This window comes from Ranitomeya imitator, chromosome 4 (assembly GCF_032444005.1).
Source record: "Ranitomeya imitator isolate aRanImi1 chromosome 4, aRanImi1.pri, whole genome shotgun sequence".
NCBI lineage: Eukaryota > Metazoa > Chordata > Amphibia > Anura > Dendrobatidae > Ranitomeya > Ranitomeya imitator.
The window spans coordinates 451,420,663-451,709,020 of record NC_091285.1 but is presented as its reverse complement, the minus strand read 5'-3'; the positions used below and the strand labels follow the sequence as shown (position 1 = coordinate 451,709,020).

General features: G+C 44.5%; 3 protein-coding genes across 6 annotated transcripts; 1 reads left to right on the top strand and 2 right to left on the bottom strand.

Annotated features, from left to right (window-relative positions):
- The first annotated feature begins 9,518 nt into the window (after nucleotides 1-9,518).
- Nucleotides 9,519-13,195, top strand: LOC138674188 (uncharacterized). Of its 2 annotated transcripts, XM_069762096.1 has the most exons (3): nucleotides 9,519-10,529; nucleotides 10,788-10,922; nucleotides 11,784-13,195. In XM_069762096.1, the coding sequence occupies exon 3, from the start codon at nucleotides 11,792-11,794 to the stop codon at nucleotides 12,956-12,958; it is 1,167 nt and encodes a 388-aa protein (XP_069618197.1). In that variant the 5' UTR covers nucleotides 9,519-10,529; nucleotides 10,788-10,922; nucleotides 11,784-11,791; the 3' UTR covers nucleotides 12,959-13,195. The 2 variants fall into 2 exon arrangements, with proteins under 2 accessions (XP_069618197.1, XP_069618198.1); XM_069762097.1 differs by lacking the exon at nucleotides 9,519-10,529 and having other exon boundaries at nucleotides 10,623-10,922.
- A 48,641-nt stretch (nucleotides 13,196-61,836) lies between these two features.
- PPCDC (phosphopantothenoylcysteine decarboxylase) lies at nucleotides 61,837-121,427 on the bottom strand. The gene is made up of 6 exons (XM_069765756.1): nucleotides 121,299-121,427; nucleotides 96,040-96,190; nucleotides 93,955-94,050; nucleotides 87,221-87,349; nucleotides 62,705-62,873; nucleotides 61,837-62,120 (listed from the first exon to the last, which is right to left on the bottom strand). The coding sequence occupies exons 2-6, from the start codon at nucleotides 96,178-96,180 to the stop codon at nucleotides 62,041-62,043; spliced, it is 615 nt and encodes a 204-aa protein (XP_069621857.1). The 5' UTR covers nucleotides 96,181-96,190; nucleotides 121,299-121,427; the 3' UTR covers nucleotides 61,837-62,040.
- Nucleotides 121,428-129,881: 8,454 nt separating this feature from the next.
- SCAMP5 (secretory carrier membrane protein 5) lies at nucleotides 129,882-205,701 on the bottom strand. 3 transcript variants are annotated; one of them, XM_069765753.1, is made up of 8 exons: nucleotides 205,439-205,701; nucleotides 189,145-189,247; nucleotides 162,083-162,142; nucleotides 159,138-159,266; nucleotides 150,582-150,738; nucleotides 146,019-146,120; nucleotides 137,130-137,247; nucleotides 129,882-133,230 (listed from the first exon to the last, which is right to left on the bottom strand). In XM_069765753.1, the coding sequence occupies exons 3-8, from the start codon at nucleotides 162,087-162,089 to the stop codon at nucleotides 133,036-133,038; spliced, it is 708 nt and encodes a 235-aa protein (XP_069621854.1). In that variant the 5' UTR covers nucleotides 162,090-162,142; nucleotides 189,145-189,247; nucleotides 205,439-205,701; the 3' UTR covers nucleotides 129,882-133,035. The 3 variants fall into 3 exon arrangements, with proteins under 3 accessions (XP_069621854.1, XP_069621856.1, XP_069621855.1); XM_069765755.1 differs by having other exon boundaries at nucleotides 189,182-189,247; nucleotides 205,439-205,695; XM_069765754.1 differs by lacking the exon at nucleotides 189,145-189,247 and having other exon boundaries at nucleotides 205,439-205,695.
- Nucleotides 205,702-288,358: the final 82,657 nt, after the last annotated feature.

Sequence of the window (288,358 nt, the reverse complement as noted above, 5' to 3'; positions counted from 1 at the left end):
TTCAAGAACCTTGAAGGGACCTAAGTAGCGAGGAGCAAACTTAGTGGACTCAACTCGCAGCCTGATGTTATGGGCGGAGAGCCACACCAAGTCGCCAGGAGCAAAGGTCGGAGCGGGGCGCCGATGAACATCGGCGGAGGACCTCATTCTCTCCTTGGAGGCCCGAATGGCATCCTGCATGCGGTCCCAAATGTCCCGTGCCTCCACAGCCCAGTCTGCCACCCTGGAGTCAGCAGAAGACACAGGCATGGGCACAGGAACACGCGGATGCTGGCCGTAATTTAGGAGGAATGGAGTCTGACCGGTGAAGTCGGCTACGGCATTGTTAAGTGCAAACTCTGCCCACGGTAGCAAGGATGCCCAGTCATCCTGCCTGGCAGAAACAAAATGTCGTAAATATGTGACCAAGGTCTGGTTGGCCCTCTCTACCAACCCATTCGTCTCGGGATGATATGCCGAAGAGAGATTCAACTCAATACTGAGTAGACGACAAAGCTCTCTCCAGAATCGAGACGCAAACTGGGGACCCCGGTCACTAACAATTTTGTCTGGCATACCGTGTAGGCGAAAGATATGTTTGACGAACAAGACAGCCAACGCCCGTGCAGAAGGTAGCCGTGGAAGAGGCACCAAGTGCACCATTTTGGAAAAATGGTCGGTGATCACCCAGATAATGGTGCAGTTACGAGACTTGGGTAAGCCCACCACAAAGTCCATCCCGACCATCTCCCAGGGCCTGTCCGCCACCGGCAGAGGATAAAGCAAACCAGCTGGCCGTTGCCGAGGAGTCTTGTTCTTGGCGCAAGAGACACACGCCCGAACATACTCTGCGACATCACGAGCCATATGCGGCCACCAGTATGTCCTCGCCAGAAACTCAGATGTCCTTTTGGTACCAAAATGTCCACCCACCCTGGACGAGTGTGCCCAAGAGAGAACCTCCGGTCGCAAACTGGATGGAACAAAAGTCTTGCCCGGGGGCACAGACTCTAGCAAAACCGGGGCCACAGTTCTCAAGCTCTCGGTGGGGACAATAAGCCGAGGCTCCTCCTCCTCCTCCGCAGATGACACAACGGAGCGAGAGAGAGCGTCGGCCCGAATGTTCTTCTCCCCAGAAAGAAAATGGAGGGTGAAATGAAACCGGGAGAAGAATAAGGACCATCTGGCCTGGCGAGAATTCAACCGCTGGGCTGTCTGCAGGTACACCAAATTTTTATGGTCTGTGAAGACTTGGAAGGGAAAACGTGCTCCCTCCAAGAGATGTCTCCACTCCGAGAAAACCAACTTCATGGCTAGCAACTCCCTGTCCCCGATGGAATAATTCCTCTCTGCTGGTGAGAAGGTCTTGGAGAAAAAGAAGCAAGGATGCTTCCGACCTTGAGCATCCTTTTGGAAGAGGACTGCTCCAGCACCAACAGAAGAGGCATCCACCTCCATGATAAATGGCTTATCAACATCGGGGCGATGTAGGATGGGAGCGCTAGCGAAGTGTGACTTTATAGAGTTAAAGGCCTTGGAGACCTCCTCAGACCACAATTTGGGATTCGCCCCCTTCTTGGTGAGGGCAACCAAGGGAGCTACCAAAGTTGAGAAGTGCGGAATGAACTGGCGATAATAATTAATGAACCCCATAAAGCGCTGCACCGCTTTAAGAGAATGGGGTTCCTGCCAGTCCATCACAGCCTGCAGTTTGGCAGGATCCATAGCCAATCCCTGGGCAGAGATGATGTAGCCTAGGAAAGGTAAGGACTCCTGCTCAAACATACACTTCTCCAACTTGGCATAGAGGGAGTTTGCCCGTAGGAGGTCGAAGACTTTGCAAACATCTCTCCGGTGGGAGTCAATATCTGGAGAGAAGATGAGAATATCATCCAGATAGACTACGACCGAGGTGGAAAGCATATCCCGGAAGATATCATTCACAAAGTCTTGGAAAACGGCTGGGGCATTACAGAGCCCGAAGGGCATCACCAGATATTCATAGTGCCCATCCCTGGTGTTAAAAGCCGTCTTCCATTCATCCCCCTCACGGATGCGAATCAGGTTGTAAGCACCCCGCAGATCTAGTTTAGTAAATACCCTTGCTCCCCGAAGCCTATCGAAGAGCTCAGATATCAAGGGCAAAGGATACTTATTTTTAACGGTGATGGCATTAAGACCCCTGTAGTCTATGCATGGACGCAATTCCCCATTCTTCTTCTGCACGAAGAAGAACCCTGCCCCAGCAGGTGACACTGACTTCCTAATGAATCCTCTTGCCAGATTCTCCTGGATGTACTGTGACATTGCCTCCGTCTCCGGGAGAGATAGCGGATAGACTCGACCCCGGGGAGGCTCAGCACCAGGCAAGAGATCAATAGGACAGTCATAGGGGCGATGGGGCGGAAGGATCTCCGCCGCCTTTTTGGAGAACACGTCTGCATAAGACCAATACTGCTTGGGGAGAGAGGAAAGATCTGCGGGTACCTCTGTAGTAGCAACCAGAACGCACTCCCTCTGACACCTACCCCCACAAGATTTGCCCCATCCCAGGATTCTGCCAGAGGACCACTCGATATGAGGAGAGTGGTACCGTAGCCAAGGTATTCCCAACAGGACCTCATCAATTCCCTCAGGAATGACGAGCAGAGATATAATCTCCTGATGAGATGGCGACATGGACAGAGTAAAAGGGATGGTCTGGTGTGTTATCTGTGAGGGCAGTGTCGACCCATTCACCACTCTTACCGTTACTGGTTGAGCTAGCATAACCAAGGGTATTGCGTGACGTTGGGCGAAGGCAGAAGACATAAAATTGCCCTCCGCCCCAGAATCCACGCAGAGCTCTACCGAGTGGGAGAATGAGCCTATAGTAATTGTCCCCTTAAAGGACAATTTAGAGGCAAACGTCGCCGTGTCTAGTGTACCTCCACCTACTACCACTAGACGCTGACGTTTCCTCGACCGCTGAGAACATCTGGTGGCTAGATGTCCTGACTGCTGGCAAACATGACAGACCTTGAGTGCACAAGCGGTCCGGGACTTAGATCCCGCTTGTGACACTTCCCTGGCCTCATGTGACTCAGGAACCCGGACCGGAGATTCCAGAGGTTTAGCGAAGGAAGGAGCCAGCCGAAACCTCTGCCTACACTGGGCTCGCTCTAACCTCCGCTCGTTAAAACGGAGGTCAATTCGAGTGGAGATAGTTATTAACTCCTCCAGTGTGGCAGGAATCTCCCTAGTGGCCAGAGCGTCCTTAACGTGGTCAGCCAGGCCCCTCCAAAATATGGGGATAAGAGCTTTATTTGACCAATCCAGCTCAGAAGCTAAAGTGCGGAATTGGACGGCAAAATGACTGACCAAGGACTCACCCTGAGTTAATTCCAGCAGTTGGAGCGCAGTATCATGGGTGACTTGAGGTCCTAAAAAGACCTGTTTCAGAGTGCTCAGAAACAGCGGAGCACTCTGCACCACATGATCACCACGCTCCCACAGCGGCGTAGCCCATTCCAACGCCCTGTCCGACAAGAGAGACACTATAAATCCCACCTTAGCCCGCTCTGTGGGAAAACGTGCAGCCAGGAGCTCGAGGTGAATAGAGCACTGACTCACAAATCCCCTACAAAATTTGCTATCACCAGAAAATTTTTCTGGCAGCGGGAGGCGAGAAAATGTCGGAGCAGGGGTGGCAATGGACAGGGTTGCTGCAGCCACGCTAGCAGCCTGTACAGCAACTGCGGTAACATCCACAGCTGAGGTTGCGCTCTCAAGAGCCGCCAACCTACCCTCCAGCTGCTGGATATACCGCAAGGATTGCTGTTTGTCCGTCATTACTAGCCAGACCCTGGCGCTAGTGTAATGTTAGGGCTAGCGGAACGCACCAAATAATAGGACAGATAGAGTATGGTGCGTTCGCAGCCCGGGGTCCACCGTGCAGAGATGGAACCTGCTGCCAAGTAATGACGGACTATATGGCGGTACTCATAAGTATACACACGTGGGTTAAACTTCACCCAGCGTGAAGGAAGCGATCCTGTTGCGTCAAAGGACCGCGGTACCGCACATAGAGCGCGAGCAAGTAGTCAGCGAACTCAACCCCAACTAGGATTGAAGTCCGATTAGACCCTTGCTGGCACAACACCGCAACTGGGTGTGTAAGGAAACTGAATAACAATTTTAAGGCACAAGAGTGCATGCGGTGCCGCACTGACGAACGCCACTAACCACCCAGGCTTGGGTAAGGAAAGCACAGAGGAAGTGCACAGCGCCGTACACTGGACGCTGTAATGTGTGATTCGTGCTGTAGGATAAGTCGGGCGCTAGATAGCAACCATACTCCTTCCGCGAACAGAGATTCAATAGGGAAGGGGTATCCAAGGACGACTTGCACTCACAACATACACACATTAACAATTGTACACTAGCGCATGGTCGTGCGGTCATGCGCAGTTTATATAGTTGCAGCACAGGAAGTGGCCACAGAAACTTTGCCCTTCCAAGACCTGCCAAGAGGACCAATGGAATGTGCTGCAGAGCCTGAGCACATGACCCTCGATCTCCAACAGGAGATCTTGCCCTGGGCATGCTCAGTGTGTGCAGACAAGGACTTAGTCCCAGAGAAGTCCGCTCGCTGCTGACCAGCACTGGCTTTAATGGCAGAAGCTGAAGAAGCAGCATTAACTCTCTGTACAGAGTGAGACTGAGCAAGACGCTGGGACCGACGTCCCTGCTGAGCAGACTCCACTGCGGCTGGATAAGAATGGGAGACCGCAGCGGAGATGGCTCGAGATTCCCCCTGTGCAGAAGCGGGAACTCGAGACCTAACATTAATAGTCTGGAGTTGGCCCATGGTTATTGCCCCCCCCCCCCCCGGCTAAAAACATCTGCCCCCAGCCACCCCAGAAAAGGCACATCTGGAAGATGTGCCTATTCTGGCACTTGGCCACTCTCCAGCGAACGCTGCTGGAGAGAAGAAATGAACGACGGCTTCAGCACCATGCTGGGGGGGCAGCGCTTACTGTAGCGCTGTCTCCTGCACGGCACACGGACAGCATCCATGTGCGGTACGTGTTTTACACGGACCCATTGACTTTAATGGGTCCGTGTAATACGTGCACTCCCATGAACACTGACATGTCTCCGTGTTTTTCATACGGACACACGGTCCGTGAAAACACGCTGACATGTGCAGAGACACATTGATTTTAATGTGTCTACGTGAGTCAGTGTCTCCGGTACGTGAGGAAACTGTCACCTCACGTACCGGAGCCACTGACTTGTGAAACCGGCCTAACAAAGTAGCAAAGTAGCTTAGGTTTTGGCAGTTTTTTCTGCAATAGAGCAGGGCGTGTCTGAAAACCTGCCGCCTGATCTCCAGCTCTATGTAATGAAGCCATGTCAGGCTGCTTACACTAACGCCATGCAGCAATCCCAAATGCTGTCAAGATATCACCAGCACATTTAATTTCCTACATGGCAGCAAGGGCAAGCACAGCACCAGTGGCAAAATATGCCAGCACCACAAGGACTTGGATACCAACAACTGATTTCAGCGCAACTGAACTTTCCTCCACCACCATTGCTGGACATTACGGCAGCAGTTCCTACAGTTCCCAGCTACACCACGCAGCCGAGTGCAGCACCCCTGCAGCATGCAGCTCCCACCACACAGCCGAGTGCAGCACCCTTGCAGCATGCATCTCCCACCACACAGCCGAGTGCAGCACCCCTGCAGCATGCATCTCCCACCACACAGCCAAGGGCAGCATCACTGCAGCGTGCTGCTTCCACCACGCAGCAGAGTGCAGCACCCCCTGAACAAGAAAGAAAAAAATGCAGAGGGAACAGCAAAAAAAGGCACCCAGTACACACCAAAACCAAAAGACAGGGAGAAGAAAACTTGGCAAAAAAAAATTACCCACCACGTCCACCCTCCCCTCCCAATGTGTCTCTGTTATTCAATCTGTCTACACCTTCCCTTGGGTCTATCCCTTCCACTGTGTCTATCCCTTCCAATTTATTTTCAACTCCTAATGTGTCTTCTTCCCCCAATGACCCAATCCTCCATTTTGTTGCCACTTCCGCTGTAACCACTCCCTCACCCACTCCTACCCAATCATCTTAGCCCGACACCCCCCTGGTCCACAATGTCACCCCAGCTAACAGACCCCGAAGCTAAAGCCCCTTTTAGTTATTGTTTTCAAATTAATGTTTGTTAACCCCTTTCTGACCTGGGACGGGATAGTACGTCTGAGTTCAGATCACCCTCTTTGATGCAGGGCTCCGGCGGTGAGCCCGCATCAAAGCCGGGACATGTCAGCTGTTTTGAACAGTTGACATATGCCCGCAATAGCGGCGGGTGAAATCGCGATTCACCCGCCGCTATTAACTAGCTAAATGCCGCTGTCAAACGCTGACAGCAGCATTTAACCGCTGATTAAACAATCACTGTTTGTCTCTTTTATTTGAAAACGCACACATGTGGGTATTGTATAAGGGGTGTTACAGTTGAGGGGTTATTATTATTATTATTATTAAAATCAGCAAACAATACAGGTACATTTACAAGCGGATTAAGCAATTTCGTCTTGCGATGCCACACATCCAATATCATAAGCAAAGTAAGCAGCAAAGGTATTCCTCATTTGGAGAACTTCCATTCTAGTCCTCAGACGATGATCTTGGTAATCCCGCAATGTGCTAACAACAGGTTCCTCAAGTTCTAAGTGGTGTCACAACCTCATCAATTGTCTCAGTTTTTAGATTGATGGCTGTTCCCAAAATGTGCCATTTAGATGCAGCAAACTAAAGGCACACTTCACAGTTCTTCGTGCCCGGGTTTTCAAGAAGCACGGTGTACAACGAGTGGTAGGCTCCACGGCTCTCTTGTAATTCAACGATGGGGTGTTGCCAATAGTGACGACGACGTCTTCTCCATATTTCTCTGCTTTCTTTTTCTCAAGCCACAGCAAAAGCCAATTTCAATGACAAATCAAGATTAAAATTGAAGCTTTCCATGCTAAGATCCATCTTGCAGCTGGATACAGCATCAAAAGATGAGGATTTCATTTGTGCAGTGTGTCTATATATAGAAATCCCATGAGACATGCTCATTGTGTGTGTTTTGTGTCAAGGAAATTCTACAGGAAAAGCATTGTCCGTATAACCATTTTCCCCAGGAAATATCGAACGCGTACGCATAAACAGCGCAAACGCCTGCCAAAACGCATTTAAACGCATGCACATGCAGCGTTTTTTTTTTTGCGTTATGTGTAAGCTGATGCGGATAAAAACGTAGTGTAAGCATGCGTTTCAATGCGTTTTGGCATGAGTTTGTACAGGCAGATGATATGCTGCGCACAAATACGCTAATGTGAACTTAAGGTACCTTCACACATAACGATATCGTTATCGATATCGTTGCTTTTTGTGACGTAGCAACGATATCGTTAAGGAAATCGTTATGTGTGACAGCGACCAACGATCAGGCCCCTGCTGGGAGATCGTTGGTCGCTGAGGAAAGTCCAGAACTTTATTTCGTCGCTGGACTCCCTGCAGACATCGCTGGATCGGCGTGTGTGACACCGATCCAGCGATGTCTTCACTGGTAACCAGGGTAAACATCGGGTTACTAAGCGCAGGGCCGCACTTAGTAACCCGATGTTTACCCTGGTTACCAGCGTAAAAGTAAAAAAAACAAACATTACATACTTACCTACCGCTGTCTGTCCCCGGCGCTCTGCTTCTCTGCACTCCTCCTGCACTGGCTGTGAGCGTCGGTCAACCGGAAAGCAGAGCGGTGACGTCACCGCTCTGCTTTCCGGCCGCTGTGCTCACACAGACAGTACAGGAGGAGTGCAGAGCAGAGCGCCGGGGACAGACAGCAGAAGGTAAGTATGTAGTGTTTGTTTTTTTTACTTTTACGCTGGTAACCAGGGTAAACATTGGGATACTAAGCGCGGCCCTGCACTTAGTAACCCGATGTTTACCCTGGTTACCAGGGGACTTCGCATAGTTGGTCGCTGGAGAGCTGTCTGTGTGACAGCTCTCCAGTGACCAAACAGCGACGCTGCAGCGATCGACATCGTTGTCGGTATCGCTGCAGCGTCGCTGAGTGTGAAGGTACCTTAAGCCATAATTTGTGTTCTGTAGTTATTTTATACCCCAATAACAGGAGAAGCCATGTTTGAACTGAACTTTTCTGTCACTGTCTTTGATAGTGTGGCGACACAGCATTTAATCCTTATTATCTCAGTAGGCACAGGGACATGAGCTACAGTTCATGTAAGAATGAATGTTGACTCTTATTGTCATTGAATCATTGGCTGCCATTTGTTAACTAGATGCTGATTAGCCATTGTATCTGTCCAAGCATTGCAGTCCTAGTATTGTTGTACTATCTTTGGGAAATAAAGGCACAATGATTGAATGCTTGTTAATGTGTTGATGACTCGTTGGTAGTGTTGAGCGATACCTTCTGATATTCGGAAATATTGGTATCGGATTGGATCGGCCGATATCGGAAAAATATCGGATCTCGCCGATACCGATACCCGATACCAATGCAAGTCAATGGGACCAAAATATCGGAATTAAAATAAACCCTTTCTTTCCTTGTAGGTAATTCCACATGAAGGAAAACAACTAAGAATAACGTGGAACAGGGGTGTCAAACTGCATTCCACGAGGGCCGCAAACCATGCGTGTTTTCAAGATTTCCTTAGCTTTGCACAAGGTGCTGTAATCATTATGTGTTTAGGTGATTAAATTATCACCTGTGCAGTACAAGGAAATCCTGAAAACATGACCTGTTTGCAGCCCTTGAGGAATGCAGTTTGACACCCCCGACGTAGAATGTATCGGAGGAGGTGGAGGGGACATTAAATGCATAGAGGTTTAGCCCATTCAAATGGAATAGCAGGAATTATACATTTTTTAAGACGTTCGAAGTTACAAAGATTTTGACTATGTTTAGATTTTTTAGATTTTGTCAGATATTTATGTTTCTCTACTTCCATGCTCTGCACCTTTTCTTTTTTACTTCTACCATACTTTCTTCTTCATCATCCTCAGCAGCAGCATCTTTTTCATCAACTTCTTCTTCACCTTATTCATCTTCTTCTTCACCTTCTTCCTATTATTCTTTTTTAAAAATTCCTCATATTCTTTTCATTCAACTCTTCTTCTTCATATTCAACTTCATCATCTCCTTCATATTCCTCTTCTTCATCAAAATCTTATGTGTGACAAACAGGCATTCCTGTAGTTGTTATCTGTCAAAGTTTGAAGATAACACCTTCTGTTCTGCCTGTCACAAAAGATTTAAAACAGGATTTGTCCGCGTTCAGTTTGGCCTACAGCAGCAGGTTTTTTCCAGGGGCACCACGAGGAGGAACGGACTCACCCCCATACACTGCTTAGTCTTCTTCTGCTTATAATTTAGATAATATCTTTTGCTCTGATTTTTAGTCTTATGATTAATGATCTTCTGCTTTTTGTTCTGAAGCTTCTTGTTCTTTTGCTTCTTGGTCTTCAGGGTCGTCATGCTTAGGGTCTTGAACTTGGAACTGTAGCAGGAGGTACAAGAAGGCCGAGGAACTGCAGAGAACCAGCTGACGGTACTGGAACCCAGATGGCTACCCGAAGGTGCAAGAGCCAATGGCACGACCGAGGACCAGCTGACGGTACTGGAACCCGGTTACTAAGCAGGTACCCGTGCCACAAAGCACTACCAAGGACCGCCTGACGTTGGTGGAACTCGGATACTCAGAAGGAGGCACCTAAGCCAAAGGCTCTGCCCAGAACCAGCTGACGGTGCTGGAACCAGGGGGACCTACTCAAAATTGTGTTGCCAATAACCAGCTAACGGTGCTGGAACTCAGGCAGCAGAAGGTCCACAGTAAAAGAAAAAATAGTTACCAAAAACCAACAGTCCTACAGGGGGAGTTTGTCCTATTGGCACTATAGAACCAGCCTTGATTGCCACTTCCCGCAGCCCACATAGGAAGCACCTAAACTGCAGGCACCATGGAGTCGGCTAACCCGACCGCAACACAACAGGACAACATTTTGGAGTCTAAGTGACCTTGACGCTACCCGGAAACAGCTGACGGTGCTGGAACCAGGCTGGGCAGGAGGGAGTACCCGTGCCAAAGACACTGCCGAGAACCAGCTGACGGTACTGGAACCCAGATGCGTTGCCCAAGGTGCAATAGGCAATGGCACGACCGAGAACCAGCTGACGGTACTGGAACCCGGTTACTAAGCAGGAGGTACCCGTGCCACAAAGCACTACCAAGGGGTTCCCTGAAAAATGCACACAGGGAAATTGCACACAGGAAAATTACCCACAGGAAAAATGCCCACAGGAAAAATGCCCACATGGAAAATTCCCCACACGGAAAGTTCCCCACATGGAAAATTCCCCACATGGAAAATTCCCCACACGGAAAATTCCCCACATGGAAAATTCCCCACACGGAAAATTCCCCACACAGAAAATTGCCAATTACAGCATCACAAAAGTTTCAGATCTATATTTCAGGTGCAAGGTGAGGATGTTCACATAATATGTGATCAACTTGTGATTTACAGTTGACCTAGTGCAAAACTGCAAAAATGATGATCTGTGGTTTGCAGCAGTCTGTCATTATCAGCAATAGATAGATCTAGTCTTGTGATTTACAGCTCACCTAGTGCAAAACTGCAAAAATGATGATCTGTGGTTTGCAGCAGTCTGTCATTATCAGCAATAGATAGATCTAGTCTGCTCTCATCTCTCACTGATTCTGCCTTACTCCTCCCACCAGCCCAAAACAGCAGCACATGCAGAACCAGAAGCAGTGTGATCCAGAGGAGCCATCACTGCTATCAGTGCTCACAAAAGTATCACTGCTGCTGGCAGAGATAGTTGGTCCTGGAAGCCCAGAATGCACAGCAGAAAGGTGAGATTCTGTCACTTGTACCACTTTGTGTTCTTGCTGAGAATGTATGATATGCTTTTGCAGTGGAGTCCGATGGGCCTCAGTGCGAAATTTGGCCCTTGCCCCCCCACACACACATTGGTCAGATATATGGGCCCATGTAGTGTTCTAAATTCTATAAAGACGTATGAATTGCCCCCCTCCCCCTTCATTATGTAGTAATGTCCCCCATACTGGTATATATGCCCATCATCCTGGTGAATATGTCTGCATCCTGGTATATATGTCCTAATGCTGGTATATATGGTCCCCATCCTAGTATGTATGGTCCACATGATCTCCATCCTGGTATTTATGCCCCCTTTCTGGTATATATGTTCCTATCCTTGTTTACATGGTCCCCAATCCTAGTGTATGTGTCCCCGTTCTGACCCTAATGCATAATTAAAAACAATAACATTCTAGTCACCTTTCCTCTGCTCCCACGTCGCCCAGTGTCTTTTGTAGCCACCGCACAGTCCGGCAGCTGACATCGGAGTGTGCTCCATTTCATGCACCGCTCCCTGTGGCTGCACCTCTGATGTCAGCTCACAGCCAACGCGCCGGCAGCATGTATCGCAGTGCAGAGACCCCACGGGTCTCTGCAACATGATGCATGTCATCTGGATCTGCATCTTCAGTAAAGACGCAGATCCAGCAGAAGCAGGCACCTATACCCCCTTGCCTGGTTGTGGACTTGATGCCTGCGACCACAGTCATTACACATCTGTGTTTTTTATTGTATTGGTGAACTAATAGTCTTATCTATCCCCATATTTGTTCATTTATTTTCAATAAAAGTGTATTTTGAGTTCATCTAAAGTATTCTATTTCTTCTTGTAGTGCTAACAATGGAGTTTTCAAAAAGCCAGAGAAACAACAAAGTTATGATTTACTTGGGGTTTGAATATCTTGCATTTCGTACTATCAATGCAGTGGTGACTTGGAGATGCCGACTGTGCCACTCAGTTCTCAAAACAAAAGATGGCAACGTAGTTCAAGAACCAACAGAAAAATGTCATGACTCCTGCCCTCAAAAAGCAGAAGCAAACGTAGCCAGAAGCAAAATGAGAGAAGACATGAGAGCAGTAAGTGCTACTCCTCGCAACGTGATGGGAAAGGTCTTGTCTGTATTGGCCCATATGCCAAGACAATCATCTCTTGCGAGAAGCCTGGTCTATCATAGAACAGATGGTAATTTGCCTAACCCAAAAACTATACATTTTTGCATTCCTGAAAAGTATAGTCAACTGATACTTCATGATTCAGGAAAGGAAGATCGAAACAGAATTCTGGTTTTAGGAGATAGAGACCTTATGCTTGAACTGAACAAAGATACAATCTATGGAGATGGCACCTTTGATAAAGTGCCCAATATGTTTTACCAACTGTACACTTTGCGTGCCAAGGTGGGTAACTCATATCCGCCATGTTTGTACATTTTACTACAAAGAAAGGACATGAACACGTATAAGAGAATGTTTGAAATAATGATGCTATTGATTCCAAATCTGGCACCTCAAAAGGTTTTAGTGGATTTTGAGAAGGCTTGCATGACTGCAGTAAGGATTGCCTTCCCACATGCTGATGTTAAAGGGTGTTATTTTCTTCTTTGTCAGGGTCTCATTAGAAAAATAAAAAATGTTGGTTTGAAAACAGAATATGAATCTAATATCAGTATAAAAATGACACTGAAGTCTCTTGCTGCATTAGCCTTTGTGCCAATTGAAGATGTGAGATGTGTTTTTGATAAGCTTGCTGCCACATTCCCAGATGAAGAATGCTATAATGAGGTGCTCACATACTTTTTTTCTACATATATTGAGGGTGCAGCTGGTAGAGATCCTCAGTTTCCTATAAGAATATGGAATCATCATGAGCCCTGGAACAGTCACCAAAAACCGCGAACTGTTGTGAGGGATTTCACAATGCTCTTAATTCCATGTTCCACTGCAGTCATCCCAGCTTGTGGTTTCTCTTTGATGCATTGCAGAAGGACCTGGCTTGCCACAAATTAACACTGGCTAATGCACAGGCCGGTTGCCTTGAGATAAAAAAGAGGAAGTATGAGGCGCTGTATCATATGGTGGCAACTTCTGTACAGGACTACCCCCAGGTTGAAGATAAACTAAAGTACTTAAGGAGCATAGCTAATTTGCAGTAAAATGGCTAATTTGCAGGTATGCAGTGATTGTTTAATAAACCGGAGTTATTATTGTTATTAGACCTCTTTAATAAACTGTTCCTGTTCAGGACTATCAGAAGGTGGCAAATTATTTCCAGGTGTACAATGATTGCTTAAAAAATCAAAGTTATTGTGGATATTAGATCTCCTTAATAAACTGTTCTTAATAAACTTGTCGGTAATTTTCTGTGTGGGCAATTTTTGCCGACATTCTTCTGTGCTGCAGAGCATCTCACTTATAACTCTATACTATTCTCCTGCCCGGCAGAGCATCTCACCTATAGGGTAAAGGCACACTAGGGTATGCGTTATCAGAGCGATTTTAATGCATGACAGTCGTGCGAGTGCTTTCCGTATCGTCATGCAATGATGCGATTTTGCTTTTTTTTCTCAGCTAACATCAGTGTGACATCTGTGTGGTGTCTGTGTGCTATGCGTTTTTAACATGGTCTTTCTCATCTTAATATATACTTACCCTGTAATGTCTTCACATCCTGTTTCGTCCAGATGTGTCCGGATCTCAGAATTCCAAGTGACGGAAGTTCACCGACCTCCATATTGGGACACCCAAGTGATGGGTGTCTCAATATGGAAACTGCTGGTGGTTCCAGCCTCTTGCGCGGTACCACCAACGGAACACCGTCATGAACACACTGCCGCCTGGATCAGCCGAATGATTCCACCATCTTTGTACAGGAGGAGCGCATGCGCAGTTTTAATGTGACCGCCACTATCTGTCTGCACAAAGATGCTAGTGGTCTGATTTACTGCGCTTGCGTGAATTCCGCGCTGGCACAGTGAATCATTAGGGTGATCCCAGAGGCAGATGCGCGACTTATCTACAGGCAGAGGAAGCCGGTCACATTAAAGGGGTTTTCCCACGAACGAAAGTTCATTTAAAAAATTGACTGTGTCTGACTGTGAATGGAGCATTCCACATCTTCTTGCCAGGGGAGGAATCAAAAGACAATACTGACATTACAGCAGGGGATCACGGAGGATTCATTTTGTCAGGTAAAATAGTGGTGGAGAGAGAGAGCAGACAAGGGGGAGAGCACATGGGGTACACAGGTCAAAGAAGAGATGATGAGAGAAGACAGCAAATGAGGTAGAGAGAAAGCACACAGGGGTGAGAGAGACAGAGCACAGGGGGAGACAGCTCAAACGGAACAGCACATGAGGGGAGAACACAGCACAGGAAGGAGAGAGACAGCAGACAAGAGGGATAGCACATGGGGTAGACATGTCAAAGAAGAGAGCACAGACGGGAGAGGTCAGCACCTGGGGAAAGAGAGAGTGGATAGGTGGGTGAGCACATGGGAAGAGAGATTCTCAATGCCGCGAAACCTGCCCCATCGGGACATTACCGCCCTCCCGATGCGATAGCATGTGGCCTCCATCTAGTGCTGTATAACGTTCGAAAAGAGAAGACAGACAGATAGGATAGATAGATTGAATAGAATAGACAGATAGATAAATGCTGTAAAAGGTAGATCAGGCTTACCAGTCTCCCCCCCATTAAGCCTCATGCATATTCACTGCATTGACTGGCAAACAGCCAATCACAGAAGCGCACACTCTGTGAGAGCCTCTGTGATTGGCTGTTGCAGTCAGACTGCATTTCCTCGATCTGAACGGTGTTTTTGCTTGGTTGCCACCCCTGAAAATGGCACTAGTGTGGCTGTACCCATACCTGTATACTATCCCCCTGTCCTGCAGAGCATCTCATCTAAAATTCTATATTATTCTCCTGATCTGCAGAGCATCTCACCTGTTGTGAATTCTGTGGCAGAGCTCCCTCCTGTGGTCACAAGTGGTACTTCGGCTGATTCTCTCTGTAAGCTTCCGTTGGTGGAGGGAAGTGGTACTGCGGCTTCTGAGTTTCCTCCCTCAGGTGATGTGGTGTGGTCGTTAGGTGCTGCTCTACTTAACTCCACCTAGTGCTTTGATCCTGGCTTCCTGTCAATGTTCCAGTATTGGACTTGTTTTCCTCCTGGATCGTTCCTGTGGCCTGCTGCTCTGCATAGCTAAGTTTTCCTTTGCTATTTTGTTTGCTTTTCTTCTGTCCAGCTTATCTATTTGTTTGCTGGAAGCTCTGGGACGCAGAGGGTGTACCTCCATGCCGTTAGTTCGGTACGGAGGGTCTTTTTGCCCCTTTGCGTGGTTTTTAGGGTTTTGTGTTGACCGCAAAGTTACCTTTCCTATCCTCGCTCTGTTCAGAAAGTCGGGCCTCACTTTGCTAAATCTATTTCATCTCTACGTTTGTCTTTTCATCTTACTCACAGTCATTATATGTGGGGGGCTGCCTTTTCCTTTGGGGTATTTCTCTGAGGCAAGGTAGGCTTATTTTCTATCTTCAGGCTAGCTAGTTTCTCAGGCTGTGCCTAGTTGCATAGGTAGCGTTAGGCGCAATCCACGGCTGCCTCTAGTGTTGCTGGATAGGATTAGGGATTGCGGTCAACAGAGTTCCCACGTCTCAGAGCTCGTTCTATGTTTTTGGATTATTGTCAGATCACTGTATGTGCTCTGACCTCTATGTTCACTGTGGTACTGAGTTGCCTAATCATAACAGTACAGGAAGCCAAAGTACTAATGATTCTCAATAGAGGGAAAAAATAAGTTCTGAGACCATTTTTTTTTCTCTGCACTGTGTTTTGCCTTTTTTTTCCCCTAGACATTTGGGTGGTTCAGGACACAGGTGTAGCAATGGACATTAGAAGTCTGTCTTCATGTGTGGATCAGCTCTCGGCAAGAGTACAAAAGATTCAAGACACTATTGATCAGAAATCTATGTTAGAACCAAGAATTCCTATTCCTGATTTGTTTTTTGGTGATAGAACTAAGTTTCTGAGTTTCAAAAATAATTGCAAACTATTTCTGGCCTTGAAACCTCGCTCCTCTGGTGATCCAGTTCAACAGGTTTTGATCATTATTTCTTTTTTGCGTGGCGACCCTCAGGACTGGGCATTTTCTCTTGCGCCAGGGGATCCTGCATTAAGTAATATCGATGCGTTTTTCCTGGCGCTCGGATTGCTGTACGATGAGCCTAATTCTGTGGATCAGGCAGAAAAAAATTTGCTGGCTCTTTGTCAGGGTCAGGATGAGATAGAGTTATATTGTCAGAAATTTAGAAAGTGGTCCGTGCTCACTCAATGGAATGAATCTGCGCTGGCAGCTATGTTCAGAAAGGGTCTCTCTGAAGCCCTTAAGGATGTCATGGTGGGATTTCCTATGCCTGCTGGTTTGAATGAGTCTATGTCTTTGGCCATTCAGATTGGTCGACGCTTGCGTGAGCGTAAATCTGTGCACCATTTGGCGGTATTACCTGAGCTTAAACCTGAGTCTATGCAGTGCGATAGGACTTTGACCAGAGTTGAACGGCAAGAACACAGACGTCTGAATGGGCTGTGTTTCTACTGTGGTGATTCCACTCATGCTATCTCTGATTGTCCTAAGCGCACTAAGCGGTTCGCTAGGTCTGCCACCATTGGTACAGTACAGTCAAAATTTCTTCTGTCCGTTACCTTGATCTGCTCTTTGTCATCGTATTCTGTCATGGCATTTGTGGATTCAGGCGCTGCCCTGAATTTGATGGACTTGGAGTATGCTAAGCATTGTGGGTTTTTCTTGGAGCTCTTGCAGTGTCCTATTCCATTGAGAGGAATTGATGCTACGCCTTTGGCCAAGAATAAGCCTCAGTACTGGACCCAGCTGACCATGTGCATGGCTCCTGCACATCAGGAGGTTATTCGCTTTCTGGTGTTGCATAATCTGCATGATGTGGTCGTGTTGGGGTTGCCATGGCTACAAGTCCATAATCCAGTATTAGATTGGAAATCCATGTCGGTGTCCAGCTGGGGTTGTCAGGGGGTACATGGTGATGTTCCATTTCTGTCAATTTCGTCATCCACCCCTTCTGAGGTTCCAGAGTTCTTGTCTGATTACCGGGATGTATTTGATGAGCCCATGTCCGATGCCCTACCTCCGCATAGGGATTGTGATTGTGCTATCAATTTGATTCCTGGTAGTAAGTTCCCAAAAGGCCGATTGTTTAATTTATCTGTGCCTGAGCACGCCGCTATGCGCAGTTATGTGAAGGAGTCCCTGGAGAAGGGGCATATTCGCCCGTCATCGTCGCCATTAGGAGCAGGGTTCTTTTTTGTAGCCAAGAAAGATGGTTCGCTGAGACCTTGTATAGATTACCGCCTTCTAAATAAGATCACGGTTAAATTTCAGTACCCCTTGCCATTGTTATCTGATTTATTTGCTCGGATTAAGGGGGCTAGTTGGTTCACCAAGATAGATCTTCGTGGTGCGTATAATCTTGTGCGAATTAAGCGAGGCGATGAATGGAAAACTGCATTTAATATGCCCGAGGGTCATTTTGAGTATCTAGTAATGCCATTCGGACTTGCCAATGCTCCATCAGTGTTTGAGTCCTTTATGCATGACATCTTCCGAGAGTACCTGGATAAATTCCTGATTGTGTACTTGGATGACATTTTGATCTTCTCGGATGATTGGGAGTCTCATGTGAAGCAGGTCAGAATGGTTTTTCAGGTCCTGCGTGCTAATTCTTTGTTTGTGAAGGGATCAAAGTGTCTCTTTGGTGTGCAGAAGGTTTCATTTTTGGGGTTCATCTTTTCCCCTTCTACTATCGAGATGGATCCTGTTAAGGTCCAAGCCATCCATGATTGGACTCAGCTGACATCTCTGAAAAGTCTGCAAAAGTTCCTGGGCTTTGCTAATTTTTATCGTCGCTTCATCTGCAATTTTTCTAGTATTGCTAAACCATTGACCGATTTGACCAAGAAGGGTGCTGATGTGGTCAATTGGTCTTCTGCTGCTGTGGAAGCTTTTCAAGAGTTGAAGCGTCGTTTTTCTTCTGCCCCTGTGTTGTGTCAACCAGATGTTTCGCTTCCGTTCCAGGTCGAGGTTGATGCTTCTGAGATTGGAGCAGGGGCTGTTTTGTCGCAGAGAGGTTCTGATTGCTCAGTGATGAAACCGTGCGCCTTCTTTTCCAGGAAGTTTTCGCCTGCTGAGCGAAATTATGATGTGGGCAACCGAGAGTTGCTGGCCATGAAGTGGGCATTCGAGGAGTGGCGTCATTGGCTTGAAGGAGCTAAGCATCGCGTGGTGGTCTTGACTGATCATAAGAACTTGACTTATCTCGAGTCCGCCAAGCGGTTGAATCCTAGACAAGCTCGTTGGTCGTTGTTTTTTGCCCGTTTTGACTTTGTGATCTCATACCTTCCGGGCTCTAAAAATGTGAAGGCGGATGCTCTGTCTAGGAGTTTTGTGCCCGACTCCCCGGGTGTATCTGAGCCGGTGGGTATCCTCAAAGAGGGAGTAATTGTGTCTGCCATCTCCCCTGATTTGCGGCGAGTGCTGCAAAAATTTCAGGCTAATAAACCTGATCGTTGTCCAGCGGAGAAACTGTTTGTCCCTGATAGGTGGACGAATAAAGTTATCTCTGAGGTTCATTGTTCGGTCTTGGCTGGTCATCCTGGAATCTTTGGTACCAGAGAGTTAGTGGCTAGATCCTTTTGGTGGCCATCTCTGTCGCGGGATGTGCATACTTTTGTGCAGTCCTGTGGGATTTGTGCTCGGGCTAAGCCCTGCTGTTCTCGTGCCAGTGGGTTGCTTTTGCCCTTGCCAGTCCCGAAGAGGCCTTGGACACATATCTCTATGGATTTTATTTCAGATCTTCCCGTTTCTCAAAAGATGTCAGTCATTTGGGTGGTCTGTGATCGCTTTTCTAAGATGGTCCATTTGGTACCCTTGTCTAAATTGCCTTCCTCCTCTGATTTGGTGCCGTTGTTCTTCCAGCATGTGGTTCGTTTACATGGCATTCCAGAGAATATTGTTTCTGACAGAGGTTCCCAGTTTGTTTCGAGGTTTTGGCGAGCCTTTTGTGGTAGGATGGGCATTGACTTGTCTTTTTCCTCGGCTTTCCATCCTCAGACTAATGGCCAGACCGAACGAACCAATCAGACCTTGGAAACATATCTGAGATGTTTTGTTTCTGCTGATCAGGATGACTGGGTGTCCTTTTTGCCTTTGGCTGAGTTCGCCCTTAATAATCGGGCTAGCTCGGCTACCTTGGTTTTGCCATTTTTCTGCAACTCTGGGTTCCATCCTCGTTTCTCGTCAGGACAGGTTGAGTCTTCGGACTGTCCTGGTGTGGATACTGTGGTGGACAGGTTGCAGCAGATTTGGACTCAGGTAGTGGACAATTTGACCTTGTCCCAGGAGAAGGCTCAACGTTTTGCTAATCGCAGACGCTGTGTGGGTCCCCGACTTCGTGTTGGGGATCTGGTTTGGTTATCTTCTCGTCATATTCCTATGAAGGTTTCCTCTCCTAAGTTTAAACCTCGTTTCATTGGTCCGTATAGGATTTCTGAGGTTCTTAATCCTGTGTCTTTTCGTCTGACCCTTCCAGATTCTTTTTCCATACATAACGTATTCCATAGGTCATTGTTGCGGAGATACGTGGCACCTATGGTTCCTTCTGTTGACCCTCCTGCCCCGGTTTTGGTGGAGGGGGAGTTGGAGTATATTGTGGAGAAGATTTTGGATTCTCGTGTTTCAAGACGGAAACTCCAGTATCTGGTTAAGTGGAAGGGTTATGCTCAGGAAGATAATTCCTGGGTCTTTGCCTCTGATGTCCATGCTCCCGATCTTGTTCGTGCCTTTCATGTGGCTCATCCTGGTCGGCCTGGGGGCTCTGGTGAGGGTTCGGTGACCCCTCCTCAAGGGGGGGGTACTGTTGTGAATTCTGTGGCAGAGCTCCCTCCTGTGGTCACAAGTGGTACTTCGGCTGATTCTCTCTGTAAGCTTCCGTTGGTGGAGGGAAGTGGTACTGCGGCTTCTGAGTTTCCTCCCTCAGGTGATGTGGTGTGGTCGTTAGGTGCTGCTCTACTTAACTCCACCTAGTGCTTTGATCCTGGCTTCCTGTCAATGTTCCAGTATTGGACTTGTTTTCCTCCTGGATCGTTCCTGTGGCCTGCTGCTCTGCATAGCTAAGTTTTCCTTTGCTATTTTGTTTGCTTTTCTTCTGTCCAGCTTATCTATTTGTTTGCTGGAAGCTCTGGGACACAGAGGGTGTACCTCCGTGCCGTTAGTTCGGTACGGAGGGTCTTTTTGCCCCCTTTGCGTGGTTTTTAGGGTTTTGTGTTGACCGCAAAGTTACCTTTCCTATCCTCGCTCTGTTCAGAAAGTTGGGCCTCACTTTGCTAAATCTATTTCATCTCTACGTTTGTCTTTTCATCTTACTCACAGTCATTATATGTGGGGGGCTGCCTTTTCCTTTGGGGTATTTCTCTGAGGCAAGGTAGGCTTATTTTCTATCTTCAGGCTAGCTAGTTTCTCAGGCTGTGCCGAGTTGCATAGGTAGCGTTAGGCGCAATCCACGGCTGCCTCTAGTGTTGTTGGATAGGATTAGGGATTGCGGTCAACAGAGTTCCCACGTCTCAGAGCTCGTTCTATGTTTTTGGATTATTGTCAGATCACTGTATGTGCTCTGACCTCTATGTTCACTGTGGTACTGAGTTGCCTAATCATAACACTCACCTATATTTCTATATTATTCTCCTGCCCTGCAGAGCATCTCACCTATAATTCTGTATCATTCTCCTGCCCTGCAGAGCATCTCACCTATAATTCTGTATTATTCTCCTGCCCTGCAGAGCACCTCTCCTATAATTCTATATTATTCTCCTGCCCTGCAGAGCATCTCACCTATAATTCTGTATTATTCTCCTGCCCTGCAGAGCATCTCACCTATAATTCTATATTATTCTCCAGCCCTGCAGAGCATCTCACCTATAATTCTATATTATTCTCCTGCCCTGCAGAGCATCTCACCTATAAGTCTATATTATTCTCCTGCCCTGCAGAGCATCTCACCTATAATTCTATATTGTTCTCCTGATCTGCAGAGCATCTCACGTATAATTCTATATTATTCTCCTGATCTGCAGAGCATCTCACCTATAAGTCTATATTATTCTCCTGATATGCAGAGCATCTCACCTATAATTCTATATTATTCTCCTGCTCTGCAGAGCATCTCACCTATAATTCTATATTATTCTCCTGCCCTGCAGAGCATCTCACCTATAATGCTATATTGTTCTCCTGATATGCAGAGCATCTCACCTATAATTCTCTATTATTCTCCTGATCTGCAGAGCATCTCACCTATAATTCTATATTATTCTCCTGCCCTGCAGAGCATCTCACCTATAATTCTATATTATTCTCCTGATCTGCAGAGTATCTCACCTATAATTCTATATTATTCTCCTGCCCTGCAGAGCATCTCACCTATAATTCTCTCTTATTCTCCTGCCCTGCAGAGCATCTCACCTATAATTCTGTATTATTCTCCTGCCCTGCAGTGCACCTCACCTATAATTCTATATTATTCTCCTGCCCTGCAGAGCATCTCACCTATAATTCTGTATTATTCTCCTGCTCTTCAGAGCATCTCACCTATAATTCTATATTATTCTCCTGCCCTGCAGAGCATCTCACCTATAATTCTATATTATTCTCCTGCCCTGCAGAGCATCTCACCTATAATTTTATATTATTCTCCTGCCCTGCAGAGCATCTCACCTATAATTCTATATTATTCTCCTGCCCTGCAGAGCATCTCACCTATAATTCTATATTATTCTCCTGCCCTGCAGAGCATCTCACCTATAGTTCTATATTATTCTCCTGCCCTGCAGAGCATCTCACCTATAATTCTATATTGTTCTCCTGATCTGCAGAGCATCTCACCTATAATTCTATATTATTCTCCTGATCTGCAGAGCATCTCACCTATAATCCTATATTATTCTCCTGCCCTGCAGAGCATCTCACCTATAATTCTATATTATTCTCCTGCCCTGCAGAGCATCTCACCTATAATTCTATATTATTCTCCTGATCTGCAGAGCATCTCACCTATAATTCTATATTATTCTCCTGCCCTGCAGAGCATCTCACCTATAATTCTGTATTATTCTCCTGCCCTGCAGAGCATCTCACCTATAATTCTATATTATTCTCCTGCCCTGCAGAGCATCTCACCTATATTTCTATATTATTCTCCTGCCCTGCAGAGCATCTCACCTATAATTCTATATTATTCTCCTGCCCTGCAGAGCATCTCACCTATAATGCTATATTGTTCTCCTGATATGCAGAGCATCTCACCTATAATTCTATATTATTCTCCTGATCTGAAGAGCATCTCACCTATAATTCTATGTTATTCTCCTGCCCTGCAGAGCATCTCACCTATAATTCTATATTATTCTCCCGATCTGCAGAGCATCTCACCTATAATTCTATATTATTCTCCTGCCCTGCAGAGCATCTCACCTATAATTCTATATTATTCTCCTGCCCTGCAGAGCATCTCACCTATAATTCTATATTATTCTCCTGCTCTGCAGAGCATCTCACCTTTAATTCTGTATTATTCTCCTGCCCTGCAGAGCATCTCACCTATAATTCTATATTGTTCTCCTGATCTGCAGAGCATCTCACCTATAATTCTATATTATTTTCCTGATCTGCAGAGCATCTCACCTATAGTTCTATATTATTCTCCTGCCCTGCAGAGCATCTCACCTATAATTCTATATTATTCTCCTGATCTGCAGAGCATCTCACCTATAATTATATATTGTTCTCCTGATCTGCAGAGCATCTCACCTATAATTCTATATTATTCTCCTGCCCTGCAGAGTATCTCACCTATACCTGCATACTATCCCCTTGTCCTGCAGAGCATTTAGCCTATAGCTCTATGCTATTCTCTGTTCTGCAGAGCATCTCACCTATAACTCTCTACTGTTTTCCTGAGAGTATTCATGTCTGTGGGCACTTTTCACATATCATGTGAACACCTTGCACCTGAAATATCATAGATCTGAAACTTTGTGATGATGCAATTGGCAATTTTCCGTGTGGGGAATTTTCCGTGTGGGGAATTTTCCATGTGGGGAATTTTCCGTGTGGGGAATTTTCCTGTGGGCATTTTTCCTGTGGGCATTTTTCCTGTGTGCAATTTTCCTGTGTGCATTTTTCTAGTCACCTTACCATATAACTATAGGATTAGTAATGGAAAAGTGTCTTATAGATGTCTCTCCATTACTAAGCCGTGGGCTTGATGCCACCTGGCAATACAAAGGTGACATCAACCCCACAAATATGAAACCCACTGGCCACAATTACAGGGCAAGTGGGAAGAGCCAGAATTGGTACATCTAATAGATGTGCTTTTTCTGGGCAGCTGCAGGCTGCTACTTTTAGGCTAAGGGGCCAATATCCGCCCCTTACGAGCCTGAGAATACCAGCCCCAGCTGTCTGCTTCAGCAAGGCTGGTTGTTAAAAATGAGGGGACCCCATGCTGGTTTAAAAAAAAAAAAAATTAAATAATTTAAAAAACCAGCATGGGGACCCCTCTATTCTTGATAACCAGCCTTGCTGACAGCTGAGGGTTGCAGCCAACAGCTGTGAATTTTGCCTGGCTGGTTATGGGGGGACCCATGTCGGTTTTTCTTTTTTAATTATTTATTTACAGAGCTGGAGCCGGCTAATGAATACACCCATCAGCCGCTCCTGCTCTCGCTGTTATTAGCGGTAGCAGGTATCAGATGATGAGATCAGTAGTCCCATCAGCTTAAAATATAGGAAAGGGTGCACTCAAGCTGTATATCAATGTAAAGGGGGGAAGGGGTGCAGTGCCCAGTCCAATAATATGTATGACCAAGACAAAAGAGAAAAGAAAAAAGAAGAAGACTTTAACAATAGCTGGAAACAGGTCAGTGATATTCTATCTAAACACTGGCAAATCCTTCGAGCGGATCTACAAACGATGGAGGTTACGAGTGATAGACCCCTTATGACAGCGAGACGGGCGCTAAATCTAAGGGACCTTCTTACTAGGAGTCATTTCAAAAGATCAACGGTGAGGTTGAACAGAGGTATTATCCTCAGGGGTTCATTTCCATGTGGGGATTGTAATATTTGTCCCCACATGGCTCCGACCCGTGAACTCTTTGTTCACCCCACACTCTTTAGTAGACATCCCCTTAAGGCATATTGTAACAACTCTGCTGGCATCACATCATAGCCTCTCATTTCTCACACAATCTTACCCACTGCTCCAGGCCATGATGTGGTTTCTGTTTCATGCCAGCTCCATGTTCTGTGTCTCTGCTCTGTGCATGCTTCCTGGCTGTGTGTATAGGGGGGCGGCGCCTGAACTCTCTGGTTCTTATAGGAATCAGGTGCATCTGTCTAATCTGTTCCTGACCAATTACCAAGAGGCCTCCAGTATATAGTGCAGCTCCACCCTGTGGTCTGGGCCTGTGCAATGTGTTAGCTCAGTTAGTGTTTAGCTGCTGAGTTTGCCTGGCCTTGCTCTGTGTTACTCCCTCTCTGGAGGCTTTTCTCTGTGCTATTGCCTTGTTCTTGTCCGCCCTCCAGGAGGCAGAATTTCCTGGTCCCTGTGTCTTTGTCCTTGTGTCTTGTTCCATTGCCTTGTCTGTACTTAGTCTTATCTTGGTCTCCTTGTCTGTGGTTTCCTTCCCTGCAGTGTCTTTCATTGTGTTCTTAGTTTGCTTACACTCTGCACTCTTGCGGCTCTGCCTGCTCTGTATCTTAGTGGCTTTACCGCTGCTCCGCACTCCTGCGGTTCTGCTCCATTCTACTCTGCTCTGCTCCCGTTGCTGCACAAACCTCTTGCTGCAGCTCCTCTCCGCAATCCTTGCGGTTCCACTCTGCTTAGCTTCTGCAAACCTCTTGCTGCAACTCCTCTCCGCAATCCTTGCGGTTCCACTCTGCTTAGCTTCTGCAGTATCTCTTGCTGCAGCTCCTCTCCACATTCCTTGTGGCTCTGATCTGCTTAGCTTTTGTTGCTACGCTATCTCTTGCTGCTCTTCCGCTCCTATCTGCAGTCTTGCACTTTTCATCCTGTGTGAACAGGTCCCAACCTGTTCCTTCATGCTCCTTTCCTTCTGGCTTGTTTCCGTACCTGCATCTCCTGTGTGAACAGGTCCCAACCTGTTTCTTCATACCTCATTCCTTTCTGCTTGTTTCCTTTCCTGCATCTCCTGTGTGAACAGGTCCCTACCTGTTCCTTCATATTTCATATCTGTTCCTGCACCTCCTGTGTGAACAGGTCCCTACCTGTTCTTCCAAACTACATATCCGTACCTGCACCTCCAGTATGAACTGGCCCCTACCTGTTCCTTCATATACCACATCAACCAGTCCTGTTTCCTGCCGTCCTAGCCAGTCCTGTTTCCTGCCATCCTAGCCAGTCCTGTTTCCTGCCGTCCTAGCCAGTCCTGTTTCCTGCCGTCCTAGCCAGTCCTGTTTCCTGCCGTCCTAGCCAGTCCTGTTTCCTGCCGTCCTAGCCAGTCCTGTTTCCTGCCGTCCTAGCCAGCCCTGTGTTCTCTGCCGTGTCTCTGCCAGCCCTGTGTTCTCTGCCGTGCCAGCCTACTTGTCTGAGTTCCAGCCGTGCTCTTCTGCCAGTCCTGTGCTCTCTGCCGTGCCAGCCTACTTGTCTGAGTTCCAGCCGTGCTCTTCTGCCAGTCCTGCCTGATGCCCGCACCAATCCTGGTGTTCCTGTGTCCCAAGTGGGATCAGCAGCCACAGCCAGACACCACCCTGGAGTAGCACCTGGCAGCAGCCTGCTGCACAAGCCTGACCTCACCATCAGAGGCTCCCGTGAAAACCCAGGCAGCTGTCAGTCACGCCCCTTCCAGGGTAGTCTGGTTTGTGGCACAGTGGGGCCACAAACCCCCCAAGCTCACGCCCACCAGTCAGGGCGTGAGCGTGACACATATATTGTAAGTCTAGGGATGTAATTTATGCCCTCATCTGCCCTTGTAAAATGGTGTACGTTGGGCAGACCTCGCAAGAACTTAGTAAACGAGTCCAGAAGCACATTTCAATGATACACTTAGCGGCCTCAGATTCGAGAAAGGGCAAGGCTCTTACCCCGGTGTCCGAACATTTCCTAGCTAATCATAGGGGTTCCTCAACTAACCTCACGGTGGTGGGCTTGCAAAAACTCACCCCAAATGAGAGAGGAGGGGATAGACGTAAACTCCTTTTACAAATAGAATCCAGATGGATCTTCCAACTACAATCAGTAGCTCCCTCTGGATTGAATGAAGAACTTCTCTTCACGGGATTCCTGGGTAGTTGATCCATTAAGGGAATGTTTACTGTCCGGCCTTCATTATAACCTTAATATTCTCACCACTGCTTTTATCATCTTTAGCCTCCTATTGGGACTGGATCCGCCCGGTGGAACACCAAATGGCTCTGCAATAAGTTGGATGTCGGATGCTTTGTTCTCCTGTACATGACCTGTTGGAGGCTCTGATTTCTGGACGGCTACGGAACGTGGAGGGACTGGCAATGGACTTTTTTGAGTCTGAAGATTGAGAGACTTGGACATTTACTGGATATATCCCTCCATTTATTATGTGATGGGTTTAATGGAACATTGAAGGACAGTTTTCTGCATGCCCTATGGATGAGGGATATTTTCTCCTTTTTCCCATGCACGCTCCTATTTGTACGCTTTATCCAGTAAGCTGACATTTTAGTGCAGATCATGGACAAACTATTTGTTCTATGATCTAATAGCTTCTGGTTCTTGTATATATATTTTCTTCCCCATGTCTAGGAGGGATCACGTTATGGCTACCCTGCCATTCTCGGCGATATATGATTCTACCTATTGTTTTTTTTAAACATATATATATATATATATATATATATATATATATATAGGCATTATAGGTAGCCATCTGCCAATGTACTTTTGTATTTTGTATGCATTAATTACATATTTTTCCTTTGTTTAGGTAACTTATATATTGTCTGTGCCCGTATGGCCAGTATCTGTGCTCTACTGTTTGGGTACGCGCCTTTCACTCTATGCGCTCCTGTCCTCTGCCTGTGTTCTTTGAGCCGTCTATGCTAGACGCTTGCGCAACACGGCTCATTATTTGAGCCGCGTTTGCGCATGCGCCACCTATCTCCATGGAGACCGCCGATACTTCCGCTCTGTCTCTCTTCACTCATGGACAGCGCGCGCCTTTCCGGTTCACGCCTCCCATCCTTGGGCGACACAGCTGAGTGCACACAAGATGATTATTGGCTGCATTTAAACATGCGTTACTCACCACATAACCCACTTCCCCTAACGAAGCCGCTGCGGCGGCGATACGCGTGGGGTTCTCTCCACACACCCTATTCTGTCTTGATGCCGGTTATTAAGGGCATGGACATCTGCATGGCTTTTGCAGCCAGATAACCTTTGGGCTTCAGCTTGCTTCTTCTTAGATTCAGTTGAGTATTCATGGCGTGATGCCGCTTCCTTGCTCACATAGGAATTCTGCTTTGCCATCTTGGCTATATCCCATATGAGGGCAATATAGTGAGCTCTATACAGACATTTATATTATGGGCTCACTATGCTTCATTATTCTGATGCATCAACAGGGAGCTTAGAGACTAAGCACATATAATCTTGGATTTTTTAATTCCTGTGTTTCTTGGTCATTATATAGGTCTCCCTTTTAGTCATGATGTACATCTTTACAAACATGTGGTGACTGGTGATATATACTAACGCTAGCCCGGTTTACCATATTAATGTACTATATTTATATATACTTTTTGCAGACACATTGTTTGAATAGGGGTGTTTTGTATACACTTGTTGTATTTTAATTGTTTTTATATGTCTTGTTGTGGTGTTCAATAAAACATTTTGTTAAGGTACCTTCACACATAACGATATTGTTAACGATATCGTTGCTATTTGTGACGTAGCAACGATATCGTTAATGAAATCGTTATGTGTGACAGCGACCAACGATCAGGCCCCTGCTGGGAGATCGTTGGTCGCTGAAGAAAGTCCAGAACTTTATTTCGTCGCTGGACTCCCTGGAGACATCGCTGGATCGGCGTGTGTGACACCGATCCAGCGATGTCTTCACTGGTAACCAGGGTAAACATCGGGTAACTAAGCGCAGGGCCGCGCTTAGTAACCCGATGTTTACCCTGGTTACCATGCTAAAAGTAAAAAAAAACAAACAGTACATACTTACCTACAGCCGTCCGTCCTCCAGCGCTGTGCTCTGCTCTCCTCCTGTACTGTCTGTGAGCCGGAAAGCAGAGCGGTGACGTCACCGCTCTGCTTTCCGGCTCCCAGACAGTACAGGAGGAGAGCAGAGAAGCAGAGCGCAGCGCTGGAGGACAGACGGCTGTAGGTAAGTATCTAGTGTTTGTTTTTTTTTACTTTTAGCATGGTAACCAGGGTAAACATCGGGTTACTAAGCGCGGCCCTGCGCTTAGTTACCCGATGTTTACCCTGGTTACCGGCATCGTTGGTCGCTGGAGAGCGGTCTGTGTGACAGCTCTCCAGCGACCAAACAGCGACGCTGCAGCGATTCGGATCGTTGTCTGTATCGCTGCAGCGTCGCTAAATGTGAAGGGGCCTTTACTTTTCTATACTATGTGGTTGTGCGGGCCTGTTTGTAGTCCAATCTTTTTTCTTTTGTCTTAGTCCCATCAGCTGACACCAGTGACCGAAGGTAAACGTTATACCTCCGATCACAGCTGAGCTCTCACACTGTCTTTTGACAGCGTGAAAACCGCGGCTCTCTGACCGTCAGATGATTTCACTGCTGATCAGAAGCAGTGATTGAAACGCTGTCTTGCACATGACATCTTGGCAAACACTGGATGTTTGGGTCCCCATTAAAGTGAATGGGGTCCAGGTACTGTTCTGGTACCCAAACTTTTTGTGACTGTTCAGCCGGACCTGAACATCCAGGTGTCCACCCATCTCTAATTCTATACTGTATTTAAGGCTTCAGAGTCTGTTCATTTGATACCGACTCCACCAAAATGGATACTGACTCCAACTCGACAGCCCTGCTACGTATAACATGATACTGTACAGGGATATATTGAGCTACTAGTGGTCTGTCCCCATCATTCTTCATTTGCCAGTGTAAAGAGGCCGAGAAACAAGAGCCAAATGACTTCAATATTTTTGATCACACTCATTGAACGGCCTGAACTTAGCGCATGTAAATACAACCAAAATGTTTGAGTGTCATGGTGCAATAGGTTAGCATTGGGGGCCTTATTTTTATTTTTTGCCTAGGGCCCCACTTTGTCTAAAACTGGCCCTGCTGACAGTTTTAAAAGAGAAACAAACACTAGAATGGAAATTCTATTGTAGTTAATTGGGCAAGTCTAGCTACATTTATGTCCAACTTAGGATGGAACAGTTTCTTGCAGAAGTTCCATTTTTTTCTACAGCGAAACAGAAAAATTTAACTTGAATCCCTTGTGTGAATCAAGGCTCTCTGTTACCAGATGAGTTCATTCAGAAATATAACTGATGCATGTCCTGCAACTTATGATACACATGATAAAATGTGCAGTACTTTGAAAAAGTTTTAAGCAGTTGTGATAACAATGCTGCAAAGTAAGAATGCTTTCAATAGTAGAAGTAATAATAATTTATATTTATCCATTTCTACTAAACAGGTGAAAATGATCATCATTTCCAAATGTAGGCTGAAACACAGTCATTAACTGAAACAGAAATAACTGTGTAGCAGCTGAAACTGTAGCAGAATTTGGCTGTTCTTCACTCAAAGGTTTGATTATGGAAGACTAACCCTTTACTGACAGAGCCAATTTGGTACTTAATGACCGAGCCAATTTTTACAATTCTGACCACTGTCACTTTATGAGGTTATAACTCTGGAACGCTTTAACGGATCCCGCTGATTCTGAGATTGTTTTTTTGTGACATATTGTACTGCATGTTAGTGGTAACATTTCTTCGATATTACTTGCGATTATTTATGAAAAAAACGGAAATTTTTTAAATTTTGCAATTTTCAAACTTTGTATTTTTATGTCCTTAAATCAGAGAGATATGTCACAAAAAATAGTTAATAAATAACATTTCCCACATGTCTACTTTACATCAGCACAATTTTGGAAACAAAATTTTTTTTTGTTAGGGAGTTATAAGGGTTAAAAGTTGACCAGCAATTTCTCATTTTTACAACACCTTTTGTTTTAGGGACCACATCACATTTGAAGTCATTTTGAGGGGTCTATATGATAGAAAATAACCAAGTGTGACACCATTCTAAAAACTGCACCCCTCAAGGTGCTCAAAACCACATTCAAGAAGTTTATTAACCCTTTACGTGCTTCACAGGAACTGAAACAATGTGGAAGGAAAAAATGAACATTTAACTTTTTTTTAAAAAACATTTTAATTCAGAACCATTTTTTTTTTATTTTCACATGTGTAAAAACAGAAATGTAACCATAAATTTTGTTATGCAATTTCTCCTGAACACGTCAATACCCCATATGTGGGGGTAAACCACTTTTTGGGCGAACTGCAGAGATTGGAAGTGAAGGATCGCCGTTTGACTTTTTGAATGCAGAATTGGCTGGAATTGAGATCGGACGCCATGTCACGTTTAGAGAGCCCCTGATGTGCCTAAACAGTGGAAAACCCCCACAAGTGACACCATTTTGGAAACTAGACCCCTTCAGGAACTTATCTAGATGTGTGGTGAGAACTTTAAATGCCCAAGTGCTTCACAGAAGTTTAGAATGCAGAGTTGTGAAAATAAAAAATATTTTTTTTTCCACAAAAAAGATATTGTAGCCCCCAAGTTTTTATTTTCACAAGGGTAACAGGAGAAATTAGACCACAAAAGTTGTTGTGCAATTTCTCCTGAGTACATCGATACCCCATATGTGGGGGTAAATCACGATTTGGGCGCACCGCAGAGCTTGAAAGAGAAGGAGTGCCGTTTTACTTTTTCAATGTAGAATTGGCTGGAATTGAGATCGGACGCCATGTTGCGTTTGGAGAGCCCCTGATGTGCCTAAACAGTAGAAACCCCCCACAAGTGACCCCATTTTGTAAACTAGACCCCCCATGGAACTTATCTAGATGTGTGGTGAGAACTTTAAATGCCCAAGTGCTTCACAGAAGTTTAGAATGCAGAGTTGTGAAAATAAAAAATATTTTTTTTTCCACAAAAAAGATATTGTAGCCCCCAAGTTTTTATTTTCACAAGGGTAACAGGAGAAATTGGACCACTAAAGTTGTTGTCCAATTTATCCCGAGTACGCTGATGCCCCATATGTGGGGGTAAACCAATGTTTGGGCGCACGGCAGAGCTCGGAAAGGAAGGAGCGCCGTTTTGGAATGCAGACTTAGATAGAATGGTCTGTGGATGTTATGTTGCGTTTGCAGAGCCCCTGATGTACCTAAACACTAGTAACCCCCCACAATTGACCCCATTTTGGAAACTAGACCCCCCAAGGAACTTATATAGATGTGTGGTGAGAACTTTGAATGCCCAAGTGCTTCACAGAAGTTTAGAATGCAGAGTCGTGAAAATAAAAAATATTTTTTTTCCACAAAAAAGATTTTGTAGCCCCCAAGTTTTTATTTTCACAAGGGTAACAGGAGAAATTGGACCGCAAAAGTTGTTGTCCAATTTATCCCGAGTACGCTGATGCCCCATATGTGGGGATAACCTACTGTTTGGGCGCACGGCAGAGCTCAGAAGGGAGGGAGCACCATTTGACTTTTTGAGCGCAAAATTGGCTGTCGTGTTTGGAGACCCCCTGATGTACCTAAACAGTGGAAACCCCCCAATTCTAACTCCAACCCTAACCTCAACACACCCCTAACCCTAATCCCAACCCGATCCATAATCCTAACCACTAACCCTAACGATAATCACAACCCTTACCCCAAAACAACCCTAATGTCAACCCTAACCATAACCCTAATCAAAACCCTAAATCCAACACACCCCTAATCCTAATCTCAACCCTAACCTCAAACCTAACCCTAATCCCAATACACCCCTAATCCCAACCCTAACCTTAACCCTAATCCCAAACCTATCCCTAATCCCAAGCGTAACCCTAATGTCAACGCTAATCCAAACCCTAACCCTAATCCCAACTCTAACCCTAACTTTAGCTGCAACCCTAGCCCTAACTTTAGCCGCAACCCTAGCCCTAACTTTAGCCCCAACCCTAGCCCTAACCCTAAATTTAGCCCCAACCCTAACCCTAACTTTAGCTCCAACCCTAACCCTAGCCCTAACTTTAGCCCCAACCCTAACCCTAGCCCTAAGGCTACTTTCACACTTGCGTCGTTTGGCATCCGTCGCAATCCGTCGTTTTGGACAAAAAACGGATCCTGCAAATGTGCCCGCAGGATGCGTTTTTTGCCCATAGACTTGTATTGCCGACGGATCGCGACGTGCACTGGATCAGTTGTGTTTTGGCGGACCATCGGCACAAAAAATCGTTCAATGTAACTTTTTTGTACGTCGCGTCTGCCATTTCCAACCGCGCATGCGTAGCCGTAACTCCGCCCCCTCCTCCCCAGGACATAGATTGGGCAGCGGATGCGTTGAAAAACTGCATCCGCTGGCCACGTTGTGCACAATTTTCACAAAGTGCGTCGGTATGTCGGGCCGACGCATTTCAAAGTGTGAAAGAAGCCTAACCCTATATTTAGCCCCAGCCCTAACCCTAAATTTAGCCCTAACCCTAGCCCTAATTTTAGCCCCAACTGCTTTCTCCTGCTGGCCGGCAGATGGCGGGCACACTGCGCATGCGCCCGCCATTTTGTTTCCCAAAGAAGACGCCGGCGGGCAAGAGAGGACGCAGGAGGACCCAGGGACACTGGTAAGTATAATAGGGTCCCCCGAATCCCCCTATTTCTCTGTCCTCTGATGTGCGATCACATTAGAGGACAGAGAATTACACACCACTTTTTTTTTTTTGCGATCGCCGGTAAACAGTTAATTACCGGCGATCGCAAAGCAGGGGTCGGTATAACCGACCCGATCATGTTCTTTGGGGTCTCGGCTACTCCCGGCAGCCAGGACCCCAAAGATCCTCCTGATGCCGGCCGGCGGGCACACTGCGCATGCGCCCGCCATTTTTTTGCCGAAATAAGATGGCGGCACCCATTGGGAGCCACGAGGAGCACCGGGGGAGACAGGTGAGTATTGGGGGGCTATCTGGGACCCCATTTCTCTGTGCTCTGATGTGCGATCACATCGGAGGACAGAGAAATTAAAAGGGAAATCGCGTTTTGTTTTTTTTTGCGATCGCCGGTAAATGGTTAATTACTGGCGATCGCAAAAGCGGGGTCAGTAAAAAAAACCCCGAATCATGTTCTCTGGGGTCTCGGCTATCCCCGGCAGCCGAGACCCCGGAGAAAATTGGACTCTGGGGGGCGCTATTTACTTTTTCCACAGCGCCGTTACGGCGCTGTGGTTTAAGTACCCTTAACTGCCGCCGTTAAAAGGCGTATCGGCGGTCGTTAAGGGGTTAATGCCACATATCATACATGGTAAGACTGAGCACATAAACATGAGGATAGCAAGATCTCTCTGAGGCAAAAATTTCAAAGTAGGTTGGGGGTTTCTAAATGTGATGTTCAAGCTCTTTTGAAGAAGTACCAAGAAATTGGCAGCGTTGAAAACTGTAGACGCAGTGTTCGGTCAAAAAAAAACTTAGTGCAGCAGATGAAAGACATGTAATGCTTATTTCAGTTGAACATCAAAGATATCCAGCAGTGTAATCAGCTCAGAATTGACAGCAACCAATGGAACCCAGCTACACCCTTCTCCTGTTTGGGGATGAGTAGCAAGAAGTAATTTTCATGGAAGAATTGCGGCAGAAAAAAAAGAACATACCTTCAACATGAAAGTAAGGACAAGCAATTCAAATATGTACAAAACCTAAGATGTAGGGTTCAGAAAATGGCAGCAGGTGCTTCGTACCGAATATTTCAATGTGTGAAAAATTTGGCTGCAACAGAAGGCAGTTTGTTCACCCAAGAGCAGGAGTGTGGTACAATAATGAGTGTCTGCAGGACACAGTGAAGCATGGTGGAGGTTTTTTGCAAGTTTAAAGGGAACCTGTCACCCCCAGAATCGATGGTGAGGTAAGCTCACCGTCATCAGGGGCTTATCTACAGCATTCTGTAATGCTGTAGATAAGCCGCCGATGTATCCTGAAAGAGGAGAAAAAGAAGTTAGATTATACTCACCCAGGGGCGGTCCCGCTGTGGTCTGGTCAAATGGGTGTCTCAGGTCCGCTCCGGCGCCTCCCATCTTCATTCCATGACATCCTCTTCTGGTCTTCACGCCGCGGAATGAAGATGGGAGGCGCCGGAGCGGACCTGAGACACCCATTTGACCTGGGTGAGTATAATCTAACCTCTTTTTCTCCACTTTCAGGTTACATCGGGGGCTTATCTACAGCATGAGCTTACCTCACCATCGATTTTGGGGGTGACAGGTTCCCTTTAAGGCTGAATTTCAGCAAATGGAGAGGGGATTTGGTCAGGTTTAAAGGAGTTTTCCCCACGAACAAAGTACATTTTAATCAACAGATATTGGAATAAAAATAAGTTCCACAATTAGATGTGTTAAAAGAATGCTTCTAAGGCCAGTCTCACACGTCCAGATAATTCGATAATTCCGGTACTGGAAAAATCGGTACCGGAATTATCTGTGTCCGTGTGCCGGTGCGTTTCTGTGGCACATCAGTGTGGCACACGTGTGCCGCCCGTGTGCCCACTGGGTACCACATGCACCGTGCCGGAGACAGCGCTAAAGTTTAGTGCTGAAGCCGCGATTCATATCTTCCCTGCAGCAGCATTTGCTGTAGAGAAGATATGAATAATAGTGTGTAAAGGAGCGCTGTCTCCTGCACGGCACACGGACTGCACACGGACAACGTCCGTGTGCGGTACGTGTTTTACACGGACCCATTGAGTTTAATGGGTCCGTGTAATACGTGCGCTCTCACGAACACTGACATGTCTCCGTGTTTGGCACACGGAGACACGGTCCGCAAAAAATCAATGACATCTGCACAGATGCATTGATTTTAATGCGTCTACGTGTGTCAGTGGCTCCGGTACGTGAGGAAACTGTCACCTCACGTACCGGAGCCACTGACGTGTGAAACCGGCCTAAGATAATCTTATAAATGTGCCCCTGCTAAGTACGGAGTAATGGCTGTGTCTGACCAAACACAGACCCTGGGCAGGGGAAGAAGCAAAAGAGTACACAGACAGGACAGCATGTGATAACAGCCGATTCTTTCTGTGAGGTAAAATATTTTTTTTAAAACAGGTAGGGAAATGTTTTATGTCACAGAAAAAATCCCTGGCTATCTTGTCTGTGTTTTTGCTACCTCCCCTGCCAAGAGATGTGGCATGTGTAGGGGCACATTTATGAGATTTTCTCAGCAGAGGAACATTTTTTTAACATATCCAATTGTGGAATTTATTTTATTCCAAGATATATTGATTAAAATGTACTTTGTTCGTAGGACAATCCTTTAACAGTGTCATCAATGCTAAGAAATATGGGCATATACAGCTCTGGCAAAAATTAAGAGACCACCACATCAAAACCCTGTCATGGGCAGCCCAATCTCCAGACCTGAATCGCATTGAAAACCTCTGGAATGTAATCAAGAGGATGATATTTTTCTTTGTCAGAAAAAAATACTAAATTTATTGCTTGGAAATTTCGGAGACATGTTGTCAGAAGTTTATAGAATAAAAGAACAATTTACATTTTACTCAAAAATATACTGTACCTATAAAGAGAAAAATCAGACAAACTGAATGTCTTGTAGATTGTGAGCCCTCGCGGGCAGGGTCCTCACTCCTCCTGTACCAGTTGTGACTTGTATTGTTCAAGATTATTGTACTTGTTTTACTATGTATACCCCTCCTCATATGTAAAGCGCCATGGAATAAATGGCGCTATAATAATAAATAATAATAAATAATAATGTTTTGCAGTGGTCTCTTAATTTTTGCCAGAGCTGTTCTTTTCCATCGTGTAATACCATCAGAGAGGCATCTGATGAGCTTCCAAATTTATTATGGAGAAGGAAAAAACATTTAATCGTACAGCCTATGTCATTAAAAACTATACTCAGAGTAACAAAGAACAAGGAGACCTGAAAGTGATGATATAGCCACCACACAGCCCAAATCTCATCAATATTGAGTCAATCTTGGATGACATGAAGAAACAAAAGGATTTGCATAAGCCTATATCCACAGAAGATATGTGGTTAGTTCTCCAATCTGTTTGGAACAACCTCCGTGCCGTCTACATCCAAAAACTGTGTGCAAGTGGATGTAGAAAAATCGATGCCGTTTTTTAAGACAAAGCGTGGTCACACACTATATTAATTTGATTTTAGATTTATCTTTTGTTCATTCATCTTGCATTTTGTTAATTGATCAAAATTAACTATTAACACTTCTATTTGTGAAAACATTTTTACTTTGCAGATTTTTTTTACCACACCTGTCAAAAACTTTACATAGTATTGTAGATGTAGGGAACAAAATAGCAATGTCAAGAGTATAAAGTGCATATTAGGTACATTAGGTTTTGTTCATACTTCCAAGTTCTGAGTATGTGTCCTATTTGATTGTTTGCAGCTGGAACATGTACTTATTATAGTCTATGGCACCTTAAATAATGTGGTCTGCAAAAAAAAAGAAGAAAGGAGAAATGCCTGAGTTTGGTCCATTTGTGGACTAAGCTAACACGCCAATGAAGTATCCATCCATGTTGTACCTGTATGCTGCCTGTTAAAAAGCATGGGAATGTTAATTCTTTAAACAGTTAATTCCCACCTTGTAGGGGTATTTGCAATCCAAAAATCCCATATAGTTTTAGGTCTCCATACTGAAAAAGATGTAGTAAAAAGAATAGGCTCTCATATCTGATATGGTTATATAGCTGAAGATATAAAATGTGCCTGGCCTAGACGTTTCACAATTATAACATGTAAACTTTGTATCCACTGGCATGTGGGATTTGGCAGGACATGGGATACTGCCAGAAGAGTCTGGCAGCAGTTTGTCTCCCAAACACCTATTTGAGCAACCATACATTCTCCACCAAGTAAATATACAAAAAAAAAGGGAAGTACACAACCCAAAAATTAAAATGAATATTTTTCTTATTGTAGCTCAAATAAAACTAGAGAACAAACATGTACAAAGTATAACAAGAAAGGGGGGAGAAAACCCTGAGCAGAGTGACCTCCAAGCAACCAATAGGTTTCAGTGAAAAACAGGCAACTACACACATTAAGGATGCTTTCACACTAGCGTCGGTACGGGCCTGTCGCAGTGCGTCGGGCCAACGTACCGACGCATGCTGTGAAGTAACATCGCAATGGGGGCAGCGGATGCAGTTTTACAACGCATCCGCTGCCCCATTGTAAGGTCCGGGGAGGAGGGGGCGGAGTTCCGGCCGCGCATGCGCGGTCAGAAAAAGTGGACCCGACGGACAAAAAAAGTTGCAAGCAACGTTCTTTTGTCCCGACGGACTGCAAAAACACGTCGCATCTGTCGCACGACGGATGCAACGTGTGGCAATCCGTCGCAATGCGTCGCTAATGAAAGTCTATGGAGAAAAACGCATCCTGCAGGCAACTTTGCAGGATGCGTTTTTTCTTCAAAACGACGCATTGTAACGTGCGTCGAACGACGCTAGTGTGAAAGTAGCCTAAATCAGAAAAAAGCCATTAGGCATAGCCGTATACTGTGGATAAATATATCAACCCAGTGGGAAAATTATTCTCAATACAAAATACAGTGTATACAAAAACATATAAAACATAAGTGTGTTGGCGGCACCCTGTTGCAAAGCTTATATAAATCTGTGTTGAGTGTAAACTCATACAAGATACAGGTTTATCAATATTAAATGTTAAATTGCATTGATTGAAAATAAGAGGCAAATGTGACCAGTAAAAAGAGGAATCTATTAAAGTGCATAAGGACCATTGCAACAGCAATGTCACAGCAAAAGAATTTACTAAAAAAAGTGCTGCTAGTACCTGTGTAAACGGTGGTGCTTTGGAGGGATAACCTCCACCAAGTAAAGTATACTTCATGGTGGAAAAGTCAGAGAAATATTTTAGAAAATTTAACAACCATGTAAGTCCTGATCAGTTAATAAACTGTGTTTTGTAAAACTTGAATTAAAGCATTAAGGTCTACAGTTCAATCATGATGAGTCCATTTCAAATCCTTTGTACTGGTGTACAACGGTGTTAAATGATGAATATCCTGTCACTGTGCAAATACTTCAGGACTCAACTTTCCTGGTACTAGATATCTACACAATAGTGCTTTATTCACCTGTTCAACCATTCCAGTCTGACTTGCATCGCTTCCCGCATCTTACATGTGTATGTATTGCCTTTGGGCTGCCAGGGTGCAACAATATTTGCTTTTTAGGAGATGTTTTGGAACATCTCCTGAACCAACTTATAAAAATCATGTGCTGTTCCCAGAAGCTACATCCCGGATCTAGTACCTGGAATTTAATTGCTTTTAAATAAAGGAATTATAAACAGTACAAGGAATATAGATTACAAGAATTCCACTCACATGTATCAATTTTTCATTCCTATATATTGATTATTTCTGTTTTTATGGAATTTGTTTTGCAGCATATTTATGCTGTACAATGAAAAAATTATACTGTACAGTGGTTTCCAGAAAAACAGGGATTTTTGTGTACTCACCGTAAAATCATTTTTGTCCGAGCCACTCATTGGGGGACACAGGACCATGGGTGTATGCTGCTGTCACTAGGAGGCTGACACTAAGTGAATACAAAAAAGATTAGCTCCTCCTCTGCAGTATACACCCACAAACTGGCTCTAGCTGAGCCAGTTCAGTGGCAAAGCAGTAGGAGAACATAAACATCAAATAAGGGTACAACACGTCAAATCAAAGAACGAAGCCAACCGTCAAGCTAACGGGGCGGGTGCTGTGTCCCCCAATGAGTGGCTCGGGGAAAAGGATTTTACAGTGACTACAGAAAAATCCCTTTTACTCCTTCACCTCATTGGGGGACACAGAACCATGGGACATCCCAAAGCAGTCCCTGGGAGGGAAACCGACATAACAGATCAAACCCCATGCACCAACTGTCTAGAGATGCACTACTGCAGCCTGCAAGATTCATCTGCCCAAGCCTGCATCTGCGGAAGCCTGGGTGTGAACATTGTAGTGCTTTGAGAATGTATGCAGACTGGACCAAGTCGCAGCCTTGCAAACTTGTTCTGCCGATCCTGGTGCCGAATGCCCAAGATGCACACACCGACCGACTAACATGTGCCCTAATCCCTACTGGGATAGACTTGCCTCTGACATGGTAGGACTCCTGAATTGTTGAACGAATCCATCTGGCTATTGTGGACTTTGAAGCGACTAGTCCCTTCCTGTGTCCTGCCGGAAGAACGAACAAGGCATCTGACTTCGGTGGCGAGTCAAAAGGTCAAGGCTGTGAACTGGAAATGCTCTTCACAAACAACAAAGTGCAGTAACTTCTGGTGAGGTTGAAAGATCAGAATATGGAGGTACGAATCCCGAATGTCGATGGACACGAGGTACTCCCCCTTCTCCATAAAGGAGATGACCGAACGGTGAGACTCCATCGTGAAGTCCCGGACCTTGAAGAACTTGTTTAGAAGTTTCAGGTCCAGAATGGACCACACCTTTCCGTGCTTCTTCAAGACAACAAGTTTGAGTAGAACCCTGGGACAGGAATAATGACCTCATCTTGACGTAGCGAGTCGATGGCTCGGTAAAAGGACCATGCCCGCACCTCTGTTTTGGGGGGTCGAGAAGGGAAAAATCTTGCTGGTGTACGAGAAGATAATTCTATTCTGTATCCGGAAGACACCAGATCCCTGACCCATTTGTCGTGAACGACGGAGAGCCTGGCCTGACAAAACAGGAGTAAGGATATATGCACACGTTCAGGATTTCTTGCAGAAATTTCCTGGGAAAATCCTGAAATTTTCTGCAAGAAATCTGCAAGAAATATGCATGCGTTTTTTGCGCTTTTTTACCGCGTTTTTGGTGCTTTTTTTTGTGGATTTTTCCGGACATTTCGCAATGCACTATATAGTGGAAAATCCACGAAAAATCCGCAAAATTAATGAACATGCTGCGTTTTTTACCGCGATGCGTTTTTTTTGCAGAAAAAAACGCATCATGTGCACAAAAAATTGTGGAATTCATTAAAAATGATGGGATGCATAATGTATGCTTTTTTTGCGGTTTTATAGCATTTTTATGTGGGAAAAACGCAAAAAAAAAACCGAAAGATCAGCAACGTGTGCACATAGCCTAAATGTCCACCTACCCTGCTGGTGCCAACCAGATGATGCTACGAGTCATTGGGCTGAGAATATATGGGACCTAGATCCCTTAGTTCTGGACTGTTTGGTCAGCTCTTCCAGGATGGTCTGGGCTTATACTTAGCTTAGGAGCCCCTGTCCCTCTGTGATGAGCGCCCCAATCCGGAAGAGGCGGTCTGTTGTGAATTCCGCTCTTAGGCTCCCTCCGGTGGTTGTAAGTGGCACTTTTGTGAGTTCTGCTCTTGGGCTCCCTCTTGTGGTTTCAAGTGGTATGGCTGCTTCTTGGAGTTAGCTGTCTTCAGCTGCCTCCACTTATCGTCTCTTCTGCTCGGCTATTTAGGCCTGGCTTTTCCATCAGCCAGTGCCACTTGTAAATGGTTCCTGGTTGGATTCACATCTCTTTGGAGTTCCCTGTTTTCCTGACCAGTTCAGCAAAGCTAAGTTTTTGCTTGCTCTTTTCTGTCCATAGATTGTGGACTTATCCATTCTGTGCTTTCTATGTTTGTCCAGCTTATCAGTATGAATTAATTCTGTCTTGCTGGAAGCTCTGGGAGGCAGATTTACCCTCCACACCTTTAGTCAGGTGTGGAGATTTTTTTGTAAACTCTGCGTGGATTTTTGTAGTGTTTTATACTGACCACACAGTATTCCATCCTGTCCTATCTATTTAGCTAGACTGTCCTCCTGTGCTCATCCTGGTTTCATTCTGTGTATGTCTTTTCCATCTCCACTCACAGTCATTATTTGTGGGGGGCTAATCTATCCTTTGGGGATTTTCTCTGAGGCAAGATAGCTTTCCTGCTTCTTTCTTTAGGGGTAGTTAACTCTTAGGCTGTGACGAGATGCCTAGGGAGAGTTAGGAGCATTCCACGGCTACTTCTAGTGTTGTGTTGAGCTTAGGGACTGTGGTCAGTACAGTTACCACTTCCTTCAGAACTCGTTCCATGTTGCTCCTAGACCACCGTATCATAATAATAATAATAATTTTTATTTATATAGCGCCAACATATTCCGCAGCGCTTTACAAATTATAGAGGGGACTTGTACAGACAATAGACATTACAGCATAACAGAAATACAGTTCAAAACAGATACCAGGAGGAATGAAGGCCCTGCTCGCAAGCTTACAAACCATGAGGAAAAGGGGAGACACGAGAGGTGGATGGTAACAATTGCTTTAGTTATTCGGACCGGCCATAGTGTAAGGCTCGGGTGTTCATGTAAAGCTGCATGAACCAGTTAACTGCCTAAGTATGTATCAGTACAGACACAGAGGGCTATTAACTGCATAAAGTGAATGAGAACATAATGCGAGGAACCTGATTTTTTTTTTTTTTTAAATAGGCCACACAGGGATCGTTAGGTTAATGCAAGTACATAACAGTACAAGTGGCCAAAAATGAATTAAATGCATCTCAAAAGAAGGAAAAGAAAGTTCTGAACCATTTTTTTTTCTGTGCTCTGGTTTGTCTTTTTTTTTTTCCTCTTGATATCTGGGTGGTTCAGGATATATGCTTTGGCATGGATGTTCAGGGTTTGTTTTCTCGTGTGGATCAACTTGCTGCAAGAGAACAGAGTATCCAGGACTATGTTGTCCAGACTCCGGCTTTAGAGCCTAGAATTCCTACTCCTGATTTGTTTTTTGGGGACAGATCCAAGTTTTTGAACTTTAAAAATAACTGCAAATTGTTTTTTGCTTTGAAACCCCGTTCTTCTGGTGATCCCATTCAGCATGTAAAAATCATCATATCCTTGCTGCGTGGTGACCTTCAAGACTGGGCTTTTTCTCTTGAAACAGGGGATCCGGCATTATTGAATGTAGATACATTTTTTCAAGCGCTCGGATTATTGTATGACGAACCTAATTCTGTGGATCATGCAGAAAAAACCCTGTTGGCCTTGTGTCAAGGTCAGGAAGCGGCAGAGTTATACTGCCAGAAATTTAGAAAATGGTCTGTGCTCACTAAATGGAATGAAGAGGCTCTGGCTGTTATTTTCAGAAAAGGTCTTTCTGAAACCCTTAAAGATGTTATGGTGGGCTTTCCTACGCCTGCCGGTTTGAGCGAATCTATGTCTCTAGCCATTCAGATTGATCGGCGTCTGCGCGAGCGCAAACCTGTGCACCATATGGCAGTATCCTCTGAGCAAAGTCCTGAACCTATGCAATGTGATAGGATTTTGACTAGAATAGAACAGCAGGAATTCAGACGTCAGAATAGGCTGTGTTTTTACTGTGGTGATTCGGCTCATGTTATCTCTGATTGCTCTAAGCGTACTAAAGGTACCTTCACACATAACGATATTGTTAACAATATCGTTGCTTTTTGTGATGTAGCAACGATATCGTTAAGGAAATCATTATGTGTGACAGCGACCAACGATCAGGCCCCTGCTGGGAGATCGTTGGTCGCTGAAGAAAGTCCAGAACTTTATTTCATCGCTGGATCTCCCGCGGACATCGCTGGATCGGCGTGTGTGACACCGATCCAGCGATGTCTTCACTGGTAACCAGGGTAAACATCGGGTTACTAAGCGCAGGGCCGCGCTTAGTAACCCGATGTTTACCCTGGTTACCATCCTAAAAGTAAAAAAAACAAACACTACATACTTACCTAACGCTGTCTGTCCCCGGCGCTCTGCTTCTCTGCACTCCTGTACTGGCTGTGAGCACAGCGGCCGGAAATAGAGCGGTGACGTCACCGCTCTATTTCCGGCCGCTGTGCTCACAGCCAGTACAGGAGTGCAGAGAAGCAGAGCGCCGGGGACAGACAGCGTTAGGTAAGTATGTAGTGTTTGTTTTTTTTACTTTTAGGATGGTAACCAGGGTAAACATTGGGTTACTAAGCACGGCCCTGCGCTTAGTAACCCGATGTTTACCCTGGTTACCGGCATTGTTGGTCGCTGGAGAGCTGTCTGTGTGACAGCTCTCCAGCGACCAAACAGCGACGCTGCAGCGATCCGGATCGTTGTCGGTATCGCTGCAGCGTCGCTTAATGTGAAGGGGCCTTAAGAGAGTCGCTAGGTCTGTTACCATTAGTACTATACAGCCTAAATTTCTCTTATCTGTGACCCTGATTTGCTCATTGTCGTCCTTTTCTGTCATGGCATTTGTGGATTCAGGCGCTGCCCTGAACTTAATGGACTTAGAATTCGCCAGGCGCTGTGGTTTTTCCTTGCAGCCTTTGCAGAGCCCTATTCCTTTGAGGGGTATTGATGCTACACCCTTGGCCAAGGATAAACCTCAGTACTGGACACAGATGACTATGTACATGGCTCCTGCACATCAGGAAGATTGCCGTTTTCTGGTGTTGCATAACCTGCATGATGTTGTTGTACTGGGATTTCCATGGTTACAGGAACATAATCCGGTGCTGGATTGGAAAACTATGTCGGTGACTAGTTGGGGTTGTCGAGGAGTACATAGTGACGTTCCTTTGATGTCAATTTCATCTTCCCCCTCTTCTGAGGTCCCTGAGTTTTTGTCGGATTTCCAGGATGTATTTGATGAGCCCAAGTCCAGTTCCCTTCCTCCGCACAGGGACTGTGATTGTGCTATTAACTTGATTCCTGGTTGCAAGTTCCCTAAGGGCCGACTGTTCAATCTGTCTTTGCCAGAGCATGCCGCCATGCGGGGTTATGTTAAGGAGTCTTTGGAGAAGGGGCATATTCGGCCCTCTTCATCACCATTGGGAGCGGGTTTCTTTTTTGTTGCTAAGAAGGATGGCTCCTTGAGACCCTGTATTATCGTCTTCTTAATAAGATCACGGTCAAATTCCAATACCCCTTGCCTTTGCTTACTGATTTGTTTGCTCAGATTAAGGGGGCTAGTTGGTTTACTAAGATTGACCTCCGAGGGGCATATAATCTTGTTCGTATTAAACAGGGTGACGAATGGAAAACTGCATTTAATACAACCGAAGGCCATTTTGAATACCTTGTGATGCCATTTGGGCGCTCTAATGCTCCATCTGTGTTCCAGTCTTTCATGCATGATATTTTCCGCAATTATCTTGGTAAATTCATGGTCGTATATTTGGATGATATTTTGATTTTTTCCGATGATTGGGAGTCTCATGTGAAGCAGGTCAGGATGGTGTTCCAGATCCTTCGTGATAATGCTTTATGTGCATTCGTGCAGGGGTGCATTCGTGCACTAGTATTCGTGTATTTTTTATTCAAAGTACTTTTTTTCTAAGTACTCGGCAGTTATAACATGGCAGTTAGACAGGGCAGGAGACAGGTAAGACAATCTAAATCTATTCCCTATTCACTTGAAATAGCACAAATACTCACCATATTTATTTGTATAATCTATATCCTGGCTGCTGCATTCACTCACATTCACCGCCCTTGCATTAACTCTCTACACTCTATCCATATCGGCCCCTCTGTCCTTGCCTTTCCTATGTATAGCACTCATGCTCTGTTCACATTGCTCAACAGCACAGATCCATTCAGTCCCACCATCCAACACAAGAGACGCTCTCACAAATCACTTAACCATCTGCTCACTCTTTCGATCCTATAGCCAGTCAAACCTCCCAACTGCTACACTCAGAAACCCCTCTAACCTTATTAATATTCCATGCATGTCTTCTGTCTCTTTGAATTGTGCCCTTTGGAATTCTCGCTCTGTGTGTAATAAACTCTCCTTCATTCATGACTTCTTCCTTTCTAATTCTCTAAATCTCCTGGCTCTTACTGAAACCTGGATCCAGCAGTCAGACACCACCGCTGCTGCTGCTCTTTCATATGGTCGACTACACTTTTCTCATACCCCAAGATCAGACAACAGAGCAGGTGGAGGCGTTGGTCTGCTCCTTTCACCCAAATGTACTTTCCAAGTTATCCCCCAAGTACCCTCACTTGTCTTCCCTTCTTTTGAGGTCCATGTGGTCAGACTCTACGTCCCCTTCTCCATGCGAGTGGCGGTGGTGTATCGTCCTCCCGGCCCCTCTCATCAGTTCCTTGATCACTTTGCCACCTGGCTTCCACACTTTCTCTCCTGTGACACCCCCACCCTTATCATGGGTGATTTCAACATCCCCATTGCCTCTCCCCTCTCCCCATCTGCTTCTCACCTTTTATCTCTATCCTCCTCTTTCGGCCTCTCGCAGCATACTAACTCTCCAAAACATGAAGATGGAAACTCCCTTGACTTGGTCTTTTCCCGGCTTTGCTCAGTGGATGATTTCACAAACTCCCCTCTCCCACTCTTTGACCACAACCTTCTTTCATTCTCTATCAAGAACTGCCATCCCGCTCAGGTCACCCCCACTTTCCACACTTATAGAAACATACAGGCCATTAACACCCAGAAACTTATGAAGAACTTGCAGTCCTCATTGGCCCCAATCTTCTCCATCTCATGTCCTGATTCTGCTCTGAAGCATTACAATGAAACCCTGCAAAGTGCTCTGGATGAAGCTGCTCCTCCTATACATAAAACAACTCAGCACAGACGGAAACAACCGTGGCACACGCTGCAAACACGTTTCCTGCAGCGGTGCTCCAAGTGCGCAGAACGTCTGTGGAGAAAATCTAATCTACCCGAAGATTTCATCCATTATAAGTTCATGCTAAAGACATACAATTCTGCCCTTCACCTCTCCAAACAAACCTACTTCAACACCCTCATCACCTCCCTGTCCAATAACCCTAAACGTCTCATTGACATGTTCCAGTCCCTACTCAACCCAAGAGAGCAGGCCCCAACCACGGATCTCCGTGCTGACGATCTGGCCAATTACTTCAAAGAAAAAATTGACCACATTCGACAGGAAATCATCTCCCAATCTCTTCATACCATGCACTGTCCTCCCTCCCCCACTGCATCTAGTTCACTCTCTGACTTTGAAGCAGTTACAGAAGAAGTAAGCAGGCTCCTTGCATCTTCTCGCCCGACCATTTGCACCAGTGACCCCATTCCGTCACATCTCCTCCAGTCCCTTTCCCCGGCTGTCACCTCTCACCTAACAAAAATATTGAACCTTTCCCTCACTTCCGGTATTTTTCCCTCCTTATTTAAGCATGCCATCATACATCCATTACTTAAAAAAACCATCTCTCGATCAAAACTGTGCTGCTAATTATAGACCTGTCTCTAATCTTCCCTTCATCTCTAAACTCCTCGAACGCCTGGTCCACTCCCGTCTTACCCGCTATCTCTCAGATAACTCTCTTCTCGACCCTCTTCAATCTGGCTTCCGCTCTTTACACTCTACTGAAACTGCCCTCACTAAAGTCTCTAATGACCTACTAACAGCTAAATCTAATGGTCACTACTCCATGCTAATTCTCTTGGATCTCTCTGCAGCATTCGATACTGTGGATCATCAGCTCCTCCTCACTATGCTGCGCTCCATCGGCCTCAAGGACACCGTTCTCTCCTGGTTCTCCTCCTATCTCTCTGACCGATCCTTCAGTGTATGTTTTGCTGGTTCCTCCTCCTCTCACCTTCCCCTTACTGTTGGGGCTCCTCAAGGATCAGTCCTAGGCCCCCTCCTCTTCTCGTTGTATACTGCCCCTATTGGACAAACAATCAGTAGATTTGGTTTCCAGTACCATCTATATGCTGATGACACCCAATTATACACCTCTTCTCCTGTTGTCACGCCGACCTTTTTAGAAAACACCAGTGATTGTCTTACCGCTGTCTCTAACATCATGTCCTCCCTCTATCTGAAACTAAACCTGTCAAAAACTGAACTCCTCGTGTTCTCTCCCTCTACTAACCTACCTTTGCCTGACATTGCCATCTCCGTGTGCGGTTCCACCATTACTCCAAAGCAACATGCCTGCTGCCTTGGGGTCATCCTTGATTCTGACCTTTCATTCACCCCCACATTCGATCACTGGCTCGCTCTTCTTACCTGCATCTCAAAAACATTTCTAGAATTCGCCCTTTTCTTACTTTCGACTCTGCAAAAACTCTTACTGTTTCACTTATTCATTCTCATCTGGACTATTGTAACTCTCTACTAATCGGCCTCCCTCTTACCAAACTTTCCCCACTCCAATCTGTCCTGAATGCTGCTGCCAGGATCATATTCCTCACCAACCGTTACACCGATGCCTCTACCTTGTGCCAGTCATTACACTGGCTACCCATCCACTCCAGAATCCAGTACAAAACTACTACCCTCATCCACAAAGCACTCCATGGCTCTGCACCACCCTACATCTCCTCTCTGGTCTCAGTCTACCACCCTACCCGTGCCCTCCGCTCCGCTAATGACCTCAGGTTAGCATCCTCAATAATCAGAACCTCCCACTCCCGTCTCCAAGACTTTACACGTGCTGCGCCGATTCTTTGGAATGCACTACCTAGGTTAATACGATTAATCCCCAATCCCCCCAGTTTTAAGCGTACCCTAAAAACTCACTTGTTCAGACTGGCCTACCACCTCAATGCATTAACCTAACGATCCCTGTGTGGCCTATTTATATATATATATACAAAAAAAAAGCAGGTTCCTCGCATCATGTTCTCATTCACTTTATGCAGTTAATAGCCCTCTGTGTCTGTACTGCTACATACTTAGGCAGTTAACTGGTTCATGCAGCTTTACATGAACACCCGAGCCTTACACTATGGCTGGTCCGAATAACTATAGCAATTGTTACCATCCACCTCTCGTGTCTCCCCTTTTCCTCATAGTTTGTAAGCTTGCGAGCAGGGCCCTTATTCCTCCTGGTATCTGTTTTGAACTGTAATTCTGTTATGCTGTAATGTCTATTGTTTGTACAAGTCCCCTCTATAATTTGTAAAGCGCTGCGGAATATGTTGGCGCTATATAAATAAAAATTATTATTATTATTAGTGAAGGGGTCCCTGTTTTTCTCCCGTTTTGATTTTGTGGTCTCATATCTTCTGGGATCTAAGAATGTTAAGGCTGATGCCCTCTCTAGGAGTTTTTCGCCTGATTCTCGTGGAGTCCTTGGCATTCTTAAGGAGGGGGTGATTCTTTCTGCTATCTCCCCTGATTTACGGCGGGTGCTTCAGGAATTTCAGGCTGATAGGCCTGACTGCTGTCCATTGGGGAAGCTGTTTGTTCCTGATAGATGGACAAGTAAGGTAATTTCTGAGGTTCATTGTTCAGTGTTGGCTGGTCATCCTGGGATTTTTGGTACCAGAGATTTGGTTGCTAGGTCCTTTTGGTGGCCTTCCTTGTCGCGCGATGTGCGTGCTTTTGTGCAGTCTTGTGGGACTTGCGCCCGGGCCAAGCCTTGCTGTTTCCGCGCTAGTGGGTTGCTTTTGCCTTTGCCGGTCCCTGAGAGGCCCTGGACGCATATTTCCATGGATTTTATTTCGGATCTTCCTGTTTCCCAGAAGATGTCTGTTATCTGGGTTGTTTGTGACCGGTTCTCTAAAATGGTCCATCTGGTACCTTTGCCTAAGTTGCCTTCCTCCTCAGATCTGGTTCCATTATTTTTTCAGCATGTGGTTCGTTTGCATGGCATTCCGGAGAATATTGTGTCTGACAGAGGTTCTCAGTTTGTCTCTAGATTGTGGCGGGCCTTTTGTGCTAGGATGGGCATTGATTTGTCTTTTTCTTTGGCGTTTCATTCTCAGACTAATGGCCAAACTGAGCGAACTAATCAGACCTTGGAGACCTATTTGAGATGCTTTGTGTCTGCTGATCAGGATGATTGGGTGTCTTTCTTGCCGTTGGCCGAGTTTGCACTTAATAATCGGGCTAGCTCGGCTACTTTGGTTTCACCTTTCTTTCGTAATTTTGTTTTTCATCCTCGTTTTTCTTCTGGGCAGGTTGAGCCTTCTGATTGTCCTGGTGTTGATTCTGTGGTGGACAGGCTGCAGCAGATTTGGACTCATGTGGTGGACAATTTGACATCTCAGGAAAGGGCTCAACGTTTTGCTAACCGCCGTCGGTGTGTTGGTCCCCGGCTTTGTGTGGGGGATTTGGTTTGGTTGTCTTCTCGTCATGTTCCTATGAAGGTTTCTTCCCCTAAGTTTAAGCCTCGGTTTATTGGTCCTTATAAAATTTCTGAAATTATTAATCCGGTGTCTTTTCGTTTGGCTCTTCCAGCCTCTTTTGCCATTCATAATGTTTTCCATAGATCTTTGTTGCGGAGATATGTGGTGCCCGTTGTTCCCTCGGTTGACCCTCCTGCCCCGGTGTTGGTTGAGGGAGAGTTGGAATATGAGGTTGAGAAGATTTTGGATTCTCATTTTTCGAGGCGGAGGCTTCAGTATCTTGTCAAGTGGAAGGGTTATGGCCAGGATTATAATTCTTGGGTTGTTGCCTCCGATGTCCATGCCACCGATTTGGTTCGTGCTTTTCATTTGGCTCGTCCTGATCGGCTTGGGGGCTCTGGTGAGGGTTTGGTGACCCCTCCTCAAGGGGGGGGGGGTACTGTTGTGAATTCCGCTCTTGGGCTCCCTCCGGTGGTTGTAAGTGGCACTTTTGTGAGTTCTGCTCCTGGGCTCCCTCTTGTGGTTTCAAGTGGTATGGCTGCTCCTTGGAGTTAGCTGTCTTCAGCTGCCTCCACTTATCGTCTCTTCTGCTCGGCTATTTAGGCCTGGCTTTTCCTTCAGCCAGTACCACTTGTAAATGCTTCCTGGTTGGATTCACATCTCTTTGGAGTTCCCTGTTTTCCTGACCAGTTCAGCAAAGCTAAGTTTTTGCTTGCTCTTTTCTGTCCATAGATTGTGGACTTATCCATTCTGTGCTTTCTATGTTTGTCCAGCTTATCAGTGTGAATTAATTCTGTCTTGCTGGAAGCTCTGGGAGGCAGATTTGCCCTCCATACCTTTAGTTAGGTATGGAGATGTTTTTGTAAACTCTGCGTTGATTCTTGTAGTGTTTTATACTGACCGCACAGTATTCCATCCTGTCCTATCTATTTAGCTAGACTGGCCTCCTGTACTCATCCTGGTTTCATTCTGTGTATGTCTTTTCCCTCTCCACTCACAGTCATTATTTGTGGGGGGCTAATCTATCCTTTGGGGATTTTCTCTGAGGCAAGATAGCTTTCCTGCTTCTTTCTTTAGGGGTAGTTAGCTCTTAGGCTGTGACGAGATGCCTAGGGAGAGTTAGGAGCATTCCACGGCTACTTCTAGTGTTGTGTTGAGCTTAGGGACTGCGGTCAGTACAGTTACCACTTCCTTCAGAGCTCGTTCCATGTTGCTCCTAGACCACCGTATTATAACAGCGGTCATAGTGGACCAGCCATGGTTGGCGCGAAAGGAGTTTGTTGTTGATAATGAAAGGGTCGTCTGGTCTTTTGCTGAGGGAGGAATTTACTTTTTCTTCCTGTAGCGTCAGATATAAGCTAGTCCAGCTTCTCTCCAAATAAGCGACCACTCTGATAAGACAAAGAGGTTAGGGACTTTTTGGATGCAGAGTCCGCTCGCATTTCCCTGAGCCACAGAGCCCTTCTGATGGCGATGGCGTTTGATGCTGCCAATAAGGCGCAATTGGCAGCATCCAGGGATGCGTGGACCAAATAATGACCGGCCAGGGAAACATGATTGGCCAGATCCACTGCTTCCTGGGGGGAGATTACTGTCTTGAACGGTTAGGGCTAGGGAATCCACCCAGGAGTCCATTGCTTTAGCAACCCATGTAACAGCAAAAGAGAGAGAGAGAGCCGAGCCTGAGGCTTCAAATACTGAGCGAGCCAGATTCTCAATCTGACGGTCTGTGGGATTTTTAATTGAGGACCCATTTGGTATGAACAGGAGAGTTTTGGAAGTCAGACGGGACATGGGTGGATCAACTGGAGTGGATTCCGCCCACCCCTTACGTAGATCCGATGAGAAGGGATATCTTGCCTCTAGAGGCTTCAGTCCTGTGAAGCGTTTATCTGGCCGCTCCCTATGCCTCTGAAGTATGTCTTGAAACTCGGGATGATTGGCGAACACCCTATGTGGACATTTAGTCCTGTTAAAGGACACCACCTGATCCTTGACAGAAATAGAGTCCTCGTCCACCTTCAGGGTTGTCAAGGTCAAGAGGCTTGTCAGACTCGTAGTCAGAGTTCTGGTCGCTGTGAACCCCTGGTGAGGGGGAGCGAGAAACAGAGCTTACGGATGCCGTGGCACGAGAGGGCCTGAGAGATGTACTATGGGTCCATTTTTTAGTTGTCCATGTATTTTGTGTGTAATTTTCATTGAACACATGCAGAATCATCGCATCCTATACATAGACTGTGTAATTTCACATTTGAAATATCACATGATCATAAGTATTCAGACCCTTTTCTCAGACACTCATATTTAAGTCACATGCTGTCCATTTCCTTGTGATCCTCCTTGAGATGGTTCTACTCCTTCATTGGAGTCCAGCTGTGTTAAATTAAACTGATAGGACTTGATTTGGAAAGGCACACACCTGTCTATATAAGACCTCACAGGTCACAGGGCATGTCAGACCAAATGAGAATCATGAGGTCAAAAGTACTGGCCAAGGAGCTCAGAGACAGAATTGTGGCAAGGCACCGATCTGGCCAAAGGTACAAGAGAATTTCTGCAGTACTGAAGGTTCCTAAGAGAACAGTGGCCTCCATAATCCTTAAATGGAAGGAGTTTGGAACCACCAGAAGTCTTCCTAGACCTGGCCATCCAGCCAAACTGAGCAATTGTGGAAGAAGAGCCTTGGTGAGAGAGGTAAAGAAGAACCCCATGATCACTGTGGCTGAGCTCCAGAGATGCAGTAAGGAGATGGAAGAAAGTTCCACAAAGTCAATGTCATGATCCAGGTTGAGGTTTGTTTATTATTCTCTCCCCGGTCGGGTCATGTGGGGGTTAACCTTCTTTGCCTCGTTTTGGGTTCTGTGTGGCTATTTCAGTCTGCTGGGCCTGCAGACTAATGTCAATGATAGTTCATACTCACAAGCAAGAGCAGCTGACCCCTTGATATCGTGTTTTGTCCTCTGCCCGTTTACTCTGTTCCCGTACCTTCTCTTACTTGCCACCCCGCTTGTATTAGTGTTCGCTCCCCCTGCTTGGACCTCTAGGTATGTGACCCGGCTTGTCTTCTAACCTGTTTTACTGTCTCACGTCTCGGTTTTCTTTGCTCCTGACTGCCTCTGACTTCTGGCTTGTATTTGACCATGTGTATTGCTGTGACCTCTGGTACTTCTTCTCTCGACAGGAAAGGGTTCTTTACAGTTAGAGCAGTCAGACTGTGGAAAGCCCGACAACAAGAGGTAGTAATGGCAAACACTATAACAGCTTTAAAAAAAGGGCTGGATGATTTCTTCAGTACAAATAACATTGTGAGTTATAGTTAATTTAGTGACAAAATGAACAATTGGTGGAGAAAGGCTGAACTAGATGGACCCAGGCCTTTTTTCAACCTATGTAACTATGTAATACCACAATGAATCCTAAAGGCTATGTACACGTTTGCACTTTTTTTTTTGCTTATTTCCTTCCTGAATGCAAAGCTAAGCAACTTTCTAAATAGACCTTTTTGTCCTCTTGCCCCATCAGGCCTCTGACCTATTAATGTAATATTGATATTTTAATCATCTGGACTGACGCTAAAGAACAGTTGAAGACGTTCCATGAACACATTAATCCATTTCATCCCACTTTCAACTTAACATTGAACTTTTCCTGTAGTGAAATAAACTTTTTGCATTCTTTAATCAAGATACAGAACAGTAAAACAGAGCTGTCCCTATACCAGAACTAAATTGACTTAAATCAGAAAGTTTTCGTCCCGGTGGACATTTTCCCGGAGTCCACCGCACAGGTGGAGGGGCATGGTATAATAAACTGACATTTAAATAAACAAACTGAGCTCAGAAATACTTAATTGGAATAGATTAATGGTGTGAAAGTTTTATAGTCCCAATATCCAAGTAAGATCAGAGGCCTGGTGCCCTCAACTTCTTTGGAGCAGATTCCTCAGATTCTGTAGGGAGTCATAAATTCTACTGACAGATTTAGTCCTGTGTGGATAGAATAAAAGACTTTAATAAGCTTGTATTCCCAAACCCTGCAATGTTTTTGTGATTTAAAACTGCCTTTTAATATAATAACTTTCATATTGTTTATGTTGTGTCCTGGGCCACAGAAATGTTTGGCCATCGGTAAATGGGTTTTTTAATCTGTAATTGTGTGGCGATGAGACCTCACCCTTGCTCTCAGTTTCTATCCTGTTTCTCCCACATTGAGGCCCCCAATATGACATATACTGCGCCGAGGTACACGATTATTTTCTTCTTTTTCTCCGTATTGAAGTAATTGACTTTTAGGGATCCTTGTGGCTCTAATGATCTGATTATTTTCCTCTTTTTCTCTGTATTGAAGTAATTTGACTTCTAGGGATCCTTGTGGTTCTAATGATCTGATCAGATCCCTAGAAGTCAATTACTTCAATACGGAGAAAAAGAAAAAAATAATCGTGTACCTCTTGTAGTGACTTATAACCCCAAGCTTGAGGTACTGAGGTATTGTTAAAAAAAACTTCACCACATCTTACATAAGGATGACCAGCTAAGACAATATTCAAAGACTCTCCCTTGCTATGCTACGGGCAACCTCCTAATTAAGCCCCTTAACAACTGCCGATATGCCTTTGAATGGCGGCAGTGAAGGGTACTTATGCCGCTGAGGAATAAGGGTATAGCACTCCCACAGTCAGAATATCTCCGGGATCTCAGCTACCGGGAGTAGCTGAGACCCGAGAGAACATGATTCATGTTGGTTTTTACCGTCCTCGATGTTGCGATCGCCGTTATTAATCTGCCGGCCGGCACCCGGCAACAATAGGATATTTTTCCTATTTGTTCTTTTTGATCACTGTGGTAGACCCTAACAGAGTGATCAAAATCAAAACAATAGTAAATCAAACCCCCCTTTATCACCACCTTAGTTAGCTAAAAATAATAAAATAAAAAAATGTGTTTATTCCCATTTTTCGATTAGGGTTAGTGTTGGGCTAAAGTGAGTTGGGCTAAAGTTAGGGATGGGCTAAAGTGAGGGTTAGGGTTGAACTAAAGTTAGTTTTGGGCTTGGGTTAGAGTTGTTATTACGGTTAGGTTGGGATTAGGGGTGTATTAGGGTTAGGTTTGTGGTTAGGGTTGGGATTAGGCAGTGGCGTATCTAGGGGGGGCAGCCGGGGCATGTGCCCCGGGCGCAGCCAGCAGGTGGGGGCAGTTGGGCCGCCTAAAGCGGCGGTCCGCGGTGTCTCCCCCGGCGGCTGCATTCTGCCGCCCCCTGCACTGGGAGTCAGCTGTTCTCTGTGCTGACTGTCCAGCTGACAGCCGGCACAGAGAAGCTGCAGCGCAGCTGCTCCCAGTGTTCAATTGTACTGCATCTGAGATGCGAGTACAATTGAAGCTCTGACTGCTGGGTCAGAGCGACGCCAGCAGCGTGATCAGGTCATGTGATCACGCTGCTGATGTCACTCGCCCGCGCCACAGAGGCAGAGACGCAGATCGGTGGTAAGTGCTCCAGTGGAGCTGAAGACACCGAAGGTGCAGGGGGGGATTTAATGTGAGTGGGAATGGGGGGATATATTGTGGGGGGGATTTAATGTGAGTGGGGATGGTGGGATTTATTATTGGATGGAGGATATTTAATATGCGTGGAGATGGGGTAATTTATTGTGGGGAAGGGATTTCATGTGAGTGGAGATGGGGGGATTTATTGTGGGGGGGATTTAATGTGAGTGGGGATGGGGGATTTATTATTGGATGGGGGAGATTTAATATGAGTGGAGATGGGGGATTTATTGTGGGGAAGGGATTTAATGTGAGTGGAGATGGGGGATTTATTGTGGGGGGGATTTAATGTGAGTGGGGATGGGGGATTTATTATTGGATGGGGGAGATTTAATATGAGTGGAGATGGGGGATTTATTGTGGGGAAGGGATTTAATGTGAGTGGAGATGGGGGGATTTATTGTGGGGGGGATTTAATGTGAGTGGGGATGGGGGATTTATTATTGGATGGGGGAGATTTAATATGAGTGGAGATGGGGGATTTATTGTGGGGAAGGGATTTAATGTGAGTGGAGATGGGGGATTTATTGTGGGGGGGGAGAATTGGAGTGGAGATGGGGGATTGAATGTGTGTGGGGGGAAAGATTTGTCATGGGGATGGGGGATTTAAAGTGTGGGGTGATATCTGGAGTGGGGATGGGGGGATTTAATGTGTGGGGGAGATTTGTCATGGGGATGGGGGTGTTTAATGTGTGGGGGAGATTTGAGGACACAAAATGAAGAGCAAATGGGGAGATGGGGGGGCATGTATGAGGAAACAATACCGGGGAATGGGGGGCATATATGAGGAAACAGTATGGGGGATGGGTGCAGACAGTTTGGGGAGCAAACGGGTGAATGTATGCAGACACAGTATGAGTAGCAATGTGAAAAACGTATGTGGACAGAGTCCGGGGAGTGAGGATGTTGGGATGTGTGCATGTGTAGCATGGGGGGACAGTGTAAGGGCACAGCCAGGAGGGAACAGTATACCAAGGAGGGGGAGTGTGATGAGAGAGTACAGTATAAATACTGGGCCCTAAAGGGCGACACAGTGTGAGAGGACAGTGTGAAAATTGGGGCCGGTATGGAAAGGGGAGGTCCGTGTAAAGAGCATGTACCATAAGAGGGACAGTGTGGGGGTCATATTTTATGCAGACAATATAGTGAGGGGCAATTTTTCATTCAGGAGTATTATAATGACACTTGTATATTTAAGGGCATCATGTGGAGATTTTCTGCAAAAGAGCGGAGAAGATGGAAGTCTGCAGAGACGGTTGTGGATGAGAAAACTCATCATGGGGTCTGGACAAGATGAAAAAAAGGAGAACGGCTCGAGAGATGACGCCATCTATAAGGTACCTGGATGTAAATGTTATTTGTGATACTGACTAACTCTCATGTTTTTATTTATGTTAGGAGCATTAAAGGGGATGTCCAGGTTTGTAATGAGTCTGCAGTCATTCTTTGTGACTGCAGACTTCTGACTTCTCACAGTGCGCACTGCACACTGTCAGGATTCTCTCATGCTGGCGATTTACACACATGCGGTCACGTGCCGACTAGACATGTGTGGCCTCACTCAATGAAAATGAACTCAGCGAGGCCGGGCACGTCTAGTCGGAATTTGGTCAGAGGTATACAAATCACATGCTTGTGCTGACATGACTGTCCACCAGCCAGGGAGAACCTTAAAAGTGTGCAGTGCATTAGTTGTGAGAATTCAGAAGCTGCGATGTCAGGATTCAGCTCTGCAGGTTCCAGTAGTCGTCACATGGACACTTCACTCATATGCGATTTTCATACGTATGGTCCTGTGACAACGACCTTCTCTTCCCGCTTCTCTCAGTGTTTCACTGAACATTGAGAGCATTAGGGAGAGGAGCTCGTGGGTACATGACTGAGTGTGCAAATCGCATATGTTCTGGGGGAGAGGGCGTCAAACTGAATTCTTGCCCTTGGAGCCGAAACCCTAGATACACCTCTGGGATTAGGGGTGTGTTGAGGTTAGGTTTGTGGTTAGGATTATGGTTGGAATTAGGGTTAGGGGTGTGTTCGGGTTAGAGTTGTGGTTAGGGTTGGGATTAGGGTTGTGTTGGGGTTAAGGTTGGAGTTAGAATTAGGTGGTTTCCACTGTTTAGGTACATCAGGAGGACTTCAGAAGTGACATGGCGCCAGGATTGATTCCAGACAATTTTGCTCCCTCCCTTCTGAGCCCTGCCATGCACCCAAACAGTGGCTTTTCCCCATATTTGGGGTATGGACGTACTCAGGAGAAATTGCACAACTAATTTTGTGATCCATTTTCTCCTGATGCCCTTGTGGAAAAAAAAGAAAAATTGGTTCCAAAGTAAATTTTTTGTGAAAAAAGTGAAATGTTCATTTTTTTCCTTCCACATTGCTTTAGTTCTCATGAATAAACTTCTTGAATGTGGTTTTGCGCACTTTGAGGGGTGCAATTTTTAGAAATGTGAGGTGGTCCCTAAAAAAATGGTTTTGTAAATTTTGTTGGAAAATGAGAAATCACTGGTCAACTTTTAACCCTTATAACGTCCTAACAAAAAAAATCATGCTTCCAAAATTGTGCTAATGTACAGTTGAGATGTGGGAAATGTTATTTTGTGTGACACCACTCTGATGTAAGGATACAAAAATGAAAAGTTTGAAAATTGCAAAATGTTTGCCAAATTTTCCTTTTTTTTTTCATAAATAAATGCAAGTTATATGGAAGAAATTTGACCACTAACATGAAGTACAATATGTCAGGGAAAAACAAGCTATAACCTCATAAACTGATAGTGGTCAGAATTGTAAAAATTGGCCTGGTCATTAAGTACCAAATTGTATCTGTCACTAAGGGGTTAAGAAACCTCATAGTTCAATGCCCTCAGATACAGGGAGAGGAACTTTTCCATGCAATGTGAAGAGCTTCAAAACCTGAACTCATGTAGACCAAAGACAGGATACTGATTCCTAACACACAGCAGGGCTATAATATTCCTGGGACATTCACATGTTCTTCTTCCAATGCGGAGTACTTAATTCTGTATGCTATATATCTTATTGGGGGCCTCTATGTGGGAGAAACAGGACAGAAACTGAGAGAAAGGATGAGGTCTCTTGGCCACATGATTACAGATTTTTAAAAAACATTTACCGGTGGCCAAACATTTCTGTGGTCCAAATATGAAAGTTGTCATATTAAAAGGCAAAGATATGCAGGGTTTGGGAACACAAATTTATTAAAGTCTTTGATTCCATCCACACGGGACTACATCTGTCAGAAGGATTTATGACTCACTACAGAATCTGAGGAATCTGCTCCAAAGTTGAGGGCACCAGGCCTCTGATCTTACTTGGATACTGGGACTATAAAACTTTCACACCACTAATCTAAGCCAATTAAGGATTCAGACTCTGAGCTCAGTTTGTTTGTTTATTTAAATGTTAATTTATTATACCATGCCCCTCTTTTTTTCTTCTTGTTTATGTTGGTACATATATTTGTGTTTCTTCAGAAACTTTGTTATACTATGCCTGAGGAAGAGACCTAAGAAGTCCTGAAAGCTTGCTTCGTAACATAGTTAATTTTATTTTTGTTAGTCATTAAAAGTTATCATTATTATTATTTATTTATATAGCACCATTAATTCCATGGTGCTGTACATGAGAAAGGGGATACATACCGGGTTATAGATATCGTTTACAGTAAACAGGTTTACAGTGACGGACTGGTACAGAGGGGAGAGGACCCTGTCCTTGCGGACTTACATTCTACGGGAATAATTAAAAGTGCTTGTTCTTTTGTCTGCTCAGATCTGCAGTAATCAGCGGGCAGCACAGCGCCGGGGTTTTAGATCAAGGCGAAAGTCCACCATACACATAAGCTGGCTGTCGGGCAAGCAATGCTTCAGCCGATAATTCAACCCTACAGCCATCTCTGTAATCTCTACCATGCACAGGAACGTTAACATTTCCCAGTGTTCCTGTGCTCTTTATAAGAAGGCTGCCGACAGACATCTCTGCCAGTGGCTGATCTATGGGAGAGCAATGCGATCAGCATTCCGAAATCGGACATCTCCCCCATAACAATCAGATGGCCAGGGTTCCCATACACATTAGACTGCTGGCCAAACCCATCGCTATTTTTTCTAGGGCAAGATGTAGTTTTCATTGGTACTATTGTAAGGTATTTGACACAAAAATTTCCTTTATTCCTTATATCCAATCACTCTCTCGCTTATGTCATCTTCACCTTAAAAACATCACCAGAATCTAACCTTTTCTAACTTTAAAGCTGCAAAAACTCTTACTGTCACTCTTATTTATCCTCATCTAAAATAATAAAAATTTCTCTCTCTCACCCACAAAACTCTCCACAGTTGTTCACCACCCTAAATCTTCTCCGTCGTCTCTGTCTATCACCCCACCTGTGTCCTCTGTTCTGCAACTGCATCATATGCAAATTAGAGGGTGCACTCCAGCTGTATATCAGTGTAAGACAAGGGTGCAGAGCCTAGTCCAATAGCTACTATGACCAAGAAAAAGACAGAAAGAATGGACTAAAATAGGCTCGCACAACCCCAAAATATAGAAAGATAATAATGAACACGTTTATTAAACACCACAACATGAATGTAAAAACACTTAAAATCACAACAAATGTGTACAAAACACCCCCATAACAATAGAATGTCGATAGAAGATATATATATATATATATATATATATATATATATAATATACACTCATAACCGGGCATATAATATTATACAGTACAGCGAGCTAATGCTCATGAGGGTCACCACCAGAGACCAATAAAATGCATACATATAATTATGTTAGGTCCCTGCATTCCCTGCTGGTGAATGAATGACCCCAACTAGACCTGCATAAATAGTCCACAGGTCCAGAGAATACCCGCTGTACGTGTGGAAAGAAGACCTAAATAAAGGAACAAAACTCCCATAAGAGAAAAGCAAACGGCATCACGCTGGAAATACTCAGCTGCGTCTGAGGTAATAAGGCTGGGAGTAAAAAGCTGCTAAGCTGTGAATGGCTCGCATATCTCACGTAGCCGGCAAGTGTCAAAAAAGGAGGGGGTGTGAGAACAGGACCCCACGCGTATCGCCGCCGCAGCGGCTTCGTCAGGGGAAGTGGGTCGTATGATGGATAACTTACGTGTATATAGGGTCCACAATCAATCGGAATGGACACCGGTGTGTCGCTAAGGCGCAGGAGGAATAGACCGGAAATGAACCGCCGGCCGCGGAAGGAGGGAGACAGAGCGGAATGAAAGAATCTCCATGGAGAAAGGCGCATGCGCAGACGCGGCTCCAATAATGAGCCGCACTGCGCAAGCGCCGGACAAAGGCCCATAGATGTAGAAGGGAAAGGGAACAGCAATAAGCGCCTGAGATGAGCGGCGCGCATAATAGGACAAAATGCGGCCAAGCGCAAATGTGGATCAAATAAACAAAGCATAGCCAGAAAAAACCTGTATAGGAAATAAATATATAATTAATGCATATATCACCAACAGTGTAGAAATATATGTAAGAGGTCTCACATATGCTGTTCTGCAACTGATCTACTGATCTAAAACTAACATCCTCCATAATTCGAACCTCCAACTCCAAATTTGGTCTCCAAGACTTCTCTCATGCTGCGCAAGTTTTCTGGAATGCACTACCCCAGACGACTCGATTAATACCTAGCCTCCACATTTTTAACCGTGCTTTAAAACACATCTCTTTAGACAAGCTTATCACATTACTTCGCTAATCTAACTGTTCTTTTTTCCCTCTTTTTACATTTTCCTCAGAATCTAGTCTCTCCTACTCATCTGTCTCCTCATCCTCCATGCACCCAACAGCACTTGCTGACTGTACTTAGATACTGGCTGATGACTTCATGCAGCTTTATTTGAAACCCCCTATTTATTATAATTATGATTGGACCACACATAACAAGCGCGTTCTACCTACTGCGTCCCCCTTTATCATTACAGATTGTAAGGTTGCGAGCAGGACCCTCACTCCTCCTGTCACTGGTGAACTATGTGCTCCTCTTTTATGTCTTTATTGTTTGTACATGTCCACCTTAATTGGAAAGTGCTGTGGAATATGTTGGCGCTATATAAATAAAATTATTATTAGGGTATTTACTACTTTTTGATGATTTTTTGCTACACTTATTGGGAGGTGAGATGAAGAAAAAAAAAAATCTGGATTTTATGTACAAATACACCTTTTTTTATTTTATACACAGTGCTAGGTAAGTGAAATGTAATCTATATTCGGTGGATCAATACAATTATTATTATATCAAACTTATGGTTTTTTTTATATTTTACTTCTTGTTTTTCTTTTTAAAACACAGAAAAAAAAATCACTTTGCTATATTCTTAGACCCATGGCTAATTTATTTTTCTGTAGCCAGAGTTGCTTTAGGGCCATTTTTGGCTATATGCAACATATTGATCACCTTTTATTTCATCTTTCTTTTCCATGCATTAATAAAAATAATAAGTTTAAGGGAAAAAAAGCAAGATGGAAGGAAGTGGGGCGGGATGGGGAGTGATGATCGTGGTTCTTCAAATTCATGATGAGCGGCGGTGTTCGCTACGCCATAAATCTTACTCCAGCAGGGACTAGGGTTAACTTTGATCCGGACCTTTTAACTCCTGAGTAGATGATATGCTCAGTAGCGATACCTGAGTGCTTTTACAGGACACATCTTCATTTTGAGCCTTCAGGAAGCAACACAATTTAGATTTTTGAATATCTGCATTATAAAAGCGATAACTGGTTTGTGGGCCAAGTTATTTTAAAGGCATATTTAAAATATATGACTTGATTTTAATATTTGTTTACTCGGTTGGTGTGAGCTCCCTCACAATGAACAATGAACAATAACTACTTCAGACTTCATTATTTATTCATTAAATCTCTAGAATACAGTTCTAGCCTCGAGGTTGGCTCCGAGCCTCCAAGCAATACTCACCCCGTGTTTACTTGAGTATTATATTATTACTATCATTTCACTTATGCATAAACTATTACTAACATTAACTCCTTCCTATTGTTAGAAAGATGTGATACAACATAAGCTAGGTTTGTGACATCACTGATGAGGCTGGTCCTTGGACAGAACTTCCACCACCTTCTCAAGGATAGAGCCGACCTCTGCCATTGCACCGAGTCCTGTAGGGACGAAAAAGAGCAAGTATAAAAGCAGAAGAAATGAAGGACATAATGAAGCTTTTTTACCCGTGACTACAAATAACTGACAAGTTTCTAATTCTGAAGGCCAAAAATGCATGGTTTGACAGCCTGTAAATATGAACATACAAGTGATCAATGGAAGTGTAAAGCTGCGTTCACACAATGAGTATTTGGTGAGGTTTTGATTTTGCAGATTTTCTTCAGCATTTCTTCTCCAATTAGGTTACTTGCATTTTTTTCATTGCGTTGTTTTACTTTAATTTTTGCCGCACACTGAAATCTGATGTGCGCTTTTTATACTTGTGGATTTTCCGCATCTAGTACAAGTCTATGGGGGAAATCGAAATATAAAACTCAGTGTACCTGCAAGAGAAATTGACATGCTGCAGATTTGGAAAACTGGAACTGCTGGAAATATCCAGATCTGTCCACTAAGGCCACAAGACACATCACGTCATACTGAAGTATCCCTGGTATAAACCCCAAAGTACCACTGCAAGGTTGTGATCAGCTGACCACCCAGGAACATATGGAAGCAGTGGTAGATGTGCTCTATAGCTGACCTTTGTCCCCACACATCAGGGTTTTTTCAATGCATGCAATCTCAATGTAGCCAAAATTGCGAAGACGTTCAATCTGTTCTGTAGTGATGGGATGATCCCACATGGCTGTGTTCATAGCTGGACAGAAGAGCAATGGCTTCTTTAAGTCCCATGCACGAACTATGCAGGTCTGCAAAATAAAAGACACACATGAGTCAGAACATAAATTAGACCGAGAAGACCTCAGCAATGAATCCCAGAGCAGAAACCCCCCCATCCATGATATCTTAGGAGAAACTTCACCTTAACACACAGAAGGTGCAGGGAAATTGATATTCAGTATTTTACATTTTATTATTTTGGACAATTAACTATTCAGCCATCCAGGAATCAATCCCGGAAGATATGGTGGGATGTCCCAACTAAAAGCATCACATAATATAGTCAAATAAATAGTCATCAGAAGGCAAAACCCAAGGGGGGCACCCAGGATCAGTGTGTATCACATGGTTTAGTCGGAAGAACAGGAGACTTCCTGTTTTTAATTTTTACACCCCTTCTTTAAAAAGCCATAAAGTCTTTATTTTTCCACTAAACACTGGCACAAATTCCATTTAAACCCCAATGTCAGAGAATGACAGCAATGTTTAGATGTTTAACATGAATGATAGAAGCTTAGCTCCGGCCACTGCTGTTATGACTCAGAAGCTGGCTGTTAAAGTAAACTAGTCAGCAAGATTTCGCTAAGCAAACATGCATTGTCAGGATAGCATTATTACACTGATTAAAATGATACCTCGGGTGAAGAAATCTGTCTTGTGGTTCTTGTGTAATCAGTGTTAGAAGTTTTCAGTTAATTATATGCTCATGCTACGAGGCAGGACTGTAGGCAGAGTCTTATCTTCCTGCCCTAGGCCAGAGAAACCAAGGAAATACCTGCCCACAGGCTGCCCCAATGCAGAAACATGTTCTTCATCCTTGACAGACTGTTTGTGCTTTGGGACCGCCTGTGAGCAGGTCTTTCCTTGGTTTCACTGGCTTAGAGCAGGAACATAAGACTGCATACAGGCCCACCATGGAACACGGGCAAACTATTAACTGAAAATGTCTATCACTGATTATACAAGAACCACAAGACAGAATTCTTCACAGAAGTTATCTGCATAACAGCGCCAACCTGACAATGCCTGTAGTTTACTAAGCAAAATCCTGCTGACAGGTTCACTTTAAGACTGCTCAGCTCCTGAGACTTCTCCCATTGCGGTCACCCCCGCAATCATGTACATGTAAGTGATTTGGAGGAGAGAAGGTTTTTCCACCAACATAGAAGAGGATTCTTTACTGTTAGGGCAGTGAGAATCTGGAATTGCTTGCCTGAGGAGGTGGTGATGGCGAACTCAGTCGAGGGGTTCAAGAGAGGCCTGGATGTCTTCCTGGAGCAGAACAATATTGTATCATACAATTATTAGGTTCTGTAAAAGGACGTAGATCTGGGGATTTATTATGACGGAATATAGGCTGAACTGGATGGACAAATGTCTTTTTTCGGCCTTACTAACTATGTTACTATGTTACTATGTTACTATGATTTTGAATTAAGGGGTTGTCCACTACAACGGTATTGATGAGTTATCCGTGAGATAAGTCATCAATATTAGATCAGTCATCGATAGGAGCTGGTTGGCAGTATCCATACAGTATATACATCCGGAGCTGGTAACAGCTGATCGGTGGGTGATGGGTCATCAATATCATTGCACGGTGGCGCAGTGGTTAGCACAGCAGCCTTGCAGCGCTGGAGTCCTGGGTTCAAACCCCACCAAGGAAAACATCTGCAAAGAGTTTGTATGTTCTCTCCGTGTTTGCGTGGGTTTCCTCCGGGTACTCCGCTTTCCTCCCACATTCCAAAGACATACTGATAGGGAATCTAGATTGTGAGCCCCATCGGGGACAGCGATGATAATGTGCGCAACCTGTAAAGCGCTGCGAAAAATGTTAGCGCTATATAAAAAATAAAGATTATTATTGTAGTGGAAACCCACTTTAATGATAACCATTTTTATCTTGTTTTTGTGAGTATATAAAAGTTTTCACTGTTTTCTATGTTACAGGTGTCTGCACTATATCTCCTCTATTTCCCAATATAATGCGGATTACCTGCAAACTCTAATACCATCAGAATGGTGGACGTTCTGATAGGGAAATTTAGATTGTGAGCTACAATGAGGACAGTGATAATGTCTGTAAAGCGCTGAGGAATATGATGGCGCTATATAAGAAAGCATAATAAATAAAGTGACAAATAGCTTATCTTCTGCTCTACTTTTTTTGTAGATAAAGGGTGATGAGAGGCTTTGAAGTCAAGGGACTGAACTCTCCATGTTCCCCATGTGGCCCCCTCTGTGAGTAATAAAGGGTTACTTTCCTTCTCAGAGAGAGAAGAATCTGGGAATATACATTAATGACAGCCTTTGATGCACTGAGAACAGGAACAAATGTGTCACATGGACTTAGATCAATTAATGAAAGTGACCTCATGGAGGCATCAAAACTATAGAGGCCAATAAAACTTTCACACTTCTTATCTATGAAATGCTCCAATATTCATTGCTCCAGAGGTTTACCACTCTCCTTGTACTGACAGAAGGGTTTTATGATACTTGTCTTATTTACTGCACTATTCCTATGTCTGTGTGTATCAGTGTCACTCCAAACCATACAAGATACAGAGACGTAAGGCTACATTCACATTAGCGTTGTGTGTGGCAGCGTCGGCGACGCAATGCACAACGCATGCAAAAACGCATGCACAACGCAGCTTTTTGTGACGCATGCGTTCATTTTTGCATGATTTTTGCCGCAGAAAAAACTGCATCATGCAGCGTCCTCTGCGCCCGGACAGTTGCTCCAAAATGACGCATGCGTCACAAAACGCAAGACAACGCATGTCCATGTGCCCCCCATGTTAAATATAGTGGCGCATGACGCATTCGTCGCCGCGGCTGCGCCCGACACTGCGCCGCACAACGCTAATGTGAACGTAGCCTAAAGTAGTCTTATAAGCTGCGTTGTCATCTTTTCAGTTAAGACATTAAGATTTTACTTCGATTAAATAAGTAATTACATTTGGTTGGTTTATATTACATGCGTGCACGCCCCCTGGTGGTATGTTACTGTTACTGAACGTGATACTGCAATAGGTTCTCTTAACTACGGTAAATTAATAAGAGAGATTTGATTAAAAATTTACATCAAAGTCTCTCCAAACTCCAGCTCCATTATTCTTAGGGAAAGTTCACACTTGCGTATTTTTTGTCCAAGTGGAGACAGTGAAAAAATGTACACAAATGGGGCCAATGGTATTCAGTGGAGCAGTGTTAGATGAGTTGTCTTTTTTCCACTGGCCAAATGTGTATATGAAAAAAAAAAATTGCAGCATGCACTACTTTCTTCTCTGTGTCAAGTCAGACTCACCCATTCAAGTCTATGGGTGCGCAGAAAATAACGGTTCCTATAAGGACCATCACTATAGCATCGGTGTTTTACAGATACATTGCAATACTGTAATATAGAAAACCACTAAATGGTCTCTAAATGGTCTCGAAATGTGGAAAAAAAATGTGCACATGGATAATAAGAAAAAACGATCCAAGTTTTCCATTGACGAATGTTAGACAAGCATGAGATCTGACAGCACAGTAGCCCAATAGCGGCCACTGAGTGGCTACAGGGCCCACGTGGCATAAAAATATCACGCGAACCCCGGCGCCAACGTCGTTGGAACAGTGTGTGTGTGTGTGTGTGTGTGTGTGTGTGGGGGGCTTGCAGGAGGGGGGGTTAAGGGCCTAAAAGTATGAAAATTTTTATTTTTCTAAAAAATGTTCAAATTTTAGATATTTTGGTAAATAAGTGCAAATCACATAAACCTAAATTTACTACTATCATAAAATATAATCTTAGAATCAATGAAATATGTGAAGGGTCTAAGGGGCAACGTTTCTGCTTATGTTGAGTGACATACCAGCTCTGGCTTGTCAAGGTAAGGAGGCTTATTCGCCGTTCAATGCTCCTCTCGGAAATACAATATTTTTATCCTAAGTCATATTGCACGACTCGTTAAAGGGTTGATTGTGACTTGTAGGATCACTACTTCCAACAGGTGGCACTATAGAGTTCAAGTCTTCTTTTTCTCTGAAGAGCCAATTTGCATGAAATATGTGAAAGCATTCCAAAGTTATTACTACAAAGTGGTCAACCACAATATGCAAAACGGTCATGCACAGCCGCGTAGTATATAACACAGCCCACGCAGTATATAACACTGCCCACGTAGTATATAACACTGGCCACGTAGTTTATAACACTGGCCACGTAGTATATAACACTGCCCACGTAGTATATAACACTGCCCATGCAGTATATAGCACAGAGACGTAGTGTATTGCACAGCCCGCGCAGTATATAACACTGCCCACGTAATATATAGCACAGCCCACGTAGTATATAACACTGCCCACGCAGTATGTAGCAGCCACGCAGGATATAACACAGCCCAAGTACTATGTAGCAGTGTGGGCGCCATATCCCCGTTAAAAAAAAAAAAAATTAAAAATAGTTATATACTCACCCTCCGGTGGCCCCCGGATCCAGGCGAGGCATTCAGCGATGCTCCGCGCAACGTTCCGGTCCCAAGAATGCATTGTGGTCTCGCGAGATGATGACATAGCGGTCTTGCGAGAGCACTACGTTATCATCTCGCGAGACCGCATTGCATGGCCCGAAGCGTCGCGAGGAGCGGGAAAGGCCCCGGAAGGTGAGTATATCACGATTTTTTATTTTTTTAAATTATTTTTAACATTAGATCTTTTTACTATTGATGCTGCATAGGCAGCATCAATAGTAAAAAGTTCGTCACATAGGGTTAATAGCAGCGTTAACAGACCGTTACACCGTGTTATGCCACGGTGTAACGCAGTCGGTTTAACGGACTGCTACAACACTCTGTGGGTGGCGGGCGCTGACTGGGGGGGGGGGGAGGGGGGGAGTATGGAGTGGGCACTGACGGCAGGGGAGTAGGGAGCGGCCATTTCGCGGCCGGACTATGCCCGTCACTGATTGGTCGCAGCCGCGACCAATCAGCGACTTGGGATTTCTGTGACAGACAGAAAAACAGACAGACAGAAAGACGGAAGTGACCCTTAGACAATTATATAGTAGACTAGACTGAGGCCCGATTCTAACGCATCGGGTATTCTAGAATATGCATGTCCCCGTAGTATATGGACAATGATGATTCCAGAATTCGCGGCAGACTGTGCCCGTCGCTGATTGGTCGAGGCAACCTTTATGACATCATCGTCGCCATGGCAACCATTATGACATCTACGTCGATACTGTGCCCGTCGCTGAATCAGAAACGTGGGATTTCTACGTCCTTTATGACATCATCGTCGCTGTGCCCGTTGCTGATTGGTCGAGGCCGCCAGGCCTCGACCAATCAGAGACGCGGGATTTCTACGTCGATGCTGTGCCGGTCTCCAGGTTTCCAGGACAGACAGACAGACAGAAAGACAGACAGACGGAAAAACCCTTAGACAATTATATATATAGATAAGGAGGTGTATTGCTCTGAGGAGCTGGCCACACACTAAAGACTATGGGACCAATCAACATAGAGCGGAGTCCATTGCTCTAAGGGATACAGATTTTTTCATGCACAGAACATCAGTACATTGTTGTGTTTTTAGAGATTAGCTTGCTCGTCAGTTTAAGGTGCACAAATCTCTCCTGGAAAGTGTTCAGCCTCAGGAATCAAGGTTTCCATTCAGTGACAGCAAACAGTGGAAGAGGTTCAGGCTGGATCTCATGTATACATAAGGCCTAAATTAGCATTTCTGTCCTGCATCTGGTGAGAGCATGTGTGTCTTTGTTCTTCTCTGCAGGGGGCATCCCTAATACACAACCCTGCACACAGGCTGCAGACTAGGCTTCTGGAACATTCTTTAGCAAATGTTTAAGGGGAGGGTGTGACCATTTCTGCCCATTCAGGGGGATAATCCCAGGAGAGGGAGAACAATAAGCCCTATGTTTAGTGAGGGTATAGTGTAGTGACATGGAGGGATGAGAATCTGTTGCGGAGATCCTGGTGCCCATGTATGCATGGCCTATGGCGATTGGAGATCTGTTGCCGGCTGAAGCTGGTTACACGTGCTATGGTCGGGGAATCCGTCGTCTGGAGGAGCATGGACTTTAACTACAGGAGATACAACAGCTGTGAGCCAACATAAAGTTGGGAGACAGTGGGTATCGCCTGGTACAGGGGCAGTGGAACTAAAGGCACCGGGTCGGGATCTTGTGAACTGGGGGGCACTGCATTGTGGCCATCCACCCGGATTTGCTGTAAAACCATGGACGTAAGGAGCAAAAAATAGTTGCATTGTTAACCTGCCTAGGTGATTATTACAACCCACAAACTCAAGTCTTCACTGTCACAACACTCATAAATTTTGTGTCATTGCTTGATTTGCCTTTTGTCGCAGTATGCAGTCCTTTGTATAAAAAGCCTTATACTGCAGTCCGGGCCACACAACAGTAATATTTGAAAATTTGGGCCTGGCCAGGAAGTTGAAAGCTCGCTGGCTGGGTTTACATTGCGATAAAAGCAGCCTGTTCAGAACATACGTTAAAGGGCTGCTGTTAACGCAAGTGCCAATATGTCATCACGCTAGCGCAGATAGAGCTAGCAGATGCTCTATCTGCGCTAGCAGTGACGGACCCGGAAACGCTGCAGCCCGCGTCCCAGGGTCCGTCACTCAATGACGGCACATCGCTAGCGCACGCCCATTGTGGGCGTGCGCTAGCGATGCGTCCGACATAGGACTTAATGGCAGCCTCAAAGGACTGCGTTACACCGCACCGTCTAACAGATGACTCCAACGTAGTCTGAACCCAGCCTTAGGTATGAAGGGGTTAATGCTCACCTAATTTTCTAATCTATTCATATTTCTTAATTATGGTAAATGGGTTCAGAGAACAATTAGGGTATGTATCCACGGTCCGGAAGGTCTGCGCTTTGGACGCAGCAGATACCCTGCTCCGCCCAAAGCGCCACCCCATTGTATGCGCGGCGATTCCGCATGTGCTCATTAAACACATCCAGAATCACCACATCGTATTCATAGACTGGGTTATTTATCTTGCGGAGATATGCTGCGGTCTGGAAAGATGCGCCGTATGCCTGGTTACGTAGGGCCGCCGAATGCAGCCCTGCACGCATAGTGGGGACGAGATTTCATAAAATCCCCTCCACTATGCTGTAACATTTGGGTGCTGCGGATGTACACAGCGTCCAATCTGCAGCGTATACTGAAGGTTTCCTGACCGTGAAAACATACCCTTAGAAAAGTATACAAGAACAAGTAAGGCTATCCTTTAAGAGGGGTCTCAACTTGAGAAAGCTTTAAAAAAAATGATTTAGGACTGTTGAACAGAGACACAAAGTGAAATCACAGAGATAACCTGAGCAATAAATTGCAAAGGAATCTGATATATAGTAGATGGAAGATCAAGGGTGGAGCTGATGACTAAATAATTTGTCATGTGAAGCATTCTCAGATCTGGACTGATGTGAAAAGTATTTAAGCTATTTTTAATCTGAAAATCAATTTAAGTAAAAAAAAAGTTGTAATACAGTATATGAAAAAGCAACTTCAAATCACAAAAACACTGAACAAAAAATTATGGCTGTCTTTAATACCCTCCACATGGAACTAAATATGTCACAAGGATTTATAAAAGTAACTGGCTTGAAAGTGTTTCTGTGCTCTCTGGAATTATGACACATTATCTAATATATAATTGTCGAAGGGTCACTTCCGTCTGTCCTTCTTTTTGTCTGTCTGGCTCGGATATTCATTGGTCGCGGCCTCTGTCTGTCATGGAAATGCAAGTCGCTGATTCGTCTCGCCAGCTGCCTGTCATGGCTGCCGTAACCAATCAGCGACGGCCACAGTCCGATTAGTCCCTCCCTACTCCCCTGCAGTCAGTGCCCGGCGCCCACTCCGTAATCCCCGCAGTCAGCACCCGCTCCGTAATCCCCTCCAGTCACCGCTCACACAGGGTTAATGCCAGCGGTAACGGACCGCGTTATGCCGCGGGTAACTCACTCGGTTACCGCCGCTATTAACCCTGTGTGACCAAGTTTTTACTATTGATGCTGCGTATGCAGCATCAATAGTAAAAATATCTAATGTTACAAATAACAATAAAAAAAACACGTTATTCTCACCCTCCGATGTGCGCCCTCTCCTCGGCAGTGCAAGCGGCAGGTTCCGGTGCCAAAGATGCTATGCGAGAAGGACCTGCCATGACGTCACGGTCATGTGACCGCGACGTCATCACAGGTCCTGCGCTCATACCAACCCTGGGACCGGATGCTGCCGCGTGCACCGCACACAAGCGCCAGGGCCCCTCAGAAGGTGAGTATATGTTTATTTTTTATTTTAAGTCTTTTTTAACCTGTTACATACGTGGCTGGGAAATATACTAAGTGACTTGGCAGTATACTATGTGGCTCTGTGCTGTATACTACGTCGCTGTGCAATATACTACGTCGCTGTGCAATATACTACGTGGCTGGGCAATATACTACGTGACTGGGCAATATACTACGTGGCTGGGCAATATACTATGTAGCTGGGCAATATACTACGTGGTTGGGCAATATACTACGTGGCTGGGCAATATACTACGTCACTGGGCAATATACTACGTAGCTGGGCAATATACTACGTCACTGGGCAATATACTACGTAGCTGGGCAATATACTATGTGGCTGGGCAATATACTACGTGGTTGGGCAATATACTACGTGGCTGGGCAATATACTACGTGGCTGGGCAATATACTACGTGGCTGGGCAATATACTACGTGGCTGGGCAATATACTACGTGGCTGGGCAATATACTACGTGGACATGCATATTCTAGAATACCCGATGCGTTAGAATCGGGCCACCATCTAGTAGTAGATAAATACGGTAGGTAAAATTGCAGGTTTATAGACTATTTTTGTATGGTTGTCCTGAGGAAGGGGTCCGAGGACTCCGAAACACGTCGACAATAAACCTGCAATTTTATCTATTTATCTACTATAACTCCGGTTACTTTTATTGATATTCTATGGAAGCTGCTGCATCTCGTCTCTAGACTCTTTAAGCATTGTGTCTCACACAAACTTACAAGGTGAGCATTTTTTCCTTTCATTCATCTAACTTCTATCCTGGATAAGACCCTTTGGCACTCTTGCATTCCTATACATCACAAGGATTTATGGCTTACTACAAAATCGGAGGAATCTGCTCCAGAGACAGGAGGGAAGCAGGTCTCTGAACTTACATGGATATTGGGACAATAAAAGTGTCACACCCCTTATCTAAGCTGATGAAGGATTCATTCTCTGAGCTCAGTTTGTTTTTTTAAACATCTATTTATTATGCCATGCCTCTGCTGTTTTTCTGTATATATTTGTTGTTCTTCAGATAATTTGTTATACCATGCCCTATGAAGAGACCTAAGAAATCTTGATGGTATGTGCACACGTTCAGGTTTTTTTTGCGTTTTTTCACGATAAAAACGCAATAAAACTGCATTAGAAACTGCAGGCATATGCATCCTATCATTTAGAATGCATTCTGCAATTTTTGTGCACATGATGCGTTTTTTTCCTCAAAAAAAACGCATCGCGGTAAAAAAAGCAGCATGTTCATTAATTTTGCGGGTTTTTTGCGTTTTTCCCGCTATTCTATGCATTTGGAAAAAAAGCAAAAAAAAACCGCATCAAAACGCGCGAAAAAAAACGCATGCGGATTTCTGGCAGAAATTTTCCTGACAAAAACCTGACGTGTGCACATAGCCGACATTGGTAACTGAAAAGATCATAACAAATATCAAGCTTTCAAGACTTAAACCTTTCATGCCAAATACATAAAAAAAAACCTCCATTTTCTACTGCCAAACCATCAGATACAATCGGATATGTCCAACCTCACATACAGAGACAAACACTTGGGTGGCCTCAGAAAGAATCAGAATCAATTTTGGAATCAGAGCTACCATCCAAAAACAAGAGAAAATCAGACTGCGAGAGCCACCAGAAATTAAGGAATTATCTCCTACAATACAATACAGTAGCCTCCACATCTGGAGGTGTTAAGGGTGGCTGCACGGAAACTACGTCCTATATTACAAAAAAAAAATGACAGATTAAAATTCATATTTCCAGACCCTCTTTGTTTTTCTAAAACCAGAAAAATATCTTGTAAGCATAATACCCAAGCCCATATTCCCAACACAGGAGTGGCAACACTTCATATGTAACTATAACATACTTATCCCACAGCCAATCAAACTGCGGTCAAAAGAAGTGCCACATGAAATAAGAATTAATGTAAAGTTAGGGCAAAAGGAAAAAGCACACCCCCAGGAAGAAGCACACGCGAAACGCGCGTTGGGGCTATCAGGGTCAGCATGCCACTGGGCAGAGCATGTTCTTGAGAGCAGCATCGACACAGGTAATATGTACAAGGCGGAGGGTGGTTGGTAGTCTAAGGCTATGTGCACACGTTTAGGTTTTTTCACGTTTTTTTCATGGTAAAAACACTATAAAAACTCATTAAAAATGCATACATTATGCATCCTATCATTTAGAATGCATTCTGCATGTTTTGTGCACATAATGCGTTTTTTTCCGCGAAAAAAATGCATTGCGGAAAAAAAAGCAGCATGTTTATTAATTTTGCAGATTTTCTGCGTTTTTCCCGCTATTCTATGCATTTGGGAAAAACCGCACAAAAACGCGTCAAAAACGCATGAAAAAACGCGAAAAAAACGCATGCGGATTTCTGGCAGAAATGTCCGGTTTTTGTCAGGAAAATTTCTGCAAGAAATCCTGACTTGTGCACATACCGTAACAGTTTTGTACTTACAAGTATGTGTATTATTGAGTATGTTTGAGCTCTTAGGTGTATTGGTGTGGGCCGCATGTCAGGCTTATTTGTTTTGCAAGGATTGCATGTAATCATATGCACCTATTTACAATATGCTTTGGTCCAACCTCTAACTCCTTTTGACCTAACTTTAGATTAATTCTGAATTTCAATGGGCGCTGTTGGCTAGGAATTTTATTTCCATTTTGTCTTATACCACCATATGTGCAATATTTGTATCAATTATCCCTTGTGTACTGAGTATTTGTCCAGCTCTGGCTGACTCCATTTTTATGTAGTTTGTTTGAGGCACCTTATTTAGTGTTTGTCTTTATATGTATTTTAATATTTCTAATAATAAAGATTTGTATTGATTTTATTTCATGTGGCTGTGGGATAAGTATGTTATAACCAGAAAAATATGTAAAATCTGTCCATTTATAATAACAGACAAGATAAAGATTCCCAATTTATATCAAGACTACAAGATCTAAGGTACTTTTAGCTACACCACATCTAATGTGATCTTCTTAATATGGGAAGAAAGAAGGTAGTCCATCTTTATGGAAAAACAAATCTTTTATTAGGTGTGCATACAAACTGGTGACAGGTTAAAATCCAAACAGCTACAGATATCCTTAAAGATAGTCATAATTAAGGGTGCTCTCGGCACCAGAAAGGCGTAGATGTTAGCACACCTAATAAATAAACCTGTCCTCTGCCTTTGACACAGTGGACCATCCCTGTTGCTGCTGACCCTCTCACCCCTTGCCATCACAGACTTGGCCCTATCCTGGATCTCGTCATATCTAACTGACCGGACATTCAGCGTCTCCCACTCACACACCACCTCCTCACCTCGCCCCCAATCTGTCGGAGTCCCACAAGGTTCAGTCCTTGGGCCCCTGCTCTTCTCCATTTACACTTTTGGCCTGGGACGGCTCACAGAATCTCACGGTTTTCAGCATCATCTCTATGCTGACAACACACAGATCTACATCTCTGGACCAGATATCACCACCCTACTAACCAGAATCGCTCAATGTCTATTCGCTATTTCATCCTTCTTCTCCGCTAGATTTCTAAAACTTAACATGGACCAAACAGAATTCATCGTCTTTCCCCCATCTCACGCGACCCCCCCCCCCCCCAGTCCCACAAGCTCGCTGTCTCAGGATAATCCTTGGCACTGATCTCTCCTTCAAACCGCATATCCAAGCCCTTTTCACTTCCTGCCGCCTTCAACTCAAAAATATATTTCACGGATCCGTACATTCCTAAACCAAGAATCTGCAAAAACCCTAGTCCATGCCCTCATCATCTCCCGCCTCGACTACTGTAACCTCCTGTTCTGTGGCCTCCCCTCGAACACTCTCGCACCCCTCCAATCTATTCTAAAGTCAGCTGCCCGACTAATCCACCTGTCCCACCGCTATTCCCCGGCCTCTGCCCTCTGTGAATCCCTTCACTGGCTCCCAATTACCCAGAGACTCCAGTACAAAAGCCTAACCATGGCATACAAAGCCATCCACAACCTGTCTCCTCCATACATTTGTGACCTCGTCTCCCGGTACTTTCCTGAACGCAACCTCCGATCCTCACAAGATCTCCTTCTCTACTCTCCTCTTATCTCCTCTTCCCACAATCGCATACAAGATTTCTCTCGCGCATCACCCTTACTCTGGAACTCTCTACCACAACACATCAGACTGTCACCTACCATCGAAACCTTCAAAAAGAACCTGAAGACCTACCTCTTCCGGCAAGCCTACAACCTGCAGTAACCACCGATCGACCAAACCACTGCATGACCAGCTCTATCCTCACCTACTGCATCCTCACCCATCCCTTGTAGATTGTGAGCCCTCGCAGGAGGGTCCTCTCTCCTCCTGTACCAGTTGTGACTTTTATTGTTAAAGATTATTATACTTGTTTTTATTATGTATACCCCTCCTCACATGTAAAGTGCCATGGAATAAATGGCGCTATAATAATATATAATAATACCGTAATAATGAAGATTTGCTTTTCCATGAAGGTTGACTACCTCCTTTCTTCCTCTGATTGTGAGGCACAGGCGGATATGTTGGATTGCAAAACTTAGGCCAGGTTCAAATTGCGTTAAAGCAGCTCGTTCAAAGCATAGCGTTGATGGGCTGCGTTAACGCTATAGCATACACGCCATCGCGTTATGCTATACCACTAGCGCAGATGATTGATCTGTGTTAGCGGTGATGGAGGCTCAGACGCTGCAGCCCACGTCCGAGGCTCCGTCACTGAATGACGGCACATCGCTAGCGTATGCCGATTATGGCATGCGCTGGCAATGTGCCAAATAGGGGTTAATGGCGTTAACGGACTGCGTTACACCGGCGTTATGCCGTGGTATAACGCAGTCCGTCTACCAACCCAGCCTTACTTGCAACAGAGATCTAAATTACTCCTTCACTACTTAACCCCTTCCCGACCCATGACGCCACGTAGGCGTCATGAAAGTCTGTGCCAATCCGACCCATGACGCCTATGTGGCGTCATGGAAAGATCGCGTCCCTGCAGATCGGGTGAAAGGGTTAACTCCCATTTCACCCGATCTGCAGGGACAGGGGGAGTGGTAGTTTAGCCCAGGGGGGGTGGCTTCACCCCCCCCGTGGCTACGATCGCTCTGATTGGCTGTTGAAAGTGAAACTGCCAATCAGAGCGATTTGTAATATGGCTATTATAACGGGTGAAATATTACAATCCAGCCATGGCCGATGCTGCAATATCATCGGCCATGGCTGGAAACACTAATGTGCCCCCACCCCACCGATCGCCCCCCCAGCCCCCCGATCTGTCGGGTACACTGCTCCGGCTCCCCTCCGTCCTGTGCGCCGCTCCCCCCGTGCTCTTGTCCGCTCCCCCCGTGCTCCAATCACCCTCCCCCGTGCTCCAACCACCCCCCTGCACTCCGATCCACCCCCCCTGCAGTCCGATCCACCCCCCGATGCTCCAATGCACCCCCCCGTGCTCCGTTCCACCCCTCCCGCGCTCCGATTCCCCCCCCCCCCATCATACTTACCGATCCTGCCGGGGTCCGTCCGTCTTCTCCCTGGGCGCCGCCATCTTCCAAAATGGCGGGCGCATGCGCAGTGCGCCCGCCGAATCTGCCGGCCGGCAGATTCGTTCCAAAGTGCATTTTGATCACTGAGATATAATCTATCTCAGTGATCAAAATAAAAAAAATAATAAATGCCCCCCCCCCCCCCCCCCTTTGTCACCCCCATAGGTAGGGACAATAAAAAACTAAAGAATTTTTTTTTTTTCTACTAATGTTAGAATAGGGTTAGGGGTAGCGTTAGGGGTAGGGTTAGGGCTAGGGTTAGGGGTAGGGTCAGGGGTAGGGTTAGGGGTAGGGTTAGGGGTAGGGTTAGGGTTAGGGTTTTGGTATGTGCACACGTATTCTGGTCCTCTGCGGATTTTTCCGCTGCGGATTTGATAAATCCGCAGTGCTAAACCGCTGCGGATTTACCGCGTTTTTTCTGCGCATTTCACTGCGGTTTTACAACTGCGATTTTCTATTTGAGCAGTTGTAAAACCGCTGCGGAATCCGCAGAAAGAAGTGACATGCTGCGGAATGTAAACCGCTGCGTTTCCGTGCAGTTTTTCCGCAGCATGTGTACAGCGATTTTTGTTTCCCATAGGTTTACATTGAACTGTAAACTCATGGGAAACTGCTGCGGATCCGCAGCGTTTTCCGCAGTGTGTGCACATACCTTTAGAATTAGGCTATGTTCACACGGTGCGGATTTGGCTGCGGATCCGCAGCGGATTGGCCGCTGCGGATTCGCAGCAGTGTTCCATCAGGTTTACAGTACCATGGAAAACCAAATCCGCTGTGCCCATGGTGCGGAAAATACCACGCGGAAACGCTGCGTTGTATTTTCCGCAGCATGTCAATTCTTTGTGCGGATTCCGCAGCGTTTTACACCTGTTCCTCAATAGGAATCCGCAAGTGAAATCCGCACAAAAAACACTGGAAATCCGCAGGTAAAACGCAGTGCCTTTTACCCGCGGATTTTTCAAAAATGATGCTGAAAAATCTCACACGAATCCGCAACGTGGGCACATAGCCTTAGGGTTAGGGTTGGAATTAGGGTTGTGGTTAGGGTTGTGATTAGGGTTATGGCTACATTTGGGATTAGGGTTAGGGGTGTGGGGGGGTTAGTGTTGGAGGTAGAATTGAGGGGTTTCCACTGTTTAGGCACATCAGGGGTCTCCAAACGCAACATGGCGCCACCATTGATTCCAGCCAATCTCGTATTCAAAAAGTCAAATGGTGCTCCCTCAATTCCGAGCCCCGACGTGTGCCCAAACAGTGGTTTACCCCCACATATGGGGTACCAGCATACTCAGGATAAACTGCGCAACAATTACTGGGGTCCAATTTCTCCTGTTACCCTTGTGAAAATAAAAAAATGCTTGCTAAAACATCATTTTTGAGGAAAGAAAAATGATTTTTTATTTTCACAGCTCTGCGTTGTAAACGTCTGTGAAGCACTTGGGGGTTCAAAGTGCTCACCACATATCTAGATAAGTTCCTTGGGGGGTCTAGTTTCTAAAATAGGGTCACTTGTGGGGGTTTCTACTGTTTAGGCACACCAGGGGCTCTGCAAACGCAACGTGACACCCGCAGACCATTTCATCAAAGTCTGCATTTCAAAAGTCACTACTTCCCTTCTGAGCCCTGACGTGTGCCCAAACAGTGGTTTACCTCCACACATGGGGTATCAGCGTACTCAGGAGAAACTGGACAACAACTTTTGGGGTCCAATTTCTCCTGTAACCCTTGGGAAAATAAAAAATTCTGGGCTAAATAATTATTTTTGAGGAAAGAAAACGTATTTATTATTTTCACGGTTCTGCATTATAAACTTCTATGAAGCACTTTGGGGTTCAAAGTGCTCACCACACATCTAGATAAGTTCCTTTCGGGGTCTAGTTTCCAAAATGGGGTCACATGTGGGGGGTTTCTACTGTTTAGGCACACCAGGGGCTCTGCAAACGCAACGTGACGCCCGCAGACCATTTCATCAAAGTCTGCATTTCAAAAGTCACTACTTCCCTTCCGAGCCCCGGCATGTGCCCAAACAGTGGTTTATCTCCACACATGGGGTATCAGCGTACTCAGGAGAAACTGGACAACAACTTTTGGGGTCCAATTTCTCCTGTAACCCTTGGGAAAATAAAAAATTCTGGGCTAAATAATTATTTTTGAGGAAAGAAAACGTATTTATTATTTTCACGGTTCTGCATTATAAACTTCTATGAAGCACTTGGGGGTTCAAAGTGCTCACCACACATCTAGATAAGTTCCTTTCGGGGTCTAGTTTCCAAAATGGGGTCACTTGTGGGGGGTTTCTACTGTTTAGCCACATCAGGGGCTCTGCAAACGCAACGTGACGCCCGCAGAGCATTCCATCAAAGTCTGCATTTCAAAACGTCACTACTTCAATTCCGAGCCCCGGCATGTGCACAAACAGTAGTTTACCCCCACATATGGGGTATCACCGTACTCAGGAGAAACTGGACAACAACTTTTGGGGTCAAATTTCTCCTGTTACCCTTGGGAAAATAAAAAATTGCAGGCTAAAAGATCATTTTTGAGAAAATATTTTTTTTTTTATTTTTATGGCTCTGCGTTATAAACTTCTGTGAAGCACTTGGGGGTTCAAAGTCCTCACCACACATCTAGATTAGTTCCTTTGGGGGTCTAGTTTCCAAAATGGGGTCATTTCTGGGGGATCTCCAATGTTTAGGCACACAGGGGCTCTCCAAACGTGACATGGTGTCCGCTAATGATTGGAGCTAATTTTCCATTTAAAAAGCCAAATGGCGTGCCTTCCCTTCCGAGCCCTGCCGTGCGCCCAAACAGTGGTTTACCCCCACATATGGGGTATCAGCGTACTCAGGACAAACTGGACAACAACATTTGGGGTCCAATTTCTCCTATTACCCTTGGCAAAATAGGAAATTCCAGGCTAAAAAATCATTTTTGAGGAAAGAAAAATTATTTTTTATTTTCATGGCTCTGCGTTATAAACTTCTGTGAAGCACCTGGGGGTTTAAAGTGCTCAATATGCATCTAGATAAGTTCCTTCGGGGGTCTAGTTTCCAAAATGGGGTCACTTGTGGGGAAGCTCCAATGTTTAGGCACACAGGGGCTCTCCAAACGCGACATGGTGTCCGCTAACAATTGGAGCTAATTTTCCATTCAAAAAGTCAAATGGCGTGCCTTCCCTTCCGAGCCCTGCCGAGTGCCCAAACAGTGGTTTACCCCCACATATGAGGCATCGTCGTACTCGGGAGAAATTGCCCAACAAATTTTATGATCCATTTTATCCTGTTGCCCATGTGAAAATGAAAAAATTGAGGCGAAAATAATTTTTTTGTGAAAAAAAAGTACTTTTTCATTTTTACAGATCAATTTGTGAAGCACCTGAGGGTTTAAAGTGCTCACTAGGCATCTAGATAAGATCATTGGGGGGTCTAGTTTCCAAAATGGGGTCACTTGTGGGGGAGCTCCAATGTTTAGGCACACAGGGTCTCTCCAAACGCGACATGGTATCCACTAATGATGGAGATAATTTTTCATTTAAAAAGTCAAATGGCGCTCCTTCCCTTCCGAGCCTTACCATGTGCCCAAACAGTGGTTTACCCCCACATGTGAGGTATTGGTGTACTCAGGAGAAATTGCCCAACAAATTTTAGGATCCATTTTATCCTGTTGCCCATGTGAAAATTAAAAAATTGAGGCTAAAAGAATTTTTTTGTGAAAAAAAAGTACTTTTTCATTTTTACGGATCAATTTGTGAAGCACCTGGGGGTTCAAAGTGCTCACTATGCATCTAGATAAGTTCCTTGGGGCGTCTAGTTTCCAAAATGGGGTCACTTGTGGGGGAGCTCCAATTTTTTGGCACACGGGGCTCTCCAAACGTGACATGGTGTCCGCTAAAGAGTGGAGCCAATTTTTCATTCAAAAAGTCAAATGGCGCTCCTTCCCTTCCAAGCCCTGCCGTGTGCCCAAACAGTGGTTTACCCCCCACATATGAGGTATCAGCGTACTCAGGGCAAATTGGACAACAACTTTCGTGGTTCAGTTTCTCCTTTTACCATTGGGAAAATAAAAAAATTGTTGCTAAAAGATAATTTTTGTGACTAAAAAGTTAAATGTTCATTTTTTCCTTCCATGTTGCTTCTGCTGCTGTGAAGCACCTGAAGGGTTAATAAAGTTCTTGAATGTGGTTTTGAGTACCTTGAGGGTGCAGTTTTTAGAATGGTGTCACTTTTGGGTATTTTCAGCCATATAGACCCCTCAAACTGACTTCAAATGTGAGGTGGTCCCTAAAAAAAATGGTTTTGTAAATTTCGTTGTAAAAATGAGAAATCGCTGGTCAAATTTTAACCCTTATAACTTCCTAGCAAAAAAAAATTTTGTTTCCAAAATTGTACTGATGTAAAGTATACATGTGGGAAATGTTATTTATTAACTATTTTGTGTCACATAACTCTCTGGTTTAACAGAATAAAAATTCAAAATGTGAAAATTGCGAAATTTTCAAAATTTTCGCCAAATTTCCGTTTTTATCACAAATAAACGCAGAATTTATTGACCTAAATTTACCACTAACATGAAGCCCAATATGTCACGAAAAAACAATCTCAGAACCGCTAGGATCCGTTGAAGCGTGCCTGAGTTATTACCTCATAAACGGACACTGGTCAGAATTGCAAAAAACGGCAAGGTCTTTAAGGTCAAAATAGGCTGGGTCATGAAGGGGTTAATATGCACCAAATTTCCTAATGGAGTCTATGTGTAGGGGAGTAACTTTGAATTCCAAAAACAAAGTTTGGGGGTACAAACGGAGGACAACCATTGACACACTCAGAGCAGGACAAAAATGTGTCACAGGGATTTATTCTACATTGATTACAGAATGTGCTCCTCTGACCTCATGGATCATCATGACCAAGGACCAGAGCTTCTTAGGGAGACAATAAAACTTTCACACTCCTTATCTATGAACTGCACCAATATTTACTGCCACAGATGTCTCCCCTTCCCATACTGATAAGACATGCTACATGAAGCAGAACTATTTACTGCACTATTCTATGTACAGCTGTGAATAAATACCGTATGTGACTCTTCAGGATTGAAGTTTCTTTGTAATACTCCTCATCATCTCTAGATGTGGACTGAAGGTGACTTGTAAAGATTCCCTGAGGCTTTCATGTTTCATTTGGTCTTGTAGGAGATGGTTCCTTGATTTTGGGGGCCCTAGAAATTTGGTTTTCAATTGCTCTTAGCTGGTAGCCCAGATATAACAATGTCTTTCTAAAAGGTATGCACACACAATGTGTTTTTCAGGATTCTAAAGACCGAAGGGGTTAAATGAAGTGACTTGACCATTCTCCAGCGTCTACTATTTGGAAGTCGCTCACTAACACAGTACAAGTTTATTCATATTTTACTCACTTATATAGTGTCATTAATTCCACACAGCGCTTTACAGACATCAAGATAAAAAAAAATGCAGGTGGCAAAAACAAAAATGGAACTACGAAAAAGACAACAAAATAGACTTTTGAGGAATAAAAACATCAGCGATTTCTGAAGCATTTTCCTTGCGAAAAACTAGCCGGGTACGCGTGCATCTAGAAATCAGTGTGTCCGCAGACCCAAAGGCCGCCAAAGTGTCTGTCTCTATCTGCGGGGTTAGAACTTAACTTTATTAAGTCGCTAGCAGAGAGTGAGCGCGGCCTGAGCCTGTGCACACACTGACAATGTAGAAGAAAGATATGTGTACACCACTCCGTCACCGGGTGCACACATAACTGAATTTTCAACAAAAGGGGAAGGGCCATGAAAGATTGGCCACACCGAGGGTGCACCTCTGACCCTCATTTGCTTGATAAATATAATTTTCTCGATAATCATGGCCACTACAAAATCAAGCCTCTCACATACATGTATATGAATATCTAATTAGTTTTCACTGAGTTTTGTGGTGACAGACTCCCTTTAGTCAGTTTTAGAATACCCCTGCCCCCAGGTGCTATTTGTTTTGAAATAAAAACTCTGCTTTAGTCATCCTCACCAGGTCCAGTCCCGGGTTTCTGTCAATGCTCTTGGTGTCTGGCTACAGTGCTGCAGACAATTACATTGGGAGAAACAATGGAGACTCTGCGCTGGACTTGGGAAGGGTGAACAAAGTGGTTTGTTTTTGTTAAATCAACCCATGCCTGGAGAAATTAGTTTTCTGAAACTAGAATTGCCCTTTATGTTGATATGGAGATGAAACTGACTGAAGAGTTCATGAAACATCTTTAGCTCCCACAAACACTACAGATGGATAAACTACTGTCAATGTACTGGTAATAAACCAGAGGTCTGATGGGGCAAATAAAAAAAAAATCAAATTCAATCTCGACAATGAAAAGATTTGCATATTGTGGTGCTATTTTACTTCCCATCGCTGTACCTTTCTGCTGTACAAAAGCAAAGTTATTAGGGGTAAGGACAAATCATTTGCCAGTCTCGGTGTACCGCTGGAAGTCACCTTATGTGCACATCTGGTGGAGCTGAGGGGAGCTGAACAGAAACTACAACCATTAAGAAAAAAAATGGATGCTTGAAATCCATATTTATTGCCCCCCCTCTTCTGCGCTTCAGACAGTCCCCAAATCTGAGAAGCATCATCGTCAGAAGCTCCCTGTCCTCTCCAACATGAGGAACATTTCCCTGCAACCAAAAAAAAATGTAAAACGTGTTCATACATAATGACCTCGGAAAAGGTAAAGATTCTCAGCTGACATCAGGGCATGATTTCACCACACATAATATGTACCAAATGTCCCACAGAGGTTCTATATGTAGGGGAAACATGGTGAAAGATTAGCAGAAGGATGAGTTCTCATCCGCCACACAGTGTATGAGACCAGTGATCAAACTGAAAATTATACAAGTCCCACGGTTGTACCAAGGGGGAAAAAATAGTAAAAAAAAAAAAAAAAAAGTAAAAAAAAGTGCACACAAATCATTAAAATCCATTTCGACACTCAAAACAGTGTTTGTGATAAAACAAAAATAAGCAAAAAGACGTACACATAATTGGTATCGCTGGCTGTGTCCGTAACTGCCTGCTCTATAAAACTGGCATGTTATTTATTTTGTTTGGCGCACTCCGGAAAAAAATAAATAATACGTAAAAAATTTTAAAAAAAGAGTATAAGTGAAAACACCAAACCGTCCTTGCAAAAAAACAAGCCCCAATATGGCTCATTTGGCAAAAAAATAAAAAAAAGTTACAGCTCTCAGAATATGAGGATGCAAAAACAAATTAATTTTTGTAAAATATTGTTTTTAGTCTGTAAAAACAACAAAGCATAAAAAAACTGATATAAATCTGATATTGCTGTAATCACACCAACCCAAAGAATAAATCCGCCTTATCGCTTACACCACACGGTGAAACGCGCAAAAATAAAACTAAGAACTATTCTTGCACTGCTGTCTATTTGTACATTCTACCTTCCATAAATCGGAATAAGGCTCGGACATTTATCCTGCACTCTCCGCTGAGCGTTTACGTCAGGGTTTCCTTACAAAACCATAAAAAAAACCCTGGACGGAACCAATTACTTATGAGGCACATGGAGTCGACTGGACTGTGTTTTGTAGGTGTTCCATCATTTTAGGTGGCTTTTTAGTGCACGAGTCAACAAATCTGTACATATAGATGAGGCAGGACTAGCCCAGTAGTGAATCACATCTCCCAGACTAGTTCTGCCTCGGATCCTCTAATCACTCGCATCGGGGTGTGACTGACATCTTCCATACAATCGGCTTCATGGTAGAGCTGCCAGAAATCTCGCACAATGGTCTGGCGGTCCAACCATGAAGCGTTCAAAAAGTTACATCCTTCATACAATTCAATACATGGAACAGTACATCAGATTTCCAGAAGTTCTGCCACAAAATAGACTATATGATAAATGTCAATTACACCCGAAGGGGAGTGTGCTTAGAGCATTTGAGGCAGGACTAGCCCGGGGAAAGCGATGCCAAGTCAGACTAGTCCTGGTTCATATATGACGTGCAGAATTTTTTTTTTTTTTTTTAAACACAGAAACATTAGACTGGAACTTCAAAGGCTTTAATATAATGCAGTTATCAGTATATATATTAAAAGAACAGTGTTTTCCAACAGTTAGCGGACCTGAGAGGTCTTCTTTAAGAAAAAGAATAAAGACTAAATTTCTTGTTACTTACAGCCTGTTGCAGTGACTTTACACAGCTAGCTGCTGAGTGGAGATCCTCAGCTACAATTACTTAGGCCATCATCATGGTATGCAAGTCTTAAAGGGGATGTTCCACAAACAAAGTTCATTTTAATCATTAGATCTTGGAATAATAATAACTTCCACAATTAGATGTGTTTAACAATCTTATAAATGTGCCCCTGCTGTGTACTGTGCAATGTCTGTGTCTGACCGTGCAGGAACATGGTCTGATCATAGCACAGCTCCTGGGCAGGGGAGGAAGCACAAGAGGGCACAGCTTTACAGCAGCATGATTCTTTCTTTGAGGTAAAACATTTTTAAAAACAGGCAAGGAAATGCTTTGTCTCACAAAAAGAATCAGCTGCGATCCCATGCTGTACTGTCTGTATCCTCTCTTTTGCTGCCCAGGAGCTGTGGTATGATCAGACCATGTCCCTGCACGGTCAGACACAGACACTACACAGAACACAGTAGGGGCACATTTATAAGATTATCTCAGCACAGGAAAAAAAATGTTCAAGACATCCAACTGTGGAAATGATTATTGCAAGACGTATTGATTACAATCAATTTTAGGCATGGAAAAAACCTGTAACGCTTGCATGACAGTGCAATTGGGTTTATCTGTTGTAAAAGCAGCTACATTGTCCTATTTCTTTATGCCGAGACATCAGTATGATATTTATCAGGACTGATCACTTCTCCAAATATAACAGCCCCTGGTGATCAGTTGATTGCTGAGGATTTCGCCTCTAAAGGTACCGTCACACTTAGCGACGCTGCAGCGATACCGACAACGATCCGGATCGCTGCAGCGTCGCTGTTTGGTCGCTGGAGAGCTGTCACACAGACAGCTCTCCAGCGACCAACGATGCCGAAGTCCCCGGTAACCAGGGTAAACATCGGGTAACTAAGCGCAGGGCCGCGCTTAGTAACCCGATGTTTACCCTGGTTACCAGCGTAAAAAAACAAACAGTACATACTTACATTCAGCTGTCTGTCCCTTGCCGTCTGGTCCCTGCACTGACTGCTGGCCGTAAAGTGAAAGTGAAAGCACAGCACAGCGGTGAGTCACACAGCGGTGACTCACCGCTGTGGCTGTGCTCTGCTTTCACTACGGCCAGCAGTCAAGGCAGGAACCAGACGGCAAGGGACAGACAGCTGAATGTAAGTATGTACTGTTTGTTTTTTTACGCTGGTAACCAGGGTAAACAGCGGGTTACTAAGCGCGGCCCTGCGCTTAGTTACCCGATGTTTACCCTGGTTACCAGTGAAGACATCGCTGAATCGGTGTCACACACGCCGATTCAGCGATGTCTGCGGGGAGTCCAGCGACGAAATAAAGTTCTGGACTTTCTTCCCCGACCAGCGATCTCCCAGCAGGGGCCTGATCGCTGCTGCCTGTCACACTGGACGATATCGCTAGCGAGGACGCTGCAACGTCACGGATCGCTAGCGATATCGTCTAGTGTGACAGTACCTTAAAGCAAAATGAACTGGTAACCAAGTACGGTACTACATGGCTACAGTAATGCTGTAAAACAAGACCATTTTACAATAAGGAGAGTCTCAAAAAGGGGGCCCCCATCTATGATATCTATATACTCACAGTGCCTATGAACCAATAATGTGTGTGCTAATTCCACTGGTTTATTAGAATAAGCCGTCATGTGACTGTCCATGAAGAATAACACTATTTGCGGCCATTATATGAATCATAGCCTGAATTTTTTGAAAATGTTTCCCATCAGAAGGTTTTATTTCCCTTCTCCCATCTCCCTCCAGCTTCTCCCCCTCTTGTTTCATAGACTTCTATTGTCAAAATGTGCATTGAAGACAGATGAAGACACATTTGAGCAGTTTTTGAGAGTGAATCAGTGCAGAGAAAGAAGCAGCGACTGATCAGATGGTATTATTTTCCCCTCCAATAAGATATATGAAGGACAATAAAGTGTGATTACAATTGAAGAGTGCTGTTACATGCACATAAAATAGCAATGGATATTATAAGCGCACAGCAAATAATCCTTTCACTGGGTAGGATTCCATTCTTTTTATGGAAAAAATATAGATCCAGTTGTGTGATTCTTTTCCTTTACACAGATGACTGCAATAAAACAAAAGCAAACTGTCCTATGACAAAAACTGATAATTGAAGCAAAATCCACTGCAACGCATTTTACAGTATTTCTATATAAAAAAAAGTCGAGTATCAGAAATCAGTCTTACCACCAGATTGTCACAAATCCCACTGGAAATCTTCCCCAAAGTGTTAGCATCTAGGGGAGCAAGAATCATCAGATCTGCCCAGCGTCGCAACTCGATGTGTAACACAGGATCTGATCGGCGGTTCCACATCTGTGGGGAAAAATATACAAACTGTAAAGTGATATAGGTCCAGGTACCGCAGTCAGTGTGTGGTTTCCCATGGATTAGATCATTCTTACACTTTTCTTTGTAAAAAATATTACAATAAAATGGGAAATGCTAAATTGCGATTTTAGTTCAGAAGAATGGCAAAGGTGTTCATTAGCCATACTTCTCGCCCGCTATATGTTTCTCCTCTCTCTGCATTCATCACATGTACCACCAAAAAACAGTCAGGAACCATAGAAGAATGTAGTAAGGAGTGCACATGGACTGATGTCAATATAATCAGAATATAAAAAGCAGAAAAGATAGACCAGTAGAAAAAAAAAAAAAAAGTTAAGCGACATGAAATGCTCTTCCCCTAAGGAAAAGTTCATACTCCCTGAGGAAGCTGGGTTACCAGCGATACACATGGGGATTTTTTCTTGCTCTCTGGTGTTCTGAGATATAATCCTGCATTTAGGAATATTCTGAAATTAATTTCCTCATAATTGTTTTGGTGCATGAAGAGGAAGGTGGGCTGCGACTAATCTTTGACTTCCTCTTCAAGTTAAATTCGTAAGGCGGGAACAGTGATGCCAGCGCTGACTCGACGCCGAGCATCACACGTAATGCAACCGCACAGCCGCAAGCGCAAACACCGCTGGAACGATGCTGGCAAATATAAGCTTTGTTTTACAGGAGACAAACATTAAGATAGAGAAGGGGTTGTCCTAGTAGTGGACAACCCCTTTAACCGAGGAAAATGTATTTGATCATGTACAATTTTTGAATGTAGAAGAACAGATTTCATATAGACATCACACGGATGCAAAACATGAAATGAATGGCACAGGGACAACAATATGAATGGAAATCGTCCAACTTACTCTTTAGAACCGCACAGACTTTGTGGCCTACATGTATAGCCCCTTAGTGATGGAGCCAAATTTTTGAAATCTGACCAGTGTCACTTTGTGGTAATAACTCTGCAACGCTTCAACAAATCCCTGTGATTTTGAGACTGTTTTTTCGTGACACATTATACTTTATGACAATGGTAAATTTAGGTCAATATGTTTTGTGTTTATTCATAAAAAATATCAAAAATTTGAGAAAAATGTTAAAAAAATAGCAATTTTCAAACTTTGAACGATTATCCCTTTAATCCAGATAGTCATACCACAGCAGACCATTAATAAATAACATTTCCCACATGTCGGCTTTACATCAGGACCATTTGTAAAATGTTATTTTATTTTGTTAGCATTTTAGGAGGATTAAAAATGTAGCAGCAATTTTTCATTTTTTCAAGGAAATTTACAAAATTTATTTTTTTGTGGACTTATCCATGTTTGAAGTGACTTTAAGGGTCTCATATATTGGGAAACCCCCAAACGTGATACCATTTTATAAACAGCACCCCCTGACATATTGAAAACTGCAGTCAGGTAGTTTATTAACTCTTCAGGTGCTTTACAGGAATTAATGCAAAGTGTCATGATAGGAATGAAAATGTGCATTTTTACCACCTAAATGCCTCTAACTTCTGAACACATTACTACATCCGTCAGACTCTAAGGCTACGCATGCAAAAACGCATTGTTTTGTGACGCATGAGTCCATTTTTGGCTTGATTTTGGACGCCAAAAAAATGCAACTTGCTGCTTCCTCTGCGCCCTGGCGCTTGCGCCAAAAATGACGCATGCGTCACATAACGCAAGAAAACGCATGTCCATGCGCCCCCATGTTAAATATAGGGGCGCATGACGCATGCGTCGCTATGCGTAGCCGAACCTGCGCCTGACGCAACGCAAATGTGAACGTAGCCTTAGGCCGCTATTTGGTCATGAAATGCCATGGCAAACATCAGGACCACAAAATCATGATCTGAGGGCACCAATTTGGTTAAATAGGAAGCCCCTCACACTCTGTTAACCATTTATAATGAAGTAGTCACTATTGACAGCAGCATCTAAGGGGTTAAACAGAGTTGGACGGTGAACGGTGCAAACACTGATCGTGGCTGATGCAGCAAGTTGTCAGCTATAGTGGACAGCCGACAGCTGCTGGATTGTCACCTGTATGGGGAGGCTATTCTCTTATATCTCAGGTCAGTAAAAAGAGGTATTGGCGGTCATTAAGGGGATAGACTAATGGAAGCAAAATTCCGTAATGTTCCTGACTTCATAACATTTGTCCCTTCCTATGGAGATGTGCAGAAAGTAATGACCAGGTACAAGTCGTTTTCTTATAGTTCTTTTTGTCCCGGAGTAGAATTACTCACTATGTCATACTGATAGAAAGCGTAATATTGGTCATATTTCTATTCAGAAAATATAACTCAGATATCAAATATTAAATGTTCACCCAAAGTGTACAATAAATAACACGTTAACTTTATTTTCTCGTCTTTGGAAAAAAATCATGTTTATTGTATTAATGTTTATCAACAGTTAATAAAATTAATAGTTAATAAATATTTTTTGACATGGTGTAGCCTGAACACAATTTTTGTAAACGGAATTAAGGCCCCCATACATGCAAAACTATGGGTGACCAACCCATAGGGTCCACTGACTCTTCACCGATACATAATATTGGGGGAAAGTTGGACATGTTCAGGTATAACGATAACGATGTTCCAGGGGGATCAGAGGTATTTGACAGACGATTAAAGGCTGAATCCGCCAATATCGACATATTCAGCCGACAATCTGTATGGGGCACCGGCCAACTGATGGTCGGGGAAGATACTGATGGGGTATGTCCATTTTTGGACTGCGGATCAAATGGGTTTACAGGCTAAAGCCGCCAGCTGACACGGTCTCAGAGTACACAGAAACGCTTGGCTGTGCATTGGGGCATTTACTCCACTCATGTTAAAAATGCATGAACACTTGACAGACACCCAAGGTGCTTAGACATATAACCTCCAGAGATATTTCACACTAACGGCCCATCAATAATCACTACTTTTCAATTATTTGTAAGCTTTCGGAATAATTTACCAGTATAAACGAAGCTCAACAAGAAACAGTAAATTCATGCATTATTAATTATTGATTGTGATGCTGTAATTATCAGTGTCTCGTTTGATAAATGCAAATGCTGCTCAGGGAGACCGCCACATAAGCAATGCTGCCTCGCAGATGGTTTCCACAGGAGCCCCTGGTAGACATGAATAATGTTCAGTACACAAGCAATGAGGATCATCCTGACGGAAGGCGCAGCCAGATCTTCGCTGCAGAACTTTCCAAATCACTGAACATTTGTCGGTGCTTTAAAAAGTCAACTTGTGTAAAGGGACCTTAAAGGGGTTGTCCGCTGCTTAGAAATTAATGACCTATCAATACCAGATTGCTGGGGGTCCTGCACTCATTAGTCTTATCAGCTTCATTTATTGTGCAGCGGCCTTTACAGAGAACTGCCGCTCAGTCAGCTCCTATTCAGTTCAGTGCATCAATGTCAAAGTCATGGACAGCCCCTTTAAAAAAGATCAGTCAACAGAGGAAAACTTTTGCTTTTATTTTATTCCAGCTGCTCCCGAGTATTCAGTATTTTTCATTTTTAAATCCACCCAATGGTTCCAGAGATATGGGCCTTTTTTTGGTGCTAATTTTTTGTAACATGTGTTTTTGACGCTGTGGTTTTTGTCTCTTGTTGGTGTGTTATGCTTTAAATAAAGATGCTTTTTTTCTGATACTGTTTTTTTTTGCTTTGACAATACATTATTGCTATACTTAGGTGCGGATTACACGTGTTTTTGATGCGTTTCTGCTGTGGCAACGCACTAAAAACATGTGTGTTTTTTACCTGTGGATTTTCTGCATCTAATGTAAGTCTTATGGGGGAAATCTGCACAGAAAACTCAGCATAACTGCAAGAGAAATTGACATGGTGCAGAAATGAAACCCGCACCGCAGGTCAGTTTACGTGGAGTAAAAGAAGTGCTCTGTGCAGGAGATTTCTATAAATCTCATCCACTTTGCTGGAACTGTAAATTGTTGCGTTAATGAAGCAGCAAAAACATGCAGAGGCAAAAATGTACCAAGAGCTCATTGTGTGAACGCAGCCTTAAACCCTTACGGACCAGGGGTATTTCTGTTTCTGCATTTCCATTTTTTGCTCCCCTTCTTCCCATGGCCATAACTTTTTGGGGGGGGTCAAAATGGCTTATTTTTTGTGGGACGAGTTGTACCTGTGAACGACACCAATGGTTTTACCATGTCTTGTACTCAAAAACGGGGAAAAAAAATCCAAGTGCGGTGAAATTGCAATCAAAATGCAATCCCACACTTGCTTTTTGTTTGGCTTTTTACTAGGTTCACTAAATACTAAAACTGACCTGACATTATGATTTTCCAGGTCATTACGAGTTCATAGACACCAAACATGACTAGGTTGTTTTGTATCTAAGTGGTGAAAAAAAATTCCAAACTTTGTTAAAAAAAAAAATTGTCCCATTTTCTGATACCTGTAGCGTCTCCATTTTTCTTGATCTGGAATTGGGTGAGGGCTTATTTTTTGCGTGCCGAGATGACGTTTTTATCGATACCATTTTGGTGCAGATACGATCTTTTAATCGCCCATTATTGCATTTTAATGCAATGTTGCAGCAACCAAAAAAAACGCAATTCTGGCATTTATACTTTTTTTCTCGCTACACAGTTTATCGATCAGGTTAATCCTTTTTTTATTAATAGATCGGGCGATTCTGAACGCGGCGATACCAAATAAGGGTATGTCAATTTTTTTATTTTGAATGGGGCAAAGTGGTGTAATTTGAACTTTTATATATTTTTTATTTTTTTATATTTTTAAAATTTTTTTTTTTTTTACTTTTGGCATTCTTCAATAGCCTCCATGGGAGACTAGAAGCTGCCATAACTCGATCGGCTCTGCTACATACAGGCGATGATCAAATCACCTGTATGTAGTAGAATTACACGCTTTGTTATGAGCGCCGACCACCAGACGGCGCTCATAGCAATCTGGCAGTGACAACCATAGAGGTCTCTAGGAGACCTCTGGTTGTCATGCCGACCCATGGGCGACCGCGGTCATGTGACACGAAGCCCGATGGAAGGAGATAATGACGCGCTTCCTGTGAGTGCATGTTAAATACCGCTGTCAGCGTTTGACAGCCGCAGGTGGATCGCGATTCTACCCACGGCTGTTAGGGGCAGATGTCAGCTGATCAGATCAGCTGTCATGTGCCAGACAAGGTGCGGGCTCATTGCCAGAGCCCGCACCAAATGGGGGGAGGCATCCAATGACGAACTATGTCCATTATTGGACGTTAAGGGGTTAAAGCAGCTGTGTATTATTACACTGGGAGCCACACCCTCTAGGCAAAGACCATAAGCACTAAATGAAAAGGCTTATATCTCTGGTGCCATATGGTGGATTTGAAAATTAAAAATAGTGACTTCTCAGAGGTGCAGTAGAAATGAAATAAGAGCAAAATACCGGATTACTCACCGGTAATGCTCTTTTATAGAGCCCATGACAGCACCCACGAGAGAGGGGATCCGCCTCTAGGAACAGGAAACCTACAGAGAGATAAAAGGGGCGGCCCCCCCTCGCTCCTCAGTTTTTACAGAGAATAGGAGGAACCGCCGCCAGGTTTTTTAGTTAATAGGTTCAGGTATATATACATATATACAACCTTATACTATATCCTTCTAATATTTACACCTCACCAACAAAGCACCACGTGCAACTATATACAGAAAAGGGAGGGATGTGAATGGGTGCTGTCATGGGCTCTATAAAAGAGCATTACTGGTGAGTAATCCGGTATTTTCCATTCGCCATGACAGCACCCACGAGAGAATTTCAGAGACTATAGATTGGGTGGGTTAACTGAGTCAAGAACCGAAACCCCAAAGGTAAGATCAGAAGCCGCGGATAGGTCTAACCTATAGTGCCTATAGAAGGTGCCTGGTGAAGCCCAAGTTGCGGCCTTACATATAAGTTCTATTGGCACGTTCGCCCTTTCTACCCAGGAGGTTGATACGGCCCTTGTGGAATGAGCCCCCACATGCATCGGAGGATCTCTTCCTTTGGCTCTGTAAGCCAAGGTTATGGCTTCTCTGATCCAACGAGATAACGTCCCCTTCGTGACTCTGGATCCTTTGGTTTTACCCTGAAAAGACACAAACAGGGCCCTACTCTTCCTCCAGTCCCTAGTTCTCTCTAAATAGGCTAGAATAGTCCTCTTGACATCTAGGGTATGAAGTCTTACTTCCTCTGGAGATGAGTGGTCTTTATAAAAGATAGGTAATAGGATCTCCTGGGACCTATGAAAACTAGTGGCCACCTTAGGCAGCCTCTTCTGTACTCCATAGAGCTCTTCTCTGTGGGTTCCCTTCTAGGAACAGGAAACCAACTGAGGAGCGAGGGGGGGCCGCCCCTTTTATCTCTCTGTAGGTTTCCTGTTCCTAGGGGCGGATCCCCTCTCTCGTGGGTGCTGTCATGGCGAATGGAAAAACTGGACATTTTTTGCCTAATCACAGGTCTTCTTTAAATAACTAGATAAGTTCAATAAAGCTTCACTTATCTTAGGGCTGACTTTACAGAACTTCTTAGGGTGTGTATTCCAAGCTCACCTTCCACTCGTCATCATCACTGTAGATTGGTACCGGTATATCCTGTATGCTGTAGAAATGCTTTGCTCTCTCTGTGGTCACAACCTGCACTTCAACCTGTAGGAAGAGACAATTATTAGCAGCCAGGGATTCCAGGATGTAAGGCCATGTTCACACACTCGGTATTTGGTCAGTATTTTACCTCAGTATGTGTAAGCCAAGACCAGGAGTGGAACAATCAGAGGAAAAGTCTAATAGAAACATATGCACCACTTCTGTATTATCACCCACTCCTGGTCTTGGCTTACAAATACTGAGGTAAAATACTGAATGTGTGCACATGGCCTCATGGTAAAACAATCAACTATCAAAACTAATACACTTTGTATGGAAATGATGTGATGGCATAATATGCATGTATTAGTAAAAGCGACAAATATGTCATTTGTACCCCAAAATGGCATCAATAAAAACGTCAGTTAAGGGCACAAAAAACAAACTCTCCCCATCTTGTACCATTTACGAAAAATTAAAAAGAGACACAGCTCACCACACCACCATCACTAACACTCCGGGTGTCGACAGCCTGAGCAGGCGTGAAGATAAACGCAACTGAAGAAAAAGTCCTCAACCCTCCAGGATGAACTCTAAGGCCGGGGTCACATTTGGATTGCAATACGAGAAACTCGCAGGAGTCTCTCGCATCTTTTTTTCTCGTACATTGTATGGTGAACTAAGAACTAGTGATGAGTGAGTATACTCGTTGCTCGGGTTTTCCCGAGCACGCTCGAGTGATCTCCGAGTATTTGTAAGTGTTCGGAGATTTAGTTTTCGTCACCTCAGCTGAATGATTTACGGCTACTAGACAGCCTGACTGCATGTGGGGCTTGTCTGGGAATCCCCACATGTGTTCAGCCTGTCTAGCAGCCGAGAAACAAATATACTCGCTCATCACTAATAAAAACCTGAAGACCCACCTCTTCCGACAAGCTTACAAACTACAGTAACCACCGAATGACCAAATCGCTGCACAACCAGCGCTGCCCTCACCTACTGTATCCTCACCCATCCCTTGTAGATTGTGAGCCCTCGCGGGCAGGGTCCTCTCTCCTCCTGTACCAGTCGTGACTTGTATTGTTTAAGATTATTGTACCTGTTTTTATTATGTATACCCCTCCTCAAATGTAAAGCGCCATGGACTATATGGCGCTATAATAAATAATAATAATAACTTAACGGTATCATTCAAAACTATATCTTGTCCTGCAAAAAATAAATAAAATAAAAAATAAAAAGGTTATGGCTCTAAGAACAAGTAAAAGGAAAAGTAAAGGGCAAAAATGAAAAACTCACTAAAGGGTTGAGCAATTTATTACCAATCACACTGTGCACTTGGAATTGCTAACATATTTGCAAAAGAAATTGGAATTCTTTGCATACATAATCAAATCCTGTTCATTTGCATGAGATCCATATATACTGTACACCCATACCAAAGTATATGAACGCAATGCAAAATGTAGAGAAATTCACCTTTATCTCCGCACTCTAAAATCCATACTTGTGAAAAGACTAAGCAGTTTATATATTTGTCCATCATTTGTGCATTAGTAAGTTTTGTATCAGCACATTTTAGAGGTTTTACACTTTTAAAAAAGTGGACCCAAAACACTGTCATCATGTAAAATAAAATCGAATAGTTGTTACCCTCCCCAGGTCCGATGCCATCTCTCTCCCGCTGCTCCAGTTTCAGTGTTTTGGCTGCAAGGGTGATGTCACGCCAACCGCTCACTTCACCATTACAGCCAATCACTGAGCTCAGTGGCGGTTCAGCCAGCGATTGGAGCAGCCACTGTCACTCCTACTCACAGGGATATGCTTACATGATGAGAGGGAGGATTCATCTGGGGAAATCAACACATCCTCTCCATGAGTGGTCACCCAATGATTTACATAACACAAACACAAGGTTTAAATTACTTGTATAATTATTCAGGAATTACTAAGCAGCAACAAGGGCCTTGTTAGAATGCACATGGTGGCGGCTTAGAGGGGCTACGGCAGCCGATAGGCCCCCTGTAAGTATATACTGGATGTGGCACCTACCCCAGGTATCTTTTGCAGGCCAGACACTAGAACGGGCAGCTTCAGGGCCGCCACACTGCCGGTGACACCAACAAGTACATGGATGGCGCAAGGTGAGGATGAGGTCACTGAGTCCGGCGAGTCTTCACCAGAACTGTCCATTACTTACAACCTGCAGAAGACATAATAAACCAAGTAAAAAGGCGGCTTCTCACGGTCACACAATGCCCAGATTTACTGCAGAAGAACTGACTTCTAATTACACGTACAATGGAAGATTTGATTTTCCTTGCTTAGTTATTTGCTTATGACCAAGTCTATGGCACCAATCGCGCCTCTTACAGAAGACACTGTGAAGCTCAATAATAATACGTGGCGATAAGAATAAGCATCAATCTCCAATTAAGGAAAGCGCTGGTTATAGCCAGGAAGTGTAAGAAACATCTGCGCATTCTGTACACTGATGAAGACTTAACCTGGATATAAAAGAGGCAACATCATGTCACCCGGCCTATACCCTACTGCTCCAAAAACATCACGCACATGGTGGGACACGTGTGGTTTATACAGAAGCGGCAGGCCAAAATGGAACTTATGAAGATATGTCTATAGAACTAATCATTTTTCATCTATGAAACAATAAACAGTACAACATTAACCATTACATCAACTCTACTTCCCCGCTTCATCTTAACCATACAATGTGAGGCTTGTCACCTACAATGTGTGGGGCGTACTAGCAGAACCATTAGCAAACATGTATCTTTACAGGGGTGGTCCGAAACAAACATTTATTTTAATCCTAGTAGTGTATAATTCATAGGTTTCGTCAAACTCAATCTGACAGGTGCCCCGCCCCTATCAAAGTGTATCAAAGTGTGTAACCCCTCCCCTCCTCCTGTCAGCCAGCTGTCCCTGAGGCTGGCTGATTTCCCCTTTTGATATCGTTTGATATACTTTAATTTGTTGTAGTTTTGATATTATTCCTCGTATTTTGTTTTTATACGTAGTCCGAGTTTGATTCTGTAAGCTGTGTTTTGAGAACTTATATAACACATGTTTATAATTATAGCCTAGTCGTGTATTTATTTTACACGTGGTTTATAACACCTTTCTCATTTGTTTTATATTAGATTTTATACGTAGCCCGAGTTTGATTCTGCAAGCTGTGTTTTATTCAGTGTATTCATATAGTGGAGAACTTAAAGCTGTCTATTTGTTTTTGTAAATGGTGAACACTAACTAAATGGTGAACATTACCTAAATGTTTAGGTTAACTGCGGTTCAGAGGTTTATAACACCTAGGTCAATTGTTGTTGTATTTGCGTACCCAATAAATGTTTATTTTCACAAGCAGAAGAGGCAGCTTTTCTGTTTGTACATGTATTGTACCTGAAGGTTATTGCGGGTCATGTGCCCAGGCATTGGTTTTTATAACGCCGAATGTTTGATATTTGCTTTCTCTTTTTTGTGTCCTGAAGATGGCATCTGAGAAGTTATTTAGCTGTTATCTGTGGGGCATTGTAAGCTGTGTTTATTCACAGTGTAGCAGATTTTCTCCTTGTGGCTGCCTTATATACACAAACAGAAGAGTTACTGGACAACTTATTTCTGATATATATATATATATATATATATATATATATATATATATATATATAATATGCACCAATGTTACAACACAAGCTATAATATGACCCAATGTTACAACACAAGTAAGAAGCGGCGTGTTTTAGGCCGGCGTCACACTTGCGAGTTTTACGGACGTAAGAGCGCAGAATCTACGTCCGTAAAACTCGCAAAAAATACGGCACAATTATTCTCTATGCCCCTGCTCCTATTTGCCGTATTTTACTGATCAGTATTATACGGCTTTCTACGGCCATACAAAATCGCAGCATGCTGCGTTTGTCACCGTACTGCGCAAGAAATACGCCAATGAAAGTCTATGGAAGCGTGAAAAATACGGATTACACACGGACAAGCAGTGTGACTTGCGAGAAATACGCAGCGCTGTTAGAGAGAAAAGCCGGCAATTCAGTGCGGTGTACAGTAAAATCACACTGACAGCTTACAGTCCAATAGGTAGAATAAATGTGTACACATAGAATAGGTATATATATATATATATATATGTCAGTGAGACACATATATGTATATATATTAATATTTATTCCAGCGCTATACAGCTTGAAAGCCGGTAATTCAATTACCGGCTTTTTCTTTCTCCTTCCTAAAACCCGACATGATTTGAGACATGGTTTACATACAGTAAACCATGTCTTCTCTCCATTTTTTTTGCAGATTCCACACTACTAATGTCAGTAGTGTGTATCTGCAAAATTTGGCCGTTCTAGCTCTTAAAATAAAGGGTTAAATGGCGGAAAAAATTGGCGTGGGCTCCCGCGCAATTTTCTCCGCCAGAGTAGTAAAGCCAGTGACTGAGGGCAGATATTAATAGCCTGGAGAGGGTCCACGGTTATTGGCCCCCCCCTGGCTAAAAATATCTGCCCCCAGCCACCCCAGAAAAGGCACATCTGGAAGATGCGCCTATTCTGGCACTTGGCCACTCTCTTCCCATTCCCGTGTAGCGGTGGGATATGGGGTAATGAAGGGTTAATGCCACCTTGCTATTGTAAGGTGACATTAAGCCAAATTAATAATGGAGAGGCGTCAATTATGACACCTATCCATTATTAATCCAATTGTAGTGAAGGGTTAAATAAAACACAAACACATTATTTAAAATTATTTTAATGAAATAAAAACAATGGTTGTTGCAGTATTTTATTCAACGCCCAATCCAGTCACTGAAGACCCTCGTTCTGTGAGTAAAAAAACATAATAAACCAACAATATACTTACCCTCCGCAGATCTGTAACGTCCAACGACGTAAATCCTTCTGAAGGGGTTAAAACATTTTGCAGCAAGGAGCTGTGCTAATGCAGGCTGCTCCTCGCTGCAAAACCCCAGGGAATGAGGCTAAAAATAGATCAATGATCTATATTTAGCTTCATTTGCGGTGAGGCGCCCTCTGCTGGCTGTTCATAGATCGTGGGAAATTACCTAGAAAGCTCCCTGGCTTTCTAGATAATTTCCCACGATCTATGAACAGCCAGCAGAGGGCGCCTCACCGCAAATGAAGCTAAATATAGATCATTGATCTATTTTTAGCCTCATTCCCTGGGGTTTTGCAGGGAGGAGCAGCCTGCATTAGCACAGCTCCTTGCTGCAAAATGTTTTAACCCCTTCAGAAGGATTTACATCGTTGGACGTTACAGATCTGCGGAGGGTAAGTATATTGTTGGTTTATTATGTTTTTTTACTCACAGAACGAGGGTCTTCAGTGACTGGATTGGGCGTTGAATAAAATACTGCAACAACCATTGTTTTTATTTCATTAAAATAATTTTAAATAATGTGTTTGTGTTTTATTTAACCCTTCACTACAATTGGATTAATAATGGATAGGTGTCATAATTGACGCCTCTCCATTATTAATTTGGCTTAATGTCACCTTACAATAGCAAGGTGGCATTAACCCTTCATTACCCCATATCCCACCGCTACACGGGAATGGGAAGAGAGTGGCCAAGTGCCAGAATAGGCGCATCTTCCAGATGTGCCTTTTCTGGGGTGGCTGGGGGCAGATATTTTTAGCCAGGGGGGGGCCAATAACCGTGGACCCTCTCCAGGCTATTAATATCTGCCCTCAGTCACTGGCTTTACTACTCTGGCGGAGAAAATTGCGCGGGAGCCCACGCCAATTTTTTCCGCCATTTAACCCTTTATTTTAAGAGCTAGAACGGCCAAATTTTGCAGATACACACTACTGACATTAGTAGTGTGGAATCTGCAAAAAAAATGGAGAGAAGACATGGTTTACTGTATGTAAACCATGTCTCAAATCATGTCGGGTTTTAGGAAGGAGAAAGAAAAAGCCGGTAATTGAATTACCGGCTTTCAAGCTGTATAGCGCTGGAATAAATATTAATATATATACATATATGTGTCTCACTGACATATATATATATATATATATATATACCTATTCTGTGTGTACACATTTATTCTACCTATTCTACTGTAAGCTGTCAGTGTGATTTTACTGTACACCGCACTGAATTACCGGCTTTTCTCTCTAATATATGTGTCTACTGACATATATATATATATATATATATATATATATATATATATATATATAAATAGACAGTATATATATATTTTCTTTTCTTTTTGGGACACATGGATCACTTCTATAGCGGTATGTTGGTTTTGCTAGCCTGCGAGAAAACCACGCAGTACGGATGCCATACGGATTACATACGGAGGATGCCATGCGCAAAAAACGCTGACACACCCTGCCTACGGAGGAGCTACGGACCACTTTTTTCGGGACTTTTCAGCGTATTACGGCCGTAATATACGGACCGTATTGTTTTACGCTGTGTGTGACGCCGGCCTTATACGAATAAAAACCAAAGACACAATATTGTAAAAAATTTAAAAAAAAGATTTATTTCTCACAATAAAACAACAGCTCAAATTTTAAGTTAGCTAACAGCATGATGCTGGCAAATGCATCTTTGCGGTATCTGATAACGACACGATGAACAAAGGACTGCGCCTGAAAATCTTGATGTCACAAAATCTGATACGGCTCGATCATTATTCTGCATGTCAGACGTAAAATTTTGTAAAATCTTCTTAAATGGAAAGCCTCGCGCTAAATGGTATAATACATATATGCAATAATGACCGCATACACGGCTATACAAATCTTGAATTTGTGCGCTCTGATAACAATAAGAATAACAATTCTTGTTCAGGAATGTCACAAAAGCGCGTGGAAAGATAATATTATCCGCACGGAAGCCGTAACTGTCAAAAAATATGCCCGTCTTATCGTCGCAGAGTACGATTAATATCCAGTGGCGACCAGCTTGATTCGCCGGGTCTGTATTCACAATATATGCCGCGGGTCTCTGAGTCACTCTTTCTGCCGGAAGCAAATCACACGGAAACACACCGGTGAATATGCGGTCTGTATAATTATCGGACCGCGCTACAACTGTAAGCTGCAGACTGTCCATCGTTGCTTAATTAAAATCGTACAAGATCTCTCGCCTGTTATTAATTTCCAGAATGGTGTGGTTGACTGCAAAGACAATCATATTTATCGTGTGGGGTGTCGCTATCGCAAAGCGGACTTCAGCACGCAGATGACCTGTTTTAATGAGCGAGAAATGGCCTCCAGGCTCTTGATCAGGCGATAAATCAAAAGCAAATAGCGTGAAGCCAGCCATAAATTCTTCACGATCTATCGCCATGGCACAATCAGCCTTTTGCTTGCCCGATATATGGGCAAGCGCCATATATTCTCTGATGGCTAAATCAGCATTAAAATTAGGATTATAAGGCCTCGCGGGTATCTGCTGACCATCCAGATATAATGCCGCGTGGCTGACGTGGTAGTGGTGAAAGTCCAGTGGGTTTTTTGTATAAGAACCGCTGAAGCCCTCATTATCTACAAACCCCAATATAACAGTTTTTGGTATCTGTCCTAGGAAGAGGTTCTCGTGGTTCGTGATCCGTGTCCCTGCGGCGATGCTGTACACTTTCAGGCATGTTCGGTCAACAGCGTACTTGGCTGTAGCGGCTAGGAGGGCCTGGCTGTGGCCGATTCGGACAGCCGGTGATACCTGCACTCTTTTCACATAGAGAGCCGCCTGCGAGATTTGTACCTTCAGCGGCTCGGCTTCTGCGGACATGAGGCAGAAAGTATCCTTATTTCTTGACAGCTTAACCTTAAGGTCAAGGCCGTTCAATATTAACTTTGGCTGGTTAAATATATCCCCAAAAATGGGTCCCAAAAGGTTGATGGGTTTTGAGTGAGAGGCGGCACTGGCTCTTTTGATAAATCCCGCATTTGCACCATCCAGGCGCCTGTCATTATGATGCCCCGCAGTGTCTTTATAGAACAAACCGGCTGTAAATTGTGATGCCAGCGTCTGTGAACTGTAATTTAAAAGGGTCTCTATGTACGCTCTATAGCTGTAGAGATTGTCCGATTGTGAGATAAGTCGGTCTCCCAGAGTAATATCGACCTGGTTAAAAAGAGTGGCTAGAGGGTAGTTTATGAGCGCCACACGCGCACCATCGGCGATGGCCGTATTATCCTGCTTCACGATGCGACAGCTTATGTACAGCAGCGTGTTGTTCAGATCATAATAATAATCACCGCTACCAGATATGTAAAACTCCAACGGTCCATTGTCTGACAGAGCAGCAACCGGCTGTACTTCTACAAATAGAGATTTCTCGATACTTGTTTGAGTCGGTGGTACGGCAAAAATATCCAGTTCAGATTTTGCGCACTCTACAGAAGCGTCATGCAGGAAAGCCATGGTAACTGATTAGAAGATGTCGTCCGCAGAGCGTCTTACTCGTTTCTGACGGGGCCGTCTCTTGGATGTAGTTTTATTCATGAGCATCGGCGGTAAAGGAGGGCAAACGCGCCGCTTTCTTTTTTGGGCTTTTTTAGCGACATAGATTATCCCAGAGCCGTCTTGCTGTGTTGGCGTATTTATCCTTTTCATAAGGGCCGTCGATGCTGATGTCACGGCATCTGCAGCGATGTTCCGGGCAGCCGTCCGAACGTGTGGTTTTACTAATTCTAAGCCTTTTCTGAAAAGCGGCACGGCGCGACGAAATAAGCCTTTAAATAGTCCTGCCAGTCCAGAGCCATACATGTACTCGCTCCCGCGGAACCCCTCTAGTCCGTGCCCCGACTGGGCAGTATAGTAGCGGGCATAAACAGCAGGATCTCCATACACCCTTTGAGACAGCATTTTATCGTGTCAATGCTGGCGAGGTCTAAAATGTAATCGCACTATACACTTGCCGTATCTGAATTTAACCGGCGTGCCCTGGTCAGACATGACTGTAATGTTTATGGAGTCAAAGTGTTGCTTGCACAGCGGTATGTAATCGGGCCGTGAGTAGCGCACCGTGACAATATCATTATCATCGCCGCTAACTTCTACGGTTCGTAGCAGTTGAACGTAACTGTCGCCTACAAGTTGATGTTGAATTTTATCAGTGTATACAAAAAGCGAATAAAAACCAGCTTTTGAATCGGGGTAAAAGCGGCGATTTCACGGCATTAAAGCAACGGGGGAGTCATCGACGGTCTGCAGTCCGAAAATAAATTTTAACTTAGTACCCAGAGCAAACTGTATAGGGGATGGGTCGGTCAGGATCACCTCGCGGCGTAGCTCATCATACCGTATTCTGCAGGCAGGCGTAGATAAATACAGCGCTTCTATTCGGGCATTGACCGCGCCAACTAGCTTAGGAATGGACGAGTAAAATCCTGATTTTATGTGATACTGTACTAAAGGTTCGCCGTGTTTAGCCGCGTAGAAGCTCCCTTCAAAAGCATCAAACGTGTTCCACGTATGGGGGTACTGTATTTCCGTTAACGCCACCTCATAATATGCCGAAAGATGAACGGCCCGCGCTAACTTGGTATTGTACTCCGATATTGTGTTTTCAGGGTAGATTTTAATTGACGAATTACTGGGTAATGTCACGAAAAATGAGCCCGCTTCCATGGTTATATATCTGTCAACTCCGAGGCCGGGATCCAACTATTGAATTTTTCGGGGTAGCCCAGCCATTTGACAAAGCAGTGACTCACACCCCTGACACGTTTTTTTCTCAAAATTTTTTCTACTCTGTAGACACGATCCTCATCCATAGGTATTTTTTGCAGCTCTTCCTTATAAAATGACCCCTCTACAGCCTCCCCGGCTAAATCACTGATTTTATAAAGGGGTTTATGAAATTTATTGGAGACGCCGGTGATTAAAAAAATCTCATCGCTGTACGTCTTCTCATAGCCCTTACAGAAGGTCGATTTATAGCGCGATATTCTCACATGAGAGCCAACCGTTAAAGACGGTTTAATCGGTTTATTAGTAATAGTAGAACTGTAAATATTGCGCCAGATTTGCATCACGTTTCTCTCTGACACAGACGCGGGACTACAGCGGATCGTTGAGTGGTACGTATGGTTGTAGCTATACAGCAAATCCGGTAAAATATCAATATACCTAAAGGTATTATGATGCGTAAGATAGCGCCACATACGGGTTTTTAATGTGCGATTAAAACGCTCGACCATAGCGGCTTTTACATCATTGTTTGTAAAAAAGTGATGAATATTGTGCGTATTACATAGCTGCTTGAGTGATGAATTTATAAATTCTTTGCCGCGATCCGTCTGCAGTTTCTTCGGTATGCGCTTATCATTTTGAAATATTAATTTGAACGATCTGGCGACACTAGCGCCTGTCTTGTTTGTCAAGGCCACGCACCATGCGTATCTCGATAGAACATCAATCACCGTCAGGATGTATTTGACATTATCATTTTCCCTTGAATAGTCAATTAAACTTACGAGATCCGCCTGCCACTGCGCATCAATGGCCGAGACGTAAATTTTATTTGTCAAAAAGCGTTTTCTAGCAGGCTTGTGTAGCGTGTAGGTGTCTTGCTTATTCAACCAAGCAATAACATCAGATTTCTTTATTCCGCGCGCTCTTGCAGATCTAAATAATTTGTCAATACCCGAGAATGATCCGGGTGCATGGCATGTAAAATATTGTTTTTCTAATATGGCATCATACGATTTAGACGTCATGATTGATTAAAATGATTGTGGCTCGTTAATCAACAGCCTGCTTCTTTCAGAAATTCAGCTGTATAAAAATTCCTGTTTTAATCCGGCTATATCATGCGTGAGTTAATGCATGCATTAATTACATGTATGGTTGTGTTCTGGGTGTTAACAGAAGGCGTGTGATGGGGCGTAACTGGGTGTGTTTCTGGGTGTTAACAGGTGAGCTGCTTTCTGACACTCAGGATAAATACAGCTGGCTGGCCCACTAAGTACATCAGACATTCACCAGAAGTCCGACTAGACTAAAAAGCAGAGCTATTCTAAATGTAAGTATATATGACAGTTGTCTTATTATTCGCAAATGCTTAATTATATTTAACTATGCATCTCTAAACCATAATTAAGGGTGTTATTTGTTTAATAAGTTAGTGTTATACTGGAGGCTAACTGCATATTTAGTATCGTTGTATAATATAGTTTTACTGCATAAACATATTCTGTGGTCCATAATTAATATAGAAAGACTTATCCGCGGACAACTATTATAACATAATTTATGTAATACAGTAGTTAATAACTGTTAATACGCCCTAACTAGCGCATGCAGCGCTTACTTACTACATGTGTTTTGTTTAACATAGACATATTTATAGTCATATTTATACAGTAGCGGTATATTTAGTGGGGCTGTGTAATATAGTTTTACCGCATAAATCATATTTGTGGCGCATAATTAATATAGAAAGACTTAGCCGTATTACCCATGATTTGCTTAGTATAAGAATATTTATACACGGGGCGCAGTTTATTTGTTGGGGTATATAAATGAGTTTGACGAGTGGTGGTGTGTGGTTAATATAGATTGCGCAAAAAATTTACACAGATAATTTATTTTAGATGGAATCCCAAAATTTTTCGGCTTTTTCCAGCCAAGTTGCGGATTCTGTACTCGGTATGTTTCAAGATTTATATACATGTATCTGTTAGTGGCCCATTCTAAGTAAGGATTGTTTTATATATTATCTTTATATTGTTTATTCTTTCTTGTTTAAGATGAATTAATCAGGACCATCCCCGATAATCTAGATGAATTTACCAGGAACACCCCCGATGCTGTAGATGAATTTATCAGCAACTACAGCGATGATTTTTTAAACGGCTTCAGCGTGCCTACTCTGGAGTGTGGCGCTGCTGTGGGGGCTTTGACACAGGCCATCATAGGTGCGTTGTGTGACTGCTGTGTATGTGTGTGTGTGTGTGTGTGTGTGTGTGTGTGTGTGTGTGTGTGTGTGTGCGTATATAGCTTTTAAGTATTTAGACGTGTAAATATATATATTAATTCTTTACAGATGTCGACATGCTTCCAGAACCAACCACCACGGAACACAATCAGCTGCCTGTTGAGGAACTGATGTACCAGACCCCCACGCCGAAATTAGTTCTGACAATAAAACATTTTTGTACTATTTAATGTTTTTACTTTTTATATTCTGTATTTGCCTAAGCAATAATGGTTTAAAAATTTCCAATGAATTTGTAAGTTTTCAAAAGTATACCCCAATGTATAATTAATATGATATTATGCCATCTAGTGGCCGTGATAAGTAATTGATTATGCTAATAAAGTGCAAAAACATGATAACATAAGTCCTAAATGACTAATAACCGCATATTAATAAAGTGCAAAAACATGATAACATAAGTCCTAAATGACTAATAATCGCATATTAATCATAAATAAGTCCTAAATGTCTATTTCTTGTGTGTGTTGTATGTGTTGTGTGTGTGTGTGTGTGTTCGTGCCTGTCTGCCCGCGATTTTACACAAAAACATTAAAAGTCTGTATATGTTAGATGTCTTTGAATAAAAAGGAGTCAAATTATAGACAGCACAGGCCCCTGTAAAATTAATATGTGCTAAAATAATGTAGAATTAAAGAAAGCTGGAATAATATATGGGAATGTGTCACACCCTTTTGAGATATCAAAAATACTATATGTGTACACCATATTAATAAAGTGGAAAAATCACTGACCTATGTGGACCGCATATTAATAAAGTGCAAAAATCCCTGACCTATGTGGTCAGCATATTAATAAAGTGCAAAAACATGATAACATAAGTCCTAAATGACTAATAACCGCATATTAATAAAGTGCAAAAAATTCCTGACCTATGTGGTCAGCATATTAATAAAGTGCAAAAACATGATAACATAAGTCCTAAATGACTAATAACCGCATATTAATAAAGTGCAAAAAAAAAATCCCTGACCTATGAAGTGCAAAAATCACTGACCTATGTGGCCCGCATATTAAAGGGAACCTGTCACCTGAATTTGGCGGGACCAGTTTTGGGTCATATGGGCGGAGTTTTCAGGTGTTTGATTCACCCTTTCCTTACCCGCTGGCTGCATGCTGGCCGCAATATTGGATTGAAGTTCATTTTCTGTCCTCTGTAGTACACGCCTGCGAAAGGTAATCTTGCATTGCGCAGGTGTGTACTACGGAGGACAGAGAATGAACTTCAATCCAATATTGCGGCCAGCATGCAGCCAGCGGGTAAGGAAAGGGTGAATCAAACACCTGAAAACTCTGCCCATCTGACCCAAAACTGGTCCCGCCAAATTCAGGTGACAGGTTCCCTTTAATAAAGTGCAAAAAATCATGTGTATTTGTTGTGTGTGTGTTGTTTGTGTGTGTGTGTCGCATGTGTTGTATGTGTTCTGTATGTTGTGTGTGTGTGTATGTTTGTCGTGTGTGTTGTATGTGTTGTGTGTGTGTTTTGTATGTTATGTGTGTTTGTTGTGTGTGAGTTCTGTGTTGTGTGTGTGTGTTCGTGCCTGACCTATGTGGTCAGCATATTAATAAAGTGCAAAAACATGATAACATAAGTCCTAAATGACTAATAATCGCATATTAATCATAAATAAGTCCTAAATGTCTATTTCTTGTGTGTTGTATGTGTTGTGTGTGTGGGTTCTGTGTGTTTGTTGTGTGTGGGTTCTGTGTTGTGTGTGTGTGTGTGTGTGTGTGTGTGTGTTCGTGCCTGTCTGCCCGCGATTTTACACAAAAACATTAAAAGTCTGTATATGTTAGATGTCTTTGAATAAAAAGGAGTCAAATTATAGACAGCACAGGCCCCTGTAAAATTAATATGTGCTAAAATAATGTAGAATTAAAGAAAGCTGGAATAATATATGTGAATGTGTCACACCCTTTTGAGATATCAAAAATACTATATGTGTACAGCATATTAATAAAGTGCAAAAATCACTGACCTATGTGGCCCGCATATTAATAAAGTGCAAAAATCCCTGACCTATGTGGTCAGCATATTAATAAAGTGCAAAAACATGATAACATAAGTCCTAAATGACTAATAACCGCATATTAATAAAGTGCAAAAAATCCCTGACCTATGACAAAAAGCTAATATAATATAAACCAAAGATATAAAAAGAATGCTGAATTTTTACTAAACAGGTTGCTGCAGAATAAAAATGTCACAGCATGGAATAATAATGCTGAATTTATTTTCAAAGGATATTAGTAAGGCCGCGAACCAATAAATGATTTTACAATATTGTGTTATAAATCCCTTATAAATGAGAATGTGTTATAAATATCATATAAAAGTTGTGAAATTAATGTGTGATAAAATAATGTAGAATTAAAGAACGCTGGAATAATATCTGCGGATGCGGCAGCGCTAAAAGTTGTACATTTGTTTCTTACGTGTTTTGGTGCAGCCAAGAAGATTTTTTTATGCAGATTTTATATAAAATGCGGGCGAAAATAGTTAATATTGGTGTATTTTCATACACTTATCAAAACTTTGGGTTTCTACATAATTTTCTATTTATATGGACTAATTAGCATTACTATTCAGTTGCATTCTGAGATATATATATTAATGTACACTCTGCACGCCATCATGCCTGAACAAAACAGAAATGTAGATTTTTTTTGCGAATTTATTAAAAAGAAAAACTGAAATATCACACGGACATAAGTATTCAGACCCTTTGCACAGTATTGAGTGCAATATTACACTCAGTCATGCCGGCGATCTGCAGTAATTCAATATAAAATGGCTATTTTCATCATGTGATAAAATAATGCAGAATTAAAGGGAACCTGTCACCCCGTTTTTTGAGATTGAGATATAAATACTGTTAAATAGGGCCTGCGCTGTGCGTTACTATAGTGTATGTAGTGTACCCTGATTCCCCATGTATGCCGAGAAATACATTACCAAAGTCGGCGTTTTCGCCTGTCAATCAGGCTGGTCTGGTCAGGTGGGCGTGTTCACAGCATTCTTTTCTTCCCCAGGTTTCCGTTGGTGGCGTAGTGGTGTGCGCATGTCCAAGGTCCGGATTCCCTGTGCCCACGTGAAGACACAGCGCGCGATCTGCGCTGTCATTCCTTTCATCGGTGCGGGCGGCCATCTTCCTGGGGCCGCGCGTGCGCAGATGTAGTGCTCTGCTGCACGGGGCTTCAGGAAAATGGCCGCGGGATGCCGCGCGTGCGCAGAAGAGATCGCGGCGGCCATTTTCCCAAAGCCGAGTTTGCATCTCGGCTTTGGGAAAATGGCCGCCGCGATCTCTTCTGCGCACGCGCGGCATCCCGCGGCCATTTTCCTGAAGCCCCGTGCAGCAGAGCACTACATCTGCGCACGCGCGGCCCCAGGAAGATGGCCGCCCGCACCGATGAAAGGAATGACAGCGCAGATCGCGCGCTGTGTCTTCACGTGGGCACAGGGAATCCGGACCTTGGACATGCGCACACCACTACGCCACCAACGGAAACCTGGGGAAGAAAAGAACGCTGTGAACACGCCCACCTGACCAGACCAGCCTGATTGACAGGCGAAAACGCCGACTTTGGTAATGTATTTCTCGGCATACATGGGGAATCAGGGTACACTACATACACCATAGTAACGCACAGCACAGGCCCTATTTAACAGTATTTATATCTCAATCTCAAAAAACGGGGTGACAGGTTCCCTTTAATGTTCATCGTGTCATTATCAGATACCGCAAAGATGCATTTGTCAGCATCATGCTGTTAGCTAACTTAAAATTTGAGCTGTTGTTTTATTGTGAGAAATAAAATTTATATTCGTATAAAATACCGCTTCTTACTTGCTTGTGTTGTAACATTGTGGCATATTATATATATATATATATATATATATATATATATATATATATATATATATATAGTGTATATAAGGCAGCCACAAGGAGAAAATCTGCTACACTGTGAATAAACACAGCTTACAATGCCCCACAGATAACAGCTAAATAACTTCTCAGATGCCATCTTCAGGACACAAAAAAGAGAAAGCAAATATCAAACATTCGGCGTTATAAAAACCAATGCCTGGGCACATGACCCGCAATAACCTTCAGGTACAATACATGTACAAACAGAAAAGCTGCCTCTTCTGCTTGTGAAAATAAACATTTATTGGGTACGCAAATACAACAACAATTGACCTAGGTGTTATAAACCAGAGGTCCCCAACTCCAGTCCTCAAGGCCCACCAACAGGTCATGTTTTCAGGATTTCCTTAGTCTTGCCCAGGTAATAATTGCATCACCTGTGCTATACAAAGGAAATCCTGAAAACATGACCTGTTGGTGGGCCTTGAGGACTGGAGTTGGGGACCTCTGTTATAAACCTCTGAACCGCAGTTAACCTAAACATTTAAGTAATGTTCACCATTTAGTTAGTGTTCACCATTTACAAAAACAAATAGACAGCTTTAAGTTCTCCACTATATGAATACACTGAATAAAACACAGCTTGCAGAATCAAACTCGGGCTACGTGTAAAATCTAATATAAAACAAATGAGAAAGGTGTTATAAACCACGTGTAAAATAAATACACGACTAGGCTATAATTATAAACATGTGTTATATAAGTTCTCAAAACACAGCTTACAGAATCAAACTCGGACTACGTATAAAAACAAAATACGAGGAATAATATCAAAACTACAACAAATTAAAGTATATCAAACGATATCAAAAGGGGAAATCAGCCAGCCTCAGGGACAGCTGGCTGACAGGAGGAGGGGAGGGGTTACACACTTTGATACACTTTGATAGGGGCGGGGCACCTGTCAGATTGAGTTTGACGAAACCTATGAATTATACACTACTAATCCTAAATGTTTATTTAATATCATTTCTAATATACTTTAATTAAAAATTGCCAATCCTTCCCTCAATTAGTGATCTCTGTTCCAGGCGCAGGTGTAGTCCTTACTCTACTGAGCATGTGTCAGTTTGCTCATTAGGATCTTGTCCCTGTGCAATATTTTTCTCAGTGCACAATGACAGTGCGCTTCATCGCCAGCGCTATTGACACTTGCATGATCGAGGCTGATCTCTGCTTTTTCTGCTCACCGAGTAATCTCCTTACAATGTGCAATGACAGTGTGCGCTCTTGAAGGCTTGTCACTTCTTATCAGAGCTGGCAATGGAGCGCACTGTCACTGTGCATTAAAAAGAATATCACACAATGACAAGATCCTACTGAGCATATGTCAGAATTGATAACCAATGCATGCTCGGTACAGAAAAGACTAGCCCAGACCCTTGAACAGACATCACTGGTGACGCTTTGTTTAGGTTGAAGGCAGAGATGACAGTAAGTGCTCCCTGATGACAACTTGTTTGAGTATCCCAGCAAGCACTGGTGCTCTCAAATGAAGCGTCACCATATAAGACGTAGGTAAAAAAGAAAACGGATAACTGTAGTGAGGGAACAATAGGGAATTTTACATTAAAGTATGGTAGAAAAAAAGAATAGATTATGAAATTAAATAGACATTTAAGGATTAAAATAAATGTTTGTTTTGGACCACCCCTTTAATCCCACTACTTACAATGCATCTGCAGCCTCTCAGCATTGTATACAACATCACAAGAGCAAATCAAATGACTTTAAGGCTATCAAGGTTATTTATGGTTGGTATCAAAAGTGTTAAAAAAACCTGTTAGAGGGGAAGGCTGGCAAAAGAAAGTCCTCAGTACGGAGACTTTTTGGACTTTACAGTTGGATTCCAGGTGTGGAGATCAGACTGAACTAAAGGAATCCATCTTGTCTTCTTCCTGAGAAATCTCGCTTACAACAAGATACATTTCTGCTGACTTGACATTTCCTTTTATGGAAGTAATCATGTGTGCATTCCTTCTTTCAATAGCAGCCTTTCATTCACCTTCCAGATGATGTAACTTTCTACTGATAAAGACTGGTATAGATTGTTTATGTAAGAGATAGTGAAATATGAGCGCTTGTGCGCATGTCTGTAAAAGAATAATTCTTTTCTATATAAAGGGAGGGCAAAGCCCAGAGAGAGAGATGTGCTCCTGGGCTTCCCTTGTATATGATCACACAATACCTTGTTTGCGTGTCATTTACTCAGGATCCCTACCTCTAGTAAGCCAGGGACTGAGAAGGACTTAACATTTCTTTGGCGCACCGAACAGGGACCCGAGATGAGAGTATTTGCTCGAGATTCACCTGCAGATACGGACAATGGAGATCTGGGATAATGGACGGCAAATGAACTGAAAAACCTGGCCAGGTAAGAGACATTATTAGTTCTCTTTTATCTGCCTTGTATTATCCGAAAGATCTCTATGAGCCGTGTCACGCTGGGTTAGTCTAGTAGTGAGTAGATACCTATAAAACTCGGGTTACTATATTGTATAGATTTATGAGTCCTGTCCCTGGCAGTGTGTGAACAGTGTGAAGGTTGTGGTATGTTGTGAAAGAAGAGCAAAAGTGCGTAGAAAAATAAGCCGAAATAGTTGGGGTATAAGCCTTATACACGGAAGTCAGCCTAACTGGGTCATGTGGTTGCGTCCTTTCGGGGAGACCTCCGCCCATGCTTGACTCTCATTTAAGTGCTTAACCTCCTTCATTTCTGGATAAGGTTTGATAGAATGAGCCCAGGACGCGGGTCCATGAGCCTGGGACAAGTATGCTAACTGACACAGAAAGTTTTGTGATCTGTATGGTGTTGCTGGGTCTGTTTGCGTGCATAATAGCACTTAAGTACATTCTGCACATTAGAAAGAATGGAGCAGATCAGCCCTTCAATATTTTAGCTCCCTAGGAGAGAAGGCAACGAGACATCACCTAGGATAAGTGATTGTCCAAACGTCACCTGGGGTAGAAATAGCTAATATTGAAAAAAAAAAAATATAAAAAAGAAAAATGGGAAATAAACAGACAAAAACCGTCTTAGGACAAGTGGAAGCAGCAGATATCATACAGGAAAGATGTGGGAAGACAGTCAGAAGTCAGATTAGAAGGGTAAGAGAAAAATTGGGAATTTCAGAAGCACTTATGTTCAGTACAGAATGGGAAAAACTGAGTAAAGAACGAGGTGGAATTATCAAAGACAATGGGTGGGAAGAAATCATACACTGTATGATAGAGGTCTCAAAAACAGCTAAAGAGGAGAATTGGAAGTATGATCCAGACACTTCCAAATGGATTATGGGGAAGGGAAAAAGTTGTGACATAATCCCACCACCTTACCTAGATCCAAAAGCCCAATCATTTGTACCATCTGGAGGAGCAGAAGGAGGAAAACAATTTCCAGCCTTGTATCCCAATCTTGGTGGGGTAGGAGGATGGGTATGTTCACACTGTGGACAACAAAATCCAGATTGGAGAAATGATTGCCTAGTCTGTGGTACACCTAGACATGGCGCTGTACTTGCCCCTGTTAGGGTAGTACCAAGACCCTTTAGGGAACCTGGTGCTGACGGGGTAATGGGAACTAGATATCACCAGACCCGACAGTATTTTCCTTGGTCCCCTGCTGAAGGTATGTCCCTCCTGCATAATGCGCCTGATCCCACTCAATATCCCATCCGATTTGCACAATACATACAACAAATCATGCAGACTCATGCTGGGGTCTGGGCGGACGGGGAAGAATTATGTAGAATGAAAATGTCCCCCGGACTTTTTCAGGAATTATTGACACACCTACAGCCCAATAGACCAGTGGCAGAAGGGGGTGCCTTACAGACAGAAGCATCAGGTACCCAGTTCACAGAGGCATTAATAATTTTCATGAGAGAAAAACAGAGGGAAAGGGGATCTACGGGTGTGATTATGCAGAAATTTGGGCAAAGTATTGAAGAATATAGTCAAGAATTAGAAAATAGCTTTAGGGATGAAGGATTGGATTTGACTGATGCTTCAGTAAGGAGACTTTTTACAAAACAATTAATAGAGGGGCTAGATCCGAAAATCAGAGAAAAATTTAAATCCTCTACTCCAGATTGGAGAACAATTGAACAACCAAATATTGTGAAACAACGATGTTTAGGAATAGTCATGGATATGAGAGAGAATCGTAAGCCTGTTAGAATAGCACAAGCTAATACAGGAGGAAGAGTGAGACACAACTTTCCTTGCCACTACTGTAAAAAGCCAGGTCATTTCCAAAGAGAGTGCAGGAAGAAGTTGGCAGATATAAAGTCAGGCAAATTTGTTCCCAGAAATAACCCTCCCCAAACGGACAACCAGCAGAAATCTACCATCATAGATGGTCCCATACCAGATTCAGATTGACTCAATGTGTTACAAACTTCCCTACCAGCTAGAAGACCTATGATACAGGTGAATGTGGGGGGGAGAGAGATTCCATTTTTGATAGATACAGGTGCAACTTCCTCAATTTTGAATCAAGATTTTCTTCCGAATCCGGAAGATATTTCAGAACAAACAACTTTTGCTGAGGGTTATGATGGGGTAATTCGAACACTGCCATATACTGTGCCCCTAGAGGTCTCATTAGGACCTAAATGTTTTGCATCCAGATTTTTGTATGCCAGAGGTGCCCCAACATGTTTGTTAGGAACTGATGTCCTAAAGAAATTAGAAGCTAACATCAATTTTAGGGAAGATGGCACAGTTATACTGACTATCCCTGATGATGCAGAAACATTAGAACAATATGTTAGAATTCAGGCTTTTGAGGATTATGCTGAAGAAAAAGAGTACACCACAGATCTAGACCTCTCAACGGTCCCAGAAACACTGTGGGCACAGGGTGACACCGATGTGGGACTATTGCATATCTCTCCTGTAAAACTATCTGTGCAACCAGGAACTGTTCTCCCACAGCTCAGACAATACCCTGTGAGTGCCCAGCAGGAACTAGCGATTACAAAACAGATAGAGGGATATAAAGAGAAAGGAGTTTTGGTAGAGATACAATCACCGGCTAACACTCCTCTGTATCCAGTCAAAAAGAGAACTCTTGATAAGAGTTCTATGCCCAAATATCGTATGGTACATGATTTAAGAGAAATAAACAAAGTTCTAGATCCAATCACCCCAGTTGTACCCAATCCTCATACGTTACTATCACAGATACCAGCCAGTTCTCAAGTATTTACTGTAATAGATCTTTCAAATGCATTTTTCTCGGTTCCTTTACACCAAGACAGTTGGCATTTGTTTGCATTTACATTTAAGGGCAAACAGTTGGCGTGGACACGCCTTCCACAGGGAATGATACACTCCCCTACTCTTTATTCAAATGCCCTACAAACAGTCCTTCAGAGGTTTGAACCCGAACCACAGGTAGTAATTTTGCAGTATGTGGATGACCTACTACTTTGCTGCCCAGATCTAGAAACTGCAGAAAGGTCCACTGTGAGTTTACTATGTTTTTTAGAAAAAGAAGGGTGTAAAGTGAATAGACAAAAGCTACAAGTTTGTCAGACCAAAGTGGTCTTTCTAGGTCATTGCATTTCTCAAGGTAAAAAGCATCTTACACCACAAAGAACTGAAGCAATAAGACAGATGAATGAGCCTAGAAATCATAAACAGCTACGAGCATTTTTAGGAATAGTGTCTCATTGTAGACAATGGATTATACATGCCAGTCAACTAATGCAACCACTGTATGACTGTGTAAAAAGTGAACCTTATTTGTTGACAAAAGAAGGTCAGATTTCGTTCCAACAATTAAAAGATGCCCTTGTTTCAGCTCCAGCGTTAGGGCTACCAGACTACACCAAACCGTTTCAGCTTATGGCTGCAGAAGTTGATTCCCATGCTACAGGAGTTCTTACCCAGAAGCATGCAGGGAAACAAAGACCAATTGCATATCTTTCAGCAAGGTTAGATCCCGTAGCTAGAGCAGCGCCAACCTGTGTACGTGTAGTTGTTGCTGTCTCACTATTGTTGGACAAAGCATCAGAAATTGTCCTAGAGTATCCACTCACAGTTCAAACTACACATGATGTTTATGGGATATTAAACCAGGTCCAACCAAAACACATTTCCATGGCCAGACATTTGCGGCTACAGTGTTCTTTGTTGCTCCCCTCTACTATCACATTTGCTAGGCTTCAGACTCTCAATATAGCTACACTGCTACCTCTCGAGTCTGAAGGGGGGAATAAGGACACTGATCCACACGCAAATTTTTTCCCTACAGACACACATGATTGTACAGAGCTCATTTTACAAGAAACGGTAGGCTTACCCAATGTATCCGAAACACCACTTCAAAATCCAGATTTAGAGCTGTTTATAGATGGTAGTAGGTTTGCAGATGACACAGGTAACTTCCATACAGGGTATGCAGTTGTGTCAGAATCTGAAACTCTCAAAGCAGAACCACTTCCACCGAAACAGTCTGCACAAGAAGCAGAACTAACAGCATTGATTGAAGCTCTTAAAATAGCTGAGAACCAGACAGCTAATATATACACTGATTCTAGGTATGCACATGGTATTGTGTTTGATTTTGGAGTAATCTGGAGAGCTAGAGGTTACATGACAGCGTCAGGACAACCTGTAAAACATGCTTCTCTGATCAAACAGATCTTAGAGGCTGCACAAGAAACAAAAGAAGTAGCAGTAATCAAGGTAGCTGCACATGTGAGACTCGACACTAGGGAATCTAGGGGAAATGATAGGGCTGATAAAGCAGCAGCTGTCAAACCCTTACAACAGGTTCATACTGTAAACCCCACAGAAAATACTGAAGATAGACTGAGACAAGCACAGGAAGATGCAGGAGAAGAGGAGAGGGACAGGTGGAAAAAGGAAGGGGCAGAAGAACAAGCGGGAATTTGGAAGAAAGATGGACTAATATGTCTACCTAGAGCCTGGTATCCGATTGTAGTTGGTGGACTGCACCACCCTACTCATGTGTCTGCAAATGCAATGACACTACTGGCAAAGCAAGTCTGGTTGGCTCCAGGTTTTGGCAACTATGCAAGAGACTATTGTGCTGCATGCGCTATATGCCTGACACATAATCCCGGACAGACAACAAAGACCCCTATGAAGCACCACGTCCGACCTCTCTACCCGTTTCAGCGATTACAAATAGACTTTATCCAGCTGCCAAAAAGTAATGGGTATGAGTATGTGTTGGTATGTGTGGACATGTTCTCGGGGTGGCCAGAGGCCTATCCAGTTCGGAAGGCTTCAGCTAAAAACACTGCTGTAAAGCTAGTTGCCGAACTGATACCCCGTTACGGTCTCCCTGAAGTGATCGAGTCAGATAGGGGTACTCATTTTACTGGAGAAATATTTCAAAATGTACTGAAAATGTTGGGTGTTGAAAGTCAGTTACACACTCCGTACCATCCTCAAAGTTCTGGTAAGGTGGAACGCATGAATGGAACTTTAAAATTAAAAATACAGAAAGCCATGGCTGAAACAGGAAAGCCTTGGACAGAATGCCTTCCACTGGCCCTTTACTCAATACGCAATACCCCAAGGGGTAAGACTAAACTGTCTCCATATGAAATTTTGTTTGGCAGGACTGCCAATTTAGGATGTTATTTTCCACAGCAACTTGTGTTAAATATTGAGTCATTGACTTCTTATGTGCAAAATCTTCAGAAACAATTAACTAAGGTGCATGCACAAGTTTTTGCTTCCCTTCCAGATCCTGACAACACAGAAGGAAGTCACAAGTTGGAACCAGGTGATCAAGTCTATGTAAAAAGACACACCAGAAAGGCTCTAGAACCAAGGTTTGACGGACCCTTCCAAGTCCTGTTGACAACACCTACATCAGTCAAGCTTGAAGGAAAGGCATCATGGATACATGCAAGCCATTGCAAGAAAAGCAGTATAAACTCATGATATTGATGTTAATAATGATAACCTCAACGGAGGCGTGGGATAGACTGAATTCTCTAGCCCCTTTGAACAATAGATTCGTACAACATCATAGAAAATTAGTGCATGACTTGTTAAACAATACACAAACCCTGACAGATTGTTGGATCTGTACCCATTCGCCGGTATCAGCCACAAGTACACCTTTTCTAGCAGTTCCCGTATTAGCAGAAGAAATATTCGCTTGGCCTAATTGTTCAGACAACCTGGCCAACAACCAAATTGGTAATGCTAGGCTGTGGAATACTACAATCGCCATACCAATTGTGGGATGGGTAGAATTTCCTTGGTGGCAGGGTAATCTCTCAGGGAGTAACACACATCTACAATATTTAGCATTTAGGGGAGGAAAATGGGTACCTAGAAATAAGACTGGATTAACTAATTTAGGACAGGTCCCCACAGAAAATCTACAGCTTAGTTTCAGTACAACCGTCCCCCCCTCTGATGCTTTCAAACCTGTAGTATTGGAAAGATACATACATAATAGAAAATGGAAACATTCTAAATTGTTCCCCCAAGGTGATGCAAACAGTTGTACAAGTAAGCTGGGGAACCTGGTTTGTAATGAATCCAATGAGTATATCAAAGGAATGCCTGTATGTGGGAATCCCGCAGCCGGGTACTGTAGCCCCTTGGGACAAAAACCCTCTTGGTGTATGCTTCAAAATGTATCTAGTTTTGTGGATTTGGCTCACAGATTGGTATTGCAGCACTCAGCTCTATGGGATCTGCCTGAAGGTACATTTTGGATATGCGGAGAAGGAGCATATAAATGGCTTCCCGTAGGTATAAAGGGTACTTGTACATTAGGACGCCTAACCCCGGCTACATTCATAATTTCAAATAAACAAGTGAATATGCAAGCCGTGCCCAAGCACACACTGTATAAAAGAGCTGCAGATAACTCACCACGTCCCTCGGGGAGGCCGCATATAGTACAAATGGGAATTCCCAACAAAATTGCTAGTACCATTTTTATTTATCCTATGTTAACACAGATGTGGGATAAATTAGTTAGAGCCACGGATTATCTAGATGATCAGATCTGGGATATATTGGATATACTAAACACTAGTATAGCTGTACAGAATCAGCTTATAATAGTCACTAACCAACATACCCTGGTATTGGATTACCTAACTGCCTCACAAGGGGGTATGTGTCAAATCATCGGACCCACCTGCTGTCATTATATAGACCCGAATAGTACTATGAGTATGACATTTAAATTAAAGGACGTACAACGACTCAGAGATCAGTATGACAAAGACAATGACCAGAATAAGGATAGCTGGTGGTCAGATACCTTTTCTTTTCTTAACCCGGCCAATTGGTTCAGAGGGATCGGTGGGTGGGTTGCTGGGATTATGCAGAGCATAATACATATAGTTATGATTATTGTAGTCATATACGTACTATTCCAGATTGTGCTCAAGAGTATCTCAGTATGCACAGATAAACTTTGTGTAATAGATGCAAGAGTATAAAGTTTTTTTTTCCTTCTTCTCTTATGTTATCCTTTGCTAATACTGATTATTGCGCTTATTTTGCTATCCCTTTGTAATATCTGTACTTATTGCAAAACAAAGAAAAGGTTGCGAGAGTTAAACGGAAGAATTAATACTAGATTTGATTCTCTTATTGAATACAAGCATGTACATGTGTAATACCAAATAAAGGCTTTGTCTTTGGCCCTGTGGTAATAAAATAAATAAAAGAAAATGTCAAAGGGGGGAATTGTGGAGATCAGACTGAACTAAAGGAATCCATCTTGTCTTCTTCCTGAGAAATCTCGCTTACAACAAGATACATTTCTGCTGACTTGACATTTCCTTTTATGGAAGTAATCATGTGTGCATTCCTTCTTTCAATAGCAGCCTTTCATTCACCTTCCAGATGATGTAACTTTCTACTGATAAAGACTGGTATAGATTGTTTATGTAAGAGATAGTGAAATATGAGCGCTTGTGCGCATGTCTGTAAAAGAATAATTCTTTTCTATATAAAGGGAGGGCAAAGCCCAGAGAGAGAGATGTGCTCCTGGGCTTCCCTTGTATATGATCACACAATACCTTGTTTGCGTGTCATTTACTCAGGATCCCTACCTCTAGTAAGCCAGGGACTGAGAAGGACTTAACACAGGTATCCTTAGTGGTATGAAGCCAAGTTCAGATATTAAACTCTATTGTTTAGACACATTTATGGGTACAGTGAATAAACATGGGGTATGTTGGAGACAACACGAGTGTTAATATATACCTACTTTGTTTTGCTGTACTGTCATTTTACTTTTGTGAACTCCTGTGTGGCATCTAAAGTGTTACATTGTGTGTTAGGCACGGAGGTGGGCACATAACCCAGGTTACTGCTCAGGAGTGGGGTGTTCTCTGTAAAGGGACCACGTAGTAAAGTGCTACGTCATCTGTAATGCCTTTTATTGTCTGTACAAGCCCCCTCTAAAATGCTGCGGAATAAGTTGGCGCTATAGAAATTCAATTATTATTATCATTATTACATTTTCCTAGGATGTCCAGTTTTTAATGGTGTACTTTTTGTACATATTGGATGCTCAAATAAGTGTTATTGTTTCTATTTATGATCGGAGGTCAAAGTCCTGGATCCTTTCTCTTTGTTCTGGAATTAAACCCAACTGCAAAAATCATTTGAGGCAAAATACATGCACTTAAAGGGGTGGTCCACTAGTGGGACAATTCCTTCTCAAGTGCTACATCCCCCTTATAAAATAACCGACATCCTATACTCCCCTCCAGTGCCGTGTTCCCGCACCGTTGGCACCTGGTTTCCAGGGACCGGGTGACGCCGCTATGCCACGCGAGCCCTGCAGCCAAATTACAGACTGCTGAATAACATGGGCCAGTGCGTCATCCAGTGACATATCGGACAGCACAGCTCTGATGTCTACGCTCCTCTGCACAGATAGCGAGTACAGGCCTTAGATTTCTTATTTTATAAGGGGAAATATAGCAAATGAAAAGGAGTTGTCTGAGTGCTGGACATTCAACCTCTTAAGGCAAAAATAGTTGTTCCCAGAGATGGTCATCCCCTTTAATAGATCATTCCCTTTTAGTTGTGTGATCTTCGCCTGCCGAGCTCGGCCAGGATGGAGGCAGCAGGGATCCAGGTGTATTATATGGGAGCAGGGACCAGGCTACAGAGCAGCCAATCAGGTCGCTACTTTCGATATCCAAACTTGAGCGCATGAAGCTGATTGGTTGCTGTTGGTAACACTGTCATCCTCCCCATATTTAGTTACATTTCAGCCCCACGAGCTCAGAGAGCCGGCAGCGGAGAGCGCGGATCATTAGCCGACATGAAACCGGACATAAGCATGGACCGACAACGTGTCCGGAAGTAATAAGTCATATTACCGTGTGTCATTGTGGACCGGGCAGAGACAATGGCGACATTACATCTGATATCGACTAAATCTCTGTGATAATCCACTAAACCCTTCCGGGCCAATCAGCGCACTACTAATACCATCGTAGAGTGTTGCGTAACCATGTGACATGCTTCCATCCGGTTTCGTGACTAAACAAACTACATGTCCCGAAATCCTTTGCGCTCAGTCCGACGCTGTGATGCAGTGACGATTTGCGTCTTATGCTGTGGAGCGCCCCCTGGTGGTTAAGGAATATCACAGTGTGTTCTGCTATTAAAGGGAACCTGTCACCCCGTTTTTTCAAGAAGAGCTAAAAATAGCATTAAATAGGGGCAGAGCTGGGCTTTACATTAGTGTATTTTGGAGCCTTTATTCCCCACCTATGCTGCCGAAATACCTTTGTAAAGTTGCCGTTTTGGGCTGTCACTCACGCTGGTCAGGTCATATGGGCGTGGTGACAGCGCTGTTTCTCCCCCAGATCTCCGTTGGTGGCGTAGTGGTGTGCGCATGTCCAAGTGGCGAATCCACTGCGCAGCTTCAAGGAAAATAGTGCGATCTGCGCTATTCAGCCGTTTATCGGTGGGCGCAGCCATCTTTGTGAGGCCGCGCGTGCGCAGATGGTTCTTCTCGGCTTCCCGGGGCTTCAGGAAAATGGCCGCGGGATGCCGCGCGTGCGCAGATGGAGATCGCGGCGGCCATTTTCCTGAAGCCGAGTTCGCATCTGCCCCTATTTAACGCTATTTTTAGCTCTTCTTGAAAAAACGGGGTGACAGGTTCCCTTTAATGATGTCTGCGCTGAGGTGTAACCTTGGAGCATGCGCCCTGCTATCACATACTGGGCTTGATACAGATGTCACTGACTAGACTGGTGCACAAATGGCTACATGGGAATATACTGTGAAGCCTTTTCCCGAATGTCGCTTTTTGACCGGGGTCACACAAGCGTATGAGAGAATTCGCCAAATAGGCTGATGACCCTCTGCTCAAACTCTGTCCGATACTGAGCGGAGTGTGCTCGATTCTATCACATGGGAGCTGAGCATCACAGGTGTGAAGATGGAGGCTATAAACTCCATCTTCTCCATTGTCTCTGTGTGCGTACCTCGGACCGAACGCAGATGACATGCAGGTCGAGGCGTCGTTTTGACTGACACCATTCACTTATCCATTTGAAGTACTAAAACACAGAAAAACAAATTCCAATTGTCATGAAATAAAACACAAATTCCACCATTGTTTTTTGGTATTTGTACAGCGTTTATTGTGAGGTAAAAGTTACCTTTATTATTGCAGCAAGGAAAAAAATTTAAATGTAGCTTTTAATCAGATGTCCATAATAAACACAAGGTTAAAAAACCTATTAGACCTGTGGGGAGAAATATATCAGCCGTACCTAAAGGCAACATGTCAGTTTCTGCCGTATTCTATGAATGCTAAAAATGATCTCAACAGAGTGTGGTAGGAAATGGAGCGTTCTGAATTACCTCTTTCTTTTCTTACATCTAATGAATCATCTGACTGATGCAGAGACCTAAGAAAGTAAGTTTAACCCCTTCATGACCCAGCCTATTTTGACCTTAATGATCTGGCCGTTTTTTGCAATTCTGACCAGTGTCCCTTCATGTGGTAATAACTCAGGAACGCTTCAATGGATCCTAGCGATTCTGAGATTGTTTTTTGTGACATATTGGGCTTCATGATAGTGGTAAATTTAAGTCAATAATTTTTGCGTTTGTGAAAAAAAATGGAAATTTGGCTAAAATTTTGAAAATTTTGCAATTTTCAAATTTTGAATTTTTATTGTTAAACCAGAGAGTAATGTGACACAAAATAGTTAATAAATAACATTTCCCACATGTCCACTTTACATCAGTACAATTTTGGAAACGTTTTTTTTTGCTAGGAAGTTATAAGGGTTAAAATTTGACCAGCGATTTCTCATTTTTACAACAAAATTTACAAAACCATCTTTTTTTTTAGGGACCACCTCACATTTGAAGTCAGTTTGAGGGGTCTATATGGCTGAAAATACCCAAAAGTGACACCATTCTAAAAACTGCACCCCTCAAGGTGCTCAAAACCACATTCAAGAAGTTTATTAACCCTTCAGGTGCTTCACAGCAGCAGAAGCAACATGGAAGGAAAAAAATGAACATTTAACTTTTTAGTCACAAAAATGATCTTTTAGCAAAAGTTATTGTACAATTTGTCTGGAGTACGCCGATAACCCATATGTGGGGGGGGCACTACTGTTTGGGCGCACGATAGGGCTCGGAAGGGTAGGAGCACTATTTGACTTTTTCAGTGAAAAATTGGCTCCAATCTTTAGGGGACACCATGTCGCGTTTGGAGAGCCCCCGTGTGCCTAAACATTGGAGCTCCCCCACAAGTGACCCCATTTTGGAAACTAGACCCCCCAAGGAACTTATCTAGATGCATAGTGAGCACTTTGAACCCCAAGGTGCTTCACAAATTGTACTTTTTTTCACAAAAAATTTATTTTAGCCTCAATTTGTTCATTTCCACATGGGCAACAGGATAAAATGGATCCTAAAATTTATTGGGCAATTTCTCCTGAGTATACTGATACCTCACATGTGGGGGTAAACCACTGTTTGGGCACAAGGCCGGGCTTGGAAGGGAAGGAGCGCCATTTGACTTTTTGAATGAAAAATTAGCTCCAATTGTTAGCGGACACCATGTCGCGTTTGGAGAGCCCCTGTGTGCCTAAACATTTGAGCTTCCCCACATGTGACCCCATTTTGGAAACTAGACCTCCCATGGAACTAACCTAGATGTGCGGTGACCACTTTAAACCCCCAAGTGCTTCACAGAAGTTTAGAACGCAGAGCCGTGAAAATAAAAAATCATTTTTCTTTCCTCAAAAATTATGTTTTAGCAAGCTATTTTTTATTTTCACAAGAGTAACAGGAGAAATTGGACCCCAAAAGTTGTTGTCCAGTTTGTCCTAAGTATGCTGGTACCCCATATCTGGGGGTAAACCACTGTTTGGGCACACGTCGGGGCTCGGAAAGGAGGGAGCACCATTTGACTTTTTGAATGTAAGATTGGCTGGAATCAATGGTGGCGCCATGTTGCGTTTGGAGACCCCTGATGTGCCTAACCAGTGGAAACCCCTCAATTCTAACTCCTACACTAACCCCAACACACCCCTAACCCTAATCTCAACTCTAGCCATAACCCTAATGACAACCCTAAACATAATCCTAACCCTAATCCAAACCCTAATCCCAACACACCTCTAACCCCAACACACCCCTAACCATAACCCTAACCACAAGCCTAATATTAACCCTAATTCCAACCCTAACTCTAATTCCAACCCTAACCCTAAGGCTATGTGCCCACATTGTGGATTCGAGTGAGATTTTTCCGCACCATTTTTGAAAAATCCGCGGGTAAAAGGCACTGCGTTTTACCTACGGATTTACCGTGGATTTCCAATGTTTTTTGTGCGGATTTCACTTGCGGATTCCTATTGAGGAACAGGTGTAAAACGCTGCGGAATCCGCACAAAATTGACATGCTGAGGAAAATACAACACAGCTTTTTTGCACCATGGGCACAGCGGATTTGGTTTTCCATAGGTTTACATGGAACTGTAAAGCTGATGGAAAACTGCTACGAATCCGCAGCAGCCAATCCGCTGCAGATCCGCAGCCAAATCCGCACCGTGTGCACATACCCTTAGAATTAGGCTATGTGCACACGATGCGGAAAACGCTGCGGATCCACAGCGTTTCCGCCGCTGCGGGTCCGCAGCAGTTTCCCATGAGTTTACAAAAAACGCTGCGCACATGCTGCGGAAAACACTGTGCGGAAACGCAGCGGTTTACATTCCGCACATTTCACTTCTTCCTGCGGATTCCGCAGCGGTTTTACAACTGCTCCAATAGAAAACCGCAGTAAATCCGCGATAAATCCACAGCTGTTTTGCACTGCAGATTTATAAAAACCGCTGCGGAAAAATCCGCAGAGGACCAGAATACGTGTGCACATACCCTAACCCTAAGGCCAGGGTCACACTAGCGTATTGCATCCGATGCGAGAGTATTGGATGCAATATGCTAATGACACTCGGCTCCTGCTCGCAGCAGAGCAGGAGCCGAGTGTCATGTGTCTGTGCTCCGATTCTCTCGCACAGGGAGGATCGGAGCACAGCTGCGGAGGAGGCGGAGAAATGAATTTCTCCATCTCCTCCATTGCTGGGGTCCGCTTATAGCGCACATCACTCGGATGATATCCGAGTGGTGTGCGCTGTCTCACTCGCACCCATAGGCTTATATGGGTGCGAGTGAGGCGAGAGTTTTCCTCGGTCCGAGACAATCGCAGCATGCTGCGATTGTCTCGGACCAAGGAAAACGGCCGACAAAAAGTCGGCTGGTGGGAGCGGCCCCATATGGTAACATTGGTCCGAGTGCAATGCGATTTTTTTATCGCATTGCACTCGGCCGTATTACGGTCTAGTGTGACCCCGGCCTTACCCTAGTTCTAACTGTAGTGGAAAAAAAATATATTTTCTTTATTTTATTATTGTTCCTACCTATGGGGGTGATAAAGGGGGAGAGGGGGTAATTTACTTTTTTTTTTTATTTCGATCACTGTGATAAAACCTGATCATAGTGATCAAAATGTACATGGAACGAATCTGCCGGCCGATTCGGCGGGCGCACTGCGCATGCGCCCGCCATTTTGGAAGATGGCGGCGCCCATGGAGAAGACGGACATACATCGGGAGCCTTGGTAAGTATAAGGGGGGGGAGATCGGGGCACGGGGGGGGGAATCTGAGCACGGGGGTGGCATAGGAGCACGGGGGGGGGAACAGACAGGACGGGGGAGCGGAGCACAGGACGGAGAGGAGCGGACCACGGATCGGTGGACTGGGGGGGGGGGGGGCGATCGGTGGGGTGGGTGGGGTACACATCAGTGTTTCCAACCATGGCCGATGATATTGCAGCATCGGCCATGGCTGGATTGTAATATTTCACCAGTTTTTTAGGTGAAATATTACAAATCGCTCTGATTGGCAGTTTCACTTTCAACAGCCAATCAGAGCGATCGTAGCCACGGGGGGGGGGGGGGGTGTTATTGTATTTGAATTAAATATACTGGGGGCCATTGTTACTTTCTAGATGCTATATATCTCTCATGTCAAATTATTTACCTATTGATATTTAGATTATTATATCTATTATTATATCATATTTACACTGCATGACATACATTAGTGGCTTAATTTTTTTTGTTTCGTTTTTAGGCTAACAGTTTCCGCACAGTGCCCTTGAGTTTGGTTTAGACACATTCATCCACTATTCTGGTGTCCATGCAACAGTAATTATATATATATATATATATATATATATATATATATATATATATATATATATATATACACACACACACACATATATATACACACACGGTGTATATATATATATATATATATACATACATATACACACGGTATATATATATATATATATATATATATATATATATATATATATACACACACATACGGTATATATATATATATATATATATATATATATATATATATATATATATATATATATATATACACACACACGGTATATATATATATATATATATATATATATATATATATATATATATATATATATACACACACACACACGGTATATATATATATATATATATATATATATATACACACATACACGGTATATATATATATATATATATATATATATATATATATATATATATATATATATATATATATATATATATGTGTATATTTTTAATAAACCTGAAATTTTTTTTAATGAATTTAATCATATATACTACGCTGTAGGTTTCTGTTCTAGTTAGGAGGGGATCGCCCTTTATTCTTGAGAAGTTTTTTGGGTTGCAATATAGGTCTCATGTCCATGGTTTTGCCACCAGTGTTTTCAGACATAGTTCTATTCTCAGGGTCTCATCTAGTCCCTGTAGGAGCACTGTGCTATAAATCCATTGTTCCTTCTCATTAATTTAAACCCTCTAAGTGACTGAATAACTCCAACAGAAGTCCAAGAAATATACGACTAGGAGGCTGTCTGAGACCCATGGACAGTCCGAGCTCAGACAGCTGTAGGAGCCCTAAGTATGTCATAATATGCCTGCCGTACAGGATGTTAAGCATCAACTGGCTCCTTCACCAAGGGACTGCATGACAACGGACCATCATACATTGAAGGAATCGGCTCCACTTACACTTTTTGGAGCACTACCGATTCCTAAATAGTTGATCTTAAATAGTTAAAATCAATCACTGGCTCCACAAAAATGATCAGTTTAGCACTGGCCTACGGCAAGGCTAGGGTTACACGTCAACTTTGCCTGTGGCCAAGGTTCACTTGGCGCCATTACTAATTTGCAGCGCCATATAAATGAATTAAATTTGACACGGTTCGACTTTTTTGACTTGTCACAATTGCAATGTGACCTTATTCACTTGCATTGCGCTGCAGTGTAGCAGCAATGAGCCATCCTTAGTCACATGACCGGAGTCATGGCTTAAAACGCTGTACAGCTCTAGCCTTAGGCTATGTGCACACGTGAAGTATTTGGTGATTTCTTTTACCTCAGAATGGGTAAGCCAAAACCAGGAGTGGAACAATCAGAGGAAAAGTATAATAGAAACACGTCACCACTTCTGTATTATCACCCACTCCTGGTCTTGGCTTCGGCTACTTTCACACTGGCGTTTTTTTCAATACGTCGCAATGCGTCGTTTAGGGGAAAAAACGCATCCTGCAAAGTTGTTTGCAGGATGCGTTTTTGCCCCATAGATTAACATTAGCGACGCATTGACACACGTTGCAACCGTCATGTGACGGTTGCGCCGTGTTGTGGCGGACCGCCGGGAGCAAAAAACGTTACATGTAACGTTTTTTTGCTGCCGACAGACAGCTTTTTCCGACCGCGCATACGCGACCGGAACTCCGCCCCCACCTCCCCGCACCTTACAATGGGGCAGCGGATGCGCAGGAAAAATGCATCCGCTGCCTCCGTTTCACTGCTAACGTCGGAACCTCGGCCCGACGCACTGCGACGGGCCGAGTCCAACGCTAGTGTGAAAGTGGCCTTACACATACTGAGGTAAAATACTGACCAAATTCTGAATGTGTGCACGTGGCCTTACTCTTTCACCAACACAGCTAACCTACCTAAACATTAATAATAGTAACATTTTATTTTGGAAAAGCTGTTCACTGTTTTTATCCACAACTCTGGCACAGGTGAGGCATGCGGATCTGTATCACTTTGCACTTAATGGCACTGAATTTGTCATATGGCCAAAAGGCAGCTGTAATTACATGATCAATCACTTTATTTAGTGTGTGCCGGCACATGTGTACTAGCGAGATGTGTGTCTTACCATCATGCTTTTGGTTGCTGAGAATCTTTACATTTCCCTGTTCACACGGAGGTTGGCAATTATTTTCACTGTGCCAAAATATTTCTATAATAGACTTATTGAATTTACTATAGTTCGTTTTGAATTGGTTATTTGTATGATTATGTCACACTCCACATAAAAGTAAAGTTGTGATTCACACATTCATGATTTTTCAACTACGCAAAAAACACAGCTTGAGTGCCCTCATTCCACTTGGTATCTTGGTTTTGATTTATGTGATTGTTTATTCTGTAATGTCTTTTATTGTCTGTACAAGTCCCCTCTAAAATGTAAAGTGCTGCAGAATATGTTGGCGCTATAGGAATAATAATTTTAAGTGCTAATAATATTAGAGCATGCCGGAGATGCTCCATGTTCATGTCGCCGTGGCTGCATGTCTTGCGGCTGTTTCCCTGACTGACCCCACTGGTCACTACTGAGCATGTACATAAAGTACAGAACAGTCATTTGTAGGACATTTCATAACTTTCCGAAATTTTTATGAAAACATATAGAGCACATCCTGCACGGAACCCAATTTATTATATATTTTATGATTAAGTCCATTTTATACAGACTCCAAATCAGACTCCACCAAAATGTATGCAATTTAGTAAAAAGGTGCACGCCAGGGTTTTCTGCACAAATAAGGCTATGCTCACACAGATCTGCAAGTGATTTTTGGAGCAGATTCGCTCAAAAATACTCTCAAACTGCTACAAAAAAAATCTTCATATGAACAGTAAGAACATAAAAGCTAATTGTGAGTGTTTTCCCACTAAGAGATTTTGAAAAACACCTAGCACAGGGGGGTTGGGGGGTTTACATAACATTGCATTTGGGGAGCGAACCTGTCAGCAGAAGTAGTTTAGGTTGGCGCTGTTATACTGATTAAAACGATACCTGGGAGGTGAAGAAATCCGTCTTGTGGTTCTTGTGTAATCAGTGTCAGAAGTTTCTAATAAGAGGTATTTGCTATTACTACACCTGCTACATATTGGGATAGGATCTTGGAGATGAGAATACCCCTTTAAGTTACCCACAATGTCTCAGCCCACGAGACCATGAAGCACATTCACACTTCCAATTATTGATTGACGAATGACGGACACGAGAGGTCAGTTTGAACGCTTTCTTTATTTTCTTATAGAATCACGCACTTTGTCGTGCACAACTCTTCTCACCAAACATCAATAATTTAAGAGAAACTACACAGAAAATGACAAAATACCAGAGTATCATCGGATCTGGACATTACAGATCAAGGATCCCTTGATCGGAAATATATATGGCGCAGTTATTACCTGTGGAGTGTTCAGAGGAACGCGGAGCGCTTATTCTGTGTCATGTGTACAATCCCCAAATATAGATCATAGGGCAAAGATGAAACTGGTGGTATGCCTTAGATTGGGCACGTTCGCAAAATGCGGTAACAAGACCTTTCTCAGATCTCACAGATTTACATGAAAGGGGTTCTGTGCTAATAGCAAATCCAACCGCAAGGGCTGGGAATGGCGAGGATGAAACACTAATATACACTCAGGCCCGCTGCTGCCTCTGTGCATAGTTAGACAGGCCTGGAACAAAATGCTGGCATGTTCTCTTATGACACCTTTTAGATTCTGCTGTTGGCCTCTGCACTGGATCATATTGTGATATACACCTAATTCGAACTATGAGCAATGTTAAACATGAATCCTGGAGATTTGCTGCACAGTTCTCACTTGGAATCGCAAAGGGTAGAATCCGCAGTGATATGTGCAGCATAGATTTTCATGCTGTGGATTTTTTCTATTTTGTGTCACAGATTTTGTGAAATTGGTAAATTTGCTACATATATGGTATGTGGGAACGTACCTTTAGAAGGTTCTAACTCAGCCTCAAAAGAAAAGCTTCTAATTAGTAATGAGTCCCTTTAATGGCTGTTTAAAGACCTCAGTTACATGAAGCAATTTGGATTCTGCATCACATAATCCTGAATGGAGCAGCAGAATTCATGGTTTTATGAGAAAGTGTCACTGACACCGGCTGGGCTCAGTCTTGTCAAGTGTTCACCTTCTGGTGCATTACATTACAGCCATAATGCAAGTACATGGAATGAGTGGTTGTCATTTTATAATAAAAAAAAAAAAAAAATACACAAAAATTAAGTGACCCGTCAGATGCTACGATATAGCACGCCTTACATGTAACATACGCTACACTGCCAATACATCTATAAGCAGAGCAGGATTAGCCATTAGTGTGTACATCTTGATAGAGCATAGTAAGAAACAAATGTAACAGCTCAAGATATTAAGACTTTTTTGTTCAGCCTGGTTACCAAAACCAGTGTTAAAGTGTAAACAAGGTGGGCAGAAATTACCAAATCATCTTCTGAGGAAGGGAATCATTTCACATTGAAGATTTTATCATTGTTCCACAATTCGGTCCTTAGACGCTAGCTGCCCATTTATTGAGGGACTAGTAAAATCCTTTCACTTGCTTCAAGTTGCCCTAAACCTCGGAGCAGGAATTGGAGCCTAGAGGCACAACTGCAGCCAGGTAGATCTCTCTCTACAATGATCTGGCATAATAGTCCGGGGACCATGGAGAAAGACCGGACTAGCCCGGGTCCTCCCTGCCCTGCTCCACTTGATCGACAGGTCCCAGCTATGTTCACACATTGGAGAAACCTGTCAACCAACTAGAGCAGGGTGGACTAATCAGGTCTCTCCATGTGGTCTCCAGCCAGTTCTTCTATGCAGGCGTTTTGTAGTATATCGTATAAACATGCCTGGAATCGTTAAGCCAGGTTCAGGTTCCTGCTGTCGATGTAACTCAATACCAAACATGGTGACATACACTCAGTCTTTACTTAACTGGTCCCACAAATATTAGTGTACGAGACTTACATAATCGGTCATTGTTCCTGGAACTCATTTCCCATAGGGTAAAATATATAAAACACAAAGGCTTTTTTTTAGTTGAAGATGAAAAGGTGGGAACCAAGCATGAACCCGGTCCTTAAGAAATATGGCTCGCAGTACCCTAAAGAGGGACTCACCATTCATGGAGCAGTTTCTCTTCTAACTCTGTATTGTGCCATTCATCTCCTATTCCCCTTTGGAGATGTATGGATTAAGTAACTGGGTGCTACCATTCTCCTGGTCAAAGGGGTGTGTCACTAAGGTTAGCTCTGATTGGAAAGTGCCAGCGTGCAAAGGCACACCTCCAACTGGTAAAACCCAGATGTCAATTTATTCATGCATTTTAATCAGGAATAAGAGAGGAATGGCACAATGAATAGCCCCAAGAAGAGATGCTGTGGAATTAAGACTGAAATGCCAGGGCTTCGTTAATCCACTATTAGCAGACTATAATTACAAAGTTTCATACATTAGTAAGAGCAGGTCAAAGTGGGTGCAGTTTTCCTCCCTCCTCGGTATGTGTGTGTTACAGGATTCCGATTATTCCAGTTTTTGCCAGAGTGTAAGATCTGCACAACATACAGTGATGATGGTCCTGCCTGTGCCTTTATGTAGCCAGTAGCCCAGAACACTACTGGAATTTGCTGCACCTCAATGCATTAGTATTACTGGGTTAGTCTGTAAATGTATAGCGCTGGATTCTCCATGAAACACAATTACAGTTATTATACAGCACTATTCAATAACCAACAACACACCAAATGCTCCTGCAGATAACAGGACAGAGTTTGGCCAGCGACCACTGCAATATGATCAGCGGAAAAGTTTATAGGTTCCATATGCTTTACACATCGCAGGGTACAGGAGGTATGAAAAAAAACAAAACTAACATGGCAGCCAACAGGGAACGTTCCTGCAGTCCCCCATTTAGAAACGGTGTAATGTACTGACAATATGCAGCAACAGGCGCACTTCCCGACATCCACAGCCAACAGAGAATACTGACTGCTTGATGCTACATACTGACGTCATTATGGTCACTGGCTACCTTTCATTCTCGTCTATACACAGGTTCACAACTATACAGTTGCCTTTTGTTTTTTAATCTTTTTATAATTTTCTATATAGCCTCCAATTCATAGCTCCTAACTGTTGGGCTATGTATATGGAACTCACAAACATATTGCCCCCGTTTACCAGGGGTTGGATTCTCTCTGGGACATAACATACACGCCACAATCAATTATGCACCATATCAAAGGGAAGTGGGTAAAATGAGATACAACTGATCTACTAGAGGACAACAGGAATGAGAGGTCCTTGTGACCCTAAGGAATGTATTCTTGCAGTCCAGAGAAGACCCTCACATTTGATTGGAATAACCATAATTTGGTGTGGCAGAGTATTGAGGTTCATGTTGTGTCATGGCACCCTGTGCTGCCCCAAAAGCTGCATCCTGAGCAGCTTGCTGGACATGAGGATTCTTCCAAGCGCCTGTGGTCCACTCCTCTTGAGCCTTACTAAGGCTGCCCCCAGCACCACGGTAAAACTTGTGTACCTGTGTAAATTAAGGGGAAAACTGTTAATAATTAGATCAGTCTTCACCTATTATTTTATTTATGGGCTGCAAAATAATTCTCCTTCAGAAGGACAAAACCAGTATAGAATCTCCGCAAGTCAACGTCACAGGATATCCGCTAAACAAAGCTCTTCTTTAAGGCTGCGTGCCCATGATCGGGAAGAGCAGTGTGTTGGATGTAACGCACTTGCGCTGCATTCAGAAGATCTATATTAGAAGCACAATGGATGACATTTATAGAAATCCCATTCCCGCTGTGCTTCTATTTGACACCGCGTATACTCACCCGTGGTGCGGGATTACGAGCCGCAGCATGTCAATTTCTGTTGTGGAGACGCTAGTGTCTGCAACAAAAAAGTAACCAATGTATTGGATACGGTAAATCACCAAGGTTCAGTGAACACATGCGGATTCACCTGTGTGATTAGAAGGCAGAGAAAATACGACGCATCCAAACCGCAGCTATATCCTCATTGTGGGCACGTAGCCTTAGGGTACCGTCACACAGTGAAATTTTGATCGCTACGACGGCACGATTCGTGACGTTCGAGCGATATATCTGTGACGTTCGAGCGATATCGCAATGTCTGACACGCTCCTGCGATCAGGGACCCCGCTGAGAATCGTACGTCGTAGCAGATCGTTTGAAACTTTCTTTCGTCGTCTAGTGTCCCGCTGTGGCGGCATGATTGCATGGTGTAACATATATCGTATACGATGTGCGCGTAGTAACCAACGGCTTCTACATCGCACATACGTCATGAAATTATCGCTCCAGCGTCGTAGATTGCAAAGTGTGACAGCAGTCTACGACGCTGGAGCGATATTGTTACGACGCTGGAGCGTCACGGATCGTACCGTCGTAGCGATGAAAATTGCACTGTGTGACGGTACCCTTAACGTTATTGCTACACGTCAGGACAGTGGGGATCTGGCAGTGGGAGATGCCTGGGGTCTGGCAGACAATATACATTTTTCTTGCAGGAGCCAAACTGCTGGGAAGCCAAGGGCATTTAGCACTGCAGATAATGCAGCCAAGTTTCTACAAGTGCTCCTTATTGTACGGCCATTTATGAGAGGCATTTAATAATAATAATTAATAATAATTAATAATAATAATTTAATAATGTTAGAAACGGGAATGTGATAAGTTTCTGACAGTCTGGTTTTTCACACATTCGCCTATGTTAGGCTAAGTGCACACGTTGCGGAATTGCCGCAGAAATTTCGGCGTCAATTCCGCAACTCTTGCCGCGGGTATATCGCATGCGGAATTGGCATGTGTATTCCCGCTAAACACTAGTTTTCCAAGCAATCGCTTGGCAAACTGATTGACAAGTGTGACCAATTTTACCATTGATGCTGCAGCATCAATAGTAAAAAGATCTAATGTTAAAAAAAATAAAAAAAAGGATATTCTCACATTCCGACGTCACCTGATCTCAGCGGTGCACGCGGCGGCTTCCATTCCCATGGATGCTGTCTGCGAAGGACCTGGGATGACGTCACAGTCACGTGACCGCGACGTCACCCCAGGTCATTCGCACACAGCATCCCCGGGAACGGAAGCCGCCGCATGCACCGTTGAGAGGCGGGAGGACTCCGGGGGCCATCGGAAGGTAAGTATATCACTATTTTTTAGTGTAATTTTTTTTTTTTAACAATTATATGGTTCCCAGGGCCTGGAGGAGTCTCCTCTCCTCCACCATGGGGACCAACCGCACATGATCTGCTTACTTCCCGCATGGTGGGCATAGCCTCAGGCAGGAAGTAAGCAGATCAATGCATTCCTATATGTGCAGCATCCCCGCGATTCTGCAAATTAATGAACATGCGTTTTTTTGCTGAGCGGAATCGAATTCTGGTAAAAAATGCAGCAGCATGTGCTTACAAAATGCGGATTACATTCTTTTAATAGGATGCATGTGAGCGTTTTTTTTCGCGGTTTTATCGCATTTTTATAGCGAAAAAAACGGGACGTGTGCACACAGCCTTAAAGTCTTTCTATACAACTTTTAAAACAAAAAAAGAATCAATTTTAGGCATATATTTAGACACATTTTCTTCATGTGTTTTTCCCCTTTGTCAGCCCTAGTCATCGAGCATCGCTTTAAAAAAAATAAATAAATACAAAACAGAATTGACATCTCCGCATCGCTACAAGTCCGGTCTATCAAAATATAACATTAATTTACCACTACGGGAAATGCGAAAAACAAAAACATAATTGACATGCCAAAATTGAGACTTTTCGGTCACCTCACTGCTCTCAAAAATGTAATGAAATCATCATAAGTACCTCAAATTACTATGACTAAACCCGACAGCTCGCCACACAAAACAAGGTCTCATGCATATCCATTAAAAAAAAACTATTTTTTTATTTTACAAACTTCTGAATTTTTCTTCAATGCTATATTAGTAAAACAAAATCTATACAAGTTTGAGATCCGTGTGATCATTATGAGCTGGAGAATCAGGTTACCGGGTTATTTTTTACCATATAATAAACACAGTAAGGCTATGTTCACATGTTGCGTTTTTGCTGAGGGTTTTTCTTTTACGCAAATTTTAAGCTGCGCTGTAATGTACCAACAAAAGCTATGAGATTTCAGAACGCTCATGCACATACTGTTTTTTATTTCTAGACAGAATTGGAAAACTGCTGTGTTTTGGAAAAGCAGTATGTCACTTCTTTCAGTGGTTTTTTTTCACAAATTTTTCCCCCATAGAAAACAAATCAGCAAGTGCAAAAAAACAGCAAAAACTGCAGGCATCAGGTTTTGCTGCAAAAACCTAAGGAAGTTGCATCATGGGTTTTTTTTTTTTGTTTTTTTTTTGGGGGGGGGAGGGCACTAAACTTTATCAGCCTGCACAAGAAACAATAAAAACGCATCATGTGAACATAGCCTAAAAATAAAACAATGGAGGAGTTTTTTTTACTGCATTTCTATTTTGCACTGTGGGGCATCCATTACATTTTGGACTCCGCAGTAAAGAAAGAATAGGGGATGATGCCAGCAGTCCTCAGTGGCACGGTCCACCGGTCAGTATCATACTGCAGTCACTAACAGAGGAGCATTGTGGCTTAAAGTCTCCTCACCTCGACATGCTTATGTCACTCTCCGCAAGGAGAAACGATACTTCTTGGATCCCGGTCAGACGCCTCTCAATCAGCCAAACCAGATCTCCACTTTGCACTGACGAGGGGCAGTACCCCGAAACACAGTGTCTGCAAATTGAGATTCTGGTTTGGCTTTTATCCTAAGTCATGTTACAAGGCTCGTTAAAGAGTCAATATTGACTGTTAGGATTGCTACTTCCAATAGGTGGCACTAGAGTTCTAGTCATCTTCCTCTTTGAGGAGACAATCTGCTTTTTCATGCTAATTTTCAGTTTTACAGTACCAGCTATGTCTATGAGATGAGATTTCAGCAATCTCATGCAAACACCTTGGTTTTTTGTCATCAGCATTTTGTGCTTTGCATGGTTTTGTGCACAAGCTTATCACTTCTTTCATGGCTTTTTCAGCATTTTTCACCCATTGACATGAATGGGTGGTGAAAAAAAAAAAAAAAAGGAAAAATCCATAACAAAAACGCAGACATCAGGTTTTGCATTTTTTTTGTGCCAAAATCTGATTCTGTAGAATAGGACTTAAATTTTTTTGCACTAGCACAAGAGACAAATTTAAAATGGCAAAAACACAGCAAAAAATGCAAGAATAACCAAGCAAAACCAGGTTTTGCTGCAGAAAAAAAACCCCTGTAAAAACACCTAGTGTGAACTAGCCCATAGGCATAAAAGTTAAAACTGTCAGTGGCATACACTGAATGCAGTGCTGAATTCCCCAATACAATCTGTAATTTTCATCATACCTTAGTCAATGCCACAAAAGACAAGACAGCCACAGCCGTGAACATAATGGTTGGTATTAGCATCACCACAGCAGATCCCACATTTGTTCCAAAGAAGCTGATGGAAGCGATCCAGCCACTGCAAAACAAAAACAAACAAAAAAAAACCATGATAAAATAAAAAACAAAAGCTTAAAAGTAGAGAAGAACAAAATCTGTGCTCCTCCTCCCATTCTACAATTTGTACAACACTCTAGAAACATGTGGAACCCAGGAGCGCATCAGGTAGCTTGATCTGTAAGGGTTTCCTGGATTATCCGTAAAGCCGGTCACATTTAGAACGTAACACCGCTTGATTTAACCCCTTAGTGACAGAGCCAATTTGGTACTTAATGACCAGGCCAATTTTTGCAATTCTGACCACTGTCACTTTATGAGGTTATAACTCTGGAACGCTTCAACGGATCCCGCTGATTCTGAGATAGTTTTTTCGTGACATATTGTACTTCATGTTAGTGGTAACATTCCTTCGATATTACTTGCGATTATTTATGAAAAAAAACGGAAATATGGAGAAAATTTTTAAAAGTTTGCAATTTTCAAACTTTGTATTTTTATGCCCTTAAATCAGAGAGATATGTCACGAAAAATAGTTAATAAATAACATTTCCCACATGTCTACTTTACATCAGCACAATTTTGGAAACAAATTTTTTTTTTGTTAGGGAGTTATAAGGGTTAAAAGTTGACCAGCAATTTCTCATTTTTACAACACCATTTTTTTTTAGGGACCACATCTCATTTGAAGTCATTTTGAGGGGTCTATATGATAGAAAATAACCAAGTGTGACACCATTCTAAAAACTACACCCCTCAAGGTTCTCAAAACCACATTCAAGAAGTTTATTAACCCATTACGTGCTTCACAGGAACTGAAACAATGTGGAACGAAAAAATGAACATTTAACTTTTTTTTGCAAACATCTTAATTCAGAACCATTTTTTTTATTTTCACAAGTGTAAAAACAGAAATGTAACATAGTAACATAGTAACATAGTTAGTAAGGCCGAAAAAAGACATTTGTCCATCCAGTTCAGCCTATATTCCATCATAATAAATCCCCAGATCTACGTCCTTCTACAGAACCTAATTGTATGATACAATATTGTTCTGCTCCAGGAAGACATCCAGGCCTCTCTTGAACCCCCCGACTGAGTTCGCCATCACCACCTCCTCAGGCAAGCAATTCCAGATTCTCACTGCCCTAACAGTAAAGAATCCTCTTCTATGTTGGTGGAAAAACCTTCTCTCCTCCAGACGCAAAGAATGCCCCCTTGTGCCCGTCACCTTCCTTGGTATAAACAGATCCTCAGCGAGATATTTGTATTGTCCCCTTATATACTTATACATGGTTATTAGATCGCCCCTCAGTCGTCTTTTTTTTTTTTTTTTGTTATGCAATTTCTCCTGAATACGCCAATACTTCATATGTGGGGGTAAACCACTTTTTGGGCGCACCACAGAACTTAGAAGTGAAGGAGCGCCGTTTGACTTTTTCAATGCAGAATTGACTGGAATTGAGATCGGATGCCATGTCACGTTTAGAGAGCCCCTGATGTGCCTAAACAGTGGAAACCCCCCACAAGTGACACCATTTTGGAAACTAGACCCCTTAAGGAACTTATCTAGATGTGTGGTGAGCACTTTGAACCCCCATGTGCTTCACAGAAGTTTATAATGTAGAGCCGTGGAAAAAAAAAAAAAAAAAAAAAAAAAAAAAAAAAAAATCGCACTTTTTCTACAAAAATGATCTTTTTGCCCACAAATTTTTATTTTCACAAGGGTAACAGGAGAAATTAGACCACAAAAGTTGTTGTGCAATTTCTCCTGAGTACGCTGATACCCAATATGTGGGGGTAAACCACTGTTAGGGCGCACCGCAGAGCTTGGAAGAGAAGGAGTGCCGTTTTACTTTTTCAATGTAGAATTGGCTGGAATTGAGATCGGACGCCATGTCGCGTTTGGAGAGCCCCTGATGTGCCTAAACAGTAGAAATCCCCCACAAGTGACCCCATTTTGGAAACTAGACCCCCCATGGAACTTATCTAGATGTGTGGTGAGAACTTTGAATGCCCAAGTGCTTCACAGAAGTTTAGAATGCAGAGTCGTGAAAATAAAAAATAAAAAATTTTCACAAAAAAGATATTGTAGCCCCCAAGTTTTTATTTTCACAAGGGTAACAAGAGAAATTGGACCCCAGAAGTTGTTGTCCAATTTATCCCGAGTACGCTGATGCCCCATATGTGGGGGTAACCCACTGTTTGGGCGCACGGCAGAGCTCAGAAGGGAGGGAGCACCATTTGACTTTTTGAGCGCAAAATTGGCTGTCGTGTTTGGAGACCCCCTGATGTACCTAAACAGTGGAAACCCCCCAATTCTAGCTCCAACCTTAACCCCAACACACCCCTAACCCTAATCCCAACCTGATCCATAATCCTAATCACTAACCCTAACCATAATCACAACCCTTACACCAAAACAACCCTAATGTCAACCCTAACCATAACCCTAATCAAAACCCTAAATCCAACACACCCCTAATCCTAATCTCAACCCTAACCTCAAACCTAACCCTAATCCCAATACACCCCTAATCACAACCCTAACCTTAACCCTAATCCCAAACCTAACCCTAATCCCAAGCGTAACCCTAATGCCAACCCTAACCCTAATACCAACCCTAATCCAAACCCTAACCCTAACCCCAGCTCTAACCCGAACTTTAGCCCCAACCCTAGCCCTAACTTTAGCCCCAACCCTAGCCCTAAATTTAGCCCCAACCCTAGCCCTAACCCTACCCCTAACCTAACCCTACCCCTAACCCTACCCTAACCCTACCCCTAACCCTAATTTTAGCCCCAACTGCTGTTCTCCTGCCGGCCGGCAGATGGGGACAGATGGCGGACGCACTGCGCATGCGTCCGCCATGTTCTTCTGCCGGCGGCCAGGAGGAGCAGCAAGAGGATCCAGGGACACAGGCGAGTATTGTAGGGTCCCCGAATCCCCCCATTTCTCTGTCCTCTGATGTGCGATCACATCAGAGGACAGAGAATTACACTTTACTTTTTTTTTTTTTTTTTTGCGGTCGCCGGTAAACAGTTAATTACCGGCGATCGCAAAACAGGGGTCGGTAAAACCGACCCCGATCATGCTCTTTGGGGTCTCGGCTACCCCCGGCAGTCGAGACCCCAAAGATTCTCCCGGTGCCGGCTGGCGGGCGCACTGCGCATGCGCCCGCCATTTTGAAGATGGCGGCGCCCACCGGGAGACACGAGGAGCATCGGGGGAGCTAGGTGAGTATTGGGGGGCCACCTGGGACCCCTTTTCTCTGTCCTCCGATGTGCGATCACATCGGAGGACAGAGAAATTAAAAAGAGATCGCGTTTTGGTTTTTTTTGCGATCGCCGGTAAACGGTTAATTACCGGCGATCGCAAATGCGGGGTGGGTTAAAAAAAACCCGAATCATGTTCTCTGGGGTCTCGGCTACCCCCGGCAGCCGAGACCCCGGAGAAAATCGGCCTCTGGGGGGCGCTATTGACTTTTTCCACAGCGCCGTTAATTAACGGCGCTGTGGTTTAAGTACCCTTAGCGGCCGCCGTTAAAAGGCGTATCGGCGGTCGCTAAGGGGTTAAAGAGATCATAGCATGTTGTGTCTTCATCTCCTTTGCAGACCTGTGAGTCTTTATGGAGAGACTGAAAAGAAATTAAGAATAGTCTGATCCTGCAGCCATACTTTCCACCTATATCCATTTGTAAAAGGGAATCTGGCAGAGGTTTTTGCTACCTCATCTGTGAGCAGCATGATGTTGGCAAAGAGACCCTGAATCCAACAATGTGTCACTTAATTCACTGGGTGCAGCAGTTCGGACAGTTTTTAGAATTAGCGATGCAGAAAAACTGAGCAAGCCAACCTCACCCGCACCAGACTAGGCGCATAGTATATAGACAGTAAGCTGCTTATCAAAGAAATGGTGGAGTGTGACTTGCAAGCACATGCCAGCTAGTCAAAGCAAAGTCTTTGCCCTTGTCTGTTATGACGGTGAAATGAATGTACCCAGAACTGTATATCAGAGTCTCGAGAACCATCTTTATTATGCAGTTAAATTGTGAGAACTTATTATAGAATATTTACATGACGCATACACCAATACATTAACTTTTGTTCTGGCCAAATAGCTGCAGGTCAATTTGAGTGCATGTGTAATAATGTAGTGGTTTATGGTGCTACAGATCATTGAAGGAAGTCTGAACCCAAACTGACAGTATAAACTAAGCACATACCCTTTTAAAAAAATCCCCACTTTTAGTATGCCAATTGCTGCCTCTGTTCCGCAGAAGGGGAAGTGTAATCAAATACACCACTTATGGTGCTCACCTCCACCCCATGGTTTGGCGTGCCCTGCCTCCCTCACTGGTTACGGACAGCGCTGGCTTGCCTGAGATTTCTCCACAGACAGGGAATGCTCCCTCCAGGCAAGCCTGATTAGTTTACACAACAGCTATGGGCTGACAGACCCCCTTTCAAGGGTTATTCACTTCTTCCACCTTCAAGATGACCTCTGTTTCTCAGGTGTCCTCCTTGCCACAAGGGGGCGATGCCGTCCTGCAGACTGACAGTTCGGACCAGTGGGTCTTCATACCAGTGGGTTAGTCACTGTCTTTGATCGACTATGCTGCAAGTGGAGGGAGTGTCGCCTCTGCAGGACCAAAGTAGCACATGGACACTGAAGACGGCCAGATCAATGGCTACAGCCAACTTCAGAGTAGTGCTTGCAAGCTCTATAAGGCCTGTTTCACACGTCAGTGTCTCCGGTACGTGAGGTGACAGTTTCCTCACGTACCGGAGACACTGACACACGTAGACACAGAAAAATCACTGCATCTGCTCAGATGTCAGTGATTTTTTGCGGACCGTGTCTCCGTGTGCCAAACACGGAGACATGTCAAAGACATGTTAAAGTCAATGGGTCCGTGTAAAACACGTACCGCACACTGTGGCCATTTTTATGCGCTAAACGCTCTCATTTTTCGTGTTTCTAGTGCAGTAATGCAGTTCAAATTTCGTATTTCAAGTTTGCATGTTCTAGCGCTGCAGTGTGCTGCCTTATTTAACTATATACGAGTTGGCGACTCTGGGTTCAGCACCTGTTCACACTTGGTCTATGTCTGGATGTGCAGGTCAGGTTTTTGAAATGTATTCTCTAGCCTTCTGATCGTGCACTCCGCCTTCTAGCCACAGGTGTTTTAATTACAGCAGGTCCAATACCCCTCCACAGAGAGAGAGAATATTAGTCTAGGAAGAGGTTTCACATGTACCCATTCAGATGGAGACGTTTATTCTCAGCGAGGTAAGGCAAGCGTGGGACCTGGTATAAGAGAGATGCCGTAAAGTGGCTACCAGGTACACATAAAATTGGCCATTTTTATGCGCTAAACGCTCTCATTTTTCGTGTTTCTAGTGCAGTAATGCAGTTCAAATTTCGTATTTCAAGTTTGTATGTTCTAGCGCTGCAGTGTGCTGCCTTATTTACATTAAGCGCTGTCCCCCCCCACTGGTGCTGAATCCGCGATTCATATCTTCCCTGCAGAAGCGTTTGCTGCAGAGAAAATATGAATAATAGTGTTTAAAATAAAGATCTATGTGCCCCCCGCCCTCCCACCCCCTGTGCGCCCCCCCGCTGTTCTGAAAATACTCACCCGCCTTCCTCGTTGGCTGTCGCTGCTTCCTGGTCTGGCCGCATCTTCTCCTGTATGCGGTCACGTGGGGCCACTCATTTACAGTAATGAATATGCGGCTCCACCTCCCATAGGGGTGGAGCCGCATATTCATTACTGTAATCGGCGGCCCCACGTGACCGCATACAGGAGAAGATGCGGCCACATAGATCTTTATTTTAAACACTATTATTCATATTTTCTCTGCAGCAAACGCAGATATGAATCGCGGATTCAGCACGATGCAGGGGACAGCGCTAAACTTTAGCGCTGTCTCCTGCACGGTGTGTGTGGTACCCAGTGGGCACACGGGCGGCACACGTGTGCCACACGGATGTGCCACGTGAGCACACGGACAACTCCAGTACCGATTTTATACGGTACTGGAATTATCTGGACGTGTGAAACCAGCCTAATACATACTCCTTGTCTAGGACACCTGCCACCTCAGACTGCAGTAGGGGCCAGTAACCTAGACAAAGCAGTAAAACAGAAGATTTTAAATCCCCGTGCTTCAGAACTAAGGATTTTAAATGCAAAGTGGCTTATTTTTACCACTACTTTGTATTTTTACTCATTTATGATCATGAGGAAACCCCTTCAAAGTGGTTTCTATTTAAAGCGAACCTGACAGCTGATTCATACTGCCCAATCCACAGGCAGCATGTATCGGTCACTGGCTGTATCTCAGCCAGCTATGCTTTACCCTGAAATGCTGCGGGCATTTCCAAGAAAAAACAAACTTTAAACGCTGCCCGGGAAGTAGCCGTGCTGGAGCCTAGCCCTCCCCCTGCCATTGAGTGGCAGGTCTCTGCCTAGAGGTACTATTAGGCCGGGGGTCACACTTGCTAGTGCAATGTGAGAAACTTGCACATCAATACCCGACATGTCTTTCTATGCAGCTGAACGTTCCCGATGCCAAGTGCCGGCGGCAGTGCCGGTATCGATGCAAGAGACTCGCGTGAGTTACTTGCAAGTATAACCCCGGCCTTAGGCAGTGACAGGTCAATCCAAGGCAAGGGATGGTAAAAAGCAGCTGGGGACCCAACTATCTAACAAGTATCCAGCACTGCTCTGTCCCCAGCAGATTTTAGAGTATGTTATATTCTGAAACACTGCAGCATTTTAGAGAAAAAAAAAAAACTAAAACACACATACACCCCTGGCTGAGATCATATAGCTAGTGACAGATACATACTGCCAAATCCACAGGCAGCATGCATCAGCTGTCAGGTTCACTTTAAATCCGGAGCTTGTATTAAAGGGGTTTTCTCATGATCATAAATGAGGGGGTTGTCCAATATAAACAGCAGTTATTACCTACCCACAGGCCATGTGATAAAGGTTAGGTCATTGGAAGTTCAAATGCTAGAACGCCCACAGATTCCTTATGTGATTGAAGTGTTAGGCCGGTTTCACATTTGCGGTTGTGTCCGCAGCGTTTCTGACACATACATCCGCATGAGTCTTGATTTCCTATCTTTTACATTGTGGACGCAGGTGCATGTGTTTGCTTACGCATGCGTCTTTTCGCGGTGTGCGGCTAACGCACCATGTTGCAATTTTGCTCGCGTACTTTGGACTGCGCATGTCCAGGAACGGATTTAGATCCGCCCATTGAGACATGCCCTCCTGGAAATATCGAAGGCATGTGCATAAAAAGTGAAAACTCATGCAAAAAGACATGCAAACGCAGCTTTTTTTAACGTCATGCATAAGCTGATGCGGATAAAAAAACGCAGCGTTAGCATGCAGTTTTGCATGCGTTTGTGGACAAGACGCTGCGGACTCAACCGCAAATGTGAAACTAGCCTTAGTGAGTCATTTCACATTACTGCTGCTACATAAAACTAATTATGAAAGTTCTAGGCAGATAATGGGGCAGTGGTCACACATGATCGCTAATGCTTCAGTCACTAAGGGAACTTTAGAATTCCCATTCTTGGGACTGCTGTGTGTTCTAGCAGCGAGATCACCAATGTTCATACATTTATCACTAAATCTGTGGATAGCAGATAAAGGTTTATGGGACATTCTATTTCACAACAATGTAGCAGTTACATTGAAGCATTAAGGTTCTGGAAAGTAGTCATCCATCACTGTGCAGTGGAGCAGACCACTAGTGATGAGTGAGCATGCTCGGATAAGGTGTTATCTGAGCATGCTCGAGTACTATGCTCGGCAGCCGCAACACATGCAGGGATTACCTGTTAGGCAATCCCTGCATGTGTTGCGGCTGTCGAAGAGCTGCAAGACATGCTGCTGCGGCGACTCGAGCACAGTACTCGAGCACGCTCACTCATCACTACAGACCACACATACTGACAAGTAAGCACTAGCATGCCTACGACATATTTCTCTCAGCAGAGTCACCGGAAATTGGCTTATCATCCTCATCACTAAACATTAATACAATTACAGTTATAATGTCCAGGGATATGGGAGGCAGAGGGATATTTCTACCAGAGCTTCTTTAAAGGGAACCTGTCACCCCCAAAATTGAAGGTGAGCTAAGCCTACCAGCATCAGGGGCTTATCTGCAGCATTCTGTAATGCTGTAGATAAGCCCCCGATGTATCCTGAAAGATGAGAATAAGAGGTTAGATTATACTCACCCAGGGGCTGTCCGGGACCTCCCATCTTCATAGGATGACATGCTCGTCTTCATGCTGCGGCTCCGGCACAGGCGTACTTTGTCTGCCTTGTTGAGGGTAGAGCAAAGTACTGTAGTGCGCAGGCGCCGGGCCCTCTCTGACCTTTCCCGGCGCCTGCGCACTGCAGTACTTTGCTCTGCTCTCAACAAGGCAGACAAAGTACCCCTGCGCCGGAGCATGAAGACAAGAAGCGGGACCGCCCCTGGGTGAGAATAATCTAACCTCTTTTTCTCATCTTTCATGATACAATGGGGGCTTATCTACAGCAATACAGAATGCTGTAGATAAGCCCTTGATGCCGGTGCGCTTAGCTCATCTTCGATTTTAGGGGTGATAGGTTCCCTTTAATACAGTAGTCAGACTGTTTGCTGTGTATGTTTTCTATGATTAGATTAAGATTGTGCAACCAACCTCGGATCCGCTAAAATAACACCATGCTTTTCTAAGATCCGAATATAAAAATGTATCTAAGGACTCACCAGACTCCCCAACCAGGAATACCAACAGCTTGTATTATGCTGATGACCAGCTGAGCCATAAAGGTGAAGAAGAACGCCATGAAGTTAAAGGAGCTGTCTGTCCTGTACAAAGAGTAATGTAAAAGTGTAAATGATTATATAGACTACATTTGCCTGTGAAAAATATTTAGGCAGGTGCTGAGAAAACAAAATACTACAAAGTAAGAATGCTTTCAAAAATAGTAGTGTTAAAAGTTTATTCTTATCAATTATTAAAATGGCAAGTGAATGAACAAGAGAAATCTAAACCCAATCAATATTTGGTGTAACCACACTTTGCCTTAAGGCACCACTCCGGCGTGTTTTTTTTTTCTTCCAGTGCTGCCTTCATTTTTAAAATGTCACTATTAAAAGCGATGTTTTAATACCTTTGCCCATAGCCGCAGATGCTGGGTTTTCTTCCCTTGTTACACCTATACAGCTGTGGAAAGAACTAGGTAGGACAGTTGTTCCAACATCTTTGAGAACTAACCACAGATCTTCTGAGGAAGTCGGCAAATCCCTATCCTCTCTTGATCTAATCCCAGACAGACTCGATGATGAGATTGAGGCTCTATGGGGCCAGATCCTCATTTCCAGGACTTCTTTTTCTTCTTTATGCTAAAGATAGTTCTTAAAGGTAACCTGTCAGCAGGTTTTCAGACCCTAAACGAACATCTACGTAAAGCATCTGGAAAGTTGATTATATCTATACCTTTGTATTATAAGTCAGTTTCTCCGTTTTCTTGAAATCAAACAGTAAATGTTTATGCAAATTAGCGCACGTGTGCAGGGGTTGCTGCCCCACCCTAGATCTCTCACAGGCGCTGTCATTTCTGGGGCGCTTACACACAATAAGGTCCTGATCTAATTGAGAGATCAGATTATCGATCTGTGACTAGCCCGTCTCCAGGAGTGACAGCTCCAGCGTGAGATCGCAGTCAAGGGAGCAGGTCACAGAGAAGGGTGAGCTGTCAGAAGGCTGGTGGCAGGTGTAGAAAGAGGGAGTTAAGCTGGAGAACTACAAGTGTAATTGAAGCCCACTGCAATTGTGAGCTCAGTTGCATAAATATTCACAGACCGATTTCTAGAAAACAGACTTGTAATACAAAGGTATATGCATCATCAACATTTCAGATCCTTTACATAGATGATGTTATTTAGGGTCCAAACACCTGCATATGCCTCCCTGATAATATTACATCATGGATAGGCATCGGCCTTTTTGACCACAATTCTTCCATGAAGACCACATCTGGCCAGACTCCTCTGAAATGGTGATTGGTATAGCTGGATCTCACTAGTTGTTGGCAAGTCTGAACTGGTGGCACTGCTGGACATCTTCGATTTCGAAGGGAGACAACCATGATGTGTATTTCATCTTCTGCACTAAGTTACTTGGCCGACCACTACGTCTATAGTCCTCAACATTGCCCATTTCCTGATCCTTATTAAAAAGTAGAAGCGCAGTCTTGAAACTCCAGTTTGCTGTGAAATCTTAGCCTGGGAGAGATCTTGATGATGGCATATAGCTTACCTTGTGTTTTGTTGATGTGCTCAGTCTTGCCATGGTGTTTAGCCCTAGACAAAACATTCTTCTACAAACATAGTAGCAGAGTTTGGCTGGTCCTCTTCGAGTTTTAAACCTCCTACACAGCTATTACGGTCTCCGTTAATTATGGTGTTTCACCCTACTTATGAAAATGATGACCATTATCACCTATTTTATGTAACTGGTTATTCATACACCTGTCTACAATCCTACAAAATCCCTCGACTTTGTGTAATCAAAGGGGGGTTACTAGAGATGGGCAAATTTAATTGAGAAGAACAAATTTAATTGAGAAGAACTGAATTCTTCTGAAGTCTGGTCTGTATTATCCAAAATACAAATTTTTTTTGGTAACTCGCTCCACCCAAATTCAGGCACAAAGCAAATTTTTTTTTTTTTTTGGTAAAATCTTTGTGACTGGCAAATTAAAATTCTGGCAGGCCCCCTTATCTCTGGTGGTTACACTAAATATTAAATTAACTTAGACTTCTATTTTGTTCCTTCACTTTGCATTTTGTCATTATATATACACCCACTCTCCACTAGACAAAAGAAAAAAATATTTTTCATTTATTTATTTTTAAAACATTCATGTCACAGCATGTTAAGAGTTGTTTGCCTTTTAAATTATTTTTTTGTTACTTAAGTGCAGGCATATTTTGCCCTAACTATTTTTACAATTGCTATTTATTAGAAATTCTGCATTGTTTGGCTTATAGGAATTATATTTCCCTGCATTTTCAACTTTGATGCCATCTGTGATAATAAATCAGCTGATGGCAGCTCAGAAAAAGAGGACAGAGATATAAAATATTCACTGACAAATCTAATCTACACTGCTCAAAAAATAAAGGGAACACTTAAACAACAGAATATAACTCCAAGTAAATCAAACTTCTGTGAAATCAAACTGTCCACTTGGGAAGAAACACTGAATCAGTTTCACAAGCTGTTGTGCAAATGGAATACACAACAGATGGAAATTATTGGCAATCATCAAGACACCCTCAAAGGAGTGGTTCTGCAGGTGGGGGACCACAGACCACATCTCAGTACCAATGCTTTCTGGCTGATGTTTTGGTCACTTTTGAATGTTAGTTGTGCTTTCACACTCGTGGTAGCATGAGACGGACTCTACAACCCACACAAGTGGCTCAGGTAGTGCAGCTCATCAGGGATGGCACATCAATGAGGGCTGTGGCAAGAAGGATTGCTGTATCTGTCAGTGTAGTGTCCAGAGGATGGAGGTGCTACCAGGAGACAGGCCAGTACACCAGGAGATGTGGAGGGGGCTGTAGGAGGGCAACAACCAAGCAGCAGGACCGCTACCTCAGCCTTTGTGCATGGAGGAACAGGAGGAGCACTGCCAGAGCCCTGCAAAATGACCTCCAGCAGGCCATAAATGTGCATGTGTCTGCACAAACGGTTAGAAACTGACTCCATGAGGATGATCTGAGTGCCCGACGTCCACAGATGGGGATTGTGCTCACAGCCCAACACCGTGCAGGACGCTTGGCATTTGCCACAGAACACCAAGATTGGCAAATTCGCCATTGGTGCCATGTGCTCTTCACAGATGAAAGCAGGTTCACACTGAGCACATGTGACAGACGTGACAGAGTCTGGAGACTCCGTGGAGAGCAATCAGCTGCCTGCAACATCCTTCAGCATGACAGGTTTGGCAGTGGGAGGGTAATGGTGTGGGGTGGCATTTCGTTGGAGGGCCGCACAGCCCTCCATGTGCTCGCCAGAGGTAGCCTGACTGCCATTAGGTACCGAGATGAGATCCTCAGAGCCCTTGCGAGACCATATGCTGGTGCGGTTGGCCCTGGGTTCCTCCTAATGCAGGACAATGCCAGACCCCATGTGGCTGGAGTGTCAGCAGTTCCTGCAAGATGAAGGCATTGAAGCTATGAATTGGCCCGCCCATTCCCCAGACCTGAATCCTATTGAACACATCTGGGACATCATGTCTCGCACCATCCACCAACGTCACGTTGCACCACAGACTGTCCAGGAGTTGGCGGATGCTTTAGTCCAGGTCTGGGAGGAGATCCCTCAGGAGACCATCCGCCGCCTCATCAGGAGCATGCCCAGGCGTAGGGAGATCACACAGGCACGTGGAGGTCACACACACTACTGAGCATCATTTCCTTGTCTTGAGGCATTTCCACTGAAGTTGGATCAGCCCGTAACTTCATTTTCCACTTTGATATTGAGCAGCATTCCAATTCCAGACCTCCATTGGATATTAGTTGTGATTTACGCTGATAATTTTTAGGTTTTATTGTTCTCAACACATTCCACTATGTAATGAATAAAGATTTACAACTGGAATATTTCATTCAGTGATATCTAGGATGTGGGATTTTAGTGTTCCCTTTACTTTTTTGAGCAGTGTATATATAAAACTTACTCCCAAATATAATATAGAATGTAAAGGTTGTCCAGGCTTGGGGTACAAGTCTGTAGTCACTCTGTGCGTATGGTCAGGATTATCTGATGCTGTGATGTCATGTCATGTGACCGCAAGCATGTAATTTGCATACTTTCGGTCGCATTCCGACTAGAAGTGTCTGGTCTCACGCAATACACTTGTATTGAGGCCGTGCAAGTCTAGTCAGCACTTGACCACATGTATGCAATTTGGTGGTTAAGCCCTGCCTGGGCACCAGAGAGTACTGACAGCGTACGTATTGGGTGATGTGGGGATTCACAAGTTTGCAGTCACACAGAGTGACTGCAGAGTTGTACCCAAATCCTGGATAACCCCTTTAAAAAGAGGCTGTCCGAGTAAAGGACAAGCCCTTTAACTGAATGAATAGATATTAGCAGACTTACACAGGTACACAAGTAACAGTACTCCACTTATTTCGGTGTCTATATATAAAGAAAGATTAGCTACATGAAGGGCACATCCAGTGTGCATGAATGAACAAAGGTGATATGAATTCTAACACTTTAAAGATTTACATAGGCAGATAGATACTTACTTGAAAGCTTTGTAAATAGGTCTGAACCAGCACACATAGGAGCAGGGAGTGAAAAGGATGAGCCATAGAAACGCCAGGCCGAAATTCATAGCTGCACCTCCTCCAATCATCCACGCCAAGCAGCCAATCAGATTCACCGCCAGTGTAATACTGTTCACTGCATACACACATGGGGTCACCCGGAGGCACACGTGCAGTAAGGAGAAGAGAGCCAAAGATCAGAGTGAGCTTGAAGAAAGCCAGGGTAAAGGAGTTGGGATCCACATAGCTTCCCCAATTACCTTCCAATGCATAAACTAATCATTTTAAAGAGAATCTGACAGGACGATCCACCACCCAAACAGGTTACATGGTCATGTTGATCCATGAAAAATAACGTCACCAGTACATTTACGCAATCTGTTGCTCCTTGACTGTAGAAAAAAATAAAATAAAATGCGCCATTTTAATGAATATGCAAATTAGGCTTAAATGGGGTTCTCCATCAAAAGCAAGTCATCACCACTCCAGAATACATGTGAGAACTTACTGATCGCCCATGGTCTGACTGCTGGGACCTGCAACAATCAGAATGGGAAACTTACCTAGGAGCGCCATTTCATTAATTCTATGAGGCTGCCAAATAATGTGGCACAGGGAGAATAGATGGAGAAGTGCATGAGCATGTACATTACCACTCATTTCTAAGAGATAAAAGTGCTCCGTTCTGCTGACCGATGCAGGTCCTAATGGTCGGGTCCCCACGATCAATATCACCACTTATCCTATGGATAGGTGATAAAGGGGTTGTCCGGTTAAAACAAGTTAAGTGCTTAGGGAGTGTTCAAGCACTAGCCTAGCCGTTGTTTCCGTGGCTACATTCCCTGCCCAGCCCCACCCTCCTCTGCTTCACCGACAGCGCACTTGCTGTGTAGACAAGTGGAGGCCAGGGAAGCTGTCAGTCAAATAGAAGGTGGTGCTGGGCAGGAATAAGGCCAGCAAGGCAGAGGATCAGTAAGTGCTTTGACGCTTATGGAGCTCTTAAAGAAGTTGTCCACTACTTGAACAACTTCCTCTCATATCCTTTGCTTGGCCCCCATAAAATAATAAAGCTTATTCTCACCTCCCGTGATGGCGCCATTCTTGCGGTGTCGGCACTTGCTCTCCTCGAGGCTCCGGGCTATTGCGGTGACGCGGGATGCCCAATCTGTCGAATTTAACATGAAGAGGAAGTCCAAAATCAGCTGCAACCCGGACTTCCTCTTCATGTTCAATATGTCTGAAGGCGGAGACAGTGACGCCAGCACAGGAGGCGAGTATAGGCTTTATTATTTTATGGGGGGCCAAACATTTTGATCAAGAAGGGTTTGTCCTAGTAGTGGACAACCCCTTTAAGCCTCATTAGCATGTGAATAATAACAATAGTTATAAAAATAGCGATTTTTCAGCCAGTAACACATTGCTTAAGCAAAGGCTTGGAAGACAAAATCTACCAATAATTCAGCGAGCAACAGGATCATATGAACAGCTTGGGGGGGTGGACTGTTATATCAGATTCCCTTTCAGCTCCGTTAATGGTATCAGAAATTAGAATGTAAATTTTGTGCTGAAAATGTTCATCTACATATTATACAGTACATGCATGTGAGAGTAAGATCACACAATGGAGTCCAGCATACAGGAGGTTAATGTGTATATACACAACCCCACATATTACACTATCCCGTCACAGACCATAGTACACATGCTGTGACTGGCCCCCAGATTAGGATTAGTAAAAGTGTGCAATCAAACTAAGTCTATCAGCAGGATCCTGCACAATAAACACGACACTACCAACGTTACATACAACACAAAGGTAACTAACTACCCCGGGTGTGAGGATTAGCGCAGGTTTGCTTTCCTAGCAATGTACACGGAAAATGTAAAAGCAGACCTGCTTTCTCCCACCAGGGTCCACCACATTAGTACACACCACGGAAAGGACTGGGACAAACGTCCATTTTTCTCTCCCACCAACAAAAAAAAAGTCATTAATTGAGAGGCAGAGCTGATCGGCATGATGGGAAAAAAGTTACAGTTGTAATAATAGAAACTTCTCACTGGTTACATAGCATACCCAGGATCACTTAGGCTATGTGCACACGCTTTTTTTGCGCGTGTTTTTGGCGGTTTTCGGCTTTAAAAAAAATTACATTAGGCAACCCATAATTTTTAATGCATTCCGCAATTTTTGTTCCCATTTTGCGTTTTGTTTTCTGCGAAAAAAAAAAAAATGCAGCAGGTTCATTAATTTTGCACATTTTTCACGGCTTTCCAGCTATTTAATGCATTGGGAAGCTCCGGAAAACAAAAACGCAAAAAATCCACACAAAAAAACGCGAGTAAAACGCATGCGGCTTTCCTGCAGAATAAGTCTGGTTTTGTTCAGGAAATTTCTGCAAAGAATCCTGATATGTGCACATAGCCTTATGGTCAGCTTTAGATAATGTTGATGTTGTGGCTGAACGGCTCCTCCCAACAGCCAACTGGCATGTTCGATATACAGAATACAACTAGATAAATAACACTGTTCAACAACAAAATTGTAAATTTAAAAAAGAAAAAAAAAAAGTAGCCAAGAAAGTAGCCAAATAGTCAAGATTTGATGCTGCTAAAAACAAAAATGACGAGAAATAAAACAGAGCTAATTCTCAATTTATTTTAGAAGGGTAGATCGTAGAGAATCATAATGCAGTGATGGATGCATAATGGAAGTGAATACATTTTTTCATATTAGGTTGGCAATATCCAGGAAGAGAATCTCTTCAGCCTGGTAAAAAAAAAAACAAAAAAAAACATACAAAATTAACTAACTGGTTGATTTTAAGAAAATTTTACTCTCTTCACTAGACATGAAACTAGGACTAATGAAAAACTTTGTAAAAAGCCACAAGAAAGGGATGGTTTCAAGTACCAGATTTGACTTCAAAATGTCCTCAATTGAGTCATGTAAAATGGAGACAGGGAATCTTTTGTTGGCCCACAAATGAGAGAGATTGACAAGGACATTCAGTTCATGACGCACAGAATGGTGACAAAGGCAGTGTGGAATCAGTTTAACCCCTACACCACCTTGCCATTCTCAGTTTTGTTTTTTTTGCTCCCCTTCTTCCCAGAGCCATAACTTTTTTATTTTGTGGTCAATATACCCATATGAGAGTTTGATTTTTTTATGGGACGAGGTGTACTTTTGAACATCACCATTGGTTTTCCCATAGAGTGTACTGAAAAACCATGAAAGAAAAGAAACTACAAGTGGGGTGAAATTGCAAAACAAAAAAAAGGGCAATTCCACAATTGTTTTTTGGGCTCTTCTATGAACATTGTTCACCAAATGCTAAAACGGACCTGGAAATAGGATTCCCCAGGTTAGTACGAGTGTGCAGAGCCCAAAATTGTACAAGTTCTTTTTTATTTCAGTGGTGAAAAAAAAAATCTGACATTTGTAAGAAAACTTAATTTTCCCCTGAGCTGATGTTTTTATTGATACCATTTTGAAACAGATACGATGTTTTGATCTGGTCAGGGCTTATTCGGCGAGCTATAGCGCTTACCAAATAAGCTGCAGAGGGAGCCCGGCTTCCTGGATCGCTCCGGCTGATCAGTGTTCGGCTCCGCAGCTACATGTGTCGCGGCTGTGACAGTCACAGCACATGCATCGAGAGCCTGTGTGTTGGGATCTCCATGCATGTGTTGTCACGGTCACAGCCGCGACACATGCAGCTGCGGAGCTGATCAGCCGGCGCGCTCCATGTATCCGGGTTCCCTCTGCAGCTTATTCAATAAGTGCTATAGCTTGCTGAATAAGCAGGGACCCGATCAAATTCGCTCATCTCTAATCACCTTTTATTGCAACGTTGAGGTTAAAAATAAACGCAATTCTGGAGTTTCAATTTTATTCTTGTTACAGATTAGTTTCCTTTATATTTTGATAGATCGGACATTTCTGAAAGCAGCGATACCAAATGTGTATCTTAACTTTTTTTTTTTTTTTAATTGTTTTATTTTTTATGGGGCATAAAGGGGGAAATTTAAAGTTATTTTTTTTTTGTTTTTTTTACTGCCTTCAATGGTCCCCTTAGGAGACTAAACTGCGACCGTTCGTTCGCCTGTGCTACACATAGTAGAGCTGCTGCACTATGTGTAACAGAAATCTCAATATCCTATGAACGCCAGCCGTGAGCAGATTCCCGACTCATGACAACCCATCGGCGCCCTGCAATCACGTGAGGGTGGATCTGCCTGGTCAAGGCACATGACAGCTGATCTGATCAGCAGTAATGTGTGGAAAAAGATGGTTATAGGATGTTTCGCCCCCAGAAGATCGCCCCCGGGTTCATCCTGTACGTGACGCCAAGTGGAGTCGCCCGCCAGGGCAGTGGGTTACTCTGTACCGGGTCCGGTACTTGAAGGGGATGTCACGGTGGCTGCGACCCAATCCGTGGCCCCGGGCACCCAAGTAAAGGAAAAGGTCTTTAAAGGGAGTTTAAGAATAAAGTTTGTTTGTGACGCCACCTGTGTTATTCGGTCAGTAGGGACCGACGCTGGTTAAAGGGGTCCTCTGGCGTGATGGTATGGTAGCTGGATGGTATAACTTCCCACAGGTGAAGTAAATGTATCCGGGGGTGAAACATCCAAATCCCGGAGAAAGATACTGGCTCAGCATCTGAGCTCACATCAAAAGGCAGGGACAGGACCTTGACCGTACCTATACGTCCTATGTCATAAAGGGGTGAAGAGTGTTTGTTCAGGATTTTTGGGAAACAAGCGTTACAAAGAGCTGGTGGATGACATGCTCATGTGCTACTTCAAGCTTGGGTTACATAAGTCTCTGAAGATTCACTTTTTCCATTTCCACCTCGACTTCTTCCCATCATCAGTGATGAACACGGTGATAGATTCCATCAGGACATTGCTGCCATTGAGAAAAGGTATGAAGGGAAATGGAGGGCAGCAATGTTAGAGACTACTGCTGCTGGACAATCAAAAGAGAAGCTCCAGATCTACACAACAAACGGCAGGCCAAGAGGAAGCACCCAATTTGAAATAGCAATAAATGGAGTTACCGTACTTGTATTTTGGCCCATGTAATGATAGTTTGCCATAAAAATTCCGAATAAACGTGTGGAAGCTTTTTGCCAATTTCACCTTGTAACCATAATGTGTGTATTTCGCCAATTTCATTGCCCCACATCTCCCATTTTAAAAACTAGAGTTAATGATTTAGCGATATGGTAATATGTTCCCTTATGATCATAGAAATACAAGTAAGCTCCTTTGAATGCATTTATAAAGACTTAACAAAAATTTGTTGAACAGTGTAATTTACCAATAAAACACCAACATGCTAGCACGTTTACTTTGTATTAGGAATCTTAAGTGATTAAACACAATATAACAAATTTTAGCCACAATAAAGGAAAACTAGGTATGTTCTATATTACATAAATACAAAAGCCTAAAAAGTTAAAGAACCTGTCAGCAGACAATGACTGTTCAAACTAAGTCCTTCTGTTGGTGCGTCACTGCGGGGCCCATCATTTATATACACTTTCCCACCTGCTTGTTTTCCCTCCATCTACATCCCCCTTTTCTTTGATTGACAACTCTGAAGTCATAGAATGTTAGAGTTGGAAGGGACCTCCACGGTCATCGTGTCCAACCCCTTGCTCAATGCATGATTCAGTAAACCATCTCAGACAGATGTCTGTCCAGCCTCTGTTTAAAAACTTCCATTGAATGAGAACTCACCACCTATCGTGACAACCTGTTCCACGCATTGATCACCGTCAAAAGGTTTTTCTAATATCTAATCTGTATCTTCTCCTTTTCAGTTTCATTCCATTGCTTCTCGTGTTTCCATGTCCAAATAAGAATAAGGATGATCCCTCTACACTGACATCCCTTCAGATATTTGCAGACAGCTATTAAATCTCCTCGTTGCCTTCTTTTTTGCAAGCTAAACATTGACAGATCCTTTTACCGTTCCTCATAGGACATAGTTTGGAGTCCGCTCACCATCCTGGTAGCTCTATTCTGAACTTGCTCCAGTTTTTTAATGTCTTTTTTAAAATGTGGTGCCCAGAACTGGACACAGTATTCTAGATAAGGCCTGACCCAGGGGGAGTTGAATGGGATAATTACTTCACTTGATCTAGACTTTATGCTTCTCTTAGTACATGCTAGATTAAAAATTAACTTTTAATAAACTCGTTAAAAAATGGTACACCCAAATAATCAAAACACATAAAGGACTCACAGTACGTCACATTTCAAAAGAAGAAATGCCAATATCACAAATAAATCGAACTGCCTCAGACCTCAATATCCAAAGATCCCTATGAATAAATCTATCATGGGAACATAAAGGTCCGATATCAGCTGGCAGTGCGGAAAAATATCAAATTTCACATCACCTGGTCATTTGGCAGATCAGACCACATATGCTCTTTATATATGCATCTATTATTGGCAATGACCGCTCAAAATGGTGTGTGAAAGGAAAAAAAAAGTGAACAGTTTCACCCTATAACGAATTAATGACCGTTTTTATCTGGTGTAAAGACTGGGGAGATGGCACATCATTATCCATACAAATACCCCATCATAGAATATCACCAGTTTTTATATAGTGACCCCCAATGCAAAGTAACGAAAAGGTATACTTCCCTACGCGTTTCGTTTTTCTCTACTCATCAGGGGAAGATTCCTGTAATTCTCCATTGAGATAGGAGGAGCAAGACGGGGTGCTGTGACTTTTGAAATGTGACGTACTGTGAGTCCTTTATGTGTTTTGATTATTTGGGTCTACCATTTTTTAACGAGTTTATTAAAAGTTAATTTTTAATCTAGAATCACACCCTGCTTTTTATACTATATTATTGATTGGTGGTCACAGCTTTTTCAGAGATTCTCTTAGTACATGCCAGAACAGTGTGTGCCTTTTTTGCTGCTGCTGAAGCACCACACTGTTGACTCATGTGCAGTCTGTGATCCATTAGTATACGCAACTCTTTTTCACACGTGGCTTTTGGTTAGTTCTATACCTCCCAATCTGTAGATGTAATCTTCGTTTTCTTTCCCAGATGTAGAATCCTGCATTGCTCCCTGTTAAATATTTTATTAGCAGCTGCCAATCGTTCAAGATTACCTAGATCCTTCTGATTACTTTCTCTATGTTCTCCAGTGCTCGCTATCCCTCCTAGCTTTGCATCATCTGCAAATTTGGTTAGGGTACCTTCAGTTCCCTTACCAAGATCATTTCTAAAAATATTGAACAGAGCCTTGCGGTACCCCACTTAAACCATTCTTCAAAATTGGATGTGCAACCATTTTTTACCACGGAGTATGATCACAGAGCCAGTTATGAATGCATCTAACTGTAGCCGTGTCAATCCCATACTTGGTTATTTTTTTTTTCAATAACTATAGCATAAGATACTTTATCAAATGCTTTGCTGAAGTTGAGATACAACCATATTTACCACATTTCACTGATCCACCCAGTCAGTTATTCCATCATAGAAGGAAATTAGACTAGTCTGGCATGACTTGTTTGCTACAAACACATGCTGGTTCTGGTAAACTACTGTATTCTTATCCAAGTACTTACAGAAATCTTGCTTAATAATTTGTTCAAATATCTTTTCATGGTATAGAAGTAAGGTTCAGTGGCCATAGAAGCAGAGAAGGCTGGAGATATATGGAAACCAAGAAAGTGGGAAGGTGTATATAAACGATTAGCCTGCCATGATGCACCGAGCGCCTGCACTTGGTTTGAACAGTCATTTTGTGCTGACAGTTCCCTTAAAGGAATTTTATGATATTACCCATCTGATCAGTGGGGATCATGTAACATCTGACAAACCAGCAATTACTTATCCCAGCAGTGGCAGTATGTAAATAGTGTACCAAGAATAACAGCACAGCTCCCTATACCTGCTGCTGATCAGCTTCTATTCAAATGCCCTGACTGTTTAAAATAGGAGTAATCAATAGTGAAGAGCGAATATACTCGTTACTCGAGATTTCCAGAGCACGCTCGGGTGTCCTCAGAGTATTTTTAAGTGCTCGGAGATTTTTTTTTTTTCCCCGCAGCTGGATATTCGCTCATCACTAGTAATCAACCTTCAGTACTTCAGTTGTCAAATTACAACTCCCATCATGCCCTGACAGCCTCAGTAAATCTGGGGACTGTCAGGCCACATTAGGATCGGTCGTACTGAAGGTTACTGACCCTTTAGTGTGATCTCCTGACACCCACATGCATGTCTACAATAAAAGGAATGAAGTGAAGAATAAACTTCAGAAACACCATCTACCACAACATTCTTGGCCTAGAAAAGCAGATCCCCAATAAGTAATACGGTTATTTACTAAAAATTACATTGTTTGAAAGGAAATCCTGTACATAATTATCCAACCGGGAACATATCTGCACTGTCATGGATCCCATTTCCTTTGCCAAGTTTAACTGGAAGCGTGAAAAAACTGATTAATAGGTGTGATGACCTTTTGCAAACGTGGCATACTTACGCATCCAGAGATAATAGAGACGCTTTGCCGTGGTACGATGTTGGTCAGGAATATCAGTCTCAAAATCTTGATAGAAGCAGGGCTTTAGAGGTATGAACCGAGGCAGCGGTGGGAAGTTATTCTGTTTATCTGCATGAACATCAGAACAAAGAGGGGGAACAGATAAAAATAGTGATCTGTGTGTGCTCCTGTATACATACGAACAAAGAATTCCATGTCATAGCATAGATGTAGGCATCTGTATTAGTGTTATGTATATATCATATATATACACTATTAGGGATCTTCTCAGTCCAACTGCCAAGTCAGTGGTCTGTGACCGACAGGAGCCCCTCACAAAACACCCCGACCTGCTGGATTCCCTGGTGCCTCTTCTGATTTGTAGGCCCATCACGCTCGTAAGGACTTGCAGTCAAATTTACCCCACATCTCCAATTAGGGCAAAGGGAACCTGTTCTGCCCCCAAACACTATTAACCAGCAAATATAGGATTAACCTGTAGGGCAGTAATAATCATACTGAAAATACAGCTGCCAAGAGAAAATGAGCCAGCAGTTTTAACCATTTTGTGGCTTTAGAAACCTGTAGTGGTTAAAAGAAGCTCAATACTGAACATATTCACAGCAAGTCAGTTTTCCATTGCATTGCATACTACCATTCTTGTTTATCTATAGAGGGGTTTTTGGAGGTTTATGGAGAAAATCCACCTTAAAAAGTTGTGTGTACCGTCAAAATGACATTTTGTGCTGAAATTGAAGAAATCACCTGCTTTATTAGTTGTGCTGAGCCATTTTAAAAAATTGTTGTTTGGTTTAGCAGAAAAGTTTGTACATTGTGCTAAAAGCCCCAAATTTTGACTGTATCTGTGTACATTAACATCTTTGTCTTGCAATACAGACCTTGTATTTTGCACTTTTTAGGGTAGGTCAACATGAGCGATTTTTTTTTTTTTTTTTTTTTTTTTTTTTTAATACGTTCAGGCCCCTTTCACACATCAGTTTTTTTGGCAGTCGCAATCCATCGAATTTTGGAAAAAAAAAAAAAACGAATCCGGCGACTGATGCTGCCTGATCCGTTTTTTCTCATAGACTTGTATTAGCGGCGGATTGCCTCACGTTTCATCAGTCGTTCGCTGGATTCGTCAAAAATTGGTTGCCCGGCAGCCAGAGACAACGGACAAAGACGGATCCGTCGCCATCCATTGTTTGCAAAAATGGAAGCCTATGGTGCCGGATCCGTCAAATGACAGAGTCCGGTGACAGATTCCGTTTTTTTAATGAGCATGCTCCGATCCACTTAGCCAGATCCGCTAGTCGGATCCGTCCAAACAACGAATCAGTCGCATCAGTTTTTCACAATCTGCAACGGATCCGTCGAGCCAACGGATTGTGACTGACGGCAAAAAACTGATGTGTGAAAGGGGCCTCAGTTTCATCCAGAAAACAAGAACGATTTTTTTTCTCAGTTATCTGTGTGCAATTTTTTTTTTTTTTTTTTAAACAGCAGCTATTAATCATTCACAAGATCAGTTTCCAATGCTACAGAATTGCAATGTAACTGTAAAAATTGGATGCTAGAATGTGGCTCCGATTTTGTACTGTAGACTTGAATTATTATTATTATTTATATAGCACCATTAATTCCATGGTGCTGTACATGAGAAAGGGGTTACATACAGAGGTATAGATATCGTTTACAGTAAACAAATTTACAGTCACAGACTGGTACAGAGGGGAAAGGACCCTGTCCTTGCGGACTTACATTCTACGGGATAATGGGGAGGAGACAGAAGGTAGGGGCAAGGCGGCGGCTCTGGCGATGGCGAGGCGGCAGAATTGTTATTGCAGGCTTTCTTGAAGAGATGGGTTTTCAGGTTCTGTTTGAAGGAGCCAAGGTGGTCGATAGTCGGACGTGTTGAGGCATGGAGTTCCAGAGGATGGGGGATATTCGGGAGAAATCTTGGAGGCGGTTATGTGAGGAACGAATAAGTATGGAGTAGAGTAGGAGGGCTTGGGAGGATCGGAGATTACATGAGGGAAGATATTGGGAGATTAGTTCAGAGATATAGGGAGGGGACAGGTTGTGGATGGCTTTGTAGATCAGTGTTATTAGTTTGAACTGGATTCGTTGGGGAATTGGGAGCCAGTGGAGGGATTTGCAGAGGTGAGAAGCAGGGGAGTAGCGAGGAGAGAGGTGGATTAGCCGGGCAGCAGAGTTGAGGACAGACTGGAGTGGTGCAAGAGAGTTAGCGGGGAGGCCACAGAGGAGGGTGTTGCAGTAGTCGAGGCGGGAGATGATGAGGGCATGCACAAGAGTTTTGGTAGGTTGTGGGCTGAGGAAGGGACGAATTCTGGCAATATTTTTGAGTTGGAGGCGACAGGAGGTGGCGAGAGTTTGGACGTGCGGTTTGAGGGACAGGGCAGAGTTAAGGGTTACCCCGAGGCAGCGAATTTCAGGTGCGGAAGAGAGCGTGATGCCGTTTACCATAATAGATAGGTCAGGTAGGGGGGATACGTGAGATGGCGAGTCTCATTCGATTGACGGTGCATGCTGCGATTTTCTTACACAGGTTCGGTTAGTGTGGACAACATGCAGATAGGAAAACCAGTTCTGTGAACGAGCCCTCATATCTGACTGCAGCAAGCAGTGTAATCAGTGTGTTTTACTAGGTGCCATAGAAATTGACATATGTTTGCATTGTAACCAGGTCTCTTATTTTTAGTAAAATTTCAGCATGAATAATGGGTGCCGTCAAAACAATATTACATAGATATTAATATTTAAATAGATATATGACCATTGCAGTAACTATGACAACTAGAATGAAAATATCCATTGATTATACTGAAATACTGGATATACTCCAAGAACAGAAAAATAGTACAACAAAAAGAAGACCCAAGGCCTCCAAATGGTAGTAATGTACAGCCGTATTAGTATCTCACCAGACATGGCGGTGACTGTTGGTCTGTAGCTTGATCCTTTCTTTGTAGGTTACAGAAAGCCTATGGGAACAGAAAAGACAAGGTCAGTAAGCGCACCCTTCCGGAAGAACTGGAATTTGGTTACACTACTATGGTTAGACGAGGATTGGATGTTTGGTAGGTTTCACTACACCGGCATCTTTTGCTCGCTTCCACTGCAGCTATATAAATATGAAATCTTATGAAGCAACTAGATGGTGGCCCGATTCTAACGCATCGGGTATTCTACAATATGCATGTCCACGTAGTATATTGCCCAGCCACGTAGCATATTGCCCAGCCAAGTAGCATATTGCCCAGCCACGTAGTATATTGCCCAGCCACGTAGTATATTGCCCAGCCACGTAGTATATTGCCCAGCCACGTAGTATATTGCACAGCGACGGAGTATACAGCACAGAGCCACGTAGTATAGAGACTTTTAAAAAAAAAAATAAACATATACTCACCTTCCGAAGGCCCATTGAATTCCTGCTATACTCACCATCCGCCGCCTTTCCCGCTCCTCGGGACGCTCCCGGGATCGCTCCATTGGAAGCGTCAGCTTCCGGTCCCAAGGCTGGTATGAGCAGAACCTGTGATGACGTCGCGGTCACATGACCGTGACGTAACGGCAGGTCCTTGTTGCACACCAGCCCTGGGACCGGAAGCTGCCGCTTGCAATGGAGCTGTCACCAGAGCTTCCCGAGGAGCGGGAAAGGCGGCGGAGGGCGAGTATAGCAGGTTTATTGTTTTTTTTATTATTTTTAACATGACATTTTTACTATTGATGCTGCATAGGCAGCATCAATAGTAAATAGTTGGGGACACACAGGGTTAATAGCAGTGGTAACGGAGTGCGTTACACCGCGGGCCATTACCACTGCCACTAACCCTGTGTGAGCGGTGAGTGGAGGGGATTACGGAGCGGGCGCCGGGCAGTGAGTGCAGGGGAGTAGGGGAGGGACTAATCGGACTGTGCCCGTCGCCGATTGGTCGCGGCAGCCATGACAGGCAGCTGCCGAGACCAATCAGCGAATGAATAAACGTGACAGAAGGACAGACAGACGGAAGTGACCCTTAGACAATTAGGCCGGTTTCACACGTCAGTGGCTCCGGTACGTGAGGTGACAGTCTCCTCACGTACCGGAGACACTGACTCACGTAGACACATTAAAATCAATGTGTCTCCGCACATGTCAGCATGTTTTCACGGACCGTGTATCCGTGTGCAAAACATGGAGACATGTCAGTGTTCGTGGGAGCGCACGGATCACACGGACCCATTAAAGTCAATGGGTCCGTGTAAAACACGTACCGCACACGGATGCTGTCCGTGTGCCGTGCAGGAGACAGCGCTACATTAAGCGCTGTCCCCCCAGCGTGATGCTGAAGCCGCCATTCATTTCTTCTCTCCAGCAGCGTTCGCTGGAGAGAAGATATGAAAAATCATTGTTTTTTGGGTTTTTTTGCGGTTGAAATAAAGATCTTTGTCACCACCCCCCTCCCACCCCCCTGTGCGCCCGCCCGCTGTTAATAAAATACTCACCCGGCTCCCTCGAAGCGTCCTCTCCGTGCCGCAGCTTCTCCTGTATGAGCGGTCACGTGGTGCCGCCCATTACAGTGATGAATATGCGGCTCCACCTCCCATATTCATCACTGTAATAAGCGGCACCATGTGACCGCTCATACAGGAGAAGCTGCCAGCGCTGAGAGGAGAGGGGAGACATAGCAGGAGCTAGGTGAGTATTTCTATGCAAGGGGCCGGGCGGTGCACGGGGGATGGGAGGCGGGAGCTCACCAGCAAACTTTATTTTTAACAAAAAATAACAAAAACTTGATCTTTCATCTCTTCTCTCCTGCGGGGGAGAAGAGATGAATGCCGGCTTCAGCACCACGCAGGGGGGACAGCACTTAGTGTAGCGCTGTCTCTCCTGCACGGTCCGTGTGGTCCTCAGGCGGCACACGGATGCCGCACGTGTGCCACACTGATGTGCCACGTGAGCACACGGACACGGAGAATTCTGGTACCGGAATTATATGGACGTGTGGGACAAGCCCTATATAGTAGATAGTGAATTTCTGATTTTATTCTTTTATTCTCCATTAAATCCTCCCCCCCCCCCCCAAAAAAAAAAATGTCCTATTACTGCATGGGATGATCAACTATGATCTGAAAAGGATATATAACAGGCATATACAGAGCAGCACGTGGAAGACTTACCTTTGAAAACTAAAGGGAAAAATACATTCGCACTCACATTGTTGTGACTCTCAGCAACTCGAGGAAGCACAATTTCAGTTTAGCCTTGTAATCAGATGGAAATAAACACCGACTCAGAGGTCCGACTTCCAGAGAAGGAAATGATTCTGCATATGGAGACGTTTAGCAACCATAGGTCACACTAAGGCCTCGATTCATCAAAGGGATTATGCCTGATTTCCAGCAAATCATAAGGCAGAGTTATTGGTGCCTTTTTGGGAGTTTAAGAACAGCATGTCTAATTCATGATGAGTTGTGTGTATCTTATGCCAAAAATGTTACTCCAGTCCCTAAGTGGCACAAGACTTGTGGCGCGTCGCATGGTACTTTTTAGATGCATGCCTCTTTATAAATCAGTTATCTCTGATTTCAGCATGCCCCCTCATCTACACATTGGAAATATGAAGGTACGTTCCCACAATCCGTAAACGTTGCAGATTGGACGCTGCGTACATCCGCAGCGTCCAGATGTTACAGCATAGTGGAATGGGATTTCATGAAATCCCATGCCCACTATGCGTGCACCGACGCTCACCGATCACCCGTGGAGACAGACATGTGGCACATATTTCCAAACCGCAGCATGTCAAGTTATCTTGCGGAGACGCCGCAAGATAAATCTCACCCATACAATGAATTGGACGGGCTGATTCTGCAAGGGTCAATGAACACATGTGGAATCACCTGCGTTCAAAAGCCAGCAGCGCTTTGGACAACGCGAACATGTGCTGCGTTCAAAGTGCTGTCGATTCTGGACCGTCGGAACATACCCTAAAACATTTTGAACTAAAATCAACGTATTGTTACAAATGTAAGTTTTCATTTTCACACAGCCCAATGGTAGACATTGTGGGAAAAAAATGCTCATTACATCCCTAGATGAATTCTGAGGAATGTAGTTTCCAAAATGAGGTCACTTTGGGGGTTTCCTGTTCCTGCCAAACTTTGCTTTAAAATCCAAAAAGAGATTCTTCCCTTCTGAGACATGCTCCACCAAGGTCAACATCTGCGAGGAGTTTGTATTTTCTCTCCATGGTTGCGTTAGATTCCTCCCGGTACATACCGTAGGTTTCCTCCCACACTTTAAAGACATAGTTATAAAGAATCTAGATTTTGAACCCCAATGGAGACAATGGCAATAATGTCTGTAAAACACTGGAATGGCGCAATATAAGGGAGTAAAATAAAACATGAGCCTAAACAGTAGTTCCTGACCACATATTAGATATTAGGTATTGCCACATTTACAAATTGTGAGATCCATTTTCTCCCGTTACCGTGTGAAAATAAGAATTTTGGGAAAAAACAAATTTTAGTTGGGGAAAAAAAAGCTCATCACAGCCCCAGATAAAGATTTCAGAAACTATACCCCTAAAAACAGTCAGTTTTCTTTTTTTTGCTCTCCTGGTAGCTCGGAAAGTGGCACCTGCAAACTATTCCAGCCCAAATTGCACTCCAAAAGCCAGCTTGTGTTTCTTCCTTTCCAAGCCCCGCGGTGTCTCGGAGTCCAAGCAGTAGTTTCTTACCACACACACCCTTGAATGAAGAATTTGGGGATGAACATTTTTGTTGAGAAACTAAGTTTTCATTTTCAAGTCCGGAAAGTCATAACTGGCATTGGTGGAATGGAATTAAGCAAGGTAGAATAGTTCATATGTGGCAAAAGTCTGAAAGTAAGAAAATATATTTACGGTGCTACATCTGCGGTAATATACAGGTGCTTCTCACAAAATTAGAATATCATCAAAAAGTTAATTTATTTCAATTCTTCAATACAAAAAGTGAAACTCTTATTAGACAGATCACTCTGCTTGTAGTGACTATTTCGAGTGTTTATTTCTTTTAATGTTGATGATTATGGCTTACAGCCAATGAAAACCCAAAAGTCATCATCTCAGTAAGGCTACGTTCACACTAGCGTTGCGCGCCGCTGCGTCGGCGACGCAACGCATGACACGCAAAAATGCGTGCAAACGCACGCAAAAACGCTGCGTTTTTCGACGCGTGCGTAGTTTTTTGACGAAAATCGGACGCAAGAAAAATGCAACGTGTTGCATTTTCTTGCGTCCGACGCTAGCGTCAAAAATGACGCACGTGTCGGAAAACGCAACAAGAAAAACGCATGCGTCCCCCATGTTAAACATAGGGGCGCATGACGCGTGCGTCGCCGCTGCGTTTCCCGACGCAGCGTCGGGAAACGCTAATGTGAACGTAGCCTAAATTTAAAAAAAAAAAAAAAAAAAAAAAAAAAACCAACCTGCAAAGGCTTCCTAAGCGTTTAAAGAGGTCCCTTACTCTGTTTCAGTAGGTTCCACAATCATGGGGAAGACGGCTGACCTGACAGATGTCCGCAAGGCAGTCATTCACACACTCCACAAGGAGGGTAAGTAGGCCACAAAAGGTCATTGCTAAAGAAGCTGGCTGTTTACAGAGTGCTGTAACCAAGCATATTAATGGAAAGTTGAGTGGAAGGAAAATAAGTGTGGTAGAAAAAGGTGCAAAAGCAACCGGGATAACCAAAGCCTTGAAAGGATTGCTAAGAAAAGGCCATTCAAACATTTGGAGAATTGGAGTGGACTACAGCTGGAGTCATAGCTTCAAGAGCCACCACACACAGACGTATCCAGGACATTCCTTGTGTCAAGCCACTCATGACCAATAGACAACGCCAGAAGCCGCTTACCTGGGCCAAGGACAAAAAGAACTAGACTGTTGCTCAGTGGTCCAAGGTGTTTTCAGATGAAAGTAAATTTTGCATTTCACTTGGAAATCAAGGTCCCAGAGTCTGGAGGAAGAGTGGAGAGGCACACAATCCAAGCTGCTTGAGGTCTAGTGTGTGAACTTTCCACAATCGGTGACGGCTTTGTGAGCCATGTCATCTGCTGGTGTAGGTCCACTATGTTTTATCAAGACCAAAGTCAGCGCAGCCATTTACCAGGAAATTTTAGAGCATTTCATGCTTCCCTCTGCCAGCAAGCTTTTTGGAGATGCAAATTTAAGTCTCCAACAGGACTTGGCACCTGTCCACACTGCCAGAAGTATCAATACCTGGTTTAAAAACAACAGTATCACTGTGCTTGATTGGCCAGCAAACGGGACCCGTTGAAGCGCTTGATCAGCGTGAAACGGCCGTCGTCGTTCCCTGCTCACCTCCCGTTCACCTGCACTCCCTCGGACCGTGAAATAGATCACTCTGTTTGTAATGATTTTAATATACGAGTTTCACTTTTTGTATTGAAGAACTGAAATACGGTAAATTAACTTTTTGTTGATATTCTAATTTTGTGAGAAGCACCTGTATTATACGAAGTGCTATACGCAAACCATGTGCATATTAAACACTACTACAAAAAAAAGAGTAATGAGTACTTTTTTTTTTATTAAGTGCTGAGAGACAGTTAGTGTTTCCTATGGTTGCTACATCTTTCTGTATGCACAATCATTTCCTTCTCTGGAAATGATCCACCTAGACAGTGTGCTAGGCTGTGTGCACACGTCAGGATTTCTGGCAGAAATTTTCCTGACAAAAACCCGGACATTTCTGCCAGAAATCCGATGCGTTTTTTTTCGCGGTTTTGATGCATTTTTTGCGCGTTTTTGATGCATTTTTTCTTGCGTTTTTTCCAAATGCATAGAATAGCGGGAAAAATGCGAAAAAAAACGCAAAATTAATGAACATGCTGCTTTTTTTACCGCAATGCGCTTTTTTCACGGAAAAAAACGCATCATGTGCACAAAAATTGCTGAATGCATTCTAAATGATAGAATGCATAATGTATGCGTTTTTAATGAGTTTTTATCGCGCTTTTATCGCGAAAAAAACGCGAAAAAACCTGAACATGTGCACATACCCTTAGGGTGTTTTCACATTGCGATTAAGCACCCGTTCATTGCCCAGTGGGGCCTACGTCTGAACCCCCAGCAAAACGAAGTTTGGACGTATCCGCCATTGGGGCCATAAACTGTAATGGTGCCGGCAGAACAAACGGGTACCATTTCTAGGAGTGTACGCCTACTGCTCCACTGGAACAAGCCCCCACACTCCTGAAAAGTGTAAAAGCTGACTGTAAGACACACCTTTTTGTTAAAAAAAATAATTTTCCTGCTTACCTCTCCACAATTTGGGGTGCGTCTTATAATCCGCAAACTACAATGCCTTCATAAGTCACATGCTTATTGAAAGGAAGTCCACCTGTGTGCAATCTAAGTGTCCCATGGTCTGTCAGTATATATACACACACACACACACACACTCTTTCTCAAAGGCCACCGAGGCTGTAACACCATTAAGCAAGAGGCACCACTAACCAAACGCCATGAAGACCAAGGAGATCTCTGAATAAGTCAGGGACAAAGTTGTTGAGAAGTACAAGGGGTAAAGGTTTCTCCTTGTGGAGAGTGACATACCAGCTCTAGCTTGTCAAGCTACGACCATGTCTGCGAATTGAGATACTGATTTGGATATTTATCCCAAGTCATATTGCAAGACTCGTTAAAGGGTTGATTGTGACTTGTAGGATCGCTACTTCCAACAGGTGGCGCTATAGAGTTCAAGTCCTCTTTTTCTCTGAAGAGGCAATTTGCACATTGAGAAGTACAAGCACACCATCAAATCCATTATCATCCAATGGAAAGAACAGGATACCACAGCAACGCTGTAGATGAAGATGCCGGGGTAACGTACCTTGCCTTATCTCCTGAATCTGCCCTCGATGTGTACCCTTCCTCCACCCAGGAAAAAGGGGAGTAGCAGTGCACCATAGTACAAGGTAACATGAACAGGGGAAATGGAAAATACTAAGAGAGTGGAGGATGGAGTAAAACCAAAGTTGGAGAAGAAAGGTTATTATCACACACAGTAAACCAAGCAACAGTCATAGATAAATCCACCAAATGCGAACTCATAACCACTAACTATTATCCTCCCAACCATGCAGCATAAGCTAGCCCTGACAATGTGTGTCAGTCACAAACCAGATTATGTAGGGGATAGTAGTGACTTACCGTGCTCACCTGAGAGTCCTAGCTCTCAGAGCTCTCAACATGGCAGATTGACTCCTGTACTGTCAAAAGTAATTTACACTGTTTATAAAGAAGGTGAAGCGCTTCTATTCAGTGCAGGAGTAGGAGCCATCAGGCGCTGCGGTCATCTGGCTCCTCTCTGTCGCGATAGCCATGTAACACGCTATGTCTGGCGCCAAAACAACACAGCTGATCACCACAGGAACACTACCCACAGTGAAACATGGTGGTGGCAGCATCATGGTGTGAGGATGTTTTTTGGCATCAGGGACAGGGAAAATGAATAGTGCAAAATACAGGGATATTCTTGAGCAAAACCTATTTCAGTCTGTCAGTGATTGGAGACTGGGATGGGGGTTCACCGTCCAACAAGACAATGACCCAAAGCATACTGCTACATCAACATTCGTCTGGTTTAAGGGAAAATGTGTTAATGTTTTGGAGTGGCCTAGTCAATGCCGACTTTAATCTAATTGAGAATCTGTGGTCAGACTTGAAGATTACTCATCACCAGAGGAAAGCATCTAACTTGAAGGATCTGGAGTAGTTTTTCCTTGAAAAATGGGCAAAAATCCTGGTGAGCAGATGTGGAAAACTCAGAGACCTATCCAAAGCGACTTCCTGCTGTAATTGCTGCAAAAAGTGGCTCTACAAAGTACTGACTTTAGGGGATGGGGATGAATAGTTATGCGCATTGAAGTTTTTAGTTATTTTGTCCTATTTGTTTCACAATAAAAAGAAAAGCAAATGTTCAGTTATAGGCATGTTATTTACATGAACTGATGCAAACCCTCAAAACAAAGCTTTTAAAGGTTGTGAGGAAGCAAAAACATGCAAAAAAAATGCCAAGGGTGTGAATACCTTCGCAATTCACTGTATTTATCTACATACACCCACAGAAGAACATTTGAGGTAAAAAAAAAAATTGCACCAGGCTACAAGTGCATCCGAGAATCGGATTGCACTCACCCATACAAGTCTATGGGTGCGTGTGAAACAGCAGCCTGCACTCATGTTATCCCAGTGCAGACCGTTTACTGCCGACACTGGCAGATGGAGATAGAGACATTACTTTCTCAGTCTGCTCTGCACCCGTGCTAGGATTCTCTCATGTGAGAGAATCGGCTCAAAAATCACAAAAGAGAACATACGCTGGTGTGGCCCCGGTCTTATAATCACACACAGCTCTGCAGTGAGATCAGGAGAGCAGAGAGCGGCCATCACACTGGTAAGGCCCCCTTCATGGTAAAATAATCTTTGGAGGCAGCGTTATCTCCAGGCACCATCCACCCTAGAGACTGCAAGTGACCATTTATATAGAGTGATAAAAGAGGATTTATCCACAAGCCATCTGATATGAGGCATACAGGCATCACTCTCCTCAGCAGACTATATATAGCCTGTATGCCCTTATTAATATCATGAAAAATAGAGATTGGCATGCACACTGAGGTATTTCACTAACGGAGGTGCCAATTGAGGGGACTGGCGGGATCCCTCGTAGACTATGTAGAATAAATATCAATTGCACACTCCTTTTGAATGCAAACAAGATTTCCTTTATTAACCCCTTAACGACCGCAGATACGCCTCTTCACGGCAGCAATTAAGTGTACTTAATTAACGGCGCTGTGGAAAAAGTGTATAGCGCCCCTCAGAGTCAGATTATCTACGGCGTCTTGGTTGCCGGGGGTAGCAGAGACCCCAGAAAACATGATTCGGGTCGGTTTTTACCGACCCCGGTTTTGCGATCACCGTTATTAACCGTATAACGGCGGCCGCAAAAAAAAAAATTCCGATGTGCCATTTAATTTCTCTCTCTCCTATGATCTGATCACACATCAGAGGAGACAGAATTAGGGCACCCGACCCTCCCTCTCTCCCCCCCGGTACTCCTCGGCCTCCCCCCATGGGCACCACCATCTTCTCCTGGGAAGAAAATGGCTGGCGCATGCGCAGTGCGCCCGCTGAGATCTGCCGGCCGGCACCTGGCAGATCTTGGGGTCTCGGCTGCCGAGGGTAGCCGAGACCCCAAAGAACATGATTCGGTTCGGTTATTACTGACCCCGGTTTTGCAATCGCCGTTATTAACCTTATAAGCACTTTGAGGGGTGTAGTTTTTAGAATGGTGTCCATTTTCGGTATTTTCTGTCATGTACACCCCTTAAAGTGACTTTAAATGTAAGATGGTCCCTAAAAAAAAAAGGGTTATGTAAATTTTGTTGTGAAAATGAGAAATCGCAGGTCAACTCATAACTTCCTAACCAAGAAAAAAAAAAAAATGTTTGTTTCCAAAATTGTGCGGATGTAGATGTGGGAAAGGTTATTAACTATTTTGTGCGACATTACTCTGCTTTAAGGGCATAAAAATTAAAAGTTTGAAAATTGCAAAATTTTAAAAATTTGCCATATTTCCATTATTTTCATAAATAAACGCACGTAATATCGAAGAAATTTTACCACTAACATTTAGTACAATATGTCATGAAAAAACAGTCTCAGAATCAGCGGGATCCATTAAAGCGTTCCAGAGTTATAACCTCTGACAGTGGTCAGAATTGTAAAAATTGGTCTGGTCATTAAGCTGCAAATTGGCTCCATCACTAAGGGGTTAAAGTTCAAGATATAAGAGCAACCTTTGAGTGTCGACACGTTTCAGCCAAATAGGCCGTTTTCAGGACAGTTGCATTCAGTAGGTATTGTCTTCTAGACAGGGATTTTCCCTTCCCTGGCGGTACAATTTGTTAAGTCTGGTATTTTTCAATGTCCATAATGTTATGATTTGGGAGACAAAAATGTTTTGGACATGAAATTACTTGTGTTAAAAGGTAGCTTCAAATCTCAGAGACAGAAGAGTATGGGAATATAAATTGATGACGACCTTTGACAGTCTTAGTGGAGGGATGAATGTGTCCCATGGATTTATGTCTTTTTACATCAACTAAGGAACTTGCCCCTCAGACTGTGAGGGGTCATCACAACAGAACCAGACCCCAATCAGAGGACAATAAAACATTTCTTATCTAAGAACTGGTCCAATATTTATGGACATAACTGTTTATCACTCATGGTAATTCTGCTTCATGTCACCTGTATTATCCATGTTTTTTTTTGTTTATTTCTGTGCTATGTTGTGCATAAATATTTGATTCTTCAGAATTTCTTTTAATCTTGCCTGATGAAGCGACCTGTGTAGTCTCGAAAGCTTGCAATTTGTTACCATCTTTTCAGTCAGCCATTAAAAGGTATCAACCACTGAGGACTCTCAATTCTAAATATTTTTCTATCTACCGGCTAACACGGTACCATCATTATCATTCCATCATTCATTCCATGATACCATCAGGTATCATTTTTTGTTAAACATTCCAAAAATTCCTGCGAAACATCTGAACGATTAATAAACTTCTAGAATGTGGTTTTGAGCACCTTGAGGGGTGCAGTTTTTAGAATGGTGTCACACTTGGGTATTTTCTATCATATAGACCCCTCAAAGTGACTTCAAATGTGATGTGGTCCCTAAAAAAAAAAAAAAAAATGGTGTTGTAAAAATGACAAATTGCTGGTCAACTTTCAACCCTTATAACTCCCCAACAAAAAAAAAAAAAAAAATGTTGGTTCCAAAATTGTGCGGATGTAAAGTAGACATGTGGGAAATGTTGCTTATTAAGTATTTTGTGTGACATATCTGTGATTTAGGGGCATGAAAATTCAGTGTTGGAAAATTGCGACATTTTCTAAATTTTCGCCAAATTGCCGTTTTTTTCACAAATAAACACGTAATATCAAAGAAATTTTACCACTATCATGAAGTACAATATGTCAAGAGAAAACAATGTCAGAATCACTGGGATCCGTTGAAGCGCTCGAGAGTTATAACCTCAAAGTGACAGTGGTCAGAATTGTAAAAATTGTCATTAACGTGCAAACCACACTTGGGGGTAAAGAGTATATTCGTGACATAATGACAAAAAAAATTTACCTAACCTTTAACCCCTTAAGCCCGAGGGTGGTTTGCACGTTAATGACCGGGCCAATTTTTACAATTCTGACCACTGTCCCTTTATGAGGTTATAACTCTGGAACGCTTCAACGGATCTTGGCGATTCTGACATTGTTTTCTCATGAGATATTGTACTTCATGATAGTGGTAAAATTTATTCAATATAACTTGCGTTTATTTGAAAAAAAAAAAAAAATGGAAATTTGGCGAAAATTTTGAAATTTTCCAACTTTGAATTTTTATGCCCTTAAATCACAGAGATACCGGTATGTCATCCAAAATACTTAAGTAACATTTCCCACATGTTTACTTTACATCAGCACAATTTTGGAACTAACATTTTTTTTTTGTTAGGGAGTTATAAGGGTTAAAAGTTGACCAGCAATTTCTCATTTTTACAACACCATTTTTTTTTTTTTAGGGACCACATCTCATTTGAAGTCATTTTGAGGGGTCTATATGATAGAAAATAACCAAGTGTGACACCATTCTAAAAACTGCACCCCTCAAGGTGCTCAAAACCACATTCAAGAAGTTTATTAACCCTTCAAGTGTTTTACAGGAATTTTTGGAATGTTTAAATAAAAATTAACATTTAACTTTTTTTCACAAAAAATTTATTTCAGCTCCAATTTGTTTTATTTTACCAAGGGTAACAGGAGAAAATGGACCCCAAAGTTGTTGTACAATTTGTCCTGAGTACGCGGATACCCCGTATGTGGGGGTAAACCACTGTTTGAGCGCATGGCAGAGCTCGGAAGGAAAGGAGCGTCATTTGACTTTTCAATGCAAAATTGACTGGAATTGAGATGGGACTCCATGTTGCGTTTGGAGAGCCCCTTATGTGCCTAAACATTGAAACCCCCCGCAAGTGACACCATTTTGGAAAGTAGACCCCTTAACGAACTTATCTAGATGTGTGGTGAGCACTTTGACCCACCAAGTGCTTCATAGAAGTTTATAATGCAGAGCCGTAAAAATAAAAAAAATCATATTTTTTCACAAAAATTATCTTTTTGCTCCCAATTTTGTATTTTCACAAGGGTAACAGGATAAATTGGACCCCAAAAGTTGTTGTCCAATTTGTCCTGAGTACGCTGATACCCCATATGTGGGGGGGGAACCACTGTTTGGGTGCATGGCAGAGCTCGGAAGGGAAGGAGCGCCATTTGGAATACAGACTTAGATGGATTGGTCTGCAGGCGTCACGTTGCATTTGCAGAGCCCTTGATGTACCCAAACAGTACAAACCCCACACAAGTGACCCAATATTGGAAACTAGACCTCCCAAGGAACTTATCTAGATGTGTTGTGAGAACTTTGAACCCCCAAGTGTTTCACTGCAGTTTACAACGCAGAGCCGTGAAAATAAAAAAAAAAAAAATCTTATTTTTCCCACAAAAATGATTTTTAGCCCCCCAAATTTTTATTTTCCCAAGGATAACGAGAGAACTTGGACCCCAAAAGTTGTTGTCCAATTCGTCCCGAGTACGCTGATACCCCATATGTTGGGGTAAACCCCTGTTTGGGCGCACCGGAGAGCTCGGAAGGGAAGGAGCACTGTTTTACTTTTTCAACGCAGAATTGGCTGGAATTGAGATCGGACGCCATGTCGCGTTTGGAGAGCCCCTGATGTGCCTAAACAGTGGAAACCCCCAATTATAACTGAAACCCTAATCCAACCACACCCCTAACCCTAATCCCAACGGTAACCCTAACCACACCCCTAACCCTGACACACCCCTAATTCTAATCCCAACCGTAAATGTAATCCAAACCCTAACCCCAACTTTAGCCTCAACCCTAACCCTAACTTTAGCCCCAACCCTAACCCTAACTTTAGCTCCAACCCTAGCCCCAACCCTAACCCTAGCCCCAACCCTAGCCCTAATGGGAAAATGGAAATAAATACATTTTTTTAATTTTATTATTTTTCCCTAACTAAGGGGGTGATGAAGGGGGGTTTGATTTACTTTCATAGCGTTTTTTATATCGGATTTTTATGATTGGCAGCTGTCACACTAAAAGACGCTTTTTTATAGCAAAAAAGTTTTTGTGTCTCCACATTTTGAGACCTCTAATTTTTCCATATTTTGGTCCACAGTCATCTGAGGTCTTGTTTTTTGCGGGACGAGTTGTCGTTTTTATTGGTAACATTTTCGGACACGTGACAGTTTTTGATCACTTTTTATTCCAATTTTTGTGAGGCAGAATGACCAAAAACCAGCTATTCATGAATTTCTTTTGGGGGAGGCGTTTATACCGTTCAACGTCTGGTAAAATTGATAAAGCAGTTTTATTCGTCGGGTCAGTACGATTACAGCGATATCTCATTTATATCATTTTTTTATGTTTTGGCGCTTTTATACGATAAAAGCTATTTTATAGAAAAAATAATTATTTTTGCATCGCTTTATTCTGAGGACTATAACTTTAATTTTTTTGCTTATGATGTTGTGTGGCGGCTCGTTTTTTGCGGGACAAGATGACGTTTTCAGCGGTACCATGGTTATTTATATCCGTCTTTTTGATCGTGTGTTATTCCACTTTTTGTTTGGCGGTATGTTAGTAAAGCGTTTTTTGGCACTTTTTCTCTAAATGTGTATTTTTTTTTATTTTTTTTTAACACACATGTGGAAATTTTTTTTTTAACTTTTTTACTTTGTCCCGGGGGGGGGAGGGTAGGGACATCACAGATCTCCGATCTGACAGTTTGCATAGCACTCTGTAAGATCCGCGATCTCCCTCACATCGCTGCAGGCTTACCAGCGCCTGCAGTCGACCCAGAAGTACTCCCTGCAGGACCCGGATGCAGCCCCGCGGCCATTTTGGATCCGGGGACTGCAGGGAGAAGACGCCCGGTACAAGGCGAGTACATCACCTTGTACAGATCGTCTCAGGAAGCACGCAGGGAGCCCCCTCCCTGCACGATGCTTCCCTGTACTGCCGGCACACCGCGATCATGTTTGATCGCGGTGTTCCGGGGGTTAATGTGCCGGGAGCGGTCCGTGACGGCTCCTGGCACATAGTGCTAAATGTCAGCTGCGATAGTCAGCTGACACCCGGCCGCGATCCCCCCGTGAGCGCGGCTGATCGCTATGACGTACTATCCCGTCCGTGGGAATTAAGGCCCACCCCACCTCGACGGGATAGTACGTCATATGGGATTAAGGGGTTAACTGGCAGGTAATTGCAGCTTATCGGCCTGTTGTGACAGCTCCATTCTTCCCGGTCACATACCGCTCCTGCCGGGGATTCGGCTGCCTATGCTGACACGATGGGGCGGGACTTCCGGCGTCATTCTGACAGACAGCCGGCTCCCCCAGTTAGGTAGCAGGGATCCGACAGTCAATCATATTGACGCCAGAAGTCCTGCCCCGTCGATAGGGCGGAGTGGAAAAGAAGCCTCTGTTCTGTGTCCGCTCTGGGCCAGGAAAGTGAGGCGCCGTGCACAACAGGCAGGATAGTTGCAATTACATGCCTGTTATTGCTTAGGTACAGTTTTTATTTTTCAATCAAGTCACGGATATACCCTTTTATCATAATAGGCAGCTGTAATCACAAAGGAGAGAAGAAATGGCTCATAAGGTTAAGTTCCTATGATGAGTTTTTGATGCTGCGTAAAAAGGAAGTTTGTGTGTTATTCTTACTCCGTGTAAACTAACCTGTAGTGATTGGCAAACCCATGGATGTTAGAGTCCAGCGGGTTCGTCAGAATATCTTTAAAAAAAAAAAAAAAAGTTTGGTTTGGGTACCACAACTGTACCCAAACCCCATTCAGATGAATTGGAGGGGTGGGGGGGGGGGGTGTTATGAAAGGCAATTCAGAATCACAATGGACATGGAGGTCAGAGCACATACAGTGAACTGACAATAACCCAAAATAATAGAACGAGCTCTGAGACGTGGGAACTCTGTAGACCGCAATCCCTAAGCCTATCAAACCACACTAAAGGTAGCCGTGGAGCGCTCCTGACCAGAACCTAGGCGCCTCGTCACAGCCTGAGAAACTAGCTAATCCTGAAGATAGAAAAATAAGCCTACCTTGCCTCAGAGAAATTCCTTAAAGGAAAAGGCAGCCCCCCACATATAATGACTGTGAGTAAGATGAAAACACAAACATAGAGATGAAACAGATTTAGCAAAGTGAGGCCCGACTAGCTGAACAGAACGAGGATAGGGAAGATAACTTTGCGGTCAGCACAAAAACCTATAAAAAAACCACGCAGAGGGGACAAAAAGACCCTCCGCACCGACTAACGGTACGGAGGTGGTCCCTCTGCGTCTCAGAGCTTCCAGCAGGCGAGAAAAACCAATAAAGCAAGCTGGACAGAAAAATAGCAACAAAATAACATAAGCAAAACTTAGCTTTGCAGAGCAGCAGGCCACAGGAATGATCCAGGGAAAAAACAAGTCCCACGCTGAAACATTGACAGGAAGCATAGATCAAAGCATCAGGTGGAGTTAAGTAGAGAAGAAGCTAACGAGCTCACCAGATCACCTGAGGGAGGAAACTCAGAAGCTGCAGTACCACTTTCCTCCACAAACGGAAGATCCCAGAGAGAATCAGCCGAAGTACCACTTGTGACCACAGGAGTGAACTCTGCCACAGAATTCACAACAGGGGGGGCTCCAAACATCCGTTGCTTGCCACGTTGTCATCTGCAGGACAACACGGCAAACAATGGCTCTTATCGGCAGGCAGTAAGATGATCATCGCCGGTCAGTGAGCTGCGGTTCTCATACTGTTGTATGACATCGTGAGACAGCAGCTGTGACAGGCGGTAGAAAGGTTACCACCAGGTAAAAGCCGATGGCTGATGCGAGAGTACTACTCCCAACAGCGAGAGCAGGGGCCGCTGACGGGAATATTCATCAGCCGACGCCTGTGCAATAAATACATTTGTCCGGCTCCTCCCACTAGCCCTGGTGTAGATGTCCGCTGTTTTATGGCCGCTGGTCATCAGTTGATTAGGCGTAAGTAGAGCGTACCTTTGTATTTTTATTTCAAATAAAGGAGTCTGTCAAATAAAGGATGTTATTCTGGCTGCGTCTTTTTTACAATCTAACTATGGGGTTAGCAATGGGGGCGTCTTATAGATACCTATCCATTACTAGACTGTGGGCTTGATGTCAGTGGCCATAAAACAGCTGCCATCTACCTCACAACCATTACCCCACTTGTCACCGCACCAGAGCAAGTTGGAAGAGCCAGGCAAAGCGCCATAAATTAACTTTTCTTGGGCGAATGAAGGCTACTATTTTTTAGGCTGGGCCCTTACCAGTCTGAGAATACCAGCCCCCAGCTTGTTTGATTTAGCTTGGCTGGTTGTAAAATTAGGGGCTAAAAATGCAATTTTTTAAATAAAAACAAAAAAAAAGCATTGAACCCCTCTATTCTTGATAACCACCCATGATAAACTTAACAGCTGAGGGTTGCAGTCCGCAGCTGTCAGTTTTGCCTGCATTAGTTATTAAAAATACAAGAGTCATTTTTTATTTATTTATAGCACAGGCGCCGGCTGATTAATACTCCCATCGACAGCACATGCTCTCACTGTTATCAGCGACAGCAGACTGATGGGAGTAGTACTCATAGCCGACGCTTGTGACATGAGGTAATTATCTTACTGCTGATCAGAGCAGTCGATGTTTCTCACGCTGTCAAACAGATGACAGCGCGGGAAACACCCGATGAACGGGCTGCCGAACCCAAACAGTAACATGGACTTCCTGGAGAAGTCCGTGTTTAACCCCTTTACCCCCTAGGGTGGTTTGCACGTTAATGACCGGGCCAATTTTTACAATTCTGACCACTGTCCCTTTATGAGGTTGTAACTCTGGAACACTTCAACCGATCCCAGTGATTCTGACATTGTTTTCTCGTGACATATTGTACTTCATGATAGTGGTAAAAATTCTTTGATAGTACCTGCGTTTTTGTGAAAAAAAAAACGGAAATTTGGCGAAAATTATGAACATTTCGCAATTTTACAACTTTGAATTTTAATGCAATTAAATCACAGAGATATGTCACACAAAATACTTAATAAGTAACATTTCCCACATGTCTACTTTACATCAGCACAATTTTGGAACCAACATTTTTTTTTGTTAGGGAGTTATAAGGGTTAAAAGTTGACCAGCAATTTCTCGTTTTTACAACACCATTTTTTTTTTTTAGGGACCACATCTCATTTGAAGTCATTTTGAGGGGTCTATATGATAGAAAATACCCAAGTGTGACACCATTCTAAAAACTACACCCTTCAAGGTGCTCAAAACCATATTCAAGAAGTTTATTAACCCTTCTGTGGCTTCACAGGAATTTTTGGAATGTTTAAATAAAAATGAACATTTAACTTTTTTTTTTTTTCACACAAAAAATTTGCTTCAGCTCCAATTTGTTTTATTTTACCAAGGGTAACAGGAGAAAATGGACCCCAAAAGTTGTACAATTTGTCCTGAGTACACCGATACCCCGTATGTGGGGGTAAACCACTGTTTGGGCACATGACAGAGCTCGGAAGCGAAGGAGCGCCATTTGACTTTTCAATGCAAAATTGACTGGAATCGAGATGGGACACCATGTTGCGTTTGGAGAGCCCCTGATGTGCCTAAACATTGAAACCCCCCACAAGTGACACCATTTTGGAAAGTAGACCCACTAAGGAACTTATCTAGAGGTGTGGTGAGCACTTTGACCCACCAAGTGCTTCACAGAAGTTTATAATGCAGAGCCGTAAAAATAAAACAAATTTTTTTTCACACAAAATTTAATTAGCCCCCAGTTTTGCATTTTCCCAAGGTTAACAGGAGAAATTGGACCCCAAAATTTGTTGCCCAATTTGTCCTGAGTGCTCTGATACCCCATATGTGGGGGGGAACCACTGTTTGGGCGCATGGGAGGGCTCGGAAGGGAAGGAGCTCCATTTGGAATGCAGACTTAGATGGAAGTTGCAGGTGTCACATTGCGTTTGCAGAGCCCCTAATGTACCTAAACAGTAGAAACCCCCACAAGTGACACCATTTTGGAAACTAGACCCCCTAAGGAACTTATCTAGATGTGTTGTGAGAGCTTTGAACCCTTAAGTGTTTCACTACAGTTTGTAACGCAGAGCCGTGAAAGTAAAAAAAAAAAACTTTCCCCCAAAAATTATTTTTTAGCCCCCAGTTTTGTATGTTCCCGGGGGTAAGAGGAGAAATTCAACCCCAAAAGTTGTTGTCCTATTTGTCCTGAGTACGCTGATACTGCATATGTTGGGGTAAACCCCTGTTTGGGAGCACGGTAGAGCTCGGAAGGGAAGTAGCACTGTTTTACTTTTTCAACGCAGAATTGGCTGGAATGGAGATCGGACGCTATGTCGCGTTTGGAGAGCCCCTGATGTGCCTAAACAGTGGAAACTCCCCAATTATAACTGAAACCCTAATCCAAACACACCCCTAACCCTAATCCCAACGGTAACCCTAACCACACCTCTAACCCAGACACACCCCTAACCCTAATCCCAACCCTATTCCCAACCGTAAATGTAATCCAAACCCTAACCCTAACTTTAGCCCCAACCCTAACTGTAGCCTAACCCTAACCCTAGCCCTAATGGGAGAATGGAAATAAATACATTTTTTAAATTTTTTAATTTTTCCCTAACTAAGGGGGTGATGAAGGGGGGTTTGATTTACTTTTATAGCGGGTTTTTTAGCGGATTTTTATGATTTGCAGCTGTCACACACTGAAAGACGCTTTTTATTGCAAAAAATATTTTTTGCGTTACCACATTTTGAGAGCTATAATTTTTCCACATTTTGGTCCACAGAGTCATGTGAGGTCTTGTTTTTTACGGGACAAGTTGACGTTTTAATTGGTAAAATTTTCGGGCACGTGACATTTTTTGATCGCTTTTTATTCCGATTTTTGTGAGGCAGAATGACCAAAAACCAGCTATTCATGAATTTCTTTTGGGGGAGGTGTTTATACCGTTCCGCGTTTGGTAAAATTGATAAAGCAGTTTTATTCTTCGGGTCAGTACGATTACAGCGATACCTCATTTATATCATTTTTTTTATGTTTTGGCGCTTTTATATGATAAAAACTTTTAGAGAAAAAATAATTATTTCTGCATCGCTTTATTCTCAGGACTAACATTTTTATTTTTTTGCTGATGATGCTGTATGACAGCTCGTTTTTTGCGGGACAAGATGACGTTTTCAGCGGTACCATGGTTATTTATATCTGTCTTTTTGATCGCGTGTTATTCCACTTTTTGTTCGGCGGTATGATAATAAAGCGTTGTTTTTTGCCTCTTTTTTTTTTTCTTACGGTGTTTACTGAAGGGGTTAACTAGTGGGCCAGTTTTATAGGTCGGGCCGCTACGGACGCGGCGATACTAAATGTGTACTTTTATTGTTTTGTTTTTTTTATTTAGATAAAGAAATGTATTTATGGGAATAATATATTTTTTTTCATTATTTAGGATTTTTTTTTTTTTTTTTACACATTTGGAAAAAATTTGTTTAACTTTTTTACTTTGTCCCAGATGGGGACATCACAGATCGGTGATCTGACAGTTTGCACAGCACTCTGTCAGATCACCGATCTGACTTAGAGCACTGCAGGCTTCACAGTGCCTGCTCTGAGCAGGCTCTGTGGAGCCACCTCCCTCCCTGCAGGACCCGGATGCCGCGGCCATCTTGGATCCGGGCCTGGAGCAGGCCATCCCTGCGCGATGCTTCCCTGTACCGCCGGCACCTCGCGATCATGTTTGATCGCGGTGTGCCAGGGGTTAATGTGCCGGGAGCGGTCCGTGATGTCGCGTATGACGTACTATCCCGTCGGTGGTCATAGGGGCCCACCCCACCTCGACGGGATAGTACGTCTGATGTCAGAAAGGGGTTAAGGTCCAGGTAAAGACACCGAACATTACTGTTTGGGTTCGCCCATCTCTACAGATCTGTGGTGCGCGTTTCAACTCAACAACATTTCAATTTCTCTTGTGAGTTTTATGTTCGATTTTCTGTACTGTATTAGATGTTATCCACAGAGGAACCACACTAAAAATGTAAATAATCCCTAAATGACTATATCAATAAAGTTGTCAAACCCAAATACCAGGAAGTATAAAAAACAAAGCAGATTCAGACATGACACCAAAAGAGACACAAACAGCAGCATCAAGTGCAAAGGAAAAACACCAAGGTTACTTACTGGTAGCCGGTTTTTCCGGAACCCATGATGGTACACCTGAGAGAGGGGATCCGCCCAGCCAGGACAGGAAACCCTACTGAAAATAAAAGGGTGGTACCTCTCGGTCGCTTCAGTTGGTTTTCAGAGCATGAGAGGCCCCCCTGGTTAGTACACATGGCAATCCAACACCACATCATATTAACTAAAAGCACCCACAACAATAGTGCACACCGAAAGGGTGAAAAAAGGGGGGGAATATACGGGTGCAGTCATGGGTTCCGGAAAAAACGGCTACTAGTAAGTAACCTTGGTGTTTTCCCTTCCTCCATGACGGCACACCCGAGAGACTTTTGTAGAAAGTAAAAACCTTAGGGGATGTAGCTCCAGTGGGTCCCATCCTAGAATTTCTACAAGCAGGTTTGCAACTAGGATTAGCAACTAGTACCCTTAAGGTTCAAGTTTCAGCCTTAGGGGCCCTATATAATTGCAACCTAGCATCTAATAGGTGGGTTTCACGATTTATAAAATCCTGTGGCAGGTCTAGACCGGTTATTATCCCCAAAATTCCCTCTTGGGATCTAAATCTAGTCTTGGAGGCTTTAACCAAAGATCCTTTTGAGCCTTTGCAGGACATATCACCTAAATTACTCACCCTGAAAACAGTCCTACTAGTAGCCCTAACATTGGCCCGTAGGGTAGGTGATTTACAAGCTCTATCAATATGCCCTCCTTACACTCAGATTATTGATGACAGGATAATCCTAAAACCAGATCCAGCGTATCTCCCCAAAGTAGTCCAAAAATTTCATAGGAGTCAGGAGATTACGTTACCATCATATTGTAATAATCTTAAAAATCCGGGGGAACAAAAGTTCCATATGTTAGATGTAAGTAGATCCATGTTACAATACATGACCATGACTAGTCAGTGGAGGAAAGATCAAACCCTATTTGTAGCCTTTCAGGGTAGTAAAAAGGGGTGTGGGGTAGCTAAAAGTTCCATTGCTAGATGATCAGGGAGGCCATTAGTCTGTCCTATTCTGCAAGTGGCACTCCGGTTCCTGACGGCATCAAGGTTCACTCCACCAGAGCTATGGCTACCTCCTGGGCAGAGAACGCTGAGGTATCAATTGACCAAATTTGCAAGGCCGCTACCTGGTCCTCACCCTCGACTTTTTTCAAACACTACCGGCTAGACCTTATCTCTGCTGACCTAACCTTCGGTAGAAGGGTACTCCAAGCGGTAGTCCCTCACTAACGGTTCACCCAAGAAGTCTAAAAATTTCTTCCAGGTCCTACCGTAGATTCTGGATGCTATAAGCTTTCTGCTTTTTAACAGGGTGGAGATTACCCCTGGTGAGAATCCTTGGCAACTCAGTAGCGCCTTCTCAAATTCCAGGCTGCAAGATGAAAGTCCCTTCACCTGAGAGTGGGTCACTGGTCCCTGGGTTAACAGGTCCGGCACATCTGGCAGAATCCATGGGTCTGTTAACGACATCTGCCTTAGAAGGGAGAACCATGGTCTTCTTGGCCAGAATGGAGCTATGAGTATTATTTTCGCTCGGTCTTCTCTGATTTTCCGGACTACTGTTGGAATCATCACTATCAGGGGAAATGCGTAAGCCAGAGAGAATTTCCACGGTATTAGTGGGGCATCTACAGCGAAAGGATGTTCCTTTGGGTTCAGTGAGCAGAATTTTTTCCCTTTCTTGTTGTGTTAGGTGGCAAATAAGTCTATCTCTGGTGTACCCCAGGCCTGTATTATTTGTTGGAATACCCCGGGATTCAGGGACCATTCCCCTTGTCTCAGAATTCTGCGACTCAGAAAATCTGCCCGTGAGTTTTCTACACCTCTTATGTGTAGTGCTGTTAGGGAAGATAGGTGTTGTTCTGCCCAATGAAATAGTAAGTTTGACACCTCCATGAGGTTCCAAGACCTCGTCCCCCCCCTGGTGATTGATGTAGGCCACTACTGCTCGATTGTCCGTCATGATTCGAGCATGGCGGCCCTGGAGCAGGGGAAGAAAAGGTTTCAAGGACTTTTCTACTGTCCATAGTTCTTTTACGTTGGAGCCATAGCTCCTTTCTTGGGAGGACCAAGTTCCTTGAACTGAATGGGATCTTAAGTGAGCTCCCCAACCTAAACCGCTTGCATCGGTTGTGATGATGTCCTCGACCGGTTTCTGCCACTGGACTCCCATAGTGAGATGTTCCTCTATGGTCCACCAAACTAAGGAATCTGTTACATCCCGATGAAGAGAGATTTCCTTCCAAACGCCCTTTAACAGTCTTTGAGCTGACAGAACTTCCCACTGCAGTTGTCTCAGGTGGAATTGTGCCCATCCTACGGCCGGAATGCAAGTGGTTAACGAGCCTAGTAGGGACATCGCTTTTCTTAGGGTCATCTCGGGTTGGTGTATTGCTGCAGTGGTCAAGTTGATTATTTTGGCTACTTTGTTTTCCGGGAGGAGGCAGAGCTGACGTTCTGAATCTAGTATCAAACCTAGGAAGGACTGCACCTTTACTGGAACTAATTTCGATTTGGGAATATTTATCATCCAACCCAGCTCTATTAGAGTTGATGTCACAACCGTTATCTGATGGGAGCAATCGGCCTCTGTCTTCCCCATCACAAGAAAATCGTCCAAGTATGGGACAATCACGACATTCCGGGAACGGAGGTATGACATTACCTCTGCCATCACCTTGGTGAAGACCCTGGGAGCTGTAGATAGGCCGAATGGAAGGGCTGTATATTGGTAATGTTTCACTTGGTTTTGTATGTAGAGTGCCACTCTCAAGTATCTCCAGTATCCGCGATGTATTGGAATATGGTAATATGCCTCCTTCAAGTCTATTACTGCCATGAAGCAGTGAGGAAACAGAAGCTTTGTGGTTGCATTGATGGACTCCATCTTGAAGGAGTAGTTGTCTATTGAATGGTTGAGTTTTCTTAGGTTGATTATGGTTCTCCAAGAGCCATCGGGTTTTTGCATCAGAAAGAGGGGGGAGTAAAACCCCCTTCCTACTTCCTGAACCGGGACTTCTTGCAAGACATTTTTTTGAATCAGACCAAGGACTTCTGTTTCTAGAACTAATTGTTCCTGCTGGACTTTCCTCCGAGGAGTTATTATAAAATTGTGCCTGAGTGGACGGATAAATTTTATTTTTAGGCCGTCTTTTATAATATTTAGAACCCAGGTGCTCGGGGAGATGTTTATCCAGGCTGGATAGAAGAGGGAGAGTCTTCCTCCAACCTGTGATGTAATGTCATTGGGGGGACTTTTTTGCTGAGGTAGAGGGCCCTTTGAACATATAGCCCGATCTCCTTTTATCTTTGAAATCCCAATTTCTCCCATCTCCTGGAGGTCGGCCTCTGTTAAATCTTCTCTGAAAAAAAAGGTTTTTAGGATCTTTAGGGAAGGTTGGAAAGGCTTTTTTTGTCTCCTGCCTGTTCCAATATCTCTTCTAACTTTTTCCCAAAGAGGAGTTGACCGTTGCATGGGATGGAGCAAAGCTTATGTTTGGATGGCAAATCTCCCGAATACCCTTTGAGCCATAAGGCTCTCCTGGCCGCGTTGGACAGGCCTGCTGCTCTAGCCGTTAATTTGGCAGAGTCCACGGAGGAATCTGCCAAGAAGGCTGCTGCCCCTTGAACTAGGGATATGTTTGTAAGAATGTCATTCCTAGGAACTTTATTCCTTAGCTGGTCTTCAATTTGCTGTAACCAGACCATAAGGGCGCGGAGCTGTACAAGTTCCAGCTATAGCTGGTTTCAGGCACCCTGCCGCGGCTTCCCAGATGTGTTTCAAGAACCCATCTGCTTTTTTGTCTAGTGGATCTTTCAAGGATTTGGCTACCGCACCGTCAATCTTAGGGATGTTCTTCCAGGATTCTGAGTCTTTTTCTTCAAAAGGATATCTCCTTTTTGATGAAGAAGGTAGGGTACCCATTTTTTCGGGTTTCTTCCATTCTTTTTCGATCAATGCTTTGATTTTTGCATTGACCGGAAATGTTCGCTTTCTTCTTTCTTCTAAACCGCCAAACATGACATCCTCAAGTGACATAGGCGTCTTTTCCTCTTTAAGTCCCATAGCAGTTCTGACGGCTTTAACTAATTTTTCTACATCCTCAGTTGGGAAACATGGACGCCCCCCTGTATCACTATCTGAGGAGTAATCTGAGGACTGGATAGAGGTGGAAGAGGTAGAGGGAGACCGGGATGATCTTTGACTCTCCTGTTTCTGAGAGGCCTCCGAATCCGTAGACACCTTACGGCTTTTCCTCCCTGCTTTTTTGAGGGCCAATTTTAAAGAGTCTTTTATCTCTGCCTGTATTATGGCTTTAAGTCTAGTGGCAAAATTAGGGGTCTCTTCCTGAATAGTTCTATTAATGCAGTCAGCGCAGAGGTCCTTCTGCCACTGAACTGCAAGCGGGACTTTACAAAGGGCACATTCACGGTTCTTTGTTTTTCCGCTGGATTTCCTCGACCCCCTAGTGATCAAACAGAAAAAACTGACCCTGTTACCATAAGGGTGACATTCACGTAGATCACTCACCACCGCCGACCGTCAAGGGTACCGATTTTGGAGGCTGGACAGATGCACGTGCAGTGTCCTTCCTGGACGCTGAAGAGTCTTGCCGGACGGGACGGCTGCTCCTGTGCTGGTGGCTCGGCAAAGCATCTGATGAGAACTCCTGACGCTGCTGCTGCTGTGATGGCGGCGGCTGCTGCTGCTGCTCCTGTTGTCCCACTTCCATGTTGAAGCTTATGGACATGAGCGCGTCTTCTGTGGTCATGCACCCTTTTATGGGGGACCACTGCACTCCCCGCCTCCTCCGGTGCCCAATAGTGGCCCCTCCCCTTCTCTGCTGCGCCGCCGGAGTCCTATTCCACCGGCCGGCGTTTCTTCATGGGCGCCGCCATCTTGGATCCGGCGCCTGCCCCCGACGTCACACGGGCACGCCCATTCCCAGCGTGCCTTGCGCGTGACGTCAGACGGGCGACCCGGAAGCAGCCGCCGCACCTAGATCCCGGCAGAGGGAGGAGGGCGGCGTGGCAGCCACGGAAGGAGCTGGAATATCCGACCGTGCTGCAACAACGCCCGCTCGGACGCAGAGACCCAGAGGACCTGCGGACGGCGCTTCCAGACTCCTGAACCCAACGCACAGGCACTGCCTGTTTCTTCCACGCCGGGACGGGGCCTGGGTAAGTGGAATCACCGCCGTGTTCAGCACGAGGGTCCCTGTCAGGACAGGAAACCCAACTGAAGCGACCGAGAGGTACTGCCCTTTTATTTTCAGTAGGGTTTCCTGTCCTGGCTGGGCAGATCCCCTCTCTCTCAGGTGTGCCGTCATGGGGGAAGGGAAAACCACAAGTAACAATAGGTACAGAAATTCACCAAATACTCATTGTGGGAATGTAGCGCTAATGGATAAAGAAGAATATTTCTCTGATAAAGATATTACAAGGTTTCTTACTTTGACTTTACTATTAACTTATGTAAAGTTTATTGAAATTACAGTGACTAATTGCTAATTAGCAACAGTCCCTCAAAATGGTCCAGTAGCCAATAAAAGTGACAACTGTTCAGAGGGAACATAATGTGACCGATCATAAACCATCGCCATATGTGCAGAACAGAGGCAGGGGATTGATTATGCACAGATGACCCGTACACAGAATGGCATGCATTATATCAATGGTCCTCAACCTTTTTGACCTAGAGAGCCACATTCTGCTCTGTGAGAGCGTCACGAGCCACAACTAGCTCCCTCCCCCTTACAGTAGTGACAACTAGAGCCCCCATTACGGGTATAATGATAACCATAACTTTTCCACAGAAATCCCCCCAAAGCAGTATAACAAGATTCAGCGGTCCCCACAATACTCCCATTCAGTATTCTCCCATCCAGCACTCTCAACACACTATCACATCCAGCTTCAGGCACCTTCTCCGACAGGTAGTAATTATCTCAAAACCCCTAACACCAGTATATGTGCATCAGATCGGCTCTTCTGTGCAGGGCTACACACAAAGTTCACCATTTTTAGATTTTCTCATATCTGTTTGCTAGACCTGCAGCTAATGCACCAAGCTGGCAGACAGCCGTGAGCCACAAATCATGGGACCGCGAGCCACATGTGGCTCCCGAGCTACAGGTTGGGGATCCCTGCATTATATAATACTACATTACGTAGTACTGGACATTACAGCTAGCACTATTAGGCAGAGTTTTAAACGCTGCCTTTTTTGCAGCACAAAAAAAAAAAAAAAATGAAGCATCTTACAGTCCCTGCAAAGTGAATGAGATTTATAGAAGTCTCATACTCACTGTGGTATTTATCCCTCCTTCCTCTACACCAGTGTTTCTCGACTCCAGTCCTCAAGACCCCACAACAGGTCATGTTTTCAGGATTTCCTTAGTATTGCATAGGTGATCATTTCATCATCTGCTCAAGCATTAATTCCTTCGCCTGTGCAATACTAAGGAAATCCTGAAACCATGACCTGTTGTGGGGTCTTGAGGACTGGAGTTGGGGGAACACTGCCCTACACGGTGTAACCGACCTTTGGTGCGATTTGGAAATCTGCAATATGTCTTTACTTCTCGCGGTGAATAAGCCTTTTATTTGTGGCTCTTCTCCATACGCTTGAATGACATGAGGAAAACCTGCAGATGAAAAACACGTGTGAGGTTTATTGTGTTTCCGGAGCAGAAACGAGGCAACTATACATGTAATCCATACATGACTTTATCAAAGCCAAGTAACAAGAAGCTTCTGCAACAAAGCGGTGTATTTAAAACATAAGACAAAAACGTGATTAAAAGACGTAAAAAAACGCAATGAAAAAAAAAAAAAAAAACACCCAATTTAGCCAACTGGTGCAGAAAATTTACATCAAAGACACACGTCACGCACCAAATACTCATGGTGGGGATTTGGCCTTAGGCCAGGGGTCATACTTGCGAGTTTAATGTGAGAAACTCGTGCAAGTCTCTCGCATCAAGACCCGGCACTGTCGCCAGCACTCTGGACCGGAGTGTGCGGCTCCATGTATTTCTATGTAGCTTAACGCTCCGGGCCTGAGTGCCAGTAGCAGTGCCGGGTACTGAGGCGAGAGTTTCTCGCATTGAACTCGCAAGTGTGATCCCAGCCTTAGGGTTAAATGCACAGACTACGCCTACAACCGCACGTGTTATTTCAGTAGAAAGGAATGAAATAACAAGTGGATAAAATGGATCGGGCATGCATTCTGCCCTAATGAGGAAAATACAGGGTGGGATAGGAAACAACCTCATGATACAAGTGATGCACGAAATGCCAGCTATCATGTGTTTAACAGCCATGATTAATGATTGACATTCGAAACGCCCTGACTGGAGCAGGTCTATTCACCATGCAACCACAATGCACGTTTTAGGGAATATATATATATATATATATACAGGTCCTTCTCAAAAAATTAGCATATAGTGTTAAATTTCATTATTTACCATAATGTAATAATTACAATTAAACGTTCATATAATATAGATTCATTATCCACCAACTGAAATTTGTCAGGTTTTTTATTGTTTTAATACTGATGATTTTGGCATACAACTCCTGATAACCCAAAAAACCTGTCTCAATAAATTAGCATATTTCACCCATCCAATCAAATAAAAGTGTTTTTTAATAACAAACAAAAAAACCATCAAATAATAATGTTCAGTTATGCACTCAATACTTGGTCGGGAATCCTTTGGCAGAAATGACTGCTTCAATGCGGCGTGGCATGGAGGCAATCAGCCTGTGACACTGCTGAGATGTTATGGAGGCCCAGGATGCTTCAATAGCGGCCTTAAGCTCATCCAGAGTGTTGGGTCTTGCGTCTCTCAACTTTCTCTTCACAATATCCCACAGATTCTCTATGGGGTTCAGGTCAGGAGAGTTGGCAGGCCAATTGAGCACAGTAATACCATGGTCAGTAAACCATTTACCAGTGGTTTTGGCACTGTGAGCAGGTGCCAGGTCGTGCTGAAAAATGAAATCTTCATCTCCATAAAGCATTTCAGCCGATGGAAGCATGAAGTGCTCCAAAATCTCCTGATAGCTAGCTGCATTGACCCTGCCCTTGATGAAACACAGTGGACCAACACCAGCAGCTGACATGGCACCCCACACCATCACTGACTGTGGGTACTTGACACTGGACTTCAGGCATTTTGGCATTTCCTTCTCCCCAGTCTTCCTCCAGACTCTGGCACCTTGATTTCCGAATGACATGCAAAATTTGCTTTCATCAGAAAAAAGTACTTGGGACCACTTAGCAACAGTCCAGTGCTGCTTCTCTGTAGCCCAGGTCAGGCGCCTCTGCCGCTGTTTATGGTTCAAAAGTGGCTTTACCTGGGGAATGCGGCACCTGTAGCCCATTTCCTGCACATGCCTGTGCACGGTGGCTCTGGATGTTTCCACACCAGACTCAGTCCACTGCTTCCTCAGGTTCCCCAAGGTCTGGAATCGGTCCTTCTCCACAATCTTCCTCAGGGTCCGGTCTCTTCTTCTCGTTGTACAGCGTTTTCTGCCACATTGTTTCCTTCCAACAGACTTACCATTGAGGTGCCTTGATACAGCACTCTGGGAACAGCCTATTTGTTGAGAAATTTCTTTCTGGGTCTTACCCTCTTGCTTGAGGGTGTCAATGATGGCCTTCTTGACATCTGTCAGGTCGCTAGTCTTACCCATGATGGGGGTTTTGAGTAATGAACCAGGCAGGGAGTTTATAAAAGCCTCAGGTATCTTTTGCATGTGTTTAGAGTTAATTAGTTGATTCAGAAGATTAGGGTAATAGGTCGTTTAGAGAACCTTTTCTTGATATGCTAATTTATTGAGACAGGTTTTTTGGGTTATCAGGAGTTGTATGCCAAAATCATCAGTATTAAAACAATAAAAGACCTGACAAATTTCAGTTGGTGGATAATGAATCTATAATATATGAAAGTTTAATTGTAATCATTACATTATGGTAAATAATGAAATTTAACACTATATGCTAATTTTTTGAGAAGGACCTGTATATATATATATATATATATATATATATATATATATATATATATATATATATATATATATATATATATATATATATATATAAAAGAGTGGACTTTATTGCCTGAACGGCGTGGTGCCGTTTCGAATATAGTATCCTTTCTCAAGCCATACTATATCCGAAACGTCGCCACGCCGTTCAGGCAATAAAGTCCACTTTTTTTTCAATTTTTTTTGTGCTGCTTTTTTTTTGTAGTCTATGTTTGGAGACCACTGGATTGCTGGTTGGGAGAGATTTGCACAACATGTGAGTTAGTACTGGATGCTGTTCCAAATATATATATCTACACACTAGATGGTGGACCGATTCTAACGCGTCGGGTATTCTAGAATATGTATGTATATAGCAGCCACATAGTATATAGCACAGGCCACGCAGTATATAGGAGTACTACATGGCCTGTGGTATATACCATGTGGCTGCTATATACATACATATTGTAGAATACCCGGTGCGTTAATATAGGCCACGCAGTAAATAACAGCCCACACAGTATATAGCAGCCACGCAGTATATAACAGCCAAAGTAGTATGTAACACTGGCCACGTAATATATAACACAGCCCACGTAATATATAGCACAGCCCACATAGTATCTAACAGTGGCCACGTAGTATATAGCACGCAGTATAGAACACAGCCACGTAGTATGTAACACTGCCCACGCAGTATATAACACTGGCCACGTAATATATAGCACACCCCACGCAGTATAGAACACAGCCCACATAGTATCTAACACTGGCCAGGTAGTATATGGCAGCCACGCGGTATCTAACACAGCGCACATAGTATTTAGCAGTGTGGGCACCATATCCCTGTTAAAAAAAATAATTAAAATTAAAAAAAACAGTTATATACTCACCCGGCGGGATCCAGCAAACCTCTGGCGATGCGCGTGGTTGCCGCCATCTTGCGTTCCCAGGATGCATTGCAAAATTACCCAGATCACTTAGTGGTCTCGCGAGACCGCTAAGCCGTCTGGGTAATTTCGCAATGCATCTCTGGGGCCGGAAGCTGGCGGCAGGCGCGAGTGCATCGTCGGACTACCGAAGGTGAGAATAGCAGTTTTTTTTTTTATTTTTTATATTAGATCTTTTTACTATTGATGCTGCATAGGCAGCATCAATAGTAAAAACTTGGTCACACAGAGTTAATAGCAGCGGTAACAAAGTGAGTTACCCGCGGCATAACGCGGTCTGTTACCGCTGGCATTAACCCTGTGTGAGCGGTGACTGCGGGGAGTATGGAGCGGGCGCCGGGCACTGACTGCAGGGGAGTAGGGAGGGACTAATCGGACTGTGGCAGTCGCTGATTGGTCGCGGCAGCCATGACAGGCAGCTGGCGAGACCAATCAGCGACTTGGATTTTCATCACAGACAGAGGCCACGACCAATGAATATCCTGGACAGACAGACGGAAGTGAGCCTTAGACAATTATATAGTAGTATACATATACTAGATGGTGGCCCGATTCTAACGCATCGGGTATTCTAGAACAGGGGTCCCCAACTCCAGTCCTCAAGGCCCACCAACATGTCATGTTTTCAGGATTTCCTTAGTCTTGCCCAGGTAATAATTGCATCACCTGTGCAATGCAAAGGAAATCCTGAAAACAAGACCTGTTGGTGGGCCTTGAGGACTGGAGTTGGGGAACCCTGTTCAAGAATATGCATGTCCCCGTAGTATATGGACAATGATGATTCCAGAATTCGCGGCAGACTGTGCCCGTCGCTGATTGGTCGAGGCAACCTTTATGACATCGTCGCCATGGCAACCATTATGACATCTACGTCGATACTGTGCCCGTCGCTGACTGGTCGAGGCGAATTCGCGGCAGACTGTGCCCGTCGCTGATTGGTCGAGGCAACCTTTATGACATCATCGTCGCCATGGCAACCATTATGACATCTACGTCGATACTGTGCCTGTCGCTGAATCAGAAACGTGGGATTTCTACGTCCTTTATTACATCATCGGCGCTGTGCCCGTTGCTGATTGAGGCCGCTAGGCCTCGACCAATCAGAGACGCGGGATTTCCAGGACAGACAGAGACAGAAAAACCCTTAGACAATTATATATAGATATATACACACACACACTAGATGGTGGCCCAATTCTAACGTATCGGGTATTCTAGAATATGTAGGTAGTGTATTGCACAGGCTACGTAGTGTATTGCACAGGCTACGTAGTGTATTGCACAGGCTACGTAGTGTATAACAGAGACACGTAATATATTGCACAGTCGACGTAGTATATAGCACAGAGCACGTAGTATCTTGGACAGTCACGTTGTATATTGCCCAGCGACATAGTATATAGCATAGAGATGTAGTATATAACAGAGCCCACGCAGTATGCAACACAGCCCATGTAGTACATCGCAATGTGGGTACTATATGCGTGGTTAACCCCTTAAGCCCCGAGGGTGGTTTGCACGTTAATGACCGGGCCAATTTTTACAATTCTGACCACTGTCCCTTTATGAGGTTATAACTCTGGAACGCTTCAACAGATCCCAGTGGTTTGACATTGTTTTCTCGGGACATATTGTACTTCATGATAGTGGTAAAAATTCTTTGATAGTACCTGCATTTGTTTGTGAAAAAAATGGAAATTTGGCGAAAATTATGATAATTTCGCAATTTTCCAACTTTGAATTTTTATGCAATTAAATCACAGAGATATATCACACAAATACTTAATAAGTAACATTTCCCACATGTTTACTTTACATCAGCACAATATTGGAACCAAAATTTTTTTTTGTTAGGGAGTTATAAGGGTTAAAAGTTGACCAGCAATTTCTGATTTTTACAACACCATTTTTTTTTTTTTGGGACCACATCTCATTTGAAGTCATTTTGAGGGGTCTATATGATAGAAAATACCCAAGTGTGACACCATTCTAAAAACTGCACCCCTCAAGGTGCTCAAAACCACATTCAAGAAGTTTATTAACCCTTCTGGTGCTTCACAGGAATTTTTGGAATGTTTAAATAAAAATGAACATTTAACTTTTTTTTTTTTTTCACAAAAAATTTACTTCAGCTCCAATTTGTTTTATTTTACCAAGGGTAACAGGAGAAAATGGACCCCAAAAGTTGTTGTACAATTTGTCCCGAGTACACCTATACCCCATATGTGGGGGTAAACCACTGTTTGGGCGCATGACAGAGCTCGGAAGCGAAGGAGCGCCGTTTGACTTTTCAATGCAAAATTGACAGGAATTGAGATGGGACACCATGTTGCGTTTGGAGAGCCACTGATGTGCCTAAAAATTGAAACCCCCCACAAGTGACACCATTTTGGAAAGTAGACCCCCTAACGAACTTATCTAGAAGTGTGGTGAGCACTTTGACCCACCAAGTGTTTCACAGAAGTTTATAATGCAGAGCTGTAAAAATAAAACAAATTTTTTCCCACAAAAAATATTTTTTAGCCCCCAGTTTTACATAGTAACATAGTTAGTAAGGCCGAAAAAAGACATTTGTCCATCCAGTTCAGCCTATATTCCATCGTAATAAATACCCAGATCTACGTCCTTCTACAGAACCTAATAATTGTATGATACAATATTGTTCTGCTCCAGGAAGACATCCAGGCCTTTCTTGAACCCCTCGACTGAGTTCGCCATCACCACCTCCTCAGGCAAGCAATTCCAGATTCTCACTGCCCTAACAGTAAAGAATCCTCTTCTATGTTGGTGGAAAAACCTTCTCTCCTCCAGACGCAAAGAATGCCCCCTTGTGCCCGTCACCTTCCTTGGTATAAACAGATCCTCAGCGAGATATTTGTATTGTCCCCTTATATACTTATACATGGTTATTAGATCGCCCCTCAGTCGTCTTTTTTCTAGACTAAATAATCCTAATTTCGCTAATCTATCTGGGTATTGTAGTTCTCCCATCCCCTTTATTAATTTTGTTGCCCTCCTTTGTACTCTCTCTAGTTCCATTATATCCTTCCTGAGCACCGGTGCCCAAAACTGGACACAGTACTCCATGTGCGGTCTAACTAGGGATTTGTACAGAGGCAGTATAATGCTCTCATCATGTGTATCCAGACCTCTTTTAATGCACCCCATGATCCTGTTTGCCTTGGCAGCTGCTGCCTGGCACTGGCTGCTCCAGGTAAGTTTATCATTAACTAGGATCCCCAAGTCCTTCTCCCTGTCAGATTTACCCAGTGGTTTCCCGTTCAGTGTGTAATGGTGATATTGATTCGCTCTTCCCATGTGTATAACCTTACATTTATCATTGTTAAACCTCATCTGCCACCTTTCAGCCCAAGTTTCCAACTTATCCAGATCCATCTGTAGCAGAATACTATCTTCTCTTGTATTAACTGCTTTACATAGTTTTGTATCATCTGCAAATATCGATATTTTACTGTGTAAACCTTCTACCAGATCATTAATGAATATGTTGAAGAGAACAGGTCCCAATACTGACCCCTGCGGTACCCCACTGGTCACAGCGACCCAGTTAGAGACTATACCATTTATAACCACCCTCTGCTTTCTATCACTAAGCCAGTTACTAACCCATTTACACACATTTTCCCCCAGACCAAGCATTCTCATTTTGTGTACCAACCTCTTGTGCGGCACGGTATCAAACGCTTTGGAAAAATCGAGATATACCACGTCCAATGACTCACCGTGGTCCAGTCTATAGCTTACCTCTTCATAAAAACTGATTAGATTGGTTTGACAGGAGCGATTTCTCATAAACCCATGCTGATATGGAGTTAAACAGTTATTCTCATTGAGATAATCCAGAATAACATCCCTCAGAAACCCTTCAAATATTTTACCAACAATAGAGGTTAGACTTACTGGCCTATAATTTCCAGGTTCACTTTTAGAGCCCTTTTTGAATATTGGCACCACATTTGCTATGCGCCAGTCCTGCGGAACAGACCCTGTCGCTATAGAGTCACTAAAAATAAGAAATAATGGTTTATCTATTACATTACTTAGTTCTCTTAGTACTCGTGGGTGTATGCCATCCGGACCCGGAGATTTATCTATTTTAATCTTATTTAGCCGGTTTCGCACCTCTTCTTGGGTTAGATTGGTGACCCTTAATATAGGGTTTTCATTGTTTCTTGGGATTTCACCTAGCATTTCATTTTCCACCGTGAATACCGTGGAGAAGAAGGTGTTTAATATGTTAGCTTTTTCCTCGTCATCTACAACCATTCTTTCCTCACTATTTTTTAAGGGGCCTACATTTTCAGTTTTTATTCTTTTACTATTGATATAGTTGAAGAACAGTTTGGGATTAGTTTTACTCTCCTTAGCAATGTGCTTCTCTGTTTCCTTTTTGGCAGCTTTAATTAGTTTTTTAGATAAAGTATTTTTCTCCCTATAGTTTTTTAGAGCTTCAATGGTGCCATCCTGCTTTAGTAGTGCAAATGCTTTCTTTTTACTGTTAATTGCCTGTCTTACTTCTTTGTTTAGCCACATTGGGTTTTTCCTATTTCTAGTCCTTTTATTCCCACAAGGTATAAACCGCTTACACTGCCTATTTAGGATGTTCTTAAACATTTCCCATTTATTATCTGTATTCTCATTTCTGAGGATATTGTCCCAGTCTACCAGATTAAGGGCATCTCTAAGCTGTTCAAACTTTGCCTTCCTAAAGTTCAATGTTTTTGTGACTCCCTGACAAGTCCCCCTAGTGAAAGACAGGTGAAACTGCACAATATTGTGGTCGCTATTTCCTAAATGCCCAACCACCTGCAGATTTGTTATTCTGTCAGGTCTATTAGATAGTATTAGGTCTAAAAGTGCTGCTCCTCTGGTTGGATTCTGCACCAATTGTGAAAGATAATTTTTCTTGGTTATTAGTAGAAACCTGTTGCCTTTATGGGTTTCACAGGTTTCTGTTTCCCAGTTAATATCCGGGTAGTTAAAGTCCCCCATAACCAGGACCTCATTATGGGTTGCAGCTTCATCTATCTGCTTTAGAAGTAGACTTTCCATGCTTTCTGTTATATTTGGGGGTTTGTAACAGACCCCAATGAGAATTTTGTTACCATTTTTCCCTCCATGAATTTCAACCCATATGGACTCGACATCCTCATTCCCTTCGCTAATATCCTCCCTTAAAGTGGACTTTAGACAAGACTTTACATAGAGACAAACCCCTCCTCCTCTCCGATTTTTACGATCCTTTCTAAACAGACTGTAACCCTGTAAGTTAACTGCCCAGTCATAGCTTTCATCTAACCATGTCTCGGTTATTCCCACTATGTCAAAGTTACCTGTAGATATTTCTGCTTCTAGTTCTTCCATCTTGTTTGTCAGGCTTCTGGCGTTTGCGAGCATGCAGTTTAGAGGATTTTGTTTTGTTCCAATCTCCTCACTGTGGATTGTTTTAGAAATGTTCTTACCTCCCTTCTGAGTATGTTTTCCTGGGTCGTCTTTGTTCGAGTCTAATGTTTTTCTTCCCGTCCCCTCTTCTTCTAGTTTTGTATTTTCCCGAGGGTAAGAAGAGAAATTCGACCCTAAAAGTTGTTGCCCAATTTGTCCTGAGTGCGCTGATACCCCATATGTGGGGGGGAACCACTGTTTGGGCGCATGGGAGGGCTCGGAAGGGAAGGAGCGCCATTTGGAATGCAGACTTAAGGTACCGTCACACATAGCGACGCTGCAGCGATACCGACAACGATCCGGATCGCTGCAGCATCGCTGTTTGGTCGCTGGAGAGCTGTCACACAGACAGCTCTCCAGCGACCAACGATCCCGAGGTCCCCGGTAACCGGGGTAAACATCGGGTAACTAAGCGCAGGGCCGCGCTTAGTAACCCGATGTTTACCCTGGTTACCATCCTAAAAAGTAAAAAAACAAACGCTACATACTTACCTATCGCTGTCTGTCCTCGGCGCTCTGCTTCTCTGGTCTGGCTGTGAGCGCCGGGCAGCCAGAAAGCAGAGCGGTGACGTCACCGCTCTGCTTTCCGGCGCTCACAGCCAGAGCAGGAGGAGAGCAGAGCACAGCGCTGGAGGACAGACGGCTGTAGGTAAGTATGTACTGTTTGTTTTTTTACTTTTTAGGATGGTAACCAGGGTAAACATCGGGTTACTAAGCGCGGCCTTGCGCTTAGTTACCCGATGTTTACCCTGGTTACCAGCGAAGACATCGCTGAATCGGTGTCACACACACCGATTCAGCGATGTCTACGGGGAGTCCAGCGACGAAATAAAGTTCTGGACTTTCTTCCCCGACCAGCGATCTCCCAGCAGGGGCCTGATCGCTGCTGCCTGTCACACTGGACGATATCGCTAGCGAGGACGCTGCAACGTCACGGATCGCTAGCGATATCGTCTAGTGTGACAGTACCTTTAGATGGAATGGTCTGCAGGCGTCACATTGCGTTTGCAGAGCCCCTAATGTACCTAAACAGTAGAAACCCCCCACAAGTGACCCCATATTGGAAACTAGACACCCCAGGGAACTCATCTAGATGTGTTGTGAGAACTTTGAACCCCCAAGTGTTTCACTACAGTTTATAACGCAGAGCCTTGAATATAAAAAATCTTTTTTTTCCCACAAAAAATATTTTTTAGCCCTCAGTTTTGTATTTTCCCAAGGGTAACAGGAGAAATTGGACCCCAAAAGAAGTTGTCCTATTTGTCCCGAGTACGCTGATACCCCATATGTTGGGGTAAACCCCTGTTTGGGCACACGGGAGAGCTCGGAAGGGAAGGAACACTGTTTTACTTTTTCAACGCAGAATTGGCTGGAATCGAGATCGGACACCATGTCGCGTTTGGAGAGCCCCTGATGTGCCTAAACAGTGGAAACCCCTCAATTATAACTGAAACCCTAATCCAAACACACCCCTAACCCTAATCCCAACAGTAATCCTAACCACACCTCTAACCCTGACACACCCCTAACCCTAATCCCAACCCTATTCCCAACTGTAAATGTAATCTAAACCCTAACTGTAACTTTAGCCCCAACCCTAGCCCTAACCCTAATGGGAAAATGGAAATAAATACATTTTTTTAATTTTTCCCTAACTAAGGGGGTGATGAAGGGGGGTTTGATTTACTTTTATAGCGGGTTTTTTAGCGGATTTTTATGATTGGCAGCCGTCACACACTGAAAGACGCTTTTTATTGCAAAAAAATTTTTTTTTGCGTTACCACATTTTGAGAGCTATAATTTTTCCACATTTGGTCCACAGAGTCATGTGAGGTCTTGTTTCTTGCGGGACAAGTTGACGTTTTTATTGGTAACATTTTCGGGCACGTGACATTTTTAGATCGCTTTTTATTACGATTTTTGTGAGGCAGAATGACCAAAAACCAGCTATTCATGAATTTCTTTTGGGGGAGGCGTTTATACCGTTCCGCGTTTGGTAAAATTGATAAAGCAGTTTTATTCTTCGGGTCAGTACGATTACAGCGACACCTCATTTATATCATTTTTTTATGTTTTGGTGCTTTTATACGATAAAAACTATTTTATAGAAAAAATAATTATTTTTGCATCGCTTTATTCTCAGGACTATAACTTTTTTATTTTTTCGCTGATGATGCTGTATGGCGACTCGTTTTTTGAGGGACAAGATGACGCTTTCAGCGGTACCATGGTTATTTATATCTTTTTTTGATCGCATGTCATTCCACTTTTTGTTCGGCGGTATGATAATAAAGCGCTGTTTTTTGCCTCTTTTTTTTTTTTTCTTACGGTGTTTACTGAAGGGGTTAACTAGTGGGACAGTTTTATAGGCCGGGTCGTTACGGACGCGGCGATACTAAATATGTGTACTTTTATTGTTTGTTTTTTATTATTTAGATAAAGAAATGTATTTATGGGTATAATATTTTTTTTTTTCTTTCATTATTTAGGAATATTTTTTTTTTTTTTACACATTTGGAAAATTTTTTTTTTACTTTTTTACTTTGTCCCAGGGGGGGACAATACAGATCGGTGATCTGCCAGTTTGCACAGCACTTTGACAGATCAATGATCTGTCAAACAGCGCTGCAGCTTTACCAAGTGCCTGCTCTGAGCAGGCACTTGGTAAGGCACCTCCCTCCCTGCAGGACCCGGATCCCCGGCCATCTTGGATCCAGGTCTGGAGCAGGCAGGGAGGTGAGGAGACCCTCGCAGCAACGCGATCACATCGCGTTGCTGCGGAGGGCTCAGGGAAGCCCGCAGGGAGCCCCCTCCCTGCGCGATGCTTCCCTATACCGCCGGCACATCGCGATCATGTTTGATCGCGGTGTGCCTGGGGTTAATGTGCCGGGGGCGGTCCGTGACCGCTCCTGGCACATAGTGCCGGATGTCAGCTGTGATAGACAGCTGACACCCGGCCGCGATTCCCCTGTGAGCGCAGCCGATCGCCTATGACGTACTATCCCGTCGGTGGGAATTAAAGCCCACCCCACCTCGACGGGATAGTACGTCATATGGGATTAAGGGGTTAAAAATGACTTAAAATAAAAACTAAACATATACTCACCTTCCGAAGGCCCCTTGTAGTCCTGGCACCTGTGTGCGGTGCACGCAGCAGCTTCCGATCCCAGGGTTGGTATGAGCGCAGGACCTGTGATGACGTCGCCGTCACATGACCGTGACGTAATGGCAGGTCCTTCTCGCATAGCATCCTTGGCACCGGAATCTGCCGCTTGCACCGCCGAGTACAGCGCACCACGTCGGAGGGTGAGAATAACCTTTTTTTTTAATTATTATTATTTTGAACAGATCGTTTTACTATTGATGCTGCATACGCATACTTTTGGGTATTTTCTGTTATATAGGACCCTCAAAGTCACTTCAAATGTGAGGTGGTCCCTTAAGAAAAAAAAAAAGTTTTGCAAATTTTGTTGTAAAAATGAGAAATCGCTGGTTAACTTTTAACCCTTATAACTTTTGTGCGATATGACTGATTTAAGGGCATAAAAATAGAAAAATTGTGAACTTTTCCCCAAATTTGGTTTTTTTTTTTTTTTTTTTTCGCTCAAATAAATGCAAGTCATATCAAAGAAATTTTACCACTGTCATGAAGTACAATATGTCACGAGAAAATCTCAGAATCAGTGGGGTCCATTGAAGCGTTCCAGAATTATGATCTCAAAGTTACACGGGTAAGAATTGGCCTGGTCAGGAAGGAGAAAACCGGCTTTGGGGGCGAAGGAGTTAAATATTAGAGAACACAAAATGCAGTTTATAAAAGAAGGGCTTTATTAATAAGAGAAAAGAAACCCCAACCTACAGTGCCCTGTGTGAAAAAGTGATTGGTCCTGAAGCAGCAAAACAACCCCAGACCATCACACTAACACCACCATATTTGACTATGGGTATGATGTTCCTTTTCTGAAATGCTGTGTTACTTCTATGTCAGATGTAGACAAACTTTACAAAAAGCAGGGCTGTGGAGGAGGAGTTGGTGTCCATTTTGGTGGAGTCGGAGTCAGTATAAAACGGATCGACTCCGCATCCCAAAATACATAATAACTTGGTACAGTAGTTCAATGCAGTATGATGTAAATTCTCATAAGAATTTGGGAAAGTTATGAAGTGTCCTATAAATATCTTATCTAAGGATTTAGACTTTTAGTTGAGATGTACTGCACGTTATGTACTTGCTCAGTAGTGAGGCAGGGCTGTGGAATTGGAGTCTGAATCATGGAGTTGGATGTCAGAGAAATTGAGGAGCCTGAGGTTTGGCTTACCTACTCCACAGCCTTGCCAAAAAGTTCAACTTTTGTCTCGTCAGTCCACAAGGTATTCTCCCAAAAGTCTTGGGGACCATTAAGATTTTTCTGGCAAAATCCCCAAGCCTTTATATTATTATTGCTCAGCAGTGGTTTGTGTCTTGGAATTATGCCATGCAGATCATTTTTTGCCCAGTCTCTTTCTTATGGTGAAGTCATGAACACGGACCTTAACTGAGGCAAGTGATGTATACAGTTCTCTGAATGTTGTTTTGGTGTCATTTGTGACCTCTTGGATGAGTTGTCGCTACGCTCTTGGGGCATTTTGGTCAGCCGGCCACTCCTGAGAAGGTTCACCACTGTTCTATGTTTTTGCCATTTGTGGATAATGGTTCTCACTATGATTTGCTGGAGTCTCAAAGCTTTAGAACCTTTTCCAGACCGATAGATCTTCATTGCTTTGTTTCTCATTTGTTCCACAATTTCTCTGGATCGCGACATGATGTCTAGCTTTTGGACATCACTTTGTGAGGCCGGTTTCACACGTCAGTGGCTCCGGTATGTGTGGTGACAGTTTCCTCACGTACCGGAGACACTGACTCACATAGACACAGTAAAGTAAAGGTGTCTCTGCACATGTCAGGGTGCTTTCACGGACCTTGTGTCCATTTGCAAAACACGGAGACATGTCAGTGTTCGTGGGAGTGCACGGATCACACGGACCCATTAAAGTCAATGGGTCTGTGTAAACACATACCGCACATGGATGCACACCTCCTATGGGAGGTGGAGTCGCATATTCATCACTGTAATGAGCGGTACCACGTGCGGCTGCCAGCGCTGAGAGGAGGCATCGCAGGAGCTGGGTGAGTATTTCTCTGCAAGCGGGCGGGCGCATGGGGGGTGAGAGGCGGGAGGTGACCCCAAACTAACAAAAAATAACTGTTTTTCATCCCTTCTTTCCTGCAAGCGCTGCTTTCAGCCGAGCAGGACAGAAGGGATGAATGTCGACTTCAGCACCACACGCAAGGGACAGCGCAGTCTCTCCTGCACGGTCCGTGTGGTCCTCAGGCGGCACACGGCTGCCGCACGTGTGCCACACTGATGTGCCACGTGAGCACATGGACACCTCCGATACCGATTTCCCTGGTACCGGAATTATCTGGACGTGCGAGACTGGCCTCAGGCAGGGCCTATTTAAGTAATTTCTTGACTGAGAACAGGTGTGGCAGTAATCAGGCCTGCGTGTGGCTAGGACATTTGAATTCAGCTTCCCAAAGATGTGATAAACCACAGTTAATTTATGTTTTAAGGAAGGGGAAATCAATTTTTCACACAGGGACCTATAGGTTTGTAATTTTTTTCCCCCTTAATAAAAAGCCTTCATTTATATATTGTGTTATGTGTTTTCTTGTGATATCTTTGTCTAATATTTAAATTTATTTGGTGATCTTAAACATTTAAGCGTGTCAAACACAAAAGAATAGGAAATCAGGAACTTCCACACTACTATATATCCATAAGTGAAAAAATAGAATCATGTTCCATCATGTAAATAGTTTCCCCTCAAGGTCCTCAGACTGAAGATCTACTCGAGTTGTCCTGGATGATCACCACCGCCTCGCTTTCTCCAGTGCGGATTGTTTTATAGGGACATTACAAGCATTTCCTTTTACTTTTTAATCCTACTGATGACAACAGCTATTGTGTGGCACTGGCAGGCACAAAAAGCAGCTGGACAGAGTGAGGATCTCTGGGCACAGCATGCTATACTGGGGGAATATTGGGGAACACGGCAGTCGTACATACATTTTGGAGAGTTTAATGTGAAATTAAAGTGTAAACAAGTTTTCAATGAATGTTTCTCTTGGACACAGTCAGACCAGACTTTACTTTGAGCACCATTATTAGGCCACGTTCACACAATCAGGATTTGGTCAGTATTTCACATCAGTATCTGTAAGCCAAAACCAGGAGTGGAACAATCAGAGGAAAAGTATAACAGAAACATATGCACCACTTCTGTATTTATCACCCACTCCTGGTTTTGGCTTAGGCAGGGTTCACACTGCGTCAATGGCAATGCGCTGACGGCATCCGTTACACAGCGGCACTAATGCTATGTAACAGATGCGGTAGCGCACCCATTGGCTGCCACTACGTAGCACAGCGCATGTCATTATCGGCATGTGTTAGCGATGTGCTGTCATTCTGTGACGGACCCTCAGACACGCTCTGGAGTATTTCCGGGTCCGTCACCGATGGCATAGGTGGAGCATCTGCACGATCGCATAATGTGATCTTTAAAAAGGCACTAGCGTTGGTGCAGTTCGATTAATGCATGCTTTCAACGGACTGCACCAACGCAATGTGAACCCTGCCTTACACATACTGAGGTCAAATACTGACCAAAGCTTTATGTGCCACTCGGATTAAAAACCTGGAAATGTGAACAGCCCCATAGACAGGACTCGCACCTACTACAGTATGTGGAAAATACGAACATCTGAAGGAGGCCGGAGTCACCGATCGCTCTCAGTACACGGGTGGGATAGTCTAATGTAGGATTGTGTGTACAGGCGGTTATTTGTATGGAGGGCGGGGGCTCGGGGTTACACATCAGGGGCACTGCCAAGATTTGGCTCAAGGCACTGATGCACAACTGACACAGACATAGGAGACAGAGACCCCATGGGCCTCACACACAGGGGCGGACAAACCACTGGGGCCATCTAGGTGGCCGCACACAGGGTCTGCTGGAGTGGGGATTTTCATGTGTAAAATATATATATATATATATATATCACACATTATATATACCCTCCCCATATAGACAGTATGTATATCACACACACATTATACACAGGAAAACAGGCGGCGACTAATAACACATTCAATGTCATCAAATGTCACTGCGCCCCTCACCCCCAGACTCACCCCCACCGTGGTGCCCCTCACCCATGTTACATCACGGTGCAGACACCGGACCACAAACACGAGCCCACCATGACACGGAGTACCGCCTGCAGCACGTCCTACACACAGGGGTCGCGCTCGGCCCCGCACACGGAGGACTCACCCGGTCTAGCAGGTCGCAGCCGCCGCGCAGATTGTCATTACACGCCGCGTCCCTCAGTCCTGGTATGTATCCAGCTTCTCCTGTCTCCCGGATCTACCCACGTCCCGGTATCGCGAGATCTCTGAACGTCCCTGCGTGGGTCTTGTACGTGATGGAAGTGTCAATAAAGTGAGTGCGGTGTAATCCGTCAGCTGAGCACGGAGCGGTCACTCCCTTGTATTCCGTGGTGGATGGATGAAGATGCTCTGGCTCACAGTGGGTGTGGCTAGCTCACCGGGGCGTGACTTCTGTGCAGTGGGCGTGGCCTGCTGTGATGGGCGGTCCGGCGGCTCCGCTCACCTGCGGCTCTTTTTGTAACTAGAGCTCCGTTTTCCAGTGTCCGGTTCCCGGTGTTTGCTGCACAGTGACGGCCTCATTAGGGTATGTTCACACGTTCAGGATTTCCATCCTTTTTTTTTCAGGACAGTTTTTTTTAAAAACTGCAGCTCTTGGCAGAAAACGCAGGTCCTTTTTTTGGTCCTTTTTGATGCGTTTTTGATGCGTTTTTTGATGCGTTTTTTTATCCTTTTTTTATGCAGAGACTGTGTGTTTCCTAGGAAGCTTTTTAGGGCTAAAATGGCTGAAAATACCCTAACCCTACCCCTAACCCTAACCCTACCCCTACCCCTAACCCTACCCCTAACCCTTACCCTAACCCTAACCCTAACCCTACCCCTAACCCTACCCCTACCCCTATTCTAACCTTAGTGAAAAAAAAAAAAAAAATCTTAATTTTTTTATTGTCCCTACCAATGGGGGTGACAAAGTGGGGGGGGTGTCATTTACTATTTTTTTATTTTGATCACTGAGATAGGTTATATCTCAGTGATCAAAATGCACTTTGGAGCGAATCTGCCGGCCGGCAGATTCGGCGGGCGCACTGCGCATGCGCCCGCCATTTTGCAAGATGGCGGCGCCCAGGGAGAAGACGGCCGGACGGACACCGGGACGCCGGGTAAGTATAAGGGGGGGAGATTAGGGCACGGGGGGGGCATCGGAGCACTGGGGGGGGCATCGGAGCACGGGGGGGGGGGCATCGGAGCACGGGGGGGCAGCCACACTCCGCCCACGCACTTCTGCCCGCTCCCCCGCACTTCCTGCTGCAGCGGTTCTGCACATCAAATCGCAGTAAAACCCGCAGATATATTTTTGATCTGCGGGTTTTACTGCGATTTTGACCTCACAATGGAGGTCTATGGGTGCAGAACCGCTGCGGTTCAGGAAAAAGAAGTGACATGCTCCTTCTTTTTTGCCGCAGCTATTCTGCGCGGCTTTTTAAACGAAATTACGGATCATGTGCACAGCAGTGACTGTTTTCCATAGGGTTACATTGTTATGTACCCTGCATGGAAAACAGCTGCGGAACCGCAGCGGCAAAACCGCTGCGGTTCCGCAGTAAAAAACGCACTGTGTGAACATGGCCTTATACACCTGGATACGTATCTAGTGAAGCAGTACAGACAGTGTTCAGCATTGCTGTTGCCCCAGATTGTCAGCTCTTGTGAACAGGCCCCTCGTATTACTTTCTCATATGTGGCGGTTTTGTACATTGCTGTAATCATTCCCTCTTGGACACGATTTATCTGCATCTGTATTTTTTCTGCAAATGGATGGAAACGTATGGAACTGCCTCCTGATCAGGATTTGGTTGGAAATGTCAAATTCTGACTTCTGGGGCAGAGGAGAGCGGAGATACTGGTGAACGTGAAAGGAAAAAAGAATGGTTCTCGGAGGCTGCGCAGTGTGACGTCCACAGGCAGATCGGGCGCAGGCAGCCTGATTCGGGGCGTCTACATTGACAATCATATGTTTTTTGGATGCGCTGCCACGTACTAGGATGTCTGCAGATTTTTTTAACACCCAAAATTCGCAACAAGCTGCGTTTTCAGAGCACATGAAAAATCCTGATGCATCCCTACAAAATGTGACATAGATGCCAGCTCTTCATGGGTGAAGGAGAGGCAATAACAGCACTATTCCTGCTCTGTGCGGTGAAAAGCAATTCATAGTCATGGCCCTTGGGGGCGCTATTATACCTCTTAGCAGAAGCGTATCTAGGGTTTCTGGCACCCGGGGCAAGAATTCATTTTGGCACCACCACCACCAAGGACATATGCTATTTTCACACTTAGTCATGTACCGACGAGCTCCTCTCCCTAATACTCTCAATGATCAGTGAAAAACTGAGAGAAGCAGAAGAGATGCTCGTTGTCACAGGACCACAAGTATGAAAATCACATATGAGTGAAGTGTCCATGTGACGACTACTGGAACCTGCAGAGCTGAATCCTGACATTGCAGACTTCTGAATTCTCACAACTAATGCATTGCACACTTTTAGGATTCCCCCTTGCCGGTGGACAGTGATGTCAGCACAAGCATGTGATTTGTATACGTCTGGCCACATTCCGACTAGACGTGCCCGGCCTCACTCAGAACATTTTCATTGAGTGAGGCCACACATGTCTAGTCAGCACGTGATCACATGTATGTAAATCGCCAGCACCAGAGAATCCTGACAGCGTGCAGTGCGCACTGTGAGAATACAGAAGTCTGCAGTCACAAAGAATGACTGCAGACTCATTACAAACCTGGAGTTTTTTAGTATCACAAATAACATTTACATCCAGGTACCTTATAGATGACGTCGCCTCTGGAGTCGTTCTCCTTTTCTTCATCTTGTCCACACCCCATGATGAGTTTTCTCATCCACAGCCGTCTCTGCAGACTTCCATCTTCTCCGCTCTTTTGCAGAAAATCTCCACATGATGCCCTTAAAGATATAAGTGTCATTATAATGCTCCTGAATAAAAAATTGCCCCTCATTATATTGTCTGCACAAAATATGACCCCACACTGTCCCTCTTATGGTACATGCTCTTCACACTTACCTCTCCTTTCCATACCGGCCCCCTCTTCACACTGTCCTCTCACACTGTGCCCCCCTACAGGGCCCGGTATTTATACTGTACTCTCTCATCACACTCCCCCTCCTTGGTATACTGTCCCCTCCTGGCTGTGCCCTTACACTGTCCCTCCATGCTACACCCCTACTACTCAGTTTCTATTCTGTGCCCAATCACTTTTCTCCCCCATACTGTCTCCTCACACTATTCTCCTCCCTCCTCATACTGTCTCCTCTCACATCCCCCTGTTCACAATACTGTCTCCTCATATATTTACCCCCTCACTTTCTACACTGCCTGCTCACCTGACTCCCCATACTGTGTCTGCACACACCCCATCACCCTCACTCCCCATACTCTGTCCACATACATTTTTCACATCTCTACTCATACTATGTCCACATACATTCCCCCGTCGCTCCCCATATTGCCTTTTCCACCACCTCCATTATTTGCTCCTCCCCCACCATCATTGCATTCTCCACCCACCACCATCATTGCCCATTCCAATTTCCACCTCCATCATTGCCTCCCCCACCCCCATCATTGCCCATTCCACCACCTCCATCATTTCCTCCCCCCACCCCATCATTGCCTATTCCACCTCCAGCATTGCCACCTCCATCATTGCCCATTCCACCACATCCATCATTTCCTCCTCCCCCTCCATCCCAATTATTGCCCTCTCCCCTTCAGCCCCATCATTGCACTCGCCTCTCCTCCACGAACACACACAAAACATTCACATTCACCTGCAGCGCTATGCATGCACGCATGCACACACACACACACACACACACACACCACCTCTCACCTATATACACACACGCACAACACACACAGCACCTCTCACCTCTATTTAAACACACACACAACACACATACAGCACCTCTCACCTCTATATATACCACACACAACACACATACAGTGCAGCGCCCCAGAGTCGGGGCGTTGCAGTAATGTCGCTCTGCCACTAAGGGGAGTGATGTTATGTCTGATTGCACTAAAGGAGTTCACCTGACCAGGTATCACAAGCACACATTACACTTCACACTCTGGCCACCAGGGGGAGCAAAAGGCACTATGTATTAGGCCGCTCCTCACACTGGTAAAAGTGGGGGTTGGATAGGAAGTTAGGACAGAACGCAGCCTGGGAGAGCTCCAGGGAGGACCTGTCAGGGGTGGGTTCCTGACAGGGGCCTAGCAGAAAGAGAAGAAAGTGACGGAACCGCACTTGCACTACCTTGCGGCGGTATTATAAGAAAGGACACGAAGAGAAGGATATTGTGGAAAAGTGAGAAATGAGATCAAAGCACAAAGGAGAGCCAGTAGGAGTCGTGCCCCGAGAACGGCAACATCCTACTGAGGCGCGTAGCCGGTGACCGGCACACCGAGGAAGTAACTGACTCCAAGCACTACTTTAAATACCGCAGGACAGTTGATTATAGGTTGGCTGTCTACCATACATCACCTAAGAAGACATAGGGGGCAAGCGTGGAGAGGGGCGTCTCTAGGGTCCCAGAATAGCTCCGAGCCTTCCCGTCATACGGGTGCGTCCTATCCAGATAAACTTGGGGGACGGAGAGAGAGAGAGAAAGAACGAACACGAGAGTTGTGACGACTATCCCGAATGCTCAGCAGGGAAGAACTACAACACACAGGCCCTAGTGGTAGGCACTGATTTCCACCTGCAAAGGGAACTCTGGATGTGCCTTCGGACCGGCCGGTCTCAGACAGCCCTGTCAGCAGTGCTCTGGATTGCGGATCCCGAAGTCTTCAGTAAAAGGTAAAGAGACTGCAACCCTGTGTCCTCGTTATTAACTGCGCCTCACATCATCACCACCTACACTACTGGGAAGCCCTGGGGATATACTTCACCTGTGGGAAGGTATACCATCTAGCTGCCATAACACCACCCCAGCGGGCCCCAAGCAGCGCTGGTCACCCTGACCGAATACCACAGGTGGCGTCACGAAACCTTAGCCGACTTTCATCACCCCCTTTCATTGGACGCCCCTTAGCAGGGTCACGGACCGGGTCCAGCCACCGTGACAACCCTAGAACTGAGACAGAGAGGGCCGGTACCGAGTAACCCGCAGCCCTGCGTCTGGGGGCGCTCCATACAGCACCTCTCACCTCTATATATACACACACAGCACCTCTCACCTCAATATACAGACACACTCACACATACAACACACACAGCACCTCTATATATACACACACTCACGCACAACACACACAAAGCACCTCTATATACACACACAGCACCTCTCACCTCTATATACACACACAGCACCTCTCACCTCAATATACAGACACACTCACACATACGGCTGTATAACGAGGTCAACCATCAGCACTCAGACAAGGGATGCACGCTCCAAAATCCAAGGATCCAATCGGACAAAAACATATGTAAAGAAGAGAGAGCAGCATCCATACCAGGTGATGTCAATCCAAAAAGTTCTTTATTCCGCCATGATAAAAATACAACGTTTCGGCCTGGTTGGCCTTTGTCAAGTATACACATTGTCCAAAGTAGCCATCTTAAATAGTGTGAAACCCACATGGGCTCCAATCACCATCAAGGGGCGGCCTTTATTAAATATACATTTAATGTGCTTAAATATCAAATAATATACATACATCTAATAAGTAACAGCTAAGCAACACCATCACTACCCATATCCTATGGAAATATATACAGGAAAAGCATAAAATTCACAATCACATATATAAACAAACGTCACAGAGGTGCACAGTCCAATGATTGCATTTGTTGTCTGGTTGCCATATCGACATCTCCACCAATCGCATAATGTCCATGGGCCAATCCCCTTTCTCATCCAATCCCTGTGGGTTAGGAGAAAAGGCGCACAAAATAAACCCCCCAATCAAAGCAGAAGGTACAAGGCTGCATGTGAGCGCCATAGGACGCCGGCGCACGCGCACGGCACACTGCAGGACCGATCACCTGACCGCCCCACAGCGTTACCAAGTGCGCAAGCGCCGAACGCCCCCGATGTCATAGAGCGCAGGAGCGCACGCGCAAGGCGCACCAATGAGACGACCAACAAGCCGCCTCCCAGCACAACCAAGCGCGCACGCGCCAAGCGCCCCAGAGTAAGCGTCCGCATCGGAGCATCTGACCCGGCAGTGGGTCACACGGCCGGACCAGGAGCCACAGCACAAATATGCTATGGCAACCAGACCGCCCGTACGCCGTACCAGGCCAGCGCTCCAAGGCAGACGCAAGCATAGCCATCTCCATGGCAACCATCCCTCACAAACAACCGTGATGAAGCAGGCAGGGAGCGCAGGGAGAAAAAATACATAACAACATATAAACAATACGCTAAAAATAGCAGATAAGGCACCTCCATCCACTCTCTGACTGCCAAATCACGACCCTAGGCACAAAAGAGAGAAAAAAAAACAGATTACACTAAAAACAAAGTACACAAACAGCACAATATTAAAACACACACGGAGTAGAGTACACACACTGTGTCAAAGGGGAGAATCCTATATATCTGAACACAAATATCAGACTACCTGTAGCACATCAAATTATGTTACAATATTGATGTGCTACAGGTAGTCTGATATTTGTGTTCAGATATATAGGATTCTCCCCTTTGACACAGTGTGTGTACTCTACTCCGTGTGTGTTTTAATATTGTGCTGTTTGTGTACTTTGTTTTTAGTGTAATCTGTTTTTTTTCTCTCTTTTGTGCCTAGGGTCGTGATTTGGCAGTCAGAGAGTGGATGGAGGTGCCTTATCTGCTATTTTTAGCGTATTGTTTATATGTTGTTTTGTATTTTTTCTCCCTGCGCTCCCTGCCTGCTTCATCACGGTTGTTTGTGAGGGATGGTTGCCATGGAGATGGCTATGCTTGCGTCTGCCTTGGAGCGCTGGCCTGGTACGGCGTACGGGCGGTCTGGTTGCCATAGCATATTTGTGCTGTGGCTCCTGGTCCGGCCGTGTGACCCACTGCCGGGTCAGATGCTCCGATGCGGACGCTTACTCTGGGGCGCTTGGCGCGTACTCGCTTGGTTGTGCTGGGAGGCGGCTTGTTGGTCGTCTCATTGGTGCGCCTTGCACGTGCGCTCCTGCGCTCTATGATGTCGGGGGCGTTCGGCGCTTGCGCACTTGGTAACGCTGTGGGGCGGTCAGGTGATCGGTCCTGCAGTGTGCCGTGCGCGTGCGCCGGCGTCCTATGGCGCTCACATGCAGCCTTGTACCTTCTGCTTTGATTGGGAGGTTTATTTTGTGCGCCTTTTCTCCTAACCCACAGGGATTGGATGAGAAAGGGGATTGGCCCATGGACATTATGCGATTGGTGGAGATGTCGATATGGCAACCAGACAACAAATGCAATCATTGGACTGTGCACCTCTGTGACGTTTGTTTATATATGTGATTGTGAATTTTATGCTTTCCTGTATATATTTCCATAGGATATGGGTAGTGATGGTGTTGCTTAGCTGTTACTTATTAGATGTATGTATATTATTTGATATTTAAGCACATTAAATGTATATTTAATAAAGGCCGCCCCTTGATGGTGATTGGAGCCCATGTGGGTTTCACACTATTTAAGATGGCTACTTTGGACACTGTGTATACTTGACAAAGGCCAACCAGGCCGAAACGTTGTATTTTTATCATGGCGGAATAAAGAACTTTTTGGATTGACATCACCTGGTATGGATGCTGCTCTCTCTTCTTTGCATCTTCTTTACACTCACACATACAACACACACAGCACCTCTATATATATACACACACACACAACCTCTCACCTCTCCACACGGTCTGCCGCAGCATCTCATCGCCTTCCTCTGACACAGCCGGCCGCTGAATGATGACGTCATCCAGCGGCGCTGCCTGTGTGAGAGGAAGCTCGGGCAGGAAGACAGATCGCTGCAGCTCCGCTGCTATTTTCTCTTGCAGGCAGCGGAGCTGCAGGGATTTGTCCCTGCACATCGCAACCACCCTGCAAGGGCTCCCCTCCATCTCCGCCGGACCCCGATGCAGCTGCATAGGCTGCACATCTGGTATGTCCACACATATTGGGAGTCGGCGCGCTGCAGCTTCTCTGTGCCGGCTGTCAGCTTGACAGTCGGCACAGAGAACAGCCGACTCTCAATCCGGGGGGCTGCAGAATGCAGCTGCCGGTAGAGACATTGCGGACCACCGAATTAGGCGGCCCGACTGCGCCCCCGTCGGCAGCGCCTGGGGCACATGCCCCGGCTGCCTCCCATAGATACGCCACTGCCTCTTAGGCCACATTCGCATTTTGGTATTTTACCTCAGTATTTGTAAGGCTAGGGTCACATCGCGTTAGTGCCACCCGTTTAACTCTGATGCCCAAAATCACTTCTTTACTACAATCACGCTAACGCATGGTACCATTTTATCAGCACACGTTAGCAATAGAGGTCTATGCACAGCGATCGCGTCCGTTCACTGTGCGTTAGACCTATTGTACCTGAAAACCGCGTTCGAGGGTGCGTCACAAAGTAACACATCATCGCTAACACATGTCGATTTTGATATGCTTTAGGATGCGCTACGATAATGTAAGTCTATGGGCGTGTTAACAGATCCATTACATTGCCTTAGTGCCGCTAAGTAATGGATCCGTTAAGCGGATCGCCCTAACACAATGTGAACCTAGCCTTAGCCAAAACCAGAAGTGGGTGATAAATACAATCTCTGATTGTTCTCCTGGTTTTGGCTTACAAATACTGAGGTAAAATACTGACCACATACTGAACTTGTGAACGAGGCCTAAGGCTAAGTACACAGTGTGCTTGTCCTCACTGTTGGCATATGTGCCCAGGACATATATGTCTGACAGTGACCACAGTCTGGATGAATACCATGGTGTTAGTGGCTGTATGCACAGAATTTCCTTTGTAAAATGGCGGTGTGAACATGATCTTACACACCAGCTTATAGTCCGGCTCATTTCTTTGGTTTCGTTGTAATTTCTTGTACTTTGTACAAACAGGGTCGTAGCCCGCTTTCTCGGCTAAGTATGTCATCTGTATAGCTTCCCATGAATGGGCGTCTCAGTCTGGCCTTGTCCTGCTCGGCCCTTATTCACATTGTCTTCTTTTGACACATGGTAAGGTTTTAGTACTACAGACAGGTTAGGAGGACCATCCTGATGGGTAAACCTGTATTTATCACCCACTCCTGGTTTTGACTTACACATACTAATGTAAAATACTGACCACATACTGAATGTGTGACCGTAGCCTACGGATATGAAATCAATATCTGAATGGTGGGGATGCAACACTCGGTACCCCTGCTGATCAGCTGTTGCAGGCAAGGACCAAAAGTACTGCAGGAAAACAACAGCTCCATGAAACTATAGTTGGCCATGGCTGTGTACGGTAGATCTACCCCCTATTTTTCCTAATAGTTCTGCAGGCTGCAGGCTTTAAAGTGACCTGTGGTCTACAGAACAGAGAGCGATAGTGCAGTTAGTGTGTCTCCTTGCTCTACTGCACAGCTTAACTCAGACGTGTACAACATTTTTTGGTCCAAGGTCCACATTGCCATACTAAACCAATTTCAATGGTTACAATAAAATTTAAAGGGGTACTTACATGAAAAGATCACCAGAGCCACTGTTAGGACATTTAGGCTATGTTCACATGTTGTGTTTTTGCTGCTTTTTTAATGTAAATGTTAAGCTGCGTTTTACAGTACCAGCAAAAGATATGAGATTTCAGAAATCTCATGCACATACGTTTGTTTTTTTCCTGATTTGGAAAACTGCTGCGGTATTGCAAACTGGAGCATGTCACTTCTTTCAGCGTTTTTTTTTTTCAGCATTTTTGCAGCATTTTTTCACCCATAGAAAGCAATGAATAAGTGCAAAAACGCAGGTATCAAGTTTTGCTGTATTTTTGGTGCAAAAACCTTAAGGAAGTTGCATCATAATTTTTTGGGGGCAGTAAACTTTATCATCATTTACAAGAGGCAACAAAAACGCAGCATATTGTCAACAACAAAAATGCAGCAAAATCTGCTGTTTGTAATATACTCGAGTATAAGCCGACCCCCCTAATTTTACAACAAAAAACTGGGAAAACTTATTGACTCAAGTATAAGCCTAGGGTGGAAAATGCAGCAGCTACCGGTAAATGTCAAAAATAAAAATAGATACCAATAAAAGTAAAATTAATTGAGACATCAGTAGGTTAAGTGTTTTTGAATATCTATATTGAATCAGGAGCCCCATATAATGCTCCATTCAGTTCTTTATGGCCCCATAGATGCCCGATATAATGCTCCATGCAGTTCTTTATGGCCCCATGGATGCTCCATATAATGCTCCATGCAGATCATTATGGCCCCATAGATGCCCCATATAATGCTCCATGCAGTTATGTCCCCATAGATGCTCCATAAAATGCTCCATGCAGTTATGGCCCCGTAGATGCCCCATGTAATGCTCCATGCAGTTATGGCCCCATAGATCCCCCATATAATGCTCCATGCAGTTCTTTATGACCCCATAGACGCTCCATATAGCATTATGCCACATGTAATGCTGCTGCTGCTGTACTAAGAAAAACAACTGACATACCTCTCGTTGCTGCCCCTCAGCGTCCCGTCTCTCCGCACTGACTGTTCAGGCAGAGGGCGGCGCGCACACTAATAAGTCATCGCGCCCTCTGACCTGAACAGTCACTGCAGAGGATGCGGAAGACGAGGCGGCGGTGGAATGCGGAAAGGTGAATATGACATACTCACCTGCTCACGGCGCTTCTGACGCGCTCCCTGCATGTCCCACGTCTCCGGGCGCGGCAGCTTCTTCCTGTAGTGAGCCGTCACGTGGCACCGCTCATTACAGTAATGAATATGCGGCTCCACCCCTATGGGAATGGTGTCCATATTCATAACTTTAATGAGCGGTACCAGTGACCGCTGAACAAGGGAAGAAGCTGCCGCGCCCGAAGACCGTGGGACATGCGGGGACCGCGCTAACCTGAACTGAATTTTTGAAGCAGAAACTTGCCACATCCTTCTCATAACCTCAAATCTGTAAGTATGGAGGATTTTTAAGTTTTAATGTAGCAATGAAGGATATCATGGATTGCTACATGTGTACAAGGTCAGAACCACATTCAACAAATGAATGCAGCATCAGAACCACCATCCATACACCAAAACCACCTTCAGTACATGAATGCAGCATCAGAACCATCATCAATACATGAATGCAGCAGCAAAATCACTTTCCGTACATTAATGCAGTGCCAGAACCACCGTCAGAACATGAATGCAGAGGCAGAATCAGGGCATGTGCACACGTTGCAGATTTGGCTGCAGATCCACTGAGGATTGGCCGCTGCAGATTCGCAGCAGTTTTCCGTGCGGTTTACAGTACCATGTAAACCTATGGAAAACCAAATCCGCAATACACATGGTGCAGAAAATACCGTGCGGAAACGCTACAGATTATTTTCCTCAGCATGTCAATTCTTTGTGCGATTCCACAGTGTTTTACACCTGCTCCTCAATAGGAATCCGGAGGTGTAAAACCACAGGTGAAATCCGCAGGAAATCCGTGGTAAATCCGTGGATTTTTCAAAAACAGTGAGGAAAAATCTGCACACGAATCCGCAACTTTGGCACATAGCCTCACCATTATTGCAAGAATGCAGCACCAGAAGCACTGTCAGTACATGAATGCAGGGCTAGAAACACCATCAGTACATGAATGCAGTACCTGAACCAACAGCAATACATGTATACATCAATAAGCTTGGAATGTCAGGTCATCCCCATGTACAATTGTACAATTGTATTGTATAAACCTACAACTCCCAATATGTCTTTAAATGGAATCTGTCACCCCCAAAATCGAAGGTGAGCTAAGCCCAGCAGCATCAGGGACTTATCTACAGCATTCTCTAATGCTGTAGATAAGCCCCCGATGTATCCGGAAAGATGAGAAAAAGAGGTTAGATTAAACTCATCCAGGGGCGGTCCCGGTCCTGGTCCGATGGGCGTCGGGGTCCGGTCCGGGGCCTCCCATCTTCTTACGATGATGTCCTCTTTTTGAATTCACGCTGCGGCTCCGGCGCAGGTGTACTTTGTCTGCCCTGCTGAGGGCAGAGCAAAGTACTGCAGTGCGCAGGCGCCGGGAAAGGTCAGCCATGCATTGGAGTTCAAACACTGCTGAAGTACCTGCAGCGCGATGGGGTGACCGCACCACACTGCAAAAGTCACAGCAGAGAACCGCACAGGAAGAAAAATGCAGTTGCCGTGAGCAGATAAGCGCTCATAGAGCGCAACAGAATAGGCGAAAAATCACTGATTGGTGGGTGTCACACACTGATCGGCAGTTTGGGTAATTTTTATCCCAGGAAAGGCACTTTTAACCCTTTTTTTAAGATGTTGCAAGAGGACAGATGATCAACCAGCAGGCCATTCATTTTATGTGTTGCTCAATGAACTGGTAGCCGAGCATGAGCAATGGGGATCCATTCTAACGAACATAAAAATCCCAGCAGGTCCAAGTAGTCAGATCTCCATTGGATAGGTACCTTATTTTTGCTGGACCAGCCCTTTAAAGAAATTTGTACCAATAATCAAATGCACCCTCATAACGGACCACAATGAGAAAACCATTTTATAGGACACGGATGTAGTATTCATCTATAAAAGGTAAATGATTTATTAGTATTAGGCTCAACCAAGTGATTCCAGAAATAGAGATGGTGTTAGTAAAGTATATCTTATCGCTCTAATAGGCATCTCGTCATTCAACAGATGCTATTAGCTGTATAGTGTAATCTACATATATAATCGCCAGTTGGGACTTCCGGACGCTGTACCCGCAGCAAATTCAACACAGTCCCATACTGTATAACAATTGCGTTTACTATCTGAGACACACAAGTACTCTCTACTACTGGTATGTGCATACTTCATACCACTGAGGCACTGCTTATGGATTTGCCATTTTAACTGTACCCAACAAAAAAAAATAAAAAATATTTGGCCTCATCACCATACAAAAATGCAGTGCGATGCTACAGAACAGATATGTTGGAAAGCGCAAACGATGTGAGACATGTCCGCTGGTCCTGTGAGCACCACTAAGCATACACAGATGTTAATTTCACCGCACTCTCGATGCGATAGCATCGGGCCTATTTCTAGTTATTATAATAAACAGTATATAAAGTGCAGTGCAGGAGGAGATGGTGGAGAAGGACATGACCAATACCCTCAAATATTAATAACAATATGAAAAACAAATTACAAGCTGCCATGTGTTTTTAACCCCTTCACGACCTAGCCTATTTTGACCTTAAAGACCTTGCCGTTTTTTGCAATTCTGACCAGTGTCCCTTTATGAGGTAATAACTCAGGAACGCTTCAACGGATCCTAGCGGTTCTGAGATTGTTTTTTCGTGACATATTGGGCTTCATGTTAGTGGTAAATTTAGGTCAATAAATTCTGCGTTTATTTGTGATAAAAACGGAAATTTGGCGAAAATTTCGCAATTTTCACATTTTGAATTTTTATTCTGTTAAACCAGAGAGTTATGTGACACAAAATAGTTAATAAATAACATTTCCCATATGTATACTTTACATCAGCACAATTTTGAAAACAAAATTTTTTTTTGCTAGGAAGTTATAAGGGTTAAATTTTGACCAGCGATTTCTCATTTTTACAACGAAATTTACAAAACCATTTTTTTTAGGGACCACCTCACATTTGAAGTCAGTTTGAGGGGTCTATATGGCTGAAAATACCCAAAAGTGACACCATTCTAAAAACTGCACCCCTCAAGGAACTCAAAACCACATTCAAGAAGTTTATTAACCCTTCAGGTGCTTCACCGCAGCAGAAGCAACATGGAAGGAAAAAATGAACATTTAACTTTTTAGTCACAAAAATTATCTTTTAGCAACAATTTTTTTATTTTCCCAAAGTTAAAAAGAGAAACTGAACCTCGAAAGTTGTTGTCCAATTTGTCCTGAGTACGCTGATACCTCATATGTGGGGGGAAACCACTGTTTGGGCGCACGGCAGGGCTCGGAAGGGAAGGAGCGCCATTTGACTTTTTGAATGAAAAATTATCTCCACTCTTTAGCGGACACCATGTCGCGTTTGGAGAGCCCCTGTGTGCCTAAACATTGGAGCTCCCCCACAAGTGACCCCATTTTGGAAACTAGACGCCCCAAGGAACTTATCTAGATGCATATTGAGCACTTTAAACCCCCAGGTGCTTCACAGAAGTTTATAACGCAGAGCCATGAAAATAAAAAATAATTTTTCTTTCCTCAAAAATGATTTTTTAGCCTGGAATTTCCTATTTTGCCAAGGGTAATAGGAGAAATTGGACCTCAAATGTTGTTGTCCAGTTTGTTTTGAGTACGCTGATACCCCATATGTGGGGGTAAACCACTGTTTTGGCGCACGGCAGGGCTCGGAAGGGAAGGCACGCCATTTGGCTTTTTAAATGGAAAATTAGCTCCAATCATTAGCGGACACCATGTCACGTTTGGAGAGCCCCTGTGTGCCTAAACATTGGAGATCCCCCAGAAATGACCCCATTTTGGAAACTAGACCCCGAAAGGAACTAATCTAGATGTGTGGTGAGGACTTTGAACCCCCAAGTGCTTCACAGAAGTTTATAACGCAGAGCCATGAAAATAAAAAATAAAAATTATTTTCTCAAAAATGATCTTTTAGCCTGCAATTTTTTATTTTCCCAAGGGTAACAGGAGAAATTTGACCCCAAAAGTTGTTGTCCAGTTTCTCCTGAGTACGCTGATACCCCATATGTGGGGGTAAACCACTGTTTGGGCACATTCCGGGGCTCGGAAGTGAAGTAGTGACGTTTTGAAATGCAGACTTTGATGGAATGCTCTGTGGGCGTCACGTTGCGTTTGCAGAGCCCCTGATGTGGCTTAACAGTAGAAACCCCCCACAAGTGACCCCATTTTGGAAACTAGACCCCCAAAGGAACTTATCTAGATGTGTGGTGAGCACTTTGAACCCCCAAGTGCTTCACAGAAGTTTATAATGCAGAGCCGTGAAAATAATAAATACGTTTTCTTTCCTCAAAAATAATTATTTAGCCCAGAATTTTTTATTTTCCCAAGGGTTACAGGAGAAATTGGACCGCAAAAGTTGTTGTCCAGTTTCTCCTGAGTACGCTGATACCCCATGTGTGGAGGTAAACCACTGTTTGGGCACACGTCGGGGCTCAGAAGGGAAGTAGTGACTTTTGAAATGCAGACTTTGATGGAATGGTCTGCGGGCGTCACGTTGCGTTTGCAGAGCCCATGGTGTGCCTAAACAGTAGAAACCCCCCACAAGTGACCCCATTTTAGAAACTAGACCCCCCCAAGGAACTTATCTAGATATGTGGTGAGCACTTTGAACCCCCAAGTGCTTCACAGACGTTTACAACGCAGAGCCGTGAAAATAAAAAATCATTTTTCTTTCCTCAAAAATGATGTTTTAGCAAGCAATTTTTTTATTTTCACAAGGGTAACAGGAGAAATTGGACCCCAGTAATTGTTGCGCAGTTTATCCTGAGTATGCTGGTACCCCATATGTGGGGGTAAACCACTTTTTGGGCACACGTCGGGGCTCGGAATTGAGGGAGCACCATTTGACTTTTTGAATACAAGATTGGCTGGAATCAATGGTGGCGCCATGTTGCGTTTGGAGACCCCTGATGTGCCTAAACAGTGGTAACCCCTCAATTCTACCTCCAACACTAACCCCAACACACCCCTAACCCTAATCCCAACTGTAGCCATAACCCTAATCACAACCCTAACCACAACCCTAATTCCAACCCTAACCCTAAGGCTATGTGCCCATGTTGCGGATTCGTGTGAGATTTTTCAGCATCATTTTTGAAAAATCCGCGGGTAAAAGGCACTGCGTTTTACCTGCGGATTTTCCGCGGATTTCCAGTGTTTTTTGTGCGGATTTCACCTGCGGATTCCTATTGAGGATCAGGTGTAAAACGCTGCGGAATCCGCACAAAGAATTGACATGCTGCGGAAAATACAACGCAGCATTTCCGCACGGTATTTTCCGCACCATGGGCACAGCGGATTTGGTTTTCCATGGTACTGTAAACCTGATGGAACACTGCTGCGAATCCGCAGCGGCCAATCCGCTGCGGATCCGCAGCCAAATCCGCACCGTGTGCACATAGCCTAATTCTAAAGGTATGTGCACACGCTGCGGAAAACGCTGCGGATCCACAGCAGTTTCCCATGAGTTTACAGTTCAATATAAAACTATGGGAAACAAAAATCGCTGTACACATGCACTTCTTTGTGCGGATTCCGCAGCGGTTTTACAACTGCTCCAATAGAAAATCGCAGTTGTAAAACCGCAGTGAAATGCGCAGAAAAAACGCGGTAAATCCGCCATAAATCCGCAGCGGTTTAGCACTGCGGATTTATCAAATCCGCAGTGGAAAAATCCGCAGAGGACCAGAATACGTGTGCACATACCGAAACCCTAACCCTACCCCTAACCCTAGCACTACCCCTAACCCTACCCCTAACCCTAGCCCTACCCCTAACCCTAGCCCTAACCCTAGCCCTAACCCTACCCCTAACCCTAACCCTACCCTAACATTAGTGGAAAAAAAAAATTCTTTATTTTTTTATTGTCCCTACCTATGGGGGTGACAAAGGGGGGGGGTCATTTATTATTTTTTTTTATTTTGATCACTGAGATAGATTATATCTCAGTGATCAAAATGCACTTTGGAACGAATCTGCCAGCCGGCAGATTCGGCGGGCGCACTGCGCATGCGCCCGCCATTTTGGAAGATGGCGGCGCCCAGGGAGAAGACGGACGGACCCCGGCAGGATCGGTAAGTATGATGGGGTGGGGGAGCACGGGGGGGGGGAATCGGAGCATGGGGGGGTGGATCGGAGCGCGGGAGGGGTGGAACGGAGCACTGGGGGGGTGGAACGGACCACGCGCAGGTGGAACGGAGCACGGGGGGTGGATCGGAGTGCAGGGGGGGTGATTGGAGCACGGGGAGGGTGATTGGAGCACTGGGGGAGCGGACAAGAGCACGGGGGGAGCAGAGCGCAGGACGGAGGGGAGCCAGAGCAGTGTACCGGACAGATCGGGAGGCTGGGGGGGCGATCGGTGGGGTGGGGTAGGGGCACATTAGTGTTTCCAGCCATGGCCGATGATATTGCAGCATCGGCCATGGCTGGATTGTAATATTTCACCAGTTATAATAGGTGAAATATTACAAATCGCTCTGATTGGCAGTTTCACTTTTAACAGCCAATCAGAGCGATCGTAGCCACGGGGGGGTGAAGCCACCCCCCCTGGGCTAAACTACCACTCCCCCTGTCCCTGCAGATCGGGTGAAATGGGAGTTAACCCTTTCACCTGATCTGCAGGGACGCAATCTTTCCATGACGCCACATAGGCGTCATGAGTCGGATTGGCACCGACTTTCATGACGCAAACGTGGCGTCATGGGTCGGGAAGGGGTTAAAAAAAACAAATCAAATTTTTCTTGCAGCTGTAAATTTGAAATAACAGTAGCAGCTATGATGATATCACAAGGCACATGACATCATAGACATCACATGACATCAGGTAGGTAGCTCTTTACTTTTAAAGGGAATCTGTCACCACATTTGACCTATCTAAACTATTAATATGAGCGTATAGTCTATAAACTACTGAAAACAGTCCCACCTGTGTGTCTCATACCAGATGTGTTGTTGCTGAGAAATCATCTTCTATCACTTTATATAAGTGACCTCTTCCAGGCTCCGGGGCGGATGGTGCCTGGAGATAACTCTGCCTCCAGAGATTATTTTAACCCCTTCCCGACCTTTGACGCAGCGTATGCGTCATGAAAACCCATGCCAATCCGACCTGTGACGCAGCATATGCGTCATTGCCGGATTGGGCTCCTGCAGGCCGGGTGAAAGGGTTAACTCCAATTTCACCCGGCCTGAAGGGACAGGGGGAGTGGTAGTTTAGCCCAGAGGGGGTGGCTTCACCCCCCATGGCTACGATCGCTCTGATTGGCTGTTGAAAGTGAAACTGCCAATCAGAGCGATTTGTAATATTTCACCTAAAAAACTGGTGAAATATTACAATCCAGCCATGGCCGATGCTGCAATATCATCAGCCATAACTGGAAACACTTTTGTGCCCCCACCCCACTGATCGCCCCCCAGCCCTCCGATCTGTGCTCCGCTCTCCTCCGTCCTGTGCTCCGCTCCCCCGTCCTCCTCTCCGCTCCCCCGTGTTCCAATCCCACCCCCGTGCTCCAATACACCACCCCTGCACACCGATTCACCCGCCCGCACACCGATCCACCCACCCGCACACCGATCCACCCCCCCGCAAAACCAATCCACCCGCCCGCACACCGATCCACCCCCCCATGCTCCGATCCCAACCCCCCTGTGCTCCGACGCCCCCACTCCGTGCCCTGATCTCCCCCCCTTATACTTACCTAGCCTCCCGGGGTCCGTCCATTTTCTTTCCTGGGCGCCGCCATGTTCCAAAATGGTGGGCGCATGCGCAATGCGCCCGCCGAATCTGCCGGCCGGCAGATTCGTTCCAATGTGAATTTTGATCACTGTGATAGGTTTTATCACAGTGATCAAAATAAAAAAAAAACTGTAAATGACCCCCCCTTAGTCCCCCATAGGTAGGGACAATAATAAAATAAAGAATTTTTTTTTTTCCACTAAGGTTGGAGTTAGAACTAGGGTTAGGGCTAGGGTTAGGGGTAGGGTTAGGGTTAGGGTAGGGTTAGGGGTAGGGTTAGGGTACGGTATGTGCACACGTATTCTGGTCCTCTGCGGATTTTTCTGCAGCGGATTTGATAAATCCGCAGTGCTAAACCGCTGTGGATTTATCGCGGATTTGCCGTGGTTTTTCTGCGCATTTCACTGCGGTTTTACAACTGCGATTTTCTATTGGAGCAGTTGTAAAACCGCTGTGGAATCCGCAGAAAGAAGTGACATGCTGCAGAATGTAAACCGCTGCGTTTCCGTGCAGTTTTTCTGCAGCATGTGCACAGCGATTTTTGTTTCCCATAGTTTTACATTGAAATGTAAACTCATGGGAAACTGCTGCGGATCCGCAGCGTTTTCCGCAGCGTGTGCACATACCTTTAGAATTAGGCTATGTGCACACGCTGCGTATTCGGCTGCGGATCCGCAGCGGATTGGCCGCTGCGGATTCGCAGCAGAGTTCCATCAGGATTACAGTACCAAGTAAACCTACGGAAAACCAAATTCGCTGTGCCCATGCTGCGGAAAATACCGCGCGGAAACGCTGCGTTGTATTTTCCGCAGCATGTCAATTCTTTGTGCGGATTCCGCAGCGTTTTACACCTGATCCTCGATAGGAATCCGCAGGTGAAATCCGCACAAAAAACACTGGAAATCCGCGGTAAATCCGCAGGTAAATCGCAGTGCCTTTTACCCGCGGATTTTTCAAAAATGGTGCGGAAAAATCTCACACGAATCCGCAACGTGGGCACATAGCCTTAGGGTTGGGTTGGAATTAGGGTTGTGGTTAGGGTTAGGGGTGTGTTGGGGTTAGGGTTGTGGTTAGGGTTACGGCTACAGTTGGGATAAGGGTTAGGGGTGTGTTGGCGTTAGAATTGAGGGGTTTCCACTGTTTAGGCACATCAGGGGGTCTCCAAACGCAACATGGCGCCACCATTGATTCCAGCCAATCTTTTATTCAAAAAGTCAAATGGTGCTCCCTCACTTCCGAGCCCCGACGTGTGCCCAAACAGTGGTTTACCCCAACATATGGGGTACCAGCATAGTCAGGACAAACTGCGCAACAATTACTGGGGTCCAATTTCTCCTGTTACCCTTGAGAAAATAAAAAATTGCTTGCTAAAACATCATTTTTGAGGAAAGAAAAATGATTTTTTATTTTCACGGCTCTGCGTTGTAAACGTCTGTGAAGCACTTGGGGGTTCACAGTGCTCACCACATATCTAGATAAGTTCCTTGGGAGGTCTAGTTTCCAAAATGGGGTCACTTGTGGGGGGTTTCTACTGTTTAGGCACACCAGGGGCTCTGCAAACGCAACGTGACGCCCGCAGACCATTCCATCAAAGTCTGCATTTCAAAAGTCACTACTTCCCTTCTGAGCCCCGACGTGTGCCCAAACAGTGGTTTACACCCACACATGGGGTATCAGCTTACTCAGGAGAAACTGGACAACAACTTTCGGGGTCCAATTTCTCCTGTAACCCTTGGGAAAATAAAAAATTCTGGGCTAAAAAATTATTTTTGAGGAAAGAAAACGTATTTATTATTTTCACAGCTCTGCGTTATAAACTTCTGTGAAGCACTTGGGGGTTGAAAGTGCTCACCACACATCTAGATAAGTTCCTTTCGGGGTCTAGTTTCCAAAATGGGGTCACTTGTGGGGGGTTTCTACTGTTTAGCCACATCAGGGGCTCTGCAAATGCAATGTGACGCCCGTAGAGCATTCCATCAAAGTCTGCATTTCAAAACTTCACTACTTCACTTCCGAGCCCCGACGTGTGCCCAAACAGTAGTTTACCCCCACATATGGGGTATTACCGTACTCAGGAGAAACTGGACAACAAATATTGGGGTCAAATTTCTCCTGTTACCCTTGGGAAAATTAAAAAATTCTGGGCTAAAAAATTATTTTTGAAGAAAGAAAATGTATTTATTATTTTCACTGCTCTGTGTTATAAACTTCTGTGAAGCACTTTGGGGTTCAAAGTGCTCACCTCACATCTAGATAAGTTCCTTTCGGGGTCTAGTTTCCAAAATGGTGTCACTTGTGGGGGGTTTCTACTGTTTAGCCACATCATTGGCTCTGCAAACGCAACGTGACGCCCATAGAGCATTCCATCAAAGTCTGCATTTCAAAACTTCACTACTTCACTTCCGAGCCCTGGCATGTGCCCAAACAGTAGTTTACCCCCACATATGGGGTATCACCGTACTCAGGAGAAACTGGACAACAAATATTGGGGTCAAATTTCTCCTGTTACCCTTGGGAAAATAAAAAATTGCGGGCTAAAAAATAATTTTTGAGAAAATAATTTTTTTTTTATTTTCATGGCTCTGCGTTATAAACTTCTGTGAAGTACTTGAGGGTTCAAAGTGCTCACCACACATCTAGATTAGTTCCTTTGGGGGTCTAGTTTCCAAAATGGGGTCATTTCTGGGGGATCTCCAATGTTTAGGCACACAGGGGCTCTCCAAACGCGACATGGTGTCCGCTAATGATTGGAGCTAATTTTCCATTTAAAAAGCCAAATGGCATGCCTTCCCTTCCGAGCCCTGCCGTGCGCCCAAACAGTGGTTTACCCCCACATATGGGGTATCTGCGTACTCAAGACAAACTGGACAACAACATTTATGGTCCAATTTCTCCTATTACCGTTGGCAAAATAGGAAATTCCAGGCTAAAAAATAATTTTTGAGGAAAGAATAATTATTTTTTATTTTCATGGCTCTGCGTTATAAACTTCTGTGAAGCACCAGGGGGTTTAAAGTGCTCAGTATGCATCTAGATAAGTTCCTTGGGGGGTCTAGTTTCCAAAATGGGGTCACTTGTGGGGGAGCTCCAATGCATAGGCACACAGGGGCTCTCCAAACGCGACATGGTGTCCGCTAACAATTGGAGCTAATTTTCCATTCAAAAAGTCAAAAGGCGCGCCTTCCCTTCCGAGCCCTGCCGTGTGCCCAAACAGTGGTTTACCCCCACATATGAGATATCGGCGTACTCGGGAGAAATTGCCCAACAAATTTTAGGATCCATTTTATCCTATTGCCCATGTAAAAATGAAAAAATTGAGGCGAAAAAAATTTTTTTGTGAAAAAAAAAGTACTTTTTCATTTTTACGGATCAATTTGTGAAGCACCTGAGGGTTTAAAGTGCTCACTAGGCATCTAGATAAGTTCCTTGGGGCGTCTAGTTTCCAAAATGGGGTCACATGTGACATGGTGTCCGCTAAAGAGTGCAGCCAATTTTTCATTCAAAAAGTCAAATGGCGCTCCTTCCCTTCCAAGCCCTGCCGTGCGCCCAAACAGTGGTTTACCCCCACATATGAGGTATCAGCGTACTCAGGACAAATTGGACAACAACTTTCGTGGTTCAGTTTCTCCTTTTACCATTGGGAAAATAAAAAAATTGTTGCTGAAAGATCATTTTTGTGACTAAAAAGTTAAATGTTCATTTTTTCCTTCCATGTTGCTTCTGCTGCGGTGAAGCACCTGAAGGGTTAATAAACTTCTTCTTATAACTTCCTAGCAAAAAAAAATGTTGTTTCCAAAATTGTGCTGATGTAAAGTATACATGTGGGAAATGTTATTTATTAACTATTTTGTGTCACATAACTCTCTGGTTTAACAGAATAAAAATTCAAAATGTGAAAATTGCGAACTTTTCGAAATTTTCGCCAAATTTCCGTTTTTATCACAAATAAACACAGAATTTATTGACCTAAATTTACCACTAACATGAAGACCAATATGTCACGAAAAAACAATCTCAGAACCGCTAGGATCCATTGAAGCCTTCCTGAGTTATTACCTCATAAAGGGACACTGGTCAGAATTGCAAAAAACGGCAAGGTCTTTAAGGTCAAAATAGGCTGGGTCATGAAGGGGTTAAATATAAGGGGGAGTTACCAGTGTGATGTGACATGGTTACCACTGTTACCGGTGTAATGGCCGCTCTCTTGATAAGTGACATATCTTACACCTTCCTGCCAGCTTCAGCTTCCAGCTCACAGGCAGACAGGGCTGCAATATTGTTGCAATACAGCAAGGCTGGTTTGACACTTGCCGTGTTTTTTTTGACCGTTTTTGCGGCCCCAATGCATTTCTATGGGGCCGCAAAAATTTGAAGGAGCGCTGTACGCCGTAAGGCTGTGAGGGCCGTATTTAAGGCCGTGAAAAAATATTGAGCTTGCTCGATATATTTCACGGCTTACGGACACGGTGGACAATGGGGCTGCAAAAACAACGTTTTTGCGGTGCACCATGAATTCTGTTTTTCCAGATCGGCGTTTTTTTTTTTGGTCCCTACTTTTTCCCTACTATTCTAATCCAGAAAATCCGCAAGATTTTTTTATACTCGTTTTTGCGGCAGACAGGGAAAATTACGGCGATACAGCCCAAAAAAAGGCTTACAAAAATGTGCCGCTAAAGTCACGGTAAGTGTAAAAGAAGCCTAACTTGTCTCACACTGGGAACGCCTACTTCATGTAAAATAAGGCCTGAAGGCAGAATTATCTCCAGGACCATCCTCCCCGAAACCTGGAAGAGGTCACTTATATAAAGTGATAAAAGAGGATATCTCAGCAACAACACAGCCGATAAGAGACACACAGGTAGTACTGTTTTCAGCAGTCTATAACCTGTACGCCCATATTAATAGTTTAGGTAGGTCTGTAAGAGGGTGAACTGTAGTCCCACTGAGAGGGCACTAGGACCCTGTGGTTTTTGCCTGTTGCAGCAGAAGACAGACAGTGCAAAACTCCCAGAGACAATGTGTGCTGGGGGGTGGGGTCCAGTGTCTCGTGTGTGAAGTGAAACTAGGAAGTGAGAGCTGAGAGAAAAAAGGCGGGAAGCAAAGGAGAAGCTGCTGTGAGATCTTAAAAAAAGAGACTGTGTGTGGATTTACTGCAAGTGTTTTTGGAGGAAAAGAAGCTTTTGAGAGACTTGTGTTGCTAACGTTTCCTGGAGAAGAGCTAACCCTTTATCTAAGAAAAGACTGAGACTTTACTAAGAACCCAGTACGAATTTGGAAGTCTGTGGATTCCCTGTGCATTGAGTGGACAAACAAGTCTGGACAGACGGCTGATACAGAGACGGACGGATTGTCGTGGAAGCATTCCTAGGAGCTACAGAAGCAGAGACAACATCGTGAGACCACTAAGTCCCCGGCGTTTGGGCTCGGCATCGGCCGACAAGACAAGAGGAGCTCGCTGTAACTTATTGGCGCTGAAGATATGGACTGGCTACAGCCTGTGCGGATTCCTGCCTGAGAGGAAATCTATCTCAGGATACGGTACCATAGTTATAGATACCCGGGTATCTCTGCTCAGAGTGTTAAGTTGTTACTTTAGAGGTGTATCTTATATTAGAGTTGTGTAAGTTATACTCAATGTGCCATTCCAGGGGCTCCCTTAATAACACTACATTCAATTTACACTTGTTCCTGTTTTTAGTTGCCTGTTAGGTAAATTTCTTACTAGTCTGTTGTAGTATACAGTTCTCAGGAGACCTTGGAGTAGCACAGTGATTTCAGCTGCTGCTGAGCTAGTGTATCTTTGGGGTGCATCTGCCTTAATATTCTCCATATTACCTTGATTATTTTGCCTTTGAGTAAATACCGTTGGAGATTTCTGCCTTGGTCATGGTTTGTGACTCACTGGATCATATTCGGACCTCTGGTCATTACATTTTTGGCGTAGTCGGCAGGATCCAGTGTTTGTCATGGACGAGGCCGAGGGTGGAAATGACCCCGCTGTATCCGCATCCTCCTCGGGGGTTGGGGTTCCCCTGGCAGGCGCGGCGACCCCGGGAGGGTATGTGCCTGTAGGGGCTTTACTTCAGCACATGCCGAAATACGATGGGCGCAATATGGCGTTGCAAGATTGGGCTGAGAGAATCCGGAGTATTCTGCGCATGTGTAATTTGACCCCCGCGTTACGCGCTGAGCTGGCATTAAATGCACTGGAGGGTGATATTAGGCGTATCGTGATGGTGCGCCCAGAATCAGAGAGGGATACATTAGAAAAGATTTTGGAACTGTTAGAGGGGAGTTTGGGGGGCCGAGCGCGTGTGGCCCAGCTTCGGTCCCTATTCTTTAATCGTCCCCAGAGAGAGTGTGAGTCCCTGATGCAGTACTCTAATATTTTGCAAGAGATGTTGAATGAGATGCAGCGACTAGACCCGGGGGCCATGGGGGCGTTCCGGGAGTTAGACCGCTTGCTCCGGGACCAATTCATCACCGGTTTAGCCAATAGACTTCTCCGGGACAAACTGTTGGAAATGGCCCGGGTTGCACCAGAGTTATCTTTCTGGCAGATTTACCGAGCTGCAGTGGAAAGGGAAGAGAAATCAGCCTATGTTCCCGAGGGGTCAGTGAACAGTGCCCAGCTGGAGGAAGGTGGGTCATCAGGGTCGGGGGGAGAGGGGCTGGTAAGCGTGGTACAAGCTTTGCGTGCTGAGGTGAAGGAGTTGAAGCTGAAATTGTCTCAACTGACAGTTGATCCCGCCTCTACCCCCTCACGGGAACCTCCTGCCCCACCCCCTGGAACGATGACCCCGCAAATGGCCAGGTCGTCCTATCAGAATGAGTCAAGCCCTCGCCCACGAGGAACAATCACCTGCTGGAAGTGTGGCCGCCAGGGACACATCTCGCGTTACTGCCGGGCGCTTACAGCCCCAGAAACCACGTCGCCGGCTTTAAACTTCCGGCCGCTGCCATGAGAGGGCAAGCAGCAGCGGCCCCACCCACACAAAGCCCTCGACGGAATGAACAAGATTTGTTTGCATGTAGTCCAGTGATAGAAGCAGAGTTTGAAGGGCGGAAGATGAGGTGCTTGGTTGACACGGGATCCGAATGTACTATAATGCCTCTAGAAGTATATGAGAGATACTTCAGTCGACTAGTGATTCCAGAGGATGGCCGAGTGATACGACTGACCGCAGCAAATAATGGTCAATTGTCAGTCAAAGGGATCGTGTGGATGCAACTAAAAATGTTTGGTCAAGAGCTGGGGCAGAAAGGCGTAGTACTGGTGGATCACCCCCCTAGAAGAGGGATGGAAGTGACGCTCGGAATGAACGTGCTGCGAGATTTGAATCACCAGATGTATGCCAGTGAAGGACCCCGATACTGGGCCCGTGCGACAAGACACCGACCCACACAGAGAATTCTACACCGTCTAGTGCTGAGTTGCGACTTGCTGAAAAGTGCGGTCCCAGGTGGCCGGGTGGGCCGGGTCCGAGTGACTTCGAGGGCCCCGATCCTGCTGGGACCCAGACAAGAGGAACTCTTAATGCTGCCTGTGGGAGCTGCACAGAGATTGAATGGGCTTGAAGTGCTACTTGAGCCCGCCCGAGAGGGTTCCTCATTTGCCAAGGTACATGTAGCCCGGTCTTTGGCGATTGTGAAGAATGGACGAGTGCCGGTCCGATGCATCAATGTTTTAGATGAAGCTGTTGCAATTCCCGCTGGGACCATACTGGCTGAACTGTTCGTGCCGGCAGAGAAGGTGCCGGAGAATGCAGGGTTCGAATTGCGACCAGACCAACAGTCATCCTGGACATTCGCGGTCGAGGTAGGCCGGACTGAACCTCCTACGGAGGAATGGAATGTTCATGTGATCATGGAGCAGATGGGAGTGGATCGGGAGAAGCTGACCCCCGTGCAGTTGGAGCAGTTGGAGAGAGTTTTGTGGGAACATCAAGAGACCTTTTCCCGACATGGAGAGGACTTCGGGTGTACCCAGACGATTGAGCATGAGATTCCAACGGGGGATACTCCACCCATTAGAGAAAGATATCGTCAAATTCCTCCGGCGCTCTATCAAGAGGTGAAGAGCATGGTGGCCAGTATGCTGGACAACCAAGTGATCCGAGAGAGCCGGAGTCCCTGGGCGGCCCCTGTAGTTTTGGTCCGCAAGAAAGATGGGACACTCCGATTTTGTGTGGACTATCGGAAATTGAATGCCCACACCGTACGGGACGCATATCCTTTACCCCGTATTGAAGAATCCCTGTCGGCCCTGGGTCGGGCCAAGTATTTCTCAACGTTGGATTTGGCAAGCGGGTACTGGCAGGTCCCAATGGCTGAAAAAGATCGGGCCAAGATGGCGTTTGTCTTGCCAATGGGGCTCTTTGAGTTCAACCGGATGCCCTTTGGCCTCGCTACCGCCCCGGGAACCTTCCAACGCCTGATGGAACATTGCTTGGGCGATCTAAATTTTGAATCAGTCCTGATATATCTAGACGACATTGTGGTGTTCGGAACCTCATTTGAAGATCATCTGGAGAAGCTGCGTCAAGTTCTCCGGCGGCTCAAGAGCTACGGCCTGAAAATAAAGCCAAAAAAATGTCAACTGTTACGAAACCAGATTGAATATTTGGGGCATCTGGTGACCCCGGATGGGGTACTACCTTTAGCCAGTAAGATTAAGGCGGTACAAGAGTGGCCACCTCCTTGTGACCTGCGAGAAGTGCGGGCCTTCCTGGGCCTAGCAGGATACTATCGGCGGTTTGTGCCTAAATTCTCACAAGTGGTGAGTCCCTTGAATGAACTTTTGAGAGGGACAGCGCTGGGTCCTCGAAATCGCCCCATTCCATGGGGGCCCCTACAGAAAAAGGCATTTGATGGAGTGAAAACCGCCCTAACGAGTGCCCCATTGCTGGCCTACGCCCGGTTTGACACCCCTTTTTTGTTGTATACCGATGGTAGTCTTCATGGGTTGGGGGCAGTACTAGCACAGGTGCAGGACGGCCGAGAACGAGTGATGTCTTATGGCAGCAGATCTTTAAGAGACTCCGAGCGAAATCCGGCTAACTACAGCTCATTCCGGCTGGAATTGCTGGCCCTGGTGTGGGCAATGACAGAACGCTTCGCCGAGTATCTAACAGGAGCTGAGGTGCTAGTCATGACAGATAACAACCCGCTAGCTCACTTAGAGAATGCAAAACTGGGGGCGTTGGAGCAGCGGTGGGTCGCCAGACTGGCCAAGTTCAATTACCGCATTAAATTTCGCTCTGGTCGAGAGAACGGCAATGCAGATGCATTGTCAAGAGTGCCCCTTGGGTCATCCGGGGAAGATGTTGACGAACAACTTGAGGATACTGAAACTCCAGCTTTGGGGCAAATACCTATCTTCCAGAGTGTGGTACACTCAAGTGGGGTGGCCACCGAAATGCCCTGTGTCCTGGGTAAAACACCCTCAGATTGGACAAGAGTCCAGGATGAGTGTCCGGACGTTGAACTTGTGCGCCGTTGGGTACAAAACAAGGCCTGGCCCAGTGCAGAGGACAAGGCTCAGTTGTCCATGGAAGGAATGAAACTCCTTCTACAATGGGATAAATTGTGTGTGGAACAAGGTCTTTTGTATCGTAAGGTGTACCTGCCATCGGAGCTGCAGCATCGGTACCAACTGATAATTCCTGTGGGGATGGGGCCAGTGGTCGCTCGTGAGGCGCATGAGAAGGGGGCCCATTTTGGAAGTGAAAAGACACTTCAGTGGTTGCAGCGAGTCCTCTACTGCCCTGAGTTGGGAGGGATGGTGGCCGACGCGTGTCGGCAGTGCCGAATTTGTGGGCTCAACAAAAGCCCTGAGCAGCGGGCTCCCACACAGTCTATTAAGACTTCAGCTCCACTGGAACTACTCATGATTGACTACGTGTTGATAGGGTACTCTACGTCAGGGTACTCCTATTGCCTGGTGATGACAGATCACTTTACCAAGTATGCTGTAGCGGTGCCGACAAGAGATCAGACGGCCAAGTCGGCGGCTGAGGCAGTGTGCCGACATTTCTTCCAAGTGTTCGGGTGTCCGCAGAGAATACATTCAGATCAAGGGGCCTGCTTTCAGGGGACGCTGATGAAAGAGTTGCACCAGCTCTATGGTATCGAGCAGTCGAGAACAACGCCTTACCACCCTCAGGGTAACGGGGCGTGTGAGCATTTTAATCGGACCCTGTTGCAAATGTTGAGGTCCTTAGAGAGTCAGCAACAGACATGCTGGCCTGAGTATCTCCCCGAATTGATGTGGGCTTACAATAACAGGGTGCACAGTACTACTGGTTACTCACCACACATGTTGATGTTTGGTAGACCTGGCCGAGACATTGAGGATTTGAACATGCCAGATCCCTCTTCCGCCCCCCTTCGGACTGCATCCGAGTGGGTACGAGAGCATCGGCGGCGGTTGAGGGTGGTGCATCAGGTGGTGGGCGACCGCCTTCGCCAGGTGGTCCATAAGGACACGCGACCTGTACAAACAGAGCTGTTCTCTCCGGGAGACAGAGTGTTGGTGAGGACAAAACGACGGTCAGGAAAGCTGAGTGACCGATGGGAGGCGATACCGTATCTGATAAAAAAACAGGTGAACCCTGAGATTCCAGTGTACGAGGTCGAACCGGTGGGGACTTGGGGGGCCAACCCGTAATTTGCATCGTAACATGTTACAGCGGTGCTGGTTTGAAGATTCGGCGCCTACCCCCCTAGAGCCAGAGGCCATGTTTCAAGGGGCGGAAGCTCTGAATGATCTTGAGTTTGATGGTGTGCTTACTCCTGCGCCTGCTTATTTGCCGCCTGTGACCGATCTGGCCTCGGGTGATGAGAATGTTGGGGATATGGAGGATGTTGTTGAGGAGAGTGCATCAGGTCAACTGCTTGGTCCTGACGCTGTATCACAGGACATCGAGCCGCAGGAGGAGACAACTCCACTTACGCCCACTAACACGACCACAGAAGAGACTCTAGCTCCCTCAAAGGTCGCACCTGTTGATGTAGGACTCAGGAGAACTACACGATCTACGGCAGGAATACCGCCTCAGCTATATGCTCAAGATGAATTTGAGTGGGGAGGTATGTCGAGGACGCCAACCTCTAGTGGGGTGGCATGTAAGAGGGTGAACTGTAGTCCCACTGAGAGGGCACTAGGACCCTGTGGTTTTTGCCTTTTGCTGCAAAAGACAGACAGTGCAAAACTCCCAGAGACAATGTGTGCTGGGGGGTGGGGTCCAGTGTCTCGTGTGTGAAGTGAAACTAGGAAGTGAGAGCTGAGAGAAAAAAGGCGGGAAGCAAAGGAGAAGCTGCTGTGAGATCTTAAAAAAAGAGACTGTGTGTGGATTTACTGCAAGTGTTTTTGGAGGAAAAGAAGCTTTTGAGAGACTTGTGTTGCTAACGTTTCCTGGAGAAGAGCTAACCCTTTATCTAAGAAAAGACTGAGACTTTACTAAGAACCCAGTACGAATTTGGAAGTCTGTGGATTCCCTGTGCATTGAGTGGAGAAACAAGTCTGGACAGACGGCTGATACAGAGACGGACGGATTGTCGTGGAAGCATTCCTAGGAGCTACAGAAGCAGAGACAACATCGTGAGACCACTAACTAAGTCCCCGGCGTTTGGGCTCGGCATCGGCCGACAAGACAAGAGGAGCTTGCTGTAACTTATTGGCGCTGAAGATATGGACTGGCTACAGCCTGTGCGGATTCCTGCCTGAGAGGAAATCTATCTCAGGATACGGTACCATAGTTATAGATACCCGGGTATCTCTGCTCAGAGTGTTAAGTTGTTACTTTAGAGGTGTATCTTATATTAGAGTTGTGTAAGTTATACTCAATGTGCCATTCCAGGGGCTCCCTTAATAACACTACATTCAATTTACACTTGTTCCTGTTTTTAGTTGCCTGTTAGGTAAATTTCTTACTAGTCTGTTGTAGTATACAGTTCTCAGGAGACCTTGGAGTGGCACAGTGATTTCAGCTGCTGCTGAGCTAGTGTATCTTTGGGGTGCATCTGCCTTAATATTCTCCATATTACCTTGATTATTTTGCCTTTGAGTAAATACCGTTGGAGATTTCTGCCTTGGTCTTGGTTTGTGACTCACTGGATCATATTCGGACCTCTGGTCATTACAGGTCAAATATGGTGACAGATTCCCTTTTACCTTGGTATGCTTATAGAATATCCACCTGATGTCTCATTGTCAAGAACACTGTGTAATAACACATTTTCAAGACACCCCATTCCCTAAATGAGAAGTCGCTGACGATCAGTTGATATTAACGGGTATGGCAGCCAAAACCCCAAGCAATTAGCTGCTATATTGCTGGGGAAGAAGCAACCACCTACAGGATACAGCATTTTACATGCCCCCTATAGTGGGAGGATGACAAGGTAATAATACATGTTTGTTGGAGCGCTCCCAGTCAGAGGTAGCTAGGGTATCAGCTCGGGGGGGGGGGAGGGGAATCTGAGTGGGCCCCTAACTAGGCACCCCTGACTACAGCACCCTAATTGTGAGCATAGGGGAACATCAGCAGATGACAGCACTGTGACTGAAAATTAATCTATATACAAAAACGAACACTGATATTACTATATAAGGACCATATATTGGTAGATACCAGTCCTGCAGACCATATAAGAGATCACAGCACAGTTATAGATAATAACTTACAGATGACGTTCTTTTTGATGGAATCGTTCACTTTTCTCGTCTTTTCCATCTGGCCCAGACCGACATGACAACTTCTCCACCCAGGATTCGCTTGCAGAAATTATGACGACACATCAGACTTCTTACATTTCCAGCCCCGTTCCCATCTATCCACAACCTGCACAAACGCCTCATTCTGCTGATACCCCAATACTGAGCTGCTGCTGCCATATGTGTCCTACAGCACCTGCAGTGTGGTACAATAATGGTGCCGCTCCACATAGTAATGCCAGCACTGTGCCCCTTACATAGTAATAATGACTCCTTTGTGCTCTCTAGATAATAAAATTCACCCCTAGAAGACATTAATGCCCTGTGCTAGTGCCCTCCACATTTTGTCCCTAAAAAGTAATATGAAATTTTGATGGTCTCAGTACTCTGAATGCCCCTATAACAATAATGTTTAAGTGCCCACTTAACATTTAATAATGTCCCCTAAGTAGCCTCCATGTACAGCTTGACTATACACAGTATGGTGAGCCCACAGCTTTTCTATACACAGCATAATGCCCCCACAGCTCCCCAATACACAATATGATGATCCCACAGCTCCCCTATACACAGTATGATGTCCCCACTGTTCCCCTATACACAGTATGATGTCCCCACTGCTCCCCTATACACAGTATGATGTCCCCTGTTATGACCTGGTGGTTAGGACAATAATCGACCTGGTGGTTAAGAGCACACGGAATGACCTGATAGTTTCCAATAATACAGAACAAGCTCTGAGACGTGGGAACTCTGCTGACCGCAATTCCTAATCCTATCACACACACTAGAAATAGCCGTGGATTGCTCCTAACGCTCCCTATGCAACTCGTCACAGCCTAAGGAACTGAACAGACAGAGGATAGGAAAGGTAACTTTGCGGTCAGCACAAAAACTACAAAAAGACCACGCAGAGGGCGCAAAAAGACCCTCCGCACCGACTCACGGTGCGGAGGCGCTCCCTCTGCGTCCCAGAGCTTCCAGCAAGCAAGACAAAAATCAAAATAGCAAGCTGGACAGAAAAATAGCAAACAAGAGAACAACAAGCAGGAACTTAGCTTCTGCTGGGAAGACAGGTCACAAGAACGATCCAGGAGCGAACTAGATCAATACTGGAACATTGACAGGTGGCATGGAGCAATGATCTAAGTGGAGTTAAATAGAGCAGCCAGCTAACGAATTAACCTCGTCACCTGTGGAAGGAAACTCAGAAGCCGCAGCCCCACTCACAACCACCAGAGGAAGCCCATGGACAGAACCAGCCGAAGTACCATTCATGACCACAGGAGGGAGCTTGACAACAGAATTCACAACAGTCCCCAATGCTCCCCTATACACAGTATGATGTCACCACTGCTCCCCTATACACAGTATGATGTCACCACTGCTCCCCTATACACAGTAAGATGAGCCCACAGCTCCCCTCTACAGAGTATGATGAGCCCACAGCTCCCCTATACACAGTATGATGAGCCCACAGCTCCGCTATACACAGTATGATGATTCCACAGCTCCCCTATACACAATTTGATGATCCCAGAGCTCCCCTATACACAGTATGATGTCCTCACTGCTCCCCTATACACAGTGTGATGCCACCACTGATCCCCTATACACAGTATGATGAGCCCACAGCTTCCCTCTACACAGTATGATGAGCCCACAGCTCCCCTATACACAGTATGATGAGCCCACAGCTCCACTATAAACAGTTTTATGCCGACAGAACTCCACTATAGAAAGTATAATGCCCCCAGAGCTCCCCTATATACAGTATAATGGGCCAACAGCTCACCAAGCAGGGTGCAGCGGACCCAAAGAAAATAGCAAATGCACACGTGCAATACCTAATGAAACAGCCAGCCTTCAATAAGGGTTTGGCCGTGTGATACACCGATGCACTAAGATAAAATACTCTGTATGTGGCGTGTTTCATTAGGTATTGCACCTGCGCATTTGCTATTTTGTTTGGGTCCGCTGCACCCTGCTTGTGCATTTGTATTGAGGCCTATTTTAGACAGGTAAGCATCTTTGCCTGTTTTTAGTGTTTTTTCTTGAATGTGTCTTTTTTTGGTGTTTTTCATGTTAGAGTAGGACTGGCAATACATAAGGACCCTTGGCGTGGGTTGCCAGCTTCCATATTATGGCCCTAATATCAACTAATACCTTACATATATTTATATGTTTTTTTTGCACGTATATTTTTTGCAGGGTGCAGTTGGACCCAAATTGTTCTGTACACTGTGGCCTCTGTTCATACGGGATGCATTTTAGCACTGGGCAGCCCACCATATGGCGTTATTAATAGGCTGTAGCCAGATGCTTTGTATTCCTTGTGTGAACACGCCACATACGGAGTATTTTATCTTAGTGCATTGGTGTACCACACGGCCAAACCCTTATTGAAGGCTGGCTGTTTCATTAGGTATTGCACCTGTGCATTTGCTATTTTGTTTGGGTCCGCTGCACCCTGCTTGTGCATTTGTATTGAGGCCTATTTTAGACAGGTAAGCATCTTTGCCTGTTTTTGGTGTTTTTTCCCCTATACATAGAATGATGTCCCCACTGCTCCCCCAAAACACATTATAATAGTTAATAGTGTTCTGACACCGTGCGTTGCCTGCACTGAGAGTCACACTGCCAGGAGGAAATTAACTTTATTCCTCACGGCAGCCTTAGGGGCGGCGCCGGCACGGTTTCAGTCACCGCTCTGTGTATAGAGAGCAGCAGCTGTAAATGCGCGTATTAGGGTATGTGCACATGTTGCGGATTCCATTGTGGATTTTTCCGTGCGAATTCTGCAAAATCCGCAGGTAAAACGCCCTATGTTTTACCTGCGGATTCCCTGCAGATTTACTGTGGATTTTGTGCAGTTTTTGTGTGGATTTCACCTGTGTATTTACACCTGCGGATTCCTATTAAGGAATAGGTCTAAAACACTGTGGAATCCGCACAAAGAATTGAAATGCTGCGGAAAATACAACGCAGCGTTTCCACGCGGAATTTTCCACAGCATGTGCACAGCAAATTTGGTTTTCCATACGTTAACATGCATAACGCATGGAAAACTGCTGCAGATCCGCAGCTAAATCTGCAACGTGTGCATATACCCTTACTGCGACTGACAGCCGGCTTAGCAGCCTCTACCACCCAGTAGATGCACACTGATGCCCATATAAATAATAATGCTTCTTAACCCCTTTCTGACATCGGATGTACTATCCCGTTGAGGTGGTATGGGCGCATATGACCACCGACGGGATAGTACGTCATCGCCGATCAGCCGCGCTCACGGGGGAAGCGCTGCTGATCGGGCCGGGTGTCAGCTGACTTTCGCAGCTGACATCCGGCACTATGTGCCAGGAGTGGTCACGGACTGCTCGTGGCACATTAACCCCCGGAACACTGTGATCAATGATAATCGCAGTGTTCCGGCGGCACAGGAAAGCATCGCGCAGGGAGGGGGCTCCCTGCGTGCTTCCCTGAGACCCTCGGAGCAACGCGATGTGATCGCGTTGCTCCAAGGGTCTCCTACCTCCTCCTCCCTGCAGGCACAGATCTAAAATAGCCACAGGGGGCCTTCCGGGTCCGGCAAAGAGGTGGCTTCCAAGCGCCTGCTCAGAGCAGGCGCCGGGAAGCCTCCCTGCACCTGCCTGTCAGATCGCTGATTTGACACAGTGCACTGCAAAGTGTCAGATCAGCGATCTGTCACTTTACTGTGATGTCCCCTCCTGGGGCAATGTAAAAAAGTTTAAAAAAATATATCGCTGTAATTGTACTGACCCGAAAAATAAAACTGCTTTATCAATTTTACCAAAACGTGGAACAGTATATGCGCCCCCCCAAAAGAAATTCATGAATAGCTGTTTTTTGTTCATTCTACCTCACAAAAATCGGAATAAAAAGCGATCAAAAAATGTCACATGCCCCCAAATGGTACCAATAAAAACGTCAACTAGTTCCACAAAAAACAAGACCTCACATGACTCTGTGGACCAAAATATGGGAAAATTATAGCTCTCAAAATGTGTAGACGCAAAAACAAAACTATTTTTTGCAATAAAAAGCGTATTTTAGTGTGTGACGGCTGCCAATCATAAAAATCCGCTATAAAAGTAAATCAACCCCCTCTTCATCACCCCCTTAGTTAGGGAAAAACAATAAAATTAAAAAAAAATGTATTTATTTCCATTTTCCCATTAGGGTTAGGGTTGGGGATAAAGTCAGGGTTAGGGTTGGGGTTAAAGTTAGGGTTAGAGTTGGGGCTAAAGTTAGGGTTTGGATTACATTTACGGTTGGGATTAGGGTTGGGATTAGGGTTAGGGGTGTGGTTAGGGCTATGGTTGGGATTAGGGGTGTGTTTGCGTTAGGGTTTCAGTTAGAATTGGGGGATTTCCACTGTTTAGACACATCAGGGGCTCTCCAAACGCGACATGGCGTCCGATCTCAATTCCAGCCAATTCTGCGTTGAAAAAAGAAAACAGTGCTCCTTCCCTTCTGAGCTCTCCTGTGCGCCCAAACAGGGGTTTACCTCAACATATGGGGTATCAGCGTACTCAGGACAAATTGGACAACATGGGAAAATGGGAAAATACAAAACTGGGGGCTGAAAAATAATTTTTGTGGAAAAAAAATATTTTTTTATATTCACGGCTCTGCGTTATAAACTGCAGTGAAACACTTGGGGGTTTAAAGTTCACACAACGCATCTAGATAAGTTCCTTAGGTGGTTTAGTTTCCAATATGGGGTTACTTGTGGGGGGTTTCTACTGTTTAGGTACATCAGGTGCTCTGCAAATGCAACGTGACGCATGCAGACCAATCCATCTAAGCCTGCATTCCAAACGGCGCTCCTTCCCTTCCGAGCTCTGCCATGCGCCCAAACGGTGGTTCCCCCCGACATATGGGTTATCAGCATACTCAGGACAAATTGGACAACAACTATTGGGGTCCAATTTCTCCTGTTACCCTTGGGAAAATACAAAACTGGGGGCTAAAAAATAATTTGTGTGACAAATGATTTTTTATTTTCACGGCTCTCCGTTATAAACTGTAGGGAAACACTTGGGGGTTCAAAGTTCTCACAACACATCTATGACCACCTGATGACGCCAGTGATATTGGGGGCTCATGGCAGCAGGCACTGCCTGTCATGATTTGGCAGTCTGCTTATTATTAAATTATTAAAACACCACTCTATCAGAGGTTGTTTTTTTTTCACTTCTGGAGTGGTGCTTTAAGCACAAGTCCCTTGCCCCGGCCATATACTCATCCTCCGCCGTATTCACTGCTTTTCGGCACCGCTCCAGTCCCGTGGCTCCATCTTGTGAGCACAGCTTCTGATTGGCCAGAAGTTAGAAGCTGCATCACAAGCGCTCAATGTACAGTCATGGCCAAAAGTTTTGAGAATGACACCAAAATTATATTTTCACATGATCTGCTGCCCTCTGGTTTTTATTAGTGTTTGTCTGATGTTTATATCACATACAGAAATATAATTGCAATCATATTATGAGTACCAATAGGTTATATTGACAGTTAGAATGAGTTAATGCAGCAAGTCAATATTTGCAGTGTTGACTAGGGTTGAGCGAAACGGGTCGAACATTTTCAAAAGTCGCCGACTTTTGGCTAAGTCGGGGTTTCGTTAAACCCGATCCGACCCCTGTGCGGGGTCGGCCATGCGGTACGCGACTTTCGCGCCAAAGTCGCGTTTCAATGACGCGAAAAGCGCCATTTCTCAGCCAATGAAGGTAAACGCAGAGTGTGGGCAGCGTGATGACATAGGTCCTGGTCCCCACCATCTTAGAGAAGGGCATTGCAGTGATTGGCTTGCTGTCTGCAACGTCACAGGGGCTATAAAGAGGCGTTCCCGCCGACCGCCATCTTACTGCTGCTGATCTGAGCTTAGGGAGAGGTTGCTGCCGCTTTGTCAGAAGCAGGGATAGCGTTAGGCAGGGTCCATTAACCACAAAACCGCTTGTGCTGCAGCGATTTGCACTGTCCAACACCACCCTCGGTGTGCAGGGACAGTGGAAGTTTTTTTTTTTTTTTTTTCCCCTCAGCGCTGTAGCTCATTGGGCTGCCCTAGAAGGCTCCCTGATAGCTGCATTGCTGTGTGTACGCCGCTGTGCAAACCAACTGCTTTTTTCAAAGCACAAATCCTCTTGTTCCTTCCTTTCTGCACAGCTATCTTTTTTGTTTGTCCACACTTTTTATTTCATTTGTGCATCAGTCCACTCCTTATTGCTGCCTGCCATACCTGGCTGAGATTACTGCAGGCAGGGAGATAGTAGCTGCCTGCCATACCTGGCTGAGATTACTGCAGGCAGGGAGATAGTAATTGTAGGACATTCCCTGTTTTTTTTTTTTTTTTTTTTTTGGTGGGAGATTAAGATTGGCAATTTGGCATTTCTGCTAGAGTGCCATCCCTGTGTGTGCCATCTCTCTCACATAGTGGGCCATAGAAAGCCTTTTCATTTTTCTGTATTTTTTTTTGTGGGGTGTATAAATTCTCCCTGATAAAAATACAGTGGGAGATTAATATTGGCCTTTGGGCTTGTGTGCCAGTCCTGAGTGTGCCATCTCTCTCACAAATAGTGGGCCATAGAAAGCCTATTTTTTTTTTTTTTGGGTTTTATAAATTCTCCCTGAAAAAAAGGGAGATTAATATTGGCCTCTGGGCTTCTGTGCCAGTCCTGAGCGTGCCATCTGTGCCAGTCCTGAGCGTCCCATCTCTCTCACAAATAGTGGGCCATAGAAAGCCTATTTAATTTTTTTTTTGGTTTTATAAATTTTCCCTGAAAAAAGGGAGATTAATATTGGCCTCTGGGCTTGTGTGCCAGTTGTGAGCGTGCCATCTGTGCCAGTCCTGAGCGTGCCATCTCTCTCACAAATAGTGGGCCATAGAAAGCCTATTTAATTTTTTTTTTGGTTTTATAAATTTTCCCTGAAAAAAGGGAGATTAATATTGGCCTCTGGGCTTGTGTGCCAGTTGTGAGCGTGCCATCTGTGCCAGTCCTGAGCGTGCCATCTCTCTCACAAATAGTGGGCCATAGAAAGCCTATTTAATTTTTTTTTTGGTTTTATAAATTTTCCCTGAAAAAAGGGAGATTAATATTGGCCTCTGGGCTTGTGTGCCAGTTGTGAGCGTGCCATCTGTGCCAGTCCTGAGCGTGCCATCTCTCTCACAAATAGTGGGCCATAGAAAGCCTATTTAAATATTTTTTTGGTTTTATAAATTCTCCCAGAAAAAAAGGGAGATTAATATTGGCCTCTGGGCTTCTGTGCCAGTCCTGAGCGTGCCATCTGTGCCAGTCCTGAGCGTCCCATCTCTCTCACAAATAGTGGGCCATAGAAAGCCTATTTTTTTTTTGGGGGGGGTTTTAGAAATTCTCCCTGGAAAAAAAAAGGGAGATTAATATTGCCCTTTGGGCTTGTGTGCCAGTACTAAGCGTTCCATCTCTCTCTCTCTCTCTTAGTCAGTGGGCCATAGAACGCCTATTTTTGGTTTTATTTGTTTTCTAAATTCTCCCTGAAAAAATCATTTTATTTTATTTGGTTTCTAAATTCTTCCTGATAAAATCATATTTTTTTTATTATTTTTTTTTCTAAAGTCTCCCTGAAAAAAAAAAAAAAAAAAAAAAAAACAGTGGGAGATTAATATTGGCCTTTCTGCTTGTGTGCCAGTCTTGACTCCTGGGTGTGCCATCTCTCTCTCTCTCTCTCTCTCTCTCCAATTGTGGTCCATAGAAAGCCTATATTTTTTTTCCTTGATTTGGGTTCCAAAATCTACCAGAGAAAATAACTCCATCAATCATTGGTAGAAAAATATTGGCCTCTGGGCTTGTGTGCCACTCCTGATTCCTGTGTGCGTCATCTCTCAGTCAGTGGGCCATAGAACGCCTATTTTTGGTTTTATTTGTTTTCTAAATTCTCCCTGAAAAAATCATTTTATTTTATTTGGTTTCTAAATTCTTCCTGATAAAATCATATTTTTTTTATTATTTTTTTTTCTAAAGTCTCCCTGAAAAAAAAAAAAAAAAAAAAAAAAACAGTGGGAGATTAATATTGGCCTTTCTGCTTGTGTGCCAGTCTTGACTCCTGGGTGTGCCATCTCTCTCTCTCTCTCTCTCTCTCTCTCTCTCTCTCCAATTGTGGTCCATAGAAAGCCTATATTTTTTTTCCTTGATTTGGGTTCCAAAATCTACCAGAGAAAATAACTCCATCAATCATTGGTAGAAAAATATTGGCCTCTGGGCTTGTGTGCCACTCCTGATTCCTGTGTGCGTCATCTCTCAGTCAGTGGGCCATAGAACGCCTATTTTTGGTTTTATTTGTTTTCTAAATTCTCCCTGAAAAAATCATTTTATTTTATTTGGTTTCTAAATTCTTCCTGATAAAATCATATTTTTTTTTTTTTTTTTTTTCTAAAGTCTCCCTGAAAAAAAAAAAAAAAAAAAAAAAACAGTGGGAGATTAATATTGGCCTTTCTGCTTGTGTGCCAGTCTTGACTCCTGGGTGTGCCATCTCTCTCTCTCTCTCTCTCTCTCTCTCTCTCCAATTGTGGTCCATAGAAAGCCTATATTTTTTTTCCTTGATTTGGGTTCCAAAATCTACCAGAGAAAATAACTCCATCAATCATTGGTAGAAAAATATTGGCCTCTGGGCTTGTGTGCCACTCCTGATTCCTGTGTGCGTCATCTCTCACTCAGTGGCCCATAGAAAGCATATAGTTTGTTACATTTGTTTTCTAAATTCTCCCTGCAAAAATCAATTTTTTTTTTTTGGGGGGGTTTCTAAAGTGTTCCTGAAAAAAATAAAAATAAAAAACAAATAATAGTGTGACATTAATATTAACATTTGTGCTTCAGTGACAGTCCTGCGTGTGGGGCATCTCTCTAATTTGCAGCCACCAAAAAAAGAGTGTGTAACATTGTGCCTGATTTTCGCGGTGGTCTCACCAACCTGTAAAGGGGTAGCTAAATCATACTGAAGTTATAGCTCACCGTGTAAGTTGTGTGACTGCAACAAATAACGTTAGTTTGGTTACGTTTTTAAAACAATGAGGAAGTCTAGTGGAAGAGGTCGTGGCCGGGGGCGTTCATTGTCAGCTGGTAATGAGGGTAGTGGTAGTGGTGGAGCATCAGGTGGTCGTGGGGAAAAAAATATTGCACCTAAGTCTGGAGCTGTGGAGCCAGGTTCGTCGTCCGGCTACACAAGGCCTCGAACGCTCCCTTTTCTGGGATTAGGAAAACCGCTTTTAAAGCCGGAGCAGCAAGAGCAAGTTTTGGCTTATCTTGCTGACTCAGCCTCTAGCTCTTTTGCCTCCTCTCGTGAAACTGGTAAAAGTAAAAGCAGCGCGTCGTTAGTGGATGTTCACGGTCAGGGACAAGTCACTTCCTTGTCCTCTTCAGCAAAAACAACAACAGAGAAGAATGCAGCAGTCGACACAACGGGTTACTCCATGGAGCTCTTTACACATACCGTCCCTGGCTTAGAAAGTGAAGCAGTTAACAGTCCATGCCCATTACAAATTGAATCTGACATGGAGTGCACTGACGCACAGCCACAGCCAGACTACTATGCTGGTCCTTTGACTCAGACCACAACATTGCCCTCGCAGGGTGCTGATCAAGAATCAGACCCTGATGAGACTATGTTGCCCCATCACGAACGCTATACCACCGAACGACACGGTGACACAGACGAAGTTGCGCAGGAGGTACAAGAAGAGTTATTAGATGACCCAGTTCTTGACCCCGATTGGCAGCCATTGGGGGAACACGGTGCAGGCGGCAGCAGTTCTGAAGCAGAGGAGGAGGAGGGGCCGCAGCAGGCATCAACATCGCCACAGGTTCCATCTGCCGGGCCCGTATCTTGCCCAAAACGCGTGGCAAAGCCAAAACCTGGTGGAGGACAGCGTGGCCATCCGGTTAAAGCTCAGTCTGCAATGCCTGAAAAGGTATCCGATGCTAGAAAGAGTGCAGTCTGGCATTTTTTTAAACAACATCCAATTGATCAGCGCAAAGTCATCTGTCAAAAATGTTCTACTTCCTTAAGCAGAGGTCAGAATCTGAAAAGTCTCAATACTAGTTGCATGCATAGACATTTAACCACCATGCATTTGAAAGCTTGGACTAACTACCAAACGTCCCTTAAGGTTGTTGCACCCTCGGCCAATGAAGCTAGTCATCAACGCAACATCCCTTCCGGCAGTGTAGGACCACCATTTAGCGCACCACCTGCTGTATCTGTGCAGGTATCTTTGCCAGGCCAAAGCAGTCAGGGTCAGGGAATCACCAGTTTCGTAGTAGGAAACACTGCATCTAGGGCACCGGCGGCAACAATACCATCTCCCACCGTCTCTCAGTCTGCCATGTCCACCGGCACCCCCGCTAGTTCCACGATCTCCATCTCTCCAGTCCAGCTCACCCTACATGAGACTATGGTTAGAAAAAGGAAGTACTTAGCCTCGCATCCGCGTACACAGGGTTTGAACGCCCACATAGCTAGACTAATCTCGTTAGAGATGATGCCCTACCGGTTAGTTGAAAGCGAAGCTTTCAAAGACCTGATGGACTACGCTGTACCACGCTACGAGCTACCCAGTCGACACTTTTTTTCCAGAAAAGCCATCCCAGCCCTCCACCAGCATGTTAAAGAGCGCATCGTCCATGCACTCAGGCAATCTGTGAGCACAAAGGTGCACCTGACAACAGATGCATGGACCAGTAGGCATGGCCAGGGACGTTACGTGTCCATCACGGCACACTGGGTAAATGTGGTGGATTCAGGGTCCACAGGGGACAGCAAGTTTGGGACAGTTCTGCCTAGCCCACGGTCTAGTAAACAGTTGTCTGTAGCCGTTCGCACCCCCTCCTCCTCCTCCTCCTCCTCGTCCTCCTGCAGAAGCAAGAGCTCGTCCACAGACCGCAGTCGCACAAACACTCCATCCGCACCTGCCACTGTTGCACACCAGGTCTCCCATTATGGGGCAGCTACTGGCATACGTCAGCAGGCTGTATTGGCTATGAAGTGTTTGGGCGACAATAGACACACCGCGGAAGTTCTGTCCGAGTTCTTGCAGCAAGAAACGCAGTCGTGGCTGGGCACTGTAGATCTTGAGGCAGGCAAGGTAGTGAGTGATAACGGAAGGAATTTCATGGCTGCCATCTCCCTTTCCCAACTGAAACACATTCCTTGCCTGGCTCACACCTTAAACCTGGTGGTGCAGTGCTTCCTGAAAAGTTATCCGGGGTTATCCGACCTGCTCCTCAAAGTGCGTGGACTTTGCGCACATATCCGCCGTTCGCCTGTACACTCCAGCCGTATGCAGACCTATCAGCGTTCTTTGAACCTTCCCCAGCATCGCCTAATCATAGACGTTGCAACAAGGTGGAACTCAACACTGCACATGCTTCAGAGACTGTGCGAACAGAGGCGGGCTGTTATGTTTTTGTGGGAGGATACACATACACGGGCAGGCAGTAGGATGGCAGACATGGAGTTGTCAGGTGTGCAGTGGTCGAAGATTCAAGACATGTGTCAAGTCCTTCAGTGTTTTGAGGAATGCACACGGCTGGTTAGTGCAGACAACGCCATAATAAGCATGAGCATCCCCCTAATGCGTCTGCTGATGCAAAGTTTGACGCACATAAAGGATCAGGCGTCTGCACCAGAGGAAGAGGAAAGCCTTGATGACAGTCAGCGATTGTCTGGTCAGGGCAGTGTACATGACGAGGTACCGGGCGAAGAGGAGGTGGAGGATGAGGAGGATGATGGGGATGAGTATATTTTTAATGAGGAAGCTTTCCCGGGGGCACGGGAAATTGGTGGCGTGGCAAGGCCGGGTTCTGGTTTTTTGAGGGACACAAGTGACGTAGATTTGCCTGCAACTGCCCCTCAACCAAGCACAACCGCAGATTTGACAATGGGAACTTTGGCCCACATGGCGGATTATGCCTTGCGTATCCTCAAAAGGGACACACGCATTACAAAAATGATGAACGATGACGATTACTGGTTGGCCTGCCTCCTTGATCCTCGCTATAAAGGCAAATTGCAAAATATTATGCCACATGAGAACTTGGAACTAATATTAGCAACAAAACAATCAACTCTTGTTGACCGTTTGCTTCTGGCATTCCCTGCACACAGCGCCCGTGATCGTTCTCACACGAGCTCCAGGGGCCAGCAGACCAGAGGTGTTAGAGGGGCAGAAATCAGAAGTGGCGTTGGCCAGAGGGGTTTTCTGACCAGGTTGTGGAGTGATTTTTCTATGACCGCAGACAGGACAGGTACTGCAGCATCAATTCAAAGTGACAGGAGACAACATTTGTCCAGTATGGTTACAAACTATTTTTCATCCCTTATCGACGTTCTCCCTCAACCGTCATTCCCATTTGATTACTGGGCATCCAAATTAGACACCTGGCCAGAATTGGCAGAATATGCATTGCAGGAGCTTGCTTGCCCGGCAGCTAGTGTCCTATCAGAAAGAGTATTCAGTGCTGCAGGTTCAATACTAACAGAAAAAAGGACTCGTCTGGCTACCCAAAATGTAGATGATCTAACCTTCATTAAAATGAACCACAACTGGATTTCAAAATCTTTTGCCCCACCCTGCCCGGCTGACACCTAGCTTTCCTATGAAAAGGTCTTGCCTGTGGACTATTCTGAATGACTTTTCCAATCTCGTAATTTTCTTCACCTGATTGTCCAGCATACGACATGTTTCCACCTCACGAAATGGCCAAACTCCCCACACGGGGTCGTGCTATCGCCACTTTGCGCTTGGACCCTTGAGAGTGCTGTTTGTCTGAAGAGGTGGGTGTGGCCGCTTTTGGTCGACGGCACTGCCACTGGGTCCCTCATAGTACAATAAAGTGTCTCTGGCGGTGGTGGTGCGCACCCAACGTCAGACTCACCGTTGTAATATGAGGGGCCCTGTGCCTGTACCGCCGGCCACAAGCCAGTTCCCCCCCCCCCAGCTCAAACAGTGCTCTACCACTAGCAAAATTATCTCTCACAGCTTCACCAATGTGTAGTCTAGGCGCTGACATCCTTCAATGCCTGGCACTGACAATACCATTGTTTTGACATTTTTGTTATGTTAGGCCTTCGAAGCCTGTCTGCGGTCACTCCTTCCACTAGACTTCCACTGACCAGACCACTGCTGCCCGTGTACCCCTGGAACCAATTTAAAATTGCCTACAGCCATGTGTTAATATTTTAGGCCTTCGATGCCTGTCTGTGGTCACTCCTTCCACTAGGCCTCCACTGACCACACCACTGCTGCCCGTGTACCCCTGGAACCAATTTAAAATTGCCTACAGCCATGTGTGATTATTTTAGGCCTTCGATGCCTGTCTGCGGTCACTCCTTCCACTAGGCCTCCACTGACCACACCACTGCTGCCCGTGTAACCCTGGAACCAATTTAAAATTGCCTACAGCCAGCCCAATTTTTTTATTTTAGGCCTTCGATGCCTGTCTGCGGTCCATTCTTTCAACTACTACTACACTGACCAGGGCACTGCTGCCCAAGTACCCCTGGAACCAATTTAAAATTGCCTACAGCCATGTGTTAATATTTTAGGCCTTCGATGCCTGTCTGTGGTCACTCCTTCCACTAGGCCTCCACTGACCACACCACTGCTGCCCGTGTACCCCTGGAACCAATTTAAAATTGCCTACAGCCATGTGTGATTATTTTAGGCCTTCGATGCCTGTCTGCGGTCACTCCTTCCACTAGGCCTCCACTGACCACACCACTGCTGCCCGTGTAACCCTGGAACCAATTTAAAATTGCCTACAGCCATGTGTTATTATTTTAGGCCTTCGATGCCTGTCTGCGGTCACTCCTTCCACTAGGCCTCCACTGACCACACCACTGCTGCCCGTGTACCCCTGGAACCAATTTAAAATTGCCTACAGCCAGCCCAATTTTTTTATTTTAGGCCTTCGATGCCTGTCTACGGTCCATTCTTTCAACTACTACTACACTGACCAGGGCACTGCTGCCCAAGTACCCCTGGAACCAATTTAAAATTGCCTACAGCCATGTGTTAATATTTTAGGCCTTCGATGCCTGTTTGTGGTCACTCCTTCCACTAGGCCTCCACTGACCACACCACTGCTGCCCGTGTACCCCTGGAACCAATTTAAAATTGCCTACAGCCAGCCCAATTTTTTTATTTTAGGCCTTCGATGCCTGTCTGCGGTCCATTCTTTCAACTACTACTACACTGACCAGGGCACTGCTGCCCAAGTACCCCTGGAACCAATTTAAAATTGCCTACAGCCATGTGTTAATATTTTAGGCCTTCGATGCCTGTCTGTGGTCACTCCTTCCACTAGGCCTCCACTGACCACACCACTGCTGCCCGTGTACCCCTGGAACCAATTTAAAATTGCCTACAGCCATGTGTGATTATTTTAGGCCTTCGATGCCTGTCTGCGGTCACTCCTTCCACTAGGCCTCCACTGACCACACCACTGCTGCCCGTGTACCCCTGGAACCAATTTAAAATTGCCTACAGCCAGCCCAATTTTTTTATTTTAGGCCTTCGATGCCTGTCTGCGGTCCATTCTTTCAACTACTACTACACTGACCAGGGCACTGCTGCCCAAGTACCCCTGGAACCAATTTAAAATTGCCTACAGCCATGTGTTAATATTTTAGGCCTTCGATGCCTGTCTGTGGTTACTCCTTCCACTAGGCCTCCACTGACCACACCACTGCTGCCCGTGTACCCCTGGAACCAATTTAAAATTGCCTACAGCCATGTGTGATTATTTTAGGCTTTCGATGCCTGTCTGCGGTCACTCCTTCCACTAGGCCTCCACTGACCACACCACTGCTGCCCGTGTACCCCTGGAACCAATTTAAAATTGCCTACAGCCAGCCCAATTTTTTTATTTTAGGCCTTCGATGCCTGTCTGCGGTCCATTCTTTCAACTACTACTACACTGACCAGGGCACTGCTGCCCAAGTACCCCTGGAACCAATTTAAAATTGCCTACAGCCATGTGTTAATATTTTAGGCCTTCGATGCCTGTCTGTGGTCACTCCTTCCACTAGGCCTCCACTGACCACACCACTGCTGCCCGTGTACCCCTGGAACCAATTTAAAATTGCCTACAGCCATGTGTGATTATTTTAGGCCTTCGATGCCTGTCTGCGGTCACTCCTTCCACTAGGCCTCCACTGACCACACCACTGCTGCCCGTGTAACCCTGGAACCAATTTAAAATTGCCTACAGCCATGTGTTATTATTTTAGGCCTTCGATGCCTGTCTGCGGTCACTCCTTCCACTAGGCCTCCACTGACCACACCACTGCTGCCCGTGTACCCCTGGAACCAATTTAAAATTGCCTACAGCCAGCCCAATTTTTTTATTTTAGGCCTTCGATGCCTGTCTGCGGTCCATTCTTTCAACTACTACTACACTGACCAGGGCACTGCTGCCCAAGTACCCCTGGAACCAATTTAAAATTGCCTACAGCCATGTGTTAATATTTTAGGCCTTCGATGCCTGTCTGTGGTCACTCCTTCCACTAGGCCTCCACTGACCACACCACTGCTGCCCGTGTACCCCTGGAACCAATTTAAAATTGCCTACAGCCATGTGTGATTATTTTAGGCCTTCGATGCCTGTCTGCGGTCACTCCTTCCACTAGGCCTCCACTGACCTGTCTACTGCGGCCCGTGTACCCCTTGAACCAACCTAATAAAATATTTAAAAAATTAATTTGATTATAAAAAATAAGATCGTGTTGAGATCTCAAATGCAGACATTTTAACAATCAAAACAAACACACAACAAATATCTGGAACTGTACTACAAAGGTCCAACAGCTACAATTTCTTTCTCCTGCAAGAAGTTAACTGAAAGTTTTTTGGAGTTGTTAACACAGATATGGCATCCACCGAGTGTTGTCCTGTCGCGTCTCCTTTAAATTATTTCCAATAAGATGTTAAACTATTAATTTAATAAAATCAATAATTAAAAAAATAATTGAGTAAGTCAAAAGCACATTGCAAATAAACATTAATTACAAATCAAGAAGCATGGCGCGTCCGAGGGTGAGTAGATACCGAATAAGAATATAATCACCCTCGGACGCGCAATGCTTATTTACAACAGCCTTCCTTCCTAAGAATCAGCCCTTCCGTGGTGTAGAGAGAGGTTGTTGTTACACTCCAAGGTGTTCCCCAGGTTGCCTTTCCTGAGCTTCGATCTTCATGCTCTCGTTTAGTAGGTGTCGGAAAGTAGGCTGCATTAGGCCTAAAAAATGGGGAATGGGGTGGAGAGAGATGGTGTGTTACACTCCAAGGTGTTCTCCAGGTTTCCTCGCCATTGCTTCGATCTTCCGACTCTCGTTTAGTAGTTGTAGAAAACTACACTGCATTAGGCCTACAAAATGGGTATCGGGTGGAGAGAGATGGTGTGTTACACTCCAAGGTGTTCCCCAGGTTTCCTTGCCATTGCTTCGGTCTTCCGACTCTCGTTTAGTAGTTGTAGAAAAGTACACAGCATTAGGCCTACAAAATGGGTATGGGGTGGAGAGAGATGGTGTGTTACACTCCAAGGTGTTCCCCAGGTTGCCTTTCCTGAGCTTCTATCTTCAGGCTCTCATTAAATTGTGGTTAAATGGAACAACTGCATTTGGCGTACTAGTTGGTTTGGGGCCTACTATCGGTGTCTGCCACTCCTTGCTGTTCTCCTGGTTTCCTGTCCTGAAATTCCATTTTCAGCCTCTCGTTAAGTAGTTGTTAATGTTAGACTGCATTTGGCCTACTAGTTGGGTTGGGGCCTACTATCGGTGTCTGCCACTCCTTGCTGTTCTCCTCCACTGAACAAAGCTGTGCCGCCTGTTTACTACGGTTGCCAATTTTGAACTGCATTTCGACTACTTACTGATTTGGCCCTACTCTCTGTGTCAGCCTCTCATTCCAGTTGTCCTCCACTGCAATGCCCCCTGGTTATTCCTGTGTTACCAATTTTGAACTGCATTTAGCCCACTTTATTCTTTGGGCCTATATCTGTGTTTCCACTTCATCGTGCCCATTGCCCAGCCAGTGATAGATGAGTCTGCTGGTACATTGACCCATAACGCAACATTCCCCGTGCACGCTACACAACAACATTGTGACCCTGCTGAAAGTCAGGTTGCTCTTCCCGCATACCATACCACCTTACACGGGGACAAAGAGGAAGGTGCAGATGAAAGTGCAGGTTCCTTCATCAGGTGGGGGGAGGAATACTAGTTGGCGACGTCACTGGCACAGGGCCTCTCATAGTACGCAAAAGTGTTGCTGCCGGTGGGAGGCGCCCCCGCCGTGCAAACACACCGCTGTACTTTGAGGGGCCCTGTGCCAGTGCCAATGCCAACGAGTGGGCCCCCCCTGCTTGCTCAGGATCACAGCACTTGCAAAGTTGAAATACTTACCTCTCCCTGCTCCACTGCCGTGACGTGGTCCAGATTTACTGGGCCCACTAATTACTTGAACCAGCCCTACCCCCCACAACTTTAGCCAAATGACCCCCAATTTCAAATGCCTTCCAATTATTTTAAGGTAAATTACGCTTGACAAGCTTCATTAAGAAGAATGGATGGTTTTGACATTAAAATGGGCACTCTAGGTGTTTTCCTGGCCCCCACTCACTGCCGACTATGCTGCCCCATTGACTTGCATTGGGTTTCGTGTTTCGGTCGATCCCGACTTTACGTCATAATCGGCCGATTTCACTCGACCCGACTTTGGACATAGTCGGGTTTCGCAAAACCCGGCTCGACTCTAAAAAGGTCAAGGTCGCTCAACTCTAGTGTTGACCCTTCTTCTTCAAGACCTCTGCAATTCTCCCTGGCATGCTCTCAATCAACTTCTCGACCAAATCCTGACTGATAGCATTCTTGCATAATCAATGCTTGCGTTTTGCCAGAATTTGTTGGTTTTTGTTTGTCCACCCGTCTCTTGATGATTGACCACAAGTTCTCAATGGGATTAAGATCTGGGGAGTTTCCAGGCCATGAACCCAAAATCTCTATGTTTTGTTCCATGAGCCATTTAGTTATCACCTTTGCTTTATGGCAAGGTGCTCCATCATGCTGGAAAAGGCATTGTTGGGCGCCAAACTGCTCTTGGATGGTTGGGAGAAGTTGCTCTTGGAGGACATTCTGGTACCATTCTTTATTCATGGCTGTGTTTTTAGGCAAGACTGTGAGTGAGCCGATTTCCTTAGCTGAGAAGCAACCCCACACATGAATGGTTTCAGGATGCTTTACAGTTGGCATGAGACAAGACTGGTGGTATCGCTCACCTCTTCTTCTCTGAATAAGCTGTTTTCCAGATGTCCCAAACAATCGAAAAGGGGATTCATCAGAGAAAATTATTTTGCCCCAGTTCCCAGCAGTCCACTCCCTGTACCTTTTGCAGAATATCAGTCGGTCCCTGATGTTTTTTCTGGAGAGAAGTGGCTTCTTTGCTGCCCTCCTTGAAACCAGGCCTTGCTCAAAGAGTCTCCGCCTCACAGTGCGTGCAGAAGCACTCACACCAGCCTGCTGTCATTCCTGAGCAAGCTCGGCACTGCTGGTAGTCCGATCCCGCAGCTGAAACAGTTTTAAGATACGGTCCTGGCGCTTGCTGGTCTTTCTTGGGTGCCCTGGAGCCTTTTTGACAACAATGGAAGCTCTCTCCTTGAAGTTCTTGATGATGCGATAGATTGTTGACTGAGGTGCAATCGTTGTAGCTGCGATACTCTTCCCTGTTAGGCCATTTTTGTGCAATGCAATGATGGCTGCACGTGTTTCTTTAGAGATAACCATGGTTAACTGAAGAGAAACAATGATACCAAGCACCAGCCTCCTTTTAAAGCGTCCAGTGATATCATTCTTACTTAATCATGACTGATTGATCCCCAGCCCTGTCCTCATCAACACCCACACCTGTGTTAATGGATCAAGCACTAAAACGATGTTAGCTGCTCCTTTTAAGACAGGACTGCAATGATGTTGAAATGTGTTTTGGGGTTAAAGTTCATTTTCTGGGCAAATATTGACTTTGCAAGTACAGTAATTGCTGTTAAGCTGATCACTCTGACATTCAGGAGTATATGCAAATTGCCATTAGAAAAAATGAAGTAGTAGACTTTGGAAAAATTAATATTTGTCTCATTCTCAAAATTTTTGTCCATGACTGTAAGTCTATGAGGGCCAGGAAGAGGCGAGAATGAGGCCAGAAAGAGGCTCTTATAGACTCACATTGATTAGTGACCTCCGTATCACTCCACGAAACACTGGAGCAGCGGTCAGGTCACAAACTGCAGGAGATGGACCGAAACTGGCGCGGTGCCGAAAACAGATGAAAACGCCAGAAGGCGAGTATCAGACAGTTGGTCTTGGATTGAGGCTATGTGCACATGTTGCGGATTCGTGTGCGGATTTTTCCGCGCAGATTTTGAAAAATCTGCATTTAAAATGCACTGAGAATTACCTGCGGATTTCCAGCGTTTGTGTGCGGAATTCACCAGGGTTTTAACACCTGCGGATTCCTATTAAGGAACAGGTGTAAAACGCTGCGGAATCCGCACAAAGAGTTGACATGCTGCGGAAAATACAATGCAATGTTTCCACGTGGTATTTTCCGCAGCATGTGCACTGCAGATTTTGTTTTCTATAGGTTTACATGGTACTGTAAACCGGATGAAAAACGATTTGCAGCATCAAATACGCAATATGTGCACATACCCTTAAAGCGCCACTCCAGCAGTGAAATAAAAAATGTTGGAGTGATGCTTTAAATGTGATGCAGCTCATGGCTTACCCAGCTGGTAAGTATAATAAGTCCCCTACCTCCTAATCCCAGAGAACAACTATTACATGTGGTGGAGTGCATATAATCTCGTAACAAAACCGTATAATAATTAGCCCCCCGTGCCGTCGCCCCTCACAATACCCTCATCTTCTCACATTCATCCGCCCAGTGCCCTGTCGACCCTCCCCCACAACACCCCCATCCTTTCACATTCACCCCCCCCAGTGCCCTGTCCCCCTCCCCCACCTAAGCCCCCACAACACCCCCATCCTCTCACATTTACCCCCCCAGTGACTATGACATGCCTAGCAATCTAATGCATCTTATCCCCACTTACCAATGAAGTTTGCAGCAGGACCAGGAAGTATCTGAGTGAGTGAAATGCAGGTGGGCACTAGGACCCAGCGTGCCTGCCCTGAGCCAATCCTAGTGTGCACATGGAAGGAAGAAAACTGCAGCCTGGGAGGAGAAGCTCCTGAGGTCAGTCAGCACAATACAGTGCAGGAGGGAGATTTGCAACTGGCCACTGTCCGACCAGACCAGTGTGCAGAGCAGAATCTCCGTCAGCCAGGGGAGCAGGCATTTGCTGCTCTCCTGTGCTGTATTGTGCCTCATCACGGAAGTGGCAGTGCCGGCTCCCAGTGGGCCCCTTCATGTGACAGGGCCCGGAGCGAAGGCCCCCTCCGCCCCCCCCCAAGTAGCTACCCTACTGCTTCCAGCTCTTTGCACTTGCTCCCCATTAAGGAAGTCTTCAATGGAGCTCACTCTCTAGTCCATCCCTATGCTCTAATAAGGCCAGGGCTGGTTTTAGACAAAGGTGGGGCCCTGGGCAAAAGTTTAAAGTAGGGCCCCAAATGCTCACATATTGCACCATCATACAGAAACATTTCGGTTGTATTTACATGCGCTAAGTTCAGCCCTTAACACGAGCGTCATTGACATTATTGAAGTAGTTACGACGCTTGTTTCCAGGCCTCTTTACACCAGCTTAGGAAGAATGATGGGTACAGAACGATCACTAGTAGATCAATCTGTCCCCATACAGTATCAGGTTCTCAGTTTTCACTGGGCGATGTGCTTCTGAAAACAATGATTTTTGTTCTGGCAAACAATCCAATAACTCGATGAATTGCCTGAATTTCGCTAAAATGCACCCTGTAGTTCATCCACATAGTATAATGCACCCATTAGTCCTCCATATAGTGTAATGTACACCTCATAGTCGTCCTCCATATAGTATAATGAGCTCTATAGTCCTCCACATAGTATAATGCACCCCATAGTCCTGCATAAAGTACAATACACCCCCACAGTATAATGCACCCCAGAGGCATAGCTAGGGTTTTGGTTCAGGGGAGCAAAACTTCTGAGTGGGCCCATAACTACTGTAGGTAACCGTGATTATAACTGGATGACACACCCCAATAGTGGATGTAGGGTGATGCACCCTAATTAGTGGATGCAGGAGAACCTCAGTAGATGACTGTAGCTGAAAATAATCTCTATACAATGACCAATATATTACCACCATATGATCAGGGGTAGTCAGGGCTGCCACTAGGAATATTGGGGGCCCCATACTGGCAAAATTTTCAGGGCCCCCTTGAAACTCCACCTAGGCTCTAACCCAGCCCCGCCTCCATCCCCCAGACTGTCCACAGTCCCACTGACCTCTCTTGGAAAAACTCCACTTTTGCACCATGTCCTCATCAATCACACATTAACAGTTCCCATCACTAGATCACATACATAGCCAGCAGCTTTTGTTTTGGCCAAAAGATTTTTTAATTTGCCACTACACGGTTGACTCTTTTGGCCGAGCACTAATCTATCCTATTAATCATTTGTTAAAATATCCAATACAATTTAGGCATACCGTATATACTCGAGTATAAGCCGAGATTTTCAGCCTATTTTTGGGGGCTGAAAGTCCCCCTCTCGGCTTATACTCAAGTCATACCCAGGGGTCGGCAGGGGTCGGCCTGTACTGAGCGGTCACATGGTACCACTCATTACAATAATGAATATGCGGCTCCATCTCCCTGAAGATGAAGCTGCGCCGGAACAAAGTCAGGTGAATATTGAAAGTGCCGGGGGCCTGAGCCACGGAGAGGTGAGTATGTGATTTTTTTTTTTATCGCAGCAACAGCAAATGGGGCAAGTGTCTGTATGGAGCATCTTATGGGGCCATAACGTTTGTGCAACACTATATGGGGCAAGTATCTGTATGGGGCCATAATCAACGTTTGTGGAGCACTATATGGGGCAAGTGTCTGTATGGAGCATCTTATGGGGCCATAATCAACGATTGTGGAGCATTATATGGGGCAAGTGTCTGTATGGAGCATCTTATGGGGCCATAATTAACGTTTGTGGAGCATTATATGGGGCAAGTGTCTGTATGGAGCATCTTATGGGGCCATAATCAAAGTTTGTGCAGCACTATATGGGGCAAAAATCTTTATGGAGCATCTTATGGGGCCATAATCAACATTCGTGCAGCATTATATTGGGCAAATGTGTCTATGGAGCATCTTATAGGGCCATTATTAACCTTTATGCAGGATTATATGGGGCATATTTTAATATGGAGTATCTTATGGCGCCATCTTAAACTTTATGGAGCATTATATGGGGCTCCTGATTCAATATGGATATTCAAAAACACTTAACCTACTGATGTCTCAATCAATTTTACTTTTATTGGTATCTATTTTTACTTTTGACATTTACCAGTAGCTGCTGCATTTCCCACCCTAGGCTTATACTCGAGTCATTAAGTTTTCCCAGTTTTGTGTGGCAAAATTACGGAGGTCGGCTTATATTCGGGTCGGCTTATACTCGAGTATATATGGTATTTTTAATGTTTAAAATGACCAATAATATCACAATAATACCACATACAAGGGACAAATACTACCGCACCATGACCAGACAACATATTACCACCACAGTGACCGAATAATAGCACATACAGGGAACAAATATCACCACACCACGACCAGATCACATATTACCACCCCAGTGACCGAATAATACTACATACAAGAAATAAATACCGCCACACCATGACCAGACAACATATTACCACCACAGTGAAAGAATAATACCACATACACATATTACCACCACATAGTGACTGAATACTGCAATAATGATCATTAATAAAAAAAAAACAATACTAATATCACCATAAATGCCATTATACACAGGAGATCTGTACTAAGTATGGAGTAACCGCGTACAGGTAATACAGTGATCAGTGACATTATACACAGGAGCTCTGTATACAGTGTCAGTGTACAGGTAATACAGTGATCACTGGTGACATTGTACACAGGAGCTGTATATACAGTGTCAGTGTAAAGGTAATACAGTGAACACCAGTGATACAGTATACAGTGTATAGTGTCAGTGTATAGGTAACAAACTGACTCACCAGTGACGTCTCTCGGTGAAGTCCTTCATCTTCGCTTTTGATCTTCATCTTCATTGGAGTAGCAGGGGGCCTAGGCAGCTGCATGGTCTGCCTGCCCCTAACTTGGGATAGAGCAAAGCATGAAATCCGCCCACAGAAAAATGTCCTGATACTGGTACTGTCACACCTGGAAGATCTTGCAGGCCCAGCTATATTGGGCAGCTGTGTTGTCAATCATAACACTGATAACCCAGCATTAGCCTGCCTCAGATTGGGCGATTACGCTGTCACTCACAGCATGGTGGAAGCGTGATACCCATTCTTATTTAACACCAATTCTCTATTAAATGAAACACTGTGTAAAATAGCACATCTTTATTTGGGAGAGATGTACTTTGATGAAGAACAAGTATTAAAAACTGCTAATTCTCACATTAATTTTTATTATGTGCTGCACAAAAAAAGTTAAAATTGAAATACATGCATAAACATTTAATATGGAGGAAAGATAATGAACCTATTTTTTGTTGTGAACAGTTTTAATTGATGGAAAGTCGCTGCAGTCTCCATGAACATATGAAACACAATATTCTGAAGCATCAGGAATAAAATCATGCAGTTCTCCAGAGAATTTCTTCAGCTGGTCAATGGAAGTGTAACCTGAGAAAGGCCAAAATGAAAAAATGTTCTTAACGATATGGAAATATTAAAGTTTGTTCACAGTATTTTCAAATATTTGTAGTTGGCAACTTATTTTGTTTTACATCTATGTTCTTCTGTTTTTATTATTTTTATATTTAGAGAGGCTTTTTAGTTGATGTTCCAGTTGATTTCAATGGCATTTTTGTGCCATCACTTGTCTTCTGTTTATTATGTTTCAATTGTTGTTGGCTAATTGAATGGACCTTATTGAAGTTGTTAAATACAAATCTGCAAGTTTGACCGTCTCATATGGTACATTTGGGTGTTTTATTGTATAAAGCCTGTTTCAATTGTCAGGGTTTTTCTGCATACGAGAACCAACAGACTAATCCCTTCCCGTAAATGGACGTACCCAGTACTTCATGGAAGGGAATGACTTCCCAGCGTTGGACGTACTGGGTATGTCATGGCGATTTTGCGCTCACAGAAGCTGTGTGCTCGCGATTGCCGTCGGGTGTTCAGTTAACATCATAGCTGACACCCAGCTCTCACTGCCAGGAGTGGTGCCTGCACCGCTTCCGGCAGTTTAACTCTCTAAATGCTGTGATTGATATTGCCATAGATTAATGATGACCCCTAGGTCACCAGGCTAGCAAGCTTGTTAGACCATGCACATATCATCGTCAAATAAGCTTGTGTGACAGTGCACACAGTACAGTGGTTATGGATGTTTCCTTCTATCATGCAGAATCTATGAGTCTATTGAATGATACGCGAACCTACTGTAAATTGAAACAAGACCCTACTATGAAGTATACTAGGAAATAGAACAATTAATAATTCAAAGGACATAAAGCTGGCATATTGAATACAAATATAAAAGAAGGAAAGAAAGCGCAACAAATGCACATCAACCAAGACCACCAATGATAAAGGTTAGTCAAAGGTTCACCTTTAGAGGTTGTGCATCCAGGCACAACCCTGTGGTAAATATGTGAATCAATAGAGCTGCTGCTCCAACCGGAGGATCCCCCACAGGATCCAGAACATGTTCATTAATTGCAAATAAAGTTCTTAAAACCTACTTTTCTCGGTCTGGACTGGACGTTCGTGGGCAGCGATGTAAGACCAGCTCAACCAGAAACCTCCCTCTTCACATTGAATAAAAAGAAATAGGAGTTTGTACTTAGACTACCACCAGCTTATTGTCACATCCCCAAAATACCATTAACCCACCATGACAACCTATAATTTATCGTATAGGTTTTCTAACTGATAATTCATCTAGAAGAAAAAAGGAATAGCACCGTATAGATGAATTCAGGGTACAAAGCCCTCCAAACAAATATCCATTTGTATAAATAATATAGAAGAAAAAAGGAGGCAGCACTCCAATAAATTATAAAAAAAGTGTACTTTATTAGCCCATATTGTGTGGCAATGTTTCCGCTCTGTCTTTAATTTATCTAGATATGTGGCTACGCATCTCCACCCATGTTACACTCAACTCCATGCCTACCTCAAGGATACCAATCAAATTAATTAGAATAATATTTTTTTTAATTTCTATAGCACCAACATATTACGCAGCATTTTACAATTCAGAGTGGACTTGTACATACAAAGACTTAATGGGAACCTGTCAGGAGGGTTGTGCATAGTAACCTACACACAGTGTCAGGTCGGCGCTGTTATACTGAACAAAATGATACCTTGGTTGATGAAATCGGTCTTGTGGCTGTTTCGTAATCTTTATTTTCAGTTTTGTGTTAATGAGATTCTCGTGCCCTAAGGTGGGGTTCATGTATCTGGTGCTCTGATTATATATTAATAATGCAGACTGCTGACCGGTTACTGCTCCCTCACCGACCTGCCCCCTAGTTTGCATAATGAATACCTAACATACTGAATTGAAAAAAAATGCTTCTGCAGGCAGGTGCCGGCCGTGGCACCTGTGCTGCAGCATAATCAGATGGTTACTGTGCACTTATTCCCTTTTGCAGATTTACTTGCGCGATGTAAAAAAAAAAAAAAAAGTCATTTTGAAAATGGTGCCCGCCACGCCTGCACAATTACAGCTATTGGCTTGTATAGAGCTCTGATAGCTGCTGTTGCTCAGGCACTGGCAGCGCCATCTTGCTGGAGAAGAAAAAAAAAAAGAGTAATATACCAAGATGGCACCACCGCAGTAGCAGCTATAGAAGATCGACAGCTGCAATTGCGCATCAGTTTTCCTACTGCGCCTATATCAAGGGTGGTTGGCTACAGTCCCTAGTATCTTAAATTTCTGAATAATATATGCAACTGTAGTCACAGGAACATCAAGCTGCTTGGAGATGGTCTTACAACATTTACCTTTAGCATGTTTGTCAATCATTTTCTTTCTAATCTCCTGACACGACTCTTTACTTCGCTTCCTCTGGTCCATGTTGAGTGTGATACACACCATGTCACCAAAGAGCACAGTGAGTATCTGTAGCCCTATATACAGGTCCTGTAATACTATTGTAGGAACTCGAGGATTCTGATAGCGTGGGGCAATGAACAGACAGACGGGTTTCTTTAGTGCAAATAGTGTATTTGTACAACAGCAATAACACCCAACACAATATACTGATAACCCACAGTGACCTGCAATGAAACACGTCCTTGAAACATATACAGCAAATCGTCAGAGTTCTTAAGACAGAGTTCTTAGCAAGGTGATCAAAAGGTGAGTGACAGGTGATGTGGTGCAGATCCAAAACACTGTCGGTGCAGAAAGAGTCAAATCCAGGTATGAAGTAAACACAGGGAAGTCCAGAACAATTCCACAAGTTAATCCCAGGTGTGGCATGAACACGGGTAAGTCCAGAAACTAGTTCACAAGTTGATCCCAGATGTGGCATAAACATGAGTAAGTCCAGAAACAGTTTCACATTAAAGTATTATAATGGTGTTGTTTCCAATGGCTCCCACTGGGGGGAGTAAATGAAGTATTAAGTAGCAACACAGAGTCCAGAAACATAGTCCAAAAACACAGTTCTTACCAGGAGGAGTGAACCAATAGTTAAGTTCCAAACTCAGCAGACTAATGATAACATGGAGAGTGTAGCTTACATATGCAGAGAATGTCCATAGCCAGAGGTAGAGGCACACTCAGAACAAGCAGCTGAGCTGACGGGGAACAGAAGCAGAATACTCCAGCAAGGAAGCTGGCACCTGAACTGGGTTTTAAACGAACAAAAAGTAGGGCAGACAAAAACAGGAAACTCCATCTTAACAAAGGGCAAGATCATTCACAAGGTGATTTGGAAAACCCGGAATACTGACATTACCCCCCCCCGCCCCCCCTAGAAACGGCCTCAGGACGGTCCTGGAACAGGCTTGTCTGGGTATCTACGATGAACCTGAGCAACCTTCAGGGGAGCATCGATGTTTCTTACTGGTTCCCAAGAATCATTTTCAGGAGAGTAACCCTGCTATCTAACAAGATACTGAAGCCGGTTCCTATGAAGTCTTGATCGATAATGTCCAGTACCACAAATTGTTCTTCGCCATCAACCAACACTGGTGGTACTAGACGTCCCTGAAATGTGTTAAGCGAGACCGATTTTAATAAAGAAACATGAAATACTGGGTGTACCTTTAGATTTAGACTTCGTGGTAGCTTCAGCTGACAAGCAACAGAGCTCACAATCCCGGTGATCTTGAATGGACCGATGAACTTCTGTCCCAGTTTCTGCGAAGGAACACCCAATCTTATATTCTTGGTGGACAACCAAACCAAGTCTCCTACCTTGTACATAGGTGCCGGTGTTCGGAATCTATCAGCCAACTTCTTGTAACGCTCCTCTGCTGCGGTCAGGGAGTCTTTCAAAACTTCAAGATTATGTTGCAACAGCACCACTCTGTCTTGAACTGCCAGTACCGAAGTAGCAACCGAAGACCTAGGCAAAATATGTGGATGATATCCCAGATTGGCAAAGATAACCGAATTACTTATGGTAATGCTCTTTTAATGAGTCCATGACAGCACCCACTGGAGAGATAGGGATCCGCCCCAAGGAACAGGAAACCTACAGAGAGATAAAAGGGGGCGGTCCCCCTCTCCTCCTCAGTTTAATTTCAGAGTACCCGGAGGACCGCCAGTGTTAGTCAAATATTGCAATATATCATCAGGTTATTACTTCATAAAAGTAATTACATTGGCTTTTATTTATTAGGGAGGGATGTGACTGGGTGCTGTCATGGACTCGTTAAAAGAGCATTACCGTAAGTAATTTGGTTATTTACCCTTCGCCATGACAGCACCCACTGGAGAGATTTCCAGAGACCAACACCTAGGGGGGGACCACTGTGCTGAGGATAGTCCTGCCAAAGTGTAGCTCAGAGTCTGATGAAAGATTAAGCCTGTAGTGATTATAGAAAGTGGAAGGAGCCAACCATGTTGCGGCCTTACATATGTCTTCAATTGGAACGTTCCCTTTTTCGGCCCAGGAGGAAGCCATGGCTCTAGTGGAATGTGCTTTGATGCCCTCTGGAGGTTCTTTATTTTTCATGGAGTAGGCCAACCGGATAGCGTCCCTTATCCACCTGGATAATGTTGCTCTTGTGACTCCATACCCTTTCTTTTTGCCCTGGAAGGATATGAACAGAGCCCTACTGTTGTGAATTCTGTGGCAGAGCTCCCTCCTGTGGTCACAAGTGGTACTTCGGCTGATTCTCTCTGGGAGCTTCCGTTTGTGGAGGAAACTGGTACTGCTGTTTCTGAGTTTCCTCCCTCAGGTGATCTGGTGAGGTCGTTAGGTGCTTCTCTACTTAACCCCACCTAATGCTTTGATTCATGCTTCCTGTCTATGTTCCAGTGTTGGACTTGTGTTTCTCTGGATCATTCCTGTGGCCTGCTGCTCTGCATAGCTAAGTGCTTCTTTGCTATTTGTTGCTATTTTTTCTGTCCAGCTTGTCTATTTGTTTTGCTGGAAGCTCTGGGACGCAAAGGGTGTACCTCCGTGCCGTTAGTTCGGTACGGAGGGTCTTTTTGCCCCTTTGCGTGGTTTTCTTTAGGGTTTTGTGTAGACCGCAAAGTTATCTTTCCTATCCTCGTTCTGTCTAGAATATCGGGCCTCACTTTGCTGAATCTATTTCATCCCTACGTTTGTCTTTTCATCTTACTCACAGTCATTATATGTGGGGGGCTGCCTTTTCCTTTGGGGTATTTCTCTGAGGCAAGGTAGGCTTATTTTTTCTATCTTCAGGCTAGTTAGTTTCTCAGGCTGTGCCGAGTTGCATAGGTAGCGTTAGGAGCAATCCACGGCTGCCTCTAGTTGTGTTTGGAGAGGATTAGGGATTGCGGTCTGCAGAGTTCCCACGTCTCAGAGCTCGTTCTATTATTTTGGGTTATTGTCAGATCACTGTATGTGCTCTGACCTCCATGTCCATTGTGATACTGAATTGCCTTTCATAACAGTACAGGAAGCCAAAAGTACTAATGATTCTCAATAGAGGGAAAAAAGAAGTTCTGAGACCATTTTTTTTTCTTTGCACTGTGTTTTGCCTTTTTTTTCCCCTAGACATTTGGGTGGTTCAGTACACAGGTGTAGCAATGGACATTAGAAGTCTGTCTTCATTTGTGGATCAGCTCTCGGCAAGAGTACAAAAGATTCAAGACACTATTGATCAGAAATCTATGTTAGAACCAAGAATTCCTATTCCTGATTTGTTTTTTGGAGATAGAACTAAGTTTCTGAGTTTCAAAAATAATTGTAAGTTATTTCTGGCCTTGAAACCTCGTTCCTCTGGTGATCCAGTTCAACAGGTTTTGATTATTATTTCTTTTTTTGCGCGGCGACCCTCAGGACTGGGCATTTTCTCTTGCGCCAGGAGATCCTGCATTGAGTAATATCAATGCGTTTTTCCTGGCGCTCGGATTGCTGTACGATGAGCCTAATTCAGTGGATCAGGCAGAAAAGAATTTGCTGGCTCTTTGTCAGGGTCAGGATGAGATAGAGGTATATTGCCAGAAATTTAGAAAATGGTCAGTGCTCACTCAATGGAATGAATCTGCGCTGGCAGCTATGTTCAGAAAGGGTCTCTCTGAAGCCCTTAAGGATGTCATGGTGGGATTTCCTATGCCTGCTGGTTTGAATGAGTCTATGTCTTTGGCTATTCAGATCGGTCGACGCTTGCGTGAGCGTAAATCTGTGCACCATTTGGCGGTATTACCTGAGCTTAAACCTGAGCCTATGCAGTGCGATAGGACTTTGACCAGAGTTGAACGGCAAGAACACAGACGTCTGAATGGGCTGTGTTTCTACTGTGGTGATTCCACTCATGCTATCTCTGATTGTCCTAAGCGCACTAAGCGGTTCGCTAGGTCTGCCACCATTGGTACGGTACAGTCAAAATTTCTTCTGTCCGTTACCTTGATCTGCTCTTTGTCATCGTATTCTGTCATGGCGTTTGTGGATTCAGGTGCTGCTCTGAATTTGATGGACTTGGAATATGCTAAGCGTTGTGGGTTTTTGTTGGAGCCCTTGCAGTGTCCTATTCCATTGAGAGGTATTGATGCTACGCCTTTGGCCAAGAATAAGCCTCAATACTGGACCCAGCTGACCATGTGCATGGCTCCTGCACATCAGGAGGATATTCGCTTTCTGGTGTTGCATAATCTGCATGATGTGGTCGTGTTGGGGTTGCCATGGCTACAAGCCCATAATCCAGTATTGGATTGGAAATCCATGTCGGTCTCCAGCTGGGGTTGTCAGGGGGTACATGGTGATGTTCCATTTCTGTCAATTTCGTCATCCACCCCTTCTGAGGTTCCAGAGTTCTTGTCTGATTACCGGGATGTATTTGATGAGCCCAAGTCCGATGCCCTACCTCCGCATAGGGATTGTGATTGTGCTATCAATTTGATTCCTGGTGGTAAATTCCCAAAAGGTCGACTGTTTAATTTATCCGTGCCTGAGCACACCGCTATGCGCAGTTATGTGAAGGAATCCCTGGAGAAGGGGCATATTCGCCCGTCATCGTCGCCATTAGGAGCAGGGTTCTTTTTTGTAGCCAAAAAGGATGGTTCGCTGAGACCTTGTATAGATTATCGCCTTCTTAATAAGATCACTGTTAAATTTCAGTACCCCTTGCCTTTGTTATCTGATTTGTTTGCTCGGATTAAGGGGGCTAGTTGGTTCACCAAGATTGATCTTCGTGGTGCGTATAATCTGGTGCGAATCAGGCGAGGCGATGAATGGAAAACTGCATTTAATACGCCCGAGGGTCATTTTGAGTATCTAGTGATGCCATTCGGACTTGCCAATGCTCCATCAGTGTTTCAGTCCTTTATGCATGACATCTTCCGAGAGTACCTGGATAAATTCCTGATTGTGTACTTGGATGACATTTTGATCTTCTCGGATGATTGGGAGTCTCATGTGAAACAGGTCAGAACGGTTTTTCAGGTCCTGCGTGCTAACTCTTTGTTTGTGAAGGGATCAAAGTGTCTCTTTGGTGTGCAGAAGGTTTCATTTTTGGGGTTCATCTTTTCCCCTTCTACTATCGAGATGGATCCTGTTAAGGTCCAAGCCATCCATGATTGGACTCAGCCGACATCTCTGAAAAGTCTGCAAAAGTTCCTGGGCTTTGCTAATTTTTATCGTCGCTTCATCTGCAATTTTTCTAGTATTGCCAAACCACTGACCGATTTGACCAAGAAGGGTGCTGATTTGGTCAATTGGTCTTCTGCTGCTGTGGAAGCTTTTCAAGAGTTGAAGCGTCGTTTTTCTTCTGCCCCTGTGTTGTGTCAACCTGATGTTTCTCTTCCGTTCCAGGTCGAGGTTGATGCTTCTGAGATTGGAGCAGGGGCTGTTTTGTCACAGAGAGGTTCTGATTGTTCAGTGATGAAACCATGCGCTTTTTTTTCCAGGAAGTTTTCGCCTGCTGAGCGGAATTATGATGTGGGCAACCGAGAGTTGCTGGCCATGAAGTGGGCATTCGAGGAGTGGCGTCATTGGCTTGAAGGAGCTAAGCATCGCGTGGTGGTATTGACTGATCATAAGAACCTGACTTATCTGGAGTCTGCTAAGCGTTTGAATCCTAGACAGGCTCGTTGGTCGCTGTTTTTCGCCCGTTTTGACTTTGTGATTTCGTACCTTCCGGGCTCTAAAAATGTGAAGGCGGATGCTCTGTCTAGGAGTTTTGTGCCCGACTCTCCGGGTTTATCTGAGCCGGCGGGTGTCCTCAAGGAAGGAGTAATTGTGTCTGCCATCTCCCCTGATTTGCGGCGGGTGCTGCAAAAATTTCAGGTTAATAAACCTGATCGTTGTCCAGCGGAGAAACTGTTTGTCCCGGATAGGTGGACGAATAAAGTTATATCTGAGGTTCATTGTTCGGTGTTGGCTGGTCATCCTGGAATCTTTGGTACCAGAGAGTTAGTGGCTAGATCCTTTTGGTGGCCGTCTCTGTCGCGGGATGTGTGTTCTTTTGTGCAGTCCTGTGGGATTTGTGCTCGGGCTAAGCCCTGCTGTTCTCGTGCCAGTGGGTTGCTTTTGCCCTTGCCGGTCCCGAAGAGACCTTGGACACATATCTCTATGGATTTTATTTCAGATCTTCCCGTCTCTCAAAAGATGTCAGTCATTTGGGTTGTCTGTGATCGCTTTTCTAAGATGGTCCATCTGGTACCTTTGTCCAAGTTGCCTTCCTCCTCTGATTTGGTGCCATTGTTCTTCCAGCATGTGGTTCGTTTGCATGGCATTCCAGAGAATATCGTTTCTGACAGAGGTTCCCAGTTTGTTTCGAGGTTTTGGCGAGCCTTTTGTGGTAGGATGGGCATTGACTTGTCTTTTTCCTCGGCTTTTCATCCTCAGACTAATGGCCAGACCGAACGAACCAATCAGACCTTGGAAACCTATCTGAGATGCTTTGTTTCTGCCGATCAGGATGACTGGGTGTCCTTTTTGCCTTTGGCTGAGTTCGCCCTTAATAAATCGGGCCAGCTCGGCTACCTTGGTTTCGCCGTTTTTCTGCAATTCTGGGTTCCATCCTCGTTTCTCTTCAGGACAGGTTGAGTCTTCGGACTGTCCTGGTGTGGATACTGTGGTTGACAGGTTGCAGCAGATTTGGACTCATGTAGTGGACAATTTGACCTTGTCCCAGGAGAAGGCTCAACGTTTCGCTAATCGCAGACGCCGTGTGGGTCCCCGACTTCGTGTTGGGGATCTGGTTTGGTTATCTTCTTGTCATATTCCTATGAAGGTTTCCTCTCCGAAGTTTAAACCGCGTTTCATTGGTCCTTATAGGATTTCTGAGGTTATTAATCCTGTGTCTTTTCGTCTGACCCTCCCAGATTCTTTTTTCATACATAACGTCTTCCATAGGTCATTGTTGCGGAGATACGTGGCACCTATGGTTCCATCTGTTGACCCTCCTGCCCCGGTTTTGGTGGAGGGGGAATTGGAGTATATTGTGGAGAAGATTTTGGATTCTCGTGTTTCAAGACGGAAACTCCAGTATCTGGTTAAATGGAAGGGTTATGCTCAGGAGGATAATTCCAGGGTTTTTGCCTCTGATGTCCATGCTCCCGATCTTGTTCGTGCCTTTCATGTGGCTCATCCTGGTCGGCCTGGGGGCTCTGGTGAGGGTTCGGTGACCCCTCCTCAAGGGGGGGGTACTGTTGTGAATTCTGTGGCAGAGCTCACTCCTGTGGTCACAAGTGGTACTTCGGCTGATTCTCTCTGGGAGCTTCCGTTTGTGGAGGAAACTGGTACTGCTGCTTCTGAGTTTCCTCCCTCAGGTGATCTGGTGAGGTCGTTAGGTGCTTCTCTACTTAACCCCACCTAATGCTTTGATTCATGCTTCCTGTCTATGTTCCAGTGTTGGACTTGTGTTTCTCTGGATCATTCCTGTGGCCTGCTGCTCTGCATAGCTAAGTGCTTCTTTGCTATTTGTTGCTATTTTTTCTGTCCAGCTTGTCTATTTGTTTTGCTGGAAGCTCTGGGACGCAAAGGGTGTACCTCCGTGCCGTTAGTTCGGTACGGAGGGTCTTTTTGCCCCTTTGCGTGGTTTTCTTTAGGGTTTTGTGTAGACCGCAAAGTTATCTTTCCTATCCTCGTTCTGTCTAGAATATCGGGCCTCACTTTGCTGAATCTATTTCATCCCTACATTTGTCTTTTCATCTTACTCACAGTCATTATATGTGGGGGGCTGCCTTTTCCTTTGGGGTATTTCTCTGAGGCAAGGTAGGCTTATTTTTTCTATCTTCAGGCTAGTTAGTTTCTCAGGCTGTGCCGAGTTGCATAGGTAGCGTTAGGCGCAATCCACGGCTGCCTCTAGTTGTGTTTGGAGAGGATTAGGGATTGCGGTCTGCAGAGTTCCCACGTCTCAGAGCTCGTTCTATTATTTTGGGTTATTGTCAGATCACTGTATGTGCTCTGACCTCCATGTCCATTGTGATACTGAATTGCCTTTCATAACACCCTACTCTGCCTCCAATTACTAGTTTTTTCAATATATTGCAAAACTACTCTCCTGACATCTAGAGTGTGAAATTTTTGTTCTTCAGGAGTAGAGGGGTCTTTAAAGAAAGTAGGAAGGTGTATTTCTTGCGACCTGTGGAATTTCCCTGCTACCTTAGGAAGGTATAAGGGGTCTGGTTTTAAAACTACATTTCAAAAACCTGACCGGCACATCCAAACATAGACTAAGTGTGAACAGGTGCTGAACCTAGAGTCGCCAACTCGTATATAGTTAAGTAAATAAGGCAGCACACTGCAGCGCTAAAACATGTAAACTTGAAAACACGAAATTTGAACTGCATTACTGCACTAGAAATATGAAAAATGAGAGCTTTTAGCTTTTAGGAGATGTTTATTCTCAGCGAGGTAAGGCAAGTTTAGGACCTGGTATAAGAGAGATGCCGTAACGGGGCTACCAGGTACACATAAAATTGGCCATTTTTATGCGCTAAAAGCTCTCATTTTTCATATTTCTAGTGCAGTAATGCAGTTCAAATTTCGTGTTTTCAAGTTTACATGTTTTAGCGCTGCAGTGTGCTGCCTTATTTACTTAACTATATACGAGTTGGCGACTCTAGGTTCAGCACCTGTTCACACTTAGTCTATGTTTGGATGTGCTGGTCAGGTTTTTGAAATGTATTCTCTAGCCTTCTGATCGTGCACTCCGCCTCCTAGCTTCAGGTGTTTTAATTACAGCAGGTCCAATACCCCTCCACAGAGAGAGAGAATTTTAGTCTAGGAAGAGGTTTTCACATGTACCCATTCAGATGGAGACGTTTATTCTCAGCGAGGTAAGGCAAGTTTAGGACCTGGTATAAGAGAGATGCCGTAACGGGGCTACCAGGTACACATAAAATTGGCCATTTTTATGTGCTAAAAGCTCTCATTTTTCATATTTCTAGTGCAGTAATGCAGTTCAAATTTCGTGTTTTCAAGTTTACATGTTTTAGCGCTGCAGTGTGCTGCCTTATTTACTTATCTGGTTTTAAAACTAGTCTCATGAAATGTGAGAAGGTAAGGTTGATCTATCGACAAGGCCTGAATATCGCTGACTCTTCTAGCCGATGTTAAGGCTACTAAGACTGTTTTTAGCGACAAGTGTTTCAGAGATACTGTGTCTATAGGCTCAAATGGAGGTTCCGTTAGAGAGTCTAGAACTAGGTTTAGGTCCCAAGGAGCTATTCTAGGTATGTAGACAGGAGTAACTCGTTCACAGGCCGTGATGAAGCGGGATACCCATTTATTACCAGCAATATTATGGCCATAGAGGGCTCCCAGAGCGGACACCTGAACTTTTACTGTGTTAACCGACAGACTTAACTCTTTCCCTTTCTGTAGAAACTCTAGGATAGATTTTATTGGAACTTCAGAGGGGTTTGAACCTGTATGGAACTGAAGAAACTTTTTCCATATTTTGGTATAAATTTTTGTTGTAGATGGTTTCCTGCTAAGCAGGAGTGTATCAATTAGGCCTTTCGAGAACCCCCTGGAAATTAATATTTGCCTTTCAAATTCCAGGCCGTCAAGTGGAGGCTGTCCACTTAAGGGTGGAAGAAAGGTCCCTGAGAGAAGGTCTGGGATTGAGGGAAGGACCCATGGATCTGTCACCGACATTGATTGCAGGCACGAGAACCATGGTCTTTTGGGCCAGAATGGTGCTATCAATATTATCCTGGCCTGTTCTTCCCTGATCTTTCGTATTACTTGTGGAAGCAGAATTATCGGAGGAAAGGCATATGCCAGCCTGAATTGCCAGGGTGTTTGAAGAGCATCTAGAATGTCCGGGTGGTCTGCGCGGAATCGAGATGCAAATTTCTGGACTAGTCTGTTCTGTTTCATAGCAAACAGGTCTATCTGGGGCCTGCCCCACAATAATGTTACTTTGTGGAATATGTGAGCGTTTAGACACCATTCTCCTTGATGTAGAGTGTGTCGACTTAGAAAGTCTGCTTGTTGATTGTTCTCTCCTTGATGTGGACCTCAGAGAGGGACAATAGATGATTTTCGGCCAGGATTAAGGTATTCTTTGCGGAAGACATTAGAGCGTCTGATCGTGTGCCGCCTTGTTTGTTTAAATACGCCACCGTCGTAGTGTTGTCTGAACAAACTCTGACATAATTTCCTCGTAGCTGTGGGAGAAATTGACGCAGTGCATAGTTTACTGCCTTCAACTCTTTCAAATTTGATGAGTATAAAATATCCTCATTATTCCATATTCTCTGGCAGAATTTATCCCCCATGTGTGCGCCCCACCCGTGGGGACTAGCATCAGTGGTTACCGTGTGGGATGGTGTTATCACCCAAGGGACACCGCCCGTTAAGTTCTTACTATCTAACCACCACAACAAGGAAGATAATACTTTTTCTGATAATGTTATTTTCGATTCGAGGTGCCCTAAAAATTTCCTCTGTTCCCGAAGTATCTGGTGTTGCAATGTTCGGGTATGAAGTTGTGCCCACTGAACGGCTGGAGTACAGGAGGAAAGGGATCCTAATAAGGACATTCCTGCCCTCAAGGACATTTGGGGTTTGTGAATGGCCGCCGCTATCTTCTCCTCTATTAGAGATATTTTTACTTGTGGGAGTAGACATTTTTGTTTCGTGGAGTCTAGATTGAACCCTAAGAATGTCTGGAGAGAAAGTGGGATGAGTCTGGATTTTTCGGAGTTGATGATCCAGCCCAGGTCTTTTAAGGATGAGACAGTGTCAGCTAATCGTTCAGCACACTGAAGGGACGAATTTCCTACAACTAAAAAATCATCTAAATAGGGGATGATTAAGGTGTCCTTTTGGCGAAGGTAGGCCATCACCTCTAACATTACTTTGGTGAAGATCCTTGGTGCTGTGGAGAGACCAAAGGGAATGGCCGTGTACTGGAAATGATGAATCTCCCCCTCAAGAGTTACCGCCACTCTTAAGTATTTTTGATATCTGTTATGAATAGGGAGATGGTAGTAGGCATCTTTTAAATCAATGCCGCCCATTTTACAATTCGGATAAAGGAGTTTAATGGCAGATCTAATAGATTCCATTTTAAACATATAATTTTTAATAAATGTATTGAGTTTTTTAAGATTTATAATTGTTCTAAATGAACCATCGGGTTTAGGGATTAAAAATAACGGAGAGTAGAACCCTCTACCCTCTTGTCCCTTCGGCACCTTAACTAAGACATTTTTAACTATGAGACTTTGGATTTCCAGTTCAAGGGCCATTTGTTGAATTGGTGAGGAAAGGGCTGTTAAAACAAAAAAAGCATGGGGAATTTGGAGGAATTCTATTTTCATTCCTTCTTTAATAATATTTAGAACCCAGGAATTTGACGTAATTTTTTGCCATTGGAGAAAGAAAAATTTTAACCTGCCCCCTACTGGGGTAACTGGTGCTTTAATAATTGTCTCTACGGTAGGGGGGGCCTTTAAACATAGTGCCACTCTGTTTTCCCTCTCTTGTGGCCCACCGCGATGGTCTTTCATTTTGTGTTCTTTTCCCGAACGGTCTCCTCCTAAAGGTCTTCCTATAAAAAGGAATTGAGGGGTCAGGGAAGGCTTTTTTTCCCTCTCTTTTGCTTTACTAAGGATCTCATCCAATGCTTTCCCAAATAGAAACTCACCCTCACACGGAATAGCACAGATCTTAGCTTTCGAATGTGTATCCCCCTTCCAGCTCTTCATCCACAACGCATGTCTGGCATTATTTACTAGGCCTGCCGACCTTGCTGCGAGGCGTAGAGAGTCAGCTGACGCATCGGCCATGAATGCTACTGCTCCTCTAATTAGTGGTATCGCATCCCGCAATTTTTGTCTGGAGACCCCCTGCTCGATCTGTTGATCTAACTGATCAATCCAAACAAGCATGGATCTAGCTGTGCATGTGCTGGCAATTGTTGGCTTAAATATGCCCGTGGAAGCTTCCCATGATCTTTTCAGTGACGATTATGCTTTCCGATCTAGAGGATCAGAAAGTAGGCCTGCATCCTCGACTGGTAAGGCTGACTGTTTTGAAGTGGAGGCCACTGCTGCGTCCACTTTAGGAATTTTGGTCCATGAATTTAATTCCTCGTCACTAAAGGGGTACTTCCTTTTGGAGGCTGATGGGAGAAAACCCCTCTGGTCCTGCTTTTCCGATTCCCTCCTTATTAGTGCCTTGACGGCAGGAATTACTGGGAAGGCTCTTTTCTTCCTCTCTGCCAACCCTGCAAACATGATGTCTTGTGCAGTTTGGTCGTCTTTTGTATCCTCACAACCTATTGTATTCCTGATGGACTTTACCAGGTTGTCAACCCTATCAAGGGGGAAACAAGCCCGACCTCCAATGTCAGGTTGTTCTGAGGAAGAGGATGATGTATGTGAGGAGTCTGAGTGGATGACGCCTTCCTCATCGGACTCAGAGCTGGATACTGCCTTCTCTTTACTGGACTTAGGGGGTGCACTGGCTTGTGTAATGGCCTGTAACTCTTCCCTAATTATGGCCCGTATATCTGTAACCGACATAGATGGACTCTGCATTGTTTCGGAAATACATTGGTTGCAGAGCTTTTTGGGGTGGGAATCTGGGAGAGGTTCGTCACATAATGCGCACTTTTTGTGCTTAGACTTTTGTCTCTTTTTGGCCTGAGTGAAGAAGATATTGTGGAAAAGAGTGTCAGCTTTATAGGCAAAGGGGTTTTACACTCACCCAGTGAAGCTGTACGGTACCGAATCAGGTGGTTGAAGCGTCTTCCTGGATCTTGAATCCGTGGCATCGCTCCTGCAGCTGGCATCTGAGGACCTCCTGCTGGTTGGCTCACCTGCTGGGTCCACCGTCTTGCCTGGGGACGACATGTTGCATCACCTGTGCACTTGCAACCATCCCCCTTTTATATGCCAAGATCCGGTTCCTGCTCTTTTTTTTCTTTCTCACACAGCTGTGTATTGCGCATGCGCGAAACCGCGCTTTCCCTCACCGCTGTGTGAGTGACCCGGAAGTGCTCCAACACCTCCGGGTCAGTAAGGGGAATCTTTTACCGCTCTCCGCATGCGCGTCCGCCATTACTCTGGCCGGCGTTTGGGAGCGGTGTGCCGGCTGCCGCAGTGCCCTAGATCGTGGACCGCTTACTTGCCAGTCCACGTCCGGAGCCTCCCTCGGCCGCACCTCCGCAGCGTTATATCCAGGATACAGCGGCCCCCTTTTTGGACCCAGCCATCCCACATGCCGGACAGACGAGGGGGGAGCCGTTTAACGGAGTCTCCCCCGACGCCGCTTCTGGACCGCATCCCCTGCCGTTCCCGCAGAGACCGCACAGGCGGATGCGTGTGGCCCAGGTATGATACTCTGTAGTTTTCCGGAGAATCCAGAGATCATGTCCCCTGGGAACAGGAAACCTAAACTGAGGTGGAGAGAGTGACCGCCCCCTTTTCTCTCTGTAGGTTTCCTGTTCCTTGGGGCGGATCCCTATCTCTCCAGTGGGTGCTGTCATGGCGAAGGGTAAAAAAGGCATTACCTTCGTGGAACTGCTCTGTGAATGAAAATTCCGCTAAAGGAAGTAGCTTCAGTCAATCATCCTGCAAATGACTGACGTAACAGCGTAGATACTGCTCCAAGGTTTGATTGGTCCGTTCGGTCAGAAGACAAGTAAACATTAATGTGGAGCGCAGAACAAAATCCTTTCCAAAACCTAGAGGTAAATTGTATTCCCCGGTCAGAGATGATCTCATCTGGTACCCCATGCAGCCGGAAAACATTCTGGATAACCAGATCCACTGTCTCTGTAGCTGAGGGAAGATCGGTGCAAGGAATAAAATGAGCCGCCTTCGTTAAATGGTCCACTACCACCAAAATAGTATTTTTACTGCCAGAGGTGGGTAACTCTACAATAAAGTCCATCGAAATAGACCCCCAAGGGCGAGATGGTACGGGTAGCGACTTAAGAAGGCCAGTAGGTGAAACACGAGGAACTTTGTACCGAGCACAAACCTTACAAGAGCGGACATAGTCATTCACATCTTTCAAGCAGGTAGGCCACCAGAAAAAATTACTTAAAAATTCCTGCATCTTCCATACCCCCCTATGATCAGCCAATATGGAGTCGAGGACCAATTTGAGAATTCAAAGTCTCACAGCCTCTGGGACATAAATGCATCAATCTCTAAGCCATACACCATTCTGAAAGACAAGATTCACATTGTCGTCAGGTAGGGCAGCAAGAAATACGTCACCGTCATAGGCCAGCTTGATCTCCTCCCACAAGTCCCGGTCCTGGAGCACTATGAAATTGGCATCAGACAAGATAGTCTTAGACGGGGTCCCAGGTACGGAGTCCATCGTGTGGATTCGGGATAATGCATCGGCTTTCCCATTACGTGAACCTGGGCGTTACGAGATAATAAAATCAAACTGGTTCAAGACCAAACTCCATCTAGCTTGTCGAGGAGAGAGACATCTGGCGGACTTAAGGAATTCCAAATTACGGTGATCTGTGAGCACTACTACCTGTTGAGTTGCTCCCTGCAAATGGTGTCTCCATTCCATAAAGGTGGAAATGATTGCCAAAAGTCCCTTATCTGCAATATCATAGTTCAGTTCAGCAGATGATAACCTGTGAGAAAAGAAGGCACACTGGTGCATCAAACCCTTGTCTCCGTTTCGTTGTGAGAGGATTGCTCCCAGTGCACAGTCAGAAACGTCCACCTTCACGACAAAAGGCAGTGCAGGATCCGGATGCGTCAATATCGGAGCCGTGGTAAAACAAACCTTGAGGCAGACAAAAGCTCCCTGGGCTTGCGAAGACCATACAAACTTCTTCCCCTTTTTAGTAAGGAGAGTGATGGGACAGACAATTTCCGAAAAATTCCGGATAAAATGTCTATAAAAGTTAGCAAAACCAATGAATTGTTGTACCTCTTTAATGTTTCCTGGTACTAGCCAATATTTGATCGCCTGAATCTTGCTGGACTCCATATTCAATCCCTGGGGAGAAATAACATAGCCCAAAAATTGAATTTTGGAGCAATGAAATTCACACTTTTTGAGTTTGATGTACAAATGATTATCTCTCAAACATCTGAGCACAGTCTTGACATGTTCCTGATGTTCCTGTCCCTACAGAAAATCAAGATGTCATCCAGGTAAATTACTACATAATGATCCAGTAAATCCTTGAAAATATCGTTGGCTAAGTGTTGGAAAGCAGCAGGAGCGTTACAGAGTCTGAATGACATCACTAAATATTCAAAATGTCCATACCGGCATCGGAAATCTGTCTTCCATTCGTCTCTGGGACGTATACGGAGTAAATTATATGCCCCGCGAAGATCTAATTTGGTAAATATTTTAGCTTGGCGAACTCTCTCCAAAGAGTACCTGTTACGAATGGTTACCTTATTTAGCTCCCGGTAGTCAATACAAGGCCTTAGAGTCCCATCTTTCTTCTTTACAAAGAATATGGGGGCACCCGCTGGTGAAGAAGATGGTCGGATAAACTCCTTGGCTAAATTCTCATCTATGTATTCTCGTAATGTCTTTAATTCTGGAGCTGCCAATGGGTAAACATGGCCAAAAGGAATCCCTGCCCCAGGAAGCAGTTCTATAGGGCAGTCATATGGTCTATGTGGAGGTAGTTGGTCTGCCTTCCTCTTGTCACAAACGTCCGAGAATTCCTGGTAAACCTGAGGGAGAGTAGATACCTGTATTGTTTCTTCCAAATTATGGGTAACTGGAGCCGTTACCGTTGGACTGATGGTAGGACTACACATTGGGAGGAAGGATATCTCCTTGGTTTCCCAATTGATGTTTGGATTCTGTGACCGTAACCAGGGAATTCCTAAAATTACAGGAAAATGAGAAGATATTAGCATAAATGAAAGGGTTTCCTGATGGTCTGGTTCCATCTTACACTTCAGAAGCACCGTCTCCAGGTCTACTGGCCCGGAAACTAATGGAGAACCATCCACCGTTTCCATGGTGACTGGTGAGGCTCTTAGTTGTGTCTTAATACCATGTTCCCTGGCAAAAGAAGAATCCATGAAATTACCCCCGCCTCCAGAGTCTATCATAGCAGAACTTGGTATCCACTGTCACTCCCACATAATCTAAATAGGACTACAATGTGAGTATTTCTCCCCTTGATCTTTAGGGGAAGTCGACATCACGGTTAGGGGAACCACAGAATCTAGATGTAAACTGGTCTCCGAAACTTCTGACTCAGTGTCATTATTGTCATAATCCCCTACTGCTTCCAACATCTTGTTAGGTCGCCTGGGACATTTAGGACAATTAACAAGGAAATGATCCGATTGACCGGAGTAAAAACAAGCGTTCATGAAAACGATATTCACGGCGTTCATTACTCTCATGTTTTTGTAGTGAGTCCACTTGCATAGGCACCTCCTCAGCCTCCCGTGGGTTCTTGCTGGTAGTTTCCCTAGATGGAAGAGCAAAATTAGTGATACGATTTAAAGCTGCCCATTTCTCTTGTCTGCGTTCAGTTAGGCGGATATCAATACGTACACAGTGTTGTAAAAATAACTCAAACTCCTGTGGAGACTCTGAGCGAGCTAGCTCATCCTTGATTGTACTGGAAAACCCTTTCCAAAAAATTGGCAATAAAGCATTGTTATCCCAGTTGTTATCCACCACTAACCTCTTAAATTGAGTAATATATTCTATGACTGAACGTTTCCCCTGGTGTAAGGAAAGCAAAGCAGTTTCAGCGGTGCACGGCGGTTGGGATCATCGAACATTTGCGCCATAGCTGCCAGAAAATAATCCAAATTATTTAGACGGACATCTCGACTTTCAACCATAGGATTTACCCAAGCCAGTGCCCATTATGTCAACAACATAATAATACATAATACCTTTGATCTATCAGACTGATAGTAGGAGGCATGTACTTCAAAGAATAATATGCATGGATTAACAAACCCGCGGAATTGACTTTGGTCACCATTAAACCGGAAAGGAGGCAATTTAGGCATACTGGTGGGTGGTGTATGCTGAGCAGGTGGTGTATCCTGAGCTATCAAGGTACATAAATCTTGGAAAGCCTGACCAAACACCTGCGCATTGTGGCCAGCCCCGGAGTCCATGTCTCTAAGCTTATTTTGTACAGCCTCCATCTCCTGCTGCAAGGAGTTAATCATAGAAAAAAATTGGTCTACCCGTGTCTCTGTCATTGCCCCAGCAGAATGCTCTGTTGGCTGGAGTATCCTATAATACTACTGTAGGAACTCGAGGATTCTGATAGCATGGGGCAATGAACAGAAAGAGACGGGTTCTTTAGTGCAAATAGTGTATTTGTACAACAGCAATAACACCCAAAACAATATACTGATAACCTGCAGTGACCTGCAATGAAACAAGTCCTTGAAACATATACAACAAATCGGCAGAGTTCTTAAGACAGAGTTCTTAGCAAGGTGATCAAAAGGTGAGTGTGACAGGTGACGTGGTGCAGATCCAAAATGCTGTCGGTGCAGAAAGAGTCAAATCCAGGTAAGAAGTAAACACAGGGAAATCCAGAACAAGTCCACAAGTTAATCCAAGCTGTTGCATGAACACGGGTAAGTCAAGAAACTAGTTCACAAATTGATCCCAGATGTGGCATAAACATGAGTAAGTCCAGAAACAGGTTCACATTAAAGTATTATACTGGTGTTGTTTCCAACAGCTCCCACCGGGGGGAGTAAATGAAGGATTTAGTAGGAACACACAGTCCAGAAACAGTCTAAAAGCACAGTTCTTACCAGGAGGAGTGAACCAAGGGTTAAGTTCCGAAGTCAGCAAACTAATGATAACATTGAGAGTGTAGCTTACATATACAGAGAATGTCCATAGCCAGAGGTAGAGGCACACTCAGAACAAGCAGCTGAGCTGACGGGGAACAGAAGCAGAATACTCCAGCAAGGAAGCTGACACCTGAACTGGGTATTAAACAAACGAACAGGAAGAAGGGCAGTGTTGTGAATTCTGTTGTCGGGCTCCCTCCTGTGGTCATGAATGGTACTTCGGCTGGTTCTGTCCATGGACTTCCTCGGGTGGCTGTGGGTGTTTCGGAGTTTCCTTTCACAGGTGACGAGGTTAATTCGTTAGCTGGCTGCTCTATTTAACTCCACTTAGATCTTTGCTCCATGCCACCTGTCAATGTTCCAGTATTGGTCTAGTTCACTCCTGGATCGTTCTTGTGACCTGTCTTCCCAGCAGAAGCTAAGTGCCTGCTTGTATTTCTCTGGTTTGCTATTTTTCTGTCCAGCTTGCTATTTTGATTGTTGTCTTGCTTGCTGGAAGCTCTGGGACGCAGAGGGAGCCTTTTTGCGCCCTCTGCGTGGTCTTTTTGTAGGTTTTTGTGCTGACCGCAAAGCTACCTTTCCTATCCTCAGTCTGTTCAGTAAGTCGGGCCTCACTTTGCTAAATCTATTTCATCTCTGTGTTTGTATTTTCATCTTTACTCACAGTCATTATATGTGGGGGGCTGCCTTTTCCTTTGGGGAATTTCTCTGAGGCAAGGTAGGCTTTATTTTTCTATCTTCAGGGCTAGCTAGTTCCTTAGGCTGTGCCGAGTTGCATAGGGAGCGTTAGGAGCAATCCACGGCTATTTCTAGTGTGTTTGATAGGATTAGGGATTGCGGTCAGCAGAGTTCCCATGTCCCAGAGCTCGTCCTATATTATCAGTAACTATCAGGTCATTCCGTGTGCTCTTAACCACCAGGTCCATTATTGTCCTGACCACCAGGTCATAACAGTACAGGTGGCCCAAAGTACTAATGCATCTCAATAGAGGGATAAGAGAAGTTCTGAGACCATTTTTTTTTCTTTGCAGTGTGTTTTGTCTCTCAAATCTCCAGAGATTTGGTGGCTAGATCCTTTTGGTGGCCGTCTTTGTCACGGGATGTGCGTTCTATTGTGCAGTCCTGTGGGACTTGTGCTCGGGCTAAGCCCTGCTGTTCTCGTGCCAGTGGGTTGCTTTTGCCCTTGACGGTCCCGAAGAGGCCTTGGACGCATATTTCTATGGATTTTATTTCGGATCTCCCTGTCTCTCAAAAGATGTCGGTCATTTGGGTGGTTTGTGATCGCTTCTCTAAGATGGTCCATTTGGTACCCTTGTCTAAATTGCCTTCCTCCTCTGATTTGGTGCCATTGTTTTTCCAGCATGTGGTTCATTTACATGGCATTCCGGAGAACATCGTTTCGGACAGAGGTTCCCAGTTTGTTTCGAGGTTTTGGCGTTCCTTTTGTGCTAGTATGGGCATTGATTTGTCTTTTTCCTCGGCTTTCCATCCTCAGACAAATGGCCAAACCGAACGAACTAATCAGACTTTGGAAACATATCTGAAATGCTTTGTTTCTGCTGATCAGGATGATTGGGTGTCCTTTTTGCCTTTGGCTGAGTTCGCCCTTAATAATCGGGCCAGCTCGGCTACTTTGGTTTCGCCGTTTTTCTGCAATACTGGTTTCCATCCTCGTTTCTCTTCAGGGCAGGTTGAGTCTTCGGGCTGTCCTGGTGTAGATACTGTGGTGGATAGGTTGCAGCAGATTTGGACTCATGTGGTGGACAATTTGACATTGTCCCAGGAGAAGGCTCAACGTTTCGCTAACCGCCGGCGCTGTGTGGGTCCCCGACTTCGTGTTGGGGATTTGGTTTGGTTGTCGTCTCGTTATGTTCCTATGAAGGTTTCCTCTCCTAAGTTTAAGCCTCGTTTCATTGGTCCGTATAAGATTTCTGAGGTTCTCAATCCTGTGTCATTTCGTTTGACCCTTCCAGCTTCTTTTGCCATCCATAATGTATTCCATAGGTCGTTTTTGAGGAGATACGTGGCGCCTGTGGTTCCATCCGTTGATCCTCCTGCCCCGGTGTTGGTTGAGGGGGAGTTGGAGTATGTGGTGGAGAAGATTTTGGATTCTCGTATTTCGAGACGGAAACTCCAGTACCTGGTCAAGTGGAAGGGTTATGGTCAGGAAGATAATTCCTGGGTCTTTGCCTCTGATGTTCATGCTGCCGATCTGGTTCGTGCCTTTCATTTGGCTCATCCTGGTTGGCCTGGGGGCTCTGGTGAGGGTTCGGTGACCCCTCCTCAAGGGGGGGGGTACTGTTGTGAATTCTGTTGTCAAGCTCCCTCCTGCGGTCATGAATGGTACTTCGTCTGGTTCTGTCCATGGGCTTCCTCTGGTGGTTGTGAGTGGGGCTGCGGCTTCTGAGTTTCCTTCCACAGGTGACGAGGTTAATTCGTTAGCTGGCTGCTCTATTTAACTCCACTTAGATCATTGCTCCATGCCACCTGTCAATGTTCCAGTATTGGTCTAGTTCGCTCCTGGATCGTTCTTGTGACCTGTCTTCCCAGCAGAAGCTAAGTTCCTGCTTGTTTTTCTCTGGTTTGCTATTTTTCTGTCCAGCTTGCTTTTTTGATTTTTGTTTTGCTTGCTGGAAGCTCTGGGACGCAGAGGGAGTGCCTCCGCACCGTGAGTCGGTGCGGAGGGTCTTTTTGCGCCCTCTGCGTGGTCTTTTTGTAGTTTTTGTGCTGACCGCAAAGTTACCTTTCCTATCCTCTGTCTGTTCAGTAAGTCGGGCCTCACTTTGCTAAATATATTTCATCTCTGTGTTTGTAATTTTCATCTTTACTCACAGTCATTATATGTGGGGGGCTGCCTTTTCCTTTGGGGAATTTCTCTGAGGCAAGGTAGGCTTTATTTTTCTATCTTTAGGGCTAGTGTTATGGTTTCAGAGGCAGGAACGAGAGTGGACCCTCTGGACCGTGGAAGACCCCCTCATGGGCGAGCAGACCCGGTGTTAACCAACCCCTATACAGGGACTGTTTAGGAGCAGGCCCAGAGGTTACCTATAAACGGTAGCAGATACCAGGAGGGACGGCTCTAGTAGAGGAGAAGCTGGAGGAGAGGACAAAACAGAAAACCAGAAACGAGGACGGTGAATCCAGAGGCGGAGGACACGGGAAAAAGAAGTCAGGAACGGGCTGAAGGACACCAGAGACGGGGACGGAACTGTACAAGGAAGAAAGGGAAAACACAGTAAATGCTAGAACAAGAAGCGCTGAACCAGTACGGAGGTTCAGAGCACGGAGACAAAGATGGCCGGAGACAGAAGCAAAAAGCTAAAGACACTCAGGCACCTCCTAGCAGGGGAGGTGGCCTGAAATACCGTGCACTCCACGGGGATAGGCTGCAGAAGCACAACATCCGGCGCCAGGGAATCCGGAACAGGGAGATGCGTCTATCGCCGAAACCTGTGCGCCTGCGCAGAAGCGGACATCCCACGACAAGGAGGAGGAGCGTGCCGAGGACGAGCGTGCCACACACCGGAAGCAGGAGCGCAAGGACGAGTGATGACGGGAGAAGGCGGCGCAGCCCGGGAGGAAGAAGGGACAACGTTCCAGGACGCGGAAGAAGAGCGAGGCGAGCAGGAGCAGCAGCGGAAGCAACACGCCGAGGGCCAGGAGCAGAGCGGTGAGTAGCAACCGTGACAGTACCCCCCTCTTTAAAATCCCCCTCCTAAGACTAGAGAGGAATTTGCTAAGTAGACGAGGTGCATTGATATTTTCCCGAGGTTCCCAGGATCTCTCCTCAGGACCAAAACCCTTCCAATCCACCAGAAAAAAACTCTCTCCCACGAACCCTCTTCTTGGCTAAAATATCCTTCACCTCAGAAATGTTATCGGCATGGACAGGCTGAGGAGAGGTACAGGAAGAAGGATGGAAGCGATTAAGGACAACAGGTTTGAGCAGAGACACATGAAAAGTATTGGGAATATGGAGCGAGGCAGGCAACTTCAGCTTGTAGGCGACTTCGTTGACTCGACTCAGAATCTCGAAGGGACCGATGAAACGAGGACCAAGTTTATAGGATGGTATCTTGAGCCTAATGTAACGTGAGGCAAGCCAAACCTTATCGCCAGGTAAGAATGGAGATGAATCTAGGCGCCTCTTGTCAGCATGTCTCTTCATCTTAACAGATACCATCTCGAGAGCCTCTTTAACCTCACCCCATATTGCAGAGAAATTTAAAGTCAAAGAGTCTGCTGCTGGAACTCCAGTTGTGGAAGAAATCGGAAGAGGCATATTCGGATGTTGCCCGAAGACGACAAAAAAAGGAGACTTAACTGAGGACTCATTAGAGTGATTGTTATAGGCGAATTCGGCCCAAGGCAGAAGGCTTACCCAATCATCTTGGTGGGAATTGGTGAAATGACGAAGATAGGCAGCCACAATCTGATTCGTTCGTTCAGCTTGACCATTAGTCTGAGGGTGATAAGCAGATGAAAAATCTAGTGATACCTTCAAAAGCTTGCATAATGCCCTCCAAAAACGTGACGTAAATTGGACTCCTCGGTCTGACACGATGTTCTGAGGAAAACCATGAAGTTTGAAGATATTAGAAATAAAGATCTTCGCCAATTCTGGAGCTGAGGGAAGTCCAGGCAAGGGAACGAAATGGGCCATCTTGGAGAACCGATCTACTACCGTAAGGATGACTGTGCAACTTGAGGATCTCGGTAAATTGGTAATGAAGTCCATGGCGATGTGTTGCCACGGACTAGAAGGCACAGGAAGAGGAAGCAAACCTCCACGAGGTAACTGACTAGGCACTTTGCACTTAGCACAGGAGGAACAAGAGGCGACAAACTCTTCAATATCTTGACGTAACGAAGGCCACCAATAGTAGCGGGAGATGAGAAGGGAGGTTTTCTTAATCCCGGCGTGGCCTGCCAATTTGGAGGAATGTTCCCAACGCAGCACTGTTTCTCTGTCTTTCTCAGTGACTAAAGTCTTACCCGGAGGTGGACAGATTATACTTAAAGGAGCCACAGTAACGATCTTACCGGGATCCACGATATGCGCAGGCTCTTCATCGAAGTCCTCTGGCTGCGATAGTCTGGACAGGGCATCTGCCTTGACATTCTTGTCACCAGGCCGAAAACGAAGCTCGAAGTCGAAGCGGGCGAAAAACAGGGACCATCGAGCCTGCCAAGGATTAAGTCTGTGCGCGGTTTGAAGATACCACAAGAATTTGGCCTCAGAAAAAATTACAAAAGGATGAACGGCTCCTTCTAGAAGATGCCTCCACTCCCCTAGAGCCAGCTTTATGGCTAAAAGCTCTCGGTCCCCAATGGTATAATTACGTTCCGATGCTGAGAACGTCTTGGAAAAGAAGCCGCAGGGAACCAGTCGACCCATAGAAGACCTTTGGGAGAGCACTGCTCCGGCACCTGTGGATGAGGCATCCACCTCAAGCACGAATGGTTTATTGATCTCTGGATGGTGTAATACTGGAGCGGAGGAAAAGGATTGCTTCAGAAGTTCAAAGGCTTTTTCGGCCTCCGGGGTCCAAGTCTTCGGGTTGGAACCTTTATGAGTGAGAGCAGTAAGAGGCCGAACTACTGAGGAGAAATGTGAAATAAATTGCCTGAAGTAGTTGGCGAACCCTAGAAACTGCTGGATGGCTTTTGTTACCATAGGGACGCGTCCAATTGAGAATGGTTCTCACCTTCTCAGGATCCATCTTGAGACCAGTATCCGAAATGATGTATCCAAGAAAGGGCAATGAAGTTTGTTCAAAGAGACACTTCTCATACTTGGCATAAAGACGATTCTCTCTTAGACGTCGCAAAACCAAATGGACGCTTCTTCTGTGAGACGGTAGGTCTGCCGAAAAAATTAGGATGTCGTCTAAATACACCACAACACAAGAGTAAAGAAGGTCTCGGAAAATGTAATTAACGAATTCTTGGAAGACTGCAGGAGCATTGCAGAGACCGAAGGGCATGACTAGGTATTCGTAATGCCCGTCCCGAGTATTAAAAGCAGTTTTCCATTCATCGCCAGCGCGAATTCGAACAAGGTTGTAAGCACCCCGAAGGTCTAGCTTCGTAAAGATTCGCGCCCCTCTTAGTCGATCGAAGAGCTCAGGAATGAGAGGCAGAGGGTACTTGTTCTTGATCGTAATATTGTTCAAACCCCTGTAATCAATGCAGGGCCGAAGAGATCCGTCCTTCTTGACGAAGAAGAATCCCGCACCTGCAGGGGAAGAAGATTTTCGGATGAATCCTCTAGACAAATTCTCTTGGACGTATTCGGACATAGCTTTGGTCTCAGCAGGAGATAGAGGGTAAATCCTCCCTCTAGGTGGAGTGGAACCGGGAAGAAGTTCGATCGGGCAATCGTAGGCTCGATGCGGAGGAAGACTCTCTGCTTCTTTTTTATCAAAAACATCAATGTAGGACCAGTATGGAGTAGGTAATCCGGAGGGAACGGAATCAGTTGGAAGCGGAACTGCAGGACAAACGGACAGAAGACATTGTTTTTGACACGTAGATCCCCAACGGACCACGTCACCCGAACGCCAGTCCAGAGTAGGTTCGTGCGTACGGAGCCAAGGTAGACCTAAAAGCAGAGCGTGGGTAAGATTAGGCAAGACATAAAGAGTAATCTTCTCGCGATGAAGAGCCCCGATACACAGTTCAATCTCTTCCATAACCAAGGAGACGGCGTCTTGCAAGGGCCTCCCATCCACGGAAGCAATCTGACGAGCAAAATCCAAAGAGAGAACTGGAACGCGAAGCCTCCGAACCGCCTCAAGACTGATAAAATTGCCTGCCGCGCCCGAATCCACATACGCGACCACAGAAAAACGCTTCTGCTTAAGAACAAGCAAAACAGACAGAAACAAGGGTTGAGAGGAATCAGAAACACCTAGGGAGGCCTCCCTTACCTGTCCTAGGCGGAGGAGTTTTCCGGTCTCTCAGGGCATGCCCGTAGTAAATGTGAAACGCTACCGCAGTAGAAGCAAAGTCCCTGGGAACGTCTCTCCTGACGGCGTTGCTCTGCCATCTTGACCCGATCTACTTGCATAGGCTCTGGCAAGGATGCTGTGGGAGACGACAAGGACCGCGGGCTCCCTGACCTGCGGATGGATGGTAGAGAGCGAACAGACCTCCTTTCTCTAGTGGACTCACGTGTTCGCTCATGAAAGCGTAGGTCAATGCGCGTAGACAGGGATATGAGGTTGTCTAAAGATGTTGGGGTATCTCATCCAGCCAACTCATCTTTTATTCGACTGGACAGACCTCGCCAGAAGGCACCAACCAGAGCCTCGTTGTTCTACCCTAACTCAGAGGCTAAAGTACGGAAGCGAATGGCGTATTGGCCAACTGATAGAGAGCCTTGCTGAAGGTTGAAAAGCGACTCAGTTGTGGAAGCTAAGCGCTAGGGCTCGTCAAAAACCCTACGGAAAGTCTCCAAGAAAGAAGCTAGTTGGGTGACTACAGGATCATCCCGCTCCCACAGAGGATTGACCCAGGCCAAAGCCTCCCCTTCTAAATGAGACACTAT

Coding starts and splice junctions, on each gene's coding strand:
- LOC138674188 (XM_069762096.1), top strand. CDS start 11,792: ATGGAGTTTTCAAAAAGCCAGAGAAACAACAAAGTTATGATTTACTTG.
- PPCDC (XM_069765756.1), bottom strand. CDS start 96,180: ATGGACAGTTCTGGTGAAGACTCGCCGGACTCAGTGACCTCATCCTCA. Junction 87,350..93,954: donor GTGATGATGACGAGTGGAAG/GTGAGCTTGGAA, acceptor TTTTCCCCACAG/ATGTGGAACCGCCGATCAGA. Junction 62,874..87,220: donor GGATTTGTGACAATCTGGTG/GTAAGACTGATT, acceptor TTTATTTTGCAG/ACCTGCATAGTTCGTGCATG.
- SCAMP5 (XM_069765753.1), bottom strand. Junction 150,739..159,137: donor TCTCTATTATCTCTGGATGC/GTAAGTATGCCA, acceptor GTGTGTATGCAG/TGAACAGTATTACACTGGCG. Junction 133,231..137,129: donor CTTTTGTGGCATTGACTAAG/GTATGATGAAAA, acceptor TAATTTACACAG/GTACACAAGTTTTACCGTGG.